Source organism: Hordeum vulgare, chromosome 2H, assembly GCF_904849725.1.
Source record: "Hordeum vulgare subsp. vulgare chromosome 2H, MorexV3_pseudomolecules_assembly, whole genome shotgun sequence".
In the NCBI taxonomy this organism is placed as follows: Eukaryota; Viridiplantae; Streptophyta; class Magnoliopsida; order Poales; family Poaceae; genus Hordeum; species Hordeum vulgare.
In genome coordinates, this window is record NC_058519.1 from 214,867,183 (window position 1) to 215,155,540 (window position 288,358).

The 288,358-nt window shown below is 44.7% G+C and overlaps 1 long non-coding RNA gene across 1 annotated transcript; it reads right to left on the minus strand.

The window, feature by feature from the left end:
• Positions 1-173,571: 173,571 nt before the first annotated feature.
• LOC123429955 lies at positions 173,572-173,897 on the minus strand. The gene is made up of 2 exons (XR_006622793.1): positions 173,714-173,897; positions 173,572-173,607 (listed from the first exon to the last, which is right to left on the minus strand). It is a non-coding gene; the product is annotated as an uncharacterized LOC123429955 (long non-coding RNA).
• Between the last annotated feature and the right edge of the window lie 114,461 nt (positions 173,898-288,358).

Here is a 288,358-nt window from a genome sequence, read left to right on the forward strand (position 1 = left end):
GATTCGCCCCCTCCGGTGCATCCCCGAGCCTGCCGTCAGCACCATCAGAACCCCTAGAGCCGCAGATTACGTTTTATCTCTCCCCGTTGACGTGCCCCTCCTCTAGCGTGCTAGCCACCGAAGCTGAGAGCTCCTCGTCGCCGGCCATGTCGTCACCGTCGCTGTGTTACTCCATCCACGCGCTCGAGCTTGGTATCGAGCTCCTGGAGCCACCAGGAAGGTTTTAAGCCCCTCAACCAGACCCCCTGTGCCCTGCAACCCGACGTCCGACGAAGCCCGAGTTGCAGCCGCCGCAGACCTCGTCGTCAGCGTCGATTCTGGCGACCATTTGGTCCAGCTCCTCCCCCCTCGATGCGGTCGCGCCTCAGCTACCCGTAGCACCTTCCCATGTCTCAAATGGATGGCCGTAGCAGTTTCCCGATGAGCTCCGCCGCGTCTGGAGTCGCCGGCGTTGAGCCGCCGGTGGGTCTGGCACCTTTTGACCGGGGGTTTGACCTCCCAGGGTCACAAACAGGTGGGGCCTAGCCCCTGTCAAAATTTAGTTAATCACAAAAATTAAATAAATAGATTGATAGTGGGCCCAGACCCTAATTAGGAATAAAAGTTTAAAATTAAACTCTTTTTCGTAAATGTGACACTAACGTGTGCCCCCCGCACGTCACGTTTCACCCAGACATGTCAATTGACCTGCTGATGTAATGCTGATGCAGAGCTGACGCAATAAGTAATTTCCTATTATAAAATAATTCCAGAATAATAGCAAACTTCAAAAATTCATAGAAAATAAAATATAAATCAGATGAAAATAATTTATATATGAAAAATGATCAGAAAAATTCAAGGAATCTGATTATGGCATTTTCATGCATGTTTGAGAAAGTTAATGATACGTCTCCAACGTATCTATAATTTTTGATGGTTTCATGCTATTATCTTGTCAAACTTTGGATGTTTTGTATGTCTTTTATATATTTTTTGGGACTAACTTATTAACCTAGTGCCAAGTGCCATTTCCTGTTTTTCCGTGTTTTTGACCCTTTTGAGAGGAGGATTTTAAACGCATTCCAAACGGAACGAAACTTCCAAAAAGATTTTTTCTGAAATTGAAGAAGATCAGGAAGCTTGAGAACCAGGGCATGGGGCCACTAGGGACCCCACAAGCCCCCTAACCGTGGCCAGGGGGGCCCGCGCCTCCCAGGCTTGTGGGCTCCCTGGGCCACGTCTGCCCTAGGTCTTCCGCCTATATATTCCCTAAAATCCCAGAAAAAATCAGGAGATCATCGAAAGTACTTTTCCGTCTCCGCAAGATCCCGTCTCGGGCACGTTCTGGTGCCCTGCCGGAGGGGGGATTCGGACACGGAGGGCTTCTTCATAAACACCATGACCTCTTCGATGATGCGTGAGTACTTCACCATAGACCTACGGGTCCATAGCTAGTAGCTAGATGGCTTCTTCTCTCTCTTGGATCTTCAATACAAAGTTCTCCATGATCTTCATGGAGATCTATCCGATGTAATCTTCTTTTGCAAGGTGATGTCGAGATTCGATGAATTGTGGATTTATGATCAGGTTATCTATGAATCTTATTTGAGTTTCTTCTGATCTCTTATATGCCTGATTTCATATCCTTGTAATTCTCTTTGAGTTGTGGGTTTTGTTTGGCCAACTAGATCTATGATTCTTGCAATGGGAGAAGTGCTTGGTTTTGGGTTCATACCGTGTGGTGACCTCACCCAGTGACAGAAGGGTTAGCGAGGCATGCATCGTGTTGTTGCCATCAAGGGTAAAAAGATGGGGTTTTCATCATTGGTTTGAGTTTATCCCTCTACATCATGTCATCTCGCTTAAGGCGTTACTCTGTTCGTCATGAACTCAATACACTAGTTGCATGCTGGATAGCGGTCGATGTGTGGAGTAATAGTAGTAGATGCAGAAAGTATCGGTCTACTTGTCTCGGACGTGATGCCTATATGTATGATCATTGCCTTAGATATCGTCATGACCTTGCGCGGTTCTATCAATTGCACGACAGTAATTTGTTCATCCACCGTAATATTTGCTATTTTGAGAGAAGCCTCTAGTGAACACTATGGCCCCCGGGTCTACTTCACACCATATTTTCAGCCTTACTCTTTTTCTTCGTTGCAGTTTCCGCCTTCAGTCTCACTTTGCAATCAATCTTGAATGGATTGACAACCCCTTTATAGCGTTGGTGCAAGCTCATTTGTGTTTGCGCAGGTACTCTGGACTTGACGAGATTCTCCTACTGGATTGATACCTTGGTTCTCAAACTGAGGGAAATACTTACTGCTCCTGTGGTGCATCGCCCTTCCCTCTTCAAGGGAAAAACCAACGCAAGCCCAGTCTCCGTCAACGTGTCAATCTCTGGCATTGTTGTCTGTTGCCGTAGCAGTTAATATGACCAAGTAGGCAAAATGATGATTAGGGTAAATTTAATGAATAGATTGGAGTTGGAATTTGGTATATATTTCAATTCCACTTCAATTAACAACACCAAACATTGAGCTAGGAAAACTAGTACCTCAAAATGCCATCTTCATGCATGCTAGAACAAGTTATACCTGAGCATTAGGTCGAATCAATTAAAAGGGTATCCGAAAAATACCTTGCTTGAAGTGATATTTGAATTCTAATTCAAATCCAGCTTCAACCTGAGAAATGGTAGCTATATTGGACCTGCCACTTCTCATCTTCATTTCATGATCATGCATCATAGTGTTGCATTTCTGTGAAGTAATTATTGTTCTTTCTTGTTTGCCGGTACTGTTCCCTCTCGGTAGACGATGGTTTTGACGATGTGATCGTTGACATAGATGAAGACTCATTGCTATCTTCAGACGTGTCAGGCAAGCAAACCCCCTTGAGCATACTTATATAAACCCACTCTCTCGCTCCTTCTCTCATTTATTGCATTAGGACAAACACGATTCAACTGTTACATGTTCTTGGTAGTTGAACCCATTTCTCTGCATGACCTAATTTTGCCACAGTAAATAGTTGAAACCACTTAGCATGAGTAGCAACTGCTTGAGCCTTGTTGTGCTTACTCATCCATGCTTGTTTACTATGCCTGCTATGCTTAGAGTTGTGTCGGGTCTGATCTATCTGGGTGATGAATTGAAATGGTTGTGTTCATGTTCTACCGTGTGAGAGTAAAGGTGTGAATCTGATTTGGTAAAGGTAGCGATCAGAGGCCATGTAGGAGTACATGGTGGGTTGTCTCATTGGGACCGTCCTTAAGAACTGAGTTCTATGTATGTTATCCAAGACAAGATACTACCACACATTGGGATACTTAATTGACCCTTTTGGCTTATTAATTGCCTAGATCTCTGTGGAGGCGTTGCAAATAGTTTCTGGTGTTTGTAGGATAAGTGTTGGAGGCCGTGTTTAGCTCTGCCCGATGGGGTAGGCTTCTCTGAGGTAGATACAAAGTGGCACGGTGTACCAAGGGTCACCCGGATGGTGGGCTTGGGAACCCTGCGCACATCGTTTGGGGCCGTAGAGGAAACCTCGGCCGGACTTCCTTGCGGGTTCAGTCTCAAATAGGCAATAAACCTAGACTAGGGTCTTGTGTGGTTAACGGTCGTGGCCGACACCCACGCTAGTGCTTCCGCTTGAAGGTTGCCGAGATGCATGACGTGCATATGGTGATAAGTGGTGAGAGCGTGTGTGAAGAAGTATACCCCTGCAGGGTGAATTAATCTATTTGAATAGCCGCGTCCTCGGATATGGACTACTTGGAAACATTATGTGGTACATAGACAATTTAAATGGATACTCTAAAACATGCAAGATAAGTGTGAGTGCTATGGATGGCCTTCTAATAGGGAGACGAGAGTGGATCCATAGTGGTGTATTGAATTGGTGAATATGTGGACTCGTGTGCGCTATCCCACCTCAAAGAAAGAACTTGTAGTCGTAGTACAGGTTAGCCAAGAGTCAAAGCTGGCTTGCTACAATCAAACCCCACACTCCTTTCATTGAAACATGATGCATATGTAGATAGTTCTGATGGAAGTCTTGCTGAGTACCTTTGTACTCATGGTTTCTTTATTTATGTTTTTGCAGATAAGTCTTTAGTCTCATTATTGGTTCTACGCGATGTGCTCGATGTTGACCGGAATAGCTTGGAAATCCCAGACAGAGGTCTGGTTCTTTTGGTAGGGTCGTTTTAGCTTTTCAGGCTCTTCCAGCCACCTTTAGTAGATGTATGTACCCAGACATGTTTTGCTTCCGCTTGATGTTTGTATGACTTGAGTGACGGGTCATGAGACCCCTGTTTGTAATATCATACTATGTTGACTCTTATGAGTCTTTAATAAAAGCTTGATTCATAGAGTTATGTTGTGATGCCATGTTGTATCTACACATATCATGCATATTGTGTGTATGTTGTGAAATGCATTATATTTGTGGGATTCGACACCTAGTTGTGTGCCTTTAGTAGTACTCTTTACGGGGAAACGCCTCTTTGTGCTTCCACCGAGCTTTGGTAGCTTGCTACTGCTCCGAACACATTGATTGACCGGCATGTATCGTTCTTTGCTGCTGTGTCTGTCCCTTCGGGGAAATGTCACGAGGTGTAATGTAGTCCTTGTAGCTTGCTACGACTCGTCTACACACGTTGATGACCGACACCTGCTTTGTTGGGTTATGTATGCTTGTCCCCGTATGGATGTACCACTTGGGTATATAACTAGTCATGTCGAGCCGGGTTCTTTGTTGTTTGAATGCTAGCGACACATTCATATACGTGAGCCAAAAGACGCAAACGGTCCTGGCCAAGGTAAGGTGGCAGCCGTGGAGTTTACCGTGCGTGAGGCCGCAAAGTGATGTGATGTGTTACAGGCTAGGATCTTATGACTTAGGATCGGGGTCCAGACAATGCTTCTCTGTTTATTCTTCATGAGCGGCTGTGTCTGTTTTCCTATGTGAGCTCGAGGAGGACGGAGAGGTAAGGGGGCAATGGCATCAGGGGAAAAATTGTCCAAAATGGAACACCGTTTAGGTCAAATGACGCTCACCAAGCAGAACCGTGATGGAAGGGCAAAAACAAAAGAACTACAAAGTGACTTGGATAATACAGGTGAGTTTCTGAAACTAGGGGTAAAATAAACGAGTGGGACACAACTAGGGGCATAAATGTAATTGTCCCTTTAAGATAAATAGGTGTTTAAAAGTTTCTATAAAAATTACACAAGTAATGCTATTGGATACTACACATTTTTATAATATTTGTGTTGAAAGAATAAATGAATTTGGAGCCATATTGGCTTATGTGGAATTTTTCCAAAACAGAATGAAATGGGAAAAGAAAAATAAAAGGAGGGGGCCCCAAAGCGGGCCAGAGGCGCCATCAACTGGATCGGCTCAAAGGAATTGGCCTAGGCGGGCGAGGGACGCGCGCGGCGGCTGGGGTTTAAACCCGACAGGGGGCCCCAGCGGCCAGCAAGACAGAGAGGGGGGGAGGGGATGAAATGGGTCCCGCCTATCATCATCTTCCTTGGGACATGGAGGAGGGGAACTCACCGTCACCTATGTGAGGCACGGGGGGAAGAGCTGGTGGCACCGCTGTGCTGAGGAGTGTGCCGCCATTCTGCTGGGGGTCAAAGGGAGGCCAGAGGTGCAGGATGTCACCGGTGACGAGCACCCACTGTGGAGGATATTCGAGAGGGAGTCACCAGAGTGGATTCCTGCAGCAAATCGATGGGAAAAGAGGGGGCAAAAGCATTAGTAGGGTGTTGCGGTTCTATGGGGAGAGAGAATGGCCGGAGCGGCATCATACCATGGGAATGGATGGTTGCCCGAAGCAGCGGTGTCGAGCTCAATTCCGAGCATAGAGATGGGTAAGAGGAGTGGGAGTGGTACAGGGGGGCGACTGGGGTCGGGTGAGATCGGAAGGGAAGGAGAGAGAGGCACGGAGGCCTTTAAATAGGAGTGGTCGCGATGCATCAAAGGTTTGGTGCACCGACGATCTCGGGGTCGAGGCTAGGGGGCACGGGGGTGAGCTGGGCGAGTCTGGGTTGCTCCTGGGGTCAGTCCAGGGCAAGGAGAGAGAAGAGGGGGAGCGGGGTGGCCTGCGCGCGCGAGGCTTGTGGTTAGCCAAATTGGGCGGTGCTCGCACGCACTCAGGATGGCCGTTGGAGAGATAGAAGGGGCGACAAGGGAGATGATCACGGATGCCTACTTGCCTCCACTAGCACGAGGGAGTGGCTCAAGGCGGTTGGCAGCGTCGGGCATAGGGCGGCTACAGTGCGACTCAGCACTGTAGCATGCTCCAGAACACCCGAATTGCTTGCGAGGCACGCCAATGACAACTTTTTTTGACCAAACACTGCAAGGGGCAAAGCCCCCACAGCCTTAAACCTTTATTGAATAAAAATTACAATATGAACATAGTTACCTCGATAACCCAAAGAAAAGTACAAGGAGAAGGATAAAAGGCCTAACCTAACAAAAGGGCTACATTCAGGGGGGCAAGAAAGAGACCCATTTCAGCAAGTCTGCTTCAAACTTAGGCTTAATCCTGTGTGCCATAAGTGACATGTTAGTTATAAATCCTGACTTCCAGACATCAAATCAAGGCTAAACATTCTGGAAAACCTTAGCATTTCTCACAAGCCAAACGTTCCAACAGGCAATGAACACCATCTAGGAGAAAAAAGGCTGATGAAAAGATTTTTTTAGCATGGGAGGCTGCAATTGCCATATCATTAGTATCACCCCAATCACTTGCAAATAGTTGCATAGTCTGTTGCTGAAAAGGCAAGTGAAGAACAAATGATCCCTATCTTCCCTGACTTGTGCATGGCCGATCCTACAATTAACACCATCATCCATATGACAATGCCTTCTTTCTACCATGTCCTTGGTATTCAATCTATCCATAACCAGCATCCATGCAAAAACCTTGATCTTCAGGGTGCAACAACTAGCCCAAATCCAATTCAGCAAATGATTAAAAGTTTGCTCCCTATGCACATGTGAATAGAAAGACTTTGGGGTATAAGGTTTATTTGTTCCCATCAAGGACCGCACATCATTCTAGCTTGTGCTGGGTTCAAAGTCCCTTATGATAGCTTGAAGTCTAGACAACTCCAAAAAGGCCTGCTCAGAGAGAGGTAGATTAAACGAGAGGGACAGATCATCAGTGCTGAATCCATCTTTGACCATTGTTCAAGGATCCTTAACATATGAAAATAGTCTAGAGAATCTGTCTTGGAGAAGGATTACTGAGTTACCAATGCTCCATTTATCGTGCCAAAATAGACAATATCTCCTTGCTTGACTTGCACCCAAGTGACCTCCCTAAAATTGTCCAATAGCTTCAGGATACCCCTCCACCAATATGATTCACATGGCTTAGTACCCTGTGGTACTCTCTCATGATAGTATGTGTTCCAAATTAGCTGAACCCATGGAAGATCTAATTTATTCAGAAATTTGTTGGCATGTTTTGAAAGCAGAGCTGCATTTTGTGGCCCCGGGTTGAGAATACCCAATCCACCCTTTTTCTTGGATTTACAAATCAACTCCCATGCAGCAAGGGATGGTGAATGTTCCTTTCTATTCCTTCTCCAGAAACATTGTCTCTAAATCCTTTCCAAATGTTTGAGAATGCCTGGAGGGATAGATAGACTGCATAGGAAAAAGTTGGCAAAGAGGACAGATAAGAATTCAGATATTGTAGACGATCTCCTTGAGCCAAAAAAGAGGAACTAGAGGACATCCTCCTTTCCATACATGAAACAAGTGGCATCAGATGCTCCATCTTAGGCTGTGAGGTGCCAACCGGCAGACCAAGGTATGTGAAAGGCATAGTACCTACTTTACAACCAAAGACTTGAGCAAGCCTCTCACATTCTTCTCTCGAAACATTGATCGACACCATTGATGATTTCTCAAAGTTGATGTGTAGCCCTGTTGATCTAGTGAAATCCTAAAGTATCTCTTTGAGGGACCTCAACCGTCTTTCCTCAGCAGGAAAAACAATCAAAGTATCATCAGTATATTGGATAATTGGAAAATCCTTATCATGGCATGGAATTGGCAACTGAATTTGTCCCTTAGCTAGCATGTCATTTACAATAGACTAGAGAAAATCTACTGCTAAAACAAAGAGCAAAGGGGAGATGGAGTCTCCTTGTCTTACCCCACCTTGCAATGAAATTGCTTTCTAGGGACTCCATTGAGAAGAATGGAAGAGGACCTAGAGGTGAGAAATTGATGAATCCATCCTCTCCATTTGCTGTTGAACCTTGTAAACTTTAGCAGTTCCAAAATGACCTCATGTTCAATAGAGTCAAAAGCCTTTTCAAAATCTAGTTGAAGTATGAGAATGGGTCTTTTGCACTGATGGCATTGATATAAGTACTGTAGAGTCCAACCAATGCAATCCTGAATGGTTATAGTCTTGATAAATCCATACTGATTTTTATGAACACAATCAAGAATTACATTTTGTAGTCTATTAGCAGCCATCTTGGTGAGGAATTTAATACCCAAGCCTATCAAAGATATGGGCCTATAATCCCCAACACGCTCTGGTGAGGCTTCCTTAGGAACCAGGGTGATGAACAAAGCATTCAGACTTTCCAGATTTGCTTTCCCTTCAAAAATATGGTTAGCAAGGTCATAGAATTCCTTTCTAATGATATGGCAACATTTCTTAAGAAAAAATCCATTGAAATCATCTAGACCTAGTGCTTCGTCAACTCGCATGCATTTGACCACCTGGTCCATTTCCTCCTGGGTAAAGGGTTCAGTCAGCACATCTAACCGCTGAACCGACTTAATAAGATTAGGCAAATAAAAGCCAATAAAAATTCCTTTAGCAGTACCCATTCGACCTTTATAAGAAGACCAAAGAATTCCTTCCATTTGACTATGCTCTCAGATCACTATGCCATCAACCAGGGTCAGGTTTGCAATATAATTCCTTCTATGTCTCTAAGAGGCCATGTCATGGAAGAACTTAGTTTTCTCTTTCCACACATTGATGGATTTGATAGTACACCTCTTTTTCCAGTATAAAAACCGCACATGTTACAAATGCTCTAGATGTGTCTTCATAATCTTTCGGAAGTTAAATTCCTGTCTGAAGAGGGATCGAAGCTCTTCCAAACTGTCAATCCATTCAATCACCTTACTACATTTATCTATAGAAATTTTCATCTTAGAAATCCCCAACTTCCAATGCTTGAGATCATGTCTCAGGGTTTTAAGCTTATGTGTGAGAACAACTGCAGGTTGGGCCTTGTTAGAAGGCTTACTCCAGGATTTGGCAACACAGTCCAAGAAACCCTCCACCTTAGTCCAATAATTTTCAAATCTGAAGATATTGGTTTTGGGAATTGATGTGGTGATGACAACCACACAAGGGACATGATCAGAGGCAGTTCTGGCCAAAGGCAGAACTTCTGTGCGGGGGTAGCATGTGACCCAATTTGTGGAAGTAAAAATCCAATCTAGTTCCTCTAACAAGGGATTATCTTGCATATTAGACCAAGTGTAAGATCTTCCTTTAATGGGTAGCTCAACTAGACCCAAATGCCCAATGATTTCATTAAAAATGAGCATATCATTCATATCCCCTCGTGGCATATTTGTGTTTTCATGGGATCTAATGAAATTGTAGTCTCCCAACAAAAGCCAATTCTCCTCAAAAGAATTTTGCAGATTATACAACCACTCAACAAAAATATCTCTTAATTCCCCCTGACATGGTCTATAAACATTAACTAGAGTCCAAGCATCTGCACTCATTTTGGAGATGAACCCTATTACTATTCCGAATGATTGTATCTCCACTAAATCACCATGGATAATTGTGGAATTCCAAACCACCAAAAGACCCCCCCCCCCGAAGTGAACAAGACATTTAGTTTTGGGTAGAAACTTCGGGGGGTCTTCTGTGCAGAAGCAAAATTATAATACTGTTTTAGGCAGAAAGACCGAATCTCCTTGAGTGTATAAGATCCATGTTTAGTTTCATGGAAACAAGCCACCGCACATTTTCTCTCCTTCATTTTTTGATGTACTACTCTCTGCCTAGCCGGAGAATTCAGACCTTGGACATTCCAATAGAGAACATTCCAATTTCCATGATAAGGACTACTCATTAATAACCAGGATAAGTAGCAGCCATCATCCGGTTACATAGTAAGAAGACACACACAAACACGCCAAAAGATAACATGTCCCGATACAGCAATGACACAAGCGAACAACAAATCATAATATAACAGAAGTCTCGATAGGAGAAACTAGTCAAATATATAGAGGCAAACTTATGGGCGCGCCAAACCCATTGGAGAGTAGTGAGATTAATCATCATCGACCGCATCCGGCTTTGTTGCAGGGCCAGCCATAAGCTGCTCCACCGAAACCTTGCCGTCATCAATTCCAAGTTCATGGCCAATCACCTAAAGCGTCTTCATTGGTGTGTGGGTGGGCCTTCTGCCTCCTCATGATGTTCCCTTGATGTGTTGGTATCCGGGATAGGCGTACTGCACGACTTCTTCTTCTTTGGTTCCGACGCTTGCTCCAAAAACACGTGCTTGAAGCCAATGACAACTTTTGCACGGCCAAGCGTGTCGAGGGGGTCAAGGGGGAATTAAACAAGTGGACAAAGGCTTTGGATGCTCGGGAGAGTTGACACAAAGAGAGAGGAGTGGAGAGAGAGATGAAATCTTGCTATCAAGGAGGGGAATTTGGGGTTTTGCCCCACAAATAATTGAGCTATGGTCGTGGGAAAGTTACTGAGGTGGAGAGCATCACCACAAGAAGCTATGGTAGAAAAATGAAGTGAAGGAGATGAGAAAAGGTGGTGAAAGCAACAACTTTACCAAACTACCAGAAGGTGTTTGATGATTGCTTGGGAAAGTAACCTTTACCCAATTGCTGTGAAATTTAACAAGATTTCATTGTGGTAGATACAAAGAGTGCTCACAAAGTTTTAGCTCCTTTGAGCAAAGTTGGGAATGCAAACATGAAAATACCCAAGAATTGACAAAATCGGATTCCTGATGACTTTAGTGACCAAATCAAGTCCCACAAATGCACAACTTGGTGTAGCATCCTTATTTGGGGCCTAGATCACCTCTAAAAAGTTTGAGATCATTTGGCTAAACTTGGAAATGTAAAGTTTCTCAAGTTTGGTTCTGGACATGGAGGGTTTTGGGGTTCTTAGGTGAATCAAATCAACTTGGATTGGGATAAGATTTTGCAGGGTCAACACATATACCATGGTTGACTTGCTATAATGTTCCTAGAATTTATTGAGAATACTTCCTTTGGAAATATTTGAAAAGCTTCAAATAGGCAGAAATTGTTTTGAGGGGTTTTGTCCAATATTTTGCACATGACCATGTGTTGAAACTCATATGTATAGAAAATATATTTCCACTTAGTTTCCCCAATTTTCTCAAATATTTTCAAAGCAAGAAAATAATTTTTCCCTATAAAATACTATTTCTAGCGTCAAAAAAGGGGTTTTAAATAAAATAGGGAAATAAATTTTAAAATGATTATTTTGTGGTTTTGGGAGTCATTTTGATAATATATTCCAAATAAAATCTTTGGGGTAAAACATCCCTAGTGAATGAAGGACTTATAGTGCAAATCCTAACTTAGGGGTTTTTGAAACCTTAAAATAAATAATTAGCATTTTGTTGAGAAAACAATTTTATAAAGTAGTTTCTGGTCCTATACACATGGCATGGTCATTGGGCAAGGGTTTGGGTGAAGGATAGGAAAATTTGGGGAGAAGAATAACTTTGGTGACTTAGAACACAATTAATCACACAAGCATGTTGCAATCAAAACAACCATCACAAGCACTCAAAAAGTTTTAATTGGTTCCAAACTTTGGAAAAACATAATGTGGCAATGTGTTACAAACACAAGGTGTGACAGACCTACCCCCTTACAAGAATATCTTCCGTGAGATTCCTAGGCTAAGCGCTAAAAAGATAAGGGAACTCGGATCGAAGGTACTTCACGCTCCCATGTTGCTTCTGCTTCGGTGCGGTTGCTCCACTAGACCTTGAAGTACTTGATAGTGCAGCTCCGGGTGCAGTGCCCGACTTCATACAAGATGTGGATTGGTCTCTCACGATAAGTGAGTTCTGGCTGAAGCTCGATGGCATGATGATCGATGTCTTTGTAGAGGTCCAGACGATTTGGGAACTTGGAGGCATTTCCGAAGATGAGACACATGGAATACGTTGTGCACATCTGAAAGCTCGGAAGGTAGCTCTAGCTGGTAAGCAACTTCTCCTCACTCGTCGGAGATCTTGAAGGGGCTGATGTATCTTAGTGCAAGCTTTCCCTTGACGTGGAAGCGCTTCGTCCCCTTGAGAGGCGTGACTTGGAGATAGACATAGTCCCCAACATGGAAACTCATCTCTTGGCGGTGTGAGTCGGTGTAGCTCTTCCGCCTTGACTTGGCGGTCTTCAGGCGTTCCCTGAAAAGTTGGACTTTCTCTTCGGCTTCACAGAGAATATCTGGCCCAAAGATCAGTCCTTCTTCGATTTCACACCAGTTGAGGGGAGTGCGACACTTGCGTCCATATAACACCTCAAATGGTGCCATCTGCAAACTCGACTGGTAGCTAGTGTTGTAGGAGAACTCGGCAAAGGGAAAACATTCTTCCCACTTGGCTCCATATGCTAATACACATGCACGGGGCATGTCGCGAGTATCTGTTTCACTCGTTCCGTCTGTCCGCCTGTCTGGGGGTGAAAAGTGGTGCTGAAGGAGAGCTTGGTTCCCAAGGCTTCTTGGAACCTTTTCTAGAACCTGGAGGTAAACTGGGTCCCTTGGTCTGATACGATCTCCTTCGAAACTCCATGAAGACTCACAATCCAGTTGATGTAGAGGTTGGCTACCTGGTTGTCGGTGTAGGTCGTCTTGACAGGAATGGAGTGGGCTACCTTGGTGAGGTGATTGACAATGACCAAAATGGAATCATGTCCTTGCTTGAACTAGGCAGATAGGTGATGAATCCCATCCCGACCTTGTGCCACTTCCATTTTGGCACCTTGAGGGGCTGTAATAGTCCAGCGGGTCGCTGATGCTTAGCTTTGACTTTGTGGCATATGTCACATTTAGCGACATAAGAAGCTATTTCCTTCTTCATGCCATGCCACCAGAATCTTGCCTTGAGGTCTTGGTACATCTTGGTTCCTCCAGGATGGATGGAATATGGAGTGTCGTGTGCTGCTTGCAAGATTGGGTTCTTGAGCTCAACCTTGTTGGGAACGCAAATGCAATTTCCAAACCATACAACTCCTTGTTCATCCACTAAGAATCATGTGGCCTTGCCTTTGTGGATCTTCTTCTTGATGCCTTTGATGCTCTTGTGTCCCTTCTAAGATTCCTTGATGTCATCCATTAGTGTAGGCTTCGCTTCAAGGATGGCTAGGAATCTTGGTGTGACTAGCTCCAACCCGAAGCTTTGAAGCTCTTCATATGAGGTAGGTAGCCTTTCCTTGACCATAGAATTCAAGGAACAAGCCTTTCTGCTCAAGGCATCAGCTACCACATTGGCCTTTCCAGGGTGGTATTGAACAATGAGGTCGTAATCTTTGATCAACTCCAACCCCCTACGCTACCTCATGTTCAATTCCTTTTGAGTGAAAATATACTTCAAACTCTTGTGGTCTATGTATATCCAACATCGCTTACCCAGAAGGTAATGTCGCCACATCTTCAAGTCATGAACTATCGCGGCCAACTCTAGATCATGAGTGGCGTAGTTTTGTTCATGAGGGTGTAGGTGTCTAGACAGATAGGCTACGACTCTGCCTTCTTGCATCAGGGCACCACCAAGCCTGGTACTTGATCGGTCACAGTATATCACAAATTCCTTGTTAACATCGGGGTAGCCAAAATTGGGGCCGTTGTCAATCTCTTCTTGAGCTCCTGGAAGCACTCTTCACACATTGGCATCCATTCGAACTTCTTGTCCTTCTTCAAGAGCCACGTCATTGGTCGGGCGATGCTTGAGAACCATTTGACGAAATTGCCGTAATATTCCGTGAGTCCGAGGAAGCTTATGACTTACTTCACATTGGTCGGAGATTGCCACTTCGTCACAGCTTCAATCTTGGTAGGATCAACTGACAACCCTTCTGCTGTCATCACATGACCCAAGAATCCAACTTCGTGCAGCCAGAATTTACATTTCAAAATTTGGCATAAAGCTGGTGCTCTCGAAGCTTGTCCACGATCATCCTCATGTGTTGCTCATGTTCTTGTTCACATTTAGAGAAGACACGTATGCCGTTAATGAAGACAACGACAAACTTGTCGAAATACTCCATGAAGAATTTGTTCATGAGGTACATGAAGTAGGCTGGGGCATTAGTTAACCCAAATGACATGACCGTGCACTCATAAATGCTATACCGGGTTACGAATGCCGTGTTTGAAATATATTTGGGTCTGATCTTCAGTTGGTAGTACCCAGACATGAGATCAATCTTGGAGAACACTTTGGAACCATTTAACTGATCGAACAGGTCCTCAATCTTGGGGAGTGGATATTTGTTCTTTATCGTGACTTCAATGAGAGAACGGTAATCAGTACAAAGTGTGATAGTTTTGTCCCTCTTGGACACAAATAGAACATGCGATCCCCTAGGAGAGGCACTAGGGTGGATAAATCCTTTCCTGAGCTGCTCAACCAGTTGTCTCTTCAACTTAACCATTTTTTTGGACCCCATTCTATAGTGATTCTTATAGATGGGTCTTCCTCCAGGCATTAGCTCAATAATGAACTCAATGTCTCGGTTAGGAGCCATCTCAAGTAGTTCATCTGGAAAGGTACTCACATACCACTGGCACTTGGTCCAACTCAATTCCCCAAAGGCAATTAATGTGAGGGTTTGAGCGAAAGTGGGGTTGGAAACATACTTAACCCGAACTCCCTGACTATTGGTCATGGTGACAACCCTCTTGGTACAGTCCAACAAGCCTTGGTGCTTGGTCAACCAATCCATGCCAAGGATCACATATAAGCCTTACAACTTCAGGGTGATAAGATCTTCCAGGAAGTCTACCCTGTTGATATGTTAGACCTTAATACCGCACCCGGGGTTTGTACCATCACGAGACTACCCAATGGTGTGGGCTCCATACACTCTTTTGTGCAAACTTGTGAGTAACAAAAGAATGCGAAGCACTACAATCAAACATAACTGTTGCTCGGGTTGGGTTGACAAGGAACATACCCAGTATAACATCCGGGTCTTCCTGGGTTTCTTCGACGGTGACGTGGTTCACACGACATTTGCCATAGTTTGGCCGGTTGCTGGGAGCAGGGTTCTTGGGTGGCGCTCCATGGCCTTGTCCTTGATTTGGCGCATTGGGGTGCGATGCATCGGGCTTCTTGTTGGGGCACAACCTTGAAAAGTGCCCAGGCTGACCACAACCAAAACAGGTGACTTGGCGTGAGTTGTTGTTGTTGGCTCCACCATTGTTGAGATTGTTGTACACCGACGTGGGGTTGTCATACTGCTCAGTCTCCGTACCTTGGATGAGGTGTAGGGGACCTGACTTGCTGAGGCTCATAAGTTAGTTTTGCTGGGGCCGGTTGCCAAGGGCGAGGCTTCTGGTTGCTGGAGATGCCCTTGTTGATCATCTTGCATTTTCGAGTGTTCTCCATGGCACGACGCTTGTCTTCGAGCATAAGAGCCTTGTTCACCAGCTCGAAGAAGGTCTGACCGTTACAGACAACAAGTTGATATTGCAGGGCTTGCTGGAGCCCGTCCATGAAGCGTTCTACATTTGCTGCCTCAGTGCTGACGTCATCACGTGTATACCTTGATAGAAGGTTGAACTTCTGCACGTATTCCTTGATAGAGCCATTTCCTTGATTCAGCACTTGAAATTCCCATTTCTTGACAGCCATAATCCTAGATGGGATGTGAGCGGTGTAGAACCCTTGCTTGAAATCAGCTCAAGTGATCACACGATCGCCTTGCATGACCTTGAACCCATCCCACCAAGATCTGACGGTACCTCCAAGGCAATGAGAGGCATAGAGAACCTTCTCACGGTCCTCATTGCAGTTGACCTCATGAACTTTGACAGAGTAGTGCGGCTATTGCCATTCCTGCTGTGCTGCTGGTTGTTCACAAGGGTGTGGGCCAACTGCTCCATAGCGGCAACATTAGCTTGGCGCTCCTCCCAGCGAACTTGGAGAAGTTGAGCTATGGTCATGTTCTCCGGTGGAGATGGTGGCTGGGGAATGTCGCCTTGTGGCCCCTCTTAGCGACCTCCAGCTTGAGCAGACCCACCGGCCTCCGGCTGCTGACTAGCGCTGCCAGTCCCAGGGTTGCCAAAAGTGCTCGTGCTAGTCGCACTCACCATCCTGTTTGGAGCAGTTGAGTCAAACAACTAATATAGGAAAGATAAGGTAACAATAGAAATTGCGCGCATAAGGGGGTTGGCAAGTGCAAGTTTGACAAACAAGGGTCAAAAAGACCCAACACATACCATTTAAATAAGATAGGCGATGTAGTCGCTTACATGTTGCCTAAGGCAAAGGCGTGACTTGCATCTTAACACAAACAATAAAACAAACAACACACACACATGCTTTCATATGAACCATTACATGGTCTCGCCTTCGCATGTTTTATCCTACCCTAGGGGTTCTCGGATTCAAGTGGTGGAGTGCTCGTTCTCGTAGTCACGTTCCTCTGGGTCTTCCTCCTATTCATGGTCTATACGGGCATTGTCTCCTGTCGAGGGGGTTAGAGGATGAAGAGGTTCATCCCGATGATGCTTCGCTGATGGAAGAATGAAGAGCCCATGATACTCCTTCGCGCTCATGCGATGACGCCGTGTGGGTGCATCTGTGGATGGGGGTACTCCTCCTCTATATGCGATAGCTGGTAGACGCTCGGGGCTCCATACTTCTTGATCTTGTCTGGCTTCTCCTTGGCCAATCGGAGTAACTCACGAGTGCGGTGAAGTTCCTCGCGGAGCCTCACAGATTCCTTACTCAGGTTGTGAGCTAGACTGTCGGCGGAGTGGCTGAAGTAGGTCTGGAATCGCTATGGTGTTCCATCCTTCGGGGATGGTGTCAATGTCAACCTTTCGCCAATATCATCCTTCGAGAATGGAAAGTGGAGAGTAGCCGACTCATCATCCATCTCTAGAACGTTTTCTCGAAGGTGGACGTATGCCTTTCGCGCAGCTGTCCCAACTACTAGCGCAAAATTCTCCATCCATGGTCCTTCAAAGAACCAACTCGTTTGGGGATCCGTTTTCCTTAACGACCACATCAACATGGTACTCCTTCGTGATGCATCAACACAGTGCTCGTGGTAGAGGAAAACGGGTGATCAACAAAACTGGCACTTCTCTATGTTGTCCTCAAGGAGTAGGGGAAAGCCGGATACTAGGAGGCCTCTGGGTACGTCGACCATCTACAAAGTTTTAAGGGGAGGGTGTTAGTACGCTTTTGAAAGTAGAGTGGAAGAGGTAAGAAGTACAGAAAATCCGAAGTATAGGTATTAGGTATAGTCTCGAAAAAGGGTTTATCCTATCTGACGTCCATGCGAACTGAGGCTTCCTATAGTTAGGATGGCTTCGATACCAGCTCTGTGGGGACCCCAACTTATATGTCAAAATCACCAAATGCACGTGTACACTGATCCCAGAGATCAATGCTCATTGAACACACATAAACTGAATAACAAGAGTCTTGCATCCATACATACCGTCTGATACAAATAGAGACCATTAAGGTAAAGTCTTACATAGGTAGGGCCTCGAAGGCTAACACACCAAAATAACTAGCAGCGGAAATCTTGATCAGAATCTTGAACCCGAGCCAATTGCCTTAAACTTACAGGCATACTGACTGTGAAGGGTCCAAGCTCACGTGTTCATCTCCTACAAACTCTTCTCCATGTTCCTGATCTTCCATGCATGGCAAATTAAAGAACGAGTGGCAGGCCAATGACTACTTTGAATGTACTCGCAAGCAACCCATGATGTGGAACGAGGCAATAATAATGCATGATACAACACTAAGTAGGTAAGTTGCGGAAAGCTAATTTTGAGTGCAAATGACATGATCTATCTTGTAAAAGCATGCATCAACTTTTCATAGATATCCATATGTACAAGTTGTAGTTATCATCATGAGCCGGGGTTGAACGTCCCATGTTCAATTCCCATACCAAGTCGACAGAATTTGCTCAAGTATCATCTTTCTCATATCATCATATTTCCCACATACTCAGACACACACTAATTTGGTTTATGCGAAAATATCTGGACGTAGCCCAAGAGCGGTCATTCAACTGTCCTTGATTGTGGACACGACTATTCGAATAGTTTTACACTCTTCAAAGGTTGCAGCTGTACCCACGAGACTCGGTGATGGGGTTATAGTGCCAGGGTAGGGTCATAGGCCTGTCCTATAGGTCCTACCCAAGGACTACCCCTCATAGAGGATAAGGCCCTTAGACAGTTCCGACTGAACTAAGGACGCCTCCATCATCCAGTCGGCGACGAGCACTTGGAGCATATTTAACGTACCGACTGGAATCCACTCTGTACATCGTAACCTCCCAGGAGGGCAACGGTCATACGTTTTCATACACCATTATTAACATTTAAGGCTTACGTTACCTGTAACGTAGGCATTTATTCGCCACTATTCCACCCCTGTCCACCGGGCCAATATGAAGGGCAGCGCACTCTATATAAGCCGCCCTTCCCCACTGGTGCAGGGGTTGGCACTTGCTGTAATCCTATAATCCACTCGACACTAAGCTCCCAAGAGCACTGAGACGTAGGGCTTTTACCTCCACCGTAGAGAGGCCTGAACTCATACATCCTCGCCGTAGCTAAGGCTCTGCCCATCCTTTCGTACCCTACACTTCTACTGTCAGACTTATACCCACGACAGTTGGCGCTCACTGTGGGGCAGGCGTCTAAGCGACTTCCGGCGAGTTTGCGATTTCATCTTTTCATCATCTCGTCTGGCAGAGATCTGTGCATGGGTCATGAGATCCTCTTCGGCGCACTCTCCTTCATCGTCGACGATTCGGCATGGCTTCGGGATGCGCCCCTCGACGTCGAGGCGCTCCCCAGTCGCGGGGCTACGCACTTCCGTGCCGGTTCCTGCGGCGTTCTTCTTCTCCAGCCATCGGCCCCGGAGTCGATCTTCGCCCCCGTCACGCGCCGCAAGAAGCGATCTCGTCGTCCGCGGCTCCAGCGTTGGGTGCGACAGAGCGCGTCCTCTCAAGTGGCGGTGCTCGAATCGGTTGTGGTCGCACCGCCATCCCAGTGCTTGGACTCAGTTCCGACTGAGCTACCTTCCGAGTACCTGGGTCGCGGGCCTGCAGCCGAAGTTCCCATGGTCGATTCCCATGAAAGTCCCCTCCGTACTGGTCGGAACGAGCATGAGGTTGGACAATCATCCGGCGCTCGTCGTCAACACCATCGTTCTGCCAGTCGACGCACTCGCCAGAGCAACATCGAGGCGTTCCGCACACCCATCCTCAACTTGGTTGTGGCTACCAGGATAGCCGATTCTCTCCAGCCGACTGATTCAGAGGCTGGTAGGGGGACCGAGCAGATCCGTGCCCTGTTGCATACGGCACAGCAGCAAAATTCGGCGGTCTCCCAGTCGCACAACAGGATCCACAATAGTTCTGTTCACGCGAACACGCATCGGTCGGTTTTCAGCCCCGACTCTCATCAGCGACGCATAGGGGGCAGCCGTTCCAGGAATCTCGAAGATCTTCGCTGTTCGTGCACCCCTCCGCGGGGTGGGCCTTACGGGCCCCGGCATCACGATGATCGTCGTTAAGTCGGTGACGCGCATGATCCAAGGCCCGACGCAAGAGGGTACATCGCCCAGAAGAAGGTCGACAGAAGTCGAGCCCACTGTGATGGTCACGATAGAGACCGTCCGAGTGGAACCAGGACCATCGTCTCTAGTCCCGAGTGCTTCAGTCGGGCCATCCACTCAGCTGACATCCCTCCCAACTTCCGATTCGCGATGGGAATCAGCGAGTTCAAAGGAGAGTCCAAGCCAGAAACTTGGTTGGACGACTACAGAGTGGCGGTCCAGATCGGTGGCGGAGATGACCAGGTCGCCATGCAACATCTCCCCTGATGCTCGACGGCTCGGCACGAGCTTGGCTGAACCAGTTAGCTCCGTCAAGCATCTACAGGTGGGCAGATCTGTCCCGAGTCTTGATCAAGACCTTCCAGGGTACGTGCAAGCGCCCTGCTGGGCTAGTAGAGCTCCAGCACTGTGTCCAGAAGCAGAACGAGCCCCTGCGCGATTTCATCCAACACTGGACGACCCTCTACCACACGGTGGAGAACGTCACAGAACACCAAGCAGTCTGCGCCTTCAAGGCAGGCGTGCGGTACAGAGATCTGTACTTGAAATTCGGTCGGACAGGTGACATCTCCATGAGCAAGATGATGGAGATAGCCGCACGCTATGCAAATGGCGAAGAGGAGGACCGCATACGTAGCGGCAAGCATAAGTCAGTCGCCGGCGGAGATGGGAACAGCAATCGGAAGCAGAAGCAGAAGGCTCAATCCACTTCGTAGGCAGAGGCAGCGGCCGTTACCAATGCCAAGTTCAAAGGCAAGGGGAAAGCTCAGTACACCCCCAAGAAGAGGCAGTCAGGAAATTCCATCCTGGATCAGCTGTGTCCAATCCACACGAAGATGGACGAAGAAGGCAATGCCATATTCCCGAAGCATACCACTCGGCAGTGTCGCCTCCTGATCCAAGGATTCGGTGAAGGGAAGCCGAGTGAAAAAGACACCGAGCTGGACGATGAGGACAAGGAGGATCCGTTCCCCCAAGTCCATGCAACGTTGATGATTTTTACTGATGTGGAAAGCAAAAGTCAACTGAAGCTGGTTAACAGGGAGGTGAACATCGCAACCCCAACCACCCCAACGTTCCTCAAGTGGTCACAGACTGCGATCACCTTTGATTAGTCAGACCATCCAGCACACGTACCCACCCTAGGGAGGCAAGCTCTGGTCGTCGACCCGGTGGTGGAAAGAGTCAGGCTGCGCAAAGTCCTCATGGATGGCGGCAGCGGCTTGAACATCATGTACGCCGACACTCTCAAGGGGATGGGCATTCCGATGTCCAAACTTAGCGAGAGAAGTATGCAGTTCCACGGAGTCGTCCCAGGACGAACAGCCAAATCAGTCGGCCAGATCGCGTTGGATGTCGTCTTCGGCTCTGACAAGAACTTCCGCAAGGAGAAGCTGACATTCGAGGTGGTGGACTTCCAGAGTGCATACCATAAGATTCTGGGCCGTCCGGCATATGCGCGTTTCGTGGCCCGTCCATGTCACGTCTATTTGAAGCTGAAGATGCCAGGTCCCAAGTGTGTGATTACGGTCACAGGCAATCGGCAGCGGGGCGAGGAGTGTCTTCAGCAGGGGTCGAGGATTGCCGATTAGTAGATGGCTATTCTCGAGCTGGATGATGCGTTCGAAGAAGCCAGCTTCCGAGTCCGCATTCCAGTCGGCGGGAGACACGAAGAAAGTTAGCATCCACCCAACGGATGACGCCGCTGCTCCGACAAACATCTCCACCACACTTGATCCAAAATAGGAAGCCGAGCTCATCCAATTCCTCCGTGAGAACTGGGACATTTTTGCATGGAAGCCTGCTGACATGCCAGGTGTACCAAGGGAGTTGGCTGAGCACCGACTGCATGTGGATCCTGCTGCTCGGCCCATCCGAGAACGCATGCGTCGGTCTGCCGCGCACAAGAGGAAGGCAATCGGAGAGGAGGTGGCTAAACTTTGGCAGCCAACTTCATTCGCGAGGTACACCACTCCGAGTGGCTCGCTAATGTTGTCATGGTGCCCAAGAAGGACAAGTCTCTCCTACGTGCATCGATTTCAAGCATCTCAATAAGGTCTGTCCGAAAGATCACTTCCCGCTCCCCCGCATTGATCAAATTGTTGATTCGACTGCGGGTTGCGAGCGTTTATCATTCCTTGATGCCTATTCGGGCTATCATCAGATCCGTTTGTATGGTCCGGATGAATTAAAACAACCTTCATCACCCCATTTCGGGTGTTTCTGTTACATCACTATGCCATTCGGTTTGAAGAATGCAGGAGCAACTTTTATGCGCATGATCCAAAAATGCCTCCTTGACCAGATTGGTCGAAATGTGGAGGCATATATGGGCGATATCGTAGTCAAGTCACACAAAGGTTACGACCTCCTGACTGACTTGGCAGAAACATTCGCCAACCTACGTAGGTACGATATCAAGCTCAACCCAGCCAAGTGTTCATTCGGTGTTCCCAGCGGGAAGTTACTCGGTTTCTTCGTTTCTGAACGAGGGATCGATGTCAACCCCGAAAAGATCGGGACCATCGTCCGAATGGAGCGGCCGCTAAGAATACATGATGTTCAAAGGCTCACAGGTTGCCTAGCGGCTTTGAGCAGGTTTATCGCTTGACTCGGCGAGAAGGCGTTACCTCTATGCTGACTCATGAAGAAATCAGATACCTTCGAGTGGACAGACGAAGCCCAAATTGCATTCGACGACCTCAAAGCCCTGCTTTCCACCCAGCCGGTTCTTACTGCCCCGCTCAGTAAATAACCCCTTCTTCTGTACATCGCGGCTACAAATCAAGTCGTCAGCATCCTTCTGACAATCGAACGCGAAGAAGAAGGCAAAGCGTACAAGGTTCAGCGGCGAGTATATTATGTCTCCGAAGTCCTGACTCCTTCCAAGCAGAGGTATCCCCATTACCAGAAGCTTATCTATGGGATCTACATGACTGCAAAGAAGGTGGCTCATTATTTCCAAGACCACTTGGTGTCTGTCATATCAGATGCTCCGTTGTCGGAAATTCTCCACAATCGGGACGCGTCAGGCCGAGTTGGAAAGTGGGCAATGGAGATGCTATACTGCGACATCAAGTTCGAAGCCAAGAAAGCTATAAAGTCTCAAGCTCCAGCTGACTTCATAGCAGAATGGGTAGAACAACAGCAACCGACTCACATCTACTCGGCCCATTGGACCATGTTCTTCGATGCGTCCAAGATGTTGAATGGCTCCGGCGCCGGCGTAGTGATCATATCCCCAAAAGGTGATAAACTTAAGTATGTGCCGCAGATACATTTTGATTCTTCCAACAACGAAGCAGAGTACGAAGCTCTCCTTTACGGATTGCACATGGCCATCACACTCGGCGTCCGTCGCCTGATGGTCTATGGCGACTCAGATCTGGTGGTTAATAAAGTAATGAAGGAATGGGATGTAAGGAACCCCACCATGACTGCATACTGCAACGCAGTAAGGAAGCTCGAGAAGAAGTTTGAAGGTCTGGAACTTCACCATGTTCCCCGACTGAAAAACCAAGTAGAAGATGAATTGGCAAAACTTGGATCCACTCGGAGACCGGTCCCGAGTGATGTCTGCCTCGAGCACCTACACCTCCCCTCGGTGAAGGAAGATCCTTTTACAGAGGAGCCAGTACAACCGAAGAGCTCAACAGATCCGACTGAAGTCGAGGTCCCCGCTGTGGTTGATTTGATCATGGAGATTCTTGCTGTCATCCCCGAGTGGACTGTGCCGTTCATTGCGTACATCATGAGGCAAGAGTTACCAGAAGACGAAGTCCAAGCTAGGCAGATCGTCCACAGGTCTAAGTCCTTCACCGTCATTGATGGCCAGTTGTACAGGGAAAGTGTTTCGGGCGTCCTTCAGCGGTGCATCTCCCCTGAGGAGGGACAGTTAATCTTGGAAGAAATTCACTTGGGAACCTGCGGTCATCATGCCTCCTCAAGAGCAATCGTCGCCAAAGCATTCAGAGCTGGTTTCTTCTAGGTTGCAGGCAAATGAAATGGCAAAAGATATGGTCGACCGATGCGAAGGCTGTCAGTTCTATTCAAACAAGTCCCACAAGCCAACATCTGTGCTGAAGACAATTCCTCTTGTTTGGCCGTTCGCCGTGTGGGGATTAGATACAGTCGGACCATTCAGAACAGGCCAAGGAGGATTCACTCATCTGCTGGTAGGAGTCAACAAGTTTACCAGGTGGATTGAAGCAAAGCCCATCAAGAAGCTTGACGCCCTTACGACCATCAAATTTATGAGAGACATCATCGCCAGATACGGGGTTCCGCACAACATAATCACCGACAATGGCACAACCTTTGACTTGGACAGATTCAAAGGTTTTTGCACAAGCCAAGGTATCCGAGTGGATTTTGCATCCGTGGCGCACCCCCAAACAAACGGGCAAGCAGAGCGGGTGAATGGACTTATTCTTCAAGGGTTGAAGCCTCGACTCCTGCGAGAAGTTGGACATGCCGCCGACGCATGGGTCACCGAGCTGCCTTCGGTGCTGTGGGGCCTCCGCACAACTCCGAATAGATCTACAGGGCGATCCCCGTTCTTTCTTGTTTATGGAGAAGAGGCAGTCCTTCCGAGTGACTTGCTTCACAACTCTACACGAGTCAAACTCTTCTCCGAAGCGAAGCAGAGCAAGCCAGGCAAGACGGAGTGGATCTTCTAGAAGAAGAGCGCGAGATGGCACTGACTCGCTCAACAATTTATCAACAAATCTGCGGCGATTTCACGCGCGGCACGTCAGGAGTGGCACATTCCAAGCAGGCAACCTGGTGCTCCGAGTGGATCAGCAGAGACCACACAAGTTGGCTCCCGCCTGGGTAGGACCCTTCATGATCTCTAAGGTGCTGAACAACGGAGCATATCGACTCTAGAACCTCGACAGGGAAACAGACGAGCCACGAGCATGGAATGGAGATCTCCTGAAGCGCTTCTACACATGACCGCCGACGGAGACAATGTAAAGAACAAGTATCATTGAAGTAATATAAAGCAGATTGATTTCTTGCCGATTCAAAATTCTTCCACGTTTGCAGACTCCGGTCTAAAAAACTAACTCCGAGTGTGCACTAAAAGTCGCACTCGGAGACTTAGCCGCGACCCAGAGTCGCCTAAGTACAAACTCGCTCCGAGTGTGCTCCAAAAGTCGCACTCGGAGACTTAGCTGCGACCCAGAGTCGCCTAAGTACAAACTCGCTCCGAGTGTGCTGTAAAAGTCGCACTCGGAGACTTAGCTGCGACCCAGAGTCGCCTAAGTACAAACTCACTCCGAGTGTGCTCTAAAAGTCGCACTCGGAGAGTTAGCTGCGACCCAGAGTCGCCTAAGTACAAACTCGCTCCAAGTGTGCTCTAAAAGTCACACTCGGAGACTTAGCCGCGACCCAGAGTCGCCTAAGTACAAACTCGCTCCGAGTGTGCTCCAAAAGTCGCACTCGGAGACTTAGCTGTTACCAGAGTCGCCTAAGTACAAACTCGCTCCGAGTCTACTCTAAAAGTCGCACTCGGAGACTTAGCCGCGACCCAGAGTCGCCTAATTACAAACTCGCTCCGAGTGTGCTCTAAAAGTCGCACTCGGAGACTTAGCTGCGACCCAGAGTCGCCTAATTACAAACTCGCTCCGAGTGTGCACTAAAAGACACGCTCGGAGACTTAGCCGCGACCCAGAGTCGCCTAAGTAAAAAGCTTCCTCCGAATGTATACTCGAGATGCACTCGGAGGCTAAGCAGACCCTCATTGAGGCTCATGTGGATGTGAAGACAACTGACAACTACATGAGTAACAACTCACTCCGAGTGTGCACGAAAAGTCACACTCGGGGACTTAGCTGCGACTCAGAGTCGCCTAAGTAAAAAAGCTTCCTCCGAGTGTATACTCGAGATACACTCGGAGGCTTAGCAGACCCTCATTGAGGCTCATGTGGATGTGAAGACAACTGACAACTACATGAGTAATAACTCACTCCGAGTGTGCACGAAAAGTCACACTCGGGGACTTAGCTGCGACTCAGAGTCGCCTAAGTAAAAAGCTATCTTCGAGTGTATACTCGAGATACACACGGAGGCTTAGCAGACCTTCATTGAGGCTCATGTGGATGTGAAGACAACTGACAACTACATGAGTAACAACTCGCTCCGAGTGCGCACTAATAGTCACACTCGGGGACTTAGCCGCGACCCAGAGTCGCCTAAGTAACAACTCGCTCCGAGTGCGCACTAACAGTCACACTCGGAGACTTAGCCGCGACCTAGAGTCGCCTAAGTAAAAGCTCGCTCCGAGTGTGCACTCGGAGACTTGGCAGACCCTCTTTAAGGCTCATGTGGATGTGAAGACAACTAATAACTAAATGCTCCGCATGTTTGCCATTGGCTTCACCAAGAAACGCCAAACAAAAACCACGAGCCAAAATCGTGTCAAAAAAAACTTAGCAAAAGAAGAACAAAAGATCATATTCGAATTCAAAGTTGGATCTACGATCAGTCGGCTCGGTGTGAATCAAGATTATCCACACCGAACCACGAATGTGACGGCCAACAATAGTGGCCAAAGTTTAATACAGATACCACTCGGCATACCAAGGTAAATGTGCGTTCACCATAAAGTTTTTTCAAGCGTCACCGGGACTGGCAGGCTCCATAAAGGTCTCAAGGTCGATTCCGTCTGCAATAAGAGTGGCTGTGTCGAGGAAGGTCTCCATGAAATCTTCGAATCGAAGCTTCTTGGTGTTGGCGACCTACAACGTCTTCAGCTTTTCTTTGCGAGCTTCCTTGCAGTGCACTCGAACCAGAGATAGTGCCACGTCCGCACCACCACGAGTGGCAGACTTCTTCCATGCCTGCACTCTGCTTGGGACGTCCTCCAGCCGAGTCATAAACCCATCTATTTCTTGTCGGGAGTCGTCCTCAGGCCATAGCTCCTTGTCGATCCGGCCGACAAGTTTTCTCAGGCGGCCAATGAAAGGGCCCACCCTGCTAAGGCGATAATGCGGTCGGAGCATGTCCCGGTTAGCTTCGTCGCCAAGTGGAACAGTCGGAACAATCGACCGCTCAATTTCGGCTGCTTCAGCCTCAACGTCCCGACAGAAGTCTACACAGCAAAGAGAAGCAGAAAGTAAGCGCGGAGTGAACTCCAAAGTCAAGAAGCACTCGACAACAACATACCACCAAGCAATGCGACCATCTTCCTCGCCATGCATCGAGTGTTCATCACCTATCCATTCAGATCTTTGATTCTTCATTTTTTCAACTTCGGCTAGCAAGGCCTTGTTGGTCTCCCGAGACTCCTAGAAAGACTTCTCTCGGTCAGCAAGAGCCTCCTTCACACCAGCTAGGTCATTCACAGCCGCCTCCAAGTCCGCAGCAAGCTGAATCTTCTCAGCCTTCAAAGCATTGTACGCAGATCCCATTTCACAAGTCTCGTGCCAAAGAGACACAAAGGGAGGATCAGCCACGTTCAACGAGGAAAACGTCTCGTCAGATACGACAAAACAATCAAAGCTCAAAATTATTCAGACCCCTGCCGATGCAAGCAATCGACAGCGGTCTCGGGGACCACACCCAGTGGGTTCACTAAGAGTGATCCCACGGGTATGAAGCTCGCACAGGTCGGCCCTATCGAGCTCCATAGCAAATAGACAACACTATGAGATTACTATTACTCGACCCGAGTAACACTATTCTCGGGGACTACACCCAGTGGGTGCACTCGGAGTGCCCCCATTGGTACCATTCGGGCAGATCAGCTCTGATTTGTTCAGATTACAGAAAATACATATAAAGACAACTGCCGGTGCAAGCAATCGGCAGAAGCCTCGGGGACTACACCCACTGGGTTCACTCGGACTGAACCCACTACAAAATCATCCTACTGTATCCGAGTATATCGCTGAAACCCCCAGTGGGTAACAAGAGGAAAGTGAACACTTACTAGCGCACTTACTCGGATATCGTCCCGGAGTTCCAAGCTTTTCTTGTACAAAGACGCGATGGAGTCATACGCCCCCTTGGCGTCACCCACCATCAGCTCCACCTGCACCATGGCGTCCTTGGCGGCCCCCACCTGGTCTTCCGGGAGGCGTCGGGCGTCATATTGAACGGTTGACGGACCCGGCGCGACAGAAGACTCCCTGGGCATCCCGAGCTCCGCTCCAGTCGGTTCCGCCGTGAGGGGCACCGTCTCAGTCGGCGGCATGTTCACGTTGGGAGTAGAAATAGATGGGACAACCTCAAGGACAGGCGCCAAAACTGGCACCGACCCCCTTTGGTCTTCGTCCTGTAGATGGATCACCTCCGAAGGAAGCCCGATTGAAAAAAATGAAATTATAGAAAAAGGTCAAGATCAAGGACAACACTCGCGAAACAGTAATGCATCTCTCAGAGTCGTGACAACGTACCTTGCTAGGACGTGGCGGCGTTATCCGTGTCCATGGGATCATTGTACTGGTGTGGCAGAGAGGTGGCGGAGGTAGCATCTCTGTTGAGTAAAATCCACTCGACGGATAAGCGTGAGTTCAATCGGATACTGAAGGAAGATGGAAGAACAAGACACTTACGCTGAGGCGACTGGAACAGTGATCCTCATCCGAGGCAAAGCTTTCCGAGGCTTAGGCCCACTAGGTTTGGCCACCTTGGACGGCTGGTTCACGGTCTCGGCAGCAGCGTCCCTAGTCCTCTTCACGCTCTGAGCACTCGGAGCCACGGGAGGGGCTGGCGGAGCACTTGGGGCCGCTGGAGGAGCCGGCGGAGCAGCGGGATCATGACGACGCTTTGTTCGGTGCTCTGGTGGTGAAGGTGGCGAGCTCTGCTCCCCATCCTCCTCCTCCTCCTCTTCTGTCTCCTCCTCCGTCTCCCCACTGTCGAAGACGTACTCGACGCTATCCATGCTGCCCTCCTGGCTGCCCTCCTCTTCCTCGGCTGGATTCCCGTCTGAGACGGCAGAATACCAGTTGGTCCACTCCTGCACAAAACACAGTCAGCAGCGTCAGTCGGCGGGACATGAAAAGCAATAAATCTAAGAAGATTAAAAGCACTCGACAAGATGTGCTCACCTCATTCGGAGGAGGATTGTCGGGGCGGAAGGGCTTCACCCGCCGGGCTCCTTCGGGGTTATCACACGCGCCTGTGATGTCGCGGACCCACGCTCTCACAGTCTCCCCACTCACGCACTCCGGATGAGACCGAGTGGAGTCTGAAGGCCCCGCGTAGTGCCACATGGCGTGGTGTCGGGCCTGCAGCGGCTGGATGCACCGACCCAGAAAAGTCTCCAGCAGGTCCGTGCCGGTGACTCCCTTGCGGACGACGGCTATCAGCGCATCTACCAAAGGCTGGATCTGGATTCTTTCCCCCTTAGAGAGCGCAAGCTTCCTGGGAGGGCCCGGACGGTCTAGGCTAAAAGGTGGCAACCCACTCGAAGCATTCGGACAAGCAATGTCCTGGAAATAGAACCAGGACGATTGCCAGTTCCTAACTGACTCGGACAACTAGAGGGGGGGTAGCTACTCTTTGTTTTCTTCGGGAAGCTTAAACCCCCGCAGAGCTGGAGGATATGGGTCTTATCGTTCGACTGGCTAAGCTTTTTGACGGTTTGGGATCTAGCGGAGAAGACGTACTTAAAGAGGCCCCAGTGGGGGGGACATCCAATAAAGCACTCGTAAAGGTTGACGAATGCAGCAAGGTGGGCTATTGCGTTCGGAGGAAAATGATGGAGCTGCGCCCCAAAGTAAGTCATGATACCTCGGAAGAAAGGATGGGGAGGCAAGGAGAAGCCTCTGAACACGTGGCTGAGCAGCAGAACGCGCTCCCCCTCCTTCGGCGCCGGCTCCATCTCGCCTTCCGGCAGCCTCCAGGACTTGTTGACGATCATGCCGTGCTCCACCAGCTCCAGCAAGTCGTCCTCCGTCACCAAGGAGGGGAGGAAATCCCCCTGGATCCAACCCACCGGCAGCGCCCGCTGCCGCCGCAGAGTAGGGGCCGCCCCCTTCTTCTTCTTCTTCTTCTGCGACTCGAGTTTGCTGGTCTGCCCCTTCGTCATGGCGAAGGCGATGGATCCGCAGAGAAGGAGGGGAAGGAGGAGGCTTGAGGCGTGCAGAGAGCTGCGGGAGGAGCAGGATTAATGTGAGGAAGATGAGCAGCGCAACAGGAAATCCCGCCGGAGAGGCTTAAATAAGCTTCCGACTGGGTCACTAACAGGTGGACCCGAAATCTTATCTCCCCAACCGGCCGCTGCGATGTTAGTGGAGAAGATAAAGGCGCAGTAATCGAGGAGGCAAAACCTACTCGATGGCGATGTCGTCATCCCCGCTCAGCGTGCGGCAACCGAAATTTGAGGATCCCGAAAAATCCGGCGCTGTCAGTTTGAGCAGTCACGTCGAAAGATTCCGCGGAAGCACTCGGTCCCTGACGGTTCGTTTCATTGGTATATCCACTCGGATCACTGGTTGAAAGGAAAAAATGGATCGAGGCAAACAACGCTAAAGTTACCTCCATACCAGTCGGTTCCATACTCCAGACATCACTTCATCGTTCCAACCCCGATCCATTGGGGACTAATGATGGGGTTATAGTCCCAGGGTAGGGTCATAGGCCTGTCCTATAGGTCCTACCCAAGGACTACCCTTCATAGAGGACAAGGCCCTTAGATAGTTCCGACTGAACTAAGGACGCCTCCATCATCCAGTCGGCGACGAGCACTCGGAGCATATTTAATGTACCGACTGGAATCACTCTGTACATCGTAACCTCCCACGAGGGCAATGGTCATACGTTTTCATACACCATTACTAACATTTAAGGCTTACGTTACCTATAACGTAGGAATTTATTCGCCACTATTCCACCCCTGTCCACCGGGCCATTATGAAGGGCAGCACACTCTATATAAGCCGCCCTTCCCCACTGGTGCAGGGGTTGGCACTTGCTGTAATCCTATAATCCACTCGACACTAAGCTCCCAAGAGCACTGATACGTAGGGCTTTTACCTCCACCGTAGAGGGGCCTGAACTCATACATCCTCGCCGTAGCTAAGGCTCTGCCCATCCTTTCGTACCCTACACTTCTACTGTCAGACTTATACCCACGACACTCGGGGAACTTCCGTGTCATCCACGAACCCCAGTATATCATGTACCCGAGGTAAGCAGCTGAACAATGCCTTTACCTTAGTGAAACTAAACAAAGAGTCCACTCGGTTGGTACCCAACCCTCATGATGTACATCATACGAGCCTCGCTCTAGATCGTACCATCCATGAAGGGACCAACGGTGTGCCCGGTGCCTATGAAACCAGCTCATGGTCGCCCTAGCTGGCACGACCCCGTCACGAGAGTGACCAGACCAATCTGGCCACTAGTAATTCGGGCTCTCTGCTAGCACCGACCAAAGTAATCAACAAAGCCCCGTCCCATAATGGGTATCATGGTTGCACATGTAAGGTTGGAGTAATGGTCGCAACTTACACCAATCCATTTATGAAACCACACACATATAACTTCTCTCGGTGACCCACTTCTTTCCCAAGTGGTTACCCATCTCATCACCATCTCCCTCGGGCATCAGTGTCACCCAACGGGTTTTTTTGAAAAACCTTCAAAATCATTTCTTTCATGGTGACGATGCAGAGACCCATCCCATTCGCGTAGCAATTATGAGTATCCTAGCTACTTCCCACCCGCACAACCCTCATAGGTGGTAGGGTCATGCTCATGTGTAAGTATCAACGAGGAGTTTATCAGAGACAACCCACCAAGGTGTTCACCGACTCATCATGAATCAAATTTAACGAAATATAGTGCCACATGTCATGCAAAAATAAATGGTTTCTTAGACATGGTCAATGGGCTGCTTGCCTTGCTCAACAAAGTCTCCACGGTCTTCAAAATCTTTTGGTCCAAGTCCCTCGTCATCAACGCAATCTATCATCACAATATTAACGGTCAAAAAGAAGAACACCACAAAAACAAGAAAAATAATTTGCTTAGAAAAAATATCACCCTATTTTTGTCAAATACTAGGCTGATTGTAGGCATTGTAAAAATAGCTAGGTTTTATTTCTGAAGTTTAAAAAGTTGTGAAAAACATTTTAACAGAAGGTTAAAATGTTTAAAAGTATGTTTTAAAATAAACCGTGTATGAAAGTTTATGTAAAAATTACACAAGTGATGTTATTAAATACTACACATTTTTAGAATATTTTTGGTAAAAGAACAAATGAATTTGGAGGCATATTGGCTTATGTGGAAAATTTCCAAAACAGAAGGAAATGGTAAAAATAAAAAGAAAAGGAGGGGCGCCTCAGAGCAGGCCAGAGGCGCCAGATCTAGGCCGGCCCGGAGGAATTGGCCCAGGCGGGAAGGTACACATGTGGCGGTTGGGGTTTAAACCCGACAGGGGGCCCCAATATCCAGTGAGACAGAGAGGGGGGGGGGGAGGGGATGGCAGGGGAGTCTCGCCTGTCATCACCTTCCTCGGGACATGGAGGAGGGGAGCTCACCGCCAACGATGTGAGGCATGGGAGGAGGACCTGATGGCACCATTGTGCTCAGGAGTGTGTCGCCGTTTTGCTGGGGGCCAAAGAGATGCTGGGGCTATAGGATGTTACCGGTGATGAGCACTCGTGGCGGAGGAGCTTTGGGAGGGACTCGCCAGAGTGGATTCCTGTAGAAAATCGATGGGAAAAAGGGGGAAAAGCATGGGTAGGGTGCTGTGGTTCCAGAGGGAGAGAGCCGGAGCGACATCCTACCATGGGAATCGAGGGCGACCAAAGCGGTGGCGCGAGCTCGATTTCGAGCACAGAGAGGGGAAGATGAGTTGGATTGGTACAAGGGGGCAATTGTGGTCGGGTGAGAGCGGAAGGGAAGGAGAGATAGGAACAGGGACCTTTAAATGGGAGTGGTTGCGGTGCACCGAAGATTTGGTGCGCTAGCGAGCTCGGGGTCGAGGCCAGGGGGCACAGGGGTGAGGTGGGGCGAGTCGGGGGTGCTCCTGGGGTTAGTCCAGTGTGAGGGGACAGAAGAGGGGGATCAAGGTGGCCTGCGTGCGCGAGGCCCGTGGTTGACCGAATTGGGCAATGCTCGAGTCCGCCGTGGATGACCATTGGAGAAAGAGATACGGGGGCCGACAAGGGATATGGTCGCGGATGCCCACACACGTGGACTGGTGCGAGCGAGTGGCTTGAGGCGATCCGAAGCGTCAGCTAAAGGACGGCTACACTGCGGTTGGGCACTATAGCATGCTCCAGAGCACCCGAATTGCATGCGGGGCACGCCAACGACGACTTCCATGTGGCCAAGCGTGTCCAGGGGTTCAAGGGGGATTGGGGGGAATTAAACAAGTGGGAAAAGGCTTTGGATGCTGTGGATATTCAACAGAGAGAGAGAAGGGTGGAGAGAGAGATGAAATCTTGCTGTCCAGGAGGGGAATTGGGGGTTTTACCCCACCAATAATTGAGCTATGGCCGTGTGAAAGTTACTCGGGTGGAGAGCATCACTAGGATAAGCTGTGGTAGAAAATTGAAGTGAAGGAGATGAGAAAGGGTGGTGAAAGCAGGAACTTTACCAAACAACCAGAAGGTGTTTGATGATTGCTTGGGCAAGTTACCTTTACCGAATTCCTGTGAAAGTTAACAAGATTGCATTGTGGTAGAAACCAAGAGTGCTCACCAAGTTTAAGCTCCTTTGAGCAACGTTGGCAATGCAAACATGAAAATACCCAAGAATTGATAGAATCAGATTCCTGATGACTTTGGTGTCCAAATCAAGTCCCGCAAATGCACAACTTGGTGTAGCATCCTTATTTGGGGCAAAGATCACCTCTACAAAGTTTGAGATCATTTGGATAAACTTGGCAATGTAAAGTTTCTCAAGTTTGGTTCTGGACATGGAGGGTTTCTTAGGTGAACAACATAAACTTGGATTGGGATGAGATTTTCCAGGGTCAACACATATACCATGGTTGACTTGCTACAATGTTCCTAAAATTTATTGAGAATACTTCCTTTGGAAATATTTCAAAAGCTTGAAATAGCTAGAAAGGGTTTTGAGGGGTTATGTCCAATATTTTGAACATGACCATGTGTTGAAACTCATATTCATGGAAAATATATGTCCACTGAGTTTCCCTAAGTTTTCTCAAATATTTTCAAAGCAAGAAAATATTTTTTCCCTGTGAAATACCATTTCTGGCCTCAGAAAAGGGTGTTTAAATAAAATAGGGAAATAACTTTTAAAATAATTATTTTGTGTTTTTGGGAAGTCGTTTTGATAATATATTCCAAATAAAATCTCTCGGGTCAAACAACCCTCTTGAATTAGGGACTTATAGTACAAATCCCAACCGAGGGGTTTTTGAAACCTTAAAATAAATAAATACCCTTTTGTTGAGAAAACATTTTTATAAAGTAGTTTCTGGTCCTATACACATCACATGGTCATTGTGCAAGGGTTTGGATCAAGGAGAGGAAAATTTTGGGAGAAGAATAACTTTGGTGGATTTGAAGACAATCAATCTCACAAGCATGTTGCAATCGAAACAACCATCACAAGCAATCAAAAAGTTTTAAATGGTACCAAATTTTGCCAAAACATAATGTAGAAAATGTTGGAAATATGCCCTAGAGGCAATAATAAATTAGTTATTATTATATTTCTTAGTTCATGATAATCGTTTATTATCCATCCTATAATTGTATTGATTGGAAACACAATACTTGTGTGGATACATAGACAGAACACTGCCCCTAGTAAGCCTCTAGTTGACTAGCTCGTTGATCAAAGATGGTCAAGGTTTCCTGGCCATAGGCAAGTGTTGTCACTTGATAACGGGATCACATCATTAGGAGAATCATGTGATGGACTAGACCCAAACTAATAGACGTAGCATGTTGATCGTGTCATTTTGTTGCTACTGTTTTCTGCGTGTCAAGTATTTGTTCCTATGACCATGAGATCATATAACTCACGGACACCGGAGGAATGCTTTGTGTGTATCAAACATCGCAACATAATTGGGTGACTATAAAGATGCTCTACAGGTATCTCTGAAGGTGTTCGTTGAGTTAGTATGGATCGAGACTGGGATTTGTCACTCCGTGTGATGGAGAGGTATCTCGGGGCCCACTCGGTAATACAACATCACACACAAGCCTTACAAGCAATTTGACTTAGTGTAAGTTGCGGTATCTTGTATTACGGAACGAGTAAAGAGACTTGCCGGTAAACGAGATTGAAATAGGTATGCGGATACTGACGATCGAATCTTGGGCCAGTAACATACCGAAGGACAAAGGGAATGACATACGGGATTATATGAATCCTTGGCACTGAGGTTCAAACGGTAAGATCTTCGTAGAATATGTAGGATCCAATATGGGCATCCAGGTCCCGCTGTTGGATATTGACCGAGGAGTCTCTCGGGTCATGTCTACATAGTTCTCGAACCCGCAGGGTCTGCACTCTTAAGGTTCGACGTTGTTTTATGCGTATTTGAGTTATATGGTTGGTTACCGAATGTTGTTTGGAGTCCTGGATGAGATCACGGACGTCATGAGGATTTCTGGAATGGTCCGGAAACGAAGATTGATATATAGGATGACCTCATTTGATTACCGGAAGGTTTTCGGAGTTACCGGGAATGTACCGGGAATGACGAATGGGTTTCGGGAGTTCACCGGGGGGGGGGGCACCCACCCCGGGGAAGCCCATAGGTATTGAGGGTGCCGCACCAGCCCTTAGTGGGCTGGTGGGACAGCCCAAAAGGGGCCTATGCGCATTGGGAAGAAAATCAAAGAGAAAAAGAAAAAAAAGGAGGAGGTGGGAAAGGGAAGAAGGACTCCACCTTCCAAACCAAGTAGGACTCGGTTTGGGAGGGGAGACCTTCCCCCCTTGGCTCGGCCGACCCCTTGGGGGTTCTTGGACCCCAAGGCAAGGCTCCCCCCTCTCCCTCCTATATATAGTCGGGTTTTAGGGCTGATTTGAGACAACTTTTGCCACGGCAGCCCGACCACATATCTCCACGGTTTCACCTCTAGATCGCGTTTCGGCGGAGCTCGGGCGGAGCCCTGCTGAGACGAGATCATCACCAACCTCCGGAGCGCCGTCACGCTTCCGGAGAACTCTTCAAACTCTCCGTCTCTCTTGCTGGATCAAGAAGGCCGAGACCATCGTCGAGCTGTACGTGTGCTGAACGCGGAGGTGCCGTCCGTTCGGCACTAGATCGTGGGACTGATCGTGGGATAGTTCGCGGGGTGGATCGAGGGACGTGAGGACGTTCCACTACATCAACCGCGTTCACTAACGTTCTGCTGTATGGTCTACAACGGTACATAGATCACACATCCCCTCTCGTAGATGGACATCACCATGATAGGTCTTCGTGCGCGTAGGAAATTTTTTGTTTCCCATGCGACGTTCCCCAACAGTGGCATCATGAGCTAGGTTCATGCGTAGATGTCTTCTCGAGTAGAACACAAAAGTTTTTTTGGGCGGTGACTTGCATTTTGCTGCCCCCCTTAGTCTTTTCTTGATTCCGCGGTATTGTCGGATCGAAGCGGCTCGGACCGACATTACTCGTACGCTTACGAGAGACTGGTTTCATCGCTACGAGTAACTCCGTTGCTCAAAGATGACTGGCGGGTGTCAGTTTCTCCAACTTTAGTTGAATCGGATATGACTGAGGAGGTCCTTGGATGAGGTTAAATAGCAACTCATATATCTCCGTTGTGGTGTTTGCGTAAGTAAGATGCGATCCTACTAGGTACCCATGGTCACCACGTAAAACATGCAACAACAAAATTAGAGGAGGTCTAACTTGTTTTTGCAGGGTATGCTTGTGATGTGATATGGCCAATGATGTGATGTGATATATTGGATGTATGAGATGATCATGTTGTAATAGTTAATATCGACTTGCACGTCGATGGTACGGCAACCGGTAGGAGCCATAGGGTTGTCTTTAAACTAACGTTTGTGCTTGCAGATGCGTTTACTATTTTGCTAGGATGTAGCTTTAGTAGTAATAGCATGAGTATCACGACAACCCCGATGGCGACACGTTGATGGAGATCATGGTGTGGCCCCGGTGACAAGAAGATCGTGCCGGTGCTTTGGTGATGGAGATCAAGAAGCACATGATGATGGCCATATCATGTCACTTATGAATTGCATGTGATGTTAATCCTTTTATGCACCTTATTTTTCTTAGAACGACGGTAGCATTATGAGGTGATCTCTTACTAAAATTTCAAGACGAAATTGTGTTCTCCCCGACTGTGCACCGTTGCTACAGTTCGTCGTTTCGAGACACCACGTGATGATCGGGTGTGATAGACTCAACGTTCACATACAACGGCTGCAAAACAGTTCCGCACGCGGAACACTCGGGTTAAGCTTGACGAGCCTAGCATGTGCAGACATGGCCTCAGAACACATGAGACCGAACGGTCGAGCATGGATCGTATAGTTGATATGATTAGCATAGAGATGCTTACCACTGAAACTATTCTCGACTCACGTGATGATCGGACTTGAGATAGTGGATTTGGATCATGTACCACTCAAATGACTAGAGAGATGTACTTTTTGAGTGGGAGTTCTTAAGTAATATGATTAATTGAACTAATTGTCATGAACATAGTCTAATGGTCTTTGCGAATTACGATGTAGCTTGCGCTATAGCTCTACTGTTTTTTATATGTTCCTAGAGAAAATTTAGTTGAAAGTTAATAGTAGCAAACTTTGCAGACTAAGTCTGTAAAACCGAGGATTGTCCTCGTTGCTACGCAGAAGGCTTATGTCTTTAATGCACCACTCGGTGTGCTGCACCTCGAGCGTCATCTGTGGATGCTGTGAACATCCGACATACACGTTTCTGATGACTACACGATAGTTCAGTGCAAAATACTTAATGGCTTAGAAGCAAGGCACCGAAGACGTTTTGAAACGTCACGGAACATAAATGATGTTCTAAAGAGATGAAATTGTGATTTCATGCTTGTGCCCTTGTTAAGAGGTACGAGACCTCCGACAAGATTCTTTGTCCACAAAGTAAAGGTGAAAAGCTCAATCGTTGAGCGTGTGCTCAGATTGTCTGAGTACGACAATCACTTGAATCAAGTGGGAGTTAATCTTCCGGATGAGATAGTGATAGTTCTCCAAAGTCACTAACACCAAGCTGTGAGAGCTTCGTGATGAACTATAACATATCAAGGATAGATACAATGCTCTTTGAGTGATTCGCGATGTTTGACACTGCGGGAGTAGAAATCAAGAAGGAGCATAAATTGTTGATGGTTAGTAAAACCACTAAGTTTCAAAGGGCTAGAAGGGACACTTCGTGAAACGGCAAAACAGTTGTTGCACTAATGAAAAGACCCAAGATTAAACCCAAAATCGAGACTAAGTGCTTCTGTAATGAGGGGAACAGTCACTGAGGTGGAGCAACTCTAGATACTTGGTAGATAAGAAGGCTGGCAAAAGTCGAAAGAAGTATATTTGATATACATGATGTTGATGTGTACTTTACTAGTACTCCTAGTAGCATGAGGGTATTGGATACCGGTTCGGTTGCTAAGTGATTAGTAACACGAAATGAAAGCTACGGCATAAATGGAGACTAGCTAAAGGCAAGGTGACGATACGTGTTGGAAGTGTTTCCAAGGTTGATATGATCAAATGTCGCACGCTCCCTCTACCATCGGGATTGGTGTTAAACCTAAATAATTGTTATTTGGTGCTTGCGTTAAGCATGAACATGATTGGATCGTGTTTATTGCAATACAATTATTCATTTAAAGAGAATAATGGTTACTCTATTTGCTTGAATAATCACCTTCAAATGGTTTATTGAATCTCGATTGTAGTGTTACACATGTTCATGATATAGGTGCCAAAAGATACGAGGTAATGATGATAGTACCACTTACTTGTGGCACTGCCGCTTGAGTCATGTTGGTATAAATTGCATGAAGAGGCTCCATGCTGATGGATCTTTATACTCACTTGATTTTGAATCACTAGTGACATACAAATCATACCACATGAGCAAGGCCTTGTTTTTCATTGAGATGAAATAAGATAGTAACTTGTTGGAAGTGATACATTTTGATGTATGCAGTCCAATGGGTGCGGAGGCACGCAGTGGATATCATTATGTTCTTACTTCAATGACGATTTGAGTAGATACTAGAGTATTTACTTAATGAATCACAAGTCTGAAATATTGAAAAGTTCAATTCTGTTTCGAAGTGAAGTTCGTCGTAACAAGAGGATAAACTGTCTACGATATGATCATAGAAATGAATATCTGAGTTACGAGTTTTGGTACGCAGTTAAGACAATGTGGAAATTGTTTCGTAGTTCATGCCACCTGGAACATCATAGTGTGATGATGTGTCTGAACGTCATAGCCACGTACTATTTGGTATGGTGCATGCTGTGATGTCTCTTATCGAATTACCACTATCGTTTATGAGTTATGCATTAGAGACAACCGCATTCACTTTAAAATAGGGCACCGCGTATTTCCGTTGAGATGACACAGTATAGACTGAAGTTTAGAGAAATCTAAATTGTCGTTTCTTGAAAGTTTGGGGCTTCGACACTTATGTGAAAAAGTTTCAGTCTGATAAGCTCGAACCCAAAACGGATAAATGCATCTTCATAGGATATCCAAGAACAGTTGGGTACATCTCCTATCTCAGATCCGAAAGCAAAGTGTTTGTTTCTAGAAACGGATCCTTTCTGGAGGAAAGGTTTCTCTCGGAAGAATTGAGTGGGAGAGTGGTAGAACTTGATGAGGTTATTGAACCATCACTTCAACCAGTGTGTAGCAGGGTGCAGGAAGTTGTTCCTGTGGCGCCTACACCAATTGAAGTGGAAGCTGATGATGGCGATCATCGAGCATCGGATCAAGTTACTACAAGCCTCGTAGGTTGACAAGGTCGCGTACTACTGCAGAGTGGTACGGTAACCCTGTCTTGGAGGTCATGTTGTTGAGCAACAATGAACTTACGAGTTATGAAGAAAGCAATGTTGGGCCCGGATTCCGACAAATGGCTGGAAGCCATGAAATCCGAGAGAGGATCCATGTATGAAAACAAAGTGTAGACTTTGGAAGAACTACTTGATGGTCAGAGGACTATTGAGTAAAGATGGATCTTTAAAAGGAAGACAGACGATGATGGTGATAAGTCACTATTAAGAAAAGCTCGACTTGTCGCAGAGATGTTTCTGACAAGATCAAACTGTTGACTATGATGAGTCTTTCTCACTCGTAGCGATGCTAAAGGTCTGTTAGAATTATGTTAGTTGTTGATGCATTATTTATGAAATATTGCACATAGGATGTCAAAACATTGTTTTCTCAACGGTTTCCTTGAGCAAACATTGTATGTGATACAACCAGGAGGTTTTGTCGATCCTAAAGATACTAGCAAGTATGCAAGCTCCAGTGATCCTCCAATGGACTGGTGCAAGCATCTCGGAGTTCGAATATACACTTTGATGAGATGATCAAATATTTTGGGTTTGTACAAGGTTTATGAGAAACTTGTATTTCCAAAGAAGTGAGTGGGAGCACTATAGAATTTCTGATAAGTATATGTGGTTGACATATTGTTGATCAGAAGTAATGTAGAATTTATGTGAAGCATAAAAGGTTGTTTGAAAGGAGTTTTTCAAAGGAATACCTGGATTAAGCTACTTGAACGTTGAGCATCAAAGATCTATGGAGATATATTGAAAGCGCTTAATGGAAGTTTCAACAAGATGCATGCCTTGACAAGTTTTTGAAGGAGTTCAAAATAGATCAGCAAAGAAGGAGTTCTTGGTTGCGTTGTAAGGTGTGAATTTGAGTAAGACTCAAAACCCGACCCCGGCAGAATAAAGAGAATAGACGAAGGTCGTCTTCTATGCCTTGGCCGTAGAATCTGAAGTATGCCATGCTGGGTACCGCACCTGATGTGTGCCTTGACTCAAAGTCTTTTAAGAGGTACACAGAGTGATCCAGGATTGAATCACTGATCAACGGTCAAAGTTATCCTTAGTAACTAAATAGACTAAGGAATTTTTCTCGATTATGGAGGTGGTTAAAGAGTTCGTCGTAAAGGGTTACGTCGATGCAAGCTTTGACACTAATCCGAATAACTATGAGTAGTGAAACGGATTCGTATAGTAGAGTAGATATTTGGAGCATTTCCGAATAGCACGTAGTAGCAGCATCTATAAGATGACATAAATATTTGTAAAGAACGCACGGATCTGAAAGTTTCAGAACCGTTGACTAAAACCTCTCTCACGAGCAAGACGTGATCAGACCCCAGAACTATATGGGTGTTGGATTCGTTGAAATCACATGGTGATGTGTACTAGATTATTGACTCTAGTGCAAGTGGGAGACTGTTGGAAATATGCCCTAGAGGCAATAATAAATTAGTTATTATTATATATCTTAGTTCATGATAATCGTTTATTATCCATGCTATAATTGTATTGATTGGAAACACAATACTTGTGTGGATACATAGACAAAACACTGTCCCTAGTAAGCCTCTAGTTGACTAGCTCGTTGATCAAAGATGGTCAAGGTTTCCTGTCCATAGGCAAGTGTTGTCACTTGATAACGGGATCACATCATTAGGAGAATCATGTGATGGACTAGACCCAAACTAATAGACGTAGCATGTTCATCGTGTCATTTTGTTGCTACTGTTTTCTGCGTGTCAAGTATTTGTTCCTATGACCATGAGATCATATAACTCACGGACATCGGAGGAATGCTTTGTGTGTATCAAACGTCGCAACGTAAATGGGTGACTATAAAGATGCTCTACAGGTATCTCCGAAGGTGTTCGTTGAGTTAGTATGGATCGAGACTGGGATTTGTCACTCCGTGTGACGGAGAGGTATCTCGGGGCCCACTCGGTAATACAACATCACACACAAGCCTTGCAAGCAATGTGACTTAGTGTAAGTTGCGGGATCTTGTATTACGGAACAAGTAAAGAGACTTGCCGGTAAACGAGATTGAAATAGGTATGCGGATACTGACGATCGAATCTCGGGCAAGTAACATACCGAAGGACAAAGGGAATGACATACGGGATTATATGAATCCTTGGCACTGAGGTTCAAACGATAATATCTTCGTAGAATATGTAGGATCCAATATGGGCATCCAGGTCCCGCTGTTGGATATTGACCGAGGAGTCTCTCGGGTCATGTCTACATAGTTCTTGAACCCGCAGGGTCTGCACACTTAAGGTTCGACGTTGTTTTATGCGTATTTGAGTTATATGGTTGGTTACCGAATGTTGTTCGGAGTCCTGGAGGAGATCACAAATGTCACGAGGTTTTCCGGAATGGTCCGGAAACGAAGATTGATATATAGGATGACCTCATTTGATTACCGGAAGGTTTTCGGAGTTACCAGGAATGTACCGGGAATGACGAATGGGTTCCGGGAGTTCACCGGGGGGGCGACCCACCCCGGGGAAGCCCATAGGTATTGAGGGTGCCGCACCAGCCCTTAGTGAGCTGGTGGGACAGCCCAAAAGGGGCCTATGCGCATTGGGAAGAAAATTAGAGAGAAAAAGAAAAAAGGAGGAGGTGGGAAAGGGAAGAAGGACTCCACCTTCCAAACCAAGTAGGACTCGGTTTGGGAGGGGAGACCTTCCCCCCTTGGCTCGACCGACCCCTTGGGGGTTCTTGGACCCCAAGGCAAGGCTCTCCCCTCTCCCTCCTATATATAGTGGGGTTTTAGGGCTGATTTGAGACAACTTTTGCCACGGCAGCCCGACCACATATCTCCACGGTTTTACCTCTAGATCGCGTTTCTGCGGAGCTCGGGCGGAGCCCTGCTGAGACGAGATCATCACCAATCTCCGGAGTGCCGTCACGCTGCCGGAGAACTCTTCTACCTCTCCGTATCTCTTGCTGTATCAAGAAGGCCGAGATCATCATCGAGCTGTACGTGTGCTGAACGCGGAGGTGCCGTCCGTTCGGCACTAGATCGTGGGACTGATCGCGGGATAGTTCGCGGGGCGGATCGAGGGACGTGAGGACGTTCCACTACATCAACCGCGTTCACTAACGCTTCTGCTGTACGGTCTACAAGGTTACGTAGATCACACATCCCCTCTCGTAGATGGACATCACCATGATAGGTCTTCGTGCGCGTAGGAAATTTTTTGTTTCCCATGCGATGTCTCCAACAGAAAAGTGGTACAAACAGAGGGTGTGAATGGAAATAATGTTGTAATGGTTGGATTTTGGGAGATGCCTATATATACCCCTCTACAGTGTCTCATTCACAGAGGAAGCACTCAACACACACACACACACACACACACACACACACACACTTGCCATATCAATTTTTCTGAGAGAGTTCCAGCTACTCATGTGTTGAGATGAAGAGATTCCAATACAGGCATTTGAAACTTGATCTCTAGCTTCCCCAAGTCGCTTTCTACCAAATAAATCTCTCCTACCCATGCCAAATTATGATAGAGTGATTGAGTGTTGAGGAGACTATCTTTTGAAGCACAAGAGCAAGGAGTTCATCGTTCTATGACATCTATTAACTTTTGGAGGTTGGTGCCTCCTAGACTTGTGAGCCTTCACTTGGGACCCCCCTACTTCATGTTGTGGAGTTGAACCAAGAAGTTTGTAAGGGCAAGGAGATCGCCGACTTCGTGAAGATATACACCGAATTAGGCTAGTCCTTCATGGACGCAAGCCATGGTGGAATAGACAAGGCCGCTTCTTCATGGACCCCTTGTGGGTGGAGACCTCCATGAACTCTCCCATATGTTACCCTCCGTGAGTTGAATTCTCCACTAACATGGACACGCGATAGCACCACCTATCGGAACCACGCCAAAATGACCGTGTCAACCTTTGTGTTTGATCTCCCTTTCCCTACCCTCTACATTACATTTGCATGTATTTAATTTGCGCTGCTATACTCTTAGATATGCATGTCTAGGGTGAACTCGACTAGTCATAATTGCTAAAACCAGCCCATAACTAAAATTGGGAAAAGGCTAAGTTTTTATTTTGTCAAGTAATCTAATCACCCCCTCTTTCATAATTCGGATCCTACAAGTGGTATCAGATCTTTGGTCTCCATTGCATTGGTTTCACAACATAGGAGAGTATGTTGTCTAGTGAGGGAAATTATCACTGTAGAGGTCCATATTTTGATTGTAAAAACTTTGCTAGTTGGAAGCATAAGATGAAAATTGATATTCTTGGTCATAATCCTGCCGTTTGGACTGTTGTTCGTGTTGGTGTGCAAGGTGATTTCTTTAGTGAAGGAAGGGAACCGAACCGCGATGTGATAATGAAATAATTCAAGATTTTGAAATACGATGCCGTGAAGAATTCAACAAAATCAATCACCGTGAGAATGCAAAGGAAATTTGGGATAATTTGGTTGGTATGCACGAAGGTACTAAATCTGTCAGGGAATCTAAGTTGGATGTGCTACAAAGTCAGCTTGACAATTTCAAGATGAAGGATGGTGAAGGAGTCACTAAGATGTACTCTAGGCTATCTCTCATCACAAATGAGATTGTTGGCTTAGGAAGCGAAGAGATGACCAAAAAAATCATCATCAAGAAGATACTTAGAGCCTTGGATTGAATATACAAAACCGTGTGCACATTGATCCAGATGATGCCAAACTACAAGGATCTCAAGTCAACATAAGTCATTGGAAGGATTGGCGTTCATGAAATGTCACTCAAGGACAAAGATGAGTTGCACAACAAGTCAAGCGGTGCTTACAAAGCATCAAGTGATACTCTTGCTACTTCAAATGACAACCTTGTTACCAATGAAGAGATAAGCCTCATGGTTAGAAAATTCAACAAGTTACAAGAGTAGAGGCAAAGGGAGAATCTCAAGCTCAAGATATGAAGAGATGTGTTCATCTACTCATGATCGAAATTGCTATGATTGTGGAAAGCCCAGACATTATTCCAATGAGTGCTCGGCTCCCCACAAGCGAAGACAAGAGTCATCTAGAAGACAAACTTAAGAGATGAGTCACCTCGTAGAGAGAGAAGGAGTAGAGATGATCGCTATGAACAAAGACACTCCTTGAGAAGTAAGGAATCAAAGAAGAATTACAAGTACACCAAGAGAAGCTCAAGAAGAAGATATCAAGCTCACGTTGGTGAGTGGGTATCCGGCTCCAATCCTGGCAACCAATCCGAGAGAAGCTACCACTCCAACTCCGACTATAGTCAAGATCAAGGTGTTGCCGGTATTTTACTCGTTTCCTCAAACTCCTACGACATATTTGACTCCCCAAATGAAGGGTTTGGCAACTGCTTCATGGCAAAAGGCCTCAAGGTATCACACCCCGAGTATTTTGACTTTGATAGTGATTCAAATGATTTGATAGGAGAACATGACTTGCTCTTTGATAAGACTAGTGATGAAATTGAAAGTGAACTTTATAGTATTCATATAGTTAAAAGAAGTCGAATGATGATGATAAGAAGAGATTGAATGACTAACTAAGAATTAAACACTCTTAAGTTAGCTCATGAAACTGTAGGGGAACGTTGCATGGGAAACAAAAAAATACTACGCACAAACACGATTTATCCATGGCGATGTCCATCTACGAGAGGAGAGATTGGATCTACATACCCTTGTAGATCGCTAAGCGTAAGCGTTCAAGAAAGCGGTTGATGTAGTGGTACGTCTTCGCGATCCAATCACGAACCGTCCCGCGATCTCCCGATCAAGTGCCGAACGGACAGCCCCTCCGCGTTCAACACACGTACAACATGGTGACGCCTTCACCTCCTCGATCCAGCGAACAATGTTCATGTAGCAGCCCGAGTCCTCCGATAGCACGATGGCGTGGTGAGGTGTTGGTGGTGATAGCTCAGTAGGGCTTCGTCGTACGGTATTCGGAGGAGAGAAACTACAAGGGAGAGGAGGTGCAGCACCGCACCAAGTTGTCATGTGGCTTCCCTCTCTCTACCTCTCTATATATAGGGGGAAGGGAGAGGGGAGGGCGCCCTAGGGTTTCCCCTAGGGGCCGGCGGCCAAGGGAGGCGGCGGCTAGGGTTGGTGGCTGCAGCGGCAACAGAAGTCCTTCCCTGGCGCTTAGGAATTCTTCTTGTTACTTCTATGGTTTGCGTCGGTTTTTCCCTTGAAGAGAAAGGGTGATGCAACACAGGTGCAGTAAGTATTTCCCTCAGTTTGAGAACCAAGGTATCGATCCAGAAGGAAGGCCTCGTCAAGTCCAGAGTACCTGCCAAACACAAACAAGCTTGCACCCAACGCTTCAAAGAGGTCGTCAATCCCTTCAAGATTGTTTGCAAAGTGAGATCTGAAGGCAGAAAGTGCAACGAAGTAAAAAGTGTAAGGCTGAAAATATGGTGTGGAGTAGACCCTGGGGGCCATAGTGTTCACTAGAGGCTTCTCTCATAATAGCAAATATCACAGTTGGTGAACAAATTATTGTCGAGCAATTGATAGAACAACGCAAACTCACGACGATATCTAAGGCAATGATCATGCATATATGCATCACGTCTGAGACAAGTAGACCGATACTTTCTGCATCTACTACTATTACTCCACACATCGACCGCTATCCAACATGCATCTAGGGTATTGAGTTCATGACGAACAGAGTAACGCTTTAAGAAAGATTACATGATGTAGAGGGATAATCTCAAACCAATGATGAAAACCCCATCTTTTTACCCTTGATGGCAACAACACGATGCGTGCCTCGCTACCCCTTCTGTCACTGGGTGAGGTCACCACACGGTATGAACCCAAAACCAAGAAGTTCTCCCATTGCAAGAATCATAGATCTAGTTGTCCAAACAAAACCGACAACTCGAAGAGAATTACAAGGATATGAAATCATGCATAAGAGAGATCAGAAGAAACTCAAAAAGATTCATAGATAATCTGATCATAAATCCACAATTCATCGGATCTCGACAAACACACCGCAAAAGAAGATTACATCGGATAGATCTCCATGAAGATCATGGAGAACTTTGTATTGAAGATCCAAGAGAGAGAAGAAGCCATCTAGTTACTAGCTATGGACCCATAGGTCTATGGTGAACTACTCATGCATCATCGGAGAGGTCATGGTGTTGATGAAGAAGCCCTCCGTATCCGAATCCCCTCTCCGGCAGGGCACCAGGACGTGCCCCAGATGGGATCTTGCGGAGACAGAAGCTTGCGGCGGCGGAAAAGCGATTGCGATGATCTCCTGATTTTTTATAGAATTTATGGGATTATATAGGCGAAAGACCTAGGTTATGGGACCTCCAGGGGGCGCACAAGCCTGGATGGCGCCGCCCCCTGGCCGCGGGGTGGGGGCTTGTGGGGCCCCTGGAGCTCCTCTGGCTTGGCCCCCAAGTTCCCCGATCTTCTTCCGTTCCAAAAACAATCTTTTTGGGGATTTTCTTCCGTTTGGACTCCGTTTCAAAATCTCCTCCGAAAGGGGTCAAAAACATGAAAAAACAGGAACTGGCACTTGGCACTGAGTTAATAAGTTAGTCCCAAAAAATATATAAAAGGCATGCAAAACATCCAAAGTTTGACAAGATAATAGCATGAAACCAGCAAAAATTATAGATACGTTGGAGACGTATCAAGCATCCCCAAGCTTAACTCCTGCTCGTCCTCGAGTAGGGAAGTGATAAAGAATTAATTTTTGATGTGGAATGCTACCTAGCATAGTTGTCCTTTGCAACTTCTTTCACGTGACATGAATGTTCAGATCTGTAAGATTCAAAACAATAGTTTGCTATTGACATGAAAACAGTAATACTTCAAGCAAACTAGTAAAGTAATCATGAACTTTCAAAATAACAAGGCCAAAGAAATTTATCCCTACAAGATCATATAGTCTGGCTATGCTCCATCATCCTCACACAACTAATGTAAATCATGCACAACCTCGGAATTGGCCAAGTAATTGTTTTCGCACTCTTACTTTCTCAAACTTTTTATAACTATCACGCAATACATGAGCGCGAGCCATGGATATAGCATTGTAGGTGGAATAGAGTGTGGTGGTGGTTGTGATAGAAAAAGGAGGAGATGGTCACATTGACTTGGCGTATCAATAGGCTATGGAGATGCCCATTAATAGATATCAATGTGAATGAGTAGGGATTCCATACAAGAGATGCACTAGAGCTATATAAGTATGTGAAAGCTCAAAAGGAAAACTAGTGGGTGTGCATCCAACTTGCTTGCTCACGAAGACCTAGGACAATTTTGAGGAAGCCCATCGTTGGAATATACAAGCCAGGTTATAAAATGAAGATTCCCACTAGCATAAGGTAGTGACAAAGCAACAAGCTCTCAATCATGAAGAACATGGTGCTATCATGAAGCACAAGTGTGGAAAAAGATAGTAGCATTGTCCCTTCTCTCTTTTTCTCTCCCTTTTTTTCATTTGGGCTCTTAGGCCTCTTTTTTTTCTCCTTTTTTTTTGGCTTTTTGGGCTCTTTTTTTTATTTCCTCACATGGGACAATGCTCTAATAATGATGATCACCACACTTTTATTTACTCACAGCTCACAGATCAGAATGATGATGACTCCATAGGAAATGCCTCCGGCAGTGTACCGGGATGTGCAACGATCTAGCATGGCGTATGACGTTGAAACATCTCGCTAGCTATCTTACGATCATGCAATGGCAATATGAGAGTGACGGCACAAGTCATGAGACGGACGGTGGGAGTTGCATGGCAATATATCTCGGAGTGGATATGAAAATACCATAGTAGGTAGGTATGGTGGCTTTTTTGAGGAAGGAATTTGGTGGGTTTGTGCACCGGCGAGAATTGCGCGACACTAGAGAGGCTAGCAATGGTGGAAGGTGAAAGTGCATCTATACCATGGGCTGACATTAGTCATGAAGAACTCACATACTTATTGCGAAAGTTTTTATTAGTAATCGAAACAAAGTGCTAAACGCATACTCCGTGGGGAAGGGTTGGTAGGTGTTAACCATCGCACGATCCCGACCTCAACACAAAGGATGACAATCAATAGATCAATTATGCTCCGACTTCCTAATATAGCGATTCACCATACGTGCATGCTACGGGAATCACTAACTTCAACACAAGTATTTCTAGATTCACAACACCCTACTAACATAACTCTCAATATTACCGAATCCATGTCTCAAAACTAATTGAGAGGAATCGAAACTTCTCTTTCTACTCAATGCACATGAAGATGGAGGTTTTTGCATCCTCTTTGGGTACCTAGCACATTTGGGACTTCTTTCATAGCATAAGCCAACTACCAAGTCATGCACCGCCGTGATCTAAAGATATAAGTGAAGCAGAAGAGCAAAAGTATCTAGCTCAAAAGATATAAGTGAAGCACTATGAGCAAAAGTATCTAGCTCATAAGATATAAGTGAAGCACTATGAGCATTCTAGCAAAATCACGATGAGTGCATGTCTCTCTCTCTAAAATGTGTGCAGCAATGATGATTGTGACACAACAAAAAGAAAAGACTCCTCAGATACAAGACGCTCCAAGCAAAACACATATCATGTGGTGAATAAAAATATAGCTCCAAGTAATGTTACTGATGGATTGAAGACGAAAGAGGGGATGCCTTCCCGGGGCATCCCCAAGCTTAGGCTTTTTGGTGTCCTTGAATTTGGCTTGGGATGCCTTGGGAATCCCCAATCTTGAGCTCTTTCCACTCCTTATTTCTTTGTCCATGAGAACGGCACCAAAAACTTGAAAACTTCACAACACAAAACTTAAACAGAAACTTGTGATAACATTAGTACAAGAAAACAAACTACCACTTCTTTTGGTACTGTAGAAAACTTGAATTCCATCTATATTGATGATGGGCTACTGTATTCTCATTTTTCCATGGCTAGTACCCCCCCGATACTAACCTTAGTTTCATCAAAACAAGCAACCAACTCAACAAAAACAGAATCTGTCAAAAACGGACCAGTCTGTAGCAATCTCTATACTTCGTGTACTTTTGGTACCTCAAAAAATATGAAAAATTATGACGGCCTGGAGAAAAAGCATATCAATCAGCAGCAAAAAGAATCAACTCAAACTCTCTTTACGAATAAACATGAAAAATCATCCCGTGAGCGAAAATTTTGTGTCTTTTTGCAGCAGGATCAAACAACCATTACCAAGACTAGTCATAAAGGTTTTGCTTGGCTCAAACACAAAAAGAAATACAAAAAACACAATCACAACAGAATTGTGAAAGCATGGATGCAGAAAAACAGAAAGAAAAAGATAAATTCATTGGGTTTCCTCCCAACAAGCGCTATTGTTTAACGCCCTTAGCTAGGCATAGAAGCGATAGAATCATGTATCGTCGTCTTTGGTGCTCAAACCATAAGTGGCCCTCATCGTGGATTCATAAGGCAATCTTATTTTCTTTCTAGGAAAGTGTTCCATGCCCTTCCTTAAAGGAAATTGAAATCTAATATTCCCTTCCTTCATATCGATGATAGCACTGATAGTCCTTAGGAAAGGTCTACCAAGAATAATGGGGCATGTAGGATTGCAATCAATGTCAACTACAATGAAATCCACGGGTACATAGTTCCTATTTGCAACAATAATAACATCATTGATCCTTCCCATGGGTTTCTTGACAGTAGAATCAGCAAGATGCAAATTAAGAGAACACTCTTCAATCTCATTAAAACCCAGAACATCTCATAAAGACTTTAGAATCACAGAAACACTAGCACCCAAATCACACAAAGCATTGCACTCATAGTTTTTGATTTTTATTTTGATGGTAGGTTCCCACTCATCATGAAGCTTTCTAGGGATAGAGACTTCCAATTCAAGTTTCTATTCAAGAGCTTTTATCATAGCTTCGACGATATGATCGGTAAAGGCCTTATTTTGGCTATAAGCGTGTGGAGAGTTTAACATGGATTGCATCAAAGAAATGCATTCAATCAAGGAGCAACTATCATAATTGAATTCCTTGAAATCCACGGTAGTAATTTCATTACTACTCAAAGTTTTAACGTCTTCTACTGCACTTTTAATGCTTTTAGCATCAAGATAGATGGACTCCGAATCATTGGGGCACTTTTCAACCAAAGTGGATTCATATCCAGCCCCATAATCATTAGGTTTGACACAAGAAAACAAAGATTCAATGGGAGTCACACAAGCACTTTAAGATCTTCGTGATTCTCATCACGAGAACACGCCTTTTTGAGCCATTCATGTCTAACACGAATTTGGGCGGTTCTTTCTTGGCTCTAATAATGGAGACACACATAGCTGTCAAAGTTTCATCCATGTTGATTTTGTGAGGAGCACATCTAACTTTCAAAGCATCAACATAACAAGAAATCCTATCCACGCTCTTAGCCAAATCATCAATTTTGAGTAGTTTTTCCTCTATGGACGCATTGAAAATCTTTTGAGTGTTGATGAACTCTTTGATATTACTCTCTAGATCAGAGGGTAATCTATTGTAATTTCCATGAGTATTGTTGTAGGAGTTGCCAAAGTTATTAGAGGAGTTACTAGGAAAAGGCCTAGGAACATAGTTTCCTCTAAAAGCGTTGTTGTTGCCAAAGTTATTCCTACCAACAAAATTAACGTCCAAGCTAGCGTTGCTACTCTCAATCAAAGAAGACAAAGGCACATCATTAGGATCCGAAGGAGCACTTCTACTAGCAATCAAATTCATTAGCTCGTCCATCTTAGCACTCAACAAGTTAATTTCTTCTATAGCGTGTACCTTCTTACTAGTAGATGACCTTTCGGTGTGCCAGTGAGAGTAGTTTGTCATGATGTTGTCTAAGAGCTTTGTGGCTTCTCCTAACGTGATTTCCATGAATGTTCCACCTGAGGCGGAGTCCAAGATATTTCTAGAAGCGAAATTCAAGCCAGCGTAAAAGATTTGAATAATCATGCCAAGACTCAAGCCATGAGCGGGACAATTTCTAATCATTAATTTCATTCTCTCCCAAGCTTGTGCAACATGTTCATGATCAAGTTGCTTCAAATTCATGATATCATTATGGAGAGAGATGATCTTAGCCGGTGGAAAATACTTTCATATATAAGCATCTTTGCACTTATCCCAAGAATCGATACTATTTTTGGGCAAAGAAGAAAACCAAGTTTTTGCGCGATCTTGCAACGAGAAAGGAAAAAGCTTAAATATAATCATGTCGACATCTTTTTTATTTTGCATATCACAAAGCTCAATGAAGGTATTGAGATGGGATGCGGCATCTTCACTAGGAAGGCCAGAGAATTGCTCTTTCATAACAAGATTCCGCAAAGCGGCATTGATTTCATATGACTCCGCACTAGTGACGGGAGCAATCGGAGTACTAATAAAATCATTATTATTAGTATTCGAGAAGTCACAAAGTTTGGCGTTTTCGTTCATGGTGACTTCAGCAAGCAAGCAAGCACACAAGCAAACAAAAAGCAGGCGGGAAAAAGGGCGAACGAAAAAGGAAAATTGGTGAAGTGGGGGAGAGGAAAACGAGAGGCAACTGGCAAACAAAGTAAATGCAAGAGATGAGTTTGCGACACCTACTTGGATGAGTTCTTGACTTGATCTTCCTCCCCGCCAACGGCGCCAGAAATTCTTCTGCTGCGGCAACAAAAGTCCTCTCTGGCGCTTACGAATTCTTCTTGTTACGTCTCTGGTTTGCGTTGGTTTTTCCCTTGAAGAGGAAAGGGTGATGCAGCACAGGAGCAGTAAGTATTTCCCTCAGTTTGAGAACCAAGGTATCGATCCACAAGGAGGGCCTATTCAAGTCCAGAGTACCTGCGCAAACACAAACAAGCTTGCACCCAACGCTTCAAAGGGGTTGTCAATCCCTTCAAGATTGTTTGCAAAGTGAGATCTGAAGGCGGAAAGTGCAACAAAGTAAAAAGTGTAAGGCTGAAAATATGGTGTGGAGTAGACCCTGGGGGCCATAGTGTTCACTAGAGGATTCTCTCATAATAGCAAATATCACGGCGGGTGAACAAATTACTGTTGAGCAATTGATAGAACCGCGCAAAGTCATGACGTTATCTAAGGGAATGATCATGCATATAGGCATCACGTCCGAGACAAGTAGACCGATACTTTCTGCATCTACTACTATTACTCCACACATCAACCGCTATTCAGCATGCATCTAGTGTATTGAGTTCATGACAAACAGAGTAACGCTTTAAGCAAGATGACATGATGTAGAGGGATAATCTCAAACCAATGATGAAAACCCCATCTTTTTACCGTTGATGGCAACAACACGATACGTGCCTCGCTAGCCCTTCTGTCACTGGGTGAGGTCACCGCACAGTATGAACCCAAAACCAAGCACTTCTCCCATTGCAAGAATCATAGATCTAGTTGGCCAAATAGAACCCACAACTCAAAGAGAATTACAAGGATATGAAATCATGCATAAGACAGATCAGAAGAAACTCAAATAAGATTCATAGCTAATCTGTTCATAAATCCACAATTCATCGGATCTCGACAAACACACCGCAAAGGAAGATTACATCGGATAGATCTCCATGATGATCATGGAGAACTTTGTATTGAAGATCCAAGAGAGAGAAGAAGCCATCTAGTTACTAGCTACGGACCCGTAGGTCTATGGTGAACTACTCACGCATCATCAGAGAGGTCATGGTGTTGATGCAGAAGCCCTCCGTATCCGAATCCCCCTCCGGCAGGGCACCAGGACGTGCCCCAGATGGGATCTTGCGGAGACACAAGCTTGCGGCGGCGGAAAACAGATTGCGATGATCTCGTGATTTTTTCTGGAATTTACGGGATTATATAGGCGAAAGACCTAGGTCAGGGGACCTCTAGGGGGCCCACAAGCCTGGATGGCGCGACCCCCCTGGCCGCGGGGTGGGGGCTTGTGGGGCCCCTGGAGCTCCTCTGGCTTGGCTCCCAAGTTCCCCGATCTTCTTCCTTTCCAAAAACAATCTTTTCGGGGATTTCCTTCCGTTTGGACTCCTTTTCAAAATCTCCTCTAAAAGGGGTCAAAAACATGGAAAAAAGGAACTAGGACTTGGCACTGAGTTATTAAGTTAGTCCCAAAAAATATATAACAGGCGTGCAAAACATCCAAAGTTTGACAAGATAATAGCATGAAACCATCAAAAATTATAGATACGTTGGAGACGTATCAGTGGCCCCTCCTCTTGGGTGCCTTACCACCCAAGTTTGGGCTGGCGGCACCCTAGGAGGAGGCCTCCTCTCCTCCGACCGAAGTGGGCAGGGTGAGGGTCTACGCCCAGCCCTCTGGTGGGGTGCAGTGCCCCCTCTCCTTGGCCCATGAGCCCCCCAACAATTGTTGGGGCCTCCCGAAACCCCTTTTGGCACTCCGTCATTCCCTTGGTACACCCCAAAACAGTTGCGGACTCCGACGACCTTCATCCTATATATCAATCTTCACCTCCAAACCATTATGGAGTTCTTCGTCACGTCCAGGATCTCATCCGGGACTTCAAACAACCTTCGGTTAACAACACAATGACTCAATTATGCTTATATCGTGACCGAGCCTTAAGTGTGTAGACCGTGCGGGTTCGACTACTATGCACACATGACCGAGACACTCTCCGGTCAATAACCAACAGCGGGACTTGGATGCCCATATTGGCTCCAACATATTCTACGACTATCTTTATCGGCTGAACCTATTGTCAAGGACTCAATCAATCCTGTATGCTATTCCCTTTGTCCGTCGGTATGTTACTTGCCCGAGATACGATCGTTGGTATCTCCATACCTAGTCCAATCTCGTTATTGGCAAGTCTCTTTACTTGTTCCGCAATACAAGATATTGTGACTAACTCCTCAGTTACGTTGCTTGCAAGCTCATTGTGAAGTTGTATTACCGAGTGGGCCTGGAGATACCTCTCCATCATATGGAGTACCAAATCCCAGTCTTGATTCATGCCAACCCAACAAAACCCTTGAAGATACGTGTAGAGCACCTTTATAGTCACTCAGTTACGTTGTGACGTTTGATACACACAAGGCATTCCTCTGGTGTTCGGGAGTTGCATCATCTCATGGTAATAGGAGTAAATACTTGACATGGAAAAAAACAGCAGCAATAAACGGACACGATCATATGTTACATTTATAGTTTGGGTCTCGTCCATCACATCATTATCCTAATGATGTGATCCTGTTATCAAATGATAACTCATGTCTATGGCCAAGAAACCTTGACCATCTTTGATCAACGAGCTAGTCATTTAGAGGCTCACTAGGGACAATGTGTTGTCTATGTATCCACACATGTATTTGAGTTTCCAATCAATATAATTCTAGCATGGATAATAAATGTTTATCATGAACAAGGAAATATAATAATAATCACTTCATTATTGCCTCTTGGGAATATTTCCGACAGTCTCCCAGTTGCACTAGAGTCAATAATCGAGCTCACATCACTATGTGATTTACATTGTAATGAATCTAACACCCATACAATTGTGGTGTTGATCTTGTTTCGCTCATGGAAGAGGCTTAGGAAATGGGTCTGCAACATTCACATCCGTGTGCACTTTGCAAATATTTATGTCCTCCTTCTTGATGTAATCATGTATGGAATTGAAGCGTCTCTTTATGTGTCTGGTCCTCTTGTGAAACTTCGGTTCCTTGGCTAGAGCAATGGCACTAGTGTTGTCACAGAACAAAGCCAATGGATCCAGTGCACTTGACACAACTCCAAGATCTATCATGAAGTCCTTCATCCAGACACCTTCTTTAGCCGCCTCCGAGGCAGCTATGTACTCCGATTCAAATGTAGAATCAGCTACCACGCCTTTCTTTGAACTGCACCAGCTTACCGCACCCCCATTGAGAATATATACATATCCGGTTTGCGACTTAGAGTCATCTAGATCAGTGTCAAAGATTGTATCGACGTAACCCTTTATGACGAGCTCTTGATCACCTCCATATATGAGAAAAATTTCCTTAGTCCTTTTCAGGGACTTCACAATATTCCCGACCGATGTCTAGTGTTCCATTCCTGGATCACTTTGAAACCTTCCCACCATACTTATGGCAAGGCTGACATCAAGTCTTGTGCACAACATTGCATACATGATAGAGCCTATGTCTAAAGCATAGGGGACGACACTCATCTTTTCTCTATCTTCTGTAGTCACTAGGCATTGAGTCTTACTCAACTTCACACCTTGCAATACATGCAAGAAACCTTTCTTGGACTAATCCATTTTGAACTTCTTCAAAACTTTCTCAAGGTACGTGCTCTGTGAAAGTCCTATTAAGCATATTTATCTATCTCTATAGATTTTGATGCCTAATATGAAAGCAGCTTCTCCTATGTCCTTCATTGAAAAACTCTTATTCGAATAATCCTTTATGCTTCCCAAAAATTCTATATTGTTTCCAATCACAATATGTCAACCACATATAATAATAGAAACGCTATAGAGCCCCTACTCACTTTCTTGTAAATACAAGCTTCTTCATAAACTTGTATAAACCCAAACACCTTGATCAACTCATCAAAATGTTGATTCCAACTCCGAGATGCTTGCACAAGACCATAAATTGATCGTTGGAGCTTGCACACTTTGTCAGCATTCTGTGGATCGACAAAACCTTCTGGTTGCATAATATACAACTCTTGCTTAAGGAAAACGTTAAGGAACGTTGTTTTCACATCCATTTGCCAAATTTCATAATAGAAAAATGCATCTATTGCTAACATGATTCGGACAAACTTAAGCATCGCTACGGGTCAGAATGTCTCATCGTAGTCAACTCCTTGAACTTGTAAAAACCCTTTTTCCACAAGTCAATCTTTATAGATGACGACATTACCGTCGGCATCAGTCTTCTTCTTAAAGATCCATTTATTTTGAATTGCCTTTCGCCCTTCAAGTAATACTTCCAAAGTCCATACTTTGTTTTCATACATGGATCCTATCCTGGATTTCATGGCCTATAGCCATTTCTTCGAATCCAGGCCCACCATTGCTTCTCCCTAGCTCGTAGGTTCATTCTTGTCTAACAACATGATTGTTAAGACAGGGTTACCGTACCACTTAGGAGCAGTGTCTGCCCTTGTCGACCTACGAGGTTCGATAGCAACTTGATCCAAAGCTTCATGATCATCATCATTGGCTTCCTATTCAACTGGTGTATGCTCCACAAAAACATCTTTCTGCGCTGCGCTACTCTCTCGTTGAAGTAAAGGTTCTAGAACCTTATCAAGTTCTATCTTCCTCCCACTCAATTCTTTCGAGAGAAAATCTTTCTCAAGAAATGTTCCGTTTTTAGCGACAAACACTTTGCCTTCGGATCTAAGATAGAAGGTGTACCCAACTGTCTCTTTTCGGTATCCTATGACGATGCATTTCTCCACTTAGGGTTCCAGCTTTTCTGGCTGAAGCTTTTTGACTTAATCATTACATCCCCAAACTGTAAGAAACGACAACTTTGGTTTCTTGCCAAACCACAATTCATATGGCGTCGTCTCAATGTATTTTGATGTTGCCCAATTTAAAGTGAATGCAGCTATCTCTAATGCATAACCCCAAAAAGATAATGGCAAATCGGAAAGAGACATCATATAATGCACCATGTCCAATAAAGTACGATTACGATGTTTGGACATGCCATTACATTGTGGTATTCAACAAGGAGTTAACTGTTTAAAAATTCCACATTGTCTTAAGTGAGTGCCAAACTCATGACTCAAATATTCTCCTCCTCGATCCGATCGTAGGAGTGTGATCTTCTTATTATGATGATTCTCTACTTCACTCTGGTGTTTACATTGTGTTTACATTGTGTTTCATTAAGTATATAAAACCATATATACTCAAGTCATCGGTGAAGGTGATAAAATAACGATATCCACCACGCGCCTCAATGCTCATCGGACCGCACACATCAGTATCTATGATTTCCAATAAGTCACTTGCTCGCTCCATGGTTCCGGAGAACGGAGTTTTGGTCATGTTGCCCATGAGGAATGGTTCACATGTGTCAAGTGATTCAAAATCAAGTGAGTCCAATATTCCATCAACATGGAGTTTCTTCATGCGCTTTACACCAATATGACCTAAGCGGCAGTGCCACAAGAAAGTGGTGCTATCATTATCAACTCTACATCTTTTGGCATCAATGTTTTGAACATATGTGTCATTACTATCGAGATTCAATAAGAATAAACCCCTCACATTGTGTGCATGACCATAAAACATATTACTCATATAAATAGAACAACCATTGTTCTCTGATTTAAATGAGTAACCACCTCACAATAAACAATATCCAGATATAATGTTCATGCTTAATGCATGCACTAAATAACTATTATTCAGGTTCATCACCAATCCTGATCGAAATTGAAGTGAGAGCGCACCGACGATTCCTGTTTATTCCCACGTGCATCGTCACTCCATCCTTCGCCAATCTCCATTTGTTCCATAGTTCCTGTTTTGAGTTGCAAATGTGAGTAAGCGAACTGGTATCAAATACCCACGCACTACAATGAGAGTTGGTGAGGTACACATCAATAACATGTATATCACATATACCTTGTTTGGTGTTGGCCGCCTTCTTGTCGGCAAGATACTTGGGGCAGTTCCGCTTCAAGTGACCAGTCCCCTTGCAATGATAGCACTAAGTTTCTGGCTTGGGTCCAGCCTTGGGTTTCTTCACGGAATGGACAACAACTTTGCTACTCTTGCTGAAGATACCTTTATTTCCCTTGCCATTTTTATTGAAACTGGTGGTCTTATTAACCATCAACACTTGATGTTCCTTCTGAATTTCAGACTCAGCGACTTTCAGCATCGCAAACAGCTCGGCGACTGATTTATTCATCATGCATGTTGTAGATCATCACAAACTTTTGTAGCTAGGTGGAAGTGATTGAAGAACTCTGTCCGTGATCGCCTATGGAGGGAGAACGATTCCCAACTTAGCCAGATGGTTGGAGTACCCAGACATTTGGAGTACGTTCTCACTAACACACCCGTTATCCTCCATCTTGCAAGCATAGAACTTATCAGAGGTGTCATACCTCTCGATCCAGGCATTCTTCTCAAAGATAAACTTAAATTCCTCGAACATCCCTTATGCTCCATGATGTTCAAAATGACTTTGAAGTCCCGGTTCTAAGCCATACAAAAGTCGCACACTCAACTATTGAGTAGTCATCCAGACGCGACTGCCAGACGTTCATAACATCTTCAGCCACCAGGAAGGCGGGTGCATCACCTAGCGGTGTATCAAGGACATAGCTCTTTTGGGAAATCGTGAGGACAAGCCTCAGATTACGGGCCCAATCTACAAAGTTTCTCCCATCATCTTTCAGATTGGCTTTCTCTAGGAACACGTTAAAATTCAGGAGTGCTACTACATGAGCCATTGACCTACAACATAAATTTGCAAAGATTACTTAGAATATTGTTCAAGATAATGAGTTTATTTAATCATATTACTAAAAACTCCCACTCAATTGACATCCCTCTAGTCATTCGAGTGACAGATGATCCAAATCCACAAACCCAAGTCCGATCATCACATGAGATGAGCTAGTTTCAATGGTGAACATCTTCATGTTCATCATATCCACTATATGACTCATGTTCGACCTTTCGATCTCTTGCGTTTCGAGGCCATGTCTGTACATGCTAGGCTCGCCAAGTTTAACCCGAGTGTTCCGCATGTGTAAAACTATCTTGCACCCGTTGTATGTGAACGTAGAGTCTATCACACCTGATCATCACGTGGTGTCTCAAAACGACTAACTTTTGCAACGGTGCACACTTGGGGAAAACCCAATTTTATCTTAAAATTTTAGTGAGGGATCACCTTATAATGCTTCTGCCATCCTAAGCAAAACAAGGTGCATAAAAAGGATAACATCACATGCAAATTATAAGTGACATGATATGGGCATGATCTTGTGCTTTCAATCTCCATCTCCAAAGCACCAGCACGATCTCCATCGTCACTGGCACCACACCATGATCTCCATCATCATGATCTCCATCATTATGTGGCCATCGATGTTGTTATGCCAACTAGGCTTGTACTACTATTGCTACTGTTTAGCGATAAAGTAAAGCATTACATAGCGTTTAATGAGTGATACGTCTCCAATGTATCTATAATTTATGGAGTATTCATGCCATATTCACATATCTTTATAGTACTTTTATATGATTTTGATGCACTTTACATGATTTATTTAGATCTAACCTGGACTAACATTGTTTTTAGCAGAACTACCGTGGTGTTGTTTTTTGTGCAGAAATGAAAGTTCTCGGAATCGCCCGAAACTTTTTTACGTTTTTTTTCTGGGCGATAACACACCCGGGGGACAAAAGAAGTAGGCCAAAAGATCCACGAGGTGACCAACACCCACCAGGGCGCCCTAGGACCCCTACCCGCGCCCTGGTGGGTGTTCTTCACCTCGTGGCCCACCTTCGCATGAAACCAACGCCAAAAATTCGTATAAATATATAAACCATCACAAATAAACCTAAACGAGAAGTTCCACCGCTGCAAAGCCTCTTTATCAATGAAAACCAATAAGGAGAGAAAACAGTACCCTATCGGAGATGGTAGATCATCTCCGGTGGCCATCTTAATCATCCCGACGAAGGCCATGACGAGGAGGGAGTAGTCCACCCTCAGGGTTGCCGGTTTTTACCAGTATCTATGTGTTCAATCTCTCTCTTTCTCGTGTTCTTGAGATGGCATGATCTTGATGTATCACGGGCTTTTTTGATATAGTCGGATCATATGCTCTTATTTCCTTGCTATCATGTTGTGATGAATTGAATCTTTCCCCTTGATATATCATTATGTTGGATTGAATATTAGATTTAAGAACACTTGATATATGTCTTGCATATGGATAGCCGAGGTGACAATGGGGTGTTCTATTGATTCACTTGATATATGTTTTGGTACTCAACTTGCGGATTCCCGAGGTGACATTGGGGTAATCTATGTATAGGGGTTGAAACACGTTCTTGTCATACTTTCTCCGGTAGAAATCTTGGGGCACTCTTTGAGGTTCTTTGTGTTTGATTGAGTATTGTGAATCTTAAATTGTTTGATGCATATCATATAATTAACTCATGAATACGTGTGGTGACATTGGAGTATCTAGGTGACATTAGAGTTGGTTGATGCGTATCATATGGTGTTATTTTAGTACGAACTCATGAATAGGTTGATCGTAAAGGATAAGTTGGTATTATCTTAGTATAAACTCTTGGATAGATTGATCGAAAAGGTTAGCTTTAAGGTGGTTTCGTACCCTACAAAAAATTTCTTCTTATGTTCTCCGCTAGATTATAACTTTGGTGTGATTTTTCGTTGCACGTTGAGGGATGGTTATGTGATCCAATTATATTAACATTGTTGAGTGATTGCGCTAGCAAAAGTACAGACCTTAGGCCTTGCTTTCAAGCATCACAATACGTTTATGCTCACTTTTTTACTTGCTACCTTGCTGTTTTTTATTTTTACTATTACCAAAATCAATATCTACTATCATTACTACACTTGTATCACCATATCTTCGCCAAACTAGTGCACCTACACAATTTTCCATTGTATTGGGTGTGTTAGGGATACAAGAGATTTCTTGTATTTGATTGCACGGTTGCTTGAGAGAGACCATATTCATCCTACACCTCCCACATATTGATAAACCTTAGGTCATCCACTTGAGGGAAGTTGCTAATGTCCTACAAAACTCTATGCTTGGAGGCCGAACATAGTCTACAATAATAAATTTGCGTAGTAGACATCAAGCTCTTTTCTGGCGCCGTTGCTGGGGAGGTTTGGTAAGTGACACTCACATCCCGTCAACGAATCTATTTTCAAGCGTCGTTGCTGGGGAAGTGAGTGATTGAAGGTATATCTTTAGATCTTGAAATCAAATCTTTTAGTTTCTTCTTTTTCGCTAGTTTGGTTTTATAAAAATAAAATTAAAAAAAAATGGAATTGAGGTGGTCTCACATTGTCCATCTTTATCATGTATTTCTTGAAAATGATGGAAATGAAATTTTTTGCTCAATTTCTAGAGGAATAATTTATGAAAATGCTTAATGAGAATTCCTTGAATGATGAGCATGATTGCAATATTGTTAGTATGAATTCTCTGAATATCCATTATGCTAATGATATGCAAAGCCACAAGTTTGGGGATGCTATATTTGAGGAAGATTATATTTTTAGTCCCCCGAGTTTGGATGAGCAAATTTATTATGATGAAAGCATGCCTCCCATTTATGATGATAAAAATGATGAATGTGGGTTTGGAAGAGTGTCAACTCTAGGTAATGATCCCATTATTTTGGAGGGTGTTGAATATTTTTACAATTTTATAAGTGGAATTGGAGAGGTCATGAATTTATTTAGTGATGATTCCGCTATTTTGGAAGAGGTTCTAATTGATTATGACAACAAAGTTGCTATCTATGATGATTATTGTGATGACATGTATGCTATGAAGAGTAATGACAACCATGAGTCATCATGACTTTAATATTCAAAGTGGTTATGTCAATCTAGTACCTCATGATAGTTATTTCGTTGAGTTTGCTCCCACTATTATGAATGAGAAGAAGTTTGCTTATGTGGAGAGTGACACATTTTCTATGCTTGTGCATCATGAAAAGAATGTTGTATGTGATAGTTATATTGTTGAATTCCTTCTTGATGCTAATGAAAATTATTATGAGGGAGGAACATATGCTTGTAGGAATTGCAATAATATCAAGTTTCCTCCCTATGTGTTCAAAGTTTTGAAGCCATTCTTGTTTTGCCTTCCTATGCAAGTTGATTCTTGCTACAATAAATTGTTTGCTTGCAAAATCGTATGCGTAGGCAGTGGGTTAGACTTCAATTTTCTTGCCTTGTTTGAACTATTATTCCTATACGAGCATCATTGAAATCATCATGCCTAGCTGAAAGGCATTAAACAAAAGCGCTTGTTGGGAGACAACCCAATATTTAACCTTTCTGTTTTTGAGTGTTCACATGATTAGGCTACTGTAGTAATCATGTTTTGTGTCTTTTATTTCAATAAAGTGCCAAGTAAAGCCTTTGGGATAGTGTGGAAACTTGTTTGTTTGATTCTGTGCAAAAAGAGAAAGTTTTGTGTCAAGTATATGAATTATCTAATTTAACTCGCAAATCAAAAAATATGAAATTTTTACACAGTTTTTGTATGAAAATTCTCTACTATTCCCTAATTTTTCAGAATTTTTAGAGTTAGGGAAGTGTGGTTTTAGTGCACATCTTCAAAGACTGTTATGTTTTTGACAAATTTTGTTTTGCATGGATAGTTTGCTTGTTTTAGTGTTTCCATAACATATATTGAGTGATATAAATTATGGGAAATGATAGAATACATTAGGTATTATGTGATAAAAATTATGAATATTTTCTTGGCACTACCTAAATAAATGATCTATATTTATCATACTAACCCATCTCACGACGTACCGTTAAGTTTTGTATGATTGAAGTTTTCAAGTTTTGGGTGAGATACCAATATGAGGAGAATAAGGAGAAGCAAGAGACTAATATTGGAAATTCCCAAGGCATCCTGAAGGTAATATCCAAGGAATACTCAAGCGTCTAAGCTTGGGGATGCCCCGGTAGGCATCCTCTTTCATCTCCAACATTATCGGTATATCTTACTTGGAGCTATATTTTTATTCATCACATGATATGTTTTTTGCTTGGAGCATAATTTTATTTTGTTATTATCTGTTATATTTTATTTATAATATTGTTTTCCAATAAAAAGTTCCAAGAATTTACTCTTAGGATTCTTGAGTTACATGTTTGATATATTCCGTGTAAAAACAGAAACTTTTTCTGTCGTGTTTGAATTTTCATATTTTACTGGAACGCGGAAAGTTTCTGAAATTTTTACACAGTGTTACCATATAAATTACTAAATGTTCATATTTATTTGAGTTACATAAGTACACTTTTTGTATAAATTGGTACAGACTGTTCTGTTTGCACAAATTGCTGTCATAGTTTCATTATCTACTCATCCAATAGTTTTTCATGGCTTATATTGGTAGATATAAATTTTGTAAATGATACTATACAATAACTAATATTTGAAAATTATGAGGCAACTTCTCTTGGTAGTACATGAAGTGTTTATTATTCCTATGTGTACTAACCTATCTAACGAGTTGTTTTGAAGTTTTGTGTGGATGAAGTCTTTGAGAATAGGTGAAACCGTGATATGAGAGGATTGACCGAGACACAAAAGTCCCCAAGTAAATATTTCGAGAAGTCTCAACCATCTAAGCTTGGGGATGCTATGGATCCCACCTCTCTTCATCGAACAAATATCGGTTAGCCTATGTTGAGCCTAAAGTTTTTATTCATCCACATGATATGTGCTATTCTAGGAATGCATTTTTATTTAGTTTGTTGTTTAATAAAATACTCAGATCTGAAATTTTTTATTGAGAGAGGGAGTCCTCAAATATGTACTTAATTGTTTGACTACTCATTGATCTTCACTTATATCTTTTTGGAGTAGTTTGTCAGTTACTCTTGTGCTTCATTCATATCCTCTGAGTAGATTGTTGAATGAATTGAATAACATGAAGTTGAAATTATATGTTCATATCATGCCTAGTAGTAGCTTCGGTTTGGGTTTAGAAAGTGAAATCTTTTGAAACTTGACAATCACAATATTGGTCATACAAGCAATTCATGAATGATTAGTATAAGGAAGAGAACTTTCATATACAAATATATTATCTTGGACATCTTCTATGATTGTGAATACCCATTAACCATTTTCAAACTTGATCAAGTACTTGAAGTTGGACAAGGAAGACAACGTAATGAGTTATGGTTGTGTATATTTGCATAGAAGTTATATTGTTATGGATCCTCCAACATGTGGTGCTTGCTTAGGATATTTTGTTAGCCAAACATTCATACTAAGTAGGAATACTACTTGTGCATCCAAAAACCCTTAAACCCAGTTTCTTCCCATGAGTGTCCACCATACCTACCAAGGGATTGAATAAGATCCTTTAAGTAAGTTGTCATCGGTGCATAAAGCAATAAAAATTGCTCCTAAATATGTTTGATCTTTTATTGTAAGGGAAAATTGGCGTTGTACATACTTGTGATGGCAAAGTAATAAAAGCGATGAACTGCATAACAAAGGTTGCTATCAGAAGGGGCAATATAACGTGACGTTCTTTTGCATTAACAGATTGCACATCCAAAAATAAAAAAATTCATGATAACCTCTGCTTTCCTCTGCGAAGGGCCTATCTTTTACTTTTCAATATTTACATTTATGCAAGAGTCAATAGTATGCATTCTCATTTCAACCTCAATTATTCTCTAGTTGGCAAGCATGATGTAGTGGGGAAAGATCTAGACACATATGACCAGTCAAATATATTTTATCATGATTTATTATTGTTGACAATAATCTCTATGATAAATGAGTTGGGAGGCGAAATATTAAGCCCCTACCTTTCTCTGTGTTCGATGGATGCCATTTGTTCAAACAATATGTTTTGAGTACTAGCAATCATGGAAGACTATATGATGATTGAGTATGTGGGGCTCTTACTTAGACTTTGTTGCGAATAAGTTGAATTGCAATTGTTTGGTGACTAAGAACACATGTTGTTAAGTTTCAAGAAAATTCATTGTTTGAATCATAACATGTGAATTGGTTTGCTACTTTATCATGATGATTTTTATGAGAAAGAGTTGTTGTTATGATGCTAGGAAAAGTGATTGAAATTATCATGGTGAGTTTTATGAGAAAGATTTGATGTTTAGCAATAAAGTAAAGCATTACATTGCGCTTAATGAGTGATACATCTCCAACGTATCTATAATTTATGAAGTATTCATGTGATATCCACCTATGTTTACATTAGTTTTATATGGTTTTGATGAACTTTACATGATTTATTTAGAATTAACCCACACTAATGTTGTTTTCAGCACAACTACCGTGGTGTTGTTGTTTGTGCAAAAATGGAAGTTCTCGGAATTTCCTGAAACTTTTTGATGATTTTTTCTAGGCCAGAAGACACCGAGAGACCAAAGAAGCGGGATAGAAGAGCCACGAGGTGGGCACCACCCACCAGGGCGCGCCAAGCCCCTACCCGCGCCCTGGTGGGTGTTCCTCACCTCGTGGCCTGATACATCTCCATCGTATCTACTTTTCCAAACTCTTTTGCCCTTGTTTTGGACTCTAATTTGCATGATTTGAATGGAACTAACCCGGACTAACGTTGTTTTCAGCAGAATTGCCATGGTGTTGTTTTTGTGCAGAAATAGAATTTCTCGGAATGACCTAGAACTTTATGAGGATTTTTTGTGCAATATATCAAAAATACTGGCGCAAGAATTACCGGAAGACACGGAGTCGGGGGCCCATGAGCCCAGGAGGCGCACCCCCCTAGGGCGCGCCTGGCAGGCTCGTGGGGCCCAAGTGGCTCCGCAGCCTCCAACTTCAACTCTATATAGTATCTCTCGCCCAGAAGAAACCAGGAGAGAAGAGTTGATCAGGTTTCACGATACGGAGCCGCCGCCGCCGCCTGTTCTTCCTCGGTAGGGCAGATCTGGAGTCCGTTCTGGTCTCCGGAGAAGGGAAATCGACACCGTCGTCATCACAACCATCCTCCATCGCCAATTCCATGATGCTCTCCATCGTCCCTGAGTAATATCATCGTAGGCTTGCTGGACGGTGATGGGTTGGATGAGATCTATCATGTAATCGTGTTAGTTTTGATGGGCTTTGATCCCTAGTATCCACTATGTTCTAAAATTGATGTTGCTACTACTTTGTTATGCTTAATCCTTGTCACTAGGGCCCGAGTGCCATGATTTCAGATCTGAATCTATTATGTTTTCATCAATATATGTGTGTTCTTGATCCTATCTTGCAAGTTGTAGTCACCTACTATGTGTTATGACCCGGCAACCCCGGAGTGACAATAGACGGAACCACTCCCGGAGATGACCATAGTATGAGGAGTTCATGTATTCACTATGTGCTAATGCTTTGTTCCGGTTCTCTATTAAAAGGAGACCTTAATATCCCTTAGTTTCCATTAGGACCCCACTGCCACGGGAGGGATGGACAAAAGATGTCATGCAAGTTCTTTTCCATAAGCACGTATGACTAAATACGGAATACATGCCTACATTACATTGACAAACTGGAGCTAGTTGCATATCACCCTATGTTATAACTGTTACATGATGAATGCCATCCGACATAATTATCCATCACCGATCCAATGCCTACGAGCTTTTCCTATACTGGTCCTTGCTAAGTTACTTTACCGCTACTGCTGTCACACTTGCTATACAAATTACTAATGCTACTGTTACCGCTGCTACCGTTACTATCATACTACTTTGCTACTAAAACTTTGGTGCAGATACTAAGTCTTTCAGGTGTGGTTGAATTGACAACTCAACTGCTAATACTTGAGAGTATTCTTTGGCTCCTCTTGTGTCGAATTGATAAATTTGGGTTGAATACTCTACCCTCAAAAACTGTTGCGATCCCCTATACTTGTGGGTTATCAAGACCTTTTTCTGGCGCCGTTGCCGGGGAGCATAGCTCTATTCTCTGAGTCACTTGGGATTTATATCTGTTGATCACTATGAGGAATCCGAGAGAACCAAAAACTAAAGTCTTTCCCTCAACTACGAGGACATGTAAGGAACTGTCATCTAGTTCTACACTTGATTCACCTTCAGTTATGAGTAAATTTGCGACACCACCACCTACTAGTAATTCTGATATGTCGCCTGTGCTTGATGATGCTACTTATGCTATCCATGATGCTTATGATGATTCTTTGCTTGATAATGATATGCCACTAGGTGAATTTCTTGATGCACAAATTGCTAGAGTTACTACTAAATCTGATGATACTTCTGAAACTGATGAAATTATTGAAATAGAACCTGATGTTACACCTGTTAGACCTAGCTCTCCTAGATATGAATTGCCTAAGATACATATGGGTTATGTTATGGAGGGAGAGGTAGCTGAAGAATTTCTTGCTTGTAAGGATAGCTATGATCTTGAGAATTTATTACGCAAGTGGAAAGAAAAATCTCTGAATGCTAGAATGAAATATGATCCTAAGTTTTCTACTTCACCCATGTTTGTTACTAATAAGGATTATGAATTCTCTGTTGATCCTGAGTTAATCACTTTGGTTGAATCTGATCCTTTTCATGGTTATGAATCTGAAACTGTTGTAGCACATCTTACTAAAATGAATGATGTAACCACCCTATTCACTAATGAGGAATAAATTCGCTATTACTATATCCTTAAGTTGTTTCCTTTCTCACTAAAGGGTGATGCTAAAACTTGGTTTACTTCTCTTGCTCCTGGTTGTGTCCGTAGTCCCCAGGATATGATATACTACTTCTCTGAGAAATATTTTCCTGCCAATAAGAAACAAGATGCCTTGCAGGATATATATAACTTTGTGCAAATTGAAGAAGAGAGTATCCCACAAGTTTGGGGGAGGCTTTTCCAGTTACTTAATGCTTTGCCTGATCACCCTCTTAAGAAAAATGAAATACTAGATATCTTTTATAATGGACTAACCGATGCTTCTAGGGACCACCTAGATAGTTGTGCTGGTTGTGTTTTCAAGGAACGAACTGTGGAACAAGCTGAAATTCTATTGAATAATATCTTGAGCAATGATAATGCTTGGACTATTCCTGAACCACGTATTCTATTCCTCAGTCCTGAAGATATGCAAGAAGCCAAGAAATCTATGCAAGAGAAAGGTATTAAATCTGAAGACGTTAAGAATCTACCACCTATTGAAGAAATACATGGTCTTGATAACCCGACACAGGTAGTAAAGGTAAATTCTCTTCGTAGATTCAATGAGAGTGATATTCCTTATGATAAACCTGCTAGCTTATGCTTAGATGAATTTGATAACTTTGTTGCCAAACAACAAAGTTTTAATGATTATGTTAGCACACAACTGAAAAAAATGCTCGTATGATTAATCATATAAGTGCTTGTGTGGATAGAAATGTTAATGATCTTAAGCTTATTGGTAAACATGCTTCTACGGTCACTACTCAAGTAGAACAAGTACTTAAGGCTCAAAATGTCTTGCTTAATGAATTGAATGATAATTCTGTTAGAGTTGTTACTAGAGGTGGTAGAATGACTCCGGAACCTTTGTATCCTGAGGGCCATCCTAAGAGAATTGAATAAGATTCTCAAGGAGTTAATACTGATGCACCTAGTCATCCTGGTAATAGTAAGAAAAAGAAGGATGATAGGGACTTGCATGCTAGTAAACCTGTTGCTGTTACACCTAAGAATTCAAATGATGTTTCTATTTCTGATGTCGAAACACAATCTGGTGATGAACATGAGCCTAGTGATAATATTGATAATGATGTTCATGTTGATGCTCAACCTAGTAATGATAATGATGTGGAAATTGAACCGGCTATTGATCTTGATAACCCACAACCTAAGAACAAGAGATATGATAAGAATGATTCTATTCCTAGGAAGCATGGTAAAGAAAGAGAACCATGGGTTCAGAAACCCATGCCCTTTCCTCCCTAACCATCCAAGAAAAAGGATGATGAGGATTTTGAGCGCTTTGTTGAAATGATTAGACCTATCTTTTTGCAAATGCGTTTGATTGATATGCTTAAAATGTCTCCTTATGCTAAGTACATGAAAGATATTGTGACTAATAAAAGAAAGATACATGATGTTGAGATTTCCACCATGCTTGATAATTACACTTTTAAGGGTGGGACTCCTAAGAAACTAGGTGATCCCGGAGTGCCCACTATACCTTGCTCCATTAAGGAAATTATGTTAGAACTGCTTTATGTGATCTTGGAGCCGGTGTTAGCGTTATGCTTCTCTCTTTATACCGTAGACTTGAATTGGATAAGTTGACACCTACTAAAATATCTTTGCAAATGGCCGACAAATCAACTCCTTTACCTATCGGCATTTGCGAGGATGTGCCTGTTGTGGTTGCGAACGTTACTATCTTAACGGACTTTGTTATTCTTGATATTCCCTAGGATGATGCCATGGCGGTCATCCTTGGAAGACCCTTTTTAAACACTGCAGGGACTGTTATTGATTGCACCAAAGGCAATGTCACTTTCCATGTTAATGGTAATGAGCACACGGTGCACTTTCCGAAGAAACAATATCGAGTTCATTGCATTAATGATATTGAAAAATCTTCATCAATTATTATTGGAAGCTTTGAATGCCCTATTCCTACTGTCAAGATGAAATATGATATACTTATTGGGGATATGCGCATCCCCGTTGAGGTAACCTAGTGATTATTCGAAAATTCTCCGGTTTTATGTGATTCGAAAAAAGTTTGTCAAGGAGACTTGATCAACCTCATTGACGTATTTTTTTTGATGACCATGAGATGGATGAATCTACAAGTCACAACCTTATGTTCCCAACTTTTACTTTCTGTTGTTTAGTAGAAAAATAATAACTATAGCATTATTTCCTTATTTTCTGCTTTTTCCGTTCAATAAAAAAGTGACCTGAAAATAAAATTTCTCCAAATGCCCTAAAATTCAAATATTAAATTTTCTGGAATATTTAAAAATTTCTAAGACAGATAACTAGTTAGGGGGATGCACTAGTCGGCCACGAGCCCAGGAGGCGCGCCCACCCCCTGGCGCGCCTGGCAGGCTCGTGGGTCCCTCATGGCCCCCCTCCACTTATTCTAGCACCCATCTCCTTCGTATACCTCCAGAAAAAATCATTCCACAGCTCAAACACGTGTTCTTGCTCATTTTGCTGCATTTTTCGATCTCCTTGTGCAAAGCCCCATTCACCAAACTGATTTGGGGAATTGTTCCTTGGTATGTGACTCCTCCATCGATCCAATTAGTTTTTGTTCTAGTTCTTTATTCATTGCATATTATTGCTGCCTTGGTGACCCTATTCTTGAGCTTTGCATGTTAATTTTATTTGGTCCCAAGTAGTTTTGATGCATGATATGGCCTCTAGGCACTTGCAGGAGTAGTTGCTATGAGGCTTTGTTACACTTTGTTCACTTTTATTTTGAGTCACTAAAAATTTCAGAATTATTTCAGAAAAAGGAAGATGTTCAGGAAAAACTATCATGGTGGTTCCTCAAGAAAAAGGGGTCCCCGTCTCGCGATTCGGGAGCCCGATCCTTATCAGCCGAGGAACACACTGGTGCAACCATGTGAATGGCCTTCCGATGAATTCATGATTGATGTAGGTTTCAAGGACGAGTTTAATACATTTGTTCGCAATGCCGGGCTCGAAGAATTCATCTAATAAATGAGTATACTACACTCACTACCTCTTTTGTTCGTAGATTCAAATTTTCAGTTGGCCGTGACACATTCATATTCTTCGATCTTTATGACAAATCGTATACTATGGATTTAGAGGATTTTCATAGAATATGCAAGATACCTGATTGGGGTAGTCCCAATGACCCTCCTAAGTCTTCGGTTAGAGATTTTATTTCTAGTATAACTGTTGGAGAAACTAGAGATATTGCGCAGGCTACCATGGGGACCATTCATTTTCCTGCCTTACATTATTTTGCCCTCTCCATAGGTAGATGCATTAACGGCAAGCATGAGCATAGTCACCTCTGCGCACCTGACCTTAGTATTCTTAAGAGCGCAATAACGAGTGATAGAAGTTTCAACATGGGAGCCATAATTGCAAGGAGGCTAAATAATAATGCTAATGAAGGGGATTTCTTTGGTGGGATCTATGCCACTCGCATATCAAATTTTCTTGGAATACCCATCCGCACAGGAGATCCCCCGCTCCATACAGCTTTCCTTGATCGCGCCGCTATGATACGTTATCAGTTCCTTGAGAGGGATAATTAATCCCTCCTATACCGGTTAATATTTAACCGACATCGTGTTTTCCATATTACCCTTCCTGCTCCTGCCTTCTTTGACTTTCAGGGAAAATGGAGATATTACATAACCAGAGGAGAGGCAGAGGAGTATGAGAGGGAGGTGAAGGCTGCTCGCCTCCGTGAGGCAGCTATTCAGGCGGTAGCTGCCACGTCCCAGTACAACCCCCATTATAATTTTGGATATCACCCGGACCAGCCGTGGAACTAAACCAACTTAGGCCAAAAGCCTAAGCTTGCGGGAGTACGTGTTTCTCACCGACTTTATATTCATGCTCACACATTCACTTTGATAGTCAGTGGTCACACTTTTCCATTGTATCATCCATGCTAGTTTATTTCTTTTTCTTGCATTCTTCTCATGTGTTTGTTTAAAAATGAGAAATACAAAAGAAAATTGGTTGTAAGTTTACTTTCCAGCTTGCTTAGTGGTAATTAAAAAGAAAACCCAAAAAGATTTCCCATTTTTCTTTTGCTTGTTGGGAGCTTTGCCGTGTAAATAGTTTTCTTCTTCTTTGGGTCGAGGTAAAAGACCATGATTAAAATGATTAGTGGCTCTCATATGCATTATTTTTTATCCGTCAAAGAGCCATATTACTTTGTCTTCTCCTCTGAATTTGCTTGCAGATCCTAGCTTAGTCCAATGCACGAACACTCTTATTATTATTCACATCAATCGGTCGTGCAAGTGAAAGGCAATAATGACGAAATATGATGAAGTGACTGAGCCTGGAAAAGCTGGTATGAACTCGACCTATTTTGCTTTTGTAAATATGACTAGCTCATCGTTCCTAATTCAACATTGTTATGAGAGAAACATGTTTGCAATGACAACTTAGAGATCATAGTTTCTGATGCCATGCTTAATTAGCTAGGAGCTTATAATGGTTTGTCTTGGATGCCAACATGAATTTCAAGATGATTATGATGTAGTATTATAGGATGGTATCCTCCTTTGAATGATTCAAGTGGCTTGACTTGGCACATGTTCACGCATGTAGTTGAAACAAAATCAACATAGCCTCTACGATATTCATGTTTATGGTGATTTATATCCTACTCATGCTTAAACTCAACATTGGTTAATTTCAATGCATATTGATGATTGTTGTCTCTCTCTAGTTGGTCGCTTCCCAGTCTTTTGCTAGCCTTCACTTTTACTAAGTGGGAATACTGCTTGTGCATCCACTTCCATAGACCCAAAGTTGTTCCATATGAGTCCACCATACCTACCTATATGCGGTATCTACCTGTTGTTCCAAGTAAATTTGCATGTGCCACTCTCTAAATCTTCAAATAATAATTTGTTTTGTAGGCCCGAACCGCTCATGTGGTGACAAGGGGTGGTCAGTATCTTCCATGCTAGGCGTGTTATCCTCGATACGTGTTTATTCACTATCACTCACAAGAAAGGGGCCGGTAATCGGAATGCCCAGTTCCATGATCAAATCAAATCAAAAATATAATTGCAAACAAAACTCCCCTTGGATTGTTGTTGGTATGGACGACACCCGAGGATTCGGCTAGTCGTGGAGTGTGATTGATCGGTGGTGGGGGAGTCAAAACTTTATTATTCTGTTTGGGAACCACCTATAATATGTGTAGCATGGAAGATGGTGAAAACTCTTGGTCATCGCGTTGACAATGAAAGCATGCCACCCAAAATTATTTATCTTTGTTTTAAAAGCTTGAGATCTGGCACTTTTGCAAATCAATGCTTCCCTCTGCAAAGGGCCTATCTATTTACATTACTGTTGAGTCATACTATTCTTATAAAATGGACCAATTAGAGAGCACCTCCGTCATTTTTATGCTTTGCTATTAATTGATATAGTTTGCGGTCTGCATTTATAGTTTGCGGTCTCAGAAAGGGCTAGCGAGATACCATCTGTTCATATTGTATCATGATTGTTTTGATTGAAGTGTTGACGTTTGAAACTTATTATTATTGCTCGCTAGTTGATTATGCCATTGATATTAGTACACCATGAGACCTAAATGTTATTGCCTATGTGGTTAGCTTATGATCTCGCTAAAAATCCGAATATGAGTTAGACATAATTACTAAAACAAGATCAAACAGAGTTCGTAAAAGTTTTTCTTTTCTCTCTTTCAGTTTGTCAACTGAATTGTTTGAGGACAAGCAAGGCTTTAAGCTTGGGGGAGTTGATACGTCTCCATCGTATCTACTTTTCCAGACTCTTTTGCCCTAGTTTTGGACTCTAATTTGCATGATTTGAATGGAACTAACCCGGACTGACGCTCTTTTCAGCAAAATTGCCAAGGTTTTGTTTTTGTGCAAAGTTAAAAGTTCTCCGAATGACCTGGAAACTTATGAGGATTTTTTGTGGAATATATAAAAAATACCGGCGCAAGAATTACCTGAAGACACGGAGCCAGGGGCCCACGAGCCCAGGAAGCGCGCCTAGCAGGCTCGTGGGGCCCACGTGGCTCCGCAACCTCCAACTCCAACTCTATATGGTCTCTCTCGCCCAGAAAAAACCAGGAGAGAAGAGTTCATCACGTTTGACGATACGGAGCCGCCGCCACCGCCTGTTCTTCCTCGGGAGGGCAGATATGGAGTCCGCTCTGGTCCCCGGAGAAGGGAAATCGACGCCGTCGTCATCATCAACCATCCTCCATCGCCAATTCCATGATGCTCTCCATCGTTCGTGAGTAATCTCATCATAGGCTTGCTGGACGGTGATGGGTTGGATGAAATCTATCATGTAACCGAGTTAGTTTTGATGGGGTTAAATCCCTAGTATCGACTATGTTCTAAGATTGATGTTGCTACTACTTTGCTATGCTTAATGCTTGTCACTAGGGCCTGAGTGCCATGATTTCAGATCTGAACCTATTATGTTTTCATCAATATATGTGTGTTCTTGATCCTATCTTGCATGTTGTAGTCACCTACTATGTGTTATGACCCGGCAACCCCGTAGTGACAATAGCCGGAACCACTTCCGGAGATGAACATAGTATGAGGAGTTCATGTATTCACTATGTGCTAATGCTTTGTTCCGTTTCTCTATTAAAAGGAGACCTTAATTATCCTTAGTTTCCATTAGGACCCCGCTTCCACGGGAGGGATGGACAAAAGATGTCATGCAAGTTCTTTTCCATAAGCACGTATGACTAAATACGGAATACATGCCTACATTACGTTGACGAACTGGAGCTAGTTGCATATCACCCTATGTTATAACTGTTACATGATAAATGCCATCCGACATAATTATCCATCACCGATCCAATTCCTACGAGCTTTTCCTATACTGGTCCTTGCTAAGTTACTTTACCGCTACTGCTGTCACACTTGCTATACAAATTACTACTGCTACTGTTACCGCCGCTACCGTTACTATCATACTACTTTGCTACTAAACCTTTGGTGCAGATACTAAGTCTTTCAGGTGTGGTTGAATTGACAACTCAACTACTAATGCTCGAGAGTATGCTTTGGCTCCCCTTGTGTCGAATCAATAAATTTGGGTTGAATACTCTACCCTCGAAAACTATTGTGATCCCCTATACTTGTGGGTTATCAAGATGGCCCACCTTCGCGAGAAACCAACACCAAAAATTCCTAAAAATACAGAAACCATCGGAAATAAACCTAGACAAGAAGTTTCACCAACTCAAGGCTTCTGTATCGATGAAAACCAATCTGGAGAGAAAACAGTACTCTGACGGAGAGGGTAGATCATCTCCGGTGGCCATCTTCATCATCCCGGCGAAGGCCACGACGAGGAGGCAGTAGTCCACCCTCGGGGCTGACGGTTTGTACCCGTACCTATGTGCTCAATCTCTCTCTCTCCTGTTCTTGAGATGGAATAATGTTGATGTATCACGGGCATTGTTAATATAGTCGGATCATATAATGTTATTCGCTTGCTGTGATGCTGTGATGAATTGAATCTTCCCCTTTGAGATATTATGTTGGATTGAATATTGGATTTAAGAAAACTTGATATATGTCTTGCATATGGATACCCGAGGTGACAATGGGATGTTCTATTAATTCACTTCTTATATGTTTTGGTAATCAACTTGCGGATTCCCAAGGTGACATTGGGGTAATCTATGCATAGGGGTTGATACACGTTCTTGTCCTACTTTCTCCGGTAGAAATCTTGGGGAACTCTTTGAGGTTCTTTGTGTTGGATTGAGTATTATGAATCTGAAATTGTTTGATGCGTATCATGTAATTAACTCATGGATACTTGTGGTGACATTGGAGTATCTAGGTGACATTAGAGTTGGATCATGCGTATCATATGATGTTATTTTAGTACAAACTCTTGAAGAGGTTGATCGAAAAGGATAACTTGGTATTATGTTAGTACGAACTCTTGGATATATTGATCAGAAAGGATAGCTTTAATGTGGTTTCGTACCCTAAAAACAATTTCTTCTTATGTTCTCCGATAGATAAGGACTTTGGAGTGATTCTTAGTTGCATGTTGAGGGGTGGTTATGTGATCATATTATATTAGCATTGTTGAGAGATTGCACTTGCAAAAGTACGGACCTTAGGCCTTGCTTTCAAGCATTGCAATACCGTTTGTGCTCACTTTTGTTACTTGCTACCTTGCTATTTTATTGTTACTATTACAATAATCAATATCCACTATCATTACTACACTTGTATCACCATGTCTTCGCCATTGTATTGGGTGTGTTGGGGACACAAGAGATTTCTTGTATTTGATTGCAGGGTTGCTTGAGAGAGACCATTTTCATCCTACACCTCCCACGGATTGATAAACCTTAGGTCATCCACTTGCGGGAAAATTGCTACTGTCCTACAAAACTCTGTGGTTGGAGGCCCAACATAGTCTACAAGAATAAAGTTGCATAGTAGACATCAGTGAGTGACACAGAGGTCATACAATATTTAAAGACAACCCTATGGCTCCTGCCGGTTGACGTAGTATCGACATGCAAGTCGATATTAACTATTACAACATGATCATCTCATATATCAAATAAACATCATCATGTCTTTGGCCATATCATATCACATACATACCGTGCAAAAACAAATTAGACATCCTCTAATTTGTTGTTGGAAGTTATACGTGGCTGGTATGGGTATCCAGGAAGAATGTTTCTTACCTATGCAAAACCACAAGGGTGATATGTAAGTTGCTATTTAACCTTCTACAAGGATTGCCTTTGTCAAATCCGATTCAACTAAAGTAGGAGAGACAGACACTCACATGCCATCTTTGTGCAACAAGTTGATGTCAATAGATGTAACCGGTCTCTCATGCGTGGACGTGTAAAGTTAGTCCGGACCACTTCATGTAACAATACCGCTGAATCAAGAAATACTAAGGAGGGAAGCAATCTGAAAATCAATGCCAACAAACTCCTTTGTGTTCTACAAGATATGACAACTACGCATAGATATGACGCCCTCGATTTAATCGTACGCTAAGCATACACGCAAATGCGTCTGATTAAACTCAAGGACTCACGGGAAGATATCACAACACAACTCTAGACACAAATCAAACATACAAGCTTCATATTACAAGCCAGGGGCCTCGAGGGCTAGAATACGGAAGCTCGTTAAAAAAACGAGTCAGCAAAAGCAACAAATATCCGAGTACAGACATAAAACATGGGTTGCCTTAGAGTAGGCTAACACAAAAGAAACACAATCGAACGAGGCGAGGCCTCCTACCTGGGAAACTCCTAAACTACTCCTGGTCTTCAGCGATCTCCACGAAGAAGTCACCATCGGGGTGGCAGGCGTCGGCAGGAAACTCCATCTCCCGGGCTCCATCATCTAGTCACATCAACGGATCAAGGGGAGAAAGGGGGAGCAAAGCAACGGTGAGTACTCATCCAAAGTACTCGCAAGACTGACATAAGAACTATGCTAAGTAGGCATCAGTATCAAAGGAGGGGGGTTTATATGTGGACTGACAGCAGCAATGCGAGAATAGAGAGAGAAGGCCTAGTCCTATGGAAGACTAGCATCTTCAGGGGTCTTGCAGCAATAGACGAGAGTAGAACAGGGGTAGCAAAATTAAATAGTCATATTGTTGCAGCAATATATAATATGAGGTCACGCCGAGAGATTTTCCCTCGACTCCGTGCGAGGAAGCAATCCCGGAGCAACTAATTCTAGTTAAGTAACAGTTGTACTTGTATAAGATCAGGGCACAACTCCAAGTCCTCGTGTAACCGTGGACATGGCTATTCGATTAGTTCATTTCTTCCTTGCGGGGGTGCACAACATATTCCCCGTCACCCTCGATAACACTCTGGCCGGACACACTTTTCTGGGTCATCCCGGGCTCAGAATATCGACATGTCGCAACCCCACTAGACTCAACACAGAGGCCAGCCCGCTGGTCTAAATCCTAAGCGCGCAGAGGTGATGGGCCCATCACCCTTTGCACTCCTGCATGATGCGTGGGCTACCGATGTCAGTTCTAGCACCCTTTAATACAAGCATGATGCATGTCAGGACCACTCGGGCGCGCACCGCTCCATTGCTGATGTCTGAAGAGCTTCGGCTGATACTACGACGTCGAGTACCCATAAATCTTCCCACGTAGACGGTTAGTGCGTAATAAGGCATTCCTTCCAACCCAGATCAAATACCCAAATCCAATAAAATTTTAATTAACTAAACGACACAACCACACGGGAATCCACCCGCCAAACATTATTCATAATGTTCCCAGTATCGCAACCAAGTAACTGTGTGGTTCTAACATTAGGGGGATCCGAGGCATCACCCTCGTTGGATCCCAAATGATGTAACTGTGAAGGTGGATTTAGAGGAATCACCCTCGAGGGTCACACACTTGAGGGGTTGCACAACAGAGTCATCCTCGTGAGTGGTGAAGGAGGAATCACCCTCGATAACCACGAGCGACTAGCTGCACTACAGAGATATCATCCTGAGTACTTCGCGAGGTGTCACCCTCGGTACCTGATAGTAGCTCTGTAGCGCCGTACAACTAAGGGGGGGGGTGTAAGTGTTGTTTCGAATCTGGCTCGTCGATCAGGGATCGAGACTTGAAGACATAGCGAGGCAACTGGACTAAGGGGTCATAAGGGATGACTGCTCTACGTATACTAAGAAGTTTTAAAGTGCAGTACTCAAAGTAGAAGATCATGAAAACTAGGCTATGCATCAGATATAGGAGTACAACCGTAGCAAAATTCTAATGCAAGCATGAGGGAGAAAGAATAAGCGATATAGGAATGATCAAGGGGGTTTGCTTGCCTTGTTGCTCTATGACAAAGGGCTGGTCGTCAGGAGGGTAGATGTACCCGACAGCAACGTCAGTCTCGGGGTCTACCGGTGAGAAGAGGGGGGGGGAGAAACAATAAATAACAACTAAAGGTGCAACACTAAGCATGGCATGGCAATATGTAGGCTAGGCATGAGCTAACGCAGTAACATCCGTCACAGACGGACCGGGAAACTATCAGATGATATTTCCCGGGTCTCTGGCTACTACCGGTCAGACGAAAAACGATGGAAAAGTTCCACGTTTGCTATGCTAGGGACGCGTGACAAACGAATGGACCGTGTATCCGGGTTCGTCTCGATGTGCTCATCAACTTTCATGTTCAAAACATTTTTATCTGAGCTACGGATTATTTTATATTATTTTTTAAAGTTTTATATATATTTAGGAATTAACAGATTTAATTATATTAGAAAATTAAATATGACATCGTGGTGATGCCATTACGACATCATCATTCAACATGGTTGACTCGCCAAATATGAACAATGGGCCCCCGTTGTCATAGGCACATTTTAAATGTTTAGATTAACTAGTAATTTATCAAATTAATTAGTTGGGGGCTCCACGTGTCATATTCTGCTTAGGATATTAATTTATTTTGATCAACAAATTAATTAACAACCACAAATGGGTCAAACGCTAGTTTGGTGCCATTGTGAAAACCCTCACTGAGACACAGAACAGTGTGAAGCTTAATCATCACTATCTGCATGAGGTTTTTGATCGCACCTGGGCTACCCTTGCACATCTGAAGACCCAAACTGAGCTTGAAGAATTGAACTTTGAGCAGGACTTTGACTGGTCGTGGCCTCCCAAGAAGAAGTTCAGGCCCATTCCAGTGCCAGATCTTGAAGACAGCTCCTTCTCGTCCTTCCGCACCGCCGAATCTGATGAGGAACAACTTGACACCGCAACAGGCCCAAGGAAGAAGACCACACCCAAGAAGCGCCAAGGATCTTCATCAACCGCCAACAAATGAAGTCTTCACGGGCGTTAGTCCTCAGTTTGTCCCTTTTTGTCACTTGATGACAAAGGGGGAGAAACTTGAGAGTTAGTCTTCAAACGGGAGTTATTTTTGGGGCTTATGAACTATATTTAAGTTACAAACTCTTGACTCTTCTGAAGTTTTTATGTAATGAGTTGTAACTTAAGCCCGATGGTACTCTGACGCTTTTTGAACGTTTTTCTTCGCATGCTTATTCCTCAAGTCTTAATGCACGCATGCTGGAATTCGTCAGATACCATTTGCCATCATGCATCTTCATTTTCTTCAAATGATATGTTATATGTATGCATGATTTACAAGATTCAGGGGGAGATCTCCATGATATAAATCATCAATGTGCATAAGCTATAAAAGCAAAATCCTCAAGGTATGCACATCTTCAGGGGGAGTCTCTGTGAATCTTGTCTTCAAATTCCTCAATTAAGTATTTACACTTCACATTTTTATTCCCTGTTGAAGACTTAACCTAATTGTCATCAACCACCAAAAAGGGGGAGATTGTAAGTGCATCTAGTGCCCCTTAGTGATTTTGGTGGTTTGAAGACTTATAGGTTAAGTATCTAATGCGTTTATAAGTGTACACATGATCTATAAGTCATTGAGGAGTTTGAGATATTTGAAGAATACCGACTCCTAAAAATATATGTCTTCAGTTGAAGAAATTGGTCTGAAGCTGAAGAAATGAATCGCGAAGAATTTGCGATGAAATTGATATTCCTCATGAAGATATTGATATTGAGAAGATCGGTGGTTCCTGAAGAAAATCGTTCTGAAGAAATTGAAGCATGAAGATTTACGTTTTCTGTTTTACTTTCTTCACACTTGATGAATAGGAACCCCGTACTGTTACAGGGGGTCAAAGTAACACCATGGAATGGATTTCCTCATGATGCTCAACCCAAGCCAAATCCTACCAAAAGCCTCAAGTGAGGAATATGAGTGACATGAGGACTCTCACAGTTGAGGGTCCCGACCGTTTCGATAAGCCAAGCCAAGTCACTGATCTTATCCACTCCAACGGTCATATTATTTAAGGGCATTAATGTCAAATCATGTCGGGATGCTCCCAGGCTATAAATAGCCGCCCCCCACAACCACTAGCTGGTTGGCTGCTCCGTTAGAAACTGACACTTGACATAAGAGCAACCCAATTCCTCAGAGCCTTCGAGAGAAAATCATCAGTGAGGAAATACACCCCCCACCGAAACCACAAACCAAACCTAGTGATTGAGCATCACTGAAGAAGTTGTTCCTGTGTGGGACTGAAGCCTTTTACCTTTGAGGACTGTGCATCCTCCAGACGGTTAGGCGTCATGGTCTAGAGCAATCCAGCAGTCAATTGTGGATCGTCGGGTGACCGAGTTTGTGAGAGTTTGGAAGTCTGCCCTGAAGACTTACCACGAGTGTTGGGCGAGGACTGTGTGTCCTTAGCTCAAGGAGAATACGGTAGGGACTGTGTGTCCCGGGACTGGGTGTCTTTTGGTTTAAATACCAAGGCGCTCCAAACCAGATGTACAACTCTCACAGCAGTTGGAACTGGGTCATCAACAACAGTCTTCACCAAGAATCGGGTTCTAATTCCTCAACTCTTTACATTCTCTGCATTATGTGTTGATGACTTTCACTCTGACTGTTTGAAGAATTTGCTGAAGACTTTCTCTGAATTTCCTCAACTCCAAAATTCTTCACTTGAGTAAATCATCATCTGTATTCTGCGTGCCTGCTTGCTGTGCAATCTGTTTTCATAATCTTCACTCTGTAATACTGCTATTGTGAACGATTGCACAACTGATCCTTAATTGTTTCCGCTGTAAGTTAGTCATCAGTGAGGAATTTCCTCAAAAGGAATTTCCTCAGTGATGAAATTCTAAAAATCTCCTATTCACCCCCCTCTAGTCGATATAACGCAATTTCAATTGGTATCAGAGCAAGGTACTCCCTTGTTCTGTGTGATTTTGGTTTAACCACCTGGAGTTTTAGTTATGTCGACGGCAGGCATGTTTAAGGTGACTGCAGCATGTCCTACCTACGAGGGAAATAATTTTCCCTTCTGGAAGAACAAAATGCAAATGCATCTACAAGCTATAGACAATGATCTCTGGTATATTGTGGAAAATGGTGTCCCCATCATTTCTGCTAGTGTCACTGCAGCTGATGTGAAGAAATTCAAGCAACTCGATTCTCAAGCGAAGAACATCATCTGTGGTCATCTGAGCCCTCGCCAGTTTGGAAGAGTAAGTGCCTTAGGCTCTGCAACACTGATCTGGGAGAGACTGTGCAAGGTAAATGAAGGAGTATCAACCCAACGCGACTCTCGTGTTGATATTCTTCGCAATCTCTTCAATCGCTTCAAGAGACATGGCAATGAAAGCTGCCAAGACACCTTTGATCGCCTCACTGACATATCAAATGAACTACAAGCACTGGGAGCTCGAGACATCACTGATCACGAAGTTGTGAAGAAACTGCTCAGATCGTTGGATTCTTCATTTGACACTTTAGTTCTGATGATTCAAGAAAGACTAGACTACAAGATGCTAGATCCTACTGATATCCTTGAAAGGCTAAATACTCATGAATTCCAGCTAGAAGAAAAGAGAGATCTATATGGACAAAGCTATTCCAGACCACGTGCACTAAAGGCAAGAGCAATCTCCTCATCTGAAGAAGACACAGATGACAGCAGTTGTGACCCTCAAGAATTTGGTCAGGAACTTGCAATGCTTGTGAGGAAATTCCAGAGATTTACACGACGAGGCCAGTTCGGTAAATCATCAAGAAGAGACATGAGGAAATCAGAATCTGCATCTAAGGACTACAAGAAACGTACCTGCCACAAGTGCAAGAAATCAGGTCATTACATTGCTGATTGTCCTCGCTGGGGAAAGGAATCAAAGAAGAAGAAATACAAGGATGACAGTTCTGATGACTCAAAGAAGAAGAAGAAATCTTCAAAATCCTCCTCTTCAAAGTCCTCCTCACACAAGAAGACTAGCTTCAGAAAGGCTCGGGCACTTATTGGCAAGGAAATGGATTCCGAGGCAGAATCAGAAGAATGTGATGATGAAGAAGGCTCTGGAGAAGATTCAGAATCCGGACAGGCTAGCATTGCACTAGCAACCAATTTCGTCAGCAAGTCAATCTTCAATCTTAAAGAAAATGAGTGCACCATCCATACTGATGACTATGCTGATGACTTCGCTCCAACCTATTGCTTCATGGCAAAAGGTTCAAAGGTATCACATAATGCCTCCTCATCTGATTCAAGTGACGGTGAACATGATGATTACAAAAAACCCAGTTACAGTAAACTTGCCATCATTGCCACTAAACAACAAACTGCTCTGGAAAAGCTTCAAAAACTGCTAGACAAAAGTGATGATCTGTTGAATGATGAAATGAATCTTAATCAAATCCTCGTCGATGACATGAAAAATCTTCAGTCTAGATTTGATATTCTTCAGGATCGTTATGATACACTCCTCACTGATCATGAGAAGCTTTCCTACGAATTTCTTCAAAGGAAACTTGAGCTTGAGAAGCTGAGGTTGTCTTATTATGATCTTCGTACGGAAAATGATTCATTACTAGCTCAACAGATCAGCGCTAGTCAAGTTGAATTTATTCCTCCATGTCTTAAATGCATTGATCGTGAAACTGCTAATTCTTCACCAGAATCTTCAAATGCTACCACTGCTACAAATTCTTCAACTGCACCTGTTGTGTGTATTTCCTCACTTGAGGAAAACACAAATGCCACTGATGAAAATGCAGGGCTGAAGGAATTGTACTTGACATGCATGTACAAAAGCCTCAAAGGACATCAAATCCTTTGTGATGTGATCAAAAAGCAGATCTTGAACAGGAACCCGAGGAAAGAAGGAATTGCCTTTGAGAGGAAATTGAATGCTGATGGATCTTATTGGAAACCTGAGCAGTATCCCAAAACCTCATGGCTGAAGGATTTCATGGCTAACTGGTTTCTCATGTGAATTATCCTATTCCTCTGATGAGTCATTTGATTCCAAATATAAACTGTTCAAAGATCAATCTGGTAAAGTATTTGCTCGATATGTTGGAACTAACTGCAGGAATGGCCCTCCTCTGAGGAAAATCTGGGTTCCCAAAAATTGTCTTGAAAATCTTCAAGTAAATGTCCTCATAACATCACCTCTGAAGAATCTGAACCCCAGATGAAATTCCTCAGGAGGACCAAAGTATTCAAGAGGATCAAAATCCTCAACTGGTCAAAACTATGCTCGTACCCATGCTTATGCGTCTAACATGCAGGGAAACTACAAGGAATATGATTATGAGCGCTATTCTTCAAATCATTATGTTCATAAATCCTCAAACCAGTTCTCTGCATACTCATATGAGTACTTTAACCCCCTTACTGTTAAGAGAAGTGCATTAGCGACAATGCCACCTTTTTCATATGGTGCTCGCAGGATGATGAACGCTTTGCCACCCCTTCAAATGTGGATGGTGAAGAAATCAAACTAATCACTTCTGCAGGTCAGGTCTCGAGACGAAAATCATCATCTGAAGAATTTGCTGGAGACCTGAGGAAATGCTTGATAGGACGCAAGCTAATGATTGATGAAATAGAAATATTTCACACGTCCTTACATTTCTGTTATGATGAAATTAGTATCATATTGTTCAAACCTGAAGCATATGAGATGGTAAGCTGTACTAATTCATCTACAGGATGACAAACCCAAAACTACTGAGTGGGTTCTCGATAGTGGCTGCACACATCACATGACTGGTGATAAAAGCCTACTGATGAATATGCCACTAATTCCATCACCTCTGAAGCAAATCACATATGTTGATAAAGCAAGGTATTGGGACTTGGCAAAGTAGCTATTTCCAAGGATAGGCATATGGACAAAGTGATGCTTGTTGAATCCCTTGGTTTTAACCTCATGTCAGTATCGATGCTTTGTGATCTTGATATGATTGTTATCTTTGGTAGATATAGATGTGTAGTCATCATGGAATCTGACAGATCCAAAGTCTTCGAAGGTGTAAGGAGAGGGGATTTGTACATTGTTGACTTCTCTACAGGTCCTCAACCAGCCACTTGCTTACTAGCAAAAACCTCAGAAGGATGGCTGTGGCACAGAAGACTAGGTCATGCAGGCATGACGAATTTGCACACACTTGCAAAGAAGAAGCATGTTATTGGCATCGAATCAGTCAAATTCCTCAAGAATCATCTCTGCGGTGCTTGTGAATCTGGGAAAATGACCAGATCCAAGCATCCCTCCAAAACCATCATGACCACTACACGTCCATTCGAATTGCTTCATATGGATTTATTTGGACCTACTCACTATGCAACACTAACCAATGCAGCATATCTATATGGCTTTGTCATAGTTGATGATTATTCCAGATACACTTGGGTGCATATCATAGTGTATAAAACTGAAGTACAGGAAATCTTCAAACGATTTTCTTCAAGGGCCTCGACGAACTTCGGCATCAAGATCAAACATATTAGGAGTGATAATGGAACCGAGTTCAAAAACACTGGTCTTGATGATTATCTTGATGAACTTGGTATTACTCACGAATTGTCTGCTCCTTATACTCCTCAGCAGAATGGTGTCGTCGAAAGAAAGAATAGGACTCTGGTTGAAATGGCAAGAACTATGCTTGAAGAATATCAGACTCCTCGTCGCTTCTGGCCTGAAGCAATCAACACTACATGTCATATCATCAAAAGGGTATATCTTCACAAATTCCTCAAGAAAACATCATATGAACTTCTCACTGATAAGAAACCCAATGTAAGGTATTTCAAAGTCTTCGGTGCAAAATGCTGGATTAGAGATCCTCATCATAGCTCGAAATTTGCACCTAAGGCACATGAAGGTTTTATACTCGGTTATGGAAAGGACTCGCACACCTACAGAGTCTTCAACAACTATCACAACAAAGTTGTTGAGACTGTAGATGTGCGGTTCGATGAAACTAATGGCTCGCAAAGAGAGCAATTGCCTTCTGATCCAGATAAGCTATCTCCTGAGGAAGCAATAAAGCTTAAGCCTAGTGAAGACATTGTTCCCACTGAGGAAATTGGTGAAGAAACAATCCCCATCGCTGATGAAAGTCAAGAAGATACTCCAGAGGAAATTGCAACAGCCCAGACAAAATCCTCAACCAGCTCATCCGAGGATTGCAAATGAAGTAGAACTTGACAAAATCATCAACGACATCAACGCGCCAGGTCCTCTCACTCGCTCAAAAGCTTCACACTTAGTTAACTTTTGTGGGCATTTTTCTTTTGTATCTATCACAGAACCCTCAAAAGTAGCTGAGGCTTTTCTGGAACCAGAGTGGATCCAAGCCATGCAAGACGAACTTCTTCAATTCAAGCTGAATGACGTATGGGAGCTCGTCAAACGACCAGATCCTCGCAAGCATAACATCATCGGTGCCAAGTGGATTTTCCGAAACAAGCAAGATTAGGACGGTCAAGTGGTGAGGAACAAGGCACGACTTGTAGCCCAAGGCTACACCCAGGTTGAAGGAATAGATTTCGATGAAACTTTTGCACCTGTTGCTAGACTTGAAGCTATTCGAATCCTACTTGCTTATGCTAATCATCACAACATCATCTTATATCAAATGGATGTGAAAAGTGCATTCCTCAATGGTAAGCTTGAGGAAGAAGTATATGTTGCTCAACCCCCAGGTTTTGAGGATCCAAAGAATCCAGACAAAGTCTTCAGACTCAAAAAGGCTCTGTATGGCCTCAAGCAAGCCCTAGGGCATGGTATGATACATTGAAGGAGTTCCTCATGAAGAAAGGCTTCAAACCTGGTTCACTCAATCCAACTCTTTTCACAAAATCTTATGATAATGAACTGTTTGTATGTCAAATATATGTTGATGATATCATATTTGGTTGTACTGACAAAAGATACAGTGATGAATTTGCCTATATGATCAGTGAAGAATATCAGATGTCTATGATGGGGGAGCTGAAATTCTTCTTAGGTCTTCAAATTCGTCAACAAAGCAATGGAATCTTCATATCACAGGAGAAATACCTCAAAGATGTTCTGAGGAAATTCGACATGCATGAATGCAAAGGTGCCAAGACTCCAATGCCTACCAACGGTCACCTCGGCACTGATGAAAATGGTAAAGATTTCGATCAGCAGGTATACCGCTCGATGATTGGATCTTTATTGTATCTATGTGCATCTAGGCCAGACATAATGCTTAGTGGTTGCATGTGTGCACGTTCTCAAGCAAAACCGAAGGAATCACACCATAAGGCTGTGAAACATATTCTTTGATACTTAGCTCACACACCAACACTAGGATTATGGTATCCCAAGGGCTCCAATCTTCATCTGGTAGGGTATTCTGATTCAGACTATGCTGGTGACCGTGTGGATCGCAAGTCAACTTCTGGCACATGCCATTTCCTCGGAAGATCACTGGTTTGCTGGTCCTCAAAGAAGCAGAACTGTGTATCACTCTCCACTGTCGAAGCTGAGTACATTGCTGCTGGTTCTTGCTGTGCTCAATTACTATGTATGAAGCAAACCCTCAAGGACTACGGCATCAACATGAAGAATGTGCCTCTCTACTGTGACAATGAGAGTGCTATCAAGATTGCCTATAACCCAGTACATCACTCGAAGACCAAGCACATCCAGATTCGTCATCATTTTCTTCGGGACCATGTCCTCAAGGGCAATATCCTCATCGACCATGTGAAGACTAATGATCAACTGGCTGATATCTTCACTAAGCCCTTGGATGAGAAAAGGTTTTGCAAGTTGCGATGTGAGCTAAATATCTTAGAATCTTCAAATGTTTTGTAAAACCATGCACACATCCTAACACTTATGCAAAGTTGATGACTTAGATCTGCAACACCTGATGAAACGATTTTCTTCAACCAATGAAGAAAGTCACTCCGAATGTGAAGAAATTAACGAAGAAATTGATTCACAGGGCCCTACGACAATTGTACGCGGCGTCTGGAATCAACATTCCTATATGGTGGGCAACGCCACCGCCCAATGTGAAATTCCTCAAGTTGATTTGCTTCAAATGATCAATTCCTCACAATGCATTTTCTTCAAGACAGCTGTTCTTCATTGTGATGATCTATTGCAAAATCTTCAAAAACACTTGATGACTTTCATTTGCCTAGGTAGACTGTGATTTCTAGTCCTCAACAGCATTCACTTATTGCTATTTCTTCAAGTTGATGTTTCTGCTAAGTGAATGTGATCGGACCCTATTATCCTTCTATGCTATACTTATCCAGTCTATTCAATTCATCATATGTGTTCTACTTGAAACTTTGTTCAAAATCCTCACTGCATCCTTGTCAGCTGATGATTTTGTAACGAAAATCCTCAAATCCTCGAAAAATTATTTTCTTCAAAGGAACAGTAACTGAACCCCCACATCCCATGATTGGATAGCCACGATCTCCACTATCTCCACCGCGTCGTACGGGAGCTACACGTGTCCTGCGGAGACATAGAGGCAAGGGCTATTCGGTCCGAAACTTTCACGCCAAACAATAACTTTCGGGCTATAAATATGTCCTTAACCCCCTCGGTATCATCTTCTTCGCCTCATCGCACTCCTGCCACAGCACACCGAACCCTAGCGCCACCGCTGGTAGTCTTGTCGCCGGCAAGGAAGAGCTTCACTGCCTCAACCTTCTCGCCACCAGGATCACGCCGGAGTCGGAACATCGACGTCCGCCACCGCCGTAGACGTCCTCTGCTACCAAGTTAGGGTGCATTGGACACTTGACCGAAGAACCTCTCCAACACCACCTTTTTGTGTTCTTCGTTCGCACCTTCCAGGGTAATTATATCCCATTTTTACAACAGATTAGATCTAAAATTTTACCTCTCCCTTGTGAAATCTGTTTTTCCTCAAGATACGATGCGCACATGAATCCTCAAACACTATCCATCACCACAATCATTGATGAACTAGCTAAGCATCTAAGATTTTCACGAGATTCCTCAATTGTGCGAATTTTCGGATCTGTACAACTCTGGAAGCCATCATCAGGAACAAGCAAGAAAGGGTAGCACAAGCATCAGGCAGTGCTATTCCTCTGGCGATGGAACCCAAGGTCCTCCTCGATTTCATCAATGTGTGGTATGAAGACCCAAACACACCCATTGATGATTTGAAACTTCCTCCTGGTGTTAGCCACATGGTGGCTACTTTCATAAACGAAGCCAAGTGGAAGGAACAGAAGGCCAAGCAGGCAAAGATTGCAAAGGCCAAAAAGGAGAAATTCCTCAGGGAAAATGTTCTCAAGCTGACGCCTGAAGCATTGGTGTCCACCCAGGCAGAGCTGCAAGTTTTGACTGACAAGTGTGAGAAACTGTCAGATCGCACAAGCATCAAAAGCAATTTCATCAAGCTAGCCACTAGTGATGTTGATGACTACAACAGACGTCACCCCCCACCAGCACCAACTCCTTAGCCCCTGGTTGAACAGCCAAAAGATGCATCTCCTGTTGAGGAGGAAATTCCTCAAGCTGAGGAACAACACCAAGAGCGCCGTGCTGATGAGCCGGCCATTGAAGAAATCATCACTGAGACCGCTCCTGATGAAACTGCAAACCCTGATGAAACTGCTACTGATCCAGCTGCTTCACCAAAGCAGGCTGATGACTATGTTCCAGCTGCTTCCTCACTGCCAGCTCAAGAATCTGTTAAGAAAACACCTTCACCAAAAACTTCAAAGGTGAAGAAGTTAATCCCGTCTGCATCAGACGCGAAAAAGACAAGGGCTGCTGAGAAGGAAGCGAAGAATAGAAAAGCTTCCTCAGCAGAAGAAAAGATTGAGGCAAAACGCCTCAAGGAAACTGAAGAATCTGCCCCACTGGACCCGGTGCCTCTTAATGTTGCACCCTCATTTGAAATGGTCGTCGTTGGTGACCACACTACGAGGGCAGATGAGGAAATGAAGGATGCTGCCACTGAGGAGCATACTAATGAGGAAATACAAATTGATGACAGTCCTCAACCTCATATTCCTCAGAAAGAGACTACTGAAGCCTCAGCCGAAGAAGCTGATGAATCTGCTTCTGCCACAAAGTCAGCTGATGAAAATCAAGCTGAAGAAAATGTCCAGTCTGAGCAGGCTCCTCCCACTGAACAGGCTGACCAAACTCCTCAAGCTGAGAAGGAAGAAGAAATTCCTCAGCCTGATGCTCAGCCAGAGCAAGAAATTCCTCACCCTGAGGAAACTGCTGAAGAAAATGTTCCCACCCCTGACCATGAATTCATTGTTCTCAACCCAGAATCTGCCATGGTTGTTTCCCCTCCCATTCCTCAGCACAATCTCAATCCAGTTCAGCGCCTGCCATTCTCGAAGAGGCCAAAGTTTCAGAAAGAAAATTTCTTTGAGGAACGCATGTATTTCATCGGAGAGAATCCTTATGACAAGCCTCAAATGAGGCATCTGAAGTTTTGGACAAGGATGCAGATGAACTACTATGCTTCTGTGCTCTGTGGCCGCAACAAGATATTCCAGCACAGGCACATTCCTCATGCTGAACTTGAAGAGATTCCCTGCATGGAACCAGTTCTCAGTGTACTACATGATGCAGGTTTGCTCCCTATGTGCTCCGACATATCAGATTGGAATAGTGAGCTAATTCTTCAGTTCTATTCAACTCTGCACATCTCGGGCAATGCTGATGACATCAACACTTGGGTGTTCGACTGGATGACCCAAAATACTCACTACAAGACTCCAGCGTCTGAACTCCTCAGAGAACTGCCCGTACCAATTCCTTCAGAAGGGGCAGTGAAGCTTTATGGTGAGCGTGAGCTGCCAAATGGAATGATGGAAGTCCTCATGAAGCCTTTGGCTGCAGGAAAACCCTCAAGAACCACATTCCTCGTCCATGAGCTCAAGTACACACCCCGGTCTGTCTACCGCATTCTCTGAAGTGTGCTAGCGGCAATCAAAGGCCATGATGATGACGAAGATGTCGTCGGCCTCATGAAGAATATCCTCTTCAACATCATTCACGGTATCCCCATGAATATCCATGATTTCTTCTTGAGGACTTTGGCTGACAATGCAATGTGCCCATATGATCACAAAATTTATGCACCATGGATCATGAGATTCCTCAGGACAAGGACATGCATCAACTTTCACGCAGATTTCCAGAACCATGTTGGTTATATGCCTCCTATACGGGTCAACAAGAAGACTTTCGAGCCTATTGAGGGAAAAGGAAAGTCTGTAATTGATGAAGGAAGCAGGCCTCTTGATGGTCAATTTAAAGAGCCAGATGAATATTCCTCATGGGACGATACTGAGACTCGTCCACCAAGCCCAGTTCCTCCTCGCGTGCTAACTACCAAAGAACTTCTTCTCAGTCTTCATCAGAAGGTGGATCACAACCACAAATGGGTCAAACGCCAGTTTGGTGCCATTGTGAAAAACCCTCACTGAGACACAGAACAGTGTGAAGCTTAATCATCACTATCTGCATGAAGTTTCTAATCGCACCTGGGCTACCCTTGCACATCTGAAGACCCAGACTGAGCTTGAAGAATTGAACTTTGAGCAGGACTTTGACTGGTCGTGGCCTCCCAAGAAAAAGTTCAGGCCCATTCCAGTGCCAGATCTTGAAGACAGCTCCTTCTCGTCCTTCCGCACCGTCGAATCTGATGAGGAACAACTTGACACCGCAACAGGCCCAAGGAAGAAGACCACACCCAAGAAGCGCCAAGGATCTTCATCAACCGCCAACAAATGAAGTCTTCACGGGCGTTAGTCCTCAGTTTGTCCCTTTTTGTCACTTGATGACAAAGGGGGAGAAACTTGAGAGTTAGTCTTCAAACGGGAGTTATTTTTGGGGCTTATGAACTATATTTAAGTTACAAACTCTTGACTCTTCTGAAGTTTTTATGTAATGAGTTGTAACTTAAGCCCGATGGTACTCTGACGCTTTTTGAACGTTTTTCTTCGCATGCTTATTCCTCAAGTCTTAATGCACGCATGCTGGAATTCGTCAGATACCATTTGCCATCATGCATCTTCATTTTCTTCAAATGATATGTTATATGTATGCATGATTTACAAGATTCAGGGGGAGATCTCCATGATATAAATCATCAATGTGCATAAGCTATAAAAGCAAAATCCTCAAGGTATGCACATCTTCAGGGGGAGTCTCTGTGAATCTTGTCTTCAAATTCCTCAATTAAGTATTTACACTTCACATTTTTATTCCCTGTTGAAGACTTAACCTAATTGTCATCAACCACCAAAAAGGGGGAGATTGTAAGTGCATCTAGTGCCCCTTAGTGATTTTGGTGGTTTGAAGACTTATAGGTTAAGTATCTAATGCGTTTATAAGTGTACACATGATCTATAAGTCATTGAGGAGTTTGAGATATTTGAAGAATACCGACCCCTAAAAATATATGTCTTCAGTTGAAGAAATTGGTCTGAAGCTGAAGAAATGAATCGCGAAGAATTTGCGATGAAATTGATATTCCTCATGAAGATATTGATATTGAGAAGATCGGTGGTTCCTGAAGAAAATCGTTCTGAAGAAATTGAAGCATGAAGATTTACGTTTTCTTTTTTACTTTCTTCGCACTTGATGAATAGGAACACCGTACTGTTAAAGGGGGTCAAAGTAACACCATGGAATGGATTTCCTCATGATGCTCAACCCAAGCCAAATCCTACCAAAAGCCTCAAGTGAGGAATATGAGTGACATGAGGACTCTCACAGTTGAGGGTCCCGACCGTTTCGATAAGCCAAGCCAAGTCACTGATCTTATCCACTCCAACGGTCATATTATTTAAGGGCATTAATGTCAAATCATGTCGGGATGCTCCCAGGCTATAAATAGCCGCCCCCCACAACCACTAGCTCGTTGGCTGCTCCGTTAGAAACTGACACTTGTCATAAGAGCAACCCAATTCCTCAGAGCCTTCGAGAGAAAATCATCAGTGAGGAAATACACCCCCCATCGAAACCACAAACCAAACCTAGTGATTGAGCATCACTGAAGAAGTTGTTCCTGTATGGGACTGAAGCCTTTTACCTTTGAGGACTGTGCATCCTCCAGACGGTTAGGCGTCATGGTCTAGAGCAATCCAGCAGTCAATTGTGGATCGCCGGGAGACCGAGTTTGTGAGGGTTTGGAAGTCTGCCCTGAAGACTTACCACGAGTTTTGGGCGAGGACTGTGTGTCCTTAGCTCAAGGAGAATACGATAGGGACTGTGTGTCCCGGGACTGGGTGTCTTTTGGTTAAAATACCAAGGCGCTCTAAACCAGATGTACAACTCTCACAGCAGTTGGAACTGGGTCATCAACAACAGTCTTCACCAAGAATCGGGTTCTAATTCCTCAACTCTTTACATTCTCTGCATTATGTGTTGATGACTTTCACTGTGACTGTTTGAAGAATTTGCTGAAGACTTTCTCTGAATTTCCTCAACTCCAAAATTCTTCACTTGAGTAAATCATCATCTGTATTCTGCGTGCCTGCTTGCTGTGCAATCTGTTTTCATAATCTTCACTCTGTAATACTGTGGTGAGGGGGTGACGGGACCAAGGGCAGCTCTGGGCGAGGCGGCGCAGGCCCATGCGAGGCCGGTGGTGGCCGGAGTAGAGGGTCGTCGGTGGCGGAGGAGCCGGCTACAGGGGCTCGGGCGGCCGGGGTGACGCAGGAGGGAGGCGGGGACGGGGTGGCAGCGGTGTGGCGGGGAACCAGAGGGGGCGCTGGCCGGTGCGCGAGAGGTGAGGGGAGGCCCCTGGAGCCGCTCGATGGGGTAGGGAGAGAGGCACGCGAGGGGAGAGCGCAGGGGCTGACGACGGGAGAGGCTGGTTCGTGCGAGGGAGATCGGGGCGATCTGGGATGGGGAAGCACTCCCGTGGGATGGATCGGTGTGGGAAAAAACTAATAAGGGGGGATCGAGCCAGGGAGGGAGGATGGGAACAAAGGCACGGGGCCCTCGTGGTGGGGTGGGGGGGGGGGGGGGTTCTAGCGGCGGTGGGTCAAGGGGTGGTGTTCTCGGAGTGCTAGGGTTTGGGGTTAGTGGGGGGTCTTATACCCCCCAATTTAGGTGGGCTCGTTAGGCCATTTTGGCCGAGTTTGGCCCATCATTCTTTTTTTATTAATTATGTTATTATTAATAGTTTTAGATTTATGTTATTTTAGTGAAATTAAACACCCACCAACTTAATAATTTCTAAAGGACAATTTCCTAAGTAGTATTTGACACACCGAAGATTTCTATTTTAACATTTAAAAACTTTTATCGCTTGACTTTAATTTTAAATTCGAATTTGAACCGTTTTGAACTAACGCGAGATCAACGATAGGAAACACGGTGAAGTGGCATCCTTTGCATAGGTTTACTATGGTTTAATTAAAGAGGTTACTGTAGCAACAATTTAGGATTTCACAACTCTTCCCTACTAATAAGAATTCTCGTCCCGAGAATTAAGAGGTAGAAGGAAAGACCTCGGGGTATTCATCATGAAGATGATCCTCGCGTTCCCAAGTGGCTTCATTTTCAGAATGAGTTGACTACTACACTTTATGGAACTTGGTGACTTCGCGACGAGTCTGACGTTCAGCCTGATCGAGAATGCGGATCGGATGCTCTTTATAAGAGAGATCTTGTTGCAGTTGAAGCATATCATGATCCACTGCTTGGATAGGATCCTTGAAGCAGCGGCGAAGCTGAGACATATGGGAGACATCATGAACCTGAGAAAGGTCTGCCGGTAGTTCGAATTGATAGGCTACTCTTCCACGCCTTTTGAGAACAGTGAAAGGACCAATATAGCGAGGAGCTAACTTGCCCTTGATCCCAAAATGGTGTGCACGTCTCATTGGTGTGAGACGAAGAAAAGCCTTTTCGCCAGGTTGATAGACCATATCTTCTAATGAGTCTGAGCAGCCTTCAGTTTTCAGGTCGCCAGGTCTCATACTGGTTCTTCTAATGAGTCTGAGCAGCCTTCAGATTTTCAGGAATAATGCGGACTTGATCTTCAGCATGTTGGATAACATCTGGACCGAAGAGTGATCGTTCCATTGGACGGTGGCTCAGGAATTTCATACGAAGCCAAGTGCAAAGGATACTTTGGAGTCAAAGATATACAGGAGAGTTAGGTTTCAATCCTGTTGAACTTTGGGTTATGGGTCCACCATGTGGGCCGAGAGTAGGCAGAGCGGTAGCACCTTATACGGTATTTGTAGAAAGACATGTTAGAGGATAGCCTGTCTGTTATGTTGGCAACAACATTGGTACCAAGGGCGGGGAACGAATAGAACCATTTTCCTGCTCGATGAAATGAGATAGACCAATAGGCAAAGTTCTCGTCCACCGGCGGCTACGGGAATGTTATCCACAATAGTAACAGGGTGTTACAGACAGAGTTGTATACCGAGGTTTTTACCTAAGTAGGGAATTAACACTACTTAGATGAGCTCAGGTTCAAGAAAGGTCAAACTGACCAATGGGAAGGAAAATGTGTTCACACACACAAGTATTGGAGTATTCCATTCTCGAGAAAAAATAGGGTATGGTATACGTGATAGGTCATCAAGTACATAACCATTTAGATAAAGAGGAAGAAGAATCATGATGTTTACCCCTACCATACGGGTTGGATAATCGATCAAGCACAATTTAGCATTGCGCTTCCAATGTTCCTGTTGAAATTTGAAGTACCACATCCGTGCTTGGAGGTAGCATCGACATGGTCATCAGATAAAGGTTGGACATTGAGTACTCAAAGGATTCATCAAAAACAACTTATAAAATAAGCCAGTTAGTTTCCACATGGTAGAATGGCCAACCTTACATATGGAAGAATTTATAACAATAGGTCCTTTGGCCCTGTGTGTTGGACAAGACAGCACCATACCGGTTTACCTAAAAACCAAAGTTATAATTATTGGGAAAAGTTCCAACCATCATACCTTCCCGAGATTTAGACCTGATTGGTGTCGAGACACCTTAGACTCATGATGCCTAAGAGGAAAAGGGGACCACCAAAAACAGACGAGATGGTAATGCAAGATTCTCGGGATATGAACTACAGAAGCCAGTATTGGATCATGAGTTGGATTGTAACACACATGAAGACAATGTCAAAACATTCGTGCCCACATAGAATTCTTACGTCAAAATGCAACCGAGTTTTGATTTGAGAACCATCATCAAGGTTATCGAGGTCCTTGTGTAAGCCTCGATTAGCTCTTATAAAAGAACTTCTTTTCCATGATCAAATCAGTCAGTGGCTTGGGGTGCTAAGAGAAATTATATGGAGTGAAGGTAGCAAATCTTCAAAACATATAACACTTCGCACATGCGTGAATGACTTGGAATGATCCTAGAGGAAGCAAAACAAAACATTCACAAATTTACGCCATCAAGAATGCATGTGGACCTTGGGAAAACACTTCTTCCTTTCAATTATATCCTTCATGATCTAGGCACAAAGATAGTGCTTTCAAAAGCTTCATTACGAACCATGGAGAAGTTGAGGGTGTGGCTGATGGGCTCAGCAACAATCCCATAATGATTTCGATAGGGATGAATTTCCAAAAATTACAAGATCAAGAAGATATCATTTGTCAAGTCAAATGGTATAATGTTGTATGCTCAAGGGAACATCAACAATTAAACATTGGTCGAAGGGTGCACTAAAAAATACAGAATGAGTAGCACGACCAATCCTAGAATGGTGAGTCAACAACCAACACACCAAGAATGAAACTACCAGTCGTTAACCTCAAGGCAATAGGGTTGCGAGAAGTATTGGAATCACACATCAGAGTCCACTTGTCGGTATTCCAGTTAGAAACAACACGTGCACCAAGAATGAACGATGATGGCGAGAAGTATCACTATATCAAGAATTCTTAAGTGGTGCAATGATGCTTACAACGTTCTTGACATAAAAGATCGTAATACTCCAAGGTAGAAGATAACATAAGCTGAATAGCAAGGAACTTAAGGGACAACACAAAACATGAACAAGTTTGTGCTTGGAGGGAAGGCAAAAATGTTGCCGATGAAAACACAAATCATCGAGGGGCAAGGATGACATTTCTCATCACGCATTCGAGTGATATACCCAGAAGGAGCTCAGAACGCTGCTGATGATGATCATGACACATATTGTGGACAAGTTACATGAAAATGTAATCGATCAGCAATGACACCAAGCAAAGGAATTGTGAAGCGAAAGGTTATCGGAATCACAGATAAGGTTGCTAGATCAGAATGAAAATTTCTTTTCAAGACCAACAAGATGTTGAAAGCTCGACGAAAGTTAACGTACAGTCTGAAATGTGTTCCGGGGACAAAGGAAAGAGATAGCATGGTCAAGCTTTAGCATGATGATGCTGATGTAGCCTAATATCTTCGAAGGACATGAGCAAGTACCAACCCATAAGCAAAGGATATTACTAATAGTTGTTGAATTGCAATGCATAATCGATTTAGATATCGGTGTCCTTGAGTGTTCAGTCAACTCAAAACACGAGGAAACTAGAAGCAACGAAAATATCATAGTTGATGAGGAGCTCACAAGAAGTTGTATAGCTCCGTGATATCTTCGAGCTACAAGGGATATTACTCGGAGGTCGATCAACATTAAGGCTTGGACCGATGTATTGATCCGAAGAAGAAAAATACTTTAACTCATCTGAGAATGAAATCAAGGTAGGACAACATGGTCGGAACCACGATTGCAAAGGACAAGATCACAGATACCAGATTAAATCACATAATGAATGATTATTGATACGAGAAGCTTCTATGGTAAGCTCAACGTCGTCTCCCTGGACATGAATACAAAGTTCAAGGTCGACTCCCACTTCATCAATGCATTACCTTCCATTTACCCCTCGCCTTTGATGAGGTTGTAACCTTGAAAGAATATCCGGCAAAACACCAGAACAGTAAGTCTCATGAAAACTTTTCGGGTCATATTGATTTAGGAAGGCATAGGTTCAACCCGTCGGGCATTTAGGAACATATACCGCCAACTTCAAGAGTAATTAACACATGCGTGAAGAGCATGGATGACAAAAGCATATGATATAACTTATCAGAGGAAGAAGACACAATTTACCAATGGCATTATGTATCAGGGGAACAATATCACAAGAATTTTTTGAATGATAAAGGATGCCGTCGGAAAATAACCGAGCAATGGGTCTGGAAGTCCACAAAGGACCTCATGTGAGTATCGGTACTCAACTAGAGGGATATAGAATGCAAGACATCGTATTATAGAACATCTGAAAAATGTCGATACTTGAATACCAAATGAATTATGATTTCCAGGTTGATGTATGAGAATCAGATGCTCCGATCAAATACAAGTAGGATGAACGGACTTAGATAGACAATGAACCAAAGTTGATATGTCAAGAACCACCTCTGTCTGGAAGGACGTTGAGCTGGAAAGACAATTTATGAGTATCAACAGATGATTGTGTGCATAAACAGACTAGTTAAATCAATAAGATCACAGGAAAATCACAAAGGATTTTAATGAATGCGGCTAGACATATGGATTTTAACCATAATTCAAGTACGTGAGAAAGGTCAAGAGAAATAGGCTACCGGGGATTTCGAAAGATCAAATAGTAATTCGAAGGACTTTCCAAACCCATGACAACTGATGATGGACGAATCCCCGATAAGATAATTTCTTACATCTCGTAAAACAAGATCAATTGGAAAAGAAAAGTATGAATGACATTTGTATGCAGTCATACATAAGGGTTGACGGAGGAAGGGAAATCGTAGAAGCGATGAGTACGAGGTCTCGATAAAACATCGGAGAGTATATTCGGAGTCTTCTGAGGAATCAAGCCATCATCTGTAATTACGGGGTTCTCCGAGAGGAAGTATTTACGAGAACCTAGAGGTAGAGTTAGCAAAATCTTTAACCCGAAAGAGAAGAGAGAGTAGAACCGAGAGTATAGAAAAGGAGCAAAAGATACCAATACCACCCAATTGAGATGTGGGCCCGTAAGCCACAACATAAAAGTTAGTAAGTTTTTAAAGTACTAGACTCAACTTCGGCCAAGGAATTGGAAAGGGGGCTACCTACAGGCAGTCGGCTCTGATACCAACTTGTGACTCCCTCGATTTAATCATACGCTAATGATACACGCAAATGCATACGATCAAACTCAAGGACTCATGGGAAGATATCATAACACAACTCTAGACACAAATAAAACATACAAGCTTCATATTATAAGCCAGGGGCCTCGAGGGCTAGAATACAGAAGCTCGATAAACACACGAGTCAGCGGAAGCAACAAATATGTTAGTACAGACATAAAACATGGGGTGCCTTAGAGAAGGCTAACACAAAAGAAACACAATCGAACGAGGCGAGGCCTCCTGCCTGGGAATCTCCTAAACTACTCCTGGTCTTCAGCGGTCTCCACGAAGAAGTCACCATCGGGGTGGCAGGCGTCGGCAGGAAACTCCATCTCCTGGGCTCCATCATCTGGTTGCAGCAACGGATCAATGGGACAAAGGGGGAGCAAAGCAATGGTGAGTACTCATCCAAAGTACTCGCAAGACTGACATCAGAACTATGCTAAGTATGAATCAGTATCAAAGGAGGGGGTTTATATGTGGACTGACACTAGCAATGCGAGAATAGAGAGAGAAGGCCTAGTCCTATCAAACACTAGCATCTTCAAGGGTCTGGCAGCAATAGACGAGAGAAGAACAGGGGTAGCACAATTAAATATCCATATTGTTGCAGCAATATATAATATGAGGTCACACCCAGAGATCCTCCCTCGACTCCCTGCGGGGAAGCAATCCCGGAGCAACCAATTCAGGTTAAGTAACAATTGCAGTTGTATAAGATGAGGGCACAACTCCAAGTCGTCGTGTAACCGTGGACACGGCTATCCGAATAGTTCATTTCTTCCCTACAGGGGTGCACAACGTATTCCCGTCACACTCGATAACACTCTGGCCGGACACACTTTTCTCGGTCATGCCCGACCTCGGAATATCGACACGTCACAGCCCCACCAAGACTCAACAGAGAGGCCAGCCCGTCGGCTTAAATCCTAAGCGTGCTGGGGTCATGGACCCATTACCCTTTTCACTCCTGCATGATGCGTGGGCGACCGATGTTAGTCCTGGAACCCCTAAATACAAGCACGATGCATCTCGGGACCACTCGGGAGCGTGCCGTTCCATTGCTGACGTCTGAAGAGCTTCGGCTGATACTTTGACGCCAAGTACCCATAAATCTTCCCCCGTACACTGTTAGTCCGTAATAAGGCCTCCCGACCAACCCAGCTCAAATACCCAAATCCAATAATATTTTAATTAACTAAACGACACAACCACACTGGAATCCACCCACCAGACATTATTCATAATGTTCCTAGTATCTCAGTCAAGTAACTTTGTGGTTGTAACAATAGGGGGGATCCGAGGCCTCACCCTCGTTGGATCCCGTACGATGTAACCTTCAAGGTGGACTTATAGGAAACACCCTCGAAGGTCACACACTTGAGGGGTTGCACGATAGAGTCATCCTCGGGAGTGGTGAAGGAGGAATCACCCTCGATAACCACAACCAACTAGCTGCACTGCAGAGATATCATCCTGAGTATTTCGCGAGTTGTCACCCTCGGTACCCAATAGTAGCTGTGAAGCGCCGTACAACTAAGGGGGGTGTAAGTGTTGTGTTGGATCTGGCTCGTCGATCAGGGATCGAGACTTGAAGACATAGCGAGGCAACTGGACTAAGGGGTCATAGGGGATGACTGCTCCACCTATACTAAGCAGTTTTAAAGTGCAGTACTGAAAGTAGCAGATCATCAAAATTAGGCTATGCATCAAATATAGGAGCTAACTACAACCGTAGAAAAATTCTAATGCAAGCATGAGGGAGAAATAATAGGCGATATATGAATGATCAAGGGGGGTTTGCTTGCCTTGTTGCTCTACGACAAAGGGTTGGTTGTCAGGAGGGTAGTTGTACCCGACAGCAACGTCAGTCTCGGGGTCTACCGGTAAGAAGAGGGGGGAAGAAACAATAAATAACAGCAACACGTGCAACACTAAGTAGGACATGGCAATATGCATGTTAGGCATGAGCTAACGTAGTAACATCCATCACACACGGATCGGGAAAATATCAGATGATATTTCCCCGGTCTCTGGCTACTACCGGTGAGACGAAAAACGATGGAAAAGTTCCACGTTTGCTATGCTAGGGACGCGTGACACACGAATGGACCGTGTATATCCACATTCGTCTCGTTCTCCTAATCAACTTTCATGTTGAAAATATTTTTATGTGAGCTACGGATTATTTTATATTAATTTTTAAAGTTTTATTAATATTTAGGAATTAACATATTTATTTTATTAGAAAATTAAATATGACATCATGGTGATGCCAGCATGACATCATTAGTCAATAAGGTTGATTGGTCAAATATGAATAGTGGGCCCCCATTGTCATAGGCACATTTTAAATGTTTAGATTAACTAATAATTTATCAGATTAATTAGTGGGCGGTGTCCACGTGTCATACTCTCCTTAGGATATCAATTTATTTTAATCAACAAATTAAGTAATAGTTTATTTAATTAAATATATCTAATCTTTAAACATTATATTTAACTAATTACTTATTTATTTATTTTTATTATTAAATCCTAATTATTCCAAAATAGTAATTACTACTTAATTAATTAATTAATCAAATTAATTAATTTATTAATATCAATTATTTATAAAACTATTTTCATTTATTTTAACTTTTGCTATTAGGGGCGTGGGCCCTGCATGTCATTGGAACACTGAGCACTACACACACTACGACTATAAAAAATCTGTACACACCATTTTCACATATACATACACACATATATATCTATGCATACATACCTACATACATAATTTCATACATACATACATACATATTCCATTTTCTTTCTCTTTTCTTTATCACTAACAACTCACACGAGGTTGAACCTCCTGGACTAACAGGAAGGAAATGGCGCCGGGGCGAGGTGAAGGTCGCCGGAGGCTGCGGTGCGGGGCGTCGGAACGGGACCGGAACAGGTGAAGAAGGAAGGGGGTGTTCTCACCGAGCCCTGTAGGTGTTCAACGTGGGCTCGAGGGGGCTTGGTGGAGGTCGACGTTGGCGTCAAGGAAGGATGGTGCAGCAACCCGAGGAGGTAGTAGGAGGCCGGCATGGACGTCGAGGGCGCCGGCGAGCGCTGATGGTGAGGAAGAGGCCGGCCGGCATGGTGAGATGTCGGCATCGGCTGGAGGTGGCGCAGGGCCGGCCGGTGCGGCACCAGGGATGAGCTCGGGCCAAGGCGACGAAAGGTGAGGGGGTGACGGGACCGAGGGTAGCTCAGGCGAGGCGGCGCCGACCCATGCGAGGTCGGAGGTGGCCGGAGCGGAGGGTCACCGATGGTGGAGGAGCCGGTTGCACGGGCTCGGGTGGCCGGGCGACGCATGAGGGAGGCGGGGTCGGGGCGAGCGCTGGGCGGTGGTGTTGTGGTGGGGAACCGGAGGGGGCACTGGCCGGTGCATGAGAGGTGAGGGAAGGCTCCTGGAGCCGCTCGATGGGGTAGGGAGAGAGGCGCGCGAGGGTAGAGCGCAGGGGCTGACGAGGGGAGAGGCTGGTTCGTGCAAGGGAGATCAGGGCGATCTGGGATGGGGAACCGCTCGCGTGGGATCGATCGGTGTGGGGAAAAACGGACGAGGGGGGATCGAGCCAGGGAGGGAGGATGGGAACGAGGGCCGGGGGCCGTGGCAGCGGCGGGTCAAGGGGTGGGGTTCTCGGAATGCTAGGGTTTGGGGTTAGTGGGGGGGGGGTTATACCCCCAATTTAGGTGGGCTGGCTAGGCCATTTTGGCCCAGTTTGGCCCAGCATTCCTTTTTTAATAATTATTTTATTATTAATAGTTTTAGATATATTTTATTTTAGTGAAATTAAACACCCACCAACTTAATAATTTCTAAAGAACAATTTCCTAAGTAGTATTTGACACACCGAAGATTTCTGTTTTAACATTCGAAAACTCTATTGCTTGACTTTAATTTTAAATTTAAATTTGAACTATTTTGAACTAACGCGAGATCAACGATAGGAAACACGATGCCATGGCATCCTTTGCATAGGTTTATTGTGGTTTAATTACAGAGGTTAGTGTAGGAACAGTTGAGGATGTCACAATAGACCTAGCTCATGATGCCATAGTTGGGGAACGTTGCATGGGAAACAAAAAATTTCCTATGCACAAACACGATCTATCCATGGTGGACCATCTACGAGAGGAGATATTGAATATACATACCCTTGTAGATCGCTAAGCAGAAGCGTTCAAGAACGCAATTGATGTAGTGGTACGTCTTCATGATCCAATCATGAACCGTCCCGCGATCTCCCGATCAAGTGCCGAATGGACGACACCTCCGCGCTCAATATACGTACAGCTTAGTGACGGCTTCACCTCCTCGATCAAGTGAGCGATGGTGAAGTAGCAGCCCGAGTCTTCCGACAGCACGACACTGTGGTGAGGTGTTGTGTCGGGACCCCGACCCTAAGTCATAGGAACCCAGCCTGTAACACATCGCATCTCTTTCTGGTCTCACGCACGGTTAACTCCACGGCTGCAGCCTTACCTTAGCCGAGATCGTTTGCGTCTTTTGACTCACGTATGCAATAGTGTCGCTAGCATTCCAATATCAAAGAACCCGGATCGACAAGTCTAGTCACGAACCAAAGTGGCAGTACCACACAAGGACAGGCATACATGACCCAACAAAGCAGGTGTCGGTCACCAGCGAGTGTAGACGAGTCGTAGCAAGCTACAAGGACTCCATTACATCGCGTGACATTTCCCCAAAGGGGACAGACACAGCAGCTAAGAAGGACACATGCCGGTCAACCAATGTGTCCAGAGAAGTAGCGAACTACCAAGGGTCGTTGGATCACAAAGGGGCATTTCCCTGTAAGGAGTGCTACTAAAGTTCACGACTAGGTAATCGAACCCCATACATGTCAAGTACGACACACGTACGCATGGCATACCGATATGTATAGATACATCGATGGCATCACAACATAACCATAAACATACAAGCTTTATTTAAGAGGCTCGGAAGAGCCACACACATAATATTACACATTAAGGGTCTCATGACCCATAATAGCAGTCATTCAGTTACAAGCCAGCGGAAGAGTTTAAAATTGTCTGAGTACAGATAGGTGCAACTAAAAGGCACATGGCTTGACTATACTACAGACCCAACGCAGGGCCAGATCGTAGCTGGGACACCAGCTACTCGTCGTCGTCGATGTCTACGAAGAACCCTCCATTAGGGTCATTAGCAACCTCTGCAACATTTATTAAGCAAACATGAGTATGAAGGTACTCCGCAAGACTTTAGGATAACTATCTACTCATGCAAAGTATCAATAAGGTATTGTGGGGTTTCATGCGGAAAGCCAGCATTTGACTCGTGGCTAGACAATTTGCATTTTTAAATAATTTTGACAACTTGATTTCTCGCACACGAGTCGACTAACACCACAACAATACACCATCGTGGAATCATTCCGTCTCCATACGGAAACGCCGTCCACGACACTCACGCTTATCTTGACAATTTTATGAGTAGCCATTTAAGTTATCTATGAACAACATATGTCTCCAAGTAGTCCATATCCGCGGACGTGGCTATTCGAATAGATCATAACCCTGCAGGGGTGTACTTCGTCACACACGCTCTCGCCACTTATCGCCATGTGCACGTCATGCACCTCGGCAACCTTCAAGCGGAAGCTTAGCGAGGGAGTCGGCCACGACCGTTAACCACACTAGTACCTAGTCCAGGTTTATCGCCTATCTGAGAGTAACCCGTACGGAAGTCCGGCCGAGGTTTCCGCCACGTCCTCAAACGATATGCGCAGGGTTCCCAAGCCCACCATCCGGGTGCCACTTGGTACACCGTGCCACTGCCTACCGCATCATAGCCCACCTCTCAGGTCAGCACTATGCACGGCCTCCAGCATGACTATAAACACCAGAAACTACTTGCAACTCTTGGACCGAGTACTAAGCGATTAATAGGCCGAGAGGGGTCATATTTCAGGGCCCACCATGTGGTAGTATCTAGTCTTGGATTACATACACGGACCTCAGTTCCTAAGGACGGTTCCAATGAAACAACCCGCCATGTACTCCTACACAGCCTTTCACCAGTACCTTTACCAAATCAGGTTCAACACACAACCTTTGCTTACCGAACACATTCTCACAATTCTGTTCATCTCCCAGATGACAGACCATACACAACTCTAAGCATAGCATGCATAGCAGGATAAGGCACATCATGCAAAGGAAGTGGGTTCAACTAACGTGGCAAAAGCAGTTGAAACATTTGATCCTAATGAAATAAGTAAGTGCAGGAGCAAGAACATGGGATTTATCGGGATGATCAAAATGGTTGCTTGCCTTGTTGCTCAGAGGGGTGACAATATCCGTTAGATGTATATTCGGTGGAATCCGGGGGAGCGGAGCCTACCGAAAGGAATGACAACAATCAATATCAAGCATATGCAATCAAGATGATGCATGAGCATGGCATGAGAATGCAAGGTGACATACTATTATAACCAACATGTATTAGGTTTGAAGTTGATCTGAATCACATTCAAATAACACTTCAAACGAGGTATTCTCGGATACCGTTTTAATTGATTCGACCCGATGCTCAGATCAACTTGATGTTAACATGCATGGGATGACATGTTAAGTTGCTGGTTTGTAATTAGAACAGTGTGTGATCATGTCATTCATAAAGAAATTTAAATATTTTTCATATTCCATTTATAAAGTATTTATAAGAATTGACATATTCATTAATCTACATGTTTGGGTTCTGTAACTTTTTCGAACATGACTGAAAATAGCATATTCAGATTCCTTGAATTTTTCTGATACTTTTTCATATATAAATTATTTTCATTGGAGTTACAAATTAATTTCTATGAATTTTTGAAGTTTTAAACATTTCTGGAATTATTATTATACTGAAAAATCTCTTTATTGTGTCAGCCTGACATCAGCAGGTCAGCCGACCTATTCAGGTCAAACCTTACATGGGGGACCCACTGGTCAGCCTCTCTGGGGTTAATCCCACGCTGACCAGCCCCTTAACTGAGTTGACTTGGGCTTGGGCCCACTGTCAGCGAGAGTTTAAGCATCTAAACTACTGGATTAGCTTGGCCACGTCGGCCCTCGTCGGAGCCTGGCCGGTGGCGACCAAATCCGCGGCAGAACCTTGCCGGAGACATGCTAGAACGTGATGTGGTGCTCGGATCAAGATGCTGAGAGCACTGGAGTGATCTCCAGGCTCGACCACATCCACTGCTGGCCTCAGGGAGAGCTATATGTGGCCGGAGTAAGCCGGCGATGAGCCGGGGCGGCGGCCGGAGTACGGGTTCGATGGTCCAGTGGCTAGGGGCTCGGATCCGAAGGGAAAGAGAGGGGAAATGACCGCATGCTCACGGGGAGTGCAGAGCAGGGCTTAGACGGCTCGGGGAACGGCTGTTGCCGGCGTTCCACCGTCGATTTGCCGGCAAATGAAGGTAGAAGACGATGGGGTTGGGGGTGTTGCAGAGCTCGGGGAGACTTCGGCCATTGTAGAGAGAACCAGCTCAACGAGGCGAAGCTGCTGGACTACTCGGAGGGAGGTTCCTATGGCTAGATGCGCGGCGGCTCGAGCTCGAGCTCGTGGCAATGGCGGCAGAAGGAGGGAGGAGAGATCCGAGAGGAGGGGGGAACTAGCGCTGGGGAATGGATAGGGTCGGCCTCGGGGAGGTTATCCCCGTGCTTGCGAGCGCGAGGCGGCGGCCATGCAGGCATGGAGCTGCGTGGAGGCGCACGACAACGCGGCGGCCACCTCCTGCTCCTACTGGCAAGGAGGAAGACGACAAGGGAGCTGGGCTGGGCCAGGTGAGCGACAGGTAGACTCTTTCCCATTTTCTTTCTGTTTTATTTCTGTTTAATTGCTGACATTGATCTACTATTTATTTCAGCTCCCAAATAAATTGTAAAAACTATGTTAAGCACCCTAGAATATTTGTTGGAATATTTCCAACCACTCCTAAAGTTTTCAACATTTTTGAAAATTTAAAGTTTCTGATTTCAAATTTATAACTTGAAACTAGTAGGTTTTTGCATTTATTTAAAATGCTTAAAGTGTCAAGAAAAAGGTTTTCTTCATTGCTCATTTACTTTCATGATTTATCAGAAAGATTGAACTTTTCTTGAGGCCATTTTGGGTTCATGGATTTTATCTAGTTTGAATTTTCCCTCACTTTAAGAAGTGGCTAGGGTTTTAGCATTTTCCTTCATCATTTGCTTTGTTCTTGTTGAGAATTTCCTAGATGCAATGCAAAGAAAACATGAGCACAAGCTATCTTTCTTAAGGGGTCAGGGATGTGACATGTTGGTGGTGACAGCTCAGCACGGCTTCGCCGTGGGGTATTTGGAGGACAGAAATTACGAGGGAGGGGAGGTGCAGCAATGCGGCAAGTTGTCATGTGTCTACGGTCTCTCTACCTATCTACATATAGGGGGAAGGGAGAGGGAAGGGCGCCCTAGGGTTTCCCATAGAGGCCGGTGGCCAAAGGGGGTGGCGGTTAGGCTTGATGGCCCCTCTTCTTGGGTGCCTTGCTACCCAAGTTTGGGCTGGCAGCGCCCCATGAAAAGGCCTCCCCCTTCGGCCGAAGTGGGCTCGGGTGAGGGGCTGCGCCCAGCCCCTAGTGGGCCGCAGTGCTCCCTCTCCTTCGCCCATGAGGCCCCCCAATAATTGTCGGGGCCTCCCGAAACCCCTTTCGGCACTCCGTCATTCCCTCGGTACACCCCAAAACACTTCTGGACTCCAATGACCTTCATCCTATATATCAATATTCACCTCCGGACCATTCAAGAGTTTCCCGTCACGTCCGGGATCTCATCTGGGACACCAAACAACCTTCTGTTACCAACACAATGACTAAATTATGCTTATATCGTCATCGAACCTTAAGTGTGTAGACCCTCTGGGTTCGAGAACTATGCAGACATGACCGAGACAGCCTCCGATCAATAACCAATAGCGGACCTGGATGCCCATATTGGCTCCTACATATTCTACGAAGACCTTTATCGGTCGAACCTCTATGTCAAGGATTCAATCAATCCCGTATGCTACTCCCTTTGACCATTGATATGTTACTTGCCCGAGATTCGATCATCAGTATCTCCATACCTAGTTCAATCTCGTTATTGGCAAGTCTCTTTACTTGTTCCATAATACAAGATCCAGCGACTAACTCCTTAGTCACATTGCTTGCAAGCTCATTGTGATGTTGTATTACCGAGTGGCCCAGAGATACCTCTCCGTCATACGGAGTGACAAATCCCAGTCTCGATTCATACCAACCCAACGGACACCCTCGGAGATACCTTTAGAGCACCTTCATAGTCACCCAGTTATGATGTGACGTTTGATACACACAAGGCATTCCTCCAGTATCTCGGAGTTGCATGATCTCATGGTCATAGGAATAGATACTTGACATGTCTATGGCCTGGAAACCTTGACCATATTTGATCAGCGAGCTAGTCATTTAGAGGCTCACTAGGGACAGTGTGTTGTCTATTATCCACACATGTATTTTAGTTTCCAATCAATACAATTCTAGCATGGATAATAAATGATTATCATGAAATAGGAAATATAATAATAATCACTTTATTATTGCCTCTAGGGCATATTTCCAACAGTCTCCCACTTGAACTAGAGTAAATAGTCTAGCTCACATCACTATGTGATTTACATTGTAATGAATCTAACACCCATATAGTTCTGGCGTTGATCATGTTTCGTTCATGGAAGAGGCTTAGTCAACGAGTGTGCAACATTCAAATCCGTGTGCAATTTGCAAATATTAATGTCCTCCTCCTCGATGTAATCGCAGATGGAATTGAAGCATCACTTTATGTGTCTGGTCCTCTTGTTAAACCTCGCTTCCTTGGCTAGAGCAATGACACGAGTGTTGTCATAGAACAGAGTCATTGGATCCAGTGCACTTGAAACAACTACAAGATTTTTCATGAACTCCTTCATCCATACTCCTTCGTTAGCCACCTCCGAGGCAGCTATGTACTCGGCTTCGCGTGTAGAATCAGCTACCACGCTTTGCTTGGAACTGCACGAGCTTATCACACCCCCATTCAGAATATATATGTATCTGAGTTGCGACTTAGATTCGTGTCAAATCTTGCATCGACGTAACCCTTTACGACGAGCTCTTGATCACATCCATATACGAGAAACATTTCCTTAGTCCTTTTCTGGAACTTTAGAATACTCTTGACCGTTGTCCAGTGTTCCATTCCTGGATCACTTTGAAACCTCCCCGCCATACTTATGGCAAGGGTGACATCAGGTCTTGTGCACAACATTGCATATATGATAGATCCTATGGCTGAAGCATAGGGGACAACACACATCTTTTCTCTATCTTTTTCAATCACTTGGCATTGAGTCTTACAAAACTTAAGGCCATGCCATACAGGCAAGAACCCGTTCTTGGACTGATGCATTTGAACTTCTTCGAAACTTTGTCAAGGTATGTGCTCTGCGAAAGTCCTATTAAGCGTCTCGATCTATCTCTATAGATCTTGATGCCTAATATGAAAGGAGCTTCTCCTAGGTGCTTCATTGAAAAACTCTTATTCAAATAATCCTGTACGCTTCCCAAAAACTCTATATTGTTTCCAATCAGCAATATGTTATCCACATATAATATTATAAACGCTATAGAGCTCCCACTCACTTTCTGGTAAATACAAGGTTCTCCATAAACTTTTATAAACCCAAACGCCTTGATCTCCTCATCAAAACTCTCATTCCAACTCTAAGATGCTTGCACCAGTCCATAAATGGATCACTGAAGCTTGCACACTTTGTGAGCATTCTCAAGACCAACAAACCCTTCCGGTTGCATTTTATACAATTCTTCCTTAAGGAACCCGTTAAGGAATGCTATTTTCACATCCATATGGCAAATTTCATAATTGAAAAATGCAGCTATTGCTAACATGATTCTGACGTACTTAAGCATCACTACGGGTGAGAAAGTCTCATCGTAGTCAACTCCTTGAACTTGTGAAAAAACTTTTGCCATAAGTCGAGCTTTATAGACGGTGACATTACCGTCAACGTGAGTCATCTTCTTAAAGATCCATTTATTCTGAATGGCCTTTCACCCTTCAGGTAATACTTCCAAAGTCCATACATTGTTTTCATACATGGATCCTATCTCAGATTTCATTGCTTCTAACCATTTATTGGAATCCGTGCCACCATTGCTTCTCCATAGCTCGTAGGTTCATTCTTCTCTAACAACATGATTGTTAAGACAAGGTTACCGTAACACTCAGGTGTGGTGCATGCCCTTGTTGACCTACGAGGTTCGATAGCAACTTGATCTGAAGATTCATGATCATGATTATTGGCTTCCTCTTCAACTAGTATATGATCCACATAAATATCTTTCTGTGTTGTGCTACTCTCTAGTTGAAGTAAAGGTTCTACAACCTCAACAAATTCGATCTTCCTCGCACTCAATTCTTTCGAGAGAAACTCTTCATCAAGAAATGTTCCGCTTTTAGCGACAAACACTTTGCCTACGGATCTGAGATAGAAGGTGTACCCAACTGTCTCATTTGGTTATCGTATGAAGACGCATTTCTCCGCTTTGGGTTCCAGCTTTTCTAGCTGAAGCTTTTTGACATAAGCATCACATCCCCAAACTTTAAGAAACGAGAACTTTGGTTTCTTGCCAAACCACAGTTCATATGGCATCGCCTCAATGGATTTTGATGGCCCCTATTTAAAGTGATTGCAGCTGTATCTAATTCATAACCCCGAAATGATAACGACAAATCAGCGACAGACATCATAGAATGCACCATATCCACTAAAGTACGATTATGATGTTCGGACAGACCATTATGTTGTGGTGTTCCACACGGTGTTAAATGTGAAACAATTCCACATTGTCTTAAGTGAGTCCAAAACTCATAACTTAGATATTCACCTCCTCGATCAGATTGTAGGAATTTGATGTTCTTGTTATGATGATTCTCCACTTCACTCTGAAATTGCTAGGCATCTTTGAACTTGCCTGAAATATACTTGGATAAGATCATTAGTCCAATGATGCACATGTGTGATCAGGTATCAAAACCACCTTAGGGAGAAGTTGTGCTTTCAATCTCCCCTTTTTGGTAATTGATGACAACATATAAATCAAAGCTTCAATACGGATGTAAACAATGAATAGGATCCTTGCTTTGAGAAGTATGTACTAAGCAAGAGCTCCCCATAAATTTGTGCATTATTTTAAATTTCCGTTTGAATGCAAATGCACGATTGATTAGGATCATGGGTCACTCTTCGATGTAACATGCATCTTGGTGGTGCGCATAAATGATATGAATGGACTACAATGCACATAACACCAAACATGAGTGAATGATCATCATATAAACATGACAAGGAAATAGTATCAACAATCACATAGTGTATGATCACACACCATGAAGCTAAAGACAAACAAATGATAGGCCAATAGTTTTAAAATGAGAAGAGCAACAAAAATGCAACACACTCTCTCTCTCTCTCTTGAAGCCCTATGATCTATAACATTTGTCCACCTTTGGAAACAGGTTACCAAAATGCTCGAAGGTCTATATAGAGATAATCATCACAATGGGAGTGGTGTCCTCCATGAGGCGATGAAGTTGCTTTGGTGGTCGTGGAAGGAGTCAATAAGAGAGCATCAGCAAATGCTTTAGCACTCTAGGGTGGTGGAGTTGACACTGGAGGTGTTGATGGAGGCACGGTAGGTGTAGCAGATGGATAAGAGATTAAGGGTCACACACCATAAGCAGGCACAACAGCAGATCGAGCATGAGTCCTGAAGTAGGTCTGGACTGGCAATGTGGGGCTCTCATCATCATCATATGAGACGGGTACGGGCACTACATCTACCTCCTACTTCAACTGGTTGACCGTGGTGGTCAACTCAGTCACCTTGACATCAAGGTTATGAAACTTTGTTTCCACAATCCTCTCTAGGCTCTACTAGTTCTACAAAATCTCGTTGATGTTCTTCTTCATTCCCTGAATGGTGTTGATGACATAGGACATTTGATCACTTTTTGTCTTCAACACAGGAGCACTAGGGGCTCTAGCTACCTCTACTTGGGCCTCAGCCTCTATATGTGCCCCTGTAGTGGATGAAGTGGGATGTGATGGATCCATCACCATGAAATTTTCCTCAAAGGCTTGGAAATAGCTGGCTTGGTTGTTGTAGGCTTGGCTTTGGGAGCTGAGGGCTTTGCCTTACAAGGTGGCTTGCTGGGCATAGCATCCTTCATCAGCTTCATTTTCTTGGATGGAGGAGGGTTAGCATCTAGGACCTCCTCTTCATCTTCCTTGTCATCATAGGGACATTCTCGAGTGGAAGGTTGCACAACAACTTTAACAAATCTTGTTCTCTGCCTTTTCTGCCGTAACTTCTTAGCCAATGCCTTTGATTGCTTGTACGTGTTAGGCGCCTCTAGATAATTTGATCCTCCCTGAGCAGACTTAGGAGCCTTCATAGCTTCAGGGCTAGCATACTCCTTTTTGTCAGTTTTCCTCTTGGGTATAGTTTCTTATTGAATGAAGTCTGTATCCTCCTCATCTAATTTTCTTAGCTTCCTTTCTCTAGTGGCTACCTTGGGAAAGTAATGAGAACTAGGGGTTCTAGGGTCTCAAGAGCTAGCTTTTGGACTAGTGCGAGCATCAAGATCTGCACTTGGCTCTCTCAAAGCTTTCTGACTGTCCTCTGAATCTGACATGGCTGAGCAGTGACCGTGTGAATAGATATGGAGGAGTGGACAAGATAAGCATCACAAAATACACACATTTTTTGCAAAATATGAACTCGAAGACTTAGTTTCAGATTTCCACAGTATGAGTCTCGGTTCCATCAAGTTCTAAATTTTGGAGTCTCTGTGACAAGTAACTTCATCAACAGAAAATTGGTCATCGTTCTCGGTTTCACTGAAACGTGACTCGGTCTCACCAAAGTTGTTCTCAAAAACCCTAAAACTCCAAATGAGTGACACCGATAGGAACTTTTGGTTCCACCGAGAAGTCCTTTGTGTTGTGGGTAACCCACATCAGTGACGCCGATTTGTTTTGACTCAGTGACGTCGAAATGCATATGGCAGAAACCTAAGCTTAAATTTTCTTATTGGCCTAATCTTGTAGGATTTTCTTGTGGATAGAAGTATTGCAAATTGTGGCAAGAAATAGAACAAGGCGTAATGCACATGAATCAAACATGGAGCACAAGAGGGGTTGGATATTTACCCTAGCTTGGTGAAATCTGATCTACGGCAGCAACGATGGGGGAGATTCCGTTGAAGGCGGCGGATTCTTCTGGCGAGGGCGCACGGGAAGCAACCGCAAAGTGCTCAAGGCGAGGGGGGGAATAGTGGGGTGCGACAGACAGACATACACACACACACACACACACATATATATATATATATGTATATATATATATATATATACATATATATAGACACACACACACACAAACACACCCAACTGCTCTTGGTGACACCGAGAAAGAAAAATTGGTTCCATCGAGATGCTTTGCTGCCTGTTGGCAGGGAAACTCGGTGACGCCGGGAATTTTCAATCGGTGGTACCGACGTTCGAAAAACCATATCAACCCTAGTGCTTTGATGGAACCGAGATGTTAGAGTTGGTCACATCGAGATACACTTGAAAGGTTTTGGAAGTGTAGCGACCCGACTCAAAACGAGTCAAGCCTCTGTGTATCTGTGCCATCCCTGGATCAATATGCTGGCACACACAGTACATCAATGTATATATCAAAGTGCAATCACATGTAAATAACGTAAAACTACTATATACCTCAAAATCTCAGCGGAAACCGTCAAGGGAGTGGAGTCCCAATAAACACCAACGGCGGGTTGGGTGCAGACCGTAACTCTGAATCGTACTCTTACTCGTTGAAGAAAATGTCTGCAACATAAGACGTTGCAGCTGTGTAGGTCAGCATATTGAATATGCCGGCAAGTCACAAAAGAGAGGGGTGAAATATATCATCTATACTATATGCATATATGGCACGTGGGGATGTAGTTTAAGTTTTGCGTAAAGCAATTTTTTCCTACAACAAGAGAGGGCTAAAAGAAAAATATTACCACATTGTTGGTTGTTAATGAAATTGTTCCACCAACCATTTCTCATACCCAAGTTATAAATATTACCCACGTCAATAATAAATGGTGTTGAGAATTCCTAATAGTTTCAGTTCCTTTGGCTCAGTTGTCCATGATCGTGGACACGGCTAATCGATTAGGTTTGAGTACTCTGCAGAGTTTTGCACACGTTCCCCACAAGATTTGATCGCCTCCGTTGGAGTCCTCGCACTTCAGGATGTTGGAGAACCGGATGATCAAAACATGGTCATTCAACAGGTTCCTCTGAGCCTCTGACGGTGCCAATCCAATCCTACCGTTCTTCTACATCTCGTAGCACCGCCTATCCAGATTCACCATGTTGTCCAACCAGGCCAGAGCCCATAATGACTTGTGGCTGTGCAGGTAAGCCTTGGGTCTTGAAGTATCCATCCATCTCTTCGTGCCTGGGTGAAGCTTTCCGCAAGATGTCATGGCGCTTCTCTATGCATCCCGGGTCCTCCGCTGGTTTATCCCAGGGAGCCCATCAGAACTATCCTTCACCCAGAGGTATATTGCATCACGAGGTCTTGAAAGTCTTGACATATCTGATCTTGGATTATTAAAATATTCTCACAACACTCGTGATAGACTCTCAACCAAAACCCAGTCTACTTAAGCATAGCAAAATAACATGTATCATCCCGGGTCAAGTAACAAGGGTGATGGGTGCCTACCACATGATACTAAATCAAGAACCAAATTTTCGAGTTCCTACTTAGCATGCAATAGGTGAAGAAAGGTAGAACTACAATGCATATAAAACATAGGTAATATTATGATCAACGTGACTTGCCTTGTTGACGATTGTCGAACTCGAGCGCATGTAGATAACAAGCTTTGCACTTCGGATAATCTATCAACAAAAACAAATTCACACAATAAGCACCACAGTGACAAGTAATCAAAATAAAGCATCTAATAAGAAAATAGCTATAGCACATCGTGAAAAATTGTCTTCCATAACCAAATCAGAATCTGTTTTGGTTAAAACCCCGAGATAAATATGTTAAAAATTCTTAAACTGAACCTACACATAAATAATATCACTAGGGATCAGTAGCAAAAAGAATCAAATAAAAATCTATTTTTAAACTCCCGGTATGCAAAAAATAAGATATAACCAAATCTGTACTAACTCAAATTCTATTAATTCAAACATAGTCCAATTATATATTTTCGGAAACTACAAGAAATTTTTGATCTAATGCAAAAAGAATCACTTTAATTGGATTTGTAGATTAACAGTTATTAAGAAAACGAAAAGAGAACTATTTCTGTTATAGATTTAAAATAGAAAAAAGAAACGATGACGTGGCACGCTTTGATTGGCTGATTCCATGCGCTGCTAGAGCTAACTAACAAACGACCGCTATCTAAGGAAAAACGCTTGGGCTAAATAAAAACTTAACAGGCCCGCCGGTTCTTTAAAAAAACGAAGGGGTAAGATTCCTTCTATTCCATACCTTAGGATCTAGATGTAACGGTGAATAGGTAAGAAGGAAGAAAAAAAAGAGAGGGGGTTACCTGCGTGCTACAGGGAAGCAGCGATGGCAGAGAGGATAGGCGGCAAGGAGGGTAAATGGCGGAGGGGGGTTGGTGCTTGGGGAGTGGCGTCAGGGGCGTCCGAGGGCTCGACACGGGCGTCCTGGAGGTTCTGTCGGCGTCCATGGCAGTGCTCTTGTCCAGCGATAGGAGGAATGGCGGCGAGGGGGTGCTGGCCTACAGGGGGCGACGAGGTGGGGGTGGTGTGGGGGCGTAGGGGTAGGGGAGGCGCGGCAAGGGTAGGGGAGTGGGGAGGTGGCGCGACAGGGGTAGGGTGAGGCGCCAGGGGCTCCTGCTGCTTCGTTCTTGGCAGGAAGAGCGATGGTGAGGGGCATCTACATGCAGGGAGAGGGTGAGCTAATGGGGAAAACAGAACTAGGAGGGAAGGTGCGTTCTTATAGTGGTATTGGGAGTCGAGGGATGGAAGTAGAGCCCGCGAATCGGGGGAGGGAAGCTTCCTGGGAAGCTTCTGCCATGGCAAGAGAAGGAAGGTCGTGAGGAGGAAGAAAAAGGTATGGATTCGGCCAGATTTGTTTCTAAATGTGGTCGAGGGACTTTCCTAAAATAAAAGATCCCTTTCCATTTTATTTAAAACCGGAAATAAAGCATATAAAAGGAAAATAAGATATCCTCGGTATATAGGGGTATTATATATTAAAACTATCACAAAAATAAATCCAAAAAGATAGACATTTTTCCACGGCCAAAATAAATACTTCAAAAAAAATGTTTTTTAGAAAATCTCTAAATTGGTTTATTTCCTTTTTGCAAATATTTTACAAATACCCCTTGGGTTTTATGGTTCAAATATTTCAAAGAAATATCCCTGGTTTGGAGGGTCATGTTCCTCCTCTCTTTTTCTTGCTTGGCAAGATAATGTTCCCGGCACTCCGTGAGTGAATAAAATGCAAAGCAAACAAAACGAAAGATATTCAAATTCCACCTGCATTCAAATTCTTTATAGTTAAAGAAGTCATGCTATCTTTTCTCACTGTTTTTAAAGGGATGAATTTGAATTCACGGGAAAAGGGAAAGTAATTTTATTCCCTCTCATTCAAAAGTTTTAAAAAGTTTCAAACTTCACTCAAGTTTCAATCACTCAAACAAATAAACAATCAATCTAATAATTATATTAACATCGCAAAAATTTGGGATGTTACAAACCTACCACACTTAAAAATGAATCTCGTCCTCGAGATTTGAAGAGGCTAGAAAGAAAAGGTTAGGGTTTTGGAGGACTTCAAACAAATCCAATCTCCTGCAAAGTGGGATGCTACCACACTTAAAATGAGAGTTACTGGTCCCTCAAAATTTTGACAATCCTCTGGGTTCTTGGCATCGGACTCCTCACATTCTTCATACTAACTCCTTTGGTGATGCATCTTTCATTACATTCATAACGTTTCCATCAAAATCGAGGGTTCTTCTGTTGATATAAGCTTCTTCCGTCACCGAGTGTCCTTTACTGACAGTCTCGTGGTCAATTCTAAATAACCTATCGATGATTCTCATGGTGGTCTACCAATTGTGGTTATCCTGTAGAGACAGGGGTCTTGGTTTCATCCTCACTGTAAAATTTCCTACGCGTGACAACAAATGCCATGTACATGGGGCTTTCACCATACCGTTCTAAGGCTTAAACAAAACCTTCAAAGAACGTCGTCTCTCTCTATGGGTAAGTCTCTCAGATTTACCATTCCGAATAGCAAGAGAATGAAGAGAGTAAGCCGTCATGGTGATCAATCCATTCCGCACCCAAATCATTACTCTGTATAGGGTTTAGCGAACCTCGCATTCTAACACTTGGGCATCCTCACATGCGTTGCAGAAATTTCTATTGTACACGAACGAAGTTCCTAAGAATCCATTGGTTCTACAAGCTGCACAAAACATCTATAGTTTTTTACCACTCTCAGGGTTTACGCATGCTCGTAAGAAAACGTTTGCTAATCCATCATAGCTTCTTCCATGTTTCTTTCTTCATAAAGGTATTGATTGATCCTTATTAGTCCCGGGGTGTGTGTGTTGCGGGCCCACTTTAACTCATACTTGGAATTACTCCGCCTTTAAATCCTATAGTGTTTCATTTCATCATACTCTTGGGGTAACTATCATATAATAATAATCCTCAGACTTATTTTTGGTACACACTCCACTCTGTGGGATACTTTTTTTTTCCATTGGTGTGTTTACCATTAAAAGGTATTGGTTCATCCATAAATCATATTCATTTCATATTCAATCCTCTATTGCATCCTTAATTTCTTCTCGAAACTCCAATTCAAAAGTACTTTATTACAAATGCTGCCATCCACATTGTTCGGTATGGTCAAGCATTTCTGCCAACTTTATTCATTTGTCTCCCTTGGAGATACTTTAGTTCCAGTGGAACTTTCCTAGGTGCTCCTTGAAATCATCCATTTTTTGCTTTATCATGGTGGCCATGAGCATCATCTCCATCATCTCTGCATGTACTTCACTCAGGTATTCTTGGGTATGACGGAGTCTTGCTTCCAGTATTTCTCCAATCTGACCTATGGCTTCCATGGCAGCTTCACGGACAACATCAAAGAAGGTTTCTCGTGGTACACGTGAAATGAAAAATTATTGCCCCATAGTCTTTGGACAAACTCCTTTCACATGGTGGAGGTGTACTTCCACATACCAAAGTTCCACTCCACTTTCCATGAATGGGTAGCCTGTGTAGACTGCATCTCCTTCAAGATGAATGTGCTTCATCATGTCCTTTAGGATTTTCGGGTAATTATGATCACTAATCAGGGTCATGATCGTTTCTAGGCCCTTAAGGAAGGACTCGTAGCAGGTTGTCATCTGTAGGTGTCAGAAAATGGGTACTCAGAGGAATGTATGTGTCTCCTTGGTATGCATGGTACATTCGTACTCACTGGACCCTGTGGGTTTACCGATTACTACCACACTTAAAATGAAATATACTCATGCCTGCATAGACAAAATTTCTTCATATCCTCATAAATGTTCAGAGGTATTTGTTCATAGAGAAACAACACATACAGTTTTAACATAGACAATCATGACACAATAAATCTTATTTATTCATGAGTTATTATAATTTCAGAGACTTCTCTTACAAAAATTCAACTCCATTATCTCATGAAAAACAAGAGTGCTTCAGGTTACACTCATTGCCATTGTCGAATCTTAACTACTCCCTTTTAACTTTCTTTCCCTATGGACAATTACTAGCATAATGTCCTGCTTCCTTGCAATGAAAACAAATGAGTTTCGACAAGTCTTGGGGCTTCTTGGAGTTTTCTATTACTCCTTGGTTTTCCTGCTTCCTTTTTGGGCACATATCGTTGTAGTGGCCCAATTCCTTACACTTGAAACATCTGATGTGACTCTGGTCTTTATGTGTCGGGATTTGAATTTTCTCAGGGTACTTTCTATTCTTTCGGGACTGCTTCGTTTTGGCAGTTCTTCTATTTCAAGTGGATCCAACTCTACTTTTTCTATCGGGAAATCTCCCAGATATTTCTGGCTTTCCTTCGTGCAGTCCTTTGAGAAATGTCCTTCTTCTCCACATGAGTAACAGGCATTGGAGAAAAATCTGGTTAGGCCTTGTCCATCTGGGTCTTCTATATTTTCCTTCATCAAAAGTTCTTCTAGAATCTTGTTCTTGAGCGTTTCCTTCATTACTCCTTTCTACTGGTTGACAACTTGTTGCACCTTGGGGTAGATGTAACACTGGGCTGGGTAGTGGGTGATTCCTTAACACAAGAAACAAGTCACCTGACTAGTTGGGCATTCCTCTGATGAGTGTTGTTATTCACAATGAGGGCATCCATCATTGTGTTCTTCTTGGGTGTGTCCTATTTCTCCATATATCTTGCATGCACAAGGCTTCTTCATCGGATTATCATAGCTCTTCTGAATGAGACGGGATCTTAACACAGTCTTCTTGAATTTGTCCCAAGTTTCTGCTCCACTAAATCCTTGTATGGCATGATGCATTTTCCACCAAATAGCAGCACCTTGGGTAAAGTATTGAAGAGCATGTGCCACTTCATATTTCCTTGAAATCAAATTGCTCCCGGAGTGGTTCTCCATGTTCTGAATCCATATATCAGCCTCCATCTGGGTCATTGGTTTTGGGTTCATACCGTGCGGTGACCTCACCCAGTGACAGAAGGGGTAGCGAGGCACGCATCGTGTTGTTGCCATCAAGGGTAAAAAGATGGGGTTTTCATCATTGGTTTGAGTTTATCCCTCTACATCATGACATCTTGCTTAAGGCGTTACTTTGTTCGTCATGAACTCAATACACTAGATGCATGCTGGATAGCGGTCGATGTGTCGAGTAATAGTTGTAGATGCAGAAAGTATCTATCTACTTGTCTCGGACGTGATGCCTATATGTATGATCATTGCCTTAGATATCGTCATGACTTTGCGCAGTTCTATCAATTGCTCGACAGTAATTTGTTCACCCACCGTAATATTTGCTATTTTGAGAGAAGCCTCTAGTGAACACTATGGCCCCCGGGTCTACTTCACACCTTATTTTCAGCCTTACACTTTTACTTCGTTGCACTTTCCGCCTTCAGATCTCACTTTGCAATCAATCTTGAAGGGATTGACAACCCCTTTATAGCGTTCGGTGCAAGTTCTTTTGTGTTTGCGCAGGTACTCTGGACTGGACGAGATTCTCCTACTGGATTGATACCTTGGTACTCAAAATTAGGGAAATACTTACTGCTCCTGTGCTGCATCAACCTTTCCTCTTCAAGTCTCTGTCAACGTGTCAATTTCTGGCACTGTTGTTTGAGAAGTAGCAGAAGGATTTCTTGCGCCATTGTCGGGGAGGATCAAGTCAAGAACTCATCGAAGTAAGTGTCGCAAACTCATCTCTTGCATTTACTTTTTTGCCTCTCGTTTTCCTCTCCCCCACTTCTGAAAAACAAAAAATTACAAAAATATTTGCCTTTTTCGTTTGCCTTTCCTTTGCTTGTGTGCTATGTGCCTTCAATATGCTTGCATCTTCGGTTGCTAAAAATCTAGTGATATGGATCCTCATCCACTTGCTAATCTCTTTAAGAGATCCACTTATGTGGAACCAATTGCTAGTGAGTTGAGTGCACTTGACTTTCTCTATGGAGTTTTGCTTGAGATGCGTGAATCTGAAAATCGTGATGAAGAAATTTATGAAATGATTCACGAGGGCTCCTTGAATGAAAAGCATGATGTGGGGACCCCGACTGGTAAGTCGAGATCGCCGTGCCCAGTGATCCCAAGGATGAATGCTCACTGAACACAGATACTGAATAATAGAGTCTTACATCCATACATACCGTTTGATACAATAAATGACCACTTTGGTCGAGTCTTACATACATAGGGCCTTAATGGCCAAGCACGAAACTAGACCAATAGCGGAATTATAGGTTGAAAGCGTGAACCCATGCCATCAGCCTTAACCTACAGGCATTCTGACTGGGAAGCTTCCTAGCTCGCAAGAACGTCACCGAGTTAATCTTCACCATATTCTGTCTTTCACACCCGGTCAATGAAATAACCAGTGGCAAGCCAATGAGTACTTTGAACGTACTCGAAAACAGCCCATGATATGAACAATGAAATTGATGGATAACAATATCATGCGTCTTTAGTATAACTCATCTGGGTGGAATGATCATGGATATGCATCAAGTTAAAGAATTACTTTTGAAGAACACGTTACAGATATCAACATATCTGCTAAGGGCTGAACCATCCGGGTTCGCCCTATATGCCAAGTCATCTAACTTGTCACAACCTCAATGTATTAATGAGAGCTAAACCATCCGGGTTTACCCTATATGCCAAGTCACCGAACTTGGTCATATATTATCATGATTATAACAACACCTATATAACACCACACACACACTTGGTTTATGCGGAAACACAGGACGTAGTTTAAGCAGCACCACCCAACTGTCCATGACCGTGGACACGGCTATTCGAATAGTTTACACTCTGCAGAGGTAGTACGCTGGACCCACGAGAAACAGGAAACTTCCGTGTCATCCAAGACTCGCGGTATATCACATATACCTGAGGTAAGTACCCGATCATCATCTTTCCCATGAAGATACTAGACAAAGAGGTCCACTCGATTGGTAACCATCCCACATGTTGTACGTCTTACGAGCACCGACTCCGGACTGTATCAACCATGCAGGGACCAACGGTGTGCCTGGAACTCATAATAATGGCATAGTCGTCCTACCTGGCACGACCCCATCACGAGAGTGACACCGATCACTCCCGCCACTAGTAATGTGGCTCTTTGCTAGTACCGACCAGAGTAGTCAACAAAGCCCCATCCCATAAAGGGGTATCGTGGTCGTACTGGTAAGGTTGGGATGGTCGACACATCATAAATCTAATCCCACTTCCGAAACCATACTCACACCAAAATAACTGGTGCATCACTTCACCAAAAGTGATCACCAACTCATCATCACCCTCGGGCATTAGTGGCACCCGACGGGGTTTTCATAAAATCTTTGATTAACTCATCATTATGCTTGTGGTAATATGCTCTATCATTACTTGTCAACATGCTATAACATGACCCTCATGGGGTAGGGTCAGGCTCAATGCAATGATCTTACTTTACTAGTCAACATGACAGTAGCATCATCCTCGTAGATGGTAGGGTCAGCTCATCATGTTTGTGCTCCGAGGAGCCATGTGAATATTATTACTATCAATGCAAGTGCTTGGAAGAAGCCTTCAGTACCATCACATCAATGATGAACCAGTATCGTGTTCACATGCAACGGGAAAATACTTGCTATACTAGCATGCATCATTTTATATACTTAAGTCATGGAAAAAGGGCTGCTTGCCTTGCTCACGTAAGTCCTCGGGGTCTTCGAGGTCTTCCGCTCCGTCCCCGAATACTCCGTGTACCGTCAACTATCGTCGGAAACAACTATAGTAAGCCATATATCCAGCAGATTAAAAGTGTTCTATAAATAGGAGTTTTATTTCTCTTGGACCTCGCTGGTCATAAGAAAAATACCTGAAGCTTCTCACAGGAGATTTGAATCATCAAGGATTTTTGAATAGGTGAAAGGAGCAATAGGTGGCCATTGAATAAGCCAACAGAAATCTTTCTGTTAAAAATGAGTGGAGGCACCCATTTAACATAGAAGGGTTTTAGAAACATTTAGAAAGTGGTTTCACTGGATTTGGAGTTGTAATGAATATTCTAGAGATTTTACAATGAGGAATAAATAGCAATAGGGGCTATTTATTTATTGCAACAGAAATAAGTCACACAAAAATGTTGACCAGGGTTCTAAAAATGGAGAATGATTTTAGAAGTCTCTAGAAGTTTGAATCACTCCATTTGGAGTTGAAATGGATCCTCTAGGAATTTGCAAAGGTGGTGATTAGTATGTCTAAATGGGCATTTTGATATTATTATGACAGGAAAGTATTTTCGAAAAAGTTGCAATGCCCAGATCTGGATAGAACAGGATTTTAGAAACCTGCAGAAATTTGAATCAATAAATTTGGAGTTAGTATGAATTTTGGATGGATTTATGAAGTTTAATCAAATAGAAAAAAGGGGAAAAGGCTTAGCCTCGGGGTTATCTAATGCTCAGGGTGCTAAATAGGCCTTCGGGCTAGCCCAGTTGCGCAGACCGCCCGGGATCCTGGTGACGCCGAAGGTGCACTCCCTCTAATACGTCTTGACGCAAGGAAGACGTCAACAGCCAGGGGCGTGGCCACTTAACCGCGAGGGCCCAGCCGCTGTTCCACTTACAGGCGGGCCCCGCTCGCCAGGGCCTTCTTCTTCCTCCCGCTTGGGCAGGGAGGAGCAGAGAGGGAGGGGCAGCCGCGCATGGCCCGGTGCCTCCGGCCAGCTCTGGCCTAGGCGAGCGTACCGGCGGCTCGGGGGGCCGCACCGCAGCCAGCGCCCATGCCTGGTGCCAGCAGGGGAGCCTCGGGGCAGTTGGCCCACGGCCGCAGGGGAGGGCCGCGATGGTGACCGTGGGGAGAGGAGCCCTGGCGACCTGGAGGGAAGAGGGAGGACGGGGACTGGTGCCGCAGGTTACGGGGTCCTCCTGGAGGCGCTAAGGAGAAGGAGGGAGCTCGGGGGGCTCTAATTCGAGCATGGCCGAAACGGCCATGGCGGGCATGGAAGAAGTGGTGGGGTGAAGGGCTTGAGAGAGAAGGGGGAGGCTCATGAGCTTCACGGGAGAAGGGGAGAGCCGAGTGTGAGCCACAGAGGCTCAGGGAGAGGAGATAAGGGAGGGGGAATGGTGAGAGGGCTCGGGAGCCCCCTGGAGCTCTGAGAGCACGGGGAAGACACGCATCCCTGGGGCGTCTTGGAGGCTAGCTAGTGTTGGAAGGAGGTTGGACCGGTCAAATGAGATACCCCGGTGCTCTGAGACATGAGGAAACGGTTGAAAACATGCTGCAGCAAGAGGACATGGCGCAGAGCACCCATACTGCAGGTCAGAGTGGTGGTCACCACTGTCACCCGTGTCTACATGGTCCAAATGGCCAGGAAAACGTGTGTAGCACGTAGGGCACACGTGCAGCAAAGGAACTCTTGAGTTTGGCAACTATAGGAGGTGATCTGATGAGGTTTGGACTCTGGTTTAGTTTGCAACAGCAAACCAGGGGCTGGCATGAGTGGTTTGCACATGGTTTTAATTGAGGTAAAACCATGTCCAGCACTCTTATTTATAGAAGGACTACATGACTGCAAAGTTTCAGCTCAAGAGAACAAGTGTAGCTAGTACTTGCTGTACAAAGCCACATTTCAGCCAAAAATGAACTTGAAGAGCTGCTGCTCATTTTCGCCACATGAGCATGCCATATCTTTACTCTAAATGAAGCCTTGGCATATAATAGATGCTCTGAAAAGAGTTGGGGTGATAGCTTAAGCAGAAGAATGGGAAGAAGGGTAAAACAGTGCTGCCACGGGTAAAAATGAGAGAGAGTTACAAAGGGACCTTCTCCAATAATGGACCAGTGGCCATGGGAATGTTACTGGAGGTGAAATGTGACTATGAGAAGCTGTGGTAGAAAGTTAAGCTCAAGGAATAAAGTAGAAGGGGCAATAGAAGCCAAATTAGTGAGTGCACACAAGGTGTTCGATCTGTGGTAAGGCTACCAGATGGAATCCAATGGCTATGAAACTTAACAGGGTCAAATAATAGATGAAAATAGGCTTGCATACCAAATTTTGGATTTGCTGGATAAGTTTTCCAATGTAGACTTGAAAAACCCTAGAAAGGGGCAGAACCCTATTCAAATAAATTCCCCACAAATCCAATATTTGGTGTAGGGGCATTATTTGAGCATTAAGGCATGCACAAAAAGTTCCAGGTCAATTGGACAAACTTTATAATGTAAAGTTTGTCAAAGTCAGAAATTAACAGAGAGGGTTTTTAGGGTTTTACGACAAGTTCCTCTATTCTCCTTGGTGTACCACTTGGTGTGGATGCCTCATTGGAGCACTGGAACATGTCCACCAAATTTGAGCACAATTGGTGACACTTCACAATGTAGAGTTGCTCAAATTTGGTTCTGGACAGATAGGGTTTTAGAGTGATTAGGGGAGTCAAATCGACCATGTGTTGAAACTCATAAATATGTAATAAATATATCCACTGAGTTTCCCTAAATTTTCTTAAATATTTTGAAAGCAATAGAAATAACTTTCCTTCATAGGAGACCATTTCTGGCCTCACAGAAAGGCTTTTAAATAAAATAATAAAATAACTTTTAAAATTATAATATGATGATTTTTGGAATACATCTTGATAATAGGTTTTAAATAAAAGTAATGGTGCAAAAGAAATTCCCTAATCTGAGGACTTGTAGTACAAACCTCATCTCAGGGGTTTGAAAGTTTAATTCAAAGAAAAGCTTTTTGGTGAAAATAATATTTGGTAAAAACAGATATTTATCCTAAACACATGGCATGATCATTTGGCAGAAGATCATGGGATGAGAAGATGATTAAGAGAATGGAAAGAATTAATGGAGATCAATCACATGCAAAACAAACAGACAGAGAATAGTCACTTCAAGCATCACAAGCATTCACAAAATTTTTAATTGGTCCTAAATTTTGAAATAAGTTAGTTAGTCAGGAAAGCCAAAAACTAGGATGTGACAGACCTTACCCTCTTAAGAAAATCTCGTCCCCGAGATTTGTTAAGACGGAAACAAGGGTCTGCTCCTGTTATGCTGCAGGACTTACTAGGAGCGATAATCCAAATGTGGTCTCATGGGGTCACCTCAAGAATACCACTTATTGGTGCCTCAGCGTTCTATGATGATGTTGGAGAAAGGGGAAGTTGTCATGCGTGGTTGCTAGTCGTACCTGTTACCTGCTACTTGCTCCGGCTGACAAGTGGGCCCAGGGTCCGCCGTCAGCCTCTTCTTCTACCTCTGATTCTTCTTTCTTGGGTGAGCCCCGGGTGTTGTCTCCACTTGCGGTGCCTAGGGCGTACGGTGTCCGGGGCCGCCCTACGATGGCGTCGGTGAGCCATCTGCCGGTGCAGCAAGCACCCACCTCGCGGGCCTCGTATGTCGGCACTGCTTTGGGATTCCCAGCGAGCACCGACGGCCGAGCGGCAAACGGGGCTGGTGGCCTGGCTAGTGGCTCTCCGGTCCTGGCTATAAATTGGCCAGGGAGGCCTTCTCGTCTCCACCCAGCCTCACCACTTGCTGCTGCTCCGGTCCCCTTCTTCTTCTACTGCAGGTGCTCGAGGGAGGATGCCAATGGCTGAGGAGACTCCGGGATGGCTCATCATCTTCCTGTCCGGAATGGTGGCGCTGCTGGTCGGGGTCTCGGCGCTATACTGTGCGATTGTCCACGATGATTGCCAGGATGCTGCCGCCCGCACGGTGGCCCTCCACCGTGGCAGGGTTCATGACGATTAGGCGCCTGCTAAGCGCACGCGTGGTGTTAGTCTACTAGTGGTCGTAGGCGCAGTTGTGGTCCGGGTAGAGGTTGTTCCCAGTGGGTCTGTCCTTACTGCCTAGCATGTTGTGGTCGGCGTAGTCGATGTTGGAGTTGCAATAAAATGCGTCGTTCTTCTGTGTCGTCAAGGCTTCTTGACATCGTTGATGTGGTCGGCGCGTGGTCGGCGGTTGGCTTCTTGTTGCCTCATTGTCGTTGTCGTGGCTTCCTTGTCACGGCGGTTCTTTGTCTTGGCTGGAGTAGGTTAGACTTCCGTCGTCTTGGGACTGCTTCGAGAAGTCCACCTTCTCGAGATATCACGGTACCCTCGAGAGGTATAACAATCGGCGTTCCTGGGGTTCGTCCAAACAGGACTAAGGTGTTCTTCCTATTACTGGGTGAGTAAGTATGTCATCAGTGAGGATGACAACCTACCTTCCCAAACATGACATAAGCACGGTGCTCAAATGTCAGGTGAGGAGATCGGGACTTGCTATGGGCGGGTACTGGCCACATTTAACCGACTTAGAGTCGTCTTCTATGGTCGTAGTCCGTCCATGAGTGGCTCAGCGAAGCTTTAGGGTCTTAAGGAACTAGGATGTGGGTGAACAGTTATTATCTTATCTCTAAGCACATTCCTTAGATGCCAGTAGTTCGACCGCTATCTTGAGACAACATCACCTCATCCCATCAAGGATATCATCTTATGTGGGTCAACTCCACACCGCTCAAGCTAGTCAACTCCTGGTTGAGGGAAGAACTAAACTCAAACACTTACAAGTATGGCGTAGCCCCAACTGTACATGCATTACTATGCAAGGACCTTGGGGAGACATACAGCTACGACGATTGAATCTGAGGCACATCAAATCCAATTGTCCACCTAAGTCATCCAATGGACAGGGTACTACACTACTATATTAAGGAAACACGTAGAAGACCAATCCAATATTTGTTTCCTTCCTATGAATCCGATCAAGTAATCCATCAATCCGACCAACCAAGACTAGACTCACCACTCCTACAAATCCAACATTGACGAGGTTCCACATAAACTCTTAGGGTCCTCATAATTCACATAGTACGGCAAGAAGTTTGTCATAGTTTATCCACCAACTTCAATAATCATGGCCATCTAATCTCCAAGGCCAAACTACATAGGTGGTAAATCTATTTACAACTCCAAGTACACATACTCTATATCCACCGAGTAACATGGTATCATGATCGAGATTAACGAGCTAAATGCAATTTACCCCGAACCATGTGGTCTTTGTCATCCTCAATACTCTATTAAGATTACCTATTTAAATCCAAGACTCAAATCCAATAAGAAGTCTACTTGATACCCCAAGTCATTATGGTAATTATCTCCAAACCAAGCCAACTACTTGCTAAAGTCATGTATACCACCAAGAATAAGGTTAAAGATCATAATCATCCTACTAAATCCAATCTTACTCCAGATTATGCAGGTTATACTACTGTATCAACTCGTTCCACCAAATCCACCTACCTTTATAAGGGTCTCACGGTCCACCAAAACAGTCTAGCTATATCCTCAAGACAACTATTATCATCACAACAATCTTAGTCTAATGCTCTCATATCGGAGATCGGTCCTCTTATGGCATCAAGGTTACAGTGCTAGCTTGAGATGGTAGAATACTTGTTCACAGTGATCACTAGTTCCATAATGAATCCGGTGCTCAGCGGGGTTTATCAGGGACCTACACGAGTTCTGCAAGTCCGTGTACTAGACACGTGACCAGAAAATTTGAGCCGGAAGGGCTTGTGGAGGTTAGTCTGGTCTAGTGTGGTTTTTCCAATCTCGAGGGGAAAACACACTCCTACGGGTTGTGTGTGGTTAAGCGTAGCACAGTCACTGTCTTCAACGTCAGCCGTCCTTCGAAGCGGATCCTTGGCGCATCTTCCTTGCCGTCTTCAGTTGTCAAGAGAGTGTGAGATAAAGAGAGAGAGCACAGAGGGGAGTGTCTAAGGGTCTTAGCGCAATCAAACAAGCATTGAAAAATCAACTCAAACAAGTGCTAAAATTATTTTGAACATCAAAATAAGGCAAGTGATGTAACCGCATGCTTGTTGCGTAAGAAAAGGCGCGACTCATATCAAAGCACAAACAACAAAAACAAACAACACACAACATGGTCCATCCGAACCATTGCACGGACTCGACTTCGCATAGGGGACTCATGACTCATCCTATCCTAGGTTCTGGGACTCGAAAGTCGTGCTTGCTTCTTGCTCCGGAGAGGAGTCCGCTAAGTCTTCTGGTCCTTCTCATGGTGTTGTCACGCCTCTTGTTGTCGCTTGCTGAAGCAATTCGCTTGAGTTGTAAAGAACTCTGGTTATCTTCTCATGTGGGAAGTTCCTGACGAAGGTGGTTCTTCATAGCTGTCACTGACAGGGTCTTCCTTGTCTTCATGATCTTGTCAGCCTCTTCTTGTCTTCTGAGGCTTCGAGGGTCTCAAGGGGACACCTTCATGCACCGATATTTGCAAGACATGATAGAGTTCTGATCTGTCAATCATACTAATTGTGATATCGATACCTAGAGCGGGGGATGAAGAGAACCGTTTTCCTGCTCACTAAGGTGAGGCGGACCAAATGGCAAGGTTCTCATCCACCGGTGGTGGTCGACACAATTATTTATAACTGACACGGTTGCTCTATTAGTGATGTAGATCAAGGTTTGCATATATTATGTCCAGATTATCGTAGGCGAAAGTGGCATCACCCTGGAACGGTACCCAGGGTTTGACCATCTTCTAAGCCTCGATGTCCTCGTTCCTCTTAGAGGTACTACTGTTGGTGTCATCGGGTCGTAGAGTTGTCTTCTCTGTCCTTGAGCACAGGTGTTTGCCTGGAAAGGTTACTTCCTTCCGGGCTGCCCATGAGGATTTCAATTTATCCCGTGGTCAGGGGGGGCATAAGGTTCTAGCGACCAGTAGCAAGTTTTGAAAAAGTAGACAAGGACTGTCAAGAAAGTAAGAGTGGAAGGCTAGAGCATAACCTTCAATTTCTTTGAAGTTTTAGGAGAGTTGAGAAAATATATAAGTTTTGTAAGTATGTTGAAAGATCTGGAAAGCAGTTTTATCCTAACTAACATCCGTGCTAACTAAGGGCTTCCTACAGTCAGGATGGCTCTGATACCAGCTATGTGGGGACCCCGACTGGTAAGTCGAGATCGCCGTGCCCAGTGATCCCAAGGATCAATGCTCACTGAACACAAATACTGAATAATAGAGTCTTACATCCATACATACCGTTTGATACAATAAATGACCACTTCGGTCGAGTCTTACATACATAGGGCCTTAAAGGCCAAGCACCAAACTAGACCAATAGAGGAATTATTGCTTGAAAGCATGAACCCATGCCATCAGCCTTAACCTACCGGCATTCTGACTAGGAAGCGTCCTAGCTCGCAAGAACGTCGCCGAGTTAATCTTCACCATATCATGTCTTTCACACCTGGTCAATGAAATAACCAGTGGCAAGCCAATGAGTACTTTGAATGTAGTCGAAAACAGCCCATGATATGAACAATGAAATTGATGGATAACAATATCATGCGTCTTTAGTATAACTCATCTGGGTGGAATGATCATGGATATGCTTCAAGTTAAAGAATTACTTTCGAACAACAGGTTACAGATATCAACATATCTGCTAAGGGCTGAACCATCCGGGTTCGCCCTATATGCCAAGTCATCTAACTTGTCACAAACTCAATGTATTAATGAGAGCTAAACCATCTGGGTTTACCCTATATGCCAAGTCACCGAACTTGGTCATATAATATCATGACTATAACTACACCTTTATAACACCGCACACACACTTGGTTTATGCGGAAACACAGGACATAGTTTAAGCAGCACCACCCAACTGTCCTTGACCGTGGACACGGCTATTCGAATAGTTTACACTCTGCAGAGGTAGTATGCTGGACCAACGAGAAACGGGAAACTTCCGTGTCATCCACGACTCGCGGTATATCACATATACCCAAGGTAAGTACCCGATCATCATCTTTCCCCTGACGATACTAGACAAAGAGGTCCACTCGATTGGTACCCAGCCCACATGTTGTACATCTTACGAGCACCGACTCTGGACTGTATCAACCATGCAGGGACCAACGGTGTGCCTGGAACTCATAATAATGGCATAGTCGTCCTACCTGGCACGACCCCATCACGAGAGTGACACCGATCACTCCCGCCACTAGTAATGTGGCTCTTTGCTAGTACCGACCAGAGTAATCAACAAAGCCCCGTCCCATAAAGGGGTATCGTGGTCGTACTGGTAAGGTTGGGACGGTCGACACATCATAAATCTAATCCCACTTCAGAAACCATACTCACACCAAAATCACCGGTGCATCACTTCACCAAAAGTGATCACCAACTCATCATCACCCTCGGGCATTAGTGGCACCCGACGGGGTTTTCGTAAACTCTTTGATTAACTCATCATTATGCTTGTGGTAATATGCTCTATCATTACTTGTCAACATGCTATAACATGACCCTCACGGGGTAGGGTCAGGCTCAATGCAATGATCTTACTTTACTAGTCAACATGACAGTAGCATGATCCTCGTAGATGGTAGGGTCAGCTCATCATCTTTGTGCTCCGAGGAGCCATGTGAATATCATTACTATCAATGCAAGTGCTTCGAAGAAGCCTTCGGTACCATCACATCAATGATGAACCGGTATCGTGTTCACATGCAACGAGAAAATACTTGCTATACTAGCATGCATCATTTTATATACTTAAGTCATGGAAAAAGGGTTGCTTGCCTTGCTCACGAAAGTCCTCGGGGTCTTCGAGGTCTTCCGCTCCGTCCCCGAATACTCCGTGTACCGTCAACTATCGTCGGAAACAACTATAGTAAGCCATATATACAGCAGAATAAAAGTGTTCAATAAATAGGAGTTTTATTTTTCTTGGACCTCTCTGGTCATAAGAAAAATACCTGAAGCTTCTCACAGGATATTTGAATCATCAAGGATTTTTGAATAGGTGAAAGGAGCAATAGGTGGCCATTGAATAAGCCAACAGAAATCTTTCTGTTAAAAATGAGTGGAGGCACCCATTTAACAGAGAAGGGTTTTAGAAACATTTAGAAAGTGGTTTCACTAGATTTGGAGTTGTAATGAATATTCTAGAGATTTTACAATGAGGAATAAATAGTAATAGGAGCTATTTTTTTATTGCAACAGAAATAAGTCACACAAAAATGTTGACCAGGGTTCTAAAAATGGAGAATGATTTTAGAAGTCTCTGGAAGTTTGAATCACTCCATTTGGAGTTGAAATGGATCCTCTAGGAATTTGCAAAGGTGCTGATTAGTATGTCTAAATGGGCATTTAGATATTATTATCACAGGAAAGTATTTTGGAAAAAGTTGCAATGGCCAGATCTGGATAGAACAGGATTTTAGAAACATGCAGAAATTCGAATCAATAAATTTGGAGTTAGTATGAATTTTGGATGGATTTATGAAGTTTAATCAAATAGAAAAAGGGGAAAAGGCTTAGCCTCGGGGTTATCTAATGCTCAGGGCGCTAAATAGGCCTTCAGGCTAGCCCAGTTGCGCAGACCGCCCGGAATCCTGGTGACGCCGAAGGCGCACTCCCTGTAATACGTCTTCACGCGAGGAAGACGTCAACGGCCAGGGGCGTGGCCACTTAACCGCGCGGGCCCAGCCGCTATTCCGCTTACAGGCGGGCCCCGCTTGCCAGGGCCTTCTTCTTCCTCCCGCTTGGGCAGGGAGGAGCAGAGAGGGAGGGGCAGCCGCGCATGGCCCGGTGCCTCCGGCCAGCTCCGGCCTAGGCGAGCGTACCGGCGGCTCGGGGGGCCGCACCGCAGCCAGCGACCACGCCTGGTGCCAGCAGGGGAGCCTCGGGGCAGTTGGCCCACGGCCGCAGGGGAGGGCCGCGATGGTGACCGTGGGGAGAGGAGCCCTGGCCACCTGGAGGGAAGAGGGAGGACGGGGACTGGTGCCGCAGGTAAGGGGGTCCTCCTCGAGGCGCTAAGGAGAAGGAGGGAGCTCGGGGGGGCTTGGGAAGTAGTGGGGAGAAGGGCTTGGGAGAGAAGGGGGGAGGCGCATGAGCTTCACGGGAGAAGGGGATAGCCGAGTGTGAGCCAGAGAGGCTCAGGGAGAGGAGATAAGGGAGGGGAATGGAGAGAGGGCTCGGGAGCTCCTTGGAGCTCTGAGAGCACGGGGAAGACACGCGTCCCTGGGGCGTCTTGGAGGCTAGCTAGTGTCGGGAGGAGGTTGGACCGGTGAAATGAGATACCCCGGTGCTTTGAGACATGAGGAAAAGGTTGAAAACAGGCTGCACCAAGAGGACATGGCGCAGGGCACCCATACTGCAAGCCAGAGTGGTGGTCACCAATGTCACCCGTGTCAACATGGTCCAAATGGCCAGTCAAACGTGTCTAGCACATAGGGCACACCTGCAGCAAAGGAACTCTGGAGTTTGGCAACTATTGGAGGTGATCTGATGAGGTTTGGACTCTGGTTTAGTTTGCAACAGCAAACCAGGGGCTGGCATGAGTGGTTTGCACATGGTTTTAATTGAGGTAAAACCATGTCCAGCACTCTTATTTATAGAAGGACTACAAGACTGCAAAGTTTCAGCTCAAGAGAACAAGTGTAGCTTGTACTTGCTGTAAAAAGCCACATTTCAGCCAAAAATGAACTTGAAGAGGTGCTGCTCATTTTCTCCACATGAGCATGCCATATCTTTGCTCTAAATGAAGCCTTGGCATATAATAGATGCTCTGAAAAGAGTTGGGGGTGATAACTTAAGCAGAAGAATGGGAAGAATGGTAAAACAATGCTACCAAGGGAAAAAATGAGAGAGAGTTACAAAGGGACCTTCTCCAATAATTGACCAGTGGCCATGGGAATGTTACTGGAGGTGAAATGTGACTATGAGAGGCTATGGTAGAAAGTTGAGCTCAAGGAATAAATTAGAAGGGGCAATAGAAGCCAAATTAGTGAGTGCACACAAGGTGTTTGATCTGTGGTAGGGCTACCAGATGGAATCCAATGGCTATGAAACTTAACACGGTCAAATAATAGATGAAAAGATGCTTGCATACCAAATTTGGGATTTGCTAGAGAAGTTTTCCAATGTAGACTTGAAAAACCCTAGAAAGGGGCAGAAATGGGTTTCTTCTTAGAACCCTATTCAAATAAATTCCCACAAATCCAATATTTGGTGTAGGGGCATTATTTGAGCATTAAGGCATGCACAAAAAGTTTGAGGTCAATTGGACAAACTTTATAATGTAAAGTTTGTCAAAGTCAGAAATCAACAGAGAGGGTTTTGAGGGTTTTAGGACAAGTTCCTCTATTCTCCTTGGTGTACCACTTGGTGTGGATGCCTCATTGGAGCTCTGTAACATGTCCACTAAATTTGAGCACAATTTGAGACACTTCACAATGTAGAGTTGCTCAAATTTGGTTCTGGACAGATAGGGTTTTAGAGTGATTAGGGGAGTCAAATCAACTTGGACTGAAATGAAACTTGGCAAGATCATCAAGAATATCATATATACCATGCTAGAATTTTACTAGAATTTATTGAGAATATTTCTTATAAAAATATTCCAAAAGCTTGAAATAGGCACGAATGGTTTTGGAGGGGTTTGCCCAATATTTTGAACATGACCATGTGTTGAAACTCATAAAGATGGAATAAATATATCCACTGAGTTTCCCTAAATTTTCTTAAATATTTTGAAAGCAATAAAAATAACTTTCCTTCATAGGAGACCATTTCTGGCCTCACAGAAAGGCTTTTGAATAAAATAATAAAATCACTTTTAAAATAATAATATGATGATTTTTGGAATACATTTTGATAATAGGTTTTAAATAAAAGTATTGGTACAAAAGAAATTCCCTAATCTGAGGACTTGTAGTACAAACCTCATCTCAGGGGTTTGAAAGTTTAATTCAAAGAAAAGCTTTTTGGTGAAAATAATATTTGGTAAAAACAGATATTTATCCTAAACACATGGCATGATCATTACGGAGAATATCATGGGATGAGAAGATGATTAAGAGAATGGCAAGAATTAATGGAGAGCAATCACATGCAAAACAAACAAACAGACAATAGTCACTCCAAGCATCACGAGCATTCACAAAAAATTTAATTGGTCCTAAATTTTTAAATAAGTTAGTTAGTCAAGAAAGCCAAAAACTGGGATGTGACACATGATTGCAATGATTTCATTATAAATTCTGTTAATGACAATCATGCTAAAAATATGCAAAACCCTAAGCTTGGGGGTGCTAGTTTTGCTATGCCCACTACTTGTTGCAATGATCATGATTGGGGTAATGATTTTTCTTATGGTCTTGAAAATTTGTTTAAGCCTCAAGATGATTATGATATTTGCAATATTATTGAAAGTGGGTTTGGAGAAGTCATGACTTTAGTTGATGATAATCCCACTATTTTTGAAGAGCATCAACTTTGCATACATGTGGATCATGAACAGAATATCCTACGTGATAGCTATATTGTTGAATTTGATTATTATCCCACATGTAATTGCTATGAGAGATGAAAATATTGTGGTAGAAACTTTCATGTTACCAATTCACCTCTCGTTATGTTGACATTGATATTGTCTCTTTCTTCTTCCTTGCATTTGGTAACTATTGGTTGTCTTCACAATCTGTTTTCCTATAAAATTCCTATGCATAGGAAGTATGTTAGACTTAGATGTGATTTTCACATGCTTTATGATGCTCTCATTGTGTTTCAATTCTTGTCTTTTGTGTGACCATCATTGAATTATCAATGCCTAGCTAAGGGCGTTAAACAATAGCGCTTGTTGGGAGGCAACCCAATGAATTTATCTTTTTATTTCTGTTTTGTTGCATCCACACCATCACAATTCGGTTATGATTGTGTTTTTTGTGTTTCTTTTTTGTGTTTGAGCCAAGCAAAACCTTTATGACTAGTCTTGGTGATGGTTGTTTGATCCCGCTGCAAAAAGAAAGAAACTTTATTTTTCATTTTTATTCAGAAAGAGATTTTGAGTTGATTCTTTTTTCTGCTGGTTCATATGCCTTTTTCCCAGGCAGTCGTAATGTTTTAGAATTTGTGAGATACCAGAAGTATATGAAGTATACAGATTGCTACAGACTGGTCTGTTTTTGACAAATTATGTTTTTGTTGAGTTTGTTGCTTGTTTTGATGAAACTATGGATAGTATCGGGGGGGTACTAGCCATGCAGAAGTGAGAATACAGTAATATGACAACAATATAAATAGAAATCAAGATTTCTACAGTACCTAAAGAGGTGGTAGTTTGTTTTCTTGTGCTAATGATATCACGAGCTTCCATTTAAGTTTTGTGTCGTGAAATTTTCAAGTTTTGGGTGATGTTCTCATGGACAAAGGGATAAAGAGTGGAAAGATATCAAGCTTGGGGATGCCCAAGGAATCTCAATCCAAATTCAAGGACACCAAAAAGCCTAAGCTTGGGGATGCCCCGGGAAGGCATCCCCTCGTCCGTCTTCAATCCATCGGTAACATTACTTGGAGCTATATTTTTATTCACCACATGATATGTGTTTTGCTTGGAGCGTCTTGTATCGTAGGAGTCTTTTCTTTTTGTTGTGTCACAATCATACTTGCTGCACACCTTTTGAGAGAGACATGCACTCATCTAGAATGTTCACCGTGCTTCACTTATATCTTTTGAGTTAGATAATTTTGCTCTATGTGCTTCACTTAGATCTTTTAGAGCACGGCGGTGCGTGACTTGGTAGTTGGTTTGTGCTATGAAAGTAGTCCCAAAGGTGATAGGTACCCAAAGAGGATTCAAAAACCACCATCTTCATGTGCATTGAGTAGAAAGAGAAGTTTTGATTCCTCTCAATTAGTTTTGAGACATGGATTTGGTAATATTAAGAGTTATGTTAGTAGGGTGTTTTGAATCTAGAAATACTTGTGTTGAAGTTAGTGATTCCCGTAACATGCACGTATGGTGAACCGCTATGTTAGGAAGTCGGAGCATAATTGATCTATTGATTGTCATCCTTTGTGTTGCGGTCGGCATCGCGCGATGGTTTACACCTACCAACCCTTCCCCTAGGAGTATGCGTTTAGCACTTTGTTTCGATTACTAATAAAAACTTTTGCAATAAGTATGTGAGTTCTTCATGACTAATGTGAGTCCATGGTATAGATGCACTTTCACCTTCCACCATTGCTAGCCTCTATAGTACCACGCAATTTTCGCCGGTGCACAAACCCACCATATGCCTTCCTCAAAACAGCCACCATACCTACCTACTATGGCAGTTTCATAGCCATTCCGAGATATATTGCCATGCAACTCCCACCATTCCGTCTCATCACTTGTGTCGTCTCTCTCATATTGCCATTGCATGATCGTAAGATAGCTATCGAGATGTTTCAATGTCATACGCCAAGCTAGATCGTTGCACATACCGGTACACTACCGGAGGCATTTCCTATAGAGTCATCATCGTTCTGAGCTTTGAGCTGAGAGTAAATAAAAGTGTGATGATCATCATTATTAGAGAATTGTCCCATGTGAGGAAATAAAAAAAGAGGCCAAGGATCCCAAATAAAAAAAGGAGAAGAGAGAAAAAAAGAGGCCAAAGAGCCCAAATAAAAAAGAGAGATAAAAAGGGAGAAGGGACAATGCTACTATCTTTTTCCACACTTGTGCTTCATCATACCACCATGTTCTTCATGATTGAGAGCCTCTCGTTTCGTCGCCACCATAAGCTAGTGGGAATCTTTATTATATAACTTGGCTTGTATATTCCAATGATGGGCTTCCTCAAATTGCCCTAGGTCTTCGTGAGCAAGCAAGTTGGATGCACACCCACTAGTTCTCCTTTTGAGTTTTCACATACTTACAGATCTAGTGCATCCTTTGTATGGCAATCCCTACTCATTCACATTGATATCTATTAATGGGCATCGCCACAGCCCTTTGATACACCGAGTCAATGTGACCATCTCTTCCTTTTTTGTCTCACAACCACCACCACACTCTATTCCACCTATAGTGTTATATACATGGCTCACGCTCATATATTGTGTGATAGTTGTAAAAGGTTTGAGAAATTAAGAGTGCAATAAAAATTACATGGCCAATACCGGGGTTGTGCATGATTTACATTAGTTGTGTGAGGATGATGGCGCATAGAGAGACTATATGATTTTGTAGGGATAACTTTCTTTGGCCTTGTTATTTCGAAAGTTCATGATTACCTTGCTAGTTTGCTTGAAGTATTATTGTTTTCATGTCAATAGAAAACTATTGTTTTGAATTTTACGGATCTGAACATTCATGCCACTTGAAAGAAGTTACAAAGAAAAACTATGCTAGGTAGCATTCCACATCAAAAATTCAGTCTTTATCACTTCCCTACTTGAGGACGAGCAGGAGTTAAGCTTGGGGATGCTTGATACGTCTCCAACGTATCTATAATTTTTGATGGTTTCATGCTATTATCTTGTCAAACTTTGGATGTTTTGTATGCTTTTTATATCTTTTCTGGGACTAACTTATTAACTCAGTGCCAAGTGCCAGTTCCTGTTGTTTCCATGTTTTTGACCCTTTTGAGAGGAGGATTTTAAACGGAGTCCAAACGGAATAAAACTTCTGAAAAGATTTTATCCGAAACAGAAGATATGCATAAAGCTTGGGAACCAAGGCAGTGAGTCCCGGGGGAGGCCACAAGACCTCATGGCGCCGCCAGGGGGGCCCGCGCCTCCCAGGCTTGTGGGCTCCCTAGGCCTCCACTGCCCTAGCTCCTTCGCCTATAAATTCCCTAAAATCCCAGAAAAAATCAGGGGAGCCACGAAAACACTTTTCCGCTGCCGCAAGCTTCTGTCTCCGCAAGATCCCATCTAGGGCACGTTCTGGTGCCCTTCCGGAGGGGGATTTGGATACGGAGGGCTTCTTCATTAACACCATGACCTCTCCGATGATGCGTGAGTAGTTCACCATATACCTACGGGTCCATAGCTAGTAGCTAGATGGATTCTTCTCTCTCTTGGATCTTCAATACAAAGTTCTCCATGATCTTCATGGTGATCTATCCGATGTAATCTTCTTTTACAGTGTGTTTGTCGAGATCCGATGAATTGTGGATTTATGATCAGATTATCTATGAATCTTATTTGAGTTTCTTCTGATCTCTCTTATGCATGATTTCATATCCTTGTAATTCTCTTCGAGTTCTGGGTTTTGTTGGGCCAACTTGATCTATGATTCTTGCAATGGGAGAAGTGCTTGGTTTTGGGTTCATACCGTGCGGTGACCTCACCCAGTGACAGAAGGGGTAGCGAGGCACGCATCATGTTGTTGCCATCAAGGGTAAAAAGATGGGGTTTTCATCATGGGTTTGAGTTTATCCCTCTCCATCATGTCGTCTTGCTTAAGTCGTTACTCTGTTCGTCATGAACTCAATACACTAGATGCATGCTGGATAGCGGTCAATGTGTGGAGTAATAGTAGTAGATGTAGAAAGTATCGGTCTACTTGTCTCGGACGTGATGCCTATATGTATGATCATTGCCTTAGATATCGTCATGACTTTGCACGGTTCTATCAATTGCTCGATAGTAATTTGTTCACCCACCTTAATATTTGCTATTTTGAGAGAAGCCTCTAGTGAACACTATGGCCCCCGGGTCTACTACACACCATATTTTCATCCTTACACTTTTACTTCATTGCACTTTCTGCCTTCAGATCTTACTTTGCAATCAATCTTGAAGGGATCGCCAATCCCTTTATAACGTTGGGTGCAAGCTCTTTTGTGTTTGCGCAGGTACTCTGGACTTGACGAGATTTTCCTACTGGATTGATACCTTGGTTCTCAAACTGAGGGAGATACTTACTGCTCCTGTGCTGCATCACCGTTTCCTCTTGAAGGGAAAAACCAACGTAAGCAAGTCTCCGCCAACGTGTCAATTTCTGGCACTGTTGTTTGAGAAGTAGTAGTGGAGTCCCAATAAACACCAACGGCAGGTTGAGTGCAGACCGTAACCCTGAATCGTACTCTTACTCATCAAAGAAAATATCTGCAACATAAGACGTTGTAGCGGTGTAGGTAAGCATATTGAATATGCCGGCAAGTCACAAAAGAGAGGGTGAAAAATATCATCTATACTATATGCATATATGGCAGGTGGGGTTGTAGTTTAAGTTTTGCGCAAAGCATTTTTTTCCTACAACAAGAGAGGGATAAAAGCAAAATATTACTACATTGTTGGTTGTTAATGAGATTGTTCCACCAACCATTTCTCATACCCAAGTTATAAATATTACCCACATCAATAATAAATGGTGTTGAGAATTCCTGATAGTTTCAGTTCCTTTGGCTCAAGTTGTCCATGACCTTGGACACGACTAATCGATTAGGTTTGAGTACTCTACAGAGTTTTGCACACGTTCCCCACAAGATTTGATCGCCTCCGTTGGAGTCCTCGCACTTCAGGATGTTTGTGAACCGGATGATCAAAACATGGTCATTCAAGGGGTTCCTTTGGGCCTCTGACGGTGCCCATCCAATCCTACCCTTCTTCTACATCTCGCAGCACCGCCTGTCCAGAGTCACCACGTTGTTCAACCAAGCCAGAGCCCATAATGACTTGTGGCTGTGCAGGTAAGCCTTGGGTCTTGAAGTATCCATCCATCTCTTCGTGCCTGGGTGAAACTTTCCGCAAGATGTCATGGCCCTTCTCCATGTATCCCGGGTCCTCCGCTGGTTTATCCCAGGGAGCCCATCAGAACCGTCCTTCACCCAGAGGTATATTGCATCACGAGGTCTTGAAAGTCTCGACATATCCGGTCTTGGATTATTAAAATAACATGATAGACTCTCTTTTTTTTCGATCATTACAACACTCGTGATAGACTCTCAACCAAAACCCCGTCTACTTAAGCAGAGCAAAATAACATGTATCGTCCCGGGCCAAGTAACAAGGGTGATGGGTGCCTACCACATGATACTACATCAAGAACCAAATTTTCGAGTTCCTACTTAGCATGCAATAGATGAAGAAAGGTAGAACTACAATGGATATAAAACATAGGTAATATTATGATCAACGTGACTTGCCTTGTTGACGATTGTCGAACTCGAGCGCGTCTAGATAACAAGCTTCGCACTCCGGATAATCTATCGACACAAACAAATTCAAACAATAAGCACCAAAGTGACAAGTAATCAAAATAAAACATCTAATAGGAAAATAGCTATAGCACACAGTGAAAAATTGTCTTCCATAACCAAATCAGAATCTGTTTTGGTGAAAACCCCAAGATAAAATTTCTGAAAAATTCTGAAACCAAACCTACTGATAAATAATATCACTAGGGATCAGTATCGAAAAGAGTCAAATAAATATCTATTTTTAAACTCCCGGTATGCTCAAAATAAGATTTAAACCAAATCTGTACTAACTCAAATTTTATTAATTCAAACGTAGTCAAACTATATATTTTCGGAAACTACAAGAAATTTGTGATCTAATGCCGAAAGAACCACTTTAATTGAATTCTTAGATTATAATTTATTAAGAAAACGAAAGCAGAACTATTTATGTTATATATTTAAAATAGGAAAAAAACGATGACGTGGCACGCTCTGATTTGCTGAATCCGTGTGCTGCTAGAGCTAACTAACAAACGGCCGTTATGTAAGGAAAAACGCTTCGGCTAAATAAAAACTGAATAGGCCGGCCGGTTCTTTAAAAGAACCGAAGGGGTAAGTTTCCTTCTATTCCATACCTTAGGATCTAGATCTAACGGTGAATGGGTAAGAAGGAAGAAAAAAAAGAGAGGGGGTTACGTGCGTGCTACAGGGAAGCAGCGACGATAGAGAGGATTGGCGGTGAGGAGGGGATAGTCCGGCTAGGGGGAGTCACCGGCGGGGAGGGGAAACGGCGGAGGGGGGGTCGACGCTTGAGAGTGGCGTCAGGGGCGTCCGGGGGCTCGACATGGGCGTCCTGGAGGTATTGTCGGCGTCCCTGGCAGTGCTCCTGTCCAGCAACAGGAGGAATGGTGGCGAGGTGGTGCTGGCCTGTAGGGGGTCGATGAGGTGGGGGAGGTGGCGTGGGGGCGGGGCAGGGATAGGGGAGGCGCGGCAGGGGTAGGGGAGTGGGGAGGTGGCGTGGCAGGGGTAGGGTGAGGCGCCAGGGGCTCCTGCTGCTTCGTTCTTTGCAGGAAGAACGATGGTGGGGGGCGTCTACAGGCAGGGAGAGGGTGAGCTGATGGGGAAAATAGAACGAGGAGGGAAGGGGCATTCTTATAGTGGTGATGGGAGTCGAGGGAAGGAAGTAGAGCCCGCGAATCGGGGGAGGGAAGCTTCCTGGGAAGCTTCTGCCATGGCCACATAAGGAAGGTCGTGAGGAGGAAGAAGAAGGTATGGATTGGGCCAGATTCGTTTCGAAATGTGGCCCAGGGACTTTCCTAAAATAAAAGATCCCTTTCCATTTTATTTAAAACAGGAAATAAAACATATAAAAGGAAAATAAGATATCCTCGAATATAGGGGTATTATATATTAAAATTATCAGAAAAATAAATCCGAAAAGATAGACATTTTTCCATGATCAAAATAAATACATAAAAAATTGTTTTTCAGAAAATCCCTAATTTGGTTTATTTCCTTTTTGCAAATATTTTACAAATACCCCTTGGGTTTTATGGTTGAAATATTTCAAAGAAATATCCTTGGTTTGGAGTGTCATGTTCCTCCTCTCTTTTTCTTGCTTAGCAAGATAATGTTCCCGGCACTACGTGAGTGGATAAAATGCAAAGCAAAAAAAATTGAAAGATATTCAAAGGCCACCTGGATTCAAATTCTTTATAGTTGAAGAAGTCATGCTATCTTCTCTCACTGTTTTTTAAGGGATGAATTTGAATTCACAGGAAAAGGGAAAGTCATTTTATTCCCTCTCATTCAATTTTTTTAAAAAAGTTTCAAACTTCACTCAAGTTTCAATCACTGAAAGAAATAAAAATCAATCTAATAATTATATTGACATCCCAAAAATTTGGGATGTTACACGAAGTCATCCCTTGTCAAAATGTAGCCCGGAGTGCTCCTCACACAGAGAGTCCGTGAAGTGCTTTGATGTCCGACAAGTATAGGGAACCAATCGTAGTCCTTTTGGTAAGTAAGAGTGTCGGACCCCACGAGGAGCGAAAGGAAATGACAAGCTATTTTCAACAAGGTAATTTCTACAAGCACTAAAATAGTGGTAAAAGGTTGTTTCATAGCAAGATAATTGTAACAAGTGACAATTAGCGATAGTAACAATACGCGTAACAAGGTAGGCCAATCCTTGTGTGGAAAAGGACAAGACGAAACAGTTTCTTATAATAGTCAAAGCGTTATTAAGGGCACACGGGAATTTCATCTAGTCACTTTCGTCATGTTGGGTTAATTCGCGTTCGGTAGTTTGATAATTTAACATGTGGGTGGACCGGTGCTTGGCAGATGTTATTAGATGAACAAACCTCCCACTTATGATTAACCCTCCCGCAAGCATCCGCAACTACGAGAAAAGTATTAAGAATAGATTCTAACCATAGCACTAAACATAGGGATCCAAATCATCCCCTATGGAATAGCGCATAAACCGGGGTTTAACTTTATGCCACTCTTGAAACCCACAATTTGATTACTACTCCACGATGCATTCCCTTAGGCCCAAAGATGGAGAAGTGTTATGTAGTCGATGTTCACATAACACCACTCAGGCAATCACAACATTCATATCATCAAAATATCAAACGAATATAAACTTCACATGACTACTTGCAACATGACTTGTCCCATGGCATCAAGAACAAAAGTAACTACCCACAAGTGATAAACATGCTCATGATAAGAGAGGTATTAAATATCATATTGGATCTGAACATATGATCTTCCACCAAATAAACCATAAAGCATCAACTACAAGATGTAATCAACACTACTAGTCACACCCTAGGTACCAATCTGAGGTCCGATACAAGATTGAGCACAAGAGATGAACTAGGGTTTTGAGAGGAGATAGTGTTGATGAAGATTTTGATGAAGATCCCCCCCCCCAAGATGAGAGGGTTGTTGGTGATAACAATGGCCTCGATTTCCCCCTTTGGGAGGGAAGTTTCCTCTGGCGGAATCACTCCGCAGGAGGGCAAACGTGATCCTGCCCTGGTTCTGTCTTGAGATTGCGGTGCTTTGTCCCGAAAGTCATCTCTTGATTTTTTTCAGGTTAAAAGGGAATTTATACTATAAGATGGTCATCATGAGAGGTTGGCCAGGGAGTCCACTAGACATCAGGCCATGCGAGGGGGTTGGTAGGCCCTCGTGCCTAGCAGGTGCGTGGTAGCCCCCCTGTGCTACTTATTTGCTCGAGTGTTTTTTATTTATTCCAAAATAAATCTCTGTAAAGTTTCAGTATATTTGGAGATGTGCATAGTAGGTATCTCTGGCGTAGATTTTTCAGGTCCAGAATTCCATGTGCCGACATTCTTCCTGTTGATGTAAACCTTGCATACTATGAGTGAAGAGGCATTAGAATTACTCCACCAAGTGGCAAAATGCATCAAAACACTCTAAATAATAGTAACAAAACATGATGCAAAATGGACGTATCAACTCCTCCAAACTCAAACCTCGCTTGTCCTCAAGCGAAAGCCGATAACGAAAATCATGACCACATGCTTTGAGAGAGAGAGAGGTGTCGATAAAAACAAAATATGGACATAGCAGCATCATGATCATTATTATAACAACAAATAAAACTTTATAAAATGCTTCATCACAACATTTTCATCATACAACTTTCATCATAAAGTCTTCTTATAAACAAGTAGAAGTTCATCACAACATCGAAGTATGAAGCATAAACTCTATTTAAAACTAATAAACTATGTTTTCAGTTAACTTTGCAACATAATTCATCATACTTTCAGGAAGGGTCACAAATCGGAGCTTTTAACAAAGCCTACATACTCAACCATCATTTAGTCTTCTATGATTGCTATTAGTCACCGCTTATATATGAGCAAAAGGTTTCAACCTGACACATAGAAAGATATGGGCTTATAGTGTCACCTCCCAACATATTCACCTCAAGGATGATGTCAACAATAATAACTCATGACTACCCACATGCAGCTGGATATATATGTCTAGATCTTTCTCCACCACATGATGCTTACCAAAGATAATATAAAGGGGAGTAGAGGAGAATAATTTGACTCTTGCACAAAAGTAAATACATAAAGGTAAAAGATAGGCCCTTCACACAGGGATGCAGAGGTTGTCATGCGCTTTTTACTTGTATGCCAAATCCCTTAGTGCAAATGAACATTATGTTTTATTTCCCCTTGTGATGGCATATTTTATTATGCAGTTTGTCGCTTTTATTATTGCCATCACAAGTTTGTAGAACACTTAATTTCCCTTACACTAAATGATATAAGCAATTTTTATTGCTTTGTGCACCGATGACAACTTACTTCAAGGATCCTACTCAATCCATAAGTAGGTACGGCAGACTCTTGAAACATGGATTTGGGATTAAGGTTTTGTATGCACAAGTAGTATCTCTACTTAGTGCGTTGTTTTGGCTAGCAAAGATATTGGGCAAGCACCACATGTTAGAGGATCTATAACTATATAACATCTATGTGAATGTGAACAAGCATAAATCATTATGTTGTCTTCCTTGTCCAATGTCAACAGTTTTGGCATATCATAATTAATGGGGGATAACAATCATAAAAGATGTCAAGGATAGTGTATTTGCATGTAAATCTTCTCTTCTGTTACTATTCTTTCATGTGTTGCATCCCCGACTAATGCTATCTTTGTCAACCTTTAACAAATTTTACCACTTATACTTTTCCTTATGTGACGTCACTACTTACAATTAGATTAGCATATGATCTTTTTCAATATTTTCCTTTATTTTGATTGCATCAAGAGAGTAAAGAAGCAAAACTCAAACTAAACTTTATTATATAACTATCACTCAGATATATAGATAGATAGATAGATCACGAACTAGCACTCAAAAGGATGGATCGAACTAAAACTTTGTTTGACTAAATCACAAAAAAACTAAATATCAAACTAAGATGGATAAAGATAATAAGAGTGATGGTGATAAGATCCCATGTACTCAAGGATCCTTCTTTGGTGATTATGATGGTGGTGGATTCTTGGCAATGACGCCCTTCAGGATGTGATTTTTCTCCTCGAGCTTGTTTACTTGTTGTTTGAGGTCAATTACTTCCTTACTTAGCTTTCCGGTAACATTTAAAGAACTATCGACCCATGGATGTATCCTGGCTGCGGGTGGAAAAAGCAACACTCTTTTTCAAGTTATTATAAGAGATGAACTTAGCATTGGGAGTTTTAACCGAACCTGGAAGGATTGAGCTCGTGAATTCCTTCTGCCAGCCATAAGTTTGAAGGGGAGAAGCGAATTACACTTTGATAGTTTCTTTAGGTTCCTCTCTTTTTAGCTCCATCTTCATCATCCAGGCATCTTCTTCTACGTGGTTGGACGAGGGAGAAAACATGATGCCCGGCTTGATAGTTGTGACAGAAAAATAGCACGAAACAAGAACAGAGGATTTCTCCGTGGTACGGGTGTCAAATCATCGAGAGATATATAAACAGAATTTTTATATAAGGAAATACGTGTCCCACAAAAAAATGAAGCCAGGAAGTTCCACGAGGTGCCCACTAGACATCAGGGCGCGCTAGGCGGGCGTGCAGCGCCCTAGTGCTTAGTGGGCACGTGGGTTGACTTCCCGTGTGTTTCTAAATTTCCTAATTTTTCTAATATTCCAAAACCGACGGAAAATATTTTTGCGGATTTTTCTGAGTCCTTTTACTTATCGTATCACATACCTCTTCCTTTTAAGGTTTTTGGAGTGTTTTGGAAGGTTTCCTTAATGTGCTCCTCTGGTGTCATGGTTTGGATAATATTTGTTTCAACATTAATTGGTGTACCTGAAATATAGTGCTTTATTCTTTGTCCACTGACCACCTTCGGATTAGTGCCTTCGGGATTTTTTATCTTAATAGCTCTAGACCGATAAACTTCTTCGATGATATATGGTCCTTCCCATATGGAGAGAAGTTTTCCTCCAAAGAATCTAATACGAGAATTGTACGATACAACATATTCACCAACTTTGAATTCTCGCTTTTGGATTCTATTGTCATGCCATCTTTTAACTTTTTTCTTCGAATAGATTGGCATTTTCATAATCTTGGGTTCTCCGTTCATCTAGTGAGCTAATATCATATAACCTTTTTTCACCAGCAAGTTTGAAATCATAGTTGAGTTCTTTAATTGTCGAATAATCTTTCTATTCAAACTCAAGAGGTAAATGATATGATTTCCCATAAACCATTTTATAAGGAGACATACCCATAGGATTTTTAAAAGCCCTTTTGTAGGCCCACAATGCATCATCTAGTTTCTTAGACCAATTCTTCCGGGACCTATATTGACAGTCTTTTGCAATTTTAATTTTATTTCTCTATTGGTTTATTCTACTTGACCACTAGATTGAGGATGATAGGGAGATGCAATTCTATGGTTAATACCATATCTAGCAAGCAACTTATGAAAAACACCATGAATAAACTGTGAACCACCATCAGTCATTAAGTATCTAGGGACTCCAAAACATGGGAAAATAACTTCCTTAAGCATTTTAATAGAGGTTTTATGATCATCACTATTGGTTGGAATAGCCTCTACCCATTTAGTGACATAATCAACAATAACCAAAATATGTGTATACTCATTAGAGGAACGAAAGTGCCCGATATAATCAAATCCCCATACATCAAATGGTTCAATAACAAGTGAATAATTCCTAGGCATTTCTTGACGTCTACTAATATTACCAATTCTTTGACATTCATAACAAGAGAGGACAAACTTATGAGCATCTTTGAAAAGAGTTGGCCAATAAAAGCTAGACTGTAATACCTTGTTTGTAGTTCTATCTCCCGCATGGTGTCCTCCATAAGCCTCGGAGTGACACTTCCGAAGGATTTGTTCCTGTTCATGCTCCGGTATACAATGTTTAATTATACCATCTACTCCCTCTTTATAAATATGTGGGTCATCCCAAAAGTAATGTCTTAAATCAAAGAAGAATTTTTTCTTTTGCTGATAGGTGAAACTAGGTGATATGTATTTACCAACAATGTAATTAACGTAATCAGAAAACCACGGTGTGTTATGAGAAACATTGACATAACCTAGTTGTTCACGAGGAAAGATATCATCTATAGGTAGTGGGTCATGAGGAACATTTTCTAACCTAAACAAGTTATCACCTACGGGGTTCTCAGCTCCTTTACTATCAATGATATGCAAATCAAAATCTTGTAGAAAAAGAAACCACCTAATAAATCTAGGCTTAGCATCTTTATTTTACATCAGATATTTCAGAGTAGCATGATCAGTGTGAACAATTACTTTAGAATTAACAATGTAAGATCTGAATCTATCCCAAGAAAATACAACTGCTAAAAATTCTTTTTTGGTGGTAGCATAATTTCTTTGGGCATTATCTAGAGTTTTACTAGCATAATGAACAACATTTAATTTCTTATCAACTCTTTGTACCAGAACAGAAACAACATCATAATCACTAGCATCATAGATAATTTCAAAAGGAAAATTCCAATCAGGTGGTTGAACAATAGGTGCAGAAGTCAAGGCTTTCTTAAGTGTATCAAAGGCTTCTACCGAATCATCATAAAAACGAAAGGGGCATCCTTTTGTATTAAATTAGTAAGAGGCCTAGGAATTTTAGAGAAGTCCTTAATAAAACTCTTGTAGAAACCAGCATGACCAAGGAAACTACGAATACCACTAATATGTTTAGTACACGGCATCTTCTCGATTGCATCAACTTTAGCCTTATCCACCTCAATACCTCTTTCGGAAATTTTATGACCCAAGACAATACCTTCATTTACCATAAAGTGGCACTTCTCCCAATTCAATACAAGGTTAGTTTGCTTCCCTGCAAAATTCAACCAAGGTTGCTTAAGCAATCATCAAAAGAAGTTCCATAAACGGAGAAATCATCCATGAAAACTTCAATAATCTTTTCACAAAAACCAGAGAATGTAGCAGTCATACATCTTTGAAAGGTAGGAGTTGGATTGCCTAATCCAAAAGGCATACGTCTATAAGCATAGGTTCCAAAAGGAGAATTAAAGGTGGTTTTATCTTGATAAGGTTGTGACACACGTATTTGAGAGAAACCAGAATAACCATCTAGAAAGCAAAAAAAATGTGTTCTTTGATAATATTTCTAGCATTTGGTCTATGAAAGGTAAAGGATAACAATCTTTTCTAGAATTTTTGTTTAATTTTCTAAAATCAATTACCATTCTATAGCGAGTCACAATTGTTTGTGGAATGAGTTCATTTCTATCATTAGGAACAACATTAATATCTCCTTTCTTAGGAACATAGTGAACATGACTTACCCATCTACTATCAGTTATGGGATAAATTGTACGTGCTTCCACAAGCTTTAGTATTTCATGTCTTACCACTTGTTGCATTTCGGAATTCAACCTTCATTGATGATCAACAACAGGTTTAGCATCTGGTTCCATATTAATCTTGTGTTGACACAGACTGGGACTAATGCCCTTAAGATCATCAAGAGCATAGCCAATAGCTGCTTGGTGCTTCCTTAAAAATTTAACAATATTTCTTCTTCAAGCTCTGTAAGGTTAACACTTATAATAATAGGGTATATCTTATTTTTATCAAGATAAGCATATTTCAAGGTGTCACATAATTGCTTTAGTTCAAACACAGGATCACCCTTGGGTGGAGGAGGTCCTCCTAGAGTTTTAGTAGGCAAGTTGTGTTTTAAGATAGGATTTTGCTGAAAGAATATATTATCTAATTCATTTCTTTCATGCATATGCATATAATTTTCATGGTCTAGCAAATATTGTTCTAATGGATCCGTAGGAGGAATGACAATAGAAGCAAGACCACATACTTCATCTTTACTGGGCAATTCTTTATCATGGGGTTGCTTACTGAAGTTGGAGAACTGAAACTCATGAGACGTACCACCAAAATTAAGACTTACAGTTTCCTTTTTGCAATCTATTTGAAGATTGACAGTGTTCAAGAACGGTCTACCAAATAGGGTATTTTACTTTTCCACACAAGATTTCAACATCTCTAACAATCCCAAGTGGTGTGATGGTGTCTGTATTAGCAAGTTTCATAGTAACATCCATGTCTTTTATTTCAGCGGGTGCTATCTCATGCATGATTTCTTGATATAAGGTGAAAGGGGTAGCACTAACACTGGTACCCATATCATACAAACCTTGATAGAAATTATCTCCTATTTTGATTGAGACGGCATGCATGCATAATTTCTTAACTTCGGTATTAGGTTTGCAATTCTAGCAGCTTCATCACATAAATAAATAACATGCCCATCAATATTATCGACCAAGATATCTTTAACCATAGCAATACTGGGTTCTACCTTGATTTTCTCAGGGGGTTTGGTTGTTCTAAAATAACTTTGTTAACCACGGTTTAAGCATTAGCATGTTCCTTTATCCTAACACGGAAAGGTGGTTTCTCAATATAAGCAGTAGGCACAACTGGGTCAACATTGTCAATGATAGTCTCATCCTGAACTTTAATTGGTTCTTCAACTTTTTCTTTAATAGGTGGATTATATTTAAACCATTTCTCTTTAGGGAGATCAACATGAGTAGCAAAGGTTTCATGGAATGCGACTACTATCTCAGAGTCAAGTCCATATTTAGTGCTAAAATCATTGAAAGCATCGGTATTCATAAAAGATTTAACACAATCAAACTTAACTTTTATAACTGAATCTTTAACTTCGTGAGTTCCCAATCTTCAGAGTTGCGTCTAATTCTTTCCAAAATGTCCCACTTGAATTCAATAGTATTCTCAAAAAAGAAACAGAACAAGAAGTATCGAGCATGGTTTGATCATTACCAGAAAGTCAAGCATAAAAATTATGTATAATAATTTCTCTTGGGAGCTCATGATTGGGGCATGAATATAACATTGAATTCAGCCTCCCCCAAGCTAGAGTGATACTTTCTCCTTCATAAGGCCAAAAATTATAGATAAAATTCCGATCACGATGAACAAGATGCATAGGATAGATTTTTTGGTGAAACTCCAATTGCAATCAATTCCTGTTCCAAGATCCGGTATCATCACATAGCCTATTCCAAGTCAATGCTTTTACCCCCAAATAAAAAGGGAGAACCTTCTTCTTGACTTCATCTCTGGATAAGCCTGCAAGCTTAAATAATCCAGAAACTTCATCCACATAGATTAGATACATATATATCGGGATGTTTTGTTCCATCTCCTGCATAAGTATTAGCTAGCATTTTCTCAATCATACCCGAAGGAATTTCATAATAAATATTTTAGTAGGTTCAGCGGGTTGAGGGACAATGGTACGTCCATTTTGATTCATGCTTTCATGTTGATATTTATTGCTTTTTGGGCTGTTATTTCACTTCACGGTACAATACCTATGCCTTTTCTCTCTTATTTTGCAAGGTTTACATGAAGAGGGAGAATGCCGGCAGTTGGAATTCTGGCCTAAAAAAGGAGCAAGTCTGAGATGCCTATTCTGCGCAACTCCAATAGTCGTGAAAATCAACGTGGAATTTTTTGGGATTATATAAAAAATACTGGGCGGAAGAAGTACCAAAGGGGCGCCACCTAGAGGCCAGAAGCATGCCAGGCCCGACCTACCCCCCTGGTCGGGCATGGGGGGCTTGTGGGCCCCCTATTGCCCCTCCGACGCTCATCTTTTGCTATGTGAAGGGTTTCGTCCGAAAAAAAAATCAGAAGGGAGATTTTCGGAGGATTCGCCGCTGCCACGAGGCGGAACTTGAGCAGAACCAATCTAGAGCTCCGATAGGACGATCCTGACGTGGAAACTTCCCTCCCGAAGGGGGAAATCGTCGCCATCGTCATCACCAACACTCCTCTCATCGAAGGGGAATCATCACCGTCAACATCTTCATCAGCACCATCTCATCTCCAAACCCTAGTTCATCTCTTGTAACCAATCTCCCTCTCGCGACTCCGATTGGTACTTGTAAGGTTGCTAGTAGTGTTAATTACTCTTTGTAGTTGATGCTAGTTGGATTACTTGGTGGAAGAGTTTATGTTTAGATCCTTGATGCTACTCATTACCTCTCTGGTCATGAATATGATTATGCTTTGTGAGTAGTTACTTTTGTTCCCGAGGATGTGGGATAAATCATGCTAATAGTAGTCATGTGAATTTGGTATTCGTTCGATATTTTTATGTGTTGTATGTTATTTTTCCTCTAGTGGTGTTATGTGAACGTTGACTACATAACACTTCACCATTATTTGGGCCTAGAGGAAGGCATTGGGAAGTAGTAAGTAGATGATGGGTTGCTAGAGTGATAGAAGCTTAAACCCTAGTTTATGCGTTGCTTCGTAAGGGGCTGATTTTGATCCAGTAGTTTAATGCTATGGTTAGCCTTTGTATTAATTCTTCTTTCATAGTTGTGGATGCTTTTGAGAGGGGTTAATTATAAGTGGGATGCTTGTCCAAGTAAGGGCAGTACCCAACCGCTGGTCCACCCACATATCAAACTATCAAAGTAACAAACGCGAATCATATGAACATGGTGAAAACTAGCATGACAGAAATTCCCGTGTGTCCTCGGGAGCGTTTTTCCTCCTATAAGACTTTGTCCAGGCTTGTACCTTGCTACAAAAGGGATTGGGACACTTTGCTGCACCGTTGCTACTTTTGTTACTTGTTGCTTGCTACAAATCACCTCATCATAAAATCACTTGTTACCGCTAATTTCAGTGCTTGCAAATTTTACCTTGCTGAAAACCACTTGTCAGATCCTTCTGCTCCTCGTTGGGTTCGACACTCTTACTTATCGAAAGGACTATGATAGATCCCCTATACTTGTGGGTCATCAAGATTCTCTTCTGGCGCCGTTGCCGGGGAGTGAAGCGCCTTTGGTAAGTGGAACTTGGTAAGGAAACATTCATATAGTGTGCTGAAATTTATTGTGACTTGTCACTATGGATACTAATCCTTTGAGGGGCTTGTTCGGGGTATCTTCACCATGAACGGAAGCACAAATAGTTGCCCCTCAACCTGCTGCACCTACTGAAAATATTTTCTTTGAATTTCCTTCGGGTATGCTTGAGAAACTGCTGGCTAATCCTTTTACAGGAGATAGAACATCACATCCAGACTTGCATCTAATCTATGTAAATGAAGTTTGTGGTTTATTTAAGCTTGCAGGTTTGCCCGAGGATGAGGTCAAGAAGAAGTTCTTTCCTTTATCTTTGAAGGGTAAGGCGTTGACATGGTATAGGCTATGTGATGATACTAGATCATGGGACTACAATCGGTTGAAATTGGAATTTCATCAAAAGTTTTATCCTATGCATTTAGTACATCGTGATCGGAAAAATATTTATAATTTTTGGCCTCGTGACAGAGAAAGCATCGCTCAAGCTTGGGGGAGGCATAAATCAATATTATATTCATGCCCCAACCATGAGCTCTCGAGAGAAATTATCATTCAGAACTTCTATGCTCGGCTTTCTCATGATGATCGCACCATGCTTGACACATCTTGTACCGGTTCTTTTATGAAGAGAGATATTGACTTCAAATGGAATTTATTGGAGAGAATTAAACACAACTCTGAAGATTGGGAGCTTGAAGAAGGTCAGGAGTCAGGTATGAATTTCCAGTTTGATTGCGTTAAATCCTTTGTTAAAACAAATACTTTTTGTGACTTTAGCGCTAAGTATGGACTTGACTCTGAGATAGTAGCTTCATTATGTGAATCATTTGCTGCTCATGTTGATCACCCCAAAGAGAAGTGGTTTAAATATCATCCTCCTTTAGAAGTCAATGTAGTTAAACCCAATCCAGTTGATGAAAGAGTCATTGCCTATAATGATCCTCTTGTTCCGAGTGCTTACATTGAGAAACCACCTTTCCCTATTAGGATAAAGGATCATTCTAAAGCTTCAACTGTGATACGTAGAGGCCACATTAGAACACCTACACCCCTGAGCAAATTAGAGTTGAACCTAGCATTTCTATAATTAAAGATCTTTTGTCCGACGATGTTGAGGGACATAATATTCACTTCTGTGAAGATGCTGCTAGAATTGCTAAACCTCACGCTAGAGACAAACATAGGCATGTTGTTGGCATGCCTGTTGTTTCTGTTAAGATAGGAGATCATTGCTATCATGGTTTATGTGACGTGGGTGCTAGTGTTAGTGGAATACCTCAATCCTTATATGATTAAATCAAAGATGAGATTGCTCCTATTGAGATAGAGCATGTTGATGTCACTATTCAGCTTGCCAATAGAGATACTATCTGCCATGTGGGAATTGTTAGGGATGTTGAAGTCTTGTGTGGTAAAACGAAGTATCATGCTGATTTCCTCGTTCTTGCTACCACCCAAGATAGCTTTTGTCCCATCATATTTGGCAGACCCTTCCTCAATATTGTCAATGCTCATATTGACTGTGAGAAGCAAACTGTCACTGTTGGTTTCGAAGGTGTGTAACATGAGTTCAATTTGTCCAAGTTTGGTAGACAACCTCATGAAAAGGAGTTGCCTAGTAAGGATGAAACTATTGCCCTAGCTTCTATTGCCGTGCCTCCTACTGATCCCTTAGAGCAATACTTGCTTGAGCATGAAAATGATATGCATATGCATGAAAGGGATGAGATAGATAGAGTTGTCTTGGAATAATATCCTATCCTTAAGAATAATTTGCCTGTTGAACTGCTTGGGGATCCACCCCCGCCAAAGGGTGATCCTGTGTTCGAGCTTAAACAGTTTCCTGATACTCTGAAGTATGCTTATCTTGATGAAAAAGAGATATATCCTGTCATAATTAGTGCTAGCCTCTCAGAGCATGAAGGACCGTGCTACTATTGGATATACTCTTGATGATCTTAAGGGCATTAGTCCCACTCTATGCCAGCACAAGATCAAAACTGATCCTGATTCCAAACCAGTTGCTGATCATCAAAGGAGATTAAATCCTAAGATGAAGGATGTAGTAAGAAACGAAATACTAAAGCTCCTGGAGGCAGGTATTATCTATCTTGTTGCTCATAGTGATTGGGTGAGTCTGGTGCATTGCATCCCTAAGAAGGGAGGCATTACCGTTGTCCCTAATGATAAGGATGAATTAATCCCACAGAGGATTATTACTGGCTATAGGATGGTGATCGATTTTAGAAAATTAAATAAAGCCACTAGGAAAGATCATTACCCTTTGCCTTTAATCGACCAAATGTTGGAAAGACTGTCTAAACACACTCACTTCTGCTTTGTAGACGGTTATTCTGGTTTCTCCCAAATAGCAGTTGCACAATCTGATCAAGAGAAAACCACTTTCACCTGCCCTTTCGGTACCTTTGCGTATAGACGTATGCCTTTTGGCTTATGTAATGCACCTGCCACCTTTCAAAGATGTATGATGGCTATATTCTCTGACTTTTGTGAAAAGATTGTTGAGGTTTTCATGGATGACTTATCCGTTTACGGGTCTTCTTTTGATGATTGCCTCCGCAACCTTGATCGAGTCTTGCAGAGATGTAAAGATACCAATCTTGTCTTAAATTGGGAGAAGTGCCACTTTATGGTTAATGAAGGCATCATTTTAGGAAATAAAGGTATAAGAAGTTTCCTTGGTCATGCTGGTTTCCATAGAAGGTTTATTAAATACTTCTCTAAGATTTCTAGCCTCTTACCAAACTCTTGCAAAAGGATATCCCTTTTGTTTTTGACGATGATTGTGAGGAAGCCTTCGCAATAATTAAGAGGGCTTTGATAACTGCACCTATTGTTCAGCCACCTGATTGGAATTTACCTTTTGAAATCATGTGTGATGCTAGTGATTCCACTGTTGGTGCTGTTCTAGGGCAAAGAGTTGATAAGAAGTTGAATGTTATTCACAATGCTAGTAAAACTCTAGATAGTGCTCAAAGAAACTATGCTACTACGGAAAAGGAGTTTTTAGAAGTCGTGTTTGCATGTGAAAAGTTTAGGTCTTACATAGTTGATTCCAAAGTCACTATTCACACTGATCACGCTGCTATTAAGTACCTCATGGAGAAGAAGGACGCTAAACCTAGACTTATCAGATGGGTTCTCTTGCTACAAGAGTTTGATTTGCACGTCATCGACATGAAGGGTGCTGATAACCCCTTAGCAGATAACTTGTCTAGGTTGGAGAATGTTCTTGATGACCCACAACCTATTAATGATAGCTTTCCCGATGAGCAATTGAATGTCATAAATGCTTCACGTAGTGCATCGTGGTATGCTGATTATGCAAACTATATCGTTGCCAAATATATACCACCTAGTTTCACGCACCAGCAAAAGAAGAAATTCTTCTTTGACTTGAGACATTACTTTTGGGATGATCCTCATCTTTATAAGGAAGGAGTAGATGGTGCTATTAGACGTTGTGTACCTGAACATGAACAGGGACAGATCCTACAGAAGTGTCACTTCGTGGCCTACGGAGGACACCATGCGGGAGATAGAACTGCACAAAATGTATTGCAATCAGGTTTCTATTGACCCACTCTCTTCAAGGATGCCCATAAGTTTGTCTTGTCTTGTGAGGAATGTCAAAGAATAGGTAATATCGGTAAACGTCAGGAAATACCTATGAACTATTCACTTGTCATTGAACCATTTGATGTTTGGGGCTTTGATTATATGGGACCTTTTCCAAAATCCAACGGGTATACTCATATCCTAGTTGCTGTTGATTATGTCACTAAGTGGGTAGAAGCTATCCCCACTAGTAGTGCTGATAACAACACCTCTATCAGGATGCTTAAGGAAGTTATCTTCCCTAGATTTGGTGTCCCTAGATATCTAATGACCGACGGTGGTTCACATTTCATTCATGGTGCTTTCCGTAAAACTCTTGCTAAGTACGATGTCAGCCATAGAATTGCGTCTCCTTATCACCCGCAGTCAAGTGGTCAAGTAGAGCTAAGCAATAGAGAGATTAAACTGATTCTGCAAAAGACTGTCAGCAGGTCTAGAAATCATTGGTCTAAAAAGCTCGATGATGCACTGTGGGCTTATAGAACTGCCTATAAGAATCCCATGGGCATGTCTCCGTACAAAATGGTGTACGGTAAAGCATGTCATCTACCTCTTGAGCTAGAGCATAAAGCTTATTGGGCAATCAAAGAGCTCAACTGTGATTTCAAACTTGCTCGTGAGAAGAGGTTATTTGACATTAGCTCGCTTGATGAATGGAGAACTCAGGCATATGAAAATGCCAAGTTGTTCAAAGAAAAGGTAAAGAGGTGGCATGATAAGAGGATACAAAAGCCTGAGTTCAATGTAGGTGATTATGTCTTGCTATATAATTCTCGTTTAAGATTTTTTGCAGGCAAGCTTCTCTCTAAATGGGAAGGTCTCTATATTGTCGAGGAAGTATATCGTTCCGATGCTATCAAGATCAACAACACGGAAGGTAATTCTCCGAGAGTGGTAAACGGGCAGAGAATCAAGCATTATATCTGAGGTACTCCCATAAATGTTGAGAGCAATATTATCAAGACCATAACTCCGGAGGAGTACATAAGGGATATTTATCAGCCTGTTTCAGACTCCGAAAACGAAGAGGTATGTGATTCGATAAGTAAACCGATTCCAAAATCTTTCCCGTAGCAATTTTCCTCCGTTTTGGAATATTTGAAAAAATAGAAAAGTTTAAAGTAGTCCGGAAAGTGCACGAGGAGGCAACAAGCCTGGTAGGCCCGGCCTACCCCCCTGGTCGGGCCTAGAGGGCTTGTGGCCACCTCGTGCGCCTCCCGGACTCCGCTTTCGTGCGGGGTACTCCTTCTGGTCTGGAAAAAATCATTATATATTCTCCCGAAAGGTCTGACCTCTGTATCATGCAGATTTCCTTTGTTTTCGTTTCGAGCTTGTTTTCTGCCACAGATTTAGAGCAAGATGTCGTCTCAGGAATCTGTGGGAGAGAACAATCTCCCTCAAGTCTATGGAGAAGTATATGCTGATCTAAAAAGGATGGAAGCCATGGAGGCCAGGGAAAGGCTACCTAAAGAGAAGAGTCAGGCATGGGACGAGGTGCAATCTGTGCTTAACAAAGAAGAAGTTGAAGAAGTGGATTTCCTCCAACCCTACCTCCACCTACTGTCTCCATCCTTGATTGAACTCTTGATGTTTTTTGAAACAACTCGTGCTCGCAATACTTTTCTCACTCGTGAAGTTGTTTTGCTGGAGAAACATATCACAGATCTCCAAGGCATAAATCAAAGATTAATGGCCCTCTTGGAATCAAAGATGGCAACAACTCCACCACCATCACCTCCAAAGGAAGACAACTGAGCATGGGTATGGGCAATCCCCTTGGCTTGTGCCAAGCTTGGGGGAGTGGCCCCGGTATCGTATCACCATCACATCTTTTGCCTTTACCTTTGTTTTAGTTTGTTCCTTTTCAGTTTTCTCTTTCTCTGGTAGAATAAAAGTCTTAGTGTTTTAGGCTTGAGTTTTGCTTTGTGTCACCCCCGATGTATTCGAGCTCGTGAGCCATATAATAAAGAGTGTCTTAGTTGAAGGGCTTTGCCTCATGCCATGATCAAAAGATTGAGAAAGAACAAATGCATGAAAGATCATGTAGTGATATTATGGGAAGTGATGGCTTCACATATAAAAAGTATGATGACTGAAACTTGTTGAGGGTAGACAAACGTGGACCTAGGTCATTATTGAAATTAATAGGAAGTAATAAATAAGGAGAGGTTCACATATAAATATATCATCTTTGACACCATCTATGATTGTGAACACTCGCTAAACTATTACATGCCTAGAAGTAGATGTTGGACAAGGAAGACAACATAATGAATTGTGTTTGCTTGGTTCCGAACAATGTTATATGATTAGAGATCCCTTAGCATGTGACGATTGCTTCCACCTCATTTTATCCAAAACTCTCGCACCAAGTAGAGATACTACTTGTGCATCCATAAACCTTCAACTCAGTTTTTCCATGATTGTCCACCATACCTACCTATGGATTGATTAAGATCCCCCAAGTAAGTTGTCAACGGTGCAAGGAAAAAAAATTGCTCCCTAATATGAATGATCTATTAGTGTGTGGAAAATAAGCTTTATACGAAGCTATGATGAGGAAGACATAAAAGCGACAGACTGCATAATAAAGTTCTTTATCAGAGGAGGCAATATAAAGTGACGTTCCTCCGGACTAAGAGGACATGCATCCAAACTTTAAAAGCGCATGACAACCTCTGCTTCCCTCTGCGAAGGACCTATCTTGTACCTTTACTTTCTTCCCTTGAAAGAGTCATGGTAATCTTCACCAATTCCTTGTTTCGCCTTTATCTTGGCTAACTTCATATGCTAGGGAAAGATCTATATTCATATGTCAAATTGCAGGTAAGTATTCATGAATTATTATTGTTGACATTACCCTTGAGTACGCAGTTGGGAGGCAAAACTATAAGCCCCTATCTTTCTCTGTGCCTAGCTGAAACTTTGGTCTCATGAGTACCACGTGAGTTTTAGCAATTGTAGAGAACGAAAAGATGATTGAGTATGTGGATTTGCTTTGCAAGCTCTTATTTGACCCTTTCTGATGTTGTGATAAATTGCAATTGCTTTAATGACTAAAGGCTATTGGTTGTTACTTTTCGGTAAGGTTCTTGATCCATGCTTTGCTTTGTGAAGGAATTGTCACTTTAGCATGAGAAATTATATGTTGGTAGTGTTGTTCTAATCATGATCATGATGCCTGCATGTTCGTATCTTGTTTTGTCGACACCTCTCTCCCTAAACATGTGGTCATGTTTATTGATCTAGGCTTTCGCTGCAGGACAAGCGAGCTCCAAGCTTGGTGAGTTGATACGTCCATTTTGCATCATGCTTTCATGTTGATATTTATTTCTTTTTGGGCTGTTATTTCACTTCACGGTACAATACACATGCCTTTTCTCTCTTATTTTGCAAGGTTTACATGAAGAGGGAGAATGTCGACAGCTGGAATTCTGGCCTGAAAAAGGAGCAAGTTTGAGATGCCTATTCTGCGGAACTCCAAAAGCCGTGAAAATCGACGTGGAATTTTTCGGATTATATAAAAAATACTAGGCGGAAGAAGTACCAGAGGGGCGCCACCTGGAGGCCACAAGCCTGCCAGGCCTGACCTACCCCCCTGACCGGGCCTGGGGGGCTTGTGGGCCCCCTGTTGCCCCTCCGGCGCTCATCTTTTGCTATATGAAGGGTTTCGTCCAGAAAAAAATCAGAAGGGAGCTTTTCGGAAGATTCGCCACCACCACGAGGCGGAACTTGAGCTGAACCAATCTAGAGCTCCGGTAGGACGATCCTGCTGGGGAAGCTTCCCTCTCGGAGGGGGAAATTGTCACCATCGTCATCACCAACACTCCTATCATAAGAGGGGACTCATCACCATCAACATCTTCATCAGCACCATCTCATCTCCAAACCCTAGTTCATCTCTTGTAACCAATCTCCGTCTCACGAATCCGATTGGTACTTGTAAGGTTGCTAGTAGTGTTAATTACTCTTTGTAGTTGATGCTAGTTGAATTACTTGGTGGAAGAGTTTATGTTCAGATCCTTGATGCTACTCATTACCTCTCTGGTAATGAATATGATTATGCTTTGTGAGTAGTTACTTTTGTTCCTGAGGACATGGGATAAGTCATGCTAATAGTAGTCATGTGAATTAGGTATTTGTTCGATATTTTGATGTGTTGTATGTTGTTTTTCCTCTAGTGGTGTTATGTGAACGTCGACTACATAATACTACACCATTATTTGGGCCTAGAGGAAGGCATTGGGAAGTAGTAAGTAGATGATGGGTTGCTAGAGTGAGAGAAGCTTAAACCCTAGTTTATGCGTTGCTTCGTAAGGGGCTGATTTGGATTCACTAGTTTAATGCTATGGTTAGACTTTGTCTTAATTCTTCTTTCGTAGTTGCGGATGCTTGCGAGAGGGGTTAATCATAAGTGGGATGCTTGTCCAAGTAAGGGGAGTACCCAAGTGCCAGTCCACCCACATATCAAACTATCAAAGTAACGAACGTGAATCATATGAACATGACGAAAACTAGCATGACAGAAATTCCCGTGTGTCCTCGGGAGCGTTTTTCCTCCTATAAGACTTTGTCTGGGCTTGTCCCTTGCTACAAAAGGGATTGGGCCACTTTTCTGCACCGTTGCTACTTTTGTTACTTGTTGCTTGCTATGAATCACCTCATCATACAATCACTTGTTACCGCTAATTTCAGTGCCTCCAGATTTTACCTTGCTGAAAACCACTTGTCAGATCGTTCTGCTCCTCATTGGGTTCGACACTCTTACTTATCGAAAGTACTACGATAGATCCCCTATACTTGTGGGTCATCAGACAACACTTGGTGTTTGTGGTCGAGGTGAAGATAACCCAAACAAACACTCCAAGGGATTACTTTTCATAGTGAGAAGTAACACTAAATTTCAGCATGTAATATAAGTCTTCCCTTACCAAATTCCTCTTACAAAAGGCGCTTCACTCCCCGGATATGGCGCCAAAAAATGGTCTTGATGACCCAGAAGTTTAGGGGATCAATCATAATCCTTTGGATAAGTAAGAGTGTCGAACCCAACGAGGAGCGGAAGGAAATGACAAGCGGTTTTCACCATGGTAATTTCTCCAAGCAGTGAAATAGCGGTAACAAGTTGTTTGATAGCAAGATAATTGTAAAAAGTGACAAGTATCAATAGTAACAATAGGTTCAGCAAGGTATCCCAATCCTTTTATGGCAAAGGACATGCCGGAACGGTTGTTTATAATATCCAAAGTGTTCCTGAGGGCACACAAGAATTTCTTCTAGTCACTTTCGCAAGTTCGGTTAATTCGCGTTGGGTACTTTGACAATTTGACATGTGGGCGGACCAGTGCATGGGTGTTGTTCCTACTTGAACAAACCTTCGACTTATGGTTAACCCCCCCCCCCCACCACCACCACCAAAAGCATCCACAACTACGAGAGAAGTATTTATAATAAATTCTAAACATAACATTAAACATAGGGAACAAATCACCCCCCTATGGAATAGCACATAAACCGGGGTTTAACTTTATGCCACTCTCGAAACCCACAATTTGATTACTACTCCACGATGCATTCCCTTAGGCCCAAAGATGGAGAAGTGTTATGTAGTCGATGTTCACATAACACCACTAAGGGAATCACAACATTCATATCATCAAAATATCAAACGAATATAAACTTCATATGACTACTTGCAACATGAGTTCTCTCATGGCATCAAGAAAAAAAGTAACTACCCACAAGTGATAAACATGCTCATGATAAGAGAGGTATTAAATATCATATTGTATCTGAACATATGATATTCCACCAAATAAATCATAAAGCATCAACTACAAGATGTAATCAATACCACTACTCACACCCCAGGTACCAATCCGAGGTTCTGGTACAAGATTGAGCACTAGAGAAGAACTAGGGTTTTGAGAGGATATGGTGCTGATGAAGATGTTGATGAAGATTGGCCTCCCCAAGATGAGAGGATTGTTGGTGATGACGATGGCCTCGATTTCCACCTTAGGAAGGGAAGTTTCTCCGGCGGAATCGTTCCACCGAAAGGCAAAAGTGCTCCTTCCCAGGTTCCGCCTTGAGACGGCAACGCTTCATCCCAAAAGTCTTCTCTTGATTTTTTCAGGTTAAAAGGGAATTTATACCAGAAGATGGTCGATAGAGGTGGGCCAGGGGGCCCACTAGACATTAGGTCATGCTAGGAGTGCTGGCGCACCCTGGTGCCTAGTGAGAGCCAGGTAGCCCCCTTCAGTACTTCTTTGCTCCTGTATTTTTCGATTTATTCCAAGATAAATCTCCGTAAAGTTTTGGTCCATTTGGAGATGTGTAGAATAGGTATCTGTGACATAGCTTTTTCAGATCAAGAATTCCATCTATCGACATTCTCCCTCCTGATGTAGACCTCGCATATTATGAGAGAAAGGGAATTAGAATTACTCCACCAAGTGGCAAAATGCATAAAAATACTATAAATAACAATAACAAAACATGATGCAAAATGGACGTATCATGCTTACTCAATTTTTTTGACAAAGCAGGAATACAATTTGAGACGAGAAAGTGTAGATAGCAAGAGGGGTGGGTACTTAGGCATTCTTATACACTCTATTGGCTAGAAAAATTCAAAGAAAAGGACAACAATTGGATGTCCTCGAATGAATAAAAATATGCATACCAACATGCTCACACAATAAGATGTCAAATAAAACATGGCTAACATTCAAAACCACCCTAGTATCTACCAAGCACTTTGGTTATGACGAAATCATCTATATATGAGTATATTGACTTAGGAGCCAAGTAAGAATACTTGATAATAGGTCATACTCATCATTGAAGCACAATTGGGGTTGCCACTTTTACATAAAGCTTTTAATGTGTTCACATCTTATGAGATGCTTTAACTCAAGTCTTAGTGTAAAGCTCCCCTAGATGTGACATCCCCTTTTAGAGGTATAAACTAACCTTGGGTTTTATCTTAGAAGACTTCACGTAGATGTTGTAGTAGTGGATGCTCATAGTTGATGAAGATCATATTGAGATGGGAGCTATCCTTTTTGTTTGTACTCTTCTCACCTACGTGGGTTAGTCCCACACACGGAACAAATACAATGATATCTATGGACATGGAGTGATTAACATGCATGATGATTCCTGTTTATTCATTAGTTACCTTGTCCCTTGCATACCGACGAGGGGATTTGTGACTCCTTGAACTATTGCATAAGGTGGAGTTGATTGCATTAGTTCTTGCTAATGATGATTGTGATTGAATTTTGTTGGCGAAGTCACTTCTTCTTCTCGGGGACCCACATAAACTTGACGGGGATCCTAGGAGTTGGAGTAGCACTTGATGAAGTAGAGCTAGTAGTGTCCTTTGGTACCCATTTTCCCATGGCTTGGGATTCTTCTTCAAACGAGTCAATATCTTCTTGAAGCTTGTCCTTGCCCTTGAGCATATGGTCTTGTGGTGGAAGGTCATCTTTAGCATTTGTTCCCTTGGGTGAGTAGGATCATACTTCTCCTTTTGGGGAACAAACCTCATCTTGGGGTATTGAACTTCTTGGCATTCAACTCCATTTGCATTGAAATAGCCAATGCCTTGGTTCTTCCGGTGCCATCTTTGCTTGCACACAATATCCTCTAATTGCTTAATTTTGGCAAGACTCTTGTAGACACCCTATTTTATAACTCCTTTCAATAAATAATTTTCTTGCTCAAGTGTAAATTGGCTAAGAGACTCATTAGTGGAATCAATAGAACTAGTAGAAGCAACATCATTAGATTTAATACTATTATCGTTACTACTAGATGAAGAACCTTTCTTGCCATTGTTACTAGTTTGCTTAGATTTAAATTCTGGAACAAAATTAGAAAAGAGTAATCGTTTGGCTAGATAAGAAGAACCCTTCTTTAGAAGATTGCCATTGATAGCTTTAAGAAACTCAAGTTCTTTCTCTAAATTTAGGTTCTCTAAGCGTAGCTTCTCATGAGTGTTTACAAGCTCTTTGTGATCTTCTTTAGTAGATTAATGAGCTAACTTAATATTGTTGAGTTCCGTTGTTAGACGCTCAATATCCTTATTATCATCATAACACGGCTTATCTTAACTAGCATGATTATTATCAAATTTATTTTGACTAATATCACTAGTTTTGTCAAAGAGCAAGTCAACATCTCCTAGTAAGTCACCCTCACCACTATTAAAGTCAATGTATCCGGGTTGTGATACGTTGGGGACTTTATCCATAGAGCAACTTCCAATTCCTTCATTTGGTAAATAAAAAAATCATAGGAGTTGGAGGAAACAAGTGCTAGTCTGGCAACACCTTCATCTTGACTATAGTTGGAGTTGGAGTGGTAGCTTCACTCTGATTCGTTGTCAGATTCGGAGTCAAATACCTATTAACCAACATGTGCTTGATGTATTCTTCTTGGTAGCTATTGGTATACTTGTTCTTCTTCTTTGAGTCTTTGCTTCTCCAGGAGGGTCTTCATTCATCTCGATCTTCCTTACTTCGTCTGTCTCTTCGAGGTGACTCTTCTCTTGAGCTTCTTCTTCTAGGTGACTCTTCTCTTCTCTTGGAGGTGGGAAAGCACTGATGACCCTGGAGTATAGGGGGTCAATCGTAGTTCTTTTGATAAGTAAGTGTGTGGAATCCAACGAGGAGTAGAAGCAAATGACAAGTAGTTTTCAACAAGGTATTCTTTTCATGTGGTGTAAGTAAAAGTGATATATAGTTTTGTAGCAAGATAATTCATGACAAGTGACAAGTAATAATAGTAGCAAGTGTGCAGCAAGGTAGCCCAATCCTTTTTATAGCAAACAACAGGCGTGAAAGTACTATTATATAAAGCAAATGCTCCCGAGGACATATGTGAATTACTATCTAGACATGTTCATCATATTAAGTTGATTCGTGTTAGTTACTTTGATAATTTGATATATGGGTGGACCAGTGCTAAGGTGATCTTCTTACTTGAAAAATCAACCCACTTATTATTACTTCTTCTCGCAAGCATCCACCATTGCGAAAGAAGAATTAAAATAAATCTAACCATAGCATGAAACATTTGGTACCAAATGATCCCCTTATGAAGCAACGCACAAACTAGGGTTCAAGCTTCTGTCACTCTCGCAACCCATCATATACTTATTAATCCACAATAGCTTCCCTTAGGACCATAACATGGTGAAGTGTCGTGTAGTCTATGTTCACACGACACCATTAAGAGGAGCAACAACATACACATCATCAAAATATCGAACTAATACCAACTTCACATGAATACTTATAACAAGACTTCTCCCATGTCCCGAGGAACAATATTAACTACTCATACCTCATCAACATGTTGAAGATCAGAGGTATAATATTGCCGATCAAGGATCTAAACATAATATCTTCCAACAATTAATCCAACAAGAATCAAACGCGATGTATTCAACACAACTAGTAACCCAAAGGTACCAATCTACGCTTTGGAGACAAAGATTGAATACAAGAGATGAACTTGGGTTGGATATAGGATGGTTTTGGTGAAGATGTTGATGAATATTTTTCCTCCCACGAAGGAGGAAGCATTAGTGATGACGATGGCTTCGATCTCCCCCTCCCGGAGAGGAATTCCCATAGTAGAATTTCTTTGCCGGAGAGCAAAAGGGTCGTTGCCCAGGCTTACACCTCGAGACAACGACGCTTCATTCCGAAAGTATGCTTATTACTTTTTCTAGGTCGTTAGACCTGTTGGGCCCCCACGAGGCAACAGGGCGCGACCAGGGGGTTATCGCACCTTATTGGATCGTGGCCAGCAGGTGGCCCCCCTCTGGTATATTTTTGGCCCAATAATTCTTTTATATTCCATAGCAATTCTTCGGTTAATTTTAGGTCAGTTGGAGACCAATGATTTTCACATTTTTTGTTGGTTTTCGGGTATAAAAATCTAGTTTCCTAATGTTTCCCTCTTCGTGGTGTACCTTGCACATTCACAGAGAAAAGGCAAAAGATTTATATGATAATTAGCAATAATGGACAAGAATAACATAAATATCAACAAGAATTCATGATGCATAATGGATGTATCAACTCCCCCAAGCTTAGACCTCAATTGTCCTCGAGCGAGAGCGGAACTCGATAATAATGACCACATGATTTGAGAGAGAGGTGTCGATAAAAATAGAATATGGAAATGAGGGCATCATGAATATTGACATAGCAACAAGTTCTTCATCACATAGCTTCTGATAAGCAAGTAACAATCCATGCACAATATTTGAATTATAAGGCATAATCATTATTGACAACCAACAAACTAATTTCTTAGTTATTGATACAATCATAATTCACCATATTCCAAAGGAGAGTCTATGTAAGAGCTTTTCATTTTAGCAAGTTCACATACTCAACTATCATTTAGTCTATTATGATTGCTGACACTCATTGCATATTTTTGGAGCTAGTGTTTCCGTTGGACACATAGGAAGATGGGGGCTTGATAATTTTTGCCACCCCACTATTTTTACCTTGAGGATAATGTCAACAATAATGTTTCATGATGAGCTACATTCAACTGGATATATTTATCTGCATCTATCCTCAACACATGATGCTTTCCAACTAGAGAGTTAATATGTTGAAAAAGGGTAAAATTTATTGACCCTTGCACAGAAGTGAATCCATGAAGTAAAAGAGAGCCCTTCGCAAAGGGAAGTATAGGTTGTCATTTGATATTTTGTTTTTGGATGTGCAAACTCTTAATGCAAAGGAATATCACTTTATATTGCCCCTTATGATAGCAAACTTTATTGTGCACTCTATCGCTTTTATTTCTTTGCCATCACAGAATCGTACAAAGCTTATTTTCCCTTGCAATAAAATACTATACATGCTTAAGAGCAATTTTTATTTCTTGATGCACCAATGATAACTTGCTTTAAGGATCTTATCCAATCCATAGGTAGGTATGATGGACTCTCAAGGAAAGAAACCGGGTTTCAGGGTTACGGATGCACAAGTAGTATATCTACTTAGTGCGCAAAATTTTGGCAAGCAAAAGATCTAAAGCAAGCATCACATGTTAAGGGATCCAAGACCATATAACTTCTAGTGAATGTAAACTATCATGATCATTACGTTGTATTGAATGTTTGACATCAACACTTGATCATTATATAATATTTAATGGGGGCTCACAATCATAAAAGATGTCCAAGATAGTGTATTTTTATGTAAATATCCTCCCGCGGTCTATCATAATCTTGCATATATTGTATCAATGACTAATGTTATGTTTGTTTGTTCTCAACAACTTTTATCACTTATACCTTTTCTATGTGAAGTCACTACTCCCCATGGGACTAGCATCTGAGCTTTTTTATATCTTTTATCTCAATGCTATGATGACACATGCATGAGAGTGAAGCACATAAACTCAACTAATTTTTATTATATAACTCTCTCACTCGATTACAAGGATAGATAGATCTTAAAAAAATATAAGTAAAGAAAATCTGAAATTATATTTCTCTAAATCCCAGCATAAATAAGGATCAAACTAAGATAGATGGTAATGATGAGAGTGATGGTGATACCATACCGGGGCACCTCCCCAAGCTTGGAACAAGCTAAGGGTGATGCCCATACCCATGTACTTAAGTGTCCTTCTTGGGTGATGGTGGTGTTGAGGTAGTAGGATTGTCCCCTACAAAGGTTAGTAGGGCAGCCTTGTAACGCCCAAGATGAGGTCCTATCCTTAGTTTCGCTCGAAGGACTCAATAGGTATAGAAGTGCATCTCGTTGTTTCACAAGTATGTATATCTTCACATGTACATGTAAAGAGGAGATGAGTATATCAAATTTGCTAAAAATCGCCACAAGCTAAATCATGATCATCTCAAATACAATCATCCATATCAATCATCATACATAATAGAATGTTCCAACTACGGACATGATCAAACTATAAATTCGACATCCATCCTTGCTAATCCCATGATGTCGGCTTGGAACCCATCCTATTATCGATCAAGAAGAATAAGAAGAACTCCAAATCAAGCAAGCGACAGCCTCACATCATATCACCACATTACCTGTACTTGCAACAGTTGTAGTGGTAATCTGTGATCCAGAGGACTCAGAAATCACATTTCCAAGGGTATCAAGAATAACAAAGCTTAATGGATGAGGTATAGTTAAGTGGCGAGGCTGCAACAAGCACTAAGCATTTATTTGAGTGGCTAACTTATAAGCAAAAGAATAAGAAGAGTGATCTACGCATAATTAGGCATGAACTCGTAATGATGATGAAGTGATCCTGAACACCTACTTACGAGTCAATCGTAACCTCACTGTGTTCCCTTCTTGGTTCAAACCTCACAAGAAGAGATGGTCACGGTTACGCACACAGTTTGTGCATTTTATTTGAGTTTACTTCAAGTCTGGTATGACTGGATGTTAAACAAATTTCCAAGTTGCCACATAAGTGTTTGCATGGCTTTCAGAAATATTTAACCCTGTAAGGGTGCTCCAACTCATCCATCACAAACTAGCCACAAGTTGTGCTGGAAAACCTCAACCTCAAGATAGGCCAAAGTACCCTTGGAATCCGAGTGCACAAGACGTTCGAGAAAGGTAAAACAACTCCAGCAAGGCCGCCGATGTGTCGACAAACTCAATAAGAGCTGCATATCTCGTTATCGAGACACTAGCGGATCGTTCACACTATGTGTAAAACCGAACCACGAGTTTCCCCGCGGTGGCCCCGTAGTCTTCCTGTTTGGGACGAACACCATCAACACTGTCCCCATGTATTATGTTGAATTAATATGCGGGTAGCCCTAACTCCCTATGCATTAATAAAGGTGTTCATTGTTATGTTGGGCAAATATAGTACCAATGTTGGGCCTTGTCGAAAAAGTTTTAACCCAAAACAAAAAATTAATGGGGTCCCCATAACAACCCCAAGCATGTTAGGAGTGCTCAATATGGAACATAACACTGGTACACAAGTAACTTGGGCGGCAAAGGTGGAATAAAACACCGAACAAAGGCCAAGCCTTCCACTACTAGGAAAAGGTCTGCTAGTGGCGCACCTGTTTTGGCTACTAATTGCGCGACACAGGTGCACCATTAGTATCTGGTATACTAATGGCGCACCAGGGAGTGCACCATTAGTATAGCTCATGGTGCGCCATTAGTATCTGGTATACTAATGGCGCACCACTCATGATGCGCCATTAGTATCTGGTATACTAATGGCGCACCAGGCGGTGCGCCATTAGTATAGCCCATGGTGCTCCATTAGTATCTGCTTTCTGGCATATATATGTTTTGTTTCAAAACCACAAATTAAACAACACATAACATATATGTATATAATACATAATATGTTCCCAATAGTTTTACTGATCCATAACATATATGCAAAGTTGCATAACAAATTTCATGATCCATATATCAAAATTCCATAGCATCCATACATCCAAAATTCCATAGCATCAATATATACATATAGTTCCATAGCATCCATACATACATAGCTCCATAGCAAATATAATACACAACGATACAACCCAAATCTATAGGACAGTGACAACAGTAATCCCAGCCTATAGATCTTTGACCCCATCCAGAAAATGGGTTCAATTTCATTGCTTGTTCTTTCGATACCTACCAGGCTTGTTCAGATCGTTCTATGCCACTGCATATGCTGCTCAAAGTTCAAAAGTGTCAAAAATGACCGAGGACCAGCATGATTTCGAAACACATCATTTTCCAATGCAGAATTTGCTGAATATGTTGCTCAAAACATCTTCAGATATGTCCTCTCCACTGATTGTTGCCAAAGCCAATGCAGCGTCCCTCAAGTCAGTAGTCCAAAAATCCAAGGGCAGTTGCTCATTGATCGACGACTTAGTCTTGTGAAAGCTTCCTGGGTCCTCATGAGTTGTTCGAGTTGTCTCTGGACAACACAATGTAATTGGATAAGAAGTAAACAATATTTCATGCAACAACTGAAGCAACAATTCTAAGAGACAAAAAAAGAGAATGGTCACTCTCTAATTTATTTACATACGACGAGAAGGGACAGAGAGGACTTGAAACAGAAGGCATGCAAACCAACAACTAGGCAACCAGACATCATCAACAAAATTGTTGAGAAAATGAAACTGATGGTACAATAGCTCTTTCACTCTGCAAGCTAAGCATTTAAGCTCCAGTATCAACTATTATGGCTGCAACACCAAATAAATCAAACTATCCAATTGGATATGTGATTCATATGAAGTATGTAGAATTATAGATTACAATCAGTATTCATATAAGAAGATTATACTGCGATATTGTTCGATGTATAAACTTAGGGCATGACACACAACGGAGAAGCAGGATACAGTATGAAAGATGGGCCCGTGCTCTGGACGTGAGTATGAAAAGTGGATGGTATCCCTCATGTTTTCTTGCTTAATTAATCTCGATGTCAAAAAACATCTTACATTTTGAGACAGTTGATCAATTATATATCTTTGGGATGCAATCCTAACTAATGTATTTTTAAGAGAGCTGCCGTCATGCTGCCCTGTGTGCTGGTTAATGACCCCATGCCTTAAGTAGCCTTGAACCCGTAACAATAAGATAGAGCATATAAGGTGTGCCAGTTTCTATCTGTGCCTTCAGAATGTCAAACTAGAGGGTCTGTGCTGGAATGACCTTTTTCGCTTTGCCCTGAAACCAGAAAGTGGATTACTGAAGTGTGTTCCTTTCTAACTGGCTGTATATGTGTAGAGTTTTGAACTTACTGCTTTCTCATATTTCTTGTACAATTCCTCAAACTTCTCACCCCAGCAATCAGCCAACCCCGGAGCTTCATTAGGAAAAACAGGGACCAACCATGGGATTAGAATTTACAAGGGGGAGGAATGATTTTTGAAACAATGAATGGAACTCAAAAATAACCCCATGCCTTAAGAAGGCACAATAGATGCAAATTTACCCTCCACATTGACTGTGTTCCATCCCCAGCATTCAATTGCATGTCTCAAAATTTCAAAGCATGCTATCTACTGGAACTTGCGATTGATTTTTTCAGTCTTTAAAGTTTAAACTGGGTGGTTCCGATAGAACTTCAGAGTAGTGCAAATAAATACTTTCAATTTCAACTAAGAGGGGACAAATATTTCACCGAAAACTTGTATAAAAAATGAAACAGAAACCAAAGTTTCACCTACACGTATCAAGCACCTTTCAATCAACTACTGACCACAGTGCAGAACAACAAAGATATTGGCTATCAATTGGTTGGAAAACTGACAATGTTTGAGAACAGCAACCAACATCATCAACAGTTCAGCACAACCACCCATCGATGCATGGCACAACAGAACAGTAGCACACGCAAGCGGCAGCATGATGCAATGAACTGGTATAGCGTGAATGGATGACACTAAGTTATCAGAATAGATATGGCGAACAACAATACTGTATACAAAGTGAAACATCCAGCCCCAGTCAAAGTTCTCTGTCCAGATGGTCTTTCCATTCATAATATTCAGCTGTGATGTATGTATTATTGTTCTAGATAGAAGTAGGAGTAAAGAATACATGATACAGACCTGTTCAAACTATCAGCACCTCCTTTCAGCATCATTTTGGCAGTTGAGGGTTCCATTTTCTCATCTACCATCAATATGCAGACACCACGCTGATCAATACCTCGACGACCAGCACGACCACTCATCTGAATGTACTCTCCACTTGACAACCATCTGAATCGATCTCCGTAAAACTTACGTACATTGGTAAACACAACAGTCTTTGCAGGCATGTTTAATCCAATATTGAATTCCCTATGGCAAACAGACACTACAACACCCGATTTCAGTGTCAGCAAGAAATTATTGTCACAAACACAATTTTCACTTCCGATTCAAATAAAATAAATACTCAAAAGCCATCAGTTCAGAAGTCATGACACAGAATAATATCAGTAAATACTTGGCAGAATTTAGACCTCTCACTTTCTTTCAATCCATTACAGTGCTATTGGTCATATAAGAATATGGTAACAGAAAAACTAACATACACATTTTTCCATTTCGAATTCAAGAGAAATACTCCATCTTGACTATGAAACTGCAATACAGCAGCAACTATCCTAATGACCTGAATCCACCATCTCTTACTTTGGTGCGAAACACTCAAACCAAGAACCATAACCTCAGCTTTTAAGGCGCATAGTTTCAGCTCAAGAGAGAAGCTAATAATAATGTTTTTCTTCCAACGACAAAGTAATAAGCCACTAGGGTATACTACTACACTTCCAACAATATGCTAGTTTGGAGGCTAGGAAACAGTCAGTCCAAGAAGCCATGAGATCAGTAACATTTACTAACCTTGATGAGGCCCTCTTGGAAAAGTATCTCAATCACTTCCTTTAAAATGGGCAACAGACCAGAATTATGCACTCCAATGCCGCGTTTCAATAAGGGAAGCATATTTGAAAGCTGGGGAAGCTTTTTTTCATCGTCTGAAAGCAAATCCATGGCACTCCAAAAAATGGTTTCAATGTTCACTTTCTCATCATCCCCATTCAAGTCCATCTTGGCCATCTACAACACAAGCAGGACAGTCAAAATCAACCAAGACATTTACTTCCTTGAGCCAAAGAATATTACTATCCTGCAAAGCGACCATCAATCTAGAAAAGGAACTTACCTGCATGGCAAGAAATTCACACTCTCTTTTGCTGAAGCTGAAAAGTATCACAGGGTCATATTGACGTTGAATTATCATTTTCACCATCTTGAATATGTCGCTTTCTTCATTAGTTTTGCCTGCCGAGACAACGCCTTTTTGCCGCTTACCGTTTTCCCTCTTCTTGTCATTACCACTAGCAGGTGCAAGGACATTCAGAGATTTCTAAACACTGTCCTCTCTGAACTTGCCATTTCCATCAACGACCAGGCATAAGCCATCGCCTCCAGCAGGAAATACATAGTGCTAGAGAGGTGTAGGTCGATAGTCGGTGCAGACTATATGAAAAGGTTGCTTATGTACCTGAGAAACAAAATCATACTACCGTCATTATGCAGAACACATATATGCTGAAAATATAGATGGATGGTTGACCATGTAGTGCATTGTAGAAAACAGATATTTATGTGCATCAACAGAATGATATTTATGTGTGTGTCCCTTAGATTTGCTAAGCAGAGAACTTTCTTATGAACTATCAAAGTCAAGGTAAGAACAGAAATAGGGGAAATGCACACAAACCTTATCTACCCAATCAACAAACTCCTTTGATTTACATTAACAGAATGGCACTATATGCATGTCCCTTTAATTAACTGAGCAGAGAACTTTCCTATTCTAAAACAGATCACTTGATAGTTACTTTTCAGTTACATTAACAGAATGGCACAAATACAATGATCAGCAGTTAAAATAAGACACAAATAAAGATGGAATAAGATCACTTGACAGTTACTTTCCTGTTCTGAAACTTTTCATCATGGATTATTGGATTGTGTATCATTGGACTCAACCTACATCCTTGTGTGAAAACACAAAACAAAGGCCTTCAATAACAATGGTATCACCCTCTTATCCTAAGAAATTTTTATTTCAGTAGAGGTGCATTACTATGCACAACGCATTTGCCGAATTGTTATGTAAGTTTTCATGTACACAGAACAAGGGCATTTGAGTGCGGGTGGAGTGATAGACATAAAGAGAAATCAAAGCCAGATATATTTGTTAATGTGACTTGCCGCTCCATATGTGAGAAAACAACAAGATCTCTATGAGCACACAAAGGCGTCTTACCTGATTCTTTTCACAGACCTCTGCACTTGAAAACCATGTCTCATCAACTACCACATGAGGAGTTCTTGGCTTCCCATTGTAGGCAACATCAGCCATGGATGAGGTTACGATCACTCCCTTAATTGAGGCCTTCTTGCAGGAACGGAGAACATTGAGCGTTCCATTGACTGCTGGGTCAAGTATCTCCTTGTTGATGAACATTATGTGGTCATGATATATATATATATATATATATATACTGACCTTAGGGTCCTTGACGTTGTGATAAAAGGGAGAAGCCGTGTGGAAGACACAGTCGCAGCCGGCGATGGCAGCATCGAAAGTGCCTTCTTCCAACAAGCTTGCTTTGAACAAGTGCAACCTCTCCTTGGCTCCATCCAGGGCCTAGGCCCCAACCTAGCAACAGTATTAAGGGAAGTCAGTTGTGTAGTTTTAAATTCACAAGTCAGAAAGGCTGCCCCTTGACTCTTGTGGACATAGATTTATTGTATATTATGCATATAATAGTTGCAGTATGGAGGGAGATGGCGTTGACTCCCCAACACTCACAGCATGCTAACTGGTATTGGTATATACACAAGGGAGCTAATAAAATGCATCCTTTCTCGAAAAATTAGTTGCAATTTCACAGCCTGAAATTGAAACCTAGGCCCCAACCATCCCACTGAATCGACGAATCCCTGCCCCGCTAACCAAATCAACTGGATCTTTAACAACTAGAGCAGGCGGAATACACACGGGGGAGAGCGAAGGGAATGGAAGGGGGAAAGGGGGGTGGGGTCGTACGTGTTGACCGGTGTCCCGGACGATGGCGCGGACGGTGTAGCCCCGGTGGAGGAGGAGCTTGACGAGCCAGGAGGCGATGTAGCCCGAGGCACCGATGACGCACACCACCTTCCCCATCCCGGAGCTCATCTCGCCGAGTTCCTCGAGGCGTCCCAGAGCCGCGGGGCCGCCTCGCAGGAGGCAGCACAGAGGCGCTGCAGCAGCGGATCTCCTCCGTTGCCGGGCGGCAGCCAGACGCCGTCCATGAAGCTACGGAGCACCGCGGGGAAAGTGTCCACGCCATCGGCAACCTCGACGGCGCGGCCGTTGTCGTCGGAGGCCTCGCCGTTGGCCATCTTCCCGACCGCCGCGTCGGATTCGGCCATCTCCACGCGCGGCGAGAGGTCGTCCATGGGAGAGGGGAACGGGAGGGCGGGTCGGGGGTGGAGCGGTGCGGTGATGTGCTCGCAGTGGTGGCTTGCTAATCGCGCACCACTGGCTGGTGCGCCATCAGTAACACTGGTTACTAATGGTGCACGAGCTGGTGGTGCGCCACTAGTAGTTTTGCAAAAAACAATTATAGTAGTGGCGCACTGGGTGAGTGGTGCACCATTACTAGTTAAACTAGTAATGGCGCACTCTACCCCGGTGCGCCATTAGTATCTTTGCAAAAAAAAAATTATAGTAGTGGCACACCGAGTGTGTGGTGCGCCATTAGTGTCCATCACACTAATGGCACACCTGCACATGGTACGCCGCTGCTATATTGTAGTGGTGCACTACTTATCTGGTGCGCCATTAGTGTCTATATCATCTATAGCCCTTTTCCTAGTAGTGTTCCACCTTTTACCAAGTGTGTATGTGCATTAAATTAAATAGCAATAATATTTGATATCCCAAAATATCTATGTTACCACATGGAAACAACTTGCACCTGCAACTAAAAACTCTATAAGAAGGGTTGAGCAAGCGGTAACTTAGCAAAACAATGGTTTGCTAGGATTTTAAGGGGTTAGAGGCTTATCCTGGCATTTTGGGAGGCTTGACAAACAAGTGATGGGTAGCGAGTCATAATGACAGAAAAGAGAGAATTAGCATGGGAATGATAGTAGTGGTATCCAGGGAAATGGTCATCTTGCCTGAGATCCCGCTTGGAAGAACAACGGGTCCATGAAGAAGACGAACCAACTTAGTCAAATGGATCCTCACACTCCAAAATATATTGGAACTCTAGCAAGGAGAAGCAAACCAGAAACAGTTAATACATGATAAACACAACATCATATTCATGATATGACGTGCAAGCAAATATGATGCATGTTCTTTTAATTATGCATGATATGGCACAACACAACAATTCAGTACTACACATTAAATGAAGATCAATATGCAACGGTTTACATATTGACGAAACTCCATGTTCAAATTATTTGGTTCACTCTCATTTATTTACTCGACAAGTTTAAATGTTGGTTAACATGGCAAGAGGTTAAGCATGAACAAAATTTTTATGTAGGCATTTTAAATGAGGCCGAAAACAGCACATAGCATTTCCAACATGACCTCATATGCATATTACGAAATTGTCCCTATTTTGCATAAACATATTTAATATTTATTAAATAGGAAAACAAAGTGCACCATGTTGGTATACACATTTTTCTAGGCAAGTTACTTATATAAAATATTTGCATCGGATCTATGGTTAGTTAGTTATAAGACAAATTGTTTTAACATGGCATTTATGCAAATTTAAGAAAAGAGCAAATTTAAACATTTAAAACATTGATGAATGGTGGAAATTGTGAATCCAAATGAAATTCTGAACATTTTACGTATCTAAAATATTTTAATCTGATGCACAGTTTGTGAGATAATAAATTCATGAACTCTAGGGGTTTTCTGTAAAACTAGCGTTTTGTGGATTATTAGCTAAATCGTCAAACGCTGGGAAAAAGACAGCCGGGCCGATTCTCGAGTGAACTAGCCGGACACGTGAGCGCAATATAACAAAGGTTACACACGGGCGAGGGTTTGGCTGATGGTGCTCACCCTTGGCGAGCGGGTCGGCTCGATGAAGTGGCTCGCCTGAGGTGGCACGCTGGTGGGCCTTGGAAGCTCGGGCCTGAAAGTGTGTTATATCGACTAGACGGGGGGTGAATAGGAGATTTTTAGAATTTCATCACTGAGGAAATTCCTTTTAAGGAAATTCCTCAATGATGACTAACTTAAAGTGGAAACAGTAAAGGATCAGAAGTGCAAAGTTTCACAACAGCAGTTATTCAGAGTGAAGAATGTGAAAACAGATTGCACTATGAGCAGTAGCGAACTACCAAGGCTCGTTGGATCAGAAAGGGGCATTTCCTTGTAAGGAGTGCTACTAAAGTTCACGACTAGGTAATCGAACCCCATACATATCAAGTACGACACACGTACGCATGGCATACCGATATGTATAGATACATCGATGGCATCACAACATAACCATAAACATACAAGCTTTATTTAGGAGGCTCGGAAGAGCCACACACATAATATTACACATTAAGGGTCTCATGACCCATAATAGCAGTCATTCAGTTACAAGCCAGTGGAAGAGTTTAAAACTGTCTGAGTACAGACAGGTGCAACTAGAAGGCACATGGCCTGACTATACTACAGACCCAACCTAGGGCCAGATCGTAGCGGGGACACCAGCTACTCGTCGTCGTCGATGTCTACGAAGAACCCTCCATTAGGGTCATTAGCAACCTCTGCAACATTTATTAAGCAAACATGAGTACGAAGGAACTCAGCAAGACTTTAGGATAACTATCTACTCATGCAATGTATCAATAAGGTATTGTGGGGTTTCATGTGGAAAGCCAGCATTTGACTCGTGGCTAGACAACTTGCATTTTTAAATAATTTTGACAACTTGACTTCTCGCACACGAGTCTACTAACACCACAACAATACACCATCGTGGAGTCATTCCGTCTCCCTACGGAAATGCCGTCCACGACACTCACGCTTATCTTGACAATTTTATGAGTAGCCATTGAAGTTATCTATGAAGAACATATGTCTCCAAGTAGTCCATATCCACGGACACGGCTATTCGAATAGATCGTAACCCTGCAGGGGTGTACTTCGTCACACACGCTCTCGCCACTTATCACCATGTGCACATCATGCACCTCGGCAACCTTCAAGCGGAAGCCTAGCGAGGGAGTCGGCCACGACCGTTAACCACACTAGTACCTAGTCCAGGTTTATCGCCTATCTGAGAGTAACCCGTACGGAAGTCCGGCCGGGGTTTCCGCCACGGCCTCAAACGATGTGCGCAGGGTTCCCAAGCCCACCATCCGGGTGCCACTTGGTACACCGTGCCACTGCCTACCGCATCACAGCCCACCTCTCAGGACAGCACCATGCACGACCTCCAGCATGACTATAAACACCAGAAACTACTTGCAACTCCTAGACCGAGTACTAAGCGATTAATAAGTCGAGCGGGGTCATATTTCAGGGCCCAGCATGTGGTAGTATCTCGTCTTGGATTACATACATGGAACTCAGTTCCTAAGGACAGTTCCAATGAAACAACCCGCCATGTACTCCTACACAACCTTTCACCGGTACCTTTACCAAATCAGGTTCAACACACAACCTTTGCTTACCGAACACATTCTCACAATTCTGTTCATCTCCCAGATGACAGACCATACACAACTCTATGCATAGCAGGATAAGACACATCATGGCTCAAGCAACTACCAGGTATGCTAGGTTTCAAGGTTCGGCTATTTACTGTGACAAGGATAGGCCATGCAAAGGAAGTGGGTTCAACTAATGTGGCAAAAGCAGTTGAAGCATTTGATCCTAATGCAATAAGTAAGTGCAGGAGCAAGAACATGGGATTTATCGGGATGATCAAAATGGTTGCTTGCCTTGCTGCTCAGAGGAGTGACAATATCCGTCAGACGGATGTTCGGTGGAATCCGGGGGAGCGGAGCCTACCGAAAGGAATGACAAGAATCAATAACAATCATATGCAAACAAGATGGTGCATGAGCATGGCATGAGAATGCAAGGTGATAAACTAATACAGCTAGCATGTATTAGGTTTGAAGTTGATTTGAATCAAATTCAAATATCACTTCAAACGAGGTATTCTCGGATACCGTTTTAATTAATTCGACTTGATGCTCAGATAAACTTGATGTTAACATGCATGGGATGACATGTTAGGTTGCTAGTTTGTAATTAGGACAGTAATTGATCATGTCATTCATAGTGAAATTTAAATATTTTTCATATTCCATTTATAAAGTATTTATAAGAATTGACTTATTCATTAATCTACATGTTTGGGTTCTGTAACATTTTCAAACATGTTTGAAAATGGCATATTCAGATTCCTTGAATTTGTCTGATACTTTTTCATATAAAATTATTTTCATTGGAGTTACAGATTAATTTCTATGAATTTTAGATGTTTTAAACATTTCTGGAATTATTTCTATACTGGAAAATCCCTTTACTGCATCAGCATGACATCAGCAGGTCCAACTGGCCGTTGGAAGTCAAATCTGACCAGTGCGACCCACTGGTCAGCCTCTCAGGTGAGTTTTAGATTAGGATTAATCTTAATTAGTTAATTAAAATCACTAGACCCACATGTCAGTGACTTATCAAATTAATTAGATTTATTTTCTTTAATCTTAAACTCCCAGAGGCTGGCCCCACACGTCAGTAGCTCAGGCCAGCTGAGATCCACCGGCAGCGAGGTCGTCCTCGCCGGCGGGGAGCCTCCGGCGACCACCAGTACGGTGGAGGGCATCGGAAACTCGCCTCCGATAGCCAAACTCACGGCAGAGACCACGGGGAGAACGGCCACTCGACGGCGCGCACGATGGGACAAACCCCAGGGGTTGGGGTGGCCGGAATCAACGCCGGCGACGAGCTTGGCGGCGACCAAGTTCGACATCGTTGAAGCCATCGAATACAAGGTCAAAACGCGCGGGGCTGGGCACCTAAAGCATCTACGTGATGTCCTGAGGCTGCTGGTGGCCTCAGACGGACCAACCCTTCACCGGAGGGCTACCGGCGATGAGCTGCAGCGGCGGTCCTCGTCGGGCTCCGATGGAACTAAGCCTAGAGGAGGGGATCGACGGGGAGAGCTTAGATAAAGATGCGCAAGCTCACGAGGAGTGCAGAGAAGGGCTTAGACGGCTCGGGGAAGCACTGAGGGCGACGAATCGAGCAGAGCTCGCCGGCGGCTGAAGGTTGAAGACGACGGTGCCGTGGGAGTTGCACGGCTCGGGGAGGCTTCGGCTTCTGCAGGGAGGACCAGATCGATGAGGCGGAGCTAACGGCACACTCAGAATGAGGATCCTATGGCTAGGGGCATGGGCAGCTCGAGCTCGAGCTCCTGTTAATGGCGGCAGAGGGGATCGAGAGAACTGAGAGGAGAGGGGGAGGAATGAGCTGGAGAATGGATAGCTACGAGCTCGGGGAGCTTATCCCCGTGCTTGCCAGTGCGAAGCGGCGGCCAGGCAGGCGCACAGGTGCATGGAGGCACGCGGCGACGCGGCGGCCACCTCCTGCTCCTACTGGCGAGGAGGAAGACGGCAGGAGGAGCTGGACCGGGCCAGGTGAGCGTCAGGTAAGGTTTTTTCCTTTTTCTTTTTGATTTGTTTTTGTTTTGCTATTTCATTAACTTGCTATTTATTTCAGCTCCCAAATAGTTTGTAAAAACTATGTTGAGCACCCTAGAATATTTGTTGGAATATTTTCAACCATTCCTAAAGTTTTCAACATTTTTTAAAGTTTAAAGTTTCTGATTTCAAATTTAAAACTTGAAACCAGTAGCTTTTTTTCATTTAATTAAAATGCTTAAAGTGTCAAGAAAATGGTTTTCTTCATTGCTTATATACTTTCATGATTTATCAGAAAGTTTGAACTTTTCTTGATGCCATTTTGGGTTCATTGATTTTAACTAGTTTGAGATTTTCCTTTATTTTGAGAAGTAGCTAGGGTTTTAGCATTTTCGTTCATCACTTGCTTTGTTCTTGTTGAAAATTTCCTAGATGCAATGCAAAGAAGACATGAGCACAAAGCTAACTTGCTTAAGGTGTCAGGGATGTGACAACTCACCCCCACTCAAAAGAATCTCGTCCCGAGATTTAGAAATCGTCGGGAATAACACAGGATACTCAAGTCGGAGACGATCCTCTCTTTCCCAAGTTGCCTCCTTTTCAGAATGATTTGACCATTGAACTTTAATAAACTTAAGGTTTCAACGTCGAGTGGTACGCTCAGCTTGATCAAGAATACGCACTGGGTATTCTCGGTATGAAAGGTTATCTTGGAGATCAAGCGTTTCGTGGTCCACTTCACGGATAGGATCCGAAAAGCAATGCCTGAGTTGTGAGACGTGGAAGACATCATGAACCTTGGATAGATGCGGAGGAAGTTCCAACTAGTAGGAAACTTCTCCTCGTTTGGCAAGAATGCGAAAAGGACAAATGTAACGAGGAGCCAACTTGCCCTTGATACCGAATCGATGGGTACCCTTCAAAGGTGTAACCCGAAGGTAAGCCTTCTCGTCAACTTCAAAAGTCACAGCCTTATGATGACGATCATATTGGCTCTTTTGACGAGACTGGGCTGTTTTCAACTTTTCACGAATAATGCGAACCTGCTCTTCTGCATCCTGGATCATGTCCGGGCCAAAGAGTTGCCTCTCCCCGGTTTCTGACCAATTAAGAGGTGTTCGACATCTTCGTCCATAGAGAACTTCAAAAGGAGCTTTGCCCAAGCTTGATTGATATCTATTGTTATAAGCGAATTCGGCGAATGGAAGATACTTCTCCCAATTCATACCGAACGATATAACACAAGCTCGGAGCATATCTTCTAGGATTTGATTCACTCTTTCTACTTGACCACTTGATTGGGGATGGAAACTAGTTCTAAAAGATAAGTGAGTCCCCATGGCATTCTGAAAACTTTCCCAGAAGCGAGAAGTAAAGATACTCCCACGGTCCGAGTTAATCTCCAGGGGAACACCATGAAGAGACACTATTCGAGAGATATATAACTCTACTAGCTGGCTAGCTGTTATACTCTCACGAACAGGAAGAAAATGAGCCACTTTGGAAAGGCGGTCAATGACCACAAAGATAGCATTATTTCCTTTCTTGGTCTTGGGAAATCCGGTAATGAAATCCATGCTAACTTTATCCCATTTCCATTCAGGAATAGCTAGAGGTTGAAGGGTGCCAGCAAGCCTTTGATGTTCTGCCTTAACTCGACGACAAACGTCGCAGTTAGCAACGAACTCATCAATTTCTCTCTTCATCCTAGTCCACCAGAACCTCTGGCCTAGGTCCTGATACATCTTAGTACTACCGGGATGAATGGTGAGAGGAGAGTCATGGGCCTCCTTAAGGATTAACTGCCTTAGATGTGGGTTCTTAGGAACCACTAGACGATTCTGGAAGAACACAAAACCTTGATCGTTCATGGAAAATTCTTTAGCATTTCCGCTAAAGATATTCTCCTTGATCCGTGATATACCCTTGTCGCGCTTTTAGCCAGCTATAATTTGATCCTGAAGGGTAGGCTTCGCCACCAGGGTAGATAGGAATCCTTGAGGAACAATATGAAGATTCAACTTTCGAAAGTCCTCATGGAGATGTGGTTGACCTTGTTGTAGCATCAAATTGTTACAATAATATTTACGACTTAGTGCATCGGCCATAACATTGGCCTTCCCCGGGGTGTAAGTTATCCCTAAGTCGTAATCCGAGATCAACTCAACCCACTGTCTTTGCCGGAGATTCAAATCCGGCTGGGTGAAGATATATTTCAGACTTTGGTGATCAGTGAATATTTCACAACGATTACCCAAATGGTAATGTCGCCAGGTTTTTAGTGCATGGACCACAGCTGCAAGCTCAACGTCATGTGTGGGATAATTATCCTCATGTGGACACAACTGTAGAGATGCGTATGCGATCACATGACGATCTTGCATGAGAATGCAACCTAATCCTTGTCGCGAGGCGTCGCAATAGATAACAAACTCCTTAGAAAAATCTGGTGGTAGCAACACAGGTGCGGAAGTCAAGCGTCTTTTCAGTTCCTGAAAACTATGCTCACACTATGGTGTCCACTCGAACCTTTTATCCTTCTTGAGGAGTTCAGTTAGAGGCTTTGCAACCTTGGAGAAATTCTCGACAAAGCGGCGACAATATCTCGCTAGACCAAGAAAACTCCTAACTTGCTTAACCGATTCAGGTTGAGTCCAATCAAGGATAGCTTGAACTCTCTCGGGATTGACAGCAATACCCTGACCAGACATTACGTGACCTAGATAAGTCACTTCTGGTAACCAAAATTCACATTTTGAAAACTTGGCATAAAGGCGATGCTCTCGAAGTTTCATCAATACCAGCCTTAGATGCTCGGCATGTTCTTGTTCGTTCTTCGAGTAGATGAGAATATCATCGAGGTATACCACGACGAATTTATCCAATTACTCCATGAAGATTGAATTCATCAAACGAGAGAAGGTGGCTGGGGCATTGGTTAAACCAAAGGACATGACGGTGTACTCGTATTGGCCATAACGAGTAACAAAAGCCATTTTTGGAATGTCCCTGTTCTTGATCTTGATTTGATGGTATCCCAACCTCAAATCCATTTTGAAGAATACTGAGTATCCAGCGAGCTGATCGTACAGGTCGTTGATCCTGGGGAGTGGATACTTGTTCTTTATGGTGACCAGATTAACTGGTCGGTAATCTACAACCATCCGATCCGTTCCGTCTTGCTTCTTGACGAAGAGGACGGGCAAGCCCAAGGAGAAGAGCTAGGACGAATGAAACCTTTATTCAAGGCCTCATCTAGTTGCTTCTTAAGTTCGGCTAGCTACAGGGGTGACATCTTATAAGGTCTTCTGGCTATTGGGACAGTTCCCGGAACAAGATCTATCACAAACTCTACATCTCTGTCAGGTGGAATTCCTGGCAGTTCCTCTCGAAAAACATTCGGGAAGTCACGGACCACCGGAATGTCTTCAAGTTCCGGAAGAGGGTTGGCATTTAGGGAATAGAGTTGGCATTTGGCAACTCGAGTAGAGACATTTACTATCTCACCCGAGGGATGGGTAAGCTGGACATTTCTAGAATGGGTACCTATCTTGGCATAGTGAGCTGACATCCAGTCCATGCCCAAGATGATACTAATATCCGAAGATTTCAAGGCTATGAATGACGCTAGAAAAACTAGCCTGTCTACTAGAATTTCATTGTCATAGGTTATCCTAGAGGTTTGCCATTTACTGCCAGGAGTTTGGACAACCAATAGAATTAGCATATCACAAAAAGACATGTTATGCAACTGTGCATAACTTTCTGAAATGAAGTAATGAGAAGACCCAGTGTCAAAGAGAACAGACGCTGGGTGATGATTAACAAGAAGCGTACCCAGCATGACGTCGGGATCCTCTGCAGCTTCTTCTGCTGACACATAGTTCACACGGCCACGTGCAGGAGTTGGCTTCACATAGTAAGCTTTGCCCGACATGCCTTGCCCGACGGACTTTCCGGGTTGCTTGGCACCCACATTTTGAGGACACTCACGGGAATAGTGCCCTGGTTCTCCGCACTTGTAGCATATCACTTGGTTGGCACGTGGTGCAGCATTGCTAGCTGGACCACCATAGGTTTTTGCTGGAGGGTTGGCCTGATTCGTCTGAGGCGCCACGTGTTGGGTAACGTAGCATAAATTCAAAATTTTCCTACGCATATTCAGATCTTCCTATGGAGAGACCAGCAACGAGAGAGGGGTAAGAGCATCTTCGTACCTTTGAAGATCGCTAAGCGGAAGCGTTGCTAGAACGCGGTTGATGGAGTCGTACTCGCAGCGATTCCGATCTAGTGCCGAACTATGGCACCTCCGCGTTCAACACACGTGCAGCCCGGTGACGTCTCCCGCACCTTGATCCAGCAAGGAGGAGGGAGAGGTTGGGGAAGAACTCCAGCAACACGACGGCATGGTGTCGATGGAGAGACGAGGTCTCCCGGCAGGGCTTCGCCAAGCACCGGCAGAGAGGAGGAGGGAGAGGAGCAGGGCTGCGCCGAGAGAGAGGAAAAACCGTGTGTCTCAATGGCCAAAAGTGCCCGATATATATAGGGGGAGGGGAGAGGGGGTGCCACCCCTAGGGTTCCCACCCTAGGGGGTGCGGCAGCCCCCCCAGATGGGAGGTGCGGCGGCCAGAGGGGGAGGAGGGGGGTGGCGCACCAACTGGTGGGCCTTAGGCCCACCTGGCTTAGGGTTTGCCCCCCCTTTTCTCTCCCCTGCGCATTGGGCTGAGTGGGGAGGTGCACCAGCCCATCTAGGGGCTGGTTCCCACCCCCACTTGGCCCACCTTATCTCCTAGGGTCGTTTCCCCACTTCGGTGGTCCCCCGGGGCCACCTCTGGTGGTCCCGGTGGTCCCGGTACGTTACCGGTGACGCCCGAAACACTTCCGGTGTCCGAAACCATCCATCCTATATATCAATCTTTACCTCCGGACCATTCCAGAGCTCCTCGTGGCGTCCGGGATCTCATCCAGGACTCCGAACAACTTTCGGTAACCTCGTAGAACGATTCCCTATAACCCTAGCGTCATCGAACCTTAAGTGTGTAGACCCTACGGGTTCGGGAGACAGGCAGACATGACCGAGACACCTCTCTGGACAATAACCATCAGCGGGGTCTGGATACCCATGGTGGCTCCCACTTGCTCCACGATGATCTCATCGCATGAACCACGATGTCAAGGATCCAATCAATCCCGTATACGATTCCCTTTGTCTGTCTGTATAGAACTTGCCCGAGATTTGATCGTCGGTATACCTATACCTTGTTCAATCTCGTTACCGGTAAGTCTCTTTACTCGTTCCGTAGCACGTCATCGTGTGACTAACTCCTTAGCCACATTGATCTCATGATGATGTTCTATCGAGTGGGCCCAGAGATACCTCTCCGTCACATGGAGTGACAAATCCCGTTCTCGATTCGTACCAACCCAAGACACACTTTCCGAGGTACCCGTAGTGCACCTTTATAGTCACCCAGTTACGTTGTGACGTTTGATACACCCAAAGCACTCCTACGGTATCCGGGAGTTTTACAATCTCACGGTCGAAGGAAAAGATACTTGACATTGGAAAAGCTTTAGCATACGAACAATACGATCTAGTGCTAGGCTTAGGATTGGGTCTTGTCCATCACATCATTCTCCCAATGATGTGATCCCGTTATCAATGACATCCAATGTCCATGATCAGGAAACCATGATCATCTATTGACTAACGAGCTAGCGAACTAGAGGCTTGCTAGGGACACATTGTGATCTATTTATCCACACATGTATTATTGTTTCCTGTTAATACAATTATAGCATGAACAATAGACGATTATCATGAACACGGAAATATGATAATAACCATTTTATTATTGCCTCTAGGGCATATTTCCAACAGTCTCCCACTTGCACTAGAGTCAATAATCTAGTTACATTGTGATGTATCGAACACCCATAGCATTATGGTGTTGATCATGTTTTGCACGTGGAAGAGGTTTAGTCAACGGGTCTCCAATATTCAGATCCGTGTGTACTTTACAAATATCTATCACTCCACTCTGGACATGGTCCTGGATGGAGTTGTAGCGGCGTTTGATGTGCTTCGTCTTCCGGTGAAACCTGGGCTCCTTGGCTATGGCAATGGCTCCAGTGTTATCACAGAAGAGTTTCATAGGACCCGACGCGCTTGGAACCACTCCAAGGTCGGTGATGAGCTCCTTCATCCAAATTCCTTCATGAGCCGCTTCTGAAGCAGCTATGTACTCCAACTCACATGTAGATGCTGCCACGACTTCTTGCTTGCTGCTGCACCAGCTCACTGCCCCACCATTCAACACATATACGTATCCGGTTTGTGACTTTGAGTCATCCGGATCTGTGTCGAAGCTAGCATCGACGTAACCCCTTACGACGAGCTCTTCGTCACCTCCATAAACGAGAAACATTTCCTTAGTCCTTTTCAGGTACTTAAGGACATTCTTGACCGCTGTCCAGTGTTCCATACCTGGATCACTTTGGTACCTCCCTACCAAACTTATGGCAAGGTTTATATCAGGTCTCGTACACAGCATGGCATACATTAGAGAGCCCACGGCCGAAGCGTAGGGGACAGAACTCATCTTCTCTCTATCTGCTGTCGTGGTCGGCGACTGAGTCTTACTCAATCTCATACCTTGCAAAACTGGCAAGAACCCTTCCTTTGAGTTTTCCATATTGAACTTCTTCAATATCTTGTCAAGGTATGTACTTTGCGAAAGACCTATGAGGTGTCTTGATCTATCTCTATAGATCTTGATGCCTAATATGTATGCAGCTTCTCCAAGGTCCTTCATTGAAAAACTCTTGTTCAAATAGGCCTTTATGCTCTCCAACATCTCTATATTATTCCCCATCAATAATATGTCATCCACATACAGTATGAGGAAAGCTACAGAGCTCCCACTCACTTTCTTGTACAGACAGGCTTCTCCGTAAATCTGTATGAACGCAAACGCTTTAATTACCTCATTAAAGCAAATGTTCCAACTCCGAGATGCTTGCACCAGCCCATAGATGGAGCGCTGGAGCTTGCACACTTTGTTAGCATCCTTAGGATCGACAAAACCTTCTGGTTGCATCATATACAACTCTTCTTTAAGGTTCCCGTTAAGGAACGCTGTTTTGACGTCCATTGGCCAAATTTCATAATCATAAAAGGCGGCAATTGCTAACATGATTCGGACTGATTTCAGCTTCGCTACGGGAGAGAAAGTCTCTTCGTAGTCAACTCCTTGAATTTGTCGAAAACCCTTTGCGACAAGTCAAGCTTTGTAAACGATTATATTACCGTTTGCATCAGTCTTCTTCTTGTAGATCCATTTATTTTCTATGGCTCGTCGGTCATCGGGCAAGTCCACCAAAGTCCATACATTGTTCTCATACATGGATCCTATCTCGGATTTCATAGCCTCAAGCCATTTGTTGGAATCCGGGCCCGCCATCGCTTCTTCATAGTTTGAAGGTTCACCATTGTCTAACAACATGATTTCCATCACAGGGTTGCCGTACCACTCTGGTGCGGAGCGTGCCCTTGTGGACCTTCGCGGTTCACTAGTAACTTGATCCGAAGCTTCATGATCATCATCATTAACTTCCTCTTCAGTCGGTGTAGGCGCCACAGGAACAACTTCCCGCGCTGCGCTACTATCCTATTCGAGAGGGGGTGTAATTACCTCATCAAGTTCTACCTTCCTCCCACTTACTTCTTTCGAGAGAAACTCTTTCTCTAGAAAGGATCCATTCTTGGCAACAAATGTTTTACCTTCGGATCTAAGATAGAAGGTATACCCAATAGTTTCTTTAGGGTATCCTATGAATACGCATTTCTCCGCTTTGGGTTCGAGCTTTTATGGTTGAAGTTTCTTCACATAAGCATCGCAGCCCCAAACTTTAAGAAACGACAACTTAGGTTTCTTGCCAAACCATAGTTAATACGGTGTCGTCTCAACGGATTTAGACAGTGCCCTATTTAAAGTGAATGCTGTAGTTTCAAATGCGTATCCCCAAAATGATAGCGGTAAGTCGGTCAGAGCTATCATAGATCGCACCATATCTAATAAAGTGCGATTACGACGTTCAGACACTCCGTTGCACTGCGGTGTGCCAGGCGGCGTCAGTTGTGAAACGATTCCACACTTCCTTAGGTGTGTGCCAAACTAGTGACTTAAATATTCTCCTCCACGATCAGGTCTCAAACAATTTTTCTGTCATGTTGATTCTCAACCTCACTCTGAAATTCCTTGAACTTTTCAAACGTCTCAGATTTGTGCTTCATCAAGTAGATATACCCATACCTACTCAAATCATCGGCGAGAGTGAGAACATAACGATAACCACCGCGAGCTTCAACGTTCATTGGACCACACACATCAGTATGTATTATTTCAAATAAGTCGATTGCTCTCTCCATTATTCCTGAGAATGGAGTCTTAGTCATCTTGCCCATGAGGCACGGTTCGCATGTGTCAAATGATTCAAAGTCAAGAGACTCTAATAGTCCATCAGTATGGAGCTTCTTCATACGCTTAACGCCGATATGACCAAGGCGGCAGTGCCACAAGTATGTGGGACTATCATTATCAACTTTGCATCTTTTGGTACTCACACTATGAATATGTGTAACATCACGATCGAGATTCATCAAGAATAAACCATTCACCAGCGGAGCATGACCATAAAACATATCACTCATATAAATAGAAAAACCATTATTCTCTGACTTAAATGAGTAGCCGTCTCACATTAAGCAAGACCCTGATACAATGTTCATGCTTAAAGCTGGTACTAAATAAAAATTATTAAGGTTTAAAACTAATCCCGACGGTAGATGTAGAGGTAGCGTGCCGACGGCGATCACATCGACCTTTGAACCATTCCCGACACGCATCGTCACCTCGTACTTGGCCAGTCTCCGCTTATTCTGCAGTTCCTGCTTTGAGTTGCAAATGTGAGCAACAGCACCGGTATCAAATACCCAGGAGCTACTACGAGCGCTGGTAAGGTACACATCAATAACATGTATATCACATATACCTTTAACGTTGCCGGCCTTCTTGTCCACTAAGTATTTGGGGCAGTTCCGCTTCCAGTGAGCCTTTCCCTTGCAATAGAAGCACTCAGTCTCAGGCTTGGGTCCGTTCTTTTTCTTCTTCCCGGCATCTGGCTTACCGGGCACGGCAACAGCTTTGCCGTCTTTCTTGAAGTTCTTCTTACCCTTGCCTTTCTTGAAACTAGTGGTCTTGTTGACCATCAACACTTGATGCTCTTTCTTGATTTCTAATTCTGCAGACTTGAGCATCGAGTACAACTCGGGAATGGTCTTCTCCATCCCTTGCATGTTGTAGTTAAGCACAAAGCCTTTGTAGCTTGGTGGGAGAGACTGGAGGATTCTGTCAATTATAGCATCATCCGGAAGTTCGACTCCAAGTGAAGTCAAACGACCGTGTAACCCAGACATTTTGAGTATGTGCTCACTGACAGAACTGTTCTCCTCCATCTTACAGCTAAACAACTTGTCGGAGACTTCATATCTCTCTACACGGGCATGAGCTTGAAAAACTAGCTTCAGCTCCTGGAACATCTCATATGCCCCGTGTTGCTCAAAACGCCTTTGGAGCCCCGTTTCTAAACTGTATAACATGCCACACCTAACCAGAGAGTAGTCATCACTCCGTGTTTGCCAGACGTTCAGAATGTCCTGGGCTGCTGCGGGAGCGGGATGGTCACCTAGCGGCTAATCAAGGACATAAGCCTTTTTAGCTGCTTCAAGGATGAGCTTCAAGTTGCGAACCCAGTCCGCATAGTTGCTACCATCATCTTTCAGCTTGTTTTTTCCTAGGAATGCGTTGAAATTGAGGTTGACGTTGGACATCTACAATATTTATAAAGACAACTTCTAGACTAAGTTCATGACAATTAAGTTCATTTAATCAAATTAAGTATGAACTCCCACTTAAATCGACATCCCTCTAGTCATCTAAGTGATACATGATCCATGTTGACTAACCCGTGTCCGATCATCACGTGAGACGGACTAGTCACCATGGTGAGCAACTCCATGCTGATCGTATTCAACCATACGACTCATGTTCGACCTTTCGGTCTCTTGTATTCGAGGTCATGTCTGTACATGCTAAGCTCGTCGAGTCAACCTAGGTGTTTTGCGTGTGTAAATTTGGCTTACACCCGTTGTATGCGAACGTTAGAATCTATCACACCCGATCATCACGTGGTGCTTCGAGACAACGAACCTTCGCAACGGTGCACACTTAGGGGAATACGTTCTCGAAATTTTTAAGAGGGATCATCTTATTATGCTACCGTCGTTCTAAGCAATAAGATGTAAAACATGATAAACATCACAATGCAATCATATAGTGACATGATATGGCCATTATCATCTTTGCTCTTTCGATCTCCATCTTCAGGCATCGCATGATCATCATCGTCACCGGCGTGACACCATGATCTCCATCATCATGATCTCCATCATCGTGTCTCCGTGAAGTCGTCACGCCAACTACTACTATAGCTAACCGTTAGCAATGAAGTAAAAGTAGTAAGCACATGGCGTTGCATCTCATACATTAAATTAAGACAACTCCTATGGCTCCTGCCGGTTGTCATACTCATCGACATGCAAGTCGTGAAACCTATTACAATAACATGATCATCTCATACATCATACATGCAACATCACAACCTTGTCCATATCACATCACATGTCAAACCCTGCAAAAACAAATTAGACGTCCTCTAATTATTGTTGCAAGTTTTACGTGGCTGATTTGGGTTTCTAGCAAGAACGCCTTCTTACCTACGTGACAGCCACAACGATGATATGCCAAAGCTATTTACCCTTCATAAGGACCCTTTCCATCAAATACAATCCGACTAGAGTAGGAGAGACAGACACCCGCTAGCCACCTTTATGCACGGTGTGCATGTATGTCGGTGGAACCAGTCTCACGTAAGCGTACATGTAAAGTCGGTCCGGGCCGCTTCATCCCACAATACCGCCGGAAAATAATAAGACTAGTAGCAGCAAGCAAATTGACAAATCATCGCCCACAACTTTTGTGTTCTACTCGTGCATAGAATCTACGCATAGAAAACCTGGCTCTGATACCACTGTTGGGTAACGTAGCATAAATTCAAAATTTTCCTACGCATATTCAGATCTTCCTATGGAGAGACCAGCAATGAGAGAGGGGTAAGGGCATCTTCATACCTTTGAAGATCGCTAAGAGGAAGCATTGCTAGAACGCGGTTGATGGAGTCGTACTCGCAGCGATTCCGATCTAGTGCCGAACTACGGCACCTCTGCGTTGAACACACGTGCAGCCCGGTGATGTCTCCCGCACCTTGATCCAGCAAGGAGGAGGGAGAGGTTGGGGAAGAGCTCCAGCAACACGACGGCGTGGTGTCGATGGAGATACGAGGTCTCCCGGCAGGGCTTCGCCAAGCACCGGCACACAGGAGGAGGGAGAGGAGCAGGGCTGCGCCGAGAGAGAGGAAAAACCGTGTGTCTCAATGGCCAAAAGTGCCCGATATATATAGGGAGAGGGGAGAGGGGGTGCCACCCCTAGGGTTCCCACCCTAGGGGGTGCGGCAGCCCCCCCCAGATGGGAGGTGCGGCGGCCAGAGGGGGAGGAGGTGGGTGGCGCACCAACTGGTGGGCCTTAGGCCCACCTGGCTTAGGGTTTGCCCCCCCCCTTTTCTCTCCCCTACGCATTGGGCTGAGTGGGGAGGCGCACCAGCCCATCTAGGGGCTGATTCCCACCCCCACTTGGCCCACCTTATCTCCCGGGGTCGTTGCCCCCCTTCGGTGGTCCCCCGGGGCCACCTCCGGTGGTCCCGGTACGTTACCGGTGACGCCCGAAACACTTTCGGTGTCCGAAACCATCCGTCCTATATATCAATCTTTACCTTCGGACCATTCCAGAGCAGCTCGTGACGTCCGGGATCTCATCCGGGACTCCGAACAACTTTCGGTAACCTCGTATAACAATTCCCTATAACCCTAGCGTCATCGAACCTTAAGTGTGTAGACCCTACGGGTTCGGGAGACAGGCAGATATGACCGATCCACCTCTCTGGCCAATAACCATCAGCGGGGTCTGGATACCCATGGTGGCTCCCACTTGCTCCACGATGATGTCATCGGATGAACCACGATGTCAAGGATTCAATCAATCCCGTATACGATTCCCTTTGTCTGTCGGTATAGAACTTGCCCGAGATTCGATCGTCGGTATACCTATACCTTGTTCAATCTCGTTACTGGTAAGTCTCTTTACTCGTTCCGTAGCACGTCATCGTGTGACTAACTCCTTAGTCACATTGAGCTCATGATGATGTTCTATCGAGTGGGCCCAGAGATACCACTCCGTCACACGGAGTGACAAATCACGATCTCGATTCGTACCAACCCAACAGACACTTTCGGAGGTACCCGCAGTGCACCTTTATAGTCACCCAGTTACGTTGTGACGTTTGATACACCCAAAGCACTCCTACGGTATCCGGGAGTTGCACAATCTCACGGTCGAAGGAAAAGATACTTGACATTGGAAAAGCTTTAGCATACGAACAATACGATCTAGTGCTAGGCTTAGGGTTGGGTCTTGTCCATCACATCATTCTCCCAATGATGTGATCCCGTTATCAATGACATCCAATGTCCATGATCAGGAAACCATGATCATCTATTAACTAACGAGCTAGCCAACTAGAGGCTTGCTAAGGACACATTGTGATCTATTTATCCACACATGTATTACTATTTCCTGTTAATACAATTATAGCATGAACAATAGACGATTATCATGAACACGGCAATATGATAATAACCATTTTATTATTGCCTCTAGGGCATATTTCCAACACCACGTAGGATGGCCTCGGAGTGTATCTTGGCGGCAGAGAACTGTTTGGAACCCACAGCCTGCGTTTGGGAAACGCGGAACTAGAAGACGAGCCAAAGTCACGGGAGTGCTTCCTTGTGGCTTCAAAGTGAGGATGACCAGTCTCGACACTGATCGCCTTGTTGACCAGGGCTTGAAAGCTTGCACACTCGTGGAGGCACAGATCACGACGAAGCTCAGGGCTCAGACCCTTACGGAATCTTGCTTGCTTCTTGGCGTCAGTAGACACCTCCTCTGTTGCATAGCGGGCGAGGTTACCGAACTCGCGGCTATAGGCATCCACGGTCTACCCTGAGTGAAGGCACAGAACTCCTATCTCTTTCTTTCCATTAGGCCCTCTGGAATATGGTGCAGACAAAAGGCTGCACTGAAGTCTGCCCATGTGGCTGCTGGTTCAGCAGGACGCATAGCTTCAAAGTTCTCCCACCACAGATTGGCGGGTCCTTCCAGGAAATACGCTACAAAGGTCACCTTGTCGGCTTTAGACAAATTCGCAGAGCGAATCTTGCGTGAGATGCTGCATAGCCAGTCATCAGCGTCGAGGGGATCGACAGAATGATGAAACTTTGGAGGATTCAGCTTCACAAAGTCGTTGAGGGACACTGCAGCATTCCTAGGCTGACGAGCCGTATTCTCCTCAATACGCTCTAACAGTCGATTGGTCTACCTTTTGTTTCTCTCTGCCTCAAGCATAACTTCCGCCAGAGAGGGCGGGTGAGGCAGGTCTTCCTGCGACGCTTGACTACCCTCGCCTGGCTCATGACCAGGGGCACGGTTCAACCTGGTGAACACCATCCTGACAAACAAAATCACAGCTTAGACCAATATCATATCAATACTAGCTATGGATTTAGAATGTACTGAACACACGGAATGCGGAAATGAATATCCGAACAGCATGGTAACAAGCAACTGCTATATATACACCATGGTTCATACACACCCTTACATAGTTCAGTACAACCTTAACCGAAGAGCAAACTACTGAGATTATGAAACTACTCATCAGAGGCTTACAAGCTTCCTATACATTATTTATCTAGGCCTCCGGAATTCATTTCACATCACAAGCATACTTCACAAGTCACACAGGACTGTGAACGTACGACTACTACCATACTATCCTTCCGCTCACAGCTCAGGCATCCGCATAGAACATCTCATAGAGATTACCTCCATGACCTGGAAGCTCAACCTGCGGATCAGGAAACACTCTAGCCTGAGATCCCTGGGATCCATAAGGACACGGATGTGGCCTTGGTCCCCTGACTGGTGGTAAGAGGGGTCCCCGAAGAGGGGTGACTCCTCCTATAGCTGGCCAGTCAACGTGGGCCGAAAGATGGTTCCTAACAGGGTTCAGCATCTCCATATCTCCGTACCCTGTCTGGACTACCGGTGCCAGCTGCGTCAAAGCCGTCCACAGACGGGCACGGGTAGCATAAAGCTCCATGCGGAGAGCACGAGCATCCCTGTCTCTGTTCTCTAGCATCTCAACAGTGGACTGCAGCAGTGGATCCTCCATAGAAGAATCAAAATAGACTCCACTGAGGTATCCCTCTTCACCAGGCTGAGAGGCCGGAACATAGCAGAACTCTGAATTCTGCAGCAGTGCATGTCTCGCTCTCATAATGGTCAACATTGAGTAGGCAGCATCTTGTACCGCCATGTCAACAGTGACTCCCAACCCATAGGACCAATGGATTGGCTCCTCAGCTCCAGGGTAGTCTGGAAATACCCTAACAGTGCAGATGTACTGGCTCTAGTTGAAGTCTCGGTACTGTTCCTCCACTGTGTACTCGGGGTACCAGCGGTAACCGCACAACGACATCACCCTGACCAGCATGGCCGTATGACCCGGTACATCAATGCACCTGGTCACACGTACCACCTGACGAGAAGGACGGCTAGGCATCTGTAAATAGAGAGTAATGCAAAAGCATTAGAGCTCTAAATGCAAAATTGGGCAGCATAACGGCTGTAAATGCTCAAAAACAAATTTTGAGACAACCCAAAATGGAATAGCGTAACTACTCAACTATCATGTTCAACTCTCTGATCATCAAACTTACTTCCCTTTTTCCTAGGAATGTAAGAAACCCAAATATCTCTTGACCCGTAGTCCTATAATCTACCAATCAGAAACACGAGCCTAGAAGAACATGAGTAACCTAGTCCTTAATTCCCGCAGAAAAGACGAGGATGACCAGAATAGAATAACTTGAGAAGAGAACAAGAGTCTTACGTTCCCTTCCACGAACAATTCCCTTATGTATAACTAAAGCAATTCTAGACTCAATTTCGACAGGTTTGGCTTAGTAATCCTACAGTCAGTCAGGCTCTGATACCAACGCTGTCGGGACCCCGATCCTAAGTCATAGGAATCCAGCCTGTAACACATCGCATCCCTTTGCGGTCTCACGCACGGTTAACTCCACGACTGCAGCCTTACCTTAGCCGGGACCGTTTGCGTCTTTTGACTCACGTATGCAATAGTGTCGCTAGCATTCCAATGTCAAAGAACCCGGATCGACAAGTCCAGTCACAAACCGAAGTGGCAGTACCGCACAAGGACAGGCATACATGACCCAACAAAGCAGGTGTCGGTCACCAGCGAGTGTAGACGAGTAGTAGCAAGCTACAAGGACTCCATTACATCGCGTGACATTTCCCCAAAGGGGACAAACGCAGCAGCTAAGAAGGACACATGCCGATCAACCAATGTGTCCGGAGCAGTAGCGAACTACCAAGGCTCGTTGGATCACAAAGGGGCATTTCCTTGTAAGGAGTGCTACTAAAGTTCATGACTAGGTAATCGAACCCCATACATATCCAATACGACACACGTACGCATGGCATACCGATATGTATAGATACATCGATGGCATCACAACATAATCATAAACATACAAGCTTTATTTAAGAGGCTCGGAAGAGCCACACACATAATATTACACATTAAGGGTCTCACGACCCATAATAGCAGTCATTCAGTTACAAGCCAGCGGAAGAGTTTAAAACTGTCTGAGTACAGATAGGTGCAACTAGAAGGCACATGGCCTCACTATACTACAAACCCAACCTAGGGCCAGATCATAGGTGGGACACCAGCTGCTCGTCGTCGTCGATGTCTACGAAGAACCCTCCATTAGGGTCATTAGCAACCTCTGCAACATTTATTAAGCAAACATGAGTACGAAGGTACTCAGCAAGACTTTAGGATAACTATCAACTCATGCAATGTATCAATAAGGTATTGTGGGGTTTCATGTGGAAAGCCAGCATTTGACTCGTGGCTAGACAACTTGCATTTTTAAATAATTTTGACAACTTGACTTCTCGCACACGAGTCCACTAATACCACAACAATACACCATCGTGGAATCATTCCGTCTCCATACGGAAATGCCGTCCACGACACTCACGCTTATCTTGACAATTTTATGAGTAGCCATTGAAGTTATCTATGAACAACATATGTCTCCAAGTAGTCCATATCCGCGGACGTGGCTATTCGAATAGATCATAACTCTGCAGGGGTGTACTTCGTCACACACGCTCTCGCCACTTATCGCCATGTGCACGTCATGCACCTCGGCAACCTTCAAGCGGAAGCCTAGCGAGGCAGTCGGCCACGACCGTTAACCACACTAGTACCTAGTCCAGGTTTATCGCCTATCTTAGAGTAACACGTACGGAACTCCGGCCGGGGTTTCCGCCACGGCCTCAAACAATGTGCGCAGGGTTCCCAAGCCCACCATCCGGGTGCCACTTGGTACACCGTGCCACTGCCTACCGCATCACAGCCCACCTCTCAAGTCAGCAACATGCATGGCCTCCAGCATGACTATAAACACTAGAAACTACTTGCAACTCCTGGACCGAGTACTAAGCGATTAAGAAGTCGAGCGGGGTCATATTTCAGGGCCCAGCATGTGGTAGTATCTCGTCTTGGATAACATACACGGAACTCAGTTCCTAAGGACAGTTCCAATGAAACAACCGGCCATGTACTCCAACACAGCCTTTCACCAGTACCTTTACCAAATCAGGTTCAACACACAACCTTTGCTTACCAAACACATTGTCACAATTCTGTTCATCTCCCAGATGACAGACCATACACAACTCTAAGCATAGCATGCATAGCAGGATAAGACACATCATGGCTCAAGCAACTACCAGGTATGCTAGGTTGCAAGGTTCGGCTATTTACTGTGACAAGGATAGGCCATGCAAAGGAAGTGGGTTCAACTAAAGTGGCAAAAGCAGTTGAAGCATTTGATCCTAAGGCAATAAGTAAGTGCAGGAGCAAGAACATGGGATTTATCGGGATGATCAAAATGGTTGCTTGCCTTGTTGCTCAGAGGAGTGACAATATCCGTCAGACGGATGTTCGGTGGAATCCGGGGGAGCGGAGCCTACCAAAAGGAATGAGAAGAATCAATAACAATCATATGCAAACAAGATGGTGCATGAGCATGGCATGAGAATGCAAGGTGATAAACTAATACAGCTAGCATGTATTAGGTTTGAAGTTGATTTGAATCAAATTCAAATATCACTTCAAACGAGGTATTCTCGGATAACGTTTTAATTGATTCGACCTGATGCTCAGATAAACTTGATGTTAACATGCATGGGATGACATGTTAGGTTGCTAGTTTGTAATTAGGACAGTAATTGATGATGTCATTCATAGTGAAATTTAAATATTTTTCATATTCCATTTATAAAGTATTTATAAGAATTGACTTATCCATTAATCTACATGTTTGGGTTCTGTAACATTTTCGAACATGTTTGAAAATGGCATATTCAGATTCCTTGAATTTTTCTGATACTTTTTCGTATATAAATTATTTTCATTGGAGTTACAGATTAATTTCTATGAATTTTAGAAGTTTTAAACATTTCTGGAATTATTTCTATACTGGAAAATCCCTTTATTGCATCAGCATGACATCAGCAGGTCCAACTAGCCGTTGGAAGTCAAACCTGACCAGTGGGACCTACTGGTCAGCCTCTCAGGTCAGTTTTAGATAGGATTAATCTTAATTAGTTAATTAAACTCACTTGACCCACTTGTCAGTGACTTATCAAATTAATTAGATTTATTTTCTTTAATCTTAAACTCCCAGAGGCTGGCCCCACACGTCAGTGGCTCAGGCCAGCTGAGATCCACCGGCGGCGAGGTCGTCCTCGCCGGCGAGGAGCCTCCGGCGACCACCAGTACGGTGGAGGGCATTGGAAACTCGCCTCCGACGGCCAAACTCACGACAGAGACCACGGGGAGAACGGCCACTCGACGGCGCGCACGATGGGACAAACCCCAGGGGCTGGGGTGGCCGGAATCAACGCCGGCGACGAGCTTGGCGGCGACCAAGTTCGGCCATCCTCGAAGCCATCGAATACAGGGTCAAAACGCGCGGGGCTGGGCACCTAAAGCATCTACGTGATGTCCTGAGGCTGCTGGTGGCCTCAGACGGACCAACCCTTCACCGGAGGGCTACCGGCACGAGCTGCAGCGGCGGTCCTCGTCGGGCTGCGATGGAACTAAGCCTAGAGGAGGGGATCGACGGGGAGAGCTTAGGGAAAACATGCGCAAGCTCACGAGGAGTGCAGAGAAGGGCTTAGACAGCTCAGGGAAGCACTGAGGGCGACGAATCGAGCAGAGCTCGCCAGCGGCCGAAGGTTGAAGACGACGGTGCCGTGGGCGTTGCACGGCTCGAGGAGGCTTCGGCTTCTGTAGGTAGGACCAGATCGACGAGGCGGAGCTAACGGCACACTCAGAATGAGGATCCTATGGCTAGGGGCACGGGCAGCTCGAGCTCGAGCTCCTGTCAATGGCGGCAGAGGGGATCGAGAGAACCGAGAAGAGAGGGGGAGGAATGAGCTGGGGAATGGATAGCTACGATCTCGGGGAGCTTATCCCCGTGCTTGCCAGTGCGAAGCGGCGGCCAGGCAGGCGCACAGGTGCGTGGAGGCGTGCGGCGACACGGCGGCCACCTCCTGCTCCTACTGGCGAGGAGGAAGACGACAGGAGGAGCTGGGCCGGGCCAGGTGAGCGTCAGGTAAGGTTTTTTCCTTTTTCTTTCTGATCTGTTTCTGTTTTGCTATTTCATTAACTTGCTATTTATTTTAGCTCCCAAATAGTTTGTAAAAACTATGTTGAGCACCCTAGAATATTTGTTGGAATATTTCCAACCATTCCTAAAGTTTTCAACATTTTTGAAAGTTGAAAGTTTCTGATTTCAAATTTAAAACTTCAAACCAGTAGATTTTTGCATTTAATTAAAATGCTTAAAGTGTCAAGAAAATGGTTTTCTTCATTGCTTATATACTTTCATGATTTATCAGAAAGTTTGAACTTTTCTTGAGGCCATTTTGGGTTCATTGATTTTAACTAGTTTGAGATTTTCCTTTATTTTGAGAAGTGGCTAGGGTTTTAGCATTTTCCTTCATCACTTGCTTTGTTCTTGTTGAAAATTTCCTAGATGCAATGCAAAGAATACATGAGCACAAAGCTAACTTGCTTAAGGTGTCAGGGATGTGATAGGATATTCAGAGAAATTCTTCAGCAAATTCTTCAAACAGTCGCAGTGAAAGTCATCAACACATAATACGAGGAAAGTAAGGAGTTGAGGAATTAGAACCCGTTTCTCAGTGAAGACAGTCGTTGATGACCTAGTTCCAACTGCTGTGACAGTCGTACATCTGGTTTGGAGCGGCTTCGTATTGAAACCAAAAGACATACAGTCCCTACCGTATTCTCCTTGAGCTAAGGACACACAGTCCTCGCCCAACACTCGTGGTAAGTCTACAGGGCAGATTTCCAAACCCTCACAAACTTGGTCACCCGGCGATCCACAATTGACTGGTGGAAAGCTCTAGACCATGACGCCTAACCGTCTGGAGGATGCACAGTCCTCAAAGGTAAAAGGCTTCAATCCAACACAGGAACAACTTCTTCAGTGATGCTCAATCACTAGGTTTGGTTTGTGGTTTCGGTGTATGGTGTATTTCCTCACTGATGAATTTCTCTCGAAGACTCTGAGGAATTGGGTTGCTCTTATGACAAGTGTCAGTTTCGAACGGAGCAGCCAACCAGCTAGTGGTTGTGGGGGTGGCTATTTATAGCCTGGGAGCATCCCGACATGATTTGACACTAATGCCCTTAAATAATATGACTGTTGGAGTGGATAAGACCAATGACTTGGCGTGGCTATCGAAACGGTCGGAACCCTCAACTGTGAGAGTCCTCATGTCACTCGTATTCCTCACTTGAGGCTTTTGGTAGGATTAAGCTTGGGTTGAGCATCAAGAGGAAATTCATTCCAAAGTGTAACTTCGACCCCCTTTAACAGTACGGTGTTCCTATTACTCAAATGCGAAGAAAATAAAACAGAAAGTGTAAATCTTCATGCTTCAAATTCTTCAGAGTGATTTTCTTCAGGACACACAGAACTTCTCAATATCAGTATCTTCATGAGGAATATCAGTTTCATCGCAGATTCCTCGCGATTCATTTCTTCAGCTTCAGACCAATTTCTTCAACTGAAGACATACATTTTTAGGGGTCGATATTCTTCAAATATCTCAAACTCCTCAATGACTTATAGATCCTGTGTACACTCACAAACACATTAGATACTTAACCTATAAGTCTTCAAACCACCAAAATCACTAAGGGGCACTAGATGCACTTACAATCTCCCCCTTTTTGGTGGTTGATGACAATTAGGTTAAGTCTTCAAGAGGGATCAAAAATATGAAGTGTAGATACTCATTTGAGGAATTTGAAATCAAGATTCACAGAGACTCCCCCCTAAAGATGTGCATATCTTGAGGATTTTGCTTTTCACAGCAAATGCACATTGATGATTTATATCATGGAGATCTCCCCCTGAGTCTTGTAAATCATGCATACATGTAATATATCATATGAAGAAAATGAAAATGCATGATGACAAATGGTATCTGACGAATTCCAGCATGCGTGCATTAAAACTTGAGGAATAAGCATGCGAAGAAAAACGTTCAAAAGCGTCAGAGTACCATCGGGCTTAAGTTACAACTCATTACATAAAAACTTCAGAAGAGCCAAGAGTTTGTAACTTAAATATAGTTCATAAGCCCCAAAAATATCCCGCTTGAAGACTAACTCTCAAGTTTCTCCCCCTTTGTCATCAAGTGACAAAAGGGGGACAAACTGAGGACTAACGCCCGGGAAGACTTCACGTCTTGGCAGTTGAGGAAGAGCCGTGATGCTTCTTGGGAGTAGTCTTCTTCCTTGGACCGGTAGCAGTGTCGAGCCGTTCTTTATCAGTTTCGGCAGTGCGGAATGAAGAAAAGGAGCTGTCTTCAAGGTCTGGAACTGGAATAGGCCAGAACTTCTTCTTGGGAGGCCACGACCATTCATAGTCTTGCTCAAAGTCCATTTCTTCAAGCTCAGTTTGAGTCTTCAGATGTGCAAGTGTAGCCCAGGTGCGATCAAAAACCTCATGCAGATAGTGATGGTTGAGCTTCAAAGAGTTCTGTGTTTCGGTGAGGGTTTTCACAATGGCACCAAACTGGCGTTTGACCCACTTGTGATTGCGATCCACCTTCTGGTGAAGACTCAGGAGGAGCTCTCTTGTATTCATCATGCAAGGAGGAACGGGGCTTGCCGGACGAGTCTCAGTATCATCCCATGAAGAATAAGCTTCTGGCTCTCTGAACTGGCCATCAAGGGGCCTACTGCCTTCTTCAATCATGGATTTTCCTTTTCCTTCAATGGACTCGAAAGTCTTCTTGTTGACCCGGATAGGAGGCATATAACCAACATGGTTTTGGAAATCAGCATGGAAGTTGATGCCTGTCCTTGCCCTGATGAATCTCATGATCCATGGGGCATATATCTTGTGATCAAAAGGACACATAGCATTGTCGGCCAAAGTCCTCAAGAAGAAATCATGGATGTTGATAGGAATACCATGAATGATGTTGAGGAGGATATTCTTCATGAGTCCTACAAGATCTTCTTCATCATCATGGCCTTTGATCTGCGCGAGCACACTGCAGAGGATTCTGTAAACAGATCTGGGTGTGTACTTGAGCTCGTGGACGAGGAAGGTTGTTCTCGGAGGTTTTCCTTCAGCCAAAGGCTTCATGAGGACTTCCATCATCCCATTCGGCAGCTCACGCTCTCCATAAACCTTCACAGCCTCATCTGAGGGAATTGGTACAGGCAGTTCACGGAGAAGCTCAGTAGCAGGCGCCTTCTAGTGAGTGTTTTGTGTCATCCAGTCAAACACCCAAGTGTAAATGTCTTCAGGGTTGCTAGAGATGTGAAGAGTGGCATAGAACTGAAGAATTAGCTCGCTGTTCCAGTCAGAGATGTTGGAGCACATAGGGAGTAAACCAGCATCATGGAGTACACTGAGGACTGGCGCCAGGCACGGTATTGCCTGTGCTGAAGAAATTGACTGACAAGTTCAACATGAGGAATATGCCTGTGCTGGAATATCTTGTTTCGTCCACAAAGCACAGAGGCATAGTAATTCATCTGAGTCCTAGTCCAAAACTTCAGATGCCACATTTGAGGCTTGTCATAGGGGTTCTTGATGGGGTCATAGTCCTAGGGTAGGGTCATAGGCCTGTCCTACAGGTCCTACCCAAGGACTACCCCACACAAGGGACAGGACCTTAAGAATGCTCGACTGAATTAAGGTGCCCCCATCATCCAGTCGGTAACAGGCCCAGAATCATCCAGTCGGAGACTAACACTCGGAGGTCACCGGGCCTACCGACTAGATACACTCGGTGCGTCGTAACCTCTCTGGAGGGAAACTGCCGTACGTTTCCGGGTGCATTTACTAGCATTTAGAGCATAAGTTACCTGTAACGCATGCATTCAATCGCCACTACTCCACCCTTGAATCAAAACCGTTGTGGAGGGCAGCGCACTCTATATAAGCCGCCCTCCCCCACTGGTAAGAGGGTTAGAAAAACATTGTACTCCATATTACACTTGGTAACAAGCTCCGAGAGCACTGAGACGTAGGGCTGTTACCTCCACCGCAGAGGGGCCTGAACTCATACAACCTCGCCGTAGCTAGGACTCTGCCCATCTCATTCATACCCTACACATCTACTGTCAGGCTTATACCCACGACAGTTGGCGCCCACCGTGGGGCAGGCGTCTAAGCGACTTCCGGCGAGTTTGCGACTACTTCCTTTCGTCATGTCGTCCGGTGGAGGTTCGAGCATGGGTCACCAGATCCTCTTCGGCACTCTCTCCTTCGTCGTCGACGATTCGGCGTGGCTTCGGGATGCAGCTCTCGACATCGAGGCGCTTCCCCGTCGCGGGGCCACACACTTCCGTGTCGGCGCTCGCGACGTTCTTCTTCTCCAACAATCGGCTCCATTGCCGGATTGCACCTTCGTCACGCGCCGTAGCAGGCGATCTCGCAGTCCGCGTCTACAACATTGGGTGCAGCATGCCCGAGCGCGCCAGTTCGCGTCCTCTCAAGTGGCGGTTCTCGAGTCTGTTGTGGTTGCCCCGCGTCCCCAGTGCTCGGGCTCGGTTCCGATTGAGCTTCCTTCCGAGTACGTGGGCCGCGGCCCTGCAGCAGAAGTTCACATGGCCAACACTCATGAAGATCCCCATCAGGCCGGCCGGAACGAGCGCGAAGTCGGTGAAGCATCCGGTGCACGCCGTCCGCCTCGCCGTTCTGCCAGTCGGCACACCCGGCAGAGCAACATAGAGTTGTTCCGCACACCTCTCCTCAACTTGGCTGCGGCAGCCAAGATCGCCGATTCCCTCCAGCCGACTGATTCATAGGCAGGAAGAGGAATCGAACAGATCCGTGCTCTGTTGCACACGGCACAGCAACAGAATTCGGCGGTCTCCCAGTCACACAATCGGATCCACAACAGTTCCGCCCATGCAAACACGCATCGATCTGTTCACAGCCCTAGTTCTCATCAGTACCGCCGTCGCTCACGCACCACTCCGCGGGGTGGGCCCTATGGGTCTCGACATCATGATGATCGGCGTTCGGTCGGTGACACTTACGACCCAAGACCCGACGCAAGGGGGCGAATCGCCCAGCGAAGAGTCGACAGGGGTGGAGCCCACCGCGATGGTCGCGATATGGACCCTCCGAGTGGAAGCAGGACCATCGTGTCCGGCCCCGAGTGTTTTAGTCGAGCCATCCGCTCGGCTGATATCCCGCCCAACTTCCGATTGGCAGCGGGAATCGGTAAATTCTCAGGAGAGTCCAAGCCCGAAACATGGCTAGACGACTACCGAGTGGCAGTCCAGATCGGAGGAGGAGACGACCATGTCGCTATGAAGCACCTCCCTCTGATGCTGGACGGCTCGGCCCGAGCTTGGCTGAACCAGTTGGCCCCCTCAAGCATTTATAGTTGGGCAGATCTAGCCCGAGTGTTCATCAGGACCTTCGAAGGGACGTGCAAGCGCCCTGCAGGCCTTGTAGAGCTTCAACACTGTGTCCAGAAGCCGAATGAGCCCTTGCGCGACTTCATCCAGCGATGGACGACTCTTTACCACACGATGGAGAGCGTCACCGAGCATCAAGCGGTCTGCGCATTCAAGGTAGGCGTACGGTATAGAGAGTTGTACTTAAAGTTCGGCCGGACAGGCGACATCTCCATGAGCAAGATGATGGAGATAGCTGCTCGTTATGCAAATGGCGAGGAAGAAGACCGCATCCGGAGCGGCAAACGTAAGACAGTCGGCGATGCCGATGGAGGTAACACTCGGAAGCAGAAACAAAAGGTTCCGCCCACACCGCAAGCAGAAGCTGCAGCTGTAACCAGCGCCAAGTTCAAGGGCAAAGGGAAAGCACAGTTCACCCCCAAGAAGAAGCCTTTCAACAATCCATCCTGGACCAGCCTTGTCCAATCCACACGAAGATGGACGAGGAAGGCAACCCCATATACACGAAGCACACCACTCGACAGTGCCGACTCCTGATCCAGGGGTTCAGCAAAGGGCAGCCGAGTGAGAAGAATCCCGAACAAGATGAGGAGGACAAGGAGGATCCGTTCCCCCAAGTCCATGCAACCCTCATGATTTTTGCTGATGTCGAGAGCAAGAGTCGACTGAAGCTGGTGAACAAAGAAGTCAACATGGCCATTCCGACTGCCCCCAAGTTTCTCAAATGGTCTCAGACTGCGATCACCTTTGACCAGTCGGATCATCCAACACATGTCCCCACCCCAGGAAGGCAGGCTCTGGTCGTCGACCCGGTGGTGGAAGGATTCCGACTGCGCAAAGTCCTCATGGACGGCGGCAGCGGACTGAATATTATGTACGCTGACACTCTCAAGGGGATGGGCATTCCGATGTCGAGACTCAGCGAGAGCAATATGCAGTTCCACGGAGTCGTCCCAGGATGGAAGGCCAAATCACTCGGCCAGATTGCGCTGGAAGTTATCTTCGGCTCTGACAAGAACTTCCGCAAGGAGAAGCTCACGTTTGAGGTGGTGGATTTCCAGAGCGCTTACCATGCAATTCTGGGCCGCCCGACATACGTGAGTTTCATGGCACGCCCGTGCTATGTGTACTTGAAGTTGAAAATGCCCGGTCCAAAAGGCGTTATCAACATCACCGGCAACCGCCAGCGAGCCGAGGAGTGTCTGCAAGAAGGATCAAGATTCGCTGACCAGCAGATGGCTGTACTCGAGCTCGAAGAGTACAAGAAGACAGTCGACCCTGCCGACTTAATGCGCTCAAAGAAGCTAGCTTCTGAGTCCGCGTTCCAGTCGGCGGGAGAGACTAAGAAGATCAGCATCCACCCGATGGACGAGTCTGCCGCCCCGACGAACATCTCCACCACCCTGGATCCTAAATAGGAAGCCGAGCTCACCTAATTGCTCCGTGAGAACTGGGACATCTTCGCATGGAAGCCATTTGACATGCCGGGTGTACCTAGGGCGTTGGCTGAGCACCGACTGCATGTGGATCCCGCTGCTCGGCCCGTCCGAGAGCGCTTGCGCCGGTCCGCCGTGCACAAGAGGAAGGCAATCGGAGAAGAGGTGGCTAAGCTGCTAGCTGCCAAATTCATTCGCGAGGTTCACCACTCCGAGTGGCTCGCCAATGTAGTCATGGTGCCCAAGAAGGACAAGTCACTCGAATGTGCATTGACTTCAAGCACCTCAATAAGGTCTGCCCGAAAGACCATTTTCCGCTCCCCCGCATAGATCAAATTGTTGATTTGACTGCGGGGTGCGAGCGTTTGTCATTTCTTGATGCCTACTCGGGTTATCATCAGATCCGTCTGTATGGTCCCGATGAGTTGAAAACAGCTTTCATCACCCTGTTTGGGTGCTTCTGCTACATCACTATGCCTTTCGGTCTGAAGAATGCAGGAGTTACCTTTATGCGCATGATCCAGAAATGTCTCCTCGACCAGATTGGTCGCAATGTGGAGGCATATATGGACGATATCGTAGTCAAGTCACGCAAAGGTTCCGACCTGCTGACTGACTTGGCAGAAACATTCGGCAACCTTCGTAGGTATGATATCAAGCTAAACCCAGTGAAATGTTCATTCGGTGTTCCCAGCGGAAAGTTCCTCGGTTTCTTCGTTTCCGAACGAGGGATCGATGTTAACCCCGAAAAGATCGGGACCATCGTCCGAATGGATAGGCCGGTCAGAATACACGATGTTCAATGCCTCACAGGTTGCCTAGCGGCTTTGAGCAGGTTTATCAGTCGACTCAGCGAAAAAGCACCTCCTCTGTACCCATTCATGAAGAAGTCAAATACCTTCGAGTGGACAGACGAAGCCCAAGTCGCATTCGACGACCTCAAAGTCCTACTTTCCACCCAGCCGGTTCTTACTGCTCCGCTCAGCAAAGAGCCCCTTCTTCTATATATCGCGGCTACAAATCAAGTCGTCAGTACTGTTCTTACAGTCGAGCGAGAAGAAGAAGGCAAAGCATACAAAGTTCAGCGGCCAGTGTATTACGTCTCCGAAGTCGTGACCCCTTCCAAGCAGAGGTATCCCCATTATCAGAAGCTTATCTATGGGATCTATTTGCCTGCGAAGAAGGTTGCCCATTATTTCCAAGACCACTCGGTATCTGTTGTTTCTGATGCTCCTTTATCGGAAATTCTCCACAATCGAGATGCATCAGGCCAAGTGGCGAAGTGGGCGATGGAGATGCTGTACTGCGACATCAAGTTCGAGGCCAAGAAAGCTATTAAGTCTCAAGCCCTGGCTGACTTTATAGCAGAATGGGTAGAACAACAGCAACCGACTCACATCTACTCGGCTCATTGGACAATGTTCTTCGATGGGTCTAAGATGTTGAATGGATCCGGCGCTGGTGTTCTGATCATATCGCCAAAGGGTGACAAGCTCAAGTATGTGCTTCAGATACACTTTGATTCCTCTAACAATGAGGCAGAATACGAAGCTCTTCTTTACGGATTGCGCATGGCCATCTCACTCGGCGTCCGTCGCCTGATGGTCTACGGCGATTCAAACTTGGTGGTCAACCAAGTCATGAAAGAGTGGGACGTAAGGAAACCCACTATGACAACATACTGCAATGCAGTCAGGAAGCTGGAGAAGAAGTTTGAAGGTCTAGAACTTCATCATGTTCCAAGACTGAAGAACCAAGCAGCGGACGAATTGGCGAAACTCGGATCCACTCGGAGACCCGTCCCGAGTGATGTCTGCCTCGAGCACCTCCATCTTCCTTCAGTCAAAGAAGATTCCTTCACGGAAGAACCAGTACAACCCAAGAGCACAACAGATCCGACTGAAGTTGATGTGCCTGCTGTGGTTGATCTGGTCATAGAGATTCTGGTAATCATTCCCGATTGGACTGTGCCGATTATGGCATATATCCTGAGACAAGAACTTCCAGAAGATGAAGTCCAAGCCCAGAAAATAGTTCGCAGGTCGAAGGCATTCACTGTCATCGATGGTCAATTGTACATGGAGAGTGTTTCAGGCGTCCTCCAACGTTGCATTTCCCCAGAGGAAGGGCAGTTGATCCTAGAGGATATCCACTCGGGAACCTGCGGCCATCATGCTTCTTCAAGAGCAATCGTCGCCAAGGCGTTCAGAGCTGGATTCTTCTGGTTGCAGGCTAACGAGATGGCCAAAGCTATGGTCGATAGATGCGAAGGCTGTCAGTTCTACTCCAACAAGTCCCACAAGCCAACATATGCACTAAAGACAATCCCACTTGTGTGGCCATTTGCAGTTTGGGGATTAGACATAGTCGGACCATTCAAGACAGGCCAAGGAGGCTACACACATCTGTTGGTGGCAGTCGACAAGTTTACAAAATGGATAGAAGCTAAGCCCATCAAGAAACTCGACGCCTCCACAGCCGTGAAGTTTGTCAGAGACATCATTTCCAGATTTGGAGTGCCTCACAGCATAATCACGGACAATGGGACAAACTTCGACTCGGACAGATTCAAAGGTTTCTGTGCGAGTCATGGTATCCGAGTGGATTTTGCTTCCATAGCACATCCGCAATCCAATGGACAAGCTGAGCGTGCGAATGGACTTATCCTTCAAGGTTTGAACCCTCGACTCTTGCGAGAGGTAGGACATGCTGCTGGTGCATGGGTAACCGAGTTACCTTCAGTACTTTGGGGACTCCGCACCACTCCGAACAGATCAACAGGACGATCATCGTTCTTCCTCGTCTATGGAGCAGAAGCGGTCCTTCCGAGTGACCTGCTTCACAATGCCCCGTGAGTCGAACTCTTCTCCGAAGCCGAAGCAGAACAAGCAAGGCAAGATGGAGTCGATCTTCTAGAGGAGGAGCGCGAGATGGCACTTACTCGCTCAACAATTTATCAGCAAGATCTCCGACGTTTTCATGCACGACATGTCAGGAGCCGCACGTTCCAAGCTGGCGATTTGGTGCTCCGAGTGGATCAGCAAAGACCACACAAGTTGGCTCCGGCCTGGGAAGGGCCTTTCATCATTTCAAAGGTGCTGAACAACAGGGCATACAGTCTCTACAACATTCAGAAGGAGACCGACGAGCCACGCGCGTGGAATGGAGACCTCCTCAAGCGTTTTTATACGTGATCGCCGACTGAAGCAGTGTAACGAACAAGTTTTGGCGAAATAATATGCAGCAGATTCAATTTCTTTTGCAGATTCAGAGTTCTTCCGCGGTTACAGAATACGATCACACAAAAAAAACTTAGCTGCGATCCCGAATCGCCTAAGTAATACCTTCCTCCGAGTGTGCACTTCACGTCGCACTCGGGGACTTAGCTGCGATCCCGTATCGCCTAAGTACTAACTTCCTTCGAGTGTGCACTTCACGTCACACTCGGGGACTTAGCTGCGATCCCGCATCGCCTAAGTAATAGTTTCCTCCGAGTGTGCACTTCATGTCGCACTCGGGGACTTAGCTGCGATCCCGCATCGCCTAAGTACTAACTTCCTTCGAGTGTGCACTTCACGTCACACTCAGGGACTTAGCTGCGATCCCGCATCGCCTAAGTACTAACTTCCTTCGAGTGTGTACTATACATCGCACTCGGGGACTTAGCTGCGATCCCGCATCGCCTAAGTACTAACTTCCTCCGAGTGTGCACTTCACGTCACACTCGGGGACTTAGCTGTGATCAAGAATCACCTAAGTAATAACTTCCTCCGAGTGTGCACTATACGTCGCACTCGGGGACTTAGCTGCGGTCCTGAATCGCCTAAGTAATAACTTCCTCCGAGTGTGCACTATACGTTGCACTCGGAGACTTAGCTGCGATCCTGCATCGCCTAAGTATTAACTTCCTTCGAATGTGCACTTCACGTCGCACTCGGGGACTTAGCTGCGATCCTGCATCGCCTAAGTACTAATCTCCTTCGAGTATGCACTATACGTCGCACTCGGGGACTTAGCTGTGATCAAGAATCACCTAAGTAATAATCTCCTTCGAGTGTGCACTTCACGTGGCACTCGGGGACTTAGCTGTGATCCTGCATCGCCTAAGTACTAATCTCCTTCGAGTATACACTATACGTTGCACTCGGGGTCTTAGCTGTGATCAAGAATCACCTAAGTAATAACTTCCTCCGAGTGTGCACTATACGTCACACTCGGGGACTTAGCTATGATCCTGCATCCCCTAAGTATTAACTTCCTTCGAGTGTGCACTATACGTCAAACTCGGAGACTTAGCTGCGATCCTGCATCACCTAAGTCTTAATATTCTCCGAGTACACACTAAGTGTTGAACTCCAAACAGCATTCAAGCAAAAGACTAAATGTTTCCATTGCGACTCCAACAGTCTAGAAACAATAATTGATTCGGTGCGGATCAAGCTTACCCGCACCGATTCAAAAGTATGACGGCCAACAGAAGTGGCCAGAGTATATTACAGGCAAACACTCGGCATACCGAGGATAAAGTTTGATCACGCGTCAGCTGGGCCCGCGACAGGACTGGAGGGCTCCACAAAGGTATCCAGGTCGATTCCATCAGCAATGCGGGTAGCAGTCTCCAGGAATGTCTCCATGAAGTCTTCGAATTGAAGCTTCTTCATGTTGGCGACCTTCAAGGCTTTCAGCTTATCTTCCCGCACTTCCTTGCAATGGACTCGGACCAAGGACAGCGCCACATCAGCACCGCAATGCGCTGCCGATTTCTTCCACGATTGCACTCGGGCCGGAATCTCCCCCAGTCGCCCCAACAGAGTCTCCATCTTCTCCCGCGACTCGTCTTCCGGCCAAAGCTCCTTCTCAATGCGGCCAAAGACTTCTCTCAGTCGGTTGATGAACGGACTCACTTTGCCTACGCGGATATGAGCCCGAAGTAGATTCCGGTTGGCGTCCTTGCTGAGTGGCACATTGTCCTTCATGGATCGTTCCACGGCCGCCGCTTCAGCTTCGGCGTCACCACAAAAATCTGCAACAAACGAGCAAATAGACAGTAAAAACCGAGTGTTCGTCACACGATACAACCACTCGACAAATCATCAGACTTACCAGCCAGACGAGTCATCATCTGGACAGCCCAGTCGTTCACATACTTCTCCTGAGTTGTCCATCGTTTGTTCCGAGCAGCCATTTGATTGTGCACTTCGGTCCCCTGTTTCTTCAGCCTCTCCAACTCCGCCACCAACACCCTGTTTGCCTCTAGCGCCTCCTCCAAGGACTTCTCTCGAACTTCCAGTGCGTCCTTCATACCAGTCATGGCGAGCGTTGCAGCTTCCAGTTCGCCAGCATACTGGTTCCTCTCCGCCCTCAAGGCTTCATAAGCAGTTCCCATTTCACAAGTTTTCTACACCACGAAACAAAGGGTAATCAACAAGTTTCTCAATACACAGTATAAGTTCTTCAGACCCCTGCCGACGCAAGCAGTCGACAGCGATCTCGGGGACTACATCCAGTGGGTTCACTAGGAGTGACCCCACTAGCATGCTCCTCAAGCAGGCCCGCCCTATTGAGATGCACATTTTCACCTACGCCTCCGAGGCCAATACTACTCGACCTGCGTGCAGTTTACTCTCGGAGACTCTTACCGCAAGAGTGCTCCGACTGCAGTAGGTACTCGCACTCGGAAATCTTGTCTACAGACACAACCAAACTAAAGACCAAATGTATAAAGACAACTGTCGGTGCAAGCACTCGACAGAAGTCTCGGGGACTACACCCACTGGGTTCACTCGGAGTGAACACATTGCAAACAACAGACAACGACAACACCCAGTGGGTTACAGAAGAAAAGTAAGTACTTACTAGACTACTTACTCGGATGTCATCGCGCAGCTCCAAGCTCCGCTGGTACAAAGCCGCAACGGAGTCATAAGCCTTCTTGGCCACTCCGGCCATCAGCTCCACTTGGATCATGGCTCCCTTGGCCGCTCCCACCTGCTCCTCTGGGACACACCGAATGTTGAATTCAACATTCGACGAACCGGGAATCGTGGGAAGATCCTGGGGCATCCCAAGATTCTCCCCAGTCGGTTCCTCTCCCACCGGCACCGGTTCAGTCGGTGGAGGCACTTCGGTCGGTGGAGCGTCGGCGGCAGGGGCGGCAGCAGGAGGAGCAGCCTCAAGGACAGGCTCCACGACAGGCTCCGCGGCCGGGTCGGCTCTCCCTTGCCCATCCTCGTCCAGGTGAATCGCCCCTAACAAGCCGAATGGCACGACGATTCAGAAAAATAAAAGGATGGCGCAGTCTACAGGAATAAAACACCCGACTCTCCTACAACATACCTGGCTGGGACGAGACGACGTTGTCCATGTCCATGGGGTCATCCCCTTGGCGGGCCGGAGAGGTTGCAGAAGTGGCGACCCTGTCGAGTGAAGCCCATTCGATTTGTAAAACAGGAGTTCACTCAGATAACATAAAAATCCGAAAGTTAGATTCACTTACGTGGATGTGACGGGGATGGCAACCCTCATGCGCGATAGAGCCTTCCGAGGTTTGGGCCCACTCGGTTTGGGCGCCCTGGAAGACTGGCCTGCGGGCTCAGCGGGGGCGTCCCTGGACCTCTTCGTGCCTCGAGCACTCGGGGCCACCGGAGCGGCAGGTGGAGCACTCGACGACGCAGGAGGAGCTGAAGGGACGACATGCTCCTGTCGACGCTTACTCCGATGCTCTGGCTGTGGAGGCGGCGAGTCGCGCTCTTCGTCTTCTTCCTCCTCCTCACTGTCCTCCTCCTCCGACTCCCCGCTGTCGGAGACATATTCGACGCTCTCCACGCTCCCCTCTTGGCTGCCTTCTTCCTCCTCCTCCTCCGGATCCCCGTTCGAGACGGGGGAGGACCAGTTGGTCCACTCCTGCATGAGATTCAGTCGGAAACATTAAGCATCACACGAGGATATAAATGAATGACTGAAATCAAGACAGTTCAACGCATTCGGCTAATGCTACTCACCTGATTCGGTGGCGGGTTGTCCGCGCTGTAAGGCGCCACTCGGCGAGCTCCTTTAGGGTTCTCACAAGGTCCCGTGATTTGGAGCACTATCGAGGTCACCTTCTCCTCGAGTATGCCCACCGCGACGGTCCGAGTGGAATCCTCGGGCCCTGTGTAGTGCCACATAGCATGGTGGCGGGCTTGCAGAGGCTGGATTCGCCGACCGATGAAGACTTCCAGCAGATCAATCCCGGTGACCCCCCTCCGGACAACATCCACGAGTGCCTCGACCAAAGGCTGGATGTCGTTCTTCTCAGCTTTCGAGAGGGCGAGTTGCTTGGGCGGAGCAGGACGGTCTAGACTAAAGGGAGGCAGCCTAGTCGACGCGTTCGGACAGGCTATGTCCTGGCAGTAGAACCACGTCGACTGCCAGTTCCTAACCGACTTGCTCAATTGGAGAGCAGGGTAACTGCTCCGACTCTTCTTCTGAAACCCTAGACCCCCACAGAGCTGGAGGAGATGCGTCTTGTCATCCTACTGACTAAGACGTTTTATGGTTTGGGAGCGGGCGGAGAAGATGTGTTTGAATAAACCCCAATGGGGAGGGCAACCAATAAAGCACTCGCACAAAACAATGAAGGCAGAAAGGTGGACGATGGCATTCGGAGGGAAGTGATGGAGTTGAGCACCAAAATGATTCATGATACGTTTGAAGAAAGGATGCGGGGGCAGCGAGAAACCTCGGTGAACATGGCTGAGGAGCAAGACGCGCTCCCCCTCCCGTGGCGCCGGCTCAACCTCGTCGTCCGCCGGCAGCCTCCAGGACTTATGCACGAGCTGGCCGTGCTCTACCAGCTCCAGCAGGTCCCCCTCCGTCACTGTGGAGGGGAGAAAGTCTCCCTAGATCCATCCCGCCGGCAATGGCCGCTGCTGCCGCTGGGCAGCCGCCGCCTTGCTCTTCTTCTTCCTTGCCTCCATCTTGCTGGTCTGACCTTTTGTCATGGCGACGATGGCGAGCTCTCGAGAAGGAGGGGAAGAGAAGGGTGTATGAGCGCAGGAGGTGGCGAGGAAGACGGAGCGAGCAAGAGCAGAGGATTCGGCGAGAGTAACCGAAGGGTCTCGTCGACTAGAGTTAAATAGAGCACCGACTGGGTCGCTGGCGAGCGGGCCCGAAATCTTATCTGCCCAGCCAATCGCGGCGATATCGGCGGAGGAGTTGAAGGCGCGAGGATCGAGGAGTCAGGCGCTACTCGAGCGCGCTGACGTAGCCCCCGCTAAGCGTGCGGAACCCGAAATTTGAGATCCCGGAATATCCGCCGCTGTCAGTTGACCGGTCGCGTCAAAAGATGTCGCGAAAGCATTCGGTTCCCGACAGTCTGTTTCGCAAAAGACATCCACTCGGACCATTAGTCGGGAGAGATAAAATGGATAGAGGCAAGCAACACCCAAGCCGAACCTAGTCCAGTCAGATCTGAACCTCGAGCACTGCTTTCACGTTTCAACCCCAATCCATTCGGGGACTAATGATGGGGTCATAGTCCTAGGGTAGGGTCATAGGACTGTCCTACAGGTCCTACCCAAGGACTACCCCACACAAGGGACAGGACCTTAAGTATGCCCGACTGAATTAAGGTGCCCCCATCATCCAGTCGGTAACAGGCCCAGAATCATCCAGTCGGAGACTAACACTCGGAGGTCACCAGCCCTACCGACTGGATACACTCGGTGCGTTGTAACCTCTCTGGAGGGAAACTGCCGTACGTTTCCGGGTGCATTTACTAGCATTTAGAGCATACGTTACCTATAACGCATGCATTCAATCGCCACTACTCCACCCTTGAATCAGAACCGTTGTGGAGGGCAGCACACTCTATATAAGCCGCCCTCCCCCACTGGTAAGAGGGTTAGAAAAACATTGTACTCCATATTACACTCGGTAACAAGCTCCGAGAGCACTGAGACGTAGGGCTATTACCTCCACTGCAGAGGGGCCTGAACTCATACAACCTCGCCTTAGCTAGGACTCTGCCCATCTCATTCGTACTCTACACATCTACTGTCAAGCTTATACCCACGACAGTTCTCTCCAATGAAGTACATGTGTTCTTCAAAGAAATTTTCCTTTTGAAACTTAGGACGCTTGGAGAATGGCTGATGCTAAACTGGCTTTAGATTTTGCTGAGGAACAGGAGGGCTGACAACAATGGCAGTCCCTGGGTTGAGCACGATGAATGCATTGTCTTGGTTCGGTGCATTTTCCTCAGCACTTTCCTCAGGGTGAGAAATTTCAGCAGCTGGTACTTCAGGCTGAGGAGATGGTGCTTGCTGGGCGTCAGGCTGAGGGGCTTGCTGTGGCTGTGCTTCAGGCTGAGGAGTTGGGTGAGCTTGTTCCTCAGCTTGAGGATTTTGTTCAGAGCGTTGAATGTCATCAGCTTGAGGTTTTTCAGTTTGTTCTTTCTCAGTTGGCTTGGTGGCACATGCAGTTTCATCAGCTGGTGCAGCTGGTTCTTGAGCAGTGTCTTTTTGAGGAATGAAGGGCTGAGACCTGTCGTCTATATGAATTTCCTCGTCAGTGTGTTCCTCAGAGGCGGCATCCTTCATTTCCTCATCTACCTTTTCGCTGGATCATCAATGATGATCATTTCATAAGAAGGAGCGACATTCAGGGGCACAGGGTCCAGAGGAGCAGTTTCTTCAAGTTCTTTGAGGCGCTTGGCCTCTGTTTCTTCTTCTGCTGAGGAGGCCTTTCTCTTTTTGTCTTCCTTCTCAGCAGCCCTGGTTTTCTTCACGTCTGATGTAGACGGAGTCATCTTCTTCACCGTTGAAGCTTTTGGTGAAGGGGTTCTCTTGACAGATTCTTCAGCTGGTATTGAGGAACCAGCTGGAACAGAGTCATCAGCATGCTTTGACGAAGCAGTTGGGTCAGGGGCAGTCTCATCAGCTATAGCAAATTCATCAGCTGGAGCTTCCGTGATGATTTCTTCAATAGCCGGTGCATCTGCACGGCTTTCTTGGTGTACTTCCTCAGCTTGAGGAGATTCATGTGCTGGCTCCTCAATCAAGGGCTGAGAAGTTGGTGCTGGGGGTGCGGCCTTCTTATTGTAGTCATCAACAACACTAGTGGCCAGCTTGATGAAATTGCTCTTGAGACTTTTACATCTGACAGCTTGGAGTACTTGTGAGTCAATTTCTTCAGCTCTACCTGTGTTGACACTAGTGCATCAGGAGTCAATTTGAGGAGATTCTGCTTGAGGAATTTCTCCTTTTTAATCTTTGCAACTTTGGCCTGCCTGGCCTGCTGTTCTTTCCACTTGGCTTCATTGATGAAAGTGGTCACCATGTGGCTGATGCCAGGGGGAAGCTTCAAATCATCAAGTGGCGTATTTGGGTCCTCATACCAGATGTTGATGTAGTCAAGGAGGACCTTGGGGTCCATTTCCAGAGGAATGACACTGCCTGATGCTTGAGCTACTCTTTCCTGCTTGTTTCTGATGATGGCTTGCAGGGTTTGATCATCAAATTCATCACTGCCCTCTGATGCAGATGGGACGGTGATGATTTTGCTGGGGCTTGGTAGAGGTGCACGTTCAGCAGATACCTGAGTCTTTGCAGGACGTGGTGAAGACTTTGTCTCCGAGCTGGTTGCAGCTGGGAGTGAGGAGCTGGAGCTGGCGGTCATAGGCTTCATGACTTGCTTCTGTACTGGTTTCTCTTGAGGCTTTGGAGGTGGAGCTCACGATTTTGGAGCTGAGGAGATTGGCACTGAGGGTTTTGACGCTGATGGTTTTGGTGTTGAAGGTTTTGTGGCTGAAGCCTGAGCAGACTTCTCTTGAGGCTTTGGAGCCCTTGGCTTTCACAGTACAGACTGCATTTGAGGAATTTCTAAGCCAGAAGTCTCAGCGGCAGAGGAGGTAGCAGCAGCTGAGGATTCATTGAATTTCCTCACTGCAGCTTCTGCCTTCTTCTTGAGCTTAGCCAGATGCTTTTCCTTCTCATCTGGATAGTCATCAATGGTCATGAGGCTTGAGCGATGTGCTACTTGATGATCCTCAAGTGGGGCCCGTCTGCCACGGGGCTTCAAAGCGAATTTCTTCGCATACTTGGGAGTCACAAACCTGTATTCCTTCCATTCCTTCGCCCATCGGCGTTCTATCTTCTGCAGCCGTATCTTTCTCTTGGCCATTGTCTCATTTTCATCAGGCATGCAATAGTCCAAGTAAATATCCTCAGGGATATCCGCAGGTGTGTTTTGCTCAAGTTTCTTTCCTCCCTTCTGTTTTCTGTCATCCTCCATTTTCTTCAGTTGAGGATTTTGCTGATGAGATTGAACTCTTGAGGATTCTGATGAGACTTGAAGATTTTCTTCCAGAAATGCTGAAAATGAATTAATGTGATGAGAACCGAGAGATTCATCAGCTGACATGTGTGTACCTGTGAACAGAGTATTGTTGCGAGGAATTTGGAGAGGTCATATGCGTTCTCAGATTTGAAGAAAATGAAAAAGTTTGACAGTTGAGGAATATAACCACTGGTTGAGGAATTTTCCTAAGCATACTGTTCTTGGGTTCTAGAGTTGTACAGATCCGAAAATTCGCACAATTGAGGAATCTCATGAAAATCTTAGATGCTTAGCATGGTTCATCAATGATGTGGTGATAGGCAGTGTTTGAGGAATCAAGTGCTTATCGATTCTTGAGGAAAAACAGACTTCACATGGAAGATGTAAATTTTAGATCTAACTTGCGGTAAAAATGGGATTTATTTACCATGGAAGGTGCGCACGAAGAACACAAAAAGGTGTGTGGAGAAGCTCTTCGGTTGCGTGTCCAATGCACCCTAACTCGACGACAGAGGACGTTTACGGCGACGGCGGACGAAAATGGTCCGACTCCGGCGTGGTTCCGACGACGGAGAAGTCGAGGCAGTGAAGCTCTTCCTCACCGGCGATGAGACTACCAGCGATGGCGCTATGGTTCGGTGGTGTTTGCTGTGGCAGGAGTGCGATGGAGCGAAGTAGAGTATGCCGAGGGGGATAAGGACATATTTATAGCCAAACAGTTACTATTGGCGCGAAACTTTTGGACCAAACAGCCCCTGCCTCTACGTCTCCGCAGGACACGTGTAACTCCCGAACGATGCGGTGGAGATAGTGGAGATCGTGGGAAGTGGGGTTCAGTTACTGTGTATTAAAGAAAGAATTTTTGATGATTTGAGGATTTTCGTTACAAAATCATCAGCTGACAAGGACACAGTGAGGATTTTGAACAAAGTTTCAAGTAGAACGCATATGAAGAATTGAATAGACTGGATGAGTATAGCATAGAGGGAAAGTAGGGTCCGATCACATTCACTTAGCTGAAATATCAACTTGAAGAATTAGCAATAAGTGAATGTTGTTGAGGACTTGAAATCATAGTCTATCTAGTCAAATGAAAGTCATCAAGTGTTTTTGAAGATTTTGTGATAAATCGTCACAATGAAGAACAGCTGTTTTGAAGAAAAACACATTTTGAGGAAATAGAACATTTGAAGAAAATCAACTTGAGGAATTTCACATTGGGCGGTGGCGTGACCCACCATATAAGAATGTTGATTACAGACGCCGCGTACAATTGTCGTAGGGCCCTGAGAATCAATTTCTTCGTTGATTTCTTCACACTCAGAGTGACATTCTTCATTAGTTGAAGAAAATTGATTCATCATGTGTTGCACATCTAAGTCGTCAATTTTGCATAAGTGTTAGGATGTGTGCGTATTTTTACAAAACATTTGAAGATTCTAAGATATTTAGCTCACACCGCAACTTGCAAAACCTTTTCTCATCCAAGGGCTTAATGAAGATATTTGCTAGTTGATCATCAGTCTTCACATGGTCGATGAGGATATTTCCCTTGAGGACATGGTCCCGAAGAAAATGATGACGAATCTGGATGTGCTTGGTCTTCGAGTGATGTACTGGGTTGTATGCAATCTTGATAGCACTCTCATTGTCACAGTAGAGAGGCACATTCTTCATGTTGATGTCGTAGTCCTTGAGGGTTTGCTTCATCCAGAATAATTGAGCACAGCAAGAACCAGCAGCAATGTACTCAGCTTCGGCAATGGAGAGTGATACGCAGTTCTGCTTCTTTGAGGACCAGCAAACTAGTGATCTTCCGAGGAAATGGCATGTGCCAGAAGTTGACTTGCGATCCACACGGTCACCAGCATATTCAGAATCAGAATACCCAACCAGATGAAGATTTGAGCCCTTGGGATACCATAACCCTAGTGTTGGTGTGTGAGCTAAGTATCGAGGAATATGTTTTACAGCCTTATGGTGTGATTCCTTCGGTTTTGCTTGAAAACGTGCACACATGCAAACACTAAGCATTATATCTGGCCTAGATGCACATAGATACAATAAAGATCCAATCATAGAACGATATACCTGCTGATCGAAATCTTTAGCATTTTCATCAGTGTCGAGGTGGCCTTTGGTAGGCATTGGAGTCTTGGCACCTTTGCATTCATGCATGTCGGATTTCCTCAGAACATCCTTGAGGTATTTCTCCTGTGATATGAAGATTCCATTGCTTTGTTGATGAATTTGAAGACCTAAGAAGAATTTCAGCTCCCCCATCATGGACATCTGATATTCTTCACTCATCATGTAGGCAAATTCATCACTGTATCGTTTGTCAGTACAGCCAAATATGATATCATCGACATATATTTGGCACACAAATAGCTCATTATCATAGGATTTAGTGAAAAGAGTTGGATCGAGTGAAGCAGGTTTGAAGCCTTTCTTCATGAGGAATTCCTTCAATGTATCATACCATGCCCGAGGGGCTTGCTTGAGACCATAAAGAGCCTTTTTAAGTCTGAAGACTTTGTCCGGATTCTTTGGATCCTCAAAACCTGGGGGCTGAGAAACATATACTTCTTCCTCAAGCTTACCATTGAGGAATGCACTTTTTACATCCATTTGATATAAGATGATGTTATTATGATTAGCATAAGCAAGTAGTATTCGAATAGCTTCAAGTCTAGCAACAGGTGCAAAAGTTTCATCGAAATCTATTCCTTCAACCTGGGTGTAGCCTTGGCCTACAAGTCGTGCCTTGTTCCTCACCACTTGACCGTCCTCGTCTTGCTTGTTTCGGAAAATCCACTTGGTCCGATGATGTTGTGCTTGCGAGGATCTGGTCGTTTGACGAGCTCCCATACGTCATTCAGCTTGAATTGAAGAAGTTCTTCTTGCATAGCTTGGATCCACTCCGGTTCCAGAAAAGCCTCAGCAACTTTTGAGGGTTCTGTGATGGATACAAAGGAAAAATGCCCACAAAAGTTAACTAAGTGTGAAGCTTTTGAGCGAGTGAGAGGACCTGGCGCGTTGATGTCGTTGATGATTTTGTCAAGTTCTACTTCGTTTGCAATCCTTGGATGAGCTCATTGAGGATTTCGTCTAGGCCGAGGAAGTGGTTCTGGTGCAATTTCCTCGGGAGCATCTTCTTGATTTTCATCAGTGATGGGAATCATTTCTTCACAAATTTCCTCAGTGGGGACAATGTCTTCAGTAGGTTTGAGCTTTATTGCTTCCTCAGGAGACAGCTTATCTGGATCAGAAGGCAATTGCTCTCTTTGCGAGCCATTAGTTTCATCGAACCGCACATCTACAGTCTCAACAACTTTGTTGTGATAGTTGTTGAAGACTCTGTAAGTGTGCGAGTCCTTTCCATAACCGAGCATAAAACCTTCATGTGCCTTAGGTGCAAATTTTGAGCTATGGTGAGGATCTTTAATCCAACATTTTACACCGAAGACTTTGAAATAACTTACATTGGGTTTCTTGTCAGTGAGGAGTTCATATGAGGTTATCTTGAGGAATTTGTGAAGATATACCCTCTTGATGATATGGCATGAAGTGTTGATTGCTTCAGGCCAAAAGCGACGAGGAGTCTGATATTCTTCAAGCATAGTTCTTGCCATTTCAACCAGAGTCCTGTTCTTCCTTTCGACGACACCATTCTGCTGAGGAGTATAAGGAGCAGACAATTCGTGAGTAATACCAAGTTCATCAAGATAATCATCAAGACCAGTGTTTTTGAACTCGGTTCCATTATCACTCTTGATATGTCTGATCTTGATGCCAAAGTTCGTCGAGGCCCTTGAAGAAAATCATTTGAAGATTTCCTGCACTTCAGTTTTATACACTATGATATGCACCCAAGTATATCTGGAATAATCATCTACTATGACGAAGCCATATAAAGATGTTGCATTGGTTAGTGTGGCATAGTGAGTAGGTCCAAATAAATCCATATGAAGCAATTCGAATGGACGTGTAGTGGTCATGATAGTCTTAGAGGAATGCTTGGATCTGGTCATTTTCCCAGATTCACAAGCATCGCAGAGATGATCCTTGAGGAATTTGACTGATTCGATGACGATGACATGCTTCTTCTTCATGGGCGTGTGCAAATTCCTCATGCCTGCATGACCTAGTCTTCGGTGCCACAGCCATCCTTCCGAGGTTTTTGCTAGTAAGCAAGTGGCTGGTTGAGGACCTGTAGAGAAATCAACAATGTACAAATCCCCTCTTCTTACACCTTCGAAGACTTTGGATCTGTCAGATTCCATGATGACTACACATCTATATCTTCCAAAGATAACAATCATATAAAGATCACAAAGCATCGAGACTGACATGAGGTTAAAACCAAGGGATTCAACAAGCATCACTTTGTCCATATGCCTATCCTTGGAAATAGCCACTTTGCCAAGTCCCAATACCTTGCTTTTACCTTTGTCAGCATATGTGATTTGCTTCAGAGGTGATGGAGTTAGTGGCATATTCATCAGTAAGCTTTTATCACCAGTCAAGTGATGTGTACAACCACTATCAAGAACCCACTCAGTATTCTTGGGTTTGTTATCCTGCAGATGAATTAGTACAACTTACCATCTCATATGCTTCAGATTTGAAGAATATGATACTAATTTCATCAGATCATTAATTTCATCATAGCAGAAATGTAAGGACGTGTGAAATATTTCTATTTCATCAATCATTAGCTTGCGTCCTATCAAGCATTTCTTCAGATCTCCAGCAAATTCTTCAGATGATGATTTTCATCTGGAGACCTGACCTGCAGAAGTGATTAGTTCGATTTCTTCACCACCCACATCTGAAGGGGTGGCAAAGCATTCATCATCCTGCGAGCACCATATGAGAACGGTGGCATTCAGGCCAATGCACTTCTCTTAACAGTAGGGGGATTAAAGTACTCATATGAATATGCAGAGAACTGGTTTGAGGATTTATGAACATAATGATTTGAGGAGTAACGCTCATATTCATATTCCTTGTAGTTTCCCTGCATGTTAGATGCATTAGCACGGGTACGAGCATAGTTTTGACCAGTTGAGGATTTTGATCCTCTTGAAGACTTTGGTCCTCCTGAGGAATTTGATCTGGGGTTCTGATTCTTTAGTGGTGGTGTCATGAGGACATTCACCTGAAGATTTTCAAGACAGCTTTTGGGAACCCAGATTTTCCTTAAGGGAGGGCCATTCCTGCAGTTAGTTCCAACATATCGACCAAATACTTCACCAGATTGATTTTTGAAAAGTTTATAGTTGGAGTCAAATGACTCATCTGAGGAATAGGATAATTCACATGAAAAGCCAGTTAGATTAGATGGATCAAAAGGAGGCCCAGTAGCAGCAACCCATGAGGTTTTGGGATACTGCTCAGGTTTCCAATAAGATCCATCAGCATTTAATTTCCTCTCAAAGGCAATTCCTTCTTTCCTCTGGTTCCTGTTCAAGATCTGCTTTTTGAGCACATCACAAAGGGTTTGATGTACTTTGAGACTTTTGTATATGCCTGTCATGTACAATTCCTTCAACCCTGCATTTTCATCAGTAACATTTGTGTTTTCCTCAAGTGAGGAAATAGAGTGAGGAAATAGACACAACAGGAGCAGTTGAAGAATTTGTAGCAATGGTAGCATTTGATGATTCTCGTGAGGAATTAGCAGTGTTGCGTTCAATGCATTTAAGACATGGAGGAATAAATTCAACTTGACCAGCGTTGATCTGTTGAGCTAGTAATGAATCATTTTCCATACGAAGATCATCATGAGACATCCTTAGCTTCTCAAGATCAAGCTTTCTTTGAAGAAATTCATAGGAAAGCCTCTCATGATCAGTGAGGAGTGTATCATAACGATCCTGAAGATTATCATATCTAGACTGAAGACTTTTCACATCTTCGGTGAGGATTTGGGTAAGGTTCATTTCATGATTCAACAGATCATCACTTTTATCTAGTAGTTTCTGAAGCTTTTCCACGGCAGTTTGTTGTTTAGTGGCAATGATAGCAAGTTTACTGTAACTGGGTTTCTTATAATCATCAGGTTCACAGTCACTTGAATCAGAGGAGGAGGCATTATGTGGTACCTTTGAACCTTTTGCCATGAAGCAATAGGTTGGAGCGAAGTCATCAGCATAGTCATCAGTGTGGACGGTGATATCATTTTCTTCAAGATTGAAGATTGACTTGCTGACGAAGGTGGTTGCCAGTGCAAGACTAGCCTGTCCGGATTCTGAGTCTTCATCAGAACCCTCTTCTTCGTCACCTTCCTCTGATTCTGCTTCTGAGTCCATTTCCTTGCCAATAAGTGCCCGAGCCTTTCTGAAACAAGTCTTCTTGTGTGATGAGGCCTTTGAAGATGAGGATTTTGAAGATTTCTTCTTCTTCTTCGAGTCATCGGAACTGTCATCCTTGTATTTCTTCTTCTTTGATTTCTTTCCCCAACGGGGACAATCAGCAATGTAATGACATGATTTCCTGCACTTGTGGCAGGTTCGTTTCTTGTAGTCCTCAGATGAAGATTCTGATTTCTTCATGTCTCTTCTTGAAGATTTACCGAACTGACCACGTCGTGTAAATCTCTGGAATTTACTCACGAGCATTGCAAGTTCCTGTCCAAATTCTTCAGGGTCACCAAAGTTTTCATCTGTGTCTTCTTCTTCACATGAGGAAATTGCTCTACCCTTCAGTGCACGTGGTCTGGAATAGCTTGGTCCATATAGATCTTTCTTTTCTTCTAGCTGGAATTCATGAGTATTTAGCCTTTCAAGTATATCAGCTGGATCAAGCATCTTGTAGTCTGGTCTTTCTTGAATCATCAGAACTAAAGTATAAAATGAAGAATCCAAAGATCTCAGCAGTTTCTTCACAACTTCATGATCAGTGATGTCTCGAGCTCCCAGTTCTTGCAGTTCATTTGATATGTCAGTGAGGCGATCAAAGGCGTCTTGGCAGCTTCCATTGTCATGTCTCTTGAAGCGATTGAAGAGATTGCGAAGAACGTCAACACGAGAGTCACGCTGGGTTGATACTCCTTCATTTACCTTGCACAGTCTCTCCCAGATCAGTGTTGCAGAGCCCAAAGCACTTACTTTTCCAAACTGGCCTGGGCTCAGATGGCCACAGATGATGTTCTTAGCTTGAGAATCGAGTTGCTTGAATTTCTTCACATCAGCAGCAGAGACACTGGCAGAGATGATGGGGACGCCATGTTCCACAATATACTAGAGATCATTATCAATAGCTTGTAGATGCATTTGCATTTTGTTCTTCCAGAAGGGAAAGTTCTTTCCTTCGTAGGTAGGACATGCTGCAGTCACCTTAAACATGCCTGCAGTCGACATAAATAAAACTCCAGGTGGTTAAACCAAAATCACACAGAACAAGGGAGTACCTTGCTCTTATACCAATTGAAAGTGTGTTATATCGACTAGAGGGGGGTGAATAGGAGATTTTTAGAATTTCATCACTGAGGAAATTCCTTTTGAGGAAATTCCTCAATGATGACTAACTTACAGCGGAAACAGTAAAGGATCAGAAGTGCAAAGTTTCACAACAGCACTTATTCAGAGTGAAGAATGTGAAAACAGATTGCAATGTGAGCAGGCACGCAGAATATAGATGAGGATTAACTGTGCAAAGTTTGGGGTTGAGGAAATTCAGAGAAAGTCTTCAGCAAATTCTTCAAACAGTCGCAGTGAAAGTCATCAACACATAATACGAGGAAAGTAAGGAGTCGAGGAATTAGAACCCGTTTCTTAGTGAAGACAGTCGTTGATGACCTAGTTCCAACTGTTGTGATAGTCGTACATCTGGTTTGGAGCGGCTTGGTATTGAAACCAAAAGACACACAGTCCTGGGACACACAGTCCCTACCGTATTCTCATTGAGCTAAGGACACACAGTCCTCGCCCAACACAAGTCGTAAGTCTTGAGGGCAAACTTCCAAACCCTCACAAACTTGGTCACCCGGCGATCCACAATTGACTGCTGGAAAGCTCTAGACCATGACGCCTAACCGTTTGGAGGATGCACAATCCTCAAAGGTAAAAAGCTTCAGTCCCACACAGGAACAACTTCTTCAGTGATGCTCAATCACTAGGTTTGGTTTGTGGTTTCGGTGTATGGTGTATTTCCTCACTGATGAATTTCTCTCGAAGACTCTGAGGAATTAGGTTGCTATTATGACCAGTGTCAGTTTCGAACGGAGCAGCAAACCAGCTAGTGGTTGTGGGTGGTGGCTATTTATAGCCTGGGAGCATCCCGACATGATTTGACACTAATGCCCTTAAATAATATGACCGTTGGAGTGGATAAGACCAATGACTTGGCGTGGCTATCGAAACGGTCGGAACCCTCAACTGTGAGAGTCCTCATGTCACTCGTATTCAACACTTGAGGCTTTTGGTAGGATTAGGCTTGGGTTGAGCTTCATGAGGAAATTCATTCCAAAGTGTAACTTCGACCCCCTTTAACAGTACGGTGTTCCTATTACTCAAATGCGAAGAAAATAAAACAGAAAGTGTAAATCTTCATGCTTCAAATTCTTCAGGGTGATTTTCTTCAGGACACACCGGACTTCTCAATATCAGTATCTTCATGAGGAATATCAGTTTCATCGCAGATTCGTAGCGAGTCATTTCATCAGCTTCAGACCAATTTCTTCAACTGAAGACATACATTTTTAGGGGTCGATATTCTTCAAATATCTCAAACTCCTCAATGACCTATAGATCCTGTGTACACTCACAAACACATTAGATACATAACCTATAAGTCTTCAAACCACCAAAATCACTAAGGGGCACTAGATGCACTTACAGGGCCACGTGCGGCCTACGCGCGGGATAGGCCGGTTGCTAGGAGCTGCGTTGGGGCTTGTGCGGGAGGAGTTGGTGGTGATCGAACCTAGGCCGGCCACGAGGAGTCGAGGCCCGCCTGGCCGATGCGACCAATGCTCGACGATCAAGCGACTACTGTTGTTTGTTCATGGATGTGCCTTGGCTGGAAGGAGGCAGCGTAGGTGGTGGCTTGGATCAATGCTGAGGCGTCGAGCAATGAGGAATGGGTAGATCTGGGGCGAGGGACACCGGATATTGGCGAGGTTCCACGGATCTGGGCATTTCCCATGGTGGCTACGCTAGGGCTTTGATGGGCACGACCAAGGAGTCTCCTGGATAGAGCAAGAGAGAGAGGATTTAGAGAAAGAGGTCGGGAGAAAGGAGAGAAGGGAGAGAAGCGTGTGACAAGGGTTGGCGTCCGAAATGTTGGTCCAATGGCGGTGCTCGCGTGCACCGCTTCTAGTGGTCGGACGAAGGCGGCTGCACGGATGGCTCTCCTGATCCAGGTATCAAGTGCGAGGGTAGGAGGCGCCTGCAGGAGCGAGCGTGGGGGCTGGTAGGCTCCCCTAGCCGTCCATGAGTGATCCCATAGTGGAGACGAGGGTGTGGGTTAGGTTGGCTGGCTGGATTCAATGGTTTTCCATGAAGGTGGATCGGGAGGGGATCACGAGGTAGGTGAAGTGACATTGGACTCGAATAGATGGATGTGACAGATTTCTAGGGTTAGGGTAGGTTTAGATAGATTTGGTATGTGGGTGGTCTATATATATATAGGGAATATACTAGGTTTTGGACCCCCGATTAAGATCAGACAGTCAAGCTAAATAGGTTAGGGCATCTAATTGAAAAAGGCTGATGGTTTGGGGTGAGAAGAGAGGGAAGTTTGCGGCACAACAATGGGGTTTTGAAACACTGAAATGTCCAATGAATAAACTAGTATAACCGCTATAGGTTTATCCGTTCGGGTATCACAACCTCTGAACGCGACGTAACTTGGTAGGTGGTCTACCTACAATAAACCAAGGTCGCACACCAACTTTCAGCCCATTTCAAGAATATTTCATATGCACTTACAAAAACAATAATTTAATGATGTCTCGGGCGTGTGCGTGTGTGCCTGATCTTGAAATGGTCAATGGCAAGAACTAAAAGAATCGACAACTAATAATGGATGCAAGTTTTGGAAAAATGATGGCAACGGAGTGCCAACGCTATGCAGATGATGTGAATGATGCGCTAACGACAAAGAATAGAACACACCATAATAACGAAATAAATCGGGAATCATCTAGAGCGTTGGTGTCGGCTGTTACAAGCCATTAACTCCTTCATCTCATGAAGTTCTCGTTGAATCATTGAAGTGTTCTTTTGTACTTCCACCATGATATGTTTATTCTCTGGCCACCTAGAGCTTTCCCCGTATCACTTTCGCTTGGACGAGAGATGTCCTAGTTGGACGTATATATCGAGCGAGAAATATTCTCAACTCCATAATTGTGAATCGAATTGTGAAAGTTATTTGAATGTAACCTACCAAGGGGGCTCCTTGGGGTAGATTCACCTTGCACTTCCTAAGCTAGGTGAGCTCTCCTCCCTATTGGTGGGCAATGGTTTAAAGAAGTGTATATGCTAGCTAGCGTTCCATGATTTGAGGCCGAGGGATGCACTTCCATGGAGTCCACATGTTCTTATCCTGAGATAACTTCCTCATATCCTTCTCGTTCGAGTTCCATTTGTAACAGCCATGCTTGGTCCTCAATGTTGTTTGAGGAGGATGAAGACAAAGCTCCCACACCTTTGGCAAATTGTTAGAAAAACAGCTCAAAACAAGAACAGCGGAGAAACTCGTGATGTGGTGGTAAAAACATACGGGAGTATATATAATGAATTTTTTTCTTGTTTAGAATACATGTCTAGGAAGAACACGGGGTCCGGGAGGCAAACGAGGGCCCCACAACATAACAAGGCGCGCCCAGGGGTGTCGTCACGCCCTTTTGCCTCGTGGTCCCCTCGTGGGTCGCCCTGACTCCTTTTTTATTTTTGGAACTTTCCTAAAATACCAAAACCTAGAGAAAATATTTTTTTGGGAATTTTTGGAGTTGGTTTACTTACCATATCACATACCTATAGTTTTTCAGCGTTCTGGGGTGTTCGAGAAGGTCTCTCTTATGTGTCCTTCAAGAGCTATAACTTGGATAATGTCACTTGCAACATTAAGGGGCATACGTGTGATATAGTGTTCAATTGTTTGTCCATTTACCACTCTTGGGTTTTTGCCTTCGAAGTTGTTAATATTTATAACAATAGAGCGATATACCTCGTCAACAACATAAGGGCCTTCCCATTTGGAGAGAAGCTTACCTGCCGCAAATCTAAAAAGAGAATTGTACAAAAGAACTAGATCTCCTACATTGAATTCGTCGTTTTGGATTCTCTTGCCATTGCATCTTTTAACTTTTTCGTAAACAACTTGGCATTTTCATAATCTTATGTCCTCAATTCATGTAATGAACTAATATGAAATATCCTCTTTTCACTAGCAAGTTTAAAATCATAGTTGAGTTCTTTAATTGACCAATAATATTTATTTTCTAACTCAAGAGGTAAGTGACAAGCTTTTTCATAGACCATTTTATAAGGGGACATTCCCATGGGCTTTTTATAAGCAGTTCTATAAGCCCACCAAGCACCATCTAGTTTCTTAGACCACTTCTTTCTAGATCTATTAACAGTCTTTGCAAAACTAATTTTATTTCTCGATTGCTCAGTTCATCTCAGTCACTAGATTGAGGATGGTAAGGTGATGCAATCCTATGGTTAACATCATATTTAGCTAATAGTTTATGGAAAGCACCATGAATAAAATGTGAACCACCATCTGTCATTAAATATCTAGGGACTCCAAACCTCGGAAATATAATATCTTTAAACATTTCAATACAAGTGTTATGGTCAACACTACTAGTTGGAATAGATTCTACCCACTTAGTAACATAATCAACAACAACTAGAATAAGAGTATACCCATTAGAAGAATTAAAAGCTTCCATACAATCAAAGCCCAACACATCAAATGGTTCAATAGGAAATGAATAATTCATAGGAATTTCCTGACGTCTACCAATGTTACCAATTCTTTGATGTTCATCCAGGAAAGGACATGCTTACGAGCATCTTTGAAAAGAGTAGGCCAATAAAAACTAGATTATAATACCTCGTGTGCAATTGTGAGTGTCCTCCATAAGCTTCGGAGTGGAACTTCCGTAGGATATGTCCCTGTTCATGCTCGGGCATACAACGTCTAATAACACCATCAACTGCTTGTCTTTAAAGATGTGGGTCATCCCAAAAGTTAAGTCGCAAATCGAAGAAGATTTTTTTCTTTTTGTTGATATGTGAAATTATGTGGCATATATTTATTGATAATATAGTTAGCATAATGTGCATACAAAAGAGTACTATGCAAAGTGTTTATAGCGGCAAGTTGCTCATCAGGAAAACTATCATCAAAAGGAAATGAGTCATCGAGAGCATTTTCCATCCTAGACAAGTTATCTGTTTCAGGGTTTTCAACTCCCTTCCTACCGACGATATGCAAGTCAAACTCTTGAAGTAAAAGCACCCACCTAATAAGTCTAGGTTTAGCATCTTTATTTTCCGTAAGGAATTTTATAGCAACATGATTAGTGTGAATAGTAACTTTAGAATCGACAATGTAAGGTGTAACTTATCACATGCAAACACGACTGCTAAAAATCCTTCTTAGTGGTAGCGTAATTCCTTTGAGCATTGTCTAGGGTATTACTGGTGTAATGAATAACATTCAATTTCTTGTATACTCTTTGCCCTATAACAACACCAACTGCATAATCACTAGCATCGCACGTAATTTTAAATGGTAGATTCCTTTGAGGCGGTTGGACAATTGGTGCGGAAATCAAGGATTTCTTAAGTATTTCAAAGGCTTCTACACAATCATCATTAAAATAAAAGGAATATCTTTTTGAAGAAGATTAGTTAGTGGCCTAGAAATCTTTGAGAAATCTTTAATGAAACGTCTATAGAAACCAACATGACCAAGGAAACTTCTTATACCTTTCATATCTTTTGTACACGGCATTTTCTCTATTGCATCAACTTTAGCTTAGTCTACTTCGATGCCTCGTTCAAAAAATTTATGCCCGAGTACTATACCTTCATTTACCATCAAGTAGCACTTCTCCCAATTCAATACAAGATTAGTTTATTTACATCTTTGCAAAACTCAATCAAGGTTGCTCAAGGAATTGTCAAACGAAGTCTCGTAAACGGAAAAATCATCCATGAAAATATCAACAATCTTTTCACCAAAGTCAGAGAATGTAGTAGTCATGCATATCTGAAATCTAGTAGGTGCATTGCATAAACCAAAAGGCATACATCTATAACCATAGGTTCTAAAAGGGCATGTGAAAGTAGTTTTCTCTTGGACCTCTTTTGGCACAGGTATTTGAGAGAAACCGGAATATACATCAAGAAAACAAAAGTGTGTGTGCTTAGATAATATTTCTAATACTTGATCAATAAAAGGCAAGGGGTAATGATATTTTCTGGTAGATTTATTGAATTTTGTGAAATCAATTACCATCCTGTAACCAGTTACTATTGTTTGTGGAATAACTTCATTTCTATCATTAGGAACAACAATTCTACCTCCTTTCTTAGGAAACACAATAAACATGACTTACCCATCTACTATCAGCAATAGGATAAATTATACCTGTCTCCAAAAGCTTTGGTATTTCACTTCTCACCACTTCCTTCATCTTAGGATTCAAGAAGTGTTGATGATCAACAACATGTTTAGCATCCAGTTCCATATTAAACTTGTGCTAACATAGAGTGGGTCTTATGCCCTTAAGATCATCTAGAGTACATCCAATAGCAGCCTTGTGCTTCTTCAGAGTTTTGAGTAACCTCTTTTCTTCATCCTCTAAAAGGTTAGAACTAATAATTACATGATACATCTTCTTTTCATAAAGATAAACATATTTCAAAGTATCACGTAATGTCTTCAACTCAAACACGGGATCTCCTTTTGGTGGAGGAGGATATCCTAAGATATCAATAAGCAACCTGTGTTTGAGGATAGGTTCTTGTCTAAGGAATATATCATATATCTCATTTACTTCATTCATATGCATATCATTCTCGTGGTCTAGCAAATGTTGTTCTAAAGGATCTGTAGGAGGCATAACAATAGAAGCAAGACCAGTTATTTTGCCTTTACTACATAATTCCTTCTCATGTGGTTGTCTACCAAAGTTAGAGAAATTAAATTCATGAGACTCATTACCAAATCTTACTTTAAATTTTGTCTGACACAATTAATTTACAACATTTAATAAAGGTCTATCAAATATAATGGGGCAAAAGCTATCTGGTTCATTACCAAGTACTAAGTAGTCGGTGGGGTACTTGATTTTTCCACACAAGAATTCAACATCTCTAGCAATCCCAAGCGGCGAGATAGTATCTCAGTTTGCAAGTTTAATAGTGAAGTCAATATCTTCAATCTCAGAGGGTTCTATATCATTCACAATTTCTTTATATAATGTAAAAGGTATAGCCTAATACTAGCACTATCGTGGTTTTCTCACGTCATATGTCCTCATACAAGGAGTTAGGTGTGGAGACATCGCAGCTATGTGGCCGCTTGAGTGAGGTTGGTCGGAATTGAGAGACGCGAGTTTACCTAGGTTCGACCCGTTTGATGGAGGTAAAAGCCTACATCCTAATTCTGTTTCATTGATGAATATGATGATCACAATTACAAGGGTGCGGAATCGCTACCTCTAATCTCGAGGGTGTCTAATCTGTCTATCTCTAATGACTTGAACTTATGAATCTGTCCCTCTTGGGGTGCCTTACTCCTCCTTATATAAGTGGAAGGGGTATGTTTTCATGTAGAGTCCTACTAGGAGTAGGACTAGGACTAGTCTCTCTTGAATCCTAATCTAGGTCTTGTTTCTTTCTCATGGGAGTCTTTCCTCTTCTTAGGCCTTCTCTAGTGTGACGGCCCTCCTGTCCTCTCTATGAGCCGCCTTATTTCGAAGTGCACACTGGGCCTTGGGCCTTTATCATTTGTCTGAGTCGCCTGTAGGGTCATGTATGAGCCACCCACCATGTCGCTGATGAGTCGCCACCAAGTCTCCAAGTCCCAGCCGGGTCATATTTCAAGTCGGGTTACACCACGGGGTATATACCCGACATTAGCCCCCAGGTTAGCTTGAATTTATTCATGGTAAGCTCTTGAAATAAGAATAACAAATATGTTAAGGGACCAGCTTGCTGCATTGTCCGGCTTTATTTAATGAAGTGGCTCCATGAAAATCCGGGTTTCTTCAAGCCGTCCTCAGAATCATTTTGCAGGTACGTGTCTTTTGCAATAAAATACATATGTCATTGAGTCGGCCTCCAATGCTTCGGCTTGATGAAAATACTAGACTTAAAATATCCTTCTGGTTCTGAGCCAGCTTTGAATACTTTCGGCTTGAGGATGCTTAGAGCTTGTGAAGTTGCGATCGTCTAAGTTGTCGGGTTATGATCTATAATGCCGGGTCATGTTTGCTGGTAATGCCTGGTCAAAACAAGTGAACTCCAATTGACTTGATCAAATTTTTGGGAATAAAGAAATCCATGTGATGTTGAGCCGGTGTTTGAATGCTCCAACTAGATAAAAATATGTTGAGCCGGTTTTGCTCACAATTGACATCTTGAAAGTGCTCTTCAATTTTTTGATATATCAATATTACGTGTAGCCCCCAAGCTCCAAGTTTATCAGTTTGTGATGACTTGGTCGTTTGCAATAATATCTTTAACCATGTATCCCCCAAGTGACGGGTTGTCTTGCTTGCAACGGCCTGTGACTTGTAACTGTCTTATTCTTTATGAAGCTTCAGCTGGTATAGCCCCCAAGAGCCGGCTCCTTAGTATGTGATGTATCGAGTCTTCAATTTGCACCTTATAATCTGTTTGAACATCTGAATATTGTAGCCCCCAAGTGCCAGATTGTCTTGCCTGCAGCAACCTGGGACTTCAGAAATTCTGATCTGAGTAGTGTAGCCCCCAAGTGTCGGGTTGATTGCTTGCGGCGACTCGAAACTTACACGTTCTTGTGCTTTGTAAATAAAACATCATATGATGTAGCCCCCAAGGTCCGGGTCATTATGTAATAATGAGCACAGAGTTTGTAGATCTGATTATGTAACCTTGAGAAGAAATGTGTAGCCCCCAAGGGTCGGGTCATTATAAAAAAGATGAGCCGGTTCTTCCTTGAATCCATACTTGAATGAAGAGCGACCTGTAGCCCCCAAGGGTCGGCTTATCTTTTTGGGATAGCCGGGTCTGCTGATAATGTGATGAGTTGAAAAGCAATTTGCATTAGCCCCGAAGTGTCATGGTGCATGCTTGCAGCGACATGGGACTTTCATACTTTGATGTAATCCCGATTTGAATAATGTAGCCCCCAAGTGCCGGGTCGTGTGCCTCGAGCGACTTGGGACTATTCCTTCCATTGTAGAATAATATCATATCCACTTTGTGAACTGATGATGCCTTTGTGATGAAAGAAATCCTTGACTGTGGTTGCAATGTAACCCGACAAATATATGTCTGAGAAATCCATAAGTGTTGTATTTTACTATAGAGCACAAGTCGAAGAAATCCAAGAGCCGGTCAATTAGAAGACCCGACATTATACGTGATAGGGTGAGTCTTCGACAATAGTCAATTCTTCCGAGCTGGCTCCAAAACCCCAATCATTTAACACTGGTCATGATAAACCATGATGAAGATCGAGCCACATTGATTATCAAAGATCTATGTGCTCCTGCAAAAGTTTATGCTTTGACCCAGTTTGAAGACCGGCATGATATGTATGTATGTTGCATGATGTAATGCAGGATGATGTATGTATATGATAACAGAATATAAAGTGCAAGTTTCTAAGACTCGAATCTTACTTCAATGAAACTAGCATGATAGCCACTTGTTTATCCTTGCTCTTTGTAAGTCGGCCCTCACATGACCCGATCGATGTTTTAACCTGATAAGTTCGGACACGACTTATCGGCAGTACACCAGGTCCAAGTAGTATCTTGCGAACAAGCAGGTTTAACCAAGTTTCAAAGAAGACGGCTTAATAGACCATGGAGTATCCCTGCTTTCTATAAGCCGGCTCCCACATGACCCAATCGATGTTTTAACCTGGATAAGTTCCGGGTCCATGTGCATTGACTTATCGAGAGTACATGGGGTTTGGAGTAGCATCTTGCGAATAGGCGGGTTTAACCATGAATTTCTGCCAATAAGGTAGGACACCCTTGTTTGAACTACATATTGTGGCGGCTAGTTCTCTTTGATGACCTTTAATTTGCCGGCAATGAAGCAGGAGACCCATGTTTGAATGGTCGCATCATGGTGGCTCGTTCTCTTGGGCGACTTTAAAGTGCCCACCAATAAAGCAGGGCATCCATGTTTGAACTGTCGCATGATGGCTGCTTGTCCTCTTGGGCAAATTTTAAATCTTTTGCCAATGAGGCAGCAGCTACCGAGACAGGGTTATCTTTTTTATAATGACCCGGGGTTCTTGAATTATTCAGCCCGGTTGAATCTAGCGAGCCATGTCTTTCTAGCCCCCGAGTCTTAAGTCGACTCAAGGAGGCAGCTTGAGAGTCTCCATACTTGACTGTGGCATAAGCCGGTGGAGAAAGATGTTGGTACCCGCTCCATCTCCGAGATATAAAGCCACTTCTCTAATGAAGAATTCTCTTGCGTAAAAATATCATAGACCAAAGTAAATGTTCTCAAAGAATTTAATACTCCCTCCGTTTCAAAATATAAGACCTTTTAGAAATTACACTAGGAGACTACATACGAAGCAAAATGAGTGAATCTACCTTCTAAAATATGTCTATGTACATTCGTATGTAGTTCATAGTGCAATATCTAAAAGGTTTTATATTTAGGAACGAAGGGAGTACATGTTTAAATAAATAGACTGGATGGATACAACCTGATTTGCTTTTGTTGGAGTGACTACTGATGATCAGTGCGTGGGTTGCATGTGCAACTGCTTCCCCATCTTTTGAAACCTGATTCATACACCAATTTTTTGTGACCATAGGTCATAATACCTCTCCCCAGCCAACTCTGTTTCTCTAGTTTCATCAAAATTTCCTTTGGAATACCATGAAATTGGTGCAAAAGGTGTTCAGATACTCCACATCTGTTTACCAATCATCTTGCAACGAGTGAGAGCTTCCTGCTAGCTGAGCTTGTTCCATCTTCAGAACTAGATATATTTTTTTTAGAAAAGCAGGCATAGCCCCAGCCCTGCAGAACTAGATATATATGCTTGCAACAGCATATTGATCTCTGTTCTGGGCTTCTACAGAACTCTCCTTTACAGGAATTGACACAAGATCAAGTGGCATTGCCAGCTCCATCTTCTCATCTTATCTGACAGTAGCATGCTTAAACTCTGAAAGTACCCTGTTTTCAACCGACGCAGGGGCCGGCTGGAGCGTCTACCGAAAGGGGAGCAAGGTGTGGGAGCGTGGCGGCAGGTGAGGTTGAGCAGAGACCAGCGGCGGCTCGACCCGACGATGTTGCAGAGCTGCGTGTGGAGGCGGCTCGTACAGACAACGCGGTGGGTTGCGTGCGCACACGCACGGTGACACGGCGATGTGTGCTGAGCTGGATGAAGGCGATGCGGCTTACGCGGGCGCGGAGGCCGTTTGCAGCCAGCGCTGGGCCCGGCCGGAGCGGCGGCTCGTGCGGAGGTGAGCTGCGGCAGGCGCATGGCAGAGGCAAATCCAACGTGGCATAGGCTCGAGCGGGGCGTTTACGCGAGATGTGGCAGAGTAGAGGCGAGCTACAACAGACGCATGGCAGACGCGATGGTCGCGTGGCGTGAGCATGCAAACTGACGTGATGGTGAGAGCTCAGTCGGAAACGACCTGTAGCTCCCAGAGGTTGCAACGGCGGCTCAAGACGCGGTCGAGTCCGAGACGGGAGATGCTGGGGTGACGACTCGAAAATAAGGTTGACTTCAAATTCGACTTGGACATGTGCTGGTGGAGGTAGTGCAAATGACGAGTCGGTGGGTCGAGGTGGATCGGCGATGCTGACGACCGTGCCGACGCGAGAAGAGCTGCCTGAAAAGGAAGGGAAGGTAGAACCATCGGTCGTGGCGAGGGAAATCGGAGCACGGTCCTCGATGGGGTCATAGTCCTAGGGTAGGGTCATAGGCCTGTCCTACAGGTCCTACCCAAGGACTACTCCACACAAGAAACAAGACCTTAAGTATGCCCGACTGAATTAAGGTGCCCCCATCATCCAGTCGGTAACAGGCCCAGAATCATCCAGTCGGAGACTAACACTCGGAGGTCACCGGACCTACCGACTGGATATACTCGGTGCGTCGTAACCTCTCTGGAGGGAAACTGCCGTACGTTTTCGGGTGCATTTACTAGCATTTAGAGCATACGTTACCTGTAACGCATGCATTCAATCGCCACTACTCCACCTTTGAATCAGAACCGTTGTGGAGGACAGCGCACTCTATATAAGCCGCCCTCCCCCACTGGTAAGAGGGTTAGAAAAACATTGTACTCCATATTAGACTCGGTAACAAGCTCCGAGAGCACTGAGACGTAGGGCTATTACCTCCACCGCAGAGGGGCCTGAACTCATACAACCTCGCCGTAGCTAGGACTCTGCCCATCTCATTCGTACCCGACACATCTACTGTCAGGCTTATACGCACGACAGTTGGCGCCCACCGTGGGGCAGGCGTCTAAGCGACTTCCGGCGAGTTTGCGACTACTTCCTTTCGTCATGTCGTCCGGTGAAGATTCGAGCATGGGTCACCAGATCCTCTTCGGTGCTCTCTCCTTCATCGTCGACGATTCGGCGTGGCTTCGGGAGGCACCTCTCGACGTCGAGGCGCTTCCCCGTCGCGGGGCCACGCACTTCTGTGCCGGCGCTCGCGGCGTTCTTCTTCTTCAACAATCGGCTCCATTGCCGGCTTGCACCTTCGTCACGCGCCGCAGTAAGCGGTCCCGCAGTCCACGTCTCCAACGTTGGGTGCAACATGCCCGAGCGCGCCAGATCGCGTCCTCTCAGGTGGCAATTTTGGAGTCTGTTGTGGTCGCCCCATGCTCCCAGTGCTCGGGCTCGGTTCTGACTGAGCCCCCTTCCGAGTACGTGGGCCGTGGGCCTGCAGCAGAACTACACATGGCCAACTCCCATGAAGATCCTCGTCGAGCCGACCAAGGTGAAATTGGCGAAGCATCCGGTGCGCGCCGTCCGCCTCGTTGTTCTGCCAGTGAACACAATCGGCGGAGCAACGTGGAGTTGTTCCGCACACCTCTCCTCAACCTGGCCGCGGCTGCCCAGATTGCCGATTCCCTCCAGCCGACTGATTCAGAGGCAGGAAGGGGAATCGACCAATCCGAGCTCTGTTGCGCACGGCGCAGCAGCAGAATTCGGCAGTCTCCCAGTCACACAATCAGATCCACAATAGTTCCGTCCATGCAAACACGCATCGATCGGTTCACAGCCCTGGTTCTCATCAGTATCGCCGTCGCTCACGCACCCCCCCGCGGGGTGGGCCCTACGGGTCCCGGCATCATGAGGATCGGCATTCGGTCGGCGACACTTATGACCCAAGACCCGACGCAAGGGGGCGAATCGCCCAGCAAAGAGTCGACAGGGGTCGAGCCCACCGCGATGGCCGCGATATGGACCGTCCGAGTGGAAGCAGGGCCATCGTGTCCGGCCCCGAGTGTTTTAGTCGAGCCATCCGCTCGGCTGATATCCCGCCCAACTTTCGATTGGCCGCGGGAATCGGTAAATTCTCAGGAGAGTCCAAGCCCGAAACATGGCTAGACGACTACCGAGTGGCAGTCCAGATCGGAGGAGGAGACGACCATGTCGCTATGAAGCACCTCCCTCTGATGCTCGACGGCTCGGCCCGAACTTGGCTGAATCAGTTGGCCCCCTCAAGCATTTACAGTTGGGCAGATCTAGCCGGAGTGTTCATCAGAACCTTCGAAGGGACGTGCAAGCGCCCTGCAGGTCTTGTGGAGCTTCAGCACTGTGTCCAGAAGCCGAATGAGCCCTTGCGCGACTTAATCCAGCGATGGACGACTCTTTACCACACGGTGGAGAACGTCACCGAGCATCAAGCAGTCTGCGCCTTCAAGGCAGGCGTGCGGTACAGAGAACTGTACTTGAAGTTCGGTCGAACGGGCGACATCTCCATGAGCAAGATGATGGAGATAGCAACTCGCTACGCAAATGGCGAAGAAGAAGACCGCATCCGGAGCGGCAAACATAAGACAGTCGACGATGCCGACGGAGGTAACACTCGGAAGCAGAAACAAAAGGTTCCGCCCACACCGCAAGCAGAAGCTGCAACTGTAACCAGCGCCAAGTTCAAGGGCAAAGGGAAAGCGCAGTTCATCCCCAAGAAGAAGCCTTTCAACAATCCCATCCTGGACCAGCCTTGTCCAATCCACACGAAGATGGACGAGGAAGGCAACCCCATATACGCGAAGCACACCACTCGACAGTGCCGACTCCTGATCCAGGGGTTCAGCGAAGGGCAGCCGAGTGAGAAGAATCCCGAACAAGATGAGGAGGACAAGGAGGATCCGTTCCCCCAAGTCCATGCAACCCTCATGATTTTTGCTGACGTCGAAAGCAAGAGTCGACTGAAGCTGGTGAACAGAGAAGTCAACATGGCCATTCCGACTCCCCCCAAGTTTCTCAAATGGTCTCAGACTGCGATCACCTTCGACCAGTCGGATCATCCAACACATGTCCCCACCCGAGGAAGGCAGGCTCTGGTCGTCGACCCGGTGGTGGAAGGAGTCCGACTGCGCAAAGTCCTTATGGATGGCGGCAGCGGCCTGAATATTATGTACGCCGACACTCTCAAGGGGATGGGCATTCCGATGTCCAGACTCAGCGAGAGCAATATGCAGTTCCACGGAGTCGTCCCAGGACGGAAGGCCAAATCACTCGGCCAGATTGCGCTGGAACTTATCTTCGGCTCTGACAAGAACTTTCGCAAGGAGAAGCTCACGTTTGAGGTGGTGGATTTCCAGAGCGCTTACCATGCAATTCTGGGTCGCCCGGCATACGTGAGTTTCATGGCACGCCCGTGCTATGTGTACTTGAAGTTGAAAATGCCCGGTCCAAAAGGCGTTATCACCATCACCGGCAACCGCCAGCGAGCCGAGGAGTGTCTGCAAGAAGGATCAAGGATCGCCGACCAGCAGATGGCTGTACTCGAGCTCGAAGAGTACAAGAAGACAGTCGACCCTGCCAACTTAATGCGCTCAAAGAAGCCAGCTTCTGAGTCCGTGTTCCAGTCGGCGGGAGAGACTAAGAAGATCAACATCCACCCGACGGACGAGTCTGCCGCCCCGACGAATATCTCCACCACCCTGGATCCTAAATAGGAAGCCGAGCTCACCCAGTTCCTCCGTGACAACTGGGACATCTTCGCATGGAAGCCATCTGACATGCCGGGTGTACCTAGGGAGTTGGCTGAGCACCGACTGCATGTGGATCCCGCTGCTCGGCCCGTCCGAGAGCGCTTGCGCCGGTCCGCCGTGCACAAGAGGAAGGCAATCGGAGAAGAGGTGGCTAAGCTGCTAGCTGCCAAATTCATTCGCGAGGTTCACCACTTCGAGTGGCTCGCCAATGTAGTCATGGTGCCCAAGAAGGACAAGTCACTCCGAATGTGCATTGACTTCAAGCACCTCAATAAGGTATGCACGAAAGACTATTTTCCGCTCCCCCGCATAGATCAAATTGTCGATTCGACTGCGGGGTGCGAGCGTTTGTCATTTCTTGATGCCTACTCGGGTTATCATCAGATCCGTCTGTATGGTCCCGGTGAGTTGAAAACAGCTTTCATCAACCCGTTTGGGTGCTTCTGCTACATCACTATGCCTTTCGGTCTGAAGAATGCAGGAGCTACCTTTATGCGCATGATCCAAAAATGTCTCCTCGACCAGATTGGTCGCAATGTGGAGGCATATATGGACGATATCGTAGTCAAGTCACACAAAGGTTCTGACCTGCTGACTGACTTGGCAGAAACATTCGCCAACCTTCGTAGGTATGATATCAAGCTAAACCCAGCCAAATGTTCATTCGGTGTTCCCAGCGGAAAGTTACCCGGTTTCTTCGTTTCCGAACGAGGGATCGATGTTAACCCCGAAAAGATCGGGACCATCGTCCGAATGGATAGGCCGGTCAGAATACACGATGTTCAATGGCTCACAGGTTGCCTAGCGGCTTTGAGCAGGTTTATCAGTCGACTCGGCGAAAAAGCACTTCCTCTGTACCGACTCATGAAGTCAGATACCTTCGAGTGGACAGACGAAGCCCAAGTCGCATTCGACGACCTCAAAGTCCTACTTTCCACCCAGCCGGTTCTTACTGCTCCGCTCAGTAAAGAGCCCCTTCTTCTATATATCGCGGCTACAAATCAAGTCGTCAGTACTGTTCTTACAGTCGAGCGAGAAGAAGAAGGCAAAGCATACAAAGTTCAGTGGCCAGTGTATTACGTCTCCGAAGTCCTGACCCCTTCCAAGCAGAGGTATCCCCATTATCAGAAGCTTATCTATGGGATCTATTTGACTGCGAAGAAGGTTGCCCATTATTTCCAAGGCCACTCGGTATTTGTCGTTTCTGATGCTCCTTTGTCGGAAATTCTCCACAATCGAGATGCATCAGGCCGAGTGGCGAAGTGGGCGATGGAGATGCTGTACTGCACATCAAGTTCGAGGCCAAGAAAGCTATTAAGTCTCAAGCCCTGGCTGACTTTATAGCAGAATGGGTAGAACAACAGCAACCGACTCACATCTACTCGGCTCATTGGACAATGTTCTTCGATGGGTCTAAGATGTTGAATGGATCCGGCGCTGGTGTTGTGATCATATCGCCAAAGGGTGACAAGCTCAAGTATGTGCTTCGGATACACTTTGATTCCTCTAACAATGAGGCAGAATACGAAGCTCTTCTCTACGGATTGCGCATGGCCATCTCACTCGGCATCCGTCGCCTAATGGTCTACGGTGATTCAGACTTGGTGGTCAACCAAGTCATGAAAGAGTGGGACGTAAGGAACCCCACTATGACAACATACTGCAATGCAGTCAGGAAGCTGGAGAAGAAGTTTGAAGGTCTAGAACTTCATCATGTTCCAAGACTGAAGAACCAAGCAGTGGACGAATTGGCGAAACTCGGATCCACTCGGAGACCCGTCCCGAGTGATGTCTGCCTCGAGCACCTCCATCTTCCTTCAGTCAAAGAAGATTCCTTCACGGAAGAACCAGTACAACCCAAGAGCGCAACAGATCTGACTGAAGTCGATGTGCCTGTTGTGGTTGATCTGGTCACAGAGATTCTGGTAATCATTCCCGATTGGACTGTGCCGATTGTGGCATATATCCCGAGACAAGAACTTCCAGAAGATGAAGTCCAAGCCCGGCAAATAGTTCGCAGGTCGAAGGCATTCACTGTCATCGACGGTCAGTTGTACAAGGAGAGTGTTTTAGGCATCCTCCAACGTTGCATTTCCCTAGAGGAAGGGCAGTTGATCCTAGAGGATATCCACTCGGGAACCTGCGGCCATCATGCTTCTTCAAGAGCAATCGTCGCCAAGGCGTTCAGAGCTGGATTCTTCTGGTTGCAGGCTAACGAGATGGCCAAAGCTATGGTCGATTGATGCGAAGGCTGTCAGTTCTACTCCAACAAGTCCCACAAGCCAACATCTGCACTAAAGACAATCCCACTTGTGTGCCCATTTGCAGTTTGGGGATTAGACATAGTCGGACCATTCAAGACAGGCCAAGGAGGCTACACACATCTTTTGGTGGCAGTCGACAAGTTTACAAAATGGATAGAAGCTAAGCCCATCACGAAACTCGACGCCTCCATAGCCGTGAAGTTTGTCAGAGACATCATTTCCAGATTCGGAGTGCCTCACAGCATAATCACGGACAATGGGACAATCTTCGACTCGGACAGATTCAAAGGTTTCTGTGCGAGTCAAGGTATCCGAGTGGATTTTGCTTCCGTAGCACATCCGCAATCCAATGGACAAGCTGAGCGTGCGAATGGACTTATCCTTCAAGGTTTGAAGCCTCGACTCTTGCGAGAGGTAGGACATGCTGCTGGTGCATGGGTAACCGAGTTACCTTCAGTACTTTGGGGACTCCGCACCACTCCGAACAGATCAACAGGACGATCACCGTTCTTCCTCGTCTATGGAGCAGAAGCGGTCCTTCCGAGTGACCTGCTTCACAATGCCGTGCGAGTCGAACTCTTCTCCGAAGCCGAAGCAGAACAAGCAAGGCAAGATGGAGTCGATCTTATAGAGGAGGAGCGCGAGATGGGACTTACTCGCTCAACAATTTATTAGCAAGATCTGCGACGTTTTCATGCACGACATGTCAGGAGCCGCACGTTCCAAGCTGGCGATTTGGTGCTCCGAGTGGATCAGCAAAGACCACACAAGTTGGCTACGGCCTGGGAAGGGCCTTTCATCATTTCAAAGGTGCTGAACAACGGGGCATACAGACTCTACAACATTCAGAAGTAGACCGACGAGCCACGCGCGTGGAACGGAGACCTCCTCAAGCGTTTTTATACGTGATCGCCGACTGAAGCAGTGTAACGAACAAGTTTTGGCGAAATAAGATGCAGCAGATTCAATTTCTTTTGCAGATTCAGAGTTCTTCCGCGGTTACAGACTATGGTCACACAAAAAAACTTAGCTGCGATCCCGAATCGCCTAAGTAATACCTTCCTCCGAGTGTGCAGTTCACGTCGCACTCGGGGACTTAGCTGCGATCTCGCATCGCCTATGTACTAACTTCCTTCGAGTGTGCACTTCACGTCACACTCGGGGACTTAGCTGCGATCCCGCATCGCCTAAGTAATAGTTTCCTCCGAGTGTGCACTTCACGTCGTACTCGGGGACTTAGCTGCGATCCCGCATCGCCTAAGTACTAACTTCCTTCGAGTGTGCACTTCACGTCACACTCGGGGACTTAGCTGCGATCCCGCATCGCCTAATTACTAACTTCCTTCGAGTGTGCACTATACGACGCACTCGGGGACTTAGCTGCGATCCCGCATCGCCTAAGTACTAACTTCCTCCGAGTGTGCACTTCACGTCACACTCGGGGACTTAGCTGTGATCAAGAATCACCTAAGTAATAACTTCCTCCGAGTGTGCACTATACGTCGCACTCGGGGACGTAGCTGCGGTCCTGAATCACCTAAGTAATAACTTCCTCCGAGTGTGCACTATACGTTGCACTCGGAGACTTAGGTGTGATCCTGCATCGCCTAAGTATTAACTTCCTTCGAGTGTGCACTTCACATCGCACTCGGGGACTTAGGTGCGATCCTGCATCGCCTAAGTACTAATCTCCTTCGAGCATGCACTATACGTCGCACTCGGGGACTTAGCTGTGATCAAGAATCACCTAAGTAATAATCTCCTTCGAGTGTGCACTTCACTTCGCACTCGGGGACTTAGCTGCGATCCTGCATCGCCTAAGTACTAATCTCCTTCGAGTATGCACTATACGTTGCACTCGGGGACTTAGCTGTGATCAAGAATCACCTAAGTAATAACTTCCTCCGAGTGTGCACTATACGTCACACTCGGGGACTTAGCTGCGATCCTGCATCGCCTAAGTATTAACTTCCTTCGAGTGTGCACTATACGTCGCACTCGTCGACTTAGCTGTGGTCCTGCATCACCTAAGTCTTAATATTCTCCGAGTACACACTAAGTGTTGAACTCCAAACAGCATTCAAGCAAAAGACTAAATGTTTCCATTGCGACTCCGACAGTCTAGAAACAATAATTGACTCGGTGCGGATCAAGCTTACCCGCACCGATTCAAAAGTATGACGGCCAACAGAAGTGGCCAGAGTATATTACAGGCAAACACTCGGCATACCGAGGATAAAGTTTGATCACGCGTCAGCTGGGCCCATGTCAGGACTGGAGGGCTCCACAAAGGTATCCAGGTCGATTCCATCAACAATGCGGGTAGCAGTCTCCAGGAATGTCTCCATGAAGTCTTCGAATTGAAGCTTCTTCGTGTTGGCGACCTTCAAGGCTTTCAGCTTATCTTCCCGCACTTCCTTGCAATGGACTCGGACCAAGGACAGCGCCACATCAGCACCGCAACGCGCTGCCGATTTCTTCCACGATTGCACTTGGGCCGGAATCTCCCCCAGTCGCCCCAACAGAGTCTCCATCTTCTCCCGCGACTCGTCTTCCGGCCAAAGCTCCTTCTCAATGCGGCCGAAGACTTCTCTCAGTCGGTTGATGAACGGACCCACTTTGCCTACGCGGATATGAGCCCGGAGTAGATTCCGGTTGGCGTCCTCGCTGAGTGGCACATTGTCCTTCATGGATCGTTCCACGGCCGCCACATCAGCTTCGGCGTCACCACAAAAATCTGCAACAAACGAGCAAATAGACAGTAAAAACCGAGTGTTCGTCACACGATACAACCACTCGACAAAGCATAAGACTTACCAGCCAGACCAGTCATCATTTGCGCAGCCCAGTCGGTGACATACTTCTCTTGAGCTATGCATCGTTTTATCAAGGCGCCCATCTGATTGTGCAATTCGGTCCTCTGTTTCCCCATCCTCTACATCTCCGCCGTCAACACCCTGTTCGTCTCGAGAGCCTCTTTCAAGGACTTTTCGCGCACTTCCAGAGCGTCCTTCATACCAGCCATGGCAAGCATTGCAGCTTCCAGTTCGCCAGCATACTGGTTCCACTCCGTCCTCAAGGCTTCATAAGTAGTTCCCATTTCACAAGTTTTCTACACCATGAAACAAAGGGTAATCAGCAAGTTTCTCAATACACAGTATTAGTTCTTCAGACCCCTGTCGACGCAAGCAGTCGACAGCGATCTCGGGGACTACACCCAGTGGGTTCACTAGGAGTGACCCCACTGGCATGCTCCTCAAGCAGGCCCGCCCTATTGAGATGCACATTTTCACCTACGCCTCCGAGGCCAATACTACTCGACATGCGTGCAGTTTACTCTCGGAGACTCTTACCGCAAGAGTGCTCCGACTGCAGTAGGACTCGCACTCGGAAATCTTTTCTACAGACACAACCAAACTAAAGACCAAATGTATAAAGACAACTGTCGGTGCAAGCACTCGACAGAAGTCTCGGGGACTACACCCACTGGGTTCACTCGGAGTGAACCCATTGCAAACAACAGACAACGAAAAGTAAGTACTTACTAGACTACTTACTCGGATGTCATCGCGCAGCTCCAAGCTCCGCTGGTACAAAGCCGCAACGGAGTCATAAGCCTTCTTGGCCTCTCCGGCCATTAGCTCCACTTGGATCATGGCTCCCTTGGCCGCTCCCACCTGCTCCTGTGGGACACGCCGAATGCTGAATTCAACATTCGACGAACCGGGAATCGTGGGAAGATCCTGGGGCATCCCAAGATTCGCCCCAGTCGGTTCCTCTCCCACCGGCACCGGTTCAGTCGGTGGAGGCACTTCGGTCGGTGGAGCGTCGGCGGCAAGGGCGGCAGCAGGAGGAGCAGCCTCAAGGACAGGCTCCATGACAGGCTCCGCAGCCGGGTCGGCTCTCCCTTTCCCATCCTCGTCCAGGTGAATCGCCCCTGACAAGCTGAATGGCACGACGATTCAGAAAAAGAAAAGGATGGCGCAGTCTACAGGAATAAAACACCCGACTCTCCTACAACATACCTGGCTGGGACGAGACGACGTTGTCCATGTCCATGGGGTCATCCCCTTGGCGGGCCGGAGAGGTTGCAGAAGTGGTGACCTTGTCGAGTGAAGCCCATTCGATTTGTAAAACAGGAGTTCACTCGGATAACATAAAAAGCCGAAAGTTAGATTCACTTACGTGGATGTGACGGGGATGGCAACCCTCATGCGCGGCAGAGCCTTCCGAGGTTTGGGCCCACTCGGTTTGGGCACCCTGGAAGACTGGCCTGCGGGCTCAGCAGGGGTGACCCTGGACCTCTTCGTGCGTCGAGCACTCGGGGCCACCGGAGCGGCAGGTGGAGCACTCGACGACACAGGAGGAGCTGAAGGGACGACAGGCTCCTGTCGACGCTTACTCCGATGCTCTGGCTGTGGAGGCGGCGAGTCGCGCTCTTCGTCTTGTTCCTCCTCACTGTCCTCCTCCTCCGACTCCCCGTTGTCGGAGACATATTCGACGCTCTCCACGCTCCCCTCTTGGCTGCCTTCTTCCTCCTCCTCCTCCGGATCCCCGTTCGAGAAGGGGGAGGACCAGTTGGTCCACTCCTGCATGAGATTCAGTCAGAAACATTAAGCATCACACGAGGATATAAATGAACGACTGAAATCGAGATAGTTCAATGCATTCGGCTAATGCTACTCACCTGATTTGGTGGCGGGTTGTCCGCGCTGTAAGGCGCCACTCGGCGAGCTCGTTTAGGGTTCTCACAAGGTCCCGTGATTTGGAGCACTATCGAGGTCACCTTCTCCTCGAGTATGCCCACCGCGACGGTCCGAGTGGAATCCTCGGGCCCTGTGTAGTGCCACATAGCGTGGTGGCGGGCTTGCAGAGGCTGGATTCGCCGACCGATGAAGACTTCCAGCAGATCAATCCCGGTGACCCCCCTCCGGACAACATCCACGAGTGCCTCGACCAAAGGCTGGATGTCGTTCTTCTCAGCTTTCGAGAGGGCGAGTTGCTTGGGCGGAGCAGGACGGTCTAGACTAAAGGGAGGCAGCCTAGTCGACGCGTTCGGACAGGCTATGTCCTGGCAGTAGAACCACGTCGACTGCCAGTTCCTAACCGACTTGCTCAATTGGAGAGCAGGGTAACTGCTCCGACTCTTTTTCTGAAACCCTAGACCGCCACAGAGCTGGAGGAGATGCGTCTTGTCATCCGACTGACTAAGACGTTTTATGGTTTGGGAGCGGGCGGAGAAGATGTGTTTGAATAAACCCCAATGGGGAGGGCAACCAATAAAGCACTTGCACAAAACAATGAACGCAGAAAGGTGGACGATGGCATACGGAGGGAAGTGATGGAGTTGAGCACCAAAATGATTCATGATACCTTTGAAGAAAGGATGCGGGGGCAGCGAGAAACCTCGGTGAACATGGATGAGGAGCAAGACGCGCTCCCCCTCCCGCGCCGCCGGCTCGACCTCGTCGTCCGCCGGTAGCCTCCAGGACTTATGCACGAGCTGGCCGTGCTCTACCAGCTCTAGCAGGTCCCCCTCCGTCACTGTGGAGGGGAGAAAGTCTCCCTGGATCCATCCCGCCGGCAATGGCCGCTGTCGCTGCTGGGCAGCCGCCGCCTTGCTCTTCTTCTTCCTTGCCTCCATCTTGCTGTTCTGACCTTTGGTCATGGCGACGATGGCGAGCTCTCGAGAAGGAGGGGAAGAGAAGGGTGTATGAGCGCATGAGGTGGCGAGGAAGATGGAGCGAGCAAGAGCAGAGGATTCGGCGAGCGTAACCGAAGGGTCTCGTCGACCAGAGTTAAATAGAGCACCGACTGGGTCGCTGGCGAGCGGGCCCGAAATCTTATCTGCCCAACCAGCCGCGGCGATATCAGCGGAGGAGTTGAAGGCGCGAGGATCGAGGAGTCAGGCGCTACTCGAGCGCGCTGACGTCGCCCCCGCTAGGCGCGCGGAACCCGAAATTTGAGATCCCGAAAAATCCGCCGCCGCCAGTTGACCGGTCGCGTCAAAAGATGTCGTGAAAGCATTCGGTTCCCGACAGCCTATTTCGCAAAACACATCCACTCGGACCATTAGTCAGGAGAGATAAAATGGATAGAGGCAAGCAACGCCCAAGCCGAACCTAGTCCAGTCGGATCTGAACCTCGAGCAATGCTTTGACGTTTCAACCCCAATCCATTCGGGGACTTATGATGGGGTCATAGTCCTAGGGTAGGGTCATAGGACTGTCCTACAGGTCCTACCCAAGGACTACCCCACACAAGGGACGGGACCTTAAGTATGCCCGACCGAATTAAGGTGCCCCCATCATCCAGTCGGTAACAGGCCCAGAATCATCCAGTCGGAGACTAACACTCGGAGGTCACCGGGCCTACCGACTGGATACACTCGGTGCGTCGTAACCTCTCTGGAGGGAAACTACCGCACGTTTCCGGGTGCATTTACTAGCATTTAGAGCATACGTTACCTGTAACGCATGCATTCAATCGCCATTACTCCACCCTTGAATCAGAACCGTTGTGGAGGGCAGCGCACTCTATATAAGCCGCCCTCCCCCACTGGTAAGAGGGTTAGAAAAACATTGTACTCCATATTACACTCGGTAACAAGCTCCGAGAGCACTGAGACGTAGGGCTATTACCTCCACCGCAGAGGGGCCTGAACTCATAAAACCTCACCGTAGCTAGGACTCTGCCCATCTCATTCGTACCCTACACATCTACTGCCAGGCTTATACCCACGACAATGCCCGTACGGGGGGCTGAGAGCAGCAGGTTGGTGATCCGGTGACGCGCGGCAAAGGTTGGCGCCATGGAGGCTGAAGGCACAACTGGCGGCGAGGCTAGAGGCGGGGTGAAGCCTGGTGATGACGGTAGCAGGGGGTGGTGGATCCGGCTGCTGCGCATAGGCGAGCGAGGCGAACACTGTGTCAGTTCAGATAGTGCACCGTTGCGAGGTCGTGTCCGCTTCCGGGTTGTTGTGCCTCTCACCTCAGATCTATGATGATGTTTGTACAATATGAAATACTCCACCCGTGAGAGAAAATAACCAAACCTCGGATCATGTGCATGAGTCATCATGATGGAATACTAGTCATACAGTAGTATCATGCATGTGATACTATTGTATAATACTACCTCCATAATGCATAGTATCATAATCTAGTATCATAAATGACCTCATTTCTTGACATGCATGACACATACTAGCATAGCATATAACATGTTATGGTATATGTCTATGTTACTCTAACTCCCTCTCTCTTCTTTAATTGCCTGCCACATCAGCATGTTTGCTAGTCCCAAGTATACGATATCACATAAGTTACTCCCACTATGGTCGGCCTTAATCAACCCCCGTGCTCTGTTGCTTCTCACGTTGGGTGTGGGAATCTCCCAATTGTTGACTTTTCCTTAAATCAATCAGCACAACATTACCTCACTTCTGAGTGTTGTACTCCTGCCTTTATTTTGATGTGATCGAGCATAACATATTGTGTTTATTAGTTTCAGCCCTCTCTGGGCAATACGAGGACCCTAATTTAGTATTGGGAGCAGCGGCAGCCAGGCTAAAAAACACATGCCAGAACACGGCTTAACCCTTGATGAAGCGGATTCGTCTCGGTCTTCACCCGAAGTAAAACAATCTCCAAAATTGATCCGGACATAGCCGAGGAGCTATCAAATCATGTTGGCCTTGTGGATTGCAGGATGGTTTGCTAGTTATGATATGATTCATTGGATGTATTCTGATGGTGTTGTAGTTACTTTTTTGCTCTGATATAACTCGTGTTGTTGGTGAAATAAAGATTTCTAATGTCTGACGAACTCGGAGTTGATATGGATCCTTCCGTGTAACTCTTCTTCATCCGGAAAATCTTAAACTTCTCGATCCCTAGTAGAGATCCCTCCAAGAACACAATACCACTGTGCGTAGCCGCAAGGTGGGTGCCAAATGTCGTGGTTTGTCATGACATATGTCCTCGTACAAGGATTTAGGCGTGGAGCCATCACAACTATGTGGCGGCTTGAGAGGGGTTGGTTAGAATCGAGAGACGCAAGTTTACCCAGGTTCGGCCCTTCCGATGGAAGTAGAAGCCTACGTCATGCTTGTGTTTCATTGATGAAGATGATGATTTCGATTACGAGGGTGTGGAATCGCTACCTCTAATCTCGAGGGTGTCTACTCTGTCTATCGCTAATGACTTGAACTTATGAATATGTCCCTCTTGGGGCGCCTTACTCCTCCTTATATAAGTGGAAAGGGTAGGTTTTCATATAGTACTACTAGGAGTAGCACTAGGACTAATCTCTCTTGAATCCTAATCCGGGTCTTGTTTCCTTCTTGTGGGAGTCTTTCCTCTTCTCGAGCCTTCTCTTGTGAGTCTTCCCTCCTGGCCTCTCTATGAGCCGCCTTATGCCGAAGTACACGCCGGGCCTTGGGCCTTTGTCATTTGTCCGAGTCGCCTGCAGGGTCATGTATAAGCCGCCCACCAGGTCACTGATGAGTCGCCACTAAGTCTCCAAATCCCAGTCGGGTCATATTTCAAGACGGGTTACACGACGGGGTATATCCCCGACAAGCACCCATGTTACATAAAACATGATAGCAATGATCTCCAATCTTAACAGGAACAACACCAATGCTAACAACTGGTTTGTTTTTATCTAGGTTGTCCTGCTCATTTCTAACAAGCTTTGCAATTGTAAGAGCTTCAAGCCAAAAGTAAATAACATTCCCATCCATATTATAAACCAAGAGATCTTTAACTATAGTAATATTAGGCTCCACATTTTTTAGTTCACAAGGTTTGGGTGTTCTAACGTAACTTCTATTAACCATAGTTGTAGCTTTAGCATGTTCCCAAATCCTAACCGAAAAAGGCGGTTTCTCGATATAAGCACTACATACAACTGGATCAACATGATAAACAATTGCTTCCTCTTTAACTTTAATGGGTTCCTATAATAATTTTGCAATAGGTGGATGATATTTAAACGACTTTTCCTTAGGGAGATTAACATCAGTAGCAAGTTGTCACATCCCTGGATTCCCTGTTAGGGTTTAGCAACTTGTGCTCATGTCTTCTTTCATTGCATCCAAGAAATGGAAATGAACCCAAAGGAAGTGGTGAAATCCAAAGCAAAACCCTAGCCACTTCTTATTCAAAAGAAATCCAACTATTGCCAAAATCAGTGAACCCAAAATGGCCATTATAAAAGTTCACCTTTTCTGATAAATGTTGAAAACAAGAAATCAGACGTGAAACATATTTTCAAAATACTTTTGGCATTTTAAATTTAAGTTAAAAGCTACTGAAATCAATTATATATTTGATTTCAAATATTTCAAAGTTTCCAAAAATGTTGAAAACTTTATGAGTGGTTGGAAATATTCCAACTAACACTCTCATATTTTTCAAACTATTTTTAGGAATAGTTTGGAGCCAAAAAGCAAATGAAACAAATATCAGAAAGAAAAAAATAGAAACAAAAAAGAAAAGAAATGCAAAAACGTTACCTGTCCCTCACATGAGGCCCAACCCACTTAGCGCATGTCATCTTCCTCCTTGCCAGCGAGCAGCAGGAGGTGGCCGCCGCTCGTTCCGGCGCGGCCACGCACCTGTGCGTCTGCCTGGCCGCCGCGTCGCGCTAGCGCGAAGGGGATAAGCTCCCCGAAGGCCTCCCCGTGCTCATCCCCTCGCCATTCGCCCCTGCTCTCTTCTCCCCCCTCTCGGCCGCCATGACCGCGAGCTCGAGCTCGAGCTAGCAGTCGCTCCAGCCTCCCTTCCTCTCTCCTGATCCGCGCAACATCTCCGCCGAAGCTCCCTGAAGCTCTCCAGCTTGTCTCGCGACGCCAAGAACCCCTGAAACGCCGTCATCTTCCTCCTCGGGTCACCGGAGTTCGCCATCGTCTTTCTTCCTCCTCAGGCCATCGCCGAGCCCACTCTCGTTGCCTCTGCACTCCCCGTGAGCTGAGGGTTCTTTCCCCCTCATTTCCCCCTTCGATCCCGAGCTCTAGGCCCCGATTCCACCGGAGCCCGACGAGATCCGCCGCGGGACCTCGTCGCCGGTAGCTTTCCGGTGATCGGCTGGTCATTCTGAGGCCACCAATGGCTTCAGTGCATCGTGTAGATGCTATAGGAGCCCAGCCCCACACGAAATGCCCTCTGTTTCGGTGATCCCGACATAGCCCGAGCTCCGGCAGCCGCCGAGCTCGTCGCCGGCGTCATCTCCGCCCATATTAGCCTCGGTTCTTTGCAGGAATGGAACTGCGGCTGTCTGCTGGTTCGTTTGGTGTTCTCCGCCGTGCTTTTGGTCACCGGAATGGAATTCCCGAGCCCCTCCACCGTCTCTGTGGTCGCCGGAGGCTCACCGACGGCGACATCGACCTCGCCTTCGGTGGATCTAACTCCCCTGAGTCACTGGCTTGTGGGGCCAGCCCCCTCGCTAATTAAGTTTAGGTTAATAAAAATAATTAATTAAATAAAAACTTAAACACACACTAACATGTGGGTCCAACCCTGATAATTAGCTAATTAAGTTAAATCTGGCCAGAGTCACTGACCTGTGAGTCCCACTGGTCATGTTTGACTTTCAACGACCAGATTGACCTGCTGATGCAATAAAAGCTTTTCTGTTTAAAAACAATTCCAGAATAAGTTCAAAACTTTGGAAATTCATAGAAAATTGAATATAACTCCAAATTTGACAAATAATATATGTAAAAGGATCAGAAAAATTCAAGGAATCCAATGGTGCTATTTTAATGCATGAAAAACAAAGTGATGAAATAGCATCAGGTCAAATAAACTAAAAGAATTTGATAAATAATAATTCAAATGATATTTGAATTATGATTTCAAATCAAGATCACCCCAAAGGGTTCTGCTAGTCATCTTAAACCATGCTACATTGCATTTCATGCATCATTTGTTGCATATTTTTGATATTGAATGATTGTTGTTGTTCCGGTAGGCTCCGCCCCTTCGGATACATCTGATTATCCGACTGACGGATATCACCCCTCTGCTGAGCAACAAGGCAAGCAACCATTTTGATCATCCCGATAAATCCCATGTTCTCGCTCCTGCTCTTATTTATTGCACTAGATCAAAACGGTTTCAATGCTTTTACCACGTTAGTTGAACCCACTTCCTTTGCATGACCTGTCCTTGTCAAAGTAAATAGCTGAACCTTGCAACCTAGCATACCTGGTAGATGCTTGAGCCAGGATGTGCCTTATCCTGCTATGCAAGCTATGCTTAGAGTTGAGTATGGTCTGTCATCTGGGTGATGAACGGGATCTTGAGAATGTGTTCTGTTAGTAAAGGTGGTGCATTGAACCTGATTTGGTAAAGGTACCGGTGAAAGGCTATGTAGGAGTACATGGCGGGTTGTTTCATTAGAACCATCCTTAGGAACTGAGTTCCGTGTATGTAATCCAAGACTAGATACTACCACACGTTGGGATACTTAATTGACCCTCTCGACTTATTAATCGCTTAGTACTCGGTCCAGGAGTTGCAAGTAGTTTCTGGTGTTTATAGTCATGCTGGAGGTCGTGCGTAGCGCTGACCTTAGAGGTGGGCTATGATGCGGTAGGCAGTGGCACGGTGTACCAAGTGGCACCCGGATGGTGGGCTTGGGAACCCTGCGCACATTGTTTGGGGCCGTGGCGTAAACCTCGGCCGGACTTCCTTGCGGGTTACCCTCAGATAGGCGATAAACCTGGACTAAGTATTAGCATGGTTAACGGTCGTGGCCGACTCCCTCGCTGGGCTTCCTCTTGAAGGTTGCCGAGGTGCATGACGTGCACATGGCGATAAATGGCGAGAGCGTGTGTGAAATTGTACACCCCTGTAGGGTTATGATCTATTTGAATAGCCGCGTCCGCGGATATGGACTACTTGGAAACATATGTTGTTCATAGATAACTATAATGGCTACTCATAAAATTGTCAAGATAAGTGTGAGTGTCGTGGACGACATTTCCGTAGGGAGACGGAATGATTGCATGATGGAGTATTGTTGTGGTGTTAGTGGACTCGTGTGCGAGAAACATAGTTTTCAAAACTATTTAAAAATGCAAGTTGTCTAGCCAAGAGTCAAATGCTGGCTTTCTGCATGGAACCCCACAACTCCTTGTTGATACATTGCATGAGTAGATAGATTATCCTAAAGTCTTGCTGAGTACTTCTGTACTCACGTTTGCTTAATAAATTGTTGCAGAGGTTGTTAACGACCCTAATGGAGGGTTCTTTATAGACGTTAACGACGACGAGTAGCTGGTGTCCCAGCTACAATTTGGCCCTAGGTTGGGTCTGTAGATAGTCAGGCCTTGTGCCTTTATCTTTCCATCTGTTTGTACTCAGACAGCTTTAATCTTCCGTTGGCTTGTAAGACTTGTGTGTATGTCTTGAGATGATGGGTCGTGAGACCCCTATCTGTGTAATATTATGTGTGAGGCTCTTCCGAGCCTTCTAAATAAAGTTCGTATATTTATGCTTATGTTGTGATGCCATCGATGTATCTATGCATATCGGTATGCCATGCGTACGTGTGTTGTACTTGATATGTATGGGGTCCGAATACCTAGTCGTATGCCTTAGTAGCACTCCTTACGGGGAAATTCCCATTTGTGATTCCATCGAGCCATGGTAGTTCGCTATTTCTCCGGACACATTGGTTGACCGGCATGTGTCCTTCTTAGCTGTTGTGTCTGTCCCTTTGGGAAATGTCACGCGTTGTAATGGAGTCCTTGTTGCTTGCTACGACTCGTCTACATTTGCTGATGACCGACACCTGCTTTGTTGGGTGATGTATGCATGTCCCTGTATGGAACTGCACTTTAGTTTATGACTAGACATGTCAATCCGGGTTCTTTGACATTGGATTGCTAGCGACACAATTGCATACGCGAGTCAAAAGGCGCAAACGGTCCCGGCTAAGGTAAGGTTGCAGCCGTGGGGATAACCGTGCGTGAGACCACAAAGAGATGCGATGTGTTACAGGCTGGATTCCTATAGCTTAGGATCGGGGTCCCGACAGCGTTGGTATCAGAGCCTGACTGACTGTAGGATTACTAAGCCAAACTGGTCGAAGTTGAGTCTAGAATTGCTTTATTTATATATAAGGGAATTGTTTGTGAAAGGGAACGTAAGACTCTTGCTTCTCTTCTTTAATTATTCTATTCTGGTCATCCTCGTCTTTTCTGTGGGGATTAAGGACTAGATTACTTATCTTTCTCTTAGGCTCGTGTTTCTGATCGGTAGATTACAGGACAATGAGTAGAGAGTTACTTCGGGTTTCTTTTATTCCAAGGAAAAGAAAGTAAGTTTTGGTGACCATGGAATTGAAGTTGGTAGTTGAGTGGTTATGCTATCCTATCTTTATGGGCTGTCTCAAAATTGTTTTTGAGCATTTACAGCCGTTATGCTGCCGAATTTTGTCTTCAGAGGTCTAATGCTTTTTAAATGACTCTCTATTTTCAGATGCCTGGCCGTCCTTCTCGTCAGGTGGTCCGTCTAACTAGGTGCATTGATGTGCCAGGTCATACTGCCATGCTAGTCAGGATGATGTCAGTAGCCGGTTACCGCTGGTACCCACAGTACACAGTGGAGGAGGAGTACCGGGATTTTAATCAGAGTCAGTATCTCCGCACTGTTAGGGTATTCCCAGATTACCCTGGAGCTGAGGAGCCGATCCATTGGTCTTATGGATTGGGGGTCGCTGTTGACATGGCAGTACAAGATGTTGCCTATTCAATGCTGACCATCATGAGGGCTAGACATGCACTGCTGCAGAATTCAGAGTTCTGCTATGTTCCTGCCTCTCAGCCAGGAGAAGAAGGATACCTCAATGGGGTCTACTTTGATTCCTCTATGGAGGATCCGCTATTGCAGTCCACTGCTGAGATGCTAGAGAATAGAGACAGGGATGCTCGTGCCCTTCGAATGGAGCTCTATGCTACACGTGCCCGTCTGTGGATGGCTTTGACACAGTTGGCACCTGTAGTCCAGATAGGGTATGGAGATATGGAGATGCTGAACCCTGTTATGACCCATCTTCCGGCTCATGTTGACTGGCCTGTTATAGGAGGAGTCACCCCTCTTCGGGGACCTCTACTACCACTAGTCAGGGGACCAGGGCCACATCTGTGTCCTTACAGATCCCAGGGGTCTCAGGCTCGAGTATTTCCTGATCCGCAGGTTGAGCTCCCAAGTCATGGAGGCAACCTTTATGAGATGTTCTATGTGGATGCCTGAACCCGTGAGTGGAAGGATAGTATGGTAGTAGTTGTACTTCCACAGTCATGTGTCTGGTGGAGTATGCTTATGTCGAAAGATGAATTCCGGAGGCATAGATAAATAATGTATAGGAAGCTTGGAAGCCTCTGATGAGTAGTGTCATCTTTTCAGTAATTTTCTCTTCGGTTAAGGTCGTGCTAAACTATGTAATGGTGTTTATGAACCATGGTGCATATATAGCAGTTGCTTGTTACCATGTTATTCGGATGTTCATTTCCGCATTCCATGTGTTCAGTGCATTCTTAATCCATAGTTAGCATTGATGTTGATATTGGTTTAAGCTGTGAGTTTGTTTGTCAGGATGGTGTTCACCAGGTTGAACCGTGCCCCTGCTCATGAGCAAGGAGAGGGTAGTCAAGCATCGCAGGTGGAACTGCCTAACCCGCCCTCTCTAGCGGAAGTTATGCTTGAGGCCGAAAGAAACAAAAGGGAGACCAACCGTCTATTAGAGCGTATTGAGCAAAATACGGCTCGTCAGCCTAGGAATGATGCAGTGTCCCTCAATGACTTTGTGAAGTTGAATCCTCCGAAGTCCCATCACTCCGCCGATCCCCTCGATGCTGATGATTGGTTGTGTAGCATATCGCGCAAGATTCGCTGTGCAAATGTTTCTGAAGCCGACAAGGTGACCTTTTGTGACAGCCCGACACCGACGTTCCAGAAGATGCCCCTTCCTTTCCGTTTTCGTCGTGTGTCTGTTTTATGTTGCTGCATCATCATCGCATCATGCGCATCATCTGCATTGCATCGTCATCTCCGTTGCCGCCAGTTTTCAAAACTTGCACCCGTTGTTAGTCGCCGGTTCTCGTCGTTGTCCGTTCTGAGCCCGGCCACACTCGCACGCGCCCGCGGCATCGTCAAAACCCTATTTTAAAAGTGTGCGTAAAACTTTCTCTCATCAAGTTGAAACTTGGCACGCGGTCAAGATTAGTTATAGCTAGGCCGCATGTCGAATTTCGTCGCGATCGGAGTTCGTCTGGTACCCGAACGGTCGTCCGTAGCGGCACCGTATTCGGTCTATCGTCGGATGTCTGTCGGTGTTTTAAAATTCGTTGCCGCGCCGCCCGTTCTTCCTCTCGTCTCCGGTAAATCACCCTACACGGCCACGTACCCATTCCCGCGTGCGGAATCGTCCGAATCCGACCGCACGGTTGGATCCGGAACGCGATTCCGGTTAATCGAGCCCCTCTTTTCTCTATAAATAGCCCCTCCACCATATTTTTAGACATCCCCTCTCTCTCTCTCCTTGAAAACCGTGCCCCGAAACCCTAATCCGGCCTCTCTCTCCTCCCACCACCCACGAGCCGCCGCGGGCCCGCCGAGCCCAGATCGGGCCCGGGCAGGCCCATCCGGCCGCTGCCGCCCTCGTTCTCCTCCCTGCGCCGAGCTCTTTCTCTCCCTGCCCCAAGAGCCCTAGTCGGAGGTTGCCGGAGCCCTCGCCGGACGTCGCGCTGCTTGCCGGAAGTTCGCCCGAGGACCCGAGCCGGCCGCCCCCGCTCCTCCTCGGTGTGCCACCGGCATCACGAGCCCCCTGCACCTTGTCTCTCGCCACCAAGGGGCCGCTCGCCATGGGTATCTTCACCGTAGCGCCGCCGCCTCTCGCCGCCGGCCGGCTGGAGTTCCGCTGCCACCGGATCGGGCCGGAGCCGCGATCCCTGTTGCCGGATCCGCCTTCCCCGCCTGCCTCCGTCCCCGGCCGCCTGCCGGAGCCTCGCCGCGCCGCCTCTGGTTCCCGCTCGGGAGGATCCCGACGGGGAACCGCCTCGCCTTCCGTACGCTAGAGCCAGGTCGGCCCAGCGCTGCGCCTCGGCCCAGCTCGCCGCTCCAGCAGGCCTCCTCCAGCGCCACCGCCAGCCCAGATCGGTGGCCCACCTCGAGGCCACCTCCTCCTCTACAGGCCGGCCCAAGAGGACCCCGAGGTGAGCTATCCCTTGCCCCTGCGCTGATTAGTTAGGTAGCTCCCATGCCACTGTAGGCCCAATCAGTTTAGATTTGGCCCATAGAATTTTTAGGTTTTTCTGTTAATTGGGATTTTCAGAAAAATAGCTAAATATTAATTTGCCCATAACTTTTTAACCGTGTGTCGGATCGAGACGTGCAATATATGGTTTTCGTGTAGTTTCGTGCGTAGAATACGTTTGTGCAACTTGCATAATTATTTGACGTAGTTTTACGTGCCAAACGCCTAGTTTAGCGTCCTGTCCCAATAGGAGGACGTCCCGTATTTAATTTACGCGCAAGTCCGGATTGCTCGAATGCCGTATTAGAAATGCCCATGTTTTAGGAACCTATTTTCCATGTATTTTAGATCGGTCATTTGTATTTTTGCATGTAGGTATTGCCGCTAGTTTAATTTTCCGTGTCTAGGTTATTGTCTCGCATTTTCGTGTGGCATTATATTGTTGTGCAACCCCACATATTTTATATGTTTCCAGGGTAGAAAAATCCATGAGATTTTTCTATGCAATTAGTTTTTGCTTTGAGCAAGTTAGTTCGCGCGATGTTTTGCCGTGATGCCCTTTTGTGTATTTCGTAGGATTTATTCCGTGCGTCGTGTGACAGAGTTGTCATCTAGGAAGTTGTTCTTGGGTGTTTAGACTAGCCCCTGGTATTTTTAGTTGCAATAGAAATGCATGTTTAGGTGTGGTTTGATTGCTCTCATGTTGCTAGAAATAGTGCTGATTTGGAGGAGCTGAAATATTTCTATGTCTGGAATCTGTAATATTTTGTTGTTGTCTTGTCTTGCTTGTGTCTTTTGATCTGTAGCTCTTCTGAGGTTGGTCCAATGGAGAAAGTTGTAGCCCTTGTGTTTCTATAGCATGCTATGAATTTTCATGCCATTTGTAGTCCTGTAGCTATAGGTTTTGCTGTTGTCAATATAGCTTGAGATCGAAAACTGCACTTTCATGAGGTGTAATTTTCACCATGTCTGAAATAGTGTGTGAGATGCCATTTTGTGTCTTCTTTCCCTAGTGATCTATGATGCTATGTTAGTTGTTGTTAGTTGATTGTAGTAGTGCTTCTTGCCCTCTTTCGTGTCATGCCTTGCTTGAGTCTATCGGAGTTTTGTAGCCCGTAGTTGTGGGGCGTAGTAAATGCTATGTGGCTGATTTTGACAGATTGTAGTGATTTCTTGTGTTGCTCATAGTTTTTGAACTGTAGCTCCGTTTTGGTCGTGTCCTACATGAAACTTTCTTAGAACCTCGTGTAGTTTCATTTTCTCTTGCTGGTTGTATGTTTTGAAGTGCTCGTGGCCGCCGTTGCACACATATTGCATTCATGCCATCATATCTTGCGATGCTTGTAACTTTTGACCCGTAGCTCCGTTGGAGATGTTCTTTATGTGTAGATTGCTTGAAATGATGCGTAGAATCACGTGAACCTATTTGTTTTGCTGTTTAACAATCAATTAAATGCATTAATTCAGATCTGGACAGAATTGTAAATTAACATGTGAGGTCGTCTTGGAGGTGCTATATGTCATTTCCGACCTCATTTAAAATGCCTAGATAGATAGTTTAATTACGCCTCACCTCTTGCCATGTTTAACCATATTTAATATTTCCGTGTATCTAATCGGTATATAACTAAATAATTAAACGTGGAGTTTCGTCAATATACAACTCGTTGCATATTGAACTTCACTTAATGTGTAGTGTTTGTTTGTGTGATTTGCCATGCCGTGACTTGCATGTATTCAGCTTCTCATGCATCATATGTGTTGTGCATCATGTGTTGATTTGTGTTTCTGGTTTGCTTCGTTTCGATAGAGTTCCGCAAGCGTGTCGGATTGTGAGGACCCGTTCGACTACGTCGGTTCGTCTGCTTCACGGAGTCATTCTTCTTCCAAGTGGGATCTCAGGCAAGATGACCATTTCCCCAGATACAATTACTATCATTGCCATGCTAGTTTTATCGTTTTTTTCGATTATGTCTCGTTGTCTACCACATGTTAAATATCAGCCTCTCAACAATGCCATGAAAACCTTCAACCTGTTCAACCTAGCAAACCACTGATTGGCTATGATACCGTTTGCTTAACCCTGTGTTAGCGTTGCTAGTTGCAGGTGCATTGCTTCCATGTGAAAACATGGGTTCCTTGTTATATCACCATATTAAATGCTATTTAATTTAATGCACGTATATACTTGGTAAAAGGTGGAAGGCTCGGCCTTTCTAGTCTGGTGTTTTGTTCCACCTTTGCCCCCTTAGTTTCCGGCTACCGGTGTTATGTTCCATAAACGAGCGCTCCTAACATGATCGGGGTTGTTATGGGGACCCCCTTGATAATTCGTTTTAGATTAAAGCTGGTTTGGCAAGGCCCAACATTGGTACTACATTTGCCTAATCACCTAATAAAATTGCATAGGGACTTTCCGGACCCCGAGGATAATTTAATCAACCCCCCGGGCCAGTGCTCCGCATGAGTGTTGGTCCACCCACCTAGCAGTCGGCGGTGCCACCTTGGGGCAACTCGAGGTTTGGCTACCGTCCACTATGCATAAACGGTGTGTCCAGAGAACGAGATACGTGGCTCCTATCGGGTTCGTCGACACACCGGGTGGCCTTGCTGGATTAGTTTTACCTTTGACGAGATATCTTGTGCATCGGGATTCTGGTGATGCTTTGGGTAATCTCAGAGTTGAGGTTTTCCACTAGGGAATCCGACGAGATCGCGAGCTTCGTGATTGAGGATTTCTATGCGGCTTGTGGTAATTTGTGATGGACTAGTTAGAGCATCCCTGCAGGGTTAAATCTTTTCGGAAAGCCATGCCCGCGGTTATGTGGCAACGTGGAAGCCTTGTTTAACACTGGTTCTAGATAACTTGAAGTTAATTAATTAAAATATGAAAACTGTGTGCGTAACCGTGACTGTCTCTTTCGTGAGTTCCTTCTCCGATCGAGGACACGGTGGGGTTACGTCTGACGTAGGTAGGTGTTCAGGATCATTCATTTGATCATCAGTAGCTCACGTCCGTTATGCGTAGATCCTCCCTCTCTTATTTCTGGTACTCGTAAGTTTAGCCACCAATTATATGCTTAGCTGCTGCTGCAGCCTCACCACTTAACCATGCCTCACCCATTAAGCTTTGCTAGTCTTGATACCTTTGGAAATGAGATTGCTGAGTCCCATGTGGCTCACAGATTACTACAACACCAGTTGCAGGTACAGGTAAAGGTTATTTGACACGAGCGCGTTGATTGTTCATTTGGAGTTGCTTCTTCTTCTTCTTCTTCTTCTTCATCGATCTAGGAGGGTTCCAGGCCGGCAGCCTGGGATAGCAAGGATGGACGTCGTTCTTCTTTTGTCGTTTGTTTTCGTCCGTAGTCGGACCCTGCTCTTAGTCTTGATGATTATGTAATGTACTGATGTGACTCTGATGTAGCATGTGGCGAGTGTAAGCCAATTCTTTATATATCTCTTCTTTTCAGTACATGTACTTGTAACGATATCCATTCTTGCGAGACGACGAGATGCGCTTCCATCCCTGACGAGGCCCCCGTGCCAAATTGAGGATAGGGTCGCATCTTGGGCGTGACACCTTTGCGTCATACTTTCTGGAAGGACCCGCCAATCTGTGGTGGGAGAACTTTGAAGCTATGCGTCCTGCTGAACCAGCAGCCACATGGGCAGACTTTAGTGCAACCTTCCGTCTGCACCATATTCCAGAGGGTCTGATGGACAGAAAGAGAGAGGAGTTCTGTGCATTCACCCAGGGAAAATTGACCGTGGATGCCTATAGCCACGAGTTCGGTAACCTCGCCCACTATGCAACTCAAGAGGTGTCAACTGACGCAAAGAACCAAGCAAGATTCCGTAAGGGTCCGAGCCCTGAACTTCGTCGTGATTTGCACCTCCATGAATGTACAAGCTTTCAAGCTCTTGTCAACAAGGCAATCAGTGCCGAGACTGGTCATACCGACTATGAAGCCAAAAAGAAGCACTCCCGTGACTCTGGCTCGTCATCTAGTTCCGCGTTCCCGAAACGCAGGCTGTGGGTTCCAAATAGTTCTCTGCCGCCAAGATATACCCCGAGGCCATCCTATGTGGCACCTCAGGCGAATTAGACCAACCCTCTAGCAAAAACCTATGGTGGTCCAGCTAGCAATGCTGCACCACGTGCCAATCAGGTGATCTCTTACAAGTGTGGAGAACCAGGGCACTATTCCCGAGAGTGTCCTAAGAATATGGGTGCCAAGCAACCCGGAAAGTCCATTGGGCAAGGCAAGTCGGGCAAAGCTTACTATGTGAAGCCAACTCCTGCACGTGGTCGTGTGAACTATGTTTCAGCAGAAGAAGCTACACAGGATCCCGACGTTATACTGGGTACGCTCCTTGTTAATCATCACCCAGTGTCTATTCTTTTTGAAACTGGGTCATCTCATTCCTTCATTTCAGAAAGTTATGCACAGTTGCATAACATGTCTTTGTGTGATATGACAATCCCATTGGTTGTCCAAACCCCTGGTAGTAAGTGGCAAACCTCCAGGATAACCTATGACAATGAAATTCTAGTAGGCAGGCTAGTTTTTCTAGCATCTTTGATAGCCCTGAAATCTTCGGATATCAATATCATGTTGGGTATGGACTGGATGTCAGCTCATTATGCCAAGATTGATACTCATTCTAGAAATGTTCAGCTTACCCATCCCTTGGGTGAGATAGTCAATGTCTCTACTCGAGTTGCCAAATGCCAACTCTATTCCCTCAATGTCAACCCTCTTCGAGAACTTGAAGACATTCCGGTAGTCCGTGACTTCCCGGATGTTTTTCCAGAGGAACTGCCAGGAATTCCACCTGACAGAGATGTAGAGTTTGTGATAGACCTTGTTCCGGGAACTATCCCAATAGCCAGAAGACCTTATAAGATGGCACCCTTGTAGCTAGCCGAACTTAAGAAGCAACTAGATGAGGCCTTGAATAAAGGGTTCATTCGTCCTAGCACTTCTCCTTGGGCTTGTCCCATCCTCTTCGTTAAGAAGAAAGACGGAACGGATCCGATGGTTGTATATTACCGACTAGTTAACCTGGTCACCATAAAGAACAAGTATCCACTCCCCAGGATCAACGATCTGTATGATCAGCTCGCTGGATCCTCAATCTTTTCCAAAATGGATTTGAGGTTGGGATACCATCAAATCAAGATCAAGAAAGGGGACATTCCAAAAATGGCTTTTGTCACTCGTTATGGCCAATACGAGTATACCATCATGTCCTTCGGTTTAACCAATGCCCCAGCCACCTTCTCTCGCTTGATGAATTCAATCTTCATGGAGTATTTGTATAAATTCGTCGTAGTATACCTCGATGATATCCTCATCTACTCGAAGAACGAACAAGAACATGCCGAGCATCTAAGGCTGGTATTTATGAAACTTCGAGAGCATCGCCTTTATGCCAAGTTTTCAAAATGTGAACTTTGGTTACCAGAAGTGACCTATCTAGGCCACGTAATCTTTGGTAAGGGTATTGCTGTCAATCCCGAGAGAGTTCAAGTTGTCCTTGATTGGACTCAACCTGAATCGGTTTAGCAAGTTAGGAGTTTTCTTGGTCTAGCGAGCTCTTGTCGCCGCTTTGTCGAGAATTTATACAAGGTTGCAAAGCCTCTAACTGAACTCCTCAAGAAAGATTAAAAGTTCGAGTGGACACCACAGTGTGAGCATAGTTTTCAGGAACTAAAAAGACGCCTGACTTCCGCACGTGTGTTGCTACCACCAGATTTCTCTAAGGACTTTGTTATCTACTGCGACGCCTCGCGACAAGGATTAGGTTGCATTCTCATGCAGGATCGTCATGTGATTGCATACGCATCTCGACAACAGCGTCCACATGAGGATAATTATCCCACACATGATCTTGAGCTTCCAGCAGTAGTCCATGCACTTAAAACCTGGCGACATTACCTTCTTGGTAATCGTTGCAAAATATTCACCGGTCAATAGATTCTGAAATATATCTTCACCCAGCCGGATTTGAATCTCAGGCAAAGATGGTGGGTTGAGTTGATCACGTATTACCACTTAGGCATAACTTACACCCCGAGGAAGGCCAATGTTATGGCTGATGCACTAAGTCGTAAGTCTTATTGTAACAACCTGATGCTACAACGAGGTCAACCACATCTCTATGAGGAATTTCGGAAGTTAAATCTTCACATTGTTCCTCAAGGATTCCTTTCTACCCTGGTGGCGAAGCCTACTCTTAGGGATCAAATCATAGCCATGCAGGCATATGTTAAGGGTATATCCCGGATCAAGGAGAATATTGCTAGTGGAAACGCTAGGGATTTCTCTATCAATGAGCAAGGTGTTGTGTTCTTCCAGAATCGTCTAGTGGTTCCTAAGAGCAAACGTCTGTGGCAATTGATCCTTAAGGAGGCTCATGATTCTCCTCTCACCATTCATCCTGGTAGTACTAAGATGTATCAGCACCTACGCCAGAGGTTTTGGTGGACTAGGATGAAGAGAGAAATTGCTGAGTTCGTTGCTAACTCCGACGCTTGTCGTCGAGTTAAGGTAGAACATCAAAGGCCTGCTGGCACCCTTCAACCTTTAGCTATTCCTGAATGGAAATGGGATAAAATCAGTATGGATTTCATCACCGGATTTCCCAAGACGAAAAAGGAAATAACTCTATCTTTGTGGTCATTGACCGTCTTTCCAAAGTAGCTCATTTTCTTCCAGTTCGCGAGAGTATAACAGCTAGCCAGCTAGCAGAGTTATATATCTCTCGAATAGTGTCTCTTCATGGTGTTCCTCTGTAGATTAACTCAGACCGTGGAAGTATCTTTACTTCCCGCTTCTGGGAGAGTTTTCAGAATGCCATGGGGACTCACTTATCTTTTAGCACTGCTTTCCATCCTCAATCAAGTGGTCAAGTAGAAAGAGTGAATCAAGTCCTAGAAGATATGCTCCGAGCTTGTGTTATATCGTTCGGTATGAATTGGGAGAAGTGCCTTCCAATCGCCGAATTTGCCTATAACAATAGTTATCAATCATGCCTGGGCAAAGCTCCTTTTGAAGTTCTCTATGGACGAAGATGTCGAACACCTCTTAATTGGTCAGAAACCAGAGAGAGGCAACTCGGTCCGGATATGATCCAGGATGCACAAGAGCAAGTTTGCATTATTCGTGAAAAGTTGAAAACAGCCCAGTCTCGTGAAAATAGCCAATATGATCGTCATCATAAGGCTGTGACCTTTGAAGTTGACGAGAAGGCTTACCTTCGGGTTACACCTTTGAAGGGAACCCATCGTTTCGGTATCAAGGGCAAGTTGGCTCCTCGTTATATCGGTCCTTTTCGCATTCTTGCCAAACAAGGAGAAGTTGCCTACCAATTGGAACTTCCTCTGCATCTTTCCAAAGTTCATGTTGTGTTCCACGTCTCGCAACTCAGGCGTTGCTTTTCGGATCCGTGAAGTGGACCACGAAACGCTTGATCTCCAAGATAAACTTTCATACCGAGAATACCCTGTGCGTATTCTTGATCAAGCTGAGCGTACCACTCAACGTCAAAACCTCAAGTTTCTTCATGTTCAATGGTCAAGTCATTCTGAAAAGGAGGCAACATGGGAAAGAGAGGATCGTCTCCAACTTGAGTATCCTACGCTATTCCCGACGACTTCCAAATCTCGGGACGAGATTCTTTTGAGTGGGGGTGAGTTGTCACATCCCTGGATTCCCTGTTAGGGTTTAGCAACTTGTGCTCATGTCTTCTTTCATTGCATCCAAGAAATGGAAATGAACCCAAAGGAAGTGGTGAAATCCAAAGCAAAACCCTAGCCACTTATTCAAAAGAAATCCAACTATTGCCAAAATCAATGAATCCAAAATGGCCATTATAAAAGTTCACCTTTTTTGATAAATGTTGAAAACAAGCAATGAGAGGTGAAACATATTTTCAAAATACTTTTGGCATTTTAAATTTAAGTTAAAAGCTACTGAAGTCAATTATATATTTGATTTCAAATATTTCAAAGTTTCCAAAAATGTTGAAAACTTTATGAGTGGTTGGAAATATTCCAACTAACACTTTGGTATTTCTCAAACTATTTTTAGGAATAGTTTGGAGCAAAAAACAAATGAAACAAATATCAGAAAGAATAAAACAGAAACAGAAAAGAAAAGAAATGCAAAAACCTTACCTGTCGCTCACCTGAGGCCCAGCCCACTTAGCGCATGTGGTCTTCCTCCTTGCCAGCGAGCAGCAGGAGGTGGCCGCCGCTCGTTCCGGCGCAGCCACGCACCTGTGCGTCTGCCTGGCCGCCGCGTCGTGCTGGCGCGAAGGGGATAAGCTCCCCGAAGGCCTCCCCGTGCTCATCCCCTCGCCATTCGCCCCTGCTCTCTTCTCCCCCCTCTCGGCCGCCATGATCGCGAGCTCGAGCTCGAGCTAGCAGTCGCTCCAGCCTCCCTTCCTCTCTCCTGATCCGCGCAACAGCTCCGCCGAAGCTCCCTCAAGCTCTCCAGCTAGTCGCGTGACGCCAAGAACCCGTGAAACGCTGTGATGCCGTCATGTTCCTCCTCGGGTCACCGGAGTTCGCCGCTGTCGTTCTTCCTCCTAAGGCCATCCCCGAGCCCACTCTCGTCACCTCTGCACTCCCCGTGAGCTCAGGGTTCTTTCCCCCTCATTTCCCCCTTCAATCCCGAGCTCTAGGCCCCGATTCCACCGGAGCCCGACGAGATCCACCGCAGGACCTCGTCGCCGGTAGCTCTCCGGTGATCGGCTGGTTATTCTGAGGCCACCAATGGCTTTAGTGCATCGTGTAGATGCTGTAGGAGCCCAGCCCCACGCGAAATGCCCTCTGTTTCAATGATCCCGACATAGCCCGAGCTCCGGCAGCCGCCGAGCTCATCGCCGGCGTCATCTCTGGCCATATTAGCCTCGGTTCTTTGCAAGAATGGAACTGTGGCTGTGTGCTGGTTCGTTTGGTGTTCTCCGCCGTGCTTTTGGTCACTGAAATGGAATTCCCGAGCCCCTCCGATGTCTCTGTGGTCTCCGGAGGCTCACCACTGGCGAGATTGACCACGCCGCCGGTGGATCTGACTCCCCTGAGTCACTAGCATGTGGGGCCAACCCCCTGGCTAATTAAGTTTAGGTTAATAGAAATAATTAATTAAATAAAAACTTAAACAGACACTGACATGTGGGTCCAACCCTGATAATTAGCTAATTAAGTTAAATCTAAAGTAAAAACTGGCGAGAGTCACTGACCAGTGGGTCCCACTGGTCAGGTTTCACTTTCAACGGCCAGATTGACGTGGTGATGTCATGTTGATGCAGTAAAAGCTTTTCTGTTTAAAAACAATTCTAGAATAAGTTCAAAACTTTGGAAATTCATAGAAAATTGAATATAACTCCAAATTTAACAAATAATATATGTAAAATGATCAGAAAAATTCAAGGAATCCAATGGTGCTATTTTAATGCATGAAAAACAAAGTTATGAAATAGCATCAGGTCAAATCAATTAAAAGAATTTGATAAGTTATAATTCAAATGATATTTGAATTATGATTTCAAATCAAGATCACCCCAATGGATTCTGCTAGTCATCTTAAACCATGCTACATTGCATTGCATGCATCATTTTGTTGCATATGTTTGATATTGATTGATTGTTGTTGTTCCGGTAGGCTTTGCCCCTCCGGATACATCTGATTATCCGACTGACGGATATCACCCCTCTGCTGAGCAACAAGGCAAGCAACCATTTTGATCATCCCGATAAATCCCGTGTTCCCGCTCCTGCTCTTATTTATAGCATTAGATCAAAATGCTTTCAATGCTTTTGCCATGTTAGTTGGACCCACTTCCTTTGCATGACCTGTCCTTGTCACAGTAAATAGCTGAACCTTGCAACCTAGCATACCTGGTAGATGCTTGAGCCATGATGTGCCTTATCCTGCTATGCATGCTATGCTTAGAGTTGAGTATGGTCTGTCATCTCGGTGATGAACAGGATCGTGAGAATGTGTTCAGTTAGTAAAGGTGGTGCGTTGAACCTGATTTGGTAAAGGTACCCGTGAAAGGCTATGTAGGAGTACATTGCGGGTTGTTTCATTGGAACCGTCCTTAGTAACTCAGTTCCGTGTTTGTAGTTCAAGACTAGATACTACTACACGTTGGGATACTTAATTGACCCTCTCGACTTGCAAGTAGTTTCTGGTGTTTATAGTCATGCCGGAGGCCGTGCGTGGTGCTGACCTTAGAGGTGGGTTATGATGCGGTAGGCAGTGGCACGGTGTACCAAGTGGCACCCGAATGGTGGGCTTGGGAACCCTGCGCACATCGTTTGGGGCCGTGGCGGAAACCTCGGCCGGACTTCCGTGCGGGTTACCCTCAGATAGGCGATAAACCTGGACTAAGTATTAGCGTGGTTAACGGTCGTGGCCGACTCCCTCGTTGGGCTTCCGCTTGAAGGTTGCCGAGGTGCATGACGTGCACATGGCGATAAGTGGTGAGAGCATGTGTGAAGAAGTACACCCCTGCAGGGTTACGATCTATTCTAATAGTCGCGTCCGCGGATATGGACTAATTGGAAACATATGTTGTTCATAGATAACTATAATGGCTACTCATAAAATTGTCAATATAAGTGTGAGTGTCATGGACGGCATTTGCGTAGGGAGACGGAATGATTCCATGATGGAGTATTGTTGTGGTGTTAGTGGACTCGTGTGCGAGAAACATAGTTGTCACAACTATTTAAAAATGCAGGTTGTCTAGCCAAGAGTCAAATGCTGGCTTTCTGCATGGAACCCCACAACTCCTTGTTGATACATTGCATGAGTAGATAGATTATCCTAAAGTCTTGCTGAGTACTTCTGTACTCACGTTTGCTTAATAAATTGTTGTAGAGGTTGTTAATGACCCTAATGGAGGGTTCTTTCTAGACGTTGACGACGACGAGTAGCTGGTGTCCCATCTACGATCTGGCCCTAGGTTGGGTCCGTAGATAGTCCGGCCTTGTGCCTTTATCTTTCCATCTGTCTGTACTCAGAGAGCTTTAATCTTCCGCTGGCTTGTAAGACTTGTGTGTATGTCTTGAGATGATGGGTCGTGAGACGCCTATCTGTTTAATATTATGTGTGAGGCTCTTCCGAGCATTCTAAATAAAGTTTGTATGTTTATGGTTATGTTGTGATGCCATCATGTATCTATGCATATCAGTATGCCATGCATACGTGTGTTGTACTTGATATGTATGGGGTTCGAATACCTAGTCGTATGCCTTAGTAGCACTCCTTACAAGGAAATGCCCCTTTGTGATTCCATCGAGCCATGGTAGTTCGCTACTACTCCGGACACATTGGTTGACCAGCATGTGTCCTTCTTAGCTGCTGTGTCTGTCCATTTGGGAAATGTCACGCGTTGTAATGAAGTCCCTGTAGCTTGCTACGACTCGTCTACATTCGCTGATGACCGGCACCTGCTTTGCCGGGTCATGTATGCGTTTCCTTGTACGGAACTGCCACTTTAGTTTATGACTAGACATGTCGATCCGGGTTCTTTGACATTGGATTGCTAGCGACACAATTGTATACGCAAGTCAAAAGGCGCAAATGGTCCCTGCTAAGGTAAGGCTGCAGCCGTGGGAATAACCGTGCGTGAGACCGCAAAGAGATGCGATGTGTTACAGGCTGGATTCCTATGGCTTAGGATCGGGGTCCCGACACAAATGATTCACACAAAGTAGCTACTATCTCAGAATCAAGCCTGTAATGATTGCTAAACTTATTAAAAGTATCTTTTTCCATAAAAAGTTTTAACACAATCAAACTTAATATTTATATGTGGCTCTTTATCTTTGCCGAGTTCCCAGTATTAAGAGTTGCGTTTAATTCTTTCCAGATGATCCCATTTGTATTCAATAGACTTATTCATATAAGAACCAGTAGAAGAAGAATCGAGTTGTACTTGATCATTATGAGAAAGCCAAGCATAATTTTTTTGTATAATCATTTGTCTCAAGAGATCAAATTGGGGCATGTATGCGTCATAGATTTAAGCCTCCCCCAAGCTTGAGCGATGCTTTCTCCATCATGAGGCCAACAATTATAAATAAAATACCGATCACGATGAACTAGATGCATAGGATAAAACTTCTAATGAAATTCCAGATTAAAGCGATTCTGATCCCATGATCTAATATCATGCAATAGCATGTAACACATCATTGATTTTACCTCCAAATATAAAGGGATAACTTTCTTCTTAACTTTGTCTCGAGGCAAACCTGCAAGCTTAAATAATCCACAAACCGGATCGACGTATATCAAGTTGTAGTCAGGATGAGTTGTACCACCATAAGAATTAGCTATCACTTTCTCTAGCATGCCCAAAGGAATCTCATAATAAATATTTTTAGTGGGTTCATTAGTTTGAGGAACAACCTTTTTAACTTCCGTTCGAGGCAAAGATGCCTAAAACAAGTGACTCAAAGGGTGATCGTCCATAGTAAAAGGCAAGAGTAAATTTAGCACATACCAAAAATGTTTCCTTACCAATTTCCATGTACCAAAGGTGTTTCACTCCAAGAAACAACACTAGAAAAGAGTCTTTATGACCCACAATTATAGGGGATCAACCATAGTCCTTTATGTAACGAAGAGTCTCGAACCCAACAAGGAGCAGAAGGAAATGACAAGCAGTTTTCAGCAAGGTATTCTATGCAAGTGTTGTTAGTAACAATGATAGATAGTTTTGTAGCAAGATAATTCATCACAAGTGACAAGTAACAATAGTATAAAGTGTGCAACAAGGTAGCCCAATCCTTTTTATAGCAAATGGCAGGCCTGAAAGTACTCGTATATAAAGCAAACGCCCCCGAGGACACATGGGAATTACTGTGTAGTCATGTTCATCATATTAAGTTGATTCGTGTTCATTACTTTTATAATTTGATATGTGGGTGGAACAGTTAAGGTACTATTATTACTTGAACAAGCAACCCACTTATTACTACCCCCTCTCCGAAGCATCCACAACTATGAAAGAAGAATTAAGAAAAATCTAACCATACCATGAAACATGTAGATCGAAAGCAGCCCCTTATGAAGCAACACATTAACTAGGGTTTAAGATTCTTTCACTCTCACAACCCATCATCTAATTGTTACTCCACAATGCCTTATCTTAGGCCCATAACATGATGAAGTGTCGTGTAGCCGTCATTCACACAATAGCACTAAGAGAAGCAACAACATACACATCATCAAAATATCGAACGAATACCAACTTCACAAGATAACTTATAACAAGACTTCTCCCATGTCCTCATGAAAAAATTTAACTACTCACACCTCATCAACATTTTCAAGATCGGAGGTATAATAATGGTGATTACGGATATGAAAATAATATCTTCCATCAAGTAATCCAACAAGCATCAACTATGAGATGTAATCAACACTACTAGTAACCCACAAGTACCAATCTAAGGTTTGAAACAAAGATTGAATGCAAGAGATAACTAGGTTGGAGATGAGATGGTGCTGGTGAATATGTTTATGAATATTGGTGCTCCCATTAAGGAGGAACCATTGGTGGTGACGATGGCTTCGATCTCCCCCTCCCGGGGAGGAATTCCATCGACAGAATCTACCCGATAGTGGGCAAAAGGGCCTCTGCCAGGTTTTCACCTTGATACGGTGATACATCATTGTGAAAGTATGATTATGATTTTTTCTGGTTCAAAACACACCATATTGGAGAAGAGGGGGGGGGGCGGCAGACCTGCTGGGACCCCACAATCCAACATGGCGCGGGTGGCTGCACCCTGTTGGCTTGTGGCCAGAAGGTGGCCCCCCTATAGTATACGTTTGTCCCAATAATTCATATATATTCCAAAAAAATCTCCATGAATTTTCAAGTAATTTGGAGTCTAGTGAATTTGCACCCGTTTTCTTGGTTTCCAGGTCCAGTTTTCGGCAGTTTCCCTCTTCGTGGTGTACCTTGCACATTCAAAGAGAAAATACATAAGAATTGTATTATAATGAGGAATAATAAACTAGAATAACATAAATATCAATAATAATTCATGATACATAATGCACGTATGAAGCACTCATTGGAAAAGTGTCCAGCTTCGGTCGTCGGCTTCCCTGTCATCAGTTCACCAACTTCCTTGACCTTCCGGCACTGGGCAGGCGTCAGCCCCCATACATGGTCTTACGACTTTGCGAAGACCTGTGTTTTTGGTAAACAGTCGCTCGGCCTGGTCACTTCGACCCCCTTTTGTGAGGGGGCACCCCTTCTCCTGAAGTTATGGGGCTATTTTACCGAGTTCCTTAGAGTGAGTTGTATCGAAAAGTTCTTAATGTTAGTTGAGTCCCTGGCTCCCCAATTGATTGACCTGCAATAATACCTACGGCTTCTCCCAATTCGACCAGATCACTATGAGTAGGACTCCGACCATAGCATAATTGACAGATCCAGGAAGTGGTTCGGCCGAGTCTTCCACGATTGTAATAATTTTGGTCACGACTAGATGAACGCTTGTCTTCATTTCTTGAGTTGGAGATTATTCATTTGCCTCTATTCATGTAGAACTTGTTGAATTTCTTGACCATGAGGCTTATCTCTTCATTGGTAACAAGGTTGTCACCTGAGGTAGCGGGAGTCTCCCTTGAAGCTTTGTATGCACCACTTGAATTGTTGCGAAGCTATTCTTTGTATTTGAGTGACATTTCATGAGAAACAATCCTTCGAATGACTTTCGTAGCCTTGATATATTTGTAGTTTGGCATCATTTGGATCAATGTGCACACAATGTCATACTTTCCATCCAACGCTCTAAGGATCTTCTTTTCTTCCTAAGCCGACAATCTCATTTGTGATGAGAGAAAGCCTAGAGTACATTTCAGAGACTCCTTTAGCATCCTTCATCTTGAACTTGTTAGGTTGGCTCTGTAGCACATCCAACTTATATTCCCTGACGGATTCGGTACCTTCATGCATATCAACCAAAGGGTCCCAAATTTCCATTGCATTCGCAAGATGGCTAATCTTGATGAACTCTTAAAAGAATAGGCAGTTGAATAGATTGACGCATGCTTGAGCGTTGGATTGTAAAATCTTCAACTCTTTCACGGTAGCTTCACAATCTGGTTCCTTTCCATCACCAAAGAATTCACCTTCCAATCCAACACGAACAACAATCCAAACAATGGGGTTATGACCAAGACTATGCATTTTCATTTTGTGCTTAAAACTAGCAAAGTTTGTACCGTCAAAACATGGACCTCTATAATGATAATTCCCCACAGAGGATGCCATACTCTCCTAGGTTGTGAAACAAATGTGATGGAGACCAAAGCTCTGATACCACTAATAGGATCCGAAGTATATCTAGTGGGTGGCTAATTTGACTACTTGACCAAATAAAATCTAGCCTTTTCGCAGTTTTAAAGATTGTCAAGTATTAGCAATTATACCAAGACAAGCACACCCTACATATGCAAGTCTAAGAGTATAGCAACGGAAATTAAAGACATGCACAATGTAAATAGAGGGTAGGGATAGGAACATCAAACGCAATGGGGACTCAAAGATTTTTCCAGTGGATCTCATAGGTGGTGCTATCGTATGTCCACGCTAATGGATACTTCAACCCACGAAGGGTAACGATCGTGAGAGTCCACAGAGGGCTCCACCCATGAAGGTTCCACAAAGTAAAATCCTCATATATTCCATCATGGCTTAGATCCACTAAGGACTATCCTCACTCGGGGCATATCTTCACGAAGTAGGTGATCTCCTTGCCCTCACAAACTTCTTGGTTGAACTCTAGATGAAGTCGGAGACATCCAAGCGACACCTAACTGATCTAGGAGACACGACCCTCCGAAAGGTAGTAGATGTGGTATAAATGATGAACTCCTTGCTCTTGTGCTTCAAAATATAGTCTCCTCAACACTCAATCACTTTCTCATAGATTTGGCTTGGTAGAAGTGATTGGTTGAGTGGAAATCAACTTGGGGAGGGCAGAAATCAAGAATCATATGGTTGGAGTGGAATACCTTGATCTCAACACATGAGTAGGTGGTTATATCTTAGAAAATAGATGGGGCAAGTGTTGGCTTGTTCTGAGTGATCTCTCTTGAATGAGAGGGAGGTGGAGGGGTATATATAGGGATCTCCAAAAATCCAACCATTACGACATCATTGCCCAACTCAGCGAAACCGAAGTAAAAACTCGGTTGAACCGACTAGTGCAAAATGTGACAACTTTTTGCGTTTAGTTGAGACCAATATATAATTCTCGATGAGTCCGATTCGGCTCGCCTAGGCAGTTACCCAAACTCAATGGAACCGATTCGCAAAAAATCAGAAATTCTGACTTTTTAGCAAATGGACTCTAGGGAGTTGGTCACTATTTTCTGGTTGCACCGAAATGGAACTTGGTGTCACGAAGAAGGTAGGGTTGGCTCTGGATTCTTTCTAGGGTAAAACTCGATAGGGCCAATTTTGGAAACTTGGTGCCACCGAATTTGACTGTGGGGCTTGGACAAAATGTTTATGTGGTAGAATTTCATGAGGGTTTTTGGTGGCTAACTCTAAGTAATTGATCAACCAGATCATCGTAGATACATTATCCCCTTTAAATAGTATTAACTTTCCTATGGAATCATATGTGATTTCTCTCAAAATGGAAAATGTAGAGTCTAGAAGCTTGTTGCCAATAGATGTTCCTTGCATCTAGGGGATATCCTCACAATCCTTTGCCAATCCATTCATGGAACTTTTATATGTTGTTATATGTTCCGAATATATACTTCGTAGAATCATTAGTCCAATGAAACATATGTTGTTATTAATTACCAAAACCACCTAGGCAAAAGTTGTGCTTTTAGTCTTGCAGTGATGAACCTGGTTGTTGGATATCTGGATTGCACTCATGTCGTCATAGTAAAGAGGCACTTTGTCACAAGTGATACCATAATCATTTGAAGTTTCCCTCATCCAAAGAAACTATGCATAGCAACTTGCGGCGACAACATACTCGGCATCGATGGATGATGGGGGAACACAATTTTGTTTCTTTGAAGACCAACTTACCAAAAAGCGACCAAGGAATCGGCAACCACCGGAAGTTGACTTCATCTCCACACGATCTTCTGCCCAACCCGAGTGTGAATATCCTATTAGATCAAATGAAGCACCTTTGGGGTACCATAAGCCAAAGATTGGGGTATGAGCCAAATATCGAAAGATTCGCTTGACCGCCACATGGTAGATTTTCTAAGGTGTGGATTGAAATCGTGCACCAATTGCCACACTCAACATAATATTCGTTCTAGATACACAAAGAAAAAGAAAGGATCCAATCATGGAGCGGTATACTTTTTGATCCACAACTTTACCATGGGGATCACTATCAAGTTGGCATTTGAGTGGCATGGGACTATTAGCCTTGGCCGGCTTGAGATCATCCAACTTGAATCTCTTGAGCATGTCTAGAGTGTATTTTGCTTGGTGGATGAAGGTTCCTTGACTTTCTTGCTTGACTTCGAATCCAAGGAAGAACTTCAACTATCCCATCATATACATCTCAAACTCTTTGGTAATTAGTGCGACAAATTCATCATTGAAAGCTTTGTTAGGAGAACAAAATATAATATCATCAACATATAATTGGCATATAAAAAAGTCCACTTAACCCTCTTCGTGATGCGAGTGGGATTAATTTTCCCAATTTCGAACCCATGGCCTTGCAACATCTCAGTAATATGCTCATACCACACACATGGGGCTAGTTTAAGGCCATAGAGTGCCTTATCGAGCATGTATACATGATTAGGAAACTTGGGACCCTTGAACCCCAGGGGTTGCTTGACATATACGAACTACTTAAGCAAACCATTAAGAAATGCACTCTTGACATCCATTTGTTGCAATTTGAAATCATGATGAGATGCATATGCAAGCAACATGCTGATACGTCCCAAACGTATCTATAATTTCTGCTTGTTCCATGATCTTTTGGGTGACATTGTTATATATTTTGCTACACTTTTATATCTTTTACACATATTTGGACTAACCTACTAACTCAGTTCACCCAGTGGCAGTTTCTGTCTGCTGATGTCTTTTTTGTAGGGGCTTTTACCCAATTTTCCGGAGCCCCAAAAATCCCGAGAAAAATATGTAAAAATCAGCTTAACGGAAGCTTCTAGTGTTGGAATTATGCCCTAGAGGCAATAATAAATATGGTTATTATTATAATTCCTGTATCAAGATAATAGTTTATTGTCCATGCTATAATTGTATTGAATGAAGACTCATTTAAATGTGTGGATACATAGACAAAACACCGTCCCTAGCATGCCTCTAGTTGGCTAGCCAGTTGGTCAATGATAGTCAGTGTCTTCTGATTATGAACAAGGTGTTGTTGCTTGATAACTGGATCACGTCATTGGGAGAATCAGGTGATGGAGTAGACCCAAACTAATAGACGTAGCATGTTGATCGTGTCATTTTGTTGCTACTGTTTTCTGCGTGTCAAGTATTTATTCCTATGACCATTATATCATATAACTTACTAACACCGGAGGAATACTTTGTATGTATCAAACGTCGCAACGTAACTGGGTGACTATAAAGATGCTCTACAGGTATCTCCAAAGGTGTTCGTTAAGTTAGTATGGATCGAGACTGGGATTTGTCACTCCGTGTGACGGAGAGGTATCTCGGGGCCCACTCGGTAATACAACATCACACACAAGCCTTGCAAGCAATTTGACTTAGTGTAAGTTACGGGATCTTGTATTACGGAACGAGTAAAGAGACTTGCCGGTAAACGAGATTGAAATAGGTATACGGATACTGACGATCGAATCTCGGGCAAGTAACATACCGAAGGACAAAGGGAATGACATACGAGATTATACGAATCCTTGGCACTGAGTCTCTCGGGTCATGTCTACATAGTTCTCGAAGCCGCAGGGTCTGCACACTTAAGGTTCGACGTTGTTTTATGCGTATTTGAGTTATATGGTTGGTTACCGAATGTTGTTCGGAGTCCCGGATGAGATCACGGACGTCACGAGGGTTTCTGGAATGGTCCGGAAACAAAGATTGATATATAGGATGACCTCATTTGATTACCGGAAGGTTTTCGGAGTTACCGGGAATATACCAGGAATGACGAATGGGTTCCGGGAGTTCACCGGGGGGGGGGCAACCCACCCCGGGGAAGCCCATAGGCCTTGGGGGAGACACACCAGCCCTTAGTGGGCTGGTGGGACAGCCCACAAGTGCCCTATGCGCCAAGGAGAAGAAAATCAAGAGAGAAAGAAAAAAAAAGGAGGAGGTGGGAAGGAAGGGGGACTCCCTCCCACCAAACCTAGTCCAACTCGGTTTGGGTGGGGGAGAGTCCTCCCCCTTGGACTCGGCCGACCCCCTTGGGGCTCCTTGAGCCCCAAGGCAAGGCCCCCTCCCTCCCACCTATATATACGGAGGTTTTAGGGCTGATTTGAGACGACTTTTCCACGGCAGCCCGACCACATACCTCGACGGTTTTTCCTCTAGATCGCGTTTCTGCGGAGCTCGGGCGGAGCCCTGCTGAGACAAGGTCATCACCAACCTCCGAAGCGTCGTCACGCTGCCGGAGAACTCTTCTACCTCTCCGTCTCTCTTGCTGGATCAAGAAGGCCGAGATCATCGTCGAGCTGTACGTGTCCTGAGCGCGGAGGTGCCGTCCGTTCGGTACTAGATCGCGGGATTGTTCGCGGGGCGGATCGTGGGACGTGAGGATGTTCCACTACATCAACCGCGTTCTCTAACGCTTCTGTTGTACGGTCTACAAGGGTACGTAGATCACTCATCCCCTCTCGTAGATGGACATCACCATGATAGGTCTTCGTGCGCGTAAGAATTTTTTTGTTTCCCATGCGACGTTCCCCAACATCTAGATCACCAAAGATGGTCCAGAGGGGAGCGAAGGGCTGCCCAGGCGACCAACCAACGCAGCCTGGCCCCTGGTCGCGCCCACGGGCCACCTGGGTGGGCCCCACCTCTTCTGACGCCCTCCTTTGGCCTATATTTACTCCTCCGATAGGAAACCCTTCCATCACATCCAGAATCGCGAATTTCTCCATCGTTCCGAGATCGGGAGCGTCAGGAGACCTCTTCCTAGCACCCTGCCGAAGAGAGGATTGACCTCCGGGAGCTTCTCCACCGCCATGGACGCCTCCCGGACGTGCCGTGAGTAGTCCTCCTTGGACCACGAGTCCATGACCAATAGCTATGTGATGTATTCTCTCCAATCTTGTGCTTCCATGATTAGCCCTTGTGAGATTCCCTACATGATCAAGGCATCTATGTAATTTTCCTGCTATTGCTATGCTCGGTTTGCTCGGATCTGATGGATTATGAGATTATGTTCAGATCGTTATGACTTATATATTTGATTATCCATTTATATTATATTCTTTAGTGGTTCATGCATGTTCTCCGTTGATTTGTATTGCTTTGGCCGAGTAATAGATTGTAACTCCAAGAGGGAGCGTTATGCATGATTGTGGGTTCATGACCCCTTATGTCTAGCTTGAGTGACGGAAACATGAGACTAGGGGATGTGTTGTTGCCACCCGGGAGAAAACATCGGTGCTTGTGACCACGGTTGCAAGGATTGTTTACCTTACGCATAGTTCGTTAATGCAGTTCTCCATATCTTTGAGTTTACTGTCTGGGTGGGGCTCGCAACTTAATACCAGCGATATGTTCTGGATAGATATCTCAAGGTGGATGATTAGTAAGTAGATGCTGATGAATAAACGGTCTACTGGTCTTGGCGTACTGCCGTGTGACGCCCTCGATTTAATCGTACGCTAACCATACACGCAAATGCGTACGATCAAACCCAAGGACTCACGGGAAGATATCACAACACAACTCTAGACACAAATAAAAATAACATCAGCTTCATATTACAAGCCAGGGGCCTCGAGGGCTAGAATACGAAAGCTCGATAAACACACGAGTCCGCGGAAGCAACAAATATCTAAGTACAGACATAAAACATGGGGTAGTAGGCACCGTCGGGGTAGCAGTCGTCGGTGGCGGGGACCTCCATCTCCTGGGCTCCATCATCTGGTCGCAGCAAACGGATCGAGGGGACAAGAGGGGGAGCAAAGCAGCGGTGAGTACTCATCCAAAGTACTCGCAAGTCTTACATCAGAACTATTCTAAAAATGCATCAGTATCAAAGAAGGGGTTATATGTGGACTGACTGCAGCAATGCGAGAATAGTGAGAGAAGGCCTAGTCCTATCGAAGACTAGCATCTTCAGGGTCTTGCAGCAACAGACGAGAATAGAATAGGGGTAACACATAAATAGTCATATTGTTGCAGCAATATTAAAGTGAGGTCACGCCTAAAGATCCTCCCTCGACTCCCTGCGAGGAAGCAATCCCGAGGCAAACTAATTCCAGTTAAGTAACAATTGTAGTTGTAAAAGATCGGGGCACAACTCCAAGTCGTCCTGTAACCGTGGACACGGCTATCCGAATAGTTAATTTTCATCCCTGCAGGGGTGCACCACATGTCCCGTCATGCTCGATAACACTCCGGCCGGACATACTTTTCTGGATCCTGCCCGGCCTCGGAATATCGACACGTCGCAGCCCCACCTAAGACTAATCAGAGAGGCCAGCCCGCCGGTCTAAATCCTAAGCGCAAATGGTTCATGGGCCCAGTTCCCCTTCGCGCTCCTGCACGTGGCGTGGGCGGCCGACGTCAGTCCTAGCATCCCTTAATCACAAGCGCGATGCATCTCGGGACCACTCGGGCGCGCGCCGCTACATTGCTGGCATCTGAAAAGCTTCGGCTGATACCGCGACGCCGAGTACCCATAATTCTTCCCGGGTAGCCGGTTAGTGCGAAAAGGTCTCCGACCAACCCAGATCAAATACCCAAATCCATTAGCATTTTAATTAGGCCACCAACACAATCTCACGGGAATCCACCCGTCTTACAACTAATCACCAATGATCCCAGTAACATGGTCGAGTAACTGTGTGGTCGTAACATCGGGAGGAATCCGAGGTATCACCCTCGTTGGATTCCGAACGATGTACCCATCAAGGTGGCTGAGAGGAATCACCCTCGGGGGTCCCACACTTGAGGGGTTGCACGACAGGGGCGTCATCGGGAATGGTGAAAGAGGAATCACCCTCGATAACCACGACCGACTAGCTATACTACAGAGATATCATCAGGAGTACTTAGTGAGGTGTCACCCTCGGTACCCGATAGTATCTCTGTAGCGTCGTACAACGAAGGGGGTGAATGTGCTGTGTCGGGTCTGGCTCGTCGATCAGAGATAGAGATTTGAAAACAAGCGGGGCAACTGAACTACGGGGTCAGAGGGGATGACTGCTCCACCTATGCTAAGCATATTAAAGTTACAAGACTGAAAGTAGCAGTTCATCAAAAATAGGCTATGCATCAGATATAGGAGCTAACTACAACAGTAGCAAAATACTAATGCAAGCAGTAGGAAGAAAGACATAGGCGATATAGGAATGATCAAGGGGAGTTTGCTTGCCTTGCTGCTCTGCGGTAAAGGACTGATCGGCAGGGTCGTAGATGTACCCGGCAGCAGCGTCAGTCTCGAGGTCTACCGGTAAGAAGAGGGGGAAGAAACAATAAATAATAGCACCGATGCAACACAAAGCATGACATGGCAAGATGCAGGCTAGACATGAGCTAACGCAGCAACATCCGTCATAGACGGGTCGGAAGAATATCTGATGATATTTTCTGGGTCTCGGGCTACTAACGGTTATACTGGAAACGATGGAAAAGTTCCATGTTTGCTATGCTAGGAACGCGTGACAGACGAATGGACCGTGTATCCGGGTTCGTCTCGTTCTGCTGATCAACTTTCATGTTGAAACTATTTTGATCTGACTTACGGATTATTTAATATTAATTTTTAAAGTTTTATTTAATAATTAGGAATTAAAAACAGATTTAATTATTTTAATAAAATCCTATTATGACATCATCGCGATGTCATGCTCACATCAGCAGTTGACTGGTCAACTGACCAGCGGGTCCCGAACGTCATAGGCACAAGTTTTAATTAAGACTAAATATTATTTAATCAGATTAATTTAGTGGGGGACCCACGTGTCATACTCTAATTATTCTAATTAATTAATTTAACTAATATATCTATTTATTTATTTAATAAAAACATTATTATTATTATTATTATTTTTAACTATCGCGTGGGGCCTCCCTGTCATAGACAGCGGGTGCGTTGGCCCCACCGGTAAGTGACCTAAGGCTATTTACTCATTTTTATAGATACATAACCGTGCAAATATCGTATTCCTCCAAATATCCATATACGCAAATACATACATCGCATCTCATACATACATACATTCATACGCATCTAATACATCATTTATTTTATTTCTTTTTTTAACTCAACAACACTCTCATCTCTCTCTGTTAACAGAGAGACAGAGAACTCAACAGAGGGTTCTCTCTGCTAACTCAACATAGGAGAGAGCCAACTTCAAATCCTCCTACCGGTCGCTACCCTCGACGGATCGGGGTCCCGTTTGCCGGAGCGGAACCGGGATGGTGAGGGGAACGCGACGGTGGGAGGAGCCCGAGGAGGGGCTCACCAACGTTGACAAGACGGCCCGATGAAGCCGGAGTTCGCGGGAAAGACGGGGTTGACGGCGGTGATGATACGGTGGTGGTGATGCCGGTGAGGACGGTCGCCGGAGAAGCCTCCCGGAGGTGGCCAACCGGCGTGACGAGGAGAGGGAGTCTCCCTGCCCGGTCCCTCTTGGACCGAGCGGGAGGAAGAGGCAGCGTTGAAGGAGGGGGGGGGGGGGGCGGCCGAGGTGAGGCCGGTCGGATCCGGCGAGGGGAGATGTACGGGAGGCCCGGTGGGGGAGGGGCTCGCCGGCGGGATGAAGGGCCGAGGGGGCCGGGGCTCCTGCCGGAGGGGTGGAGGGCCGAGGGGGCCGGGGCTCTTGCCGGCGGGGTGGAGGGCCAAGGGGGAGAGGAGAGGGAGGCCGTAAGGGGGGCCGCCGGGGGAGGTAGAGGGGCCGACGGGGGGGGGGGGGCTGGTGCCGGCGGGTGGGGAGTCGGGCAGGGGCTCGCCGGCCGGGGGGTAGAGGCGAGGTGAAGGGGGGGGGCGAGATGGGGTGACGTCGGAGTGGGGAGCCAGGGGGGCCTCGGTCCCCTAGTGGGAGGAGGAGCCGAAGGGAGGAGGGGATACGGGAGAGAGAGGAGGTTCTCTCGTGCGGGGTGACCGAGAGGGAGAGAACGAGGGACGTGGGAGGTTCCTGTCGGTGGGGGGAGGCGAGCGGGATAGATGGGGAGGGGCCTCGCGTGGGGGAGGGTAGATCGCCACGGGGGTTGGTGGCGATGTGGGGGGGGGGGGCTGCTGCCCTGGCGGCGGCGGGGGGGGGGGGGGGGGAGTTGGGGAGCCACGGGCGCTAGGGTTGCTCGGGTTTGGTGGTGGGGGCGGTTGGGGCTTGGCTAGTTGGGCCACTTGGCCCAGCTCGGCCAAGGGTGGGGGGTGTTTTGCTTTTTTTTTCTTTTTCTTTATTTGTATTTCATTTTCAGTTTTATTTTACCCTTTTGTTTATTTCTTTATATAAATTTTTATTTTCTGCATTCTAATTTAGAAAACATATTAACCACTATTATGTGTTATAACTCAAACATTTTTATTTTTCTTACATCTGAAAATTTAATTCGTTTGTCTTTAAAATAAAAATGATAACTGTTTTGACTTTTATTTAGTGACAACCTAGCTCAGTTAAATATGATGACCTAGCATCATTAGGGTGCGGTTACTGTAGCTTAATTACCGGGGTGTCACATGCCCATTACTATTGAGCCTCTAACTTTCAAGTAGCATAATTAGCATTGTGGTGCGTTTATAATTCTATCAATTGCCCAGTTGTAATTTGTTTACCCAAGCATAGTTATTTATCGTCTTTTGGGAGAGAGACATCACTAGTGAACATCATCTGACTCCGGTCCATATCACCACCATTGCTTACACCTCCATCATTTACTGCTTTCATTTACTTTTCCGTTGCAATCACTATCACTATTCCCGCTTGTGTTTTGATCATTTGCAAACTACAAGGCCAGAGAGATTGACAACCTCTCTATACTCGTTGGGAGCAAAGTTATTTGTGTGTTTGCAGGTGCATGTCTTCTGCTTGCGCCAGGGCAGGGGACACCTACTTGTTGATCCTAGGAGTCCTCCTGGTTCGATAAACCTTACAGTCTCCGTGTAAGGGAAAACTTGCTGCTGACTACATCTCCTCCTTCCACTTGGGGTAACCAACGAGGGGTTAGAAGTATATTCATCAACTCGTCAACACATGCTAATAGATTAAAGGCGTGCAACACGATCAAAGGTTTCACCGTAGTCGATACCCTTGACCTGGGAGTAGCCTTATGCCATCAATCTTCCCTTGTTGCGAATATCGACGCTGTTCACCCTTTTTTTTCTTAAATATCCATTTGGTTCCAACGACATTGTGATTCATCTTTGGACTTGGCACCAACCTCCACACCTTGTTGTTCTCGAAGTTGTTGAGTTCATCGTCCATGGATTCAAGCCACCCGTGTCCTCGAGTGCCACTTATACCTTTAGGGGTTCAATGCAAGAAACAAACGCGTGATGTGCATAAACTTTGTTGATTGAATACGAGTAGTTACCCCTTTATTCAAGCTTTTGTAGACGTTCTCCAAAACATGTCGTCTATGTTTAAGCTTGGAAGCAATCTTAGCAGCTTGCCTTTCCAAATCTTCTCCATGGAAGGTTGAGGAGGATCATCTTGACAATCTCGAGTACCTTCATGAGATTGGTCTTGAGCATGAAATTGATCTTGAGCTTACTCGGGGTATGAAAATTGATCTTGGGAATCTCTTGGTGAATCACCATCATCACGAGGTTGATCATGTCCTTGAGCTTGTTCACTTGGTTGAGGGCCTTTGCTTTGTTCTTCAGAAGCGTGTGGGTCTTGCATTCGTTATGGTTCCACTTGTGTGGAACATTGTCCTTCTCCTTCGTCCACAAGGGGTTCCTCAATGGGTAGGAAGTGTCCCACACCCTTTATTATTATGGATTGTGGAGGAATTTCATCATCTACATCACAAAGACCACTTTGCTCCACCTAGGAGCCATTATTTTAATCAAACTCCATGTTACACATATCTTAAATGAGTCTATTTGACTTGTTGAGGACACGGTAAGCATGAGAGTAGCATAACCGAAAAATATGCCCTCTTGAGCTCTAGGTTCAAATTTAGACAAAGTAGCACCTTTATTTAGAATGAAACACTTATAACCAAACACCTGAAATTACTTGAGGTTGGGTGATACGTCTCCGTCGTATCTATAATTTTTTATTGTTTCATGCCAATATTCTACAACTTTCATATACTTTTGGCAACTTTTTATACTATTTTTGGGACTAACATATTGATCAAGTGCCTAATGCCAGTTCCTGTTTGTTGCATCTTTTTTGTTTTGCAGATTATCCATACCAAACGAAGTCCAAACGCAATAAAAAACCTATGGGGAATTTTTTTGGAATATTTATGATTACCGGGAAGAAGAATCAACGCGAAGCGATGCCCGAGGGGGTCACAAGCCCCCTAGCCGCGGCCTGGGGTGGGGCCGCGCCTGGCAGGCTTGTGACCAATCCCTAAGGCGGTTGGGGCCCTTCTTTCGCTACAACAAAGATAATATCCGGAAGAAAATCGTGTTAAAATTTCAGCCCAATCGGGGTACGTATCTCCGGGAATTTTAGATACGGTGAAAGGCAGAATCTGGGAGCGGAGAAACAAAAGGACACAGAGAGAGATATCCAATCTCGGAGGGGCTCTCGCCCCTCTACCGCCATGGAGACTATGTACCAGAAGGGAAACCCTTCTCCCATCTAGGGAGGAGGTCTAGGAAGAAGAAGAAGGGGGGCTCTCTCTCCCTCTCTCCCGGCGGCGCCCGAACGCCGCCCGGGACATCATCGTGTGACGGCGATCTACACCAACACCTCCGTCATATTCACCAACACCTCCATCACCTTCCCCCATCTATATTCAGCGGTCCACTCTCCCGCAACCCTCTGTACCCTCTACTTGAACATGTTGCTTTATGCTTCATATTATTATCCAATGATGTGTTGCCATCCTATGATGTCTGAGTAGATTTTCGTTGTCCTATTGGTGATTGATGAATTGCTATGATTGGTTTAATTTGCTTGTGGTTATGTTGCTGTCCTTTGGTGCCCATCATATGAGCCTGTGCGTGGATCACACCATAGGGTTAGTAGTATGTTGATAGGACTATGTATTGGAGGGCAAGGCTGACAGAAATTCAGCCTAGCATATAAATTGATGCATATGGGATTGAAGGGGGACCAATATATCTTATTGCTATGGTTGGGTTTTACCTTAATGAACGTTAGTAGTTGCGGATGCTTGCTAATAGTTCCAATCATAAGTGCATAGAATTCCAAGTAAGGGATGACATGCTAGCAGTGGCCTCTCCCACATAAAACTTGCTACCGGTCTAGTAACATAGTCAATTGCTTAGGGACAATTCCGCAACTCCTACCACCACTTTTCCACACTCGGTAAACTAACGTAATTGTTTCTTTATCTAACCAGCCCCTAGTTTTTATTTACGTGTTCTTGCAAACCTATCCTATCACTCCTACAAAGTGCTTCCAGTTTCATACTTGTTCTAGGTAAGCGAACGTAAAGTGTACGTAGAGTTGTATCGGTGGTCGATAGAACTTGAGGGAATATTTGTCCTACCTTTAGCTCCTCGTTGGGTTCGACACTCTTACTTATCGAGAAAGGCTACAATTTATCCCCTATACTTGTGGGTTATTGTCACATCCCTAACCCTTATCCAGGATAGCATTGTGCTCATGTCTTCTTTGCATTTGCACCTAAGAAGTTTCAACAAAAACAACAAAGTGGCAAAGGAAAAACTCAAAACCCTAGCCACCATTTCAATTAAAGGAAATCTCAAACTAGTTCAAAATCAATGAACCCAAAATGGCATCAAGAAATGTTCAAACTTTCTGATAAATCATGAAAGTAAATGAGCATTGGAGAAAACTGTTTTCTTGACACTTTAAGCTTTTAAAATAAATGCAAAAAGCCACTGGTTTCAAATTTAAAATTTGAAATCAGAAGCTATAATTTTCCAAATATGTTGAAAGCCTAGGAAATGAGTGGGGATATTATAACAAATATTTCAGGAGGTCTAAAATAGTTTTTAGTTTTTGTTTTGGAGCTGAATTAATTAGCAAAGCAATATTTAGCAAAACAGAAAAACAAAAAGCAGAAGAAAAAGGAAAAGAGTTACCTGTCGCCCAAGTCAGGCCCGGCCCATCTCCCCGCTCGTCCCCTCCCTCGCGCCAGTAGGCAGCAGGAGGTGGCCGCCGCCTCCTCCGGCGCGGCCACGCACCTGCGTGCCTGCCTGGCCGCCGGTTCGTGCTGGCGACGACGGGGATAAGCTCCCCAGAGCTTCCCCTATCCATTCCCCGCCTCGGTTCTTCCCCTCCTCCCGGATCCCCTCCTTCTCCCTGCTGCCACCATTAGAGCCGAGCTCGAGCTCGAGCTGGCCGTGCCCCTCGCCATAGGATCCCCTCCTAGAGCATGCCATTAGCTCCGCCTCGTCGCCCTGGTCGTCTCCGCAGAAGCCGAAGCTTCCTCGCGCCCTGCAACGCCCGCAACACCGTCGTCTTCCTCCTCCGGCCGCCGGACCTCTCCCGTCGATTCGTCGCCCCCAGGCCTTCCCCGAGCCGTCTGAGCTCTGCTCTGCACTCCCTGTGAGCATGCGGTCGTTTCCCCTAAGTTTTCCCCGTCGATCCCCTCCTCTAGCCCTAGTTTCACCGGAGCCCGACGAGGACCGCCGCTGCCGCTCGTCGCCGGTAGCCCTCCGATGTCTAGCTCGTCCTTCTGAGGGCACCATCAGCTCC